The sequence below is a fragment of the Myodes glareolus genome, chromosome 6 (genome assembly GCF_982192425.1).
Source record: "Myodes glareolus chromosome 6, mMyoGla1.1, whole genome shotgun sequence".
NCBI lineage: Eukaryota > Metazoa > Chordata > Mammalia > Rodentia > Cricetidae > Myodes > Myodes glareolus.
This window is the reverse complement of record NC_142031.1, coordinates 95,809,885-96,098,242: the sequence shown is the minus strand read 5'-3', so window position 1 is coordinate 96,098,242 and position 288,358 is coordinate 95,809,885. Positions and strand designations below refer to the sequence as shown.

General features: G+C 40.5%; 6 protein-coding genes and 1 pseudogene across 12 annotated transcripts; 3 read left to right on the top strand and 4 right to left on the bottom strand.

Annotated features, from left to right (window-relative positions):
- Positions 1–1,141: 1,141 nt before the first annotated feature.
- Memo1 (mediator of cell motility 1) lies at positions 1,142–91,676 on the bottom strand. Of its 3 annotated transcripts, none has more exons than XM_085691248.2 (10): positions 91,617–91,676; positions 90,940–91,017; positions 48,843–48,924; positions 44,888–44,956; positions 36,502–36,614; positions 33,864–33,975; positions 22,963–23,105; positions 14,322–14,398; positions 3,206–3,310; positions 1,142–1,807 (listed from the first exon to the last, which is right to left on the bottom strand). In XM_085691248.2, exons 2-10 carry the CDS (start codon positions 90,998–91,000, stop codon positions 1,676–1,678), a joined length of 894 nt encoding a protein of 297 aa, XP_085547374.1. In that variant the 5' UTR covers positions 91,001–91,017; positions 91,617–91,676; the 3' UTR covers positions 1,142–1,675. The 3 variants fall into 3 exon arrangements, with proteins under 3 accessions (XP_085547374.1, XP_085547375.1, XP_085547373.1); XM_085691249.1 differs by lacking the exon at positions 91,617–91,676 and adding an exon at positions 24,179–24,224 and having other exon boundaries at positions 90,940–90,999; XM_085691247.2 differs by lacking the exon at positions 91,617–91,676 and having other exon boundaries at positions 90,940–91,314.
- LOC125388342 (small nucleolar RNA U3) lies at positions 87,996–88,086 on the bottom strand (annotated as a pseudogene).
- A 2,521-nt stretch (positions 91,677–94,197) lies between the features above and the next one.
- On the bottom strand, positions 94,198–107,949 carry Dpy30 (dpy-30 histone methyltransferase complex regulatory subunit). The gene is made up of 5 exons (XM_048416257.2): positions 107,850–107,949; positions 107,555–107,627; positions 107,418–107,465; positions 100,322–100,464; positions 94,198–94,534 (listed from the first exon to the last, which is right to left on the bottom strand). Exons 2-5 carry the CDS (start codon positions 107,588–107,590, stop codon positions 94,462–94,464), a joined length of 300 nt encoding a protein of 99 aa, XP_048272214.1. The 5' UTR covers positions 107,591–107,627; positions 107,850–107,949; the 3' UTR covers positions 94,198–94,461.
- An 18,000-nt stretch (positions 107,950–125,949) lies between these two features.
- On the top strand, positions 125,950–176,785 carry Spast (spastin). 4 transcript variants are annotated; one of them, XM_085691243.2, is made up of 17 exons: positions 125,955–126,526; positions 139,380–139,463; positions 143,005–143,088; positions 147,028–147,123; positions 152,906–153,093; positions 154,384–154,517; positions 154,751–154,844; positions 156,089–156,163; positions 156,877–156,948; positions 158,528–158,603; positions 158,800–158,891; positions 159,468–159,547; positions 161,534–161,576; positions 163,320–163,399; positions 167,205–167,275; positions 172,687–172,727; positions 173,876–176,785. In XM_085691243.2, exons 1-17 carry the CDS (start codon positions 126,118–126,120, stop codon positions 173,996–173,998), a joined length of 1,842 nt encoding a protein of 613 aa, XP_085547369.1. In that variant the 5' UTR covers positions 125,955–126,117; the 3' UTR covers positions 173,999–176,785. The 4 variants fall into 4 exon arrangements, with proteins under 4 accessions (XP_085547372.1, XP_085547371.1, XP_085547369.1 ...); XM_085691242.2 differs by having other exon boundaries at positions 139,377–139,463; XM_085691246.2 differs by lacking the exon at positions 147,028–147,123 and having other exon boundaries at positions 125,950–126,526.
- A 4,714-nt stretch (positions 176,786–181,499) lies between these two features.
- Slc30a6 (solute carrier family 30 member 6) lies at positions 181,500–208,939 on the top strand. Its single transcript, XM_048416212.3, has 14 exons — positions 181,500–181,617; positions 188,200–188,286; positions 188,864–188,948; positions 192,485–192,527; positions 194,752–194,817; positions 196,281–196,361; positions 196,843–196,878; positions 197,606–197,700; positions 198,334–198,382; positions 198,664–198,783; positions 202,674–202,776; positions 203,951–203,998; positions 205,082–205,150; positions 207,751–208,939. The coding sequence occupies exons 1-14, from the start codon at positions 181,615–181,617 to the stop codon at positions 208,246–208,248; spliced, it is 1,383 nt and encodes a 460-aa protein (XP_048272169.3). The 5' UTR covers positions 181,500–181,614; the 3' UTR covers positions 208,249–208,939.
- Positions 208,940–211,373: 2,434 nt separating this feature from the next.
- Positions 211,374–246,845, bottom strand: Nlrc4 (NLR family CARD domain containing 4). 2 transcript variants are annotated; one of them, XM_087907353.1, is made up of 10 exons: positions 246,599–246,845; positions 243,786–243,988; positions 240,724–240,833; positions 237,902–238,162; positions 234,662–236,656; positions 233,820–233,912; positions 226,804–226,974; positions 224,709–224,801; positions 222,291–222,458; positions 211,374–212,965 (listed from the first exon to the last, which is right to left on the bottom strand). In XM_087907353.1, coding segments are annotated over exons 3-10 (3,075 nt in total). In that variant the 5' UTR covers positions 240,725–240,833; positions 243,786–243,988; positions 246,599–246,845; the 3' UTR covers positions 211,374–212,672. The 2 variants fall into 2 exon arrangements, with proteins under 2 accessions (XP_087763479.1, XP_048272191.1); XM_048416234.3 differs by lacking the exon at positions 243,786–243,988.
- A 9,030-nt stretch (positions 246,846–255,875) lies between these two features.
- On the top strand, positions 255,876–269,164 carry Yipf4 (Yip1 domain family member 4). The gene is made up of 6 exons (XM_048416193.3): positions 255,876–256,159; positions 258,076–258,235; positions 260,164–260,335; positions 263,334–263,411; positions 266,597–266,710; positions 268,148–269,164. The coding sequence occupies exons 1-6, from the start codon at positions 256,081–256,083 to the stop codon at positions 268,283–268,285; spliced, it is 741 nt and encodes a 246-aa protein (XP_048272150.3). The 5' UTR covers positions 255,876–256,080; the 3' UTR covers positions 268,286–269,164.
- Positions 269,165–288,358: the final 19,194 nt, after the last annotated feature.

Here is a 288,358-nt window from a genome sequence, read left to right as displayed (position 1 = left end):
ATGAGCACTATAATCTCAGTTAATTCTGTTATTGCGCACACACAAACACATACACACTCATAACAACACAAGGACTAAAAGTAAATACAGAAAAACATTTAACAGTGTATCTCTGAGTAGTGAGATTGTAGATTTCTTTTTCTTCTGACTTTTCAGTATTTTCAAATTTTATACTCAGAAAACATTATTTTAAAAAGTCACTATTGTCAATTCAGAAATTTTTATAGTATGTATTAAACAAAGAAAAAATATTTATCATACTCAAAAGATTATCTAAATAATGGAAAATAAATCGTTGATGTATAAGAGTATAATCCCAATGTGTAAGTAGGTAATTTTGAATCTCTCATTCTTGAGTATATAAAATTGATATTTAATAAATAAGAAATGCAAATCTCCAAAGGAAATTGGTGCAAGGCATCTAAAAATTGTGCTACTTGGGCATTAACACTGAAGATATAAACACTCTCCAATGTGATATAGACACCCATTGTTATGTTAAAATAGGTATAATGGAGAACATGCAGGATGGCTTAATGAACTATACTTTTTTTTGCCAAAATGACTAGAATAAATCTATGATAAAGAATACAACACCATACCATTATTTTAGTTGGAAGAGCCGCACCAAAAATCATGCCCCCCCCAAAAACACAAATTTGCAGGACTATCACAAGTCCAGTAGGCCTTGTTATTGTTATTGTCAACGATTTCTTGCTAAAAATTCAAGTAAAAGAGTCAAATTGCTTAAATAGGTGAAAAAACATAGTGCTGTATGGTCTGCAATGACTTGAAACACACTAATAACACTCTTCAATGTTTCCTCATTTGCAGACTCTCAAACACAGTATTTGAAGGACTCCATCTATTTGTTTTAAAGCATTCTTGAGTTTATATTCTACTACAAAAAGGGTATTCCACACACAAAAAAGCAAATGACTATAATTTTGAAAGTTAACTTTAAAATTATACGACTACAATTTCTGTGATTTAAAAAAATCACATGAATACAAAAGTAAAATATATTCTAATACTCTTACATAGGAGCTGAGGTTTGCCATTTCAACAAAAATTCTGAGATGGAATTAATAAAAATCAAATTTCCATTTATACCACAAAGCAATAAGTTTAAATCAGACTATTTTGAGTTGTGTAGCCCTTTATTAGCAACTAAAATAGAAGGTATCTGTTGTACAACATGGGTAGTAATTGTCTATAACTGGAGATTTCTTATATTCTAATACAGATCATTTATAAATGCAACTTCTTTTATTAAAAAGCTTCCACCCTTTTGTCTGTGTACAATCTGCAAAACTATTCTGAAAGCGGAATATATGTGCATGAGTCTGCAAAGAGTGCAAATTTCAGATATGCTAAATGCTTTACAAGTCATTTTCAAAAACTGTGCCAATTGGGCCTTTACACTGTCATCTTTTTTTTTTTAAATCAAAATATTTTGATCCCAGCCTTCCTTCCACTGCCCCAAACTATAAAGCATTTTTTAAATGAGTTGAAATTAAGGAGGACTACACCTACTAGAAAAGAAGAGAGGAGAGTTCTATTAGTCTGAGGTTTCAGAATCCCCCCACACCAGAACCAACATCTTGGTAAAGGCTAGGCTGGACCCTGGACAGAGTATGAGTCTGTGCAGGTGGTGTCCCTGAGGGTCGGAGCTTCAGTGGACCGTGAGTGCTCCAGCTGCATAACTCACTGAACTGTCTTGCCAGCTTCTACACTGACTTGACTGGGCATAATTCAAAAAGGAAAAGCTCATATTCATTCCATTCTTCTGGAGTTCTGTGATAGCCTAAAAAAAGAAAAAAGTTGATGAGAGACATCATATATTTAAAAAAAAAACATGAACACTGTAAATGCTTGTAAAAAGTTTGACTTTGCACATTTGAAAATCAAATTGTTTTACCCTTTCTTAAATGTCTCCTGCGTCACGCTAAATTGAGAAAAATCTCATTATTTCACCCTCGCAAAGATTATGTTCTAACCTAACTTCTTAATAATTGGTGCATGTTTTTCTCTAATCTTTAGGTCTTAGCCACCTGTCTTAATATACTAAAGGCTTTATTCATCTGATTTAGACTGAATCTGTCTATATAACTCACAGACATAAAAGTATAATTTTTACTTTGAGTACTGCTTTATAATTTCTTTCATACAAAAAACAAAATAAATCTATTTGATTCTATTCAGACTTAAGAAAATCAGTGTGGCAAACTCTAACCTAAGTTCCAGAAATTAATTCCTTTTTAATTAATTAAGGCTTTTCCTTCAATCAATCAGAACTACTTTAACAAGACAAAAAAAAGCTTCATAAAAATCCATAATATACAACTATCAAATCATGTGAACTTCAAGCTCCTTGTTCCAACTGTTGGTTAACCCTCTTCTATACCTTTTGAAACAAATGAGTCCACTGAATCTTCCTAAGATATTTTCTTATTCCTCTTAAAAAGCATTACATTTTAAGAAAATTCATGTCTATTTATTAAGAGGTAAACAGATATAATTTAGCTGTATAAATTCAACTAAACCAAAACTTCTTTCTTAAAATTCTTTTTTATTGCTTTGTATATTTTGAGACAGGGTCTCAACTATGTAGCTTTGGCTGTTCTGGAACTCACTATGTAGACCAGGTTGGCCTAAAACTCAGAGATCCACCTACCTCTGCCTCCTAAGCGATAGGATTAAAGGCATGAGCCATTCATTATACCTGGGCTTCTACTGACACCTTTTAAATAAAGTTAAGTTTTACCATTATTGTTGAAGAGAAAAAGACATATACAATCTATTTTACAATATTAGATAATGAAGAACATCCATTTAATTTCTCATAGTGTCTAACACATTCATGTGTATATGCACCCGTATGTTTGCACAGACACACAAACCCAAAATTAATCTTCTGAAAAAGAAAAGTGTATCAGCACTGACTGAGTCAAGAGAAAATATGACTATCTTCTAAATAACTTTCTGTGTTAACAAAAATTATTGATCTGTATTCCAGTGGTAAATTTATTCAAATAAACAAAGTAATAGAAACTTATAACTATGTTAAAAGTTACCAGGAAGAAACTGACACTATGTAAGAAAGCCAACAAAGTTGTCGATGTACCAAAATGGTAACATTTTATTTATTTTGAAATAGGACAGCATCAGATATTAAAGGTCAAGACTTCCTAAGTATACTCACATTTAATAACACCCCGATGGGATGTCTTCCACATATAGTATTATGATATTTCTTCAAATAATTGCTAAAAGATACAGGATCTAATTGTTCTATAATACTCATACCCTAAAAAAGGGGGGAGGGAAATAAAAGACAAAATTTATTATGTCTTAATTGTATTTTAAATTACTTATAAATTTCTCAGTTAACAAGAGAGAAAATATACTAACAAATCCTTGAAAAATACCAAAAATCATTCATGAACTGTAATCTCATAATAGTTAACCATTGGCAGAAAAAATCCCAGTCTATATTCTAAGTCTGGGTACTTATAAGTCATCTTGACCAGTCGACATTCACCTCACAACACACTTCACAATGCTATATTTTCCCTAAAGAATAGTTACAAAAGCAAATCAGTGAAAATTCACACACAATATAATCTGAAACTAAATTTTATTAATAGCTGTCTAAAGCTGTAAATTTGATTTATGGCTGCATAACATTTTAAACAGTCAGTGGTTATCCAGGTACCTGATAAAATATAGCAATCTAAGAAAATATTTTGCATAGTTATTTCAACACCCCTATGGCCAATAATGAGTTTAGTGACAAGTTGGGATGGGCCAGCTCTAAGAAGGAAAGCTTTCACTCTCTCTACTTTAGAGCAGTGTCTTTGAAGGTTATAATTAAGACATTTTAGAGTACTGCTAAACAAACCACCATGAACTGAACACTTGCTTATATTAAATTCTGCAGTCTCCAAAAGCATTAACATATTTTTAATTGTTTGATATTTATTTTTATGTAGGTACACATGTATGGATAAGAAACTACAGTCATTCACTTGCCATGGCATGAGTTAGAGACAATTTGGGGAAATCAGTTCTCTTCTTCTACCAGTGGGTTCCAGGGACTGAACTTAGGCGGACAGGGCTTGGTTGCAAGCATCTTTACCAACTGAGTCATTTCACCAGTCCATAGAACATATTTTTTAATCCATTAAAAGAGAGCATCTTTGTTTACTGAAGTAGAAAGTAAATCACTGAATCTAACTAATTACATTATTTTCTCTAGAACAACCCCTTTTTATATTTGTATTCACTATATTAGATTAATGTCTTTGAGAAAAATGTAAGTGATCATTTCACTGGACTGAACTGACAATTCTATGTGATTGCTAAAGTCAAGTCAAGTCTTAACAGTCTACAAGCACAGACAATAACCAGGCAAATGACTCATCATCATCATCATCATCATCATCATCATCATCATAATAATAATAATAATAATAAATAATCTGGAAAATGGCAGCCATTAATAAGTGATGTAAAGCTTTGTAATGGAAGCTTCAAAACCGAAACTGTACAAGAAACTTTCTCAGAATACCCGCATCTTCCATAATCATTATCCATTCTAGAATAAGACTTAATATGAGTGTAGAATCACTTTGCTTATACATTAATTAGCCAAACTGTAACTAGTTTTTAATGCTATCTTGGTTTTCTCCTCACAAGCAGGGGACTTTTTTGAGTCAACAATAACATTTGGTACAAGATTAAAGAAAAATTAAACACTAAACCTAAAATACACAATATGATGCAAAGAAACAGTGCAATTCTAAACCAGTAAGTAGTAATATTAAGAAGAAATTATAACTCTTCCAGAAACATGGATAGTCAAGATATGGTGTGGGACAATTCTGTATTCTGTCAATTATGTTGCAAATAAACGCTGATTGGCCAGTAGCCAGGCAGGACATATAGGTGGGACAACCAGTCAGGAAGTAGAGGCGGGGCAATGAGAACAGGAGTATTCTGGGAAGAAGGAAGCTCTCCCGGAAGTCCTACCCAGACATTGAAGAAGCAGGATGTGACCTGCCCCACTGAAAAAAGTACCGAGCCATGTGGCTAACAGAGATAAGAATAATGGGTTAATATAAATTGTAAGAATTAATAAGAAGCCTGAGCTAATGGGCCAATTTAGATCAGTTTATAATTTATGTAAGACCTCTATGTGATTTTCTTTGGGACTTACCGGCTGTGGGAACTGGGCAGGACAGAAACCCCAACAAGCCCGCTCCTCATGTTCAAAGATATAACTTCTCTATGCATGAAAATGACACCAAAAGTTTCTAATCTTAGGCTTTGTCTCCATAATCACTGGCTTTACCACAGTATAAAAAGAATTACACTAACGATTCTTCAAACATCAACATAACTACAACTGGTGTACACATTATGAGAAATATAATGCTCCTGAATGAAGCCATAATAGAATCAGCTAGCCATTAATAGAATCCACTTTTAATAAGCTCTAGGATGAAAAGTTTCAACAAACATTTTAGTAATACAATTTCCAAGCACATTTGGAATAAGTATCATACTTATATACTGATATGAATTCTAAAAGAAGAAGATGAATTACATTTAAAGCAAGGAATTCTAAGTAACTGACCAAGAAACTCTTAGTGAAGAGATAAAATGCTACAAATGTAGAGAAGACACTACTAAATAAGGAGCTCAAAATGAAGATTAAACTGGTTAAATTATAAAGATAAACCAGAAAATACACAATGAAAAAGTGGAAATCAAGAGAGAAAATGTTAAAATTTTAATTCTTTAAGTGTATTAAGTGCCTAATAGGAATTAATTCCATTCAAACCTGTGACAAGCATGATGATTTAATGGCATGTCTTTAGAAAGAGAAGATAAAGGGAATAGGAGCTTTTCTCGTAAGTGAACCTCTCCAACCCAGAAAATTCACAAAGTACATAGATAAGCATGAGGATAAAATTATAAAATGGGACATCCACTGACTAGCACAGAATACTAACAAACACATCACATATACTTGATGATAAGTGTAAAATTATTTGTTCCAAAATTCCAGAAATGTCAATTCAATGTTTATTATCTAAATTCCAAGACAATGGAAAACAAAATGCTTCCCAAATATGCCTAGATAACTTACCTATTCTTAACAACCCTGAAAGATATGATTAGTTAGTCTAAAGACCAGGCAACAGATAGCTCTATAGGGCTTGTACAGTTTAAAAACTTGATTATTTACATAAATCCCATATACAAAGAAATGAACCAACACTTATTTCAATCAAGCCTGTCTGTCCCTCCACAGTACGGAAATACATCATAATTAAGCAGTTTCCGCTAGAAATTTGCAGAATACATGTTTCTAACTTTGTGGGTGTGTGCTGAATTTATCATTTTGCTGACTCTCAAACAAATGGCTAAAAACCCATGATATCAAATCCCAAGGGTCAATCTAAAACTGAACAGCAGATACTGAAAGAGCTGCAAATTCAGAATTCTGATAACTACTTTCCCATTTTTAAAACAAAAGTAAACAAAAATGTACTACATTAAACAAAACAGCTATTGTTATAACACAGAAGTAAATCTCATTAGACTATCAAACACAAAAAAAGTAACATATATTTTACATGCATTTATAAATAAGAAAAATCGTATCTTTTTAATAATGACCACATAATTAATGAGTGCATCAAGTATCAGAAATATAATCCATTCATTTGAAGATAACTATATCTTAGGGAAAAGGAAATGTCCTAGTTTCCTGAAGAGGAATCAAGATAAAAATTTTAACAGTACAAGTAATTCTATGCCAAAAACAAAACAAACCCTATTCTAAAGTAGCAATGCTAAGAGCCAATGTACTAATAAGTACAGAGAATGCAGTCAAACCTAATAAAAAAGATATGGTATAAATTCAAGAAAAAGAAGCACGACTTAGTAAATTGCAGCAATTTATTCTTTTAAAATAGCAGGAAGAAAAGAAAGCGGCTGATATTCAAACTAAACAAAATGATTAATAAATTAATAAACAAAATGGCTGTGATGATATTTTCAGATTCTCCCTGCCAAATAATTTGCCAATATTAGTAATGAAACCCCCTAAACTAGCATAGTAAAATGGTATACTCCAAAAAAATAGCATAGTAGAAATGATACCACATATGTAAATATGGCTAACATTTCAAGACATCAAAAATTTATAAGATTAATTTCTTAAAATACATTTTGTTTGTCAGTATAAATAGTATAAATACTGAAGTTACAAGATACTATTTACCAAAAAAGAAAAGCCAATAAAATCATAAAACTTTCAAATTGTACATATTCTACAACATAGCTATTTTCCCAACTGTAACATTTACAAGACATAATTTTCCTATAAGCATTTATTTTTGTGTTTTTTTCATAATTAGTTTAAAGATATTTCATGGTTACAGCTGTGAACAGTTTTCAGAAAGAACAGAAAATTTTTGGCAGCTTAAAAATAGCTTACTTACATTTTAACAGTAATAATAAAATTTTTCCCATTAAAAAACAAACCGAAACTTGATTAACGCAATTAATTCTGAACAGATATAATTCAATCTCTTAAACTTAAAGGCTTATTAGACCACCAACTTTGAAAATGGGTAGCTTTTCTCTTACAGGGTGAGCATTCTTTATTCAATACTTGACAACAGAAGTGTTTCAGATTTGTTTCTGGTAGATTTTTGAGTATTTTTTATGTAAATACAATATTTTGGGAGTGGGACCAAAGTCCTAAACACAAAATTCATTAATATTTCACATATACTTTCTATGTACAATTGCCTTGGGTGACTTTACATAACACTTTCAGTGTACTTTTAACTGTGATCGGTCACACGAGAGCAAGTGTGCCCTTTTCACCTGTTGGCATCAAGAGTTTTGGATTTTGGAACATTTCAGACTTTAGATTTTCAGATCATCAATACTCAACTTTTAGTATACTCAGAATTACTAACATTTTTACATATTTAAACAAAAGCCATTTGAGTTTATTGAGATCTTATCACTATTTTTATTCATATACTCTAAAAATTAGCTCATAAATCAAACTAACAATATGCTAATAAAGACAGACACATTTGTGAGCCTTTTAAAAATTCTACATATAACTAATACTCTATTTTGAAGTGCTATCCCATGATGTTTTAAATAAAAGTTTCAAGTAAGTTTTGGTAATCTGCCATCTAGCCTGGGCTTACTGGTTCTCTACATACAGCCACTCACGTAATTAAGACAACTTTCCTTTCTGAGCTAAATAGGAAAAGCTCTAAGAAGTATGCCCGTGTTCAACATCAGCAGATCAGGTAGTTCGCACAAACTCACAGTGAGGAAGATGCTAAGGCTCTATGCTACAGAAGGGGTGGGAATGGGCAGCTCCACTCTCAGGCTCCCATGAGTGATTGCAGTGTAAAGACAGGGTTGCTTAAAACCACCATGGGTAATCTCTTCCTAGCTGCAGCCTTACTATCAGTATGGCAAGACTTCCCAAACTCACACCTCTCTGAGCTGCAGCCAGTAAAGAGCCTATTAGCAAAGATCCTCTGCCTCTTGTTTATAAGTATCTTAATTTGATCCATTTCTTTCCACCTTCACTGCCACCATCTTTTAAGTTATTAACTTTTCCCTTTAACACTGCCAAATGGCCCCATTTGCTACACCTGATCTTGTAGAATCTGCTTTCTCTACAAGAATGATCTTCAAAACCTTGTAAATTATAAATTACATCAGTACATTCTATATCGCACATAAACTTTCACTGTGAATAACAACACAGATGTGATAGATAGATAGATAGATAGATAGATAGATAGATAGATAGATAGATAGGTAGATAGATGATAGATAGATAGGTAGATAGATGATAGATAGATAGATAGACAGACAGACAGACAGACAGACAGACAGATAGATAGAGGCAGTCGCCCAACAAAATAGAGAAATGGTTAAGTCTCACAGCACCAAGTATTAATAATAGAAATAAGCTGGGCAAGTTGACACACACTTCACAGGAAGATCATAAGCAAATATTTTTGGCTGTCCCCAACACCAAGATATTTTGAGGTTTCTAAGATATATTTTCAAAATATTTCTAAGGATGCTGATATAGGAAGATTCTATACACAAATAACAGTTTTCCACCCATAAGACTTGACATGTAACTTATATAGAACTCCTACTTCTAATTACCTGCACCATTTCTACCTCATGTAACAAAAAAAAGTTTTCCATAGTTTTAATGAAGAATGAAATTCCCAGGAATATTCATCATCGAAAGTGAGTGAATATTATGATTTCTTTTATATAAGTTTTATTTTTATTATTCTATTTATTTCCTAAGAATTATTAATCTTTTGGAGAAAAAAAATCAAGTCACCCAGCAGTGCTATACAGTAATTTGAGCAACAAAGGCAACAGCCATTTGGAAGTCTAAGTTTATTGCTGTTTTACTGACACTTTATATACACAAAGATCTAACTACTTCCTTGTACCTTCTAACACTGCTGTGTCTGAACACTAACATTTAAGACACAATTTATTATAAACTACCTTCCTTTTATTTCACTTTCATATTAATGTGTTCATGTTTTTAATTGTATATATTGAGAAATTGTTATATTCATTCATTTGAAAAATATTTGAGTTTTTATGTTCTAATCACTATTCAGGCCCTTTGGATACATCAGAGAAAAAAATTTAAGTGCTTGACTGACGGAAAATGCAGTTTTTACAAATTACATGTGAGTTTGAGGCCTGCCTGGTCTACAGAGAGTTCCATGACAGCCAGGGCTACAAAGAAAGACCCTCTCCAGGGGATGAGGGGAGGGGGGTCTTTTGGGGCTTTATTTTCAGCTATTTGAGATCAAAAATGACAATAGCAGCTGAGAAAATGTATGCCACCATCAAGTGACTTAGAAAAGTCTGTAAAACAGACTTTTGTCGAGAGAAAATCAGAAGTTCTAATTGTTGTCATGTTGAGGTTGCAAATTATTTATAACATTCCAGTAAAAATACTAAGCTAGTACCTAGTAAATAGGAGTATAAGAGAACAGACCTAGACCAAGATATTTTTTTACTGGTTTTGGTGCTAAAAGCACTGTTTCATAAAATCAAATACAAACTGTTAAACATAAATGTAACATGAAGGGCCGGCTTGTTTGTGTTTCTGTCTGGTACCCAGTTCCCCCAGCTGTTTAGTCCCAAAGAAAAATCAATCACACAGAAGAGCTCTTTAAGTTATAAAGCTAATTGGCCTATTAGGTCAGGCTACTTATTAGCTAACTTTCACATCTTGATTAACCCATTTTTCTGATCTATTTTAGCCATGTGGCTCAGTACCTTTTTCAGCTGGGGCAGATCACATCCTGCTGCTTCGGTGATCTGGACAGGAGTGGGAGGAATCAACTTCCTCCTCCTCAGAATTCTCCTGCTCTCCTTGCATAATTTTCACTTCCTATCTGGTTTTCCCACCTACACCTCTTGCCTGGCCAATCAGCATTTATTTAAAACATGATTGACAGAATACAGACAATTCTCCCGCACCACTTCCCCCTCTTTTTTATTAAAAAAAAAGGAAAATATCCATAGTCCATTTTTTGGGAATGTGGGCGTAGTATTTTAGGCTACTTCATGTTGTCTGGGGGCACTGATAATATTATGGGGACCTAAAAAAATTTAGAGTTATGATCAAGTCCTGACTGAAGTATCTTGTGAGTCTTGATCATCTCAGGCAGCAGTGATCTGGGAAGGAGTGGGAGGAATCAGCTTCCTCCTCCCAAGAATTCTCCTGCTCCCCTTGCATCATTTCCACTTCCTGTCTGGTTTTCCCGCCTACACCTCCTGCCTGGCCAATCAGTGTTTATTTAAAAACATGATTGACAGAATACAGACAATTCTCCCACACCACATAAACACATTACATACACATGCACAAGCACACACGCACGCATACACGGAACCTACCTACCCACTTCAAGAAGGCTATTTGCTTTGGGAATTCTTTGGTGTTGAAGCACCTTTGAGCCTAGTGTTGAGGTAGGGTGTTCTGGCATATGCCTATTGGGCTAAGATCAGGAGGTAGCAAGTCTGGGGTCAGTCTAGCCATAAAATTACTTTCTGTGTAGTTCAATAAACAAGTGAAAATAATTCTAATGAAAAGGAAATCTTTATATACATACCATTACTAAACAGTTTCTATTTCACACATACACAGTCATTCTTTTCCATATTTGTGGGGCAAAGGCACATACTAGCCTGTGCATGCTAAGCATGTCTATCATTGAGCTACCAACCCCATCCCCTAGACAGTCATTCCTAAATGAATAGAAAAATGAAGAAGTAAGCCAGGTGGAATGGGAACCACACTAATGAAAATATTTAGAGTCAAAAAAAAAATCTGAGATTTAGTGATTAATGCTACTGGGGATTTTGAAATGATCTCAACTTCCATCTTGATTTAGAATACAAAGTTGGTATAAATGTAGACACAGTTTTGTATTACTGTCATATAAAGGATAAATATTGTCCAAACAGAGTACACGGAGTAGGAAGATAAGGTAAAAGACCACAACCTCCTCTGACTATGCTTGATGGATCAGCTTATTCAAGCCAGATAACACTCAAACATTGCTCCCTCCTGTCACAGTCAAACTGACAGAGAATATTATTATCAATTTGATATCTCTTTGTTCCAATTTAGCTTCTAACTTGAATAATTCTTCTGAAACTGCTCTTATAAAGTTCCTAACTTGATATTCTGTCCCCTGTTAGTTAAAAGCATTTTTCCCTCCTCATTCATTCTTAGTTCCCCTAAGCAGAACTCTTAATGGCTGTCCTTTGAACTCCTCAACACTTATGCCAGTTATCCTTTGACCTAACTACCCCTTTCCTCCCCTCCACTCTCTCTACACAATGGCATTGACCACCTTTCTACCTGCCCTTCACACAGCAATGACTTTTAAACGTTTATCTCCAGGAAAATACAGTAACTCATGCCTAGAATCCCAGCACACAAGAGGAATTCTCTGAATTTGAGGCCAATCTGGGCTATATATAGTAAATATCCAGTCAGACAAAGCTACACAGTAAGACCTACCTCTCAAAAAAAAAAAAAAAATTTAATGTTTACCACCATCCAGACATATCTTTCTGCTCTAAACCAGAAATGCACAATTAAAATATAATGTAGGTCATATGTGTAATTTTAAAATTTTAGTGGCTGTGTTAAAAGATAAAATGAAAGAAGTGGAATTAATTGCAAAATATTTAACAAAATCTATTACATTTTAATTTCATTAAACAATCAAGATAAAAAATTTTTGAGGGGGTTTTGTTAGTTTGTTTCATTCTAAGTGAAATCAATGTATATTTTATACCGGCAGTAGATAGCAAGTCACAATACCCACACTTTAGTGCTCAATAAATACTCATGACTAATGGACAGTTTTGAAAGGTGCAACCCTATGCCATATCTATTCCTGTATGGTATATTCAAACACAGATTTCTTACTTAAATATATTATTTACTTTTGACCAAACAAACTTCTACCAAAATGTATAAAATTGATATAAACAAATCAGACTTGCAAACAGAGAGACTCAAACAGTGACTCAGATATCTAGACAAGGGTCTACTGTTAACAGACAAATGAGGGCTAGAGAACCAAAATGGTCTTAGAGATCACAGAGCAAATGAGGGACAGTTCTGCTACAATGAATATTCCTTAGGCATACACACCAAAATTACTTAAGTAACTTTTTAAAATTGTATTTAATAAAGAAAAGTCTCTGTAATAATAGTGCACATTCAGGTCTGGCTGATGCTCAAAGAGGAGCTAACCTGAAACAGATTTTACTCACTTATGTACACCTTAGGCTTATGCATGCCACACACCCTGTCATCCTTCAATCACTTCTGAGTCCTGGTCCCAGGCTACACTGAACAACTTAACAGGGAAAGGAAACTGCAAGTCAAACTACTTAGGAAGAGGGAAGAGTTATTCCCCATAGATATTTTCAGAATAATTTTTTAAATTTAAAGTATAACTATCAATACTTTAATAAAAAATAAGAATTGTGTTTTTTAATTTTACATTTAGAAAAACAAGATAAAATCCATTACTGGAAAACCCAGTGGCATAAATAAATAAATATCAACCCCCCCCCCCCGCAAAAGAATAAAAGACAAAAGGGGAGAAAAGCAAATTATTGGTACTTATAAAAAGTAATCCAGCTTTCTTAAGGTACTTTCTCTAGTAACCTTAAAAGACACAGGCTAAAGACCACAGACATTTCAAGTTCAAATTTAATATAAATAAAAAATGAAACTACAATTCACTATAAAACAATAAGACTTAAATGAGGTTTTATAGAAGTAAACCAAAACAACAGTTTTAAGTTATTAATTTCGCTAACGTTAAATTTACTTTAGGAGGTTTTTGAAAAACCTAGAATATAGTATTAATTCCTAAATACTTCTAGAATTTTAAAAACTTTAAAACATTAAAATGATGTAGTTATAAAAGTTCCTGCAGTGCAGCAGACAAAAGCTAAGTTTGCTAAATGACTAAAGTCTATCATCATAAACTTATGTCACTAGACAGCATGCGGCTTAGCAGGAGAGTACTTACACTATATTCTCAAAACCCTAAGTTTAACACACGACAAAGCAAAAACATAAAGTGAAGGGGCTATAATAAAATTAGCTCCAGAAGGAAAAAGGTAATAACTGAAAAACTGGAGTATCAACCAATCAGACATTTATGACTCTGAGTTACATATATATTTTATCAAGTAGTTCATAAAATCTTCAGCATCACTCAAGAATAAGTTTGGCCTATTAAGAAACCAAATCTAAAAATTAAACACTAAATTACTTAATAAATTTCAAAGAACTGTAACAGTTCAGAAAGATTCGAAATAAGTGACTTCAGATGGCCATCAAGGAGTTACAGCCCTGTACCCCACCATTTCCTACTGCTGCAGCTTAGAGAGTTGATAGCATTAAATGCTGCTGCCCCTTAAAGAAAATTCTTCTCCAAAAATATCATTAAAATCTATATCCAAGTGCTGTTAAATATTCTCACTAATCAAACAGAAATAAAAGCTCTTAGAGAAATTATTCATTTGAGGACACACTGTAGTTTGAACTTTTAATTCAAAAAAGGGAAAGAACTGTTAGCCCATTGTATATTTTAACATATTAAATCTTGAATCACTAATCTGAAATGAAAGAAAATATTTTCAGAGCATTAAAACCCCACACCTGAAAGACTTACCATTTTATCTAGATGTTCAATGGATCTATAAATCTCCCCCTGGGATTCATCATAGTAACTGTAACGGAACCTTTGACCTTGAAACAAATATCATGTACAAAATAAAATAGGGAAAAATTAGAAGCTAAAAAGAAAGCAAGCGCTTACCAAATAATTTCAGTTCTCACAAAAGGCAAAGCACATATTAAGCCTCTGCAAGAATCAATTTCCAAAAGCCCTCAACATAAAGATAAGAGGCATAATTGGGAAGGCAATAAAGAAATGACACATCACCAGAATTTTAAGATGTTAAAAACTATTTCATACTGTAGAAACTTTAAAATCACCAGCAATATAAAAATAAGGAAACAAAAGAGCTTAAAATTAGAAGCATTGTTAAACATTCTATCAGTCTATCATTGATAGTAAACCCACAAAGACTATGAATCAAGAAAATCTGACTTCCAGGATACTATCTCAGTGTAAGAACTCAGTGAGTTTACCACTGCTGATCTCTCAGACAAAGCAAATGTGTGTCAGCAATACTTGAAGCTTGTGTGATTTTTATGGTCATCATATTTTTAAGGAAAAGGATTGACACATGTGTCTTACACAATGTGAACAGAATTCACAAAAGAGTTGAGTCAACTGCCCTACACTGACATGAAATCCCAGCTAAGAAGAGTATAAGCACAATATCAATGTTCAGCTCTTCTTTAAATGCAGAGAATAAAAAGAAATTAAAAAAAAGAAAACAAAGATTCCAAAAATAAATTGCTTCCTAATACAATTATATGAAAGTCAAAATTAATATCCATAACAAATCACATATTATTTAACTATGATGTACTTGAGATACATTTAATATAGCTTTAAAGAATACCATTCTTATTTACTTTTATGTTTCCTTTTTAAATTTTAATTATTTTTATGTATGTGGGTGTTTTGCCTGCACGTGTGTCTGTCTACCACACGCATGCCTGATGCTTGTGGAGGCCGAAAGAGGGTGTCAGATCTTCTGGAACTGGAGTTACAGCTGGGTATAAGCCACCAACTGGGTGCTGGGAATCAAAGCTGGGTCTTTTGGAAGAGTAGCCAGTGCTCTTAACCACTGAGTCATTTCTCAGTCAATATTTTCCTAATTTTTAAAACTTTGCCAAAATGCAATTCTAATGGTATATTCATCGGGTACACACAACTGTGCCTTAGGTGTCATGTCTAGAACTATTAATAAGTCCAACTTCTAGCCTCACAACTGAGAAAGCAGATTCAGTTGATTATTATGATATTTACAAGTTTTCTGTTCATCTTATTGAAAACAGTATTGTACATATAATAGTCAGGGCAAAATTACAAAACTCTCTTTGGTATATTTTTAAAAAAACATTGTATAAGTCAGTATTTCATCTATTCATGCTAACCTTTTTTATACTTATTTTCCTAAAATACAACATACTCTTTAATTTTCATATTTTAACTATTTACATTATCTCCTAATACCACTCAATATAATAACTATTCACTTCCCACAAAGCTATTGTTGAAGTTCTCTTCTAACTGGTATCCTAGAATTGGACAGGCTGTGAGCTAAAGTCTGCTCTCTCGGAATGTAGCAACGATGACTGACTGCATGCACCCAGCCATGGTTTGAGACGCACTATAGTCTCAAAGGATTCTTAAAGACAACAATGATCACCTAACACTCAAAGCCTCTGTATTTTAATTTATTTTTATGTAGGTGCACGTCCAACGGCACACACATGCTGCAGTGTGCAAGTGGAGGTCAGAGGACAACCTACAATGTCTGTTCTCACCATCTGCCTCGTGGGTCCCAAGGATTAAATTCAGACTTGTTGGCAAGCACTTCTACTCATAAGGTCATCTTGCTAGCCCTCAACGCCTTTATATTAAATAATACATCAAGTATTTCTTTCAAATTTTTTGAAAGATAATTATTGCTTTTCTTTTCTTTAGAGAATGTGTATTACACATAGTAATAAGGGCTGTCTGACCATGAAGACTGCAAAATTGGCCCTATTTTCCACACTTGCCGAGTACTTGTAACAAGAATACATAAAGCCAAATCCACGTCTCAATCAGTCAAGCCTACTGACTCAACTCATTGGTACTATATTCATGTCTATTTCAAAGGTTCTTTTTTTAATATAAAACTGCCAATCATTTCTGAGACAATTAAATGAACACCAAACAAGGAAATTCTGCTTCCTTGCCACTATTCTAAAAAAAATATTCTAAAAGAAATAAAAGTACTCTTCCTCGACTCTTTTAAATCTGGGCTATTTCAGGTTTAAACAACTGTCCTCTCATTTCATTGATTCTGGAAACAGTTGTTACTTTCAGCTACTATCTGTATGTACCCTATGTCTATGAAAGACTGCTATTGCTGGGTGCTTTCTGACTGCCACTCCAAAGTCCTTGCTCGCTTCCAAGCAAGGAACTGTTTTCAAATTAACAGCCCTGCAAGGAAAGGGAGAGGGTGACCGCATGTTTATGTGATGTCCTATCATACAGATAACATTCCAGTTAACTTTAAAGTATTGCTGAAGAAAGGCACAGATGTTTGAAATACTTTAAAATACTGGAATCATTATGTAATTTAATGTAAATGAGAGTATACACTGAAAACCAATTGTAACACATGTTTAGTATTTTGCTACCTGTTATTTTTTGTGACTAAATCACATTTAGTGGTATAAAAGTTAAAAGATAAAGATGACTAGCTCATATCAATAAAGAACTAAATTTTCAGTACATGTAGCTATTGAATATTTTACTCATAACAGTTCATAATGTTTGAGATAATTTTTAAAACTGTACAAGTATTTTCAAACTATCTGAACAACCCATTCTTGTTAATAGAGATACAGTATCTAATCTGAAATAATAGTTGCCTTCATCTTACTTTAGCCTGGATGTGTATATATGTATGCATGCACAAAAGCATACATATGCATGTGCATACACACACAAATACGCAAGTCAACTAACTGCTGTTTGGAAACTGAGTTAAGATACTTATTATTTAAAAATTAATTTCTCAAGATTTTGTTCATTAATAAAGTAAATGATTGCATTAGCATAATATACTGATGAAAATGTACCTTTAGCTTTGAATCATTCATCTTAAATAAATTCTGCTGGCATGTATCTCATGAGAAAATATTTTATTCTGTAAATTTTTATATCTCTGACTTTCAGGGCAATTATGAAACTGACTAGGAACACTCAGCTGTCTCTGTCACTGGAGGACGGGAATTATACATACACCCTTTTCTAAGTATGAATAAAGCATATCACATAGTAGAGAAAATTACTTACCTGAAACTTATCCTTTCAGAAGGTACACTGGGAAAATGGATTCTCTGAGCCCCTGTTTCAACGTCAAGTATGAGCTTTCTAGCTTTAAGAGCCATGGACACCGCCCTAGGGGCAGGACAAGCTCTGGAACTCCCTAGTGAGTATGTCAGTGGTTTCTTCAGGAGCCTTCCCTCAGTTCTTTTCAAATTCAAAAGATGAGAGGAAAAAATAACCCAAGGAAAAAAAATCCTGTAAAGCAGAAACCTTACTCTTTGAGGGAAGGAGGGTAGCTCATTTGTGAATCCATTCCAGAGCACGCTTTCTGAGAAAAAGAAATACAGGTAAGTAATTTTCCCATCTCCAAAGGTGACTGGTGATTAATGAGTGGATTCACAGAGTGTGGAGAGGAAGCTCCAAGGATGTCTGTTTAACACACAACAGTCAACTAATGAGGACAAACAACAATGGATGGTACAACAACCAACACTATGTTTTAAGTATCTCAAAACAAAAAGAAAAAAAAAATACCTCAACATTAAACTATACACTAGACTGCTGAAATAAGCAATGACCTAATAATGTTAATCAAAAAAAAAACCCCAAAATATCAGTCAATAGAAAATTCTTTCAGATATGACCAGTAGAAACTGTTCTTAGTATATTTACTTATCACTTTGCTAATGGTGAGTCATTTTTCAAATGTTTGAACCCTTATATAAATCCATTAGGGAGATTATCAGGTCATTCTACAAGGAGGTCCTAAACCTGGAACACCTATACCTGAAATCACAGTCAAATAAAAAAATACTTCACAAAGGAAACACGATCTATGGTCTATCAAATAAGATCATCCTTTCTAACAACCAGATGCTGTCTTCTGTTCATCCTGAATTCTGTTACAATGGGAAAGAAAGTATCAGTCTCATCCCAACACTGCAAAAGGACACTGCAAAAGATCAAAAGCCTAAGCCTGTGATAAAGATATACAAAGACTTGAGAAGACAAATGTATAGGCTTGGATAATATACATTTTAGGAATTAGCTAACATATTCAAATCAACTTAAGCATTTAGAAAGTAGAATTATCCTTGCACTAAGAAACTTAACAGGAAAAAGAGTATATATGAATCATTTAATGAACAGTATAGGAGAAATCTGAACATAATATAAATCTTAAAAATACTTTGGGTAAGGTCACTTTGAGTAAGTAGCTAAAAGCTGCTAAAAAAAGTGATATAATTCTGTGAGGTTGTGGTGGTGCACACCTTTAATCCCAGCACTCGGGAGGCATAGGCAGCAGCAGAACCCTGTGAGTTCAAGGCCAGCCTGATCTACAAGAGCTATTTCCAGGACAGGCTCCAAAATGAGAAAAAAGAATAGTGATATAATTCTAAGCAAATTTGAAATTGCTGAAGATACTACAGTAGATTATATTCATATTTTAACAAAATAGTGTCATAAACATTTACTTAGTAAATTTATTGGAACTGATTTGTAAAACCACCATAAAGGCAAATTAATAGGAGAGTACTTCACGTTCAACTTGTTAGGTCTAATTTTGTTTAGAAATTTGCTAATAGTTTGCTAAAAAATATATTAATGAAAGCTATTAATCTAAACTTGGAAACAAATTTCTGTGAAGGCATAAAACAAATAATAATAGTATATATGAAGAATGTCAGATTTGAAACTTGGGAAACAGAATAAAAATTGACTAATTAGATAACTGAAAGAAGTGCAGGCAAGTTTCTCCTACACAGAACCATCCAGAACTTGGTAAATATGTTAAACAGTGAAAGAACTTGATAAGTATATTATTTATTAACAGAACTTTGTATTAAGATTTAAAAAATTAAGATTAAAGAAAATCAAAAGCTAGTAGCTACGGTAAAATTATTATTATTATTGCCCACACTGAGGCGCTGATATGCGTGCTTCTGTGTCTGAGATGATGATAAGCACAGACTGAAAAGCAGAGCTGCGTTTTAGGGGACTCCACTGAGGAGACCAAAAGATGTCTTGTTTCATTTCAAAAGAACACCAAAATATTTTAGTCTCTCTACTTTTATTCCTCATGTGTCTCTTTAAAGATGAATATCTACTAAAGCAAAATAAATGTTTATAGAAAGAACTCATTTTTGTAAAGGGACACTGGCCAATAACAAGGAGACTACACTTCCTGCTTATCAAATCAGCTTCCCAACCATCTCTACGAGCAAGGTTCACTATTTCCACAAAAGCTAGACCAAAAACAAAGAGAACAAATACCTGCCAATAAAAACAGCACTACCAGTAACCTAATTCAATAAAAACAAAGGCCTACTATGTATAGCTACCTGAGTAATTTGTGAGGTATACCATACTCAAGTTAAGTAATTATACTTCAAAAGCCAGTTACTTAAAATTATGAAGAGCCTAAAACAATGAAATGTTTAAGATCTATCTATATATTAAAGAGCTGAGTCATTTCTCTGAAATTACTGAGAATTCACCCATTATGATTGCTTTTATATTGTTAAAAAAAAAACAAACAAACGTGTGCCATATCTTTACAAGCAGAAAAAAAAAAAAGCATGGTGCAGTGGTACATGCCTCTGATCCCATTTAGGGAGGCTGAGGCAGAAGGATGCAAATCCAAGGTCAGCCTGGGATGGCAAGATTCTACAAGAGGGGGAGAAAGGAGAAAGAAAAAGAAACGAAACATAAATTGTCAAAGAGAGCCAAATTGTTGACATGAAATATAAATTTGAAATATATGAAATTTGATTCCTATGATGGCTTAACTTGTAGTTGGCTAATGATTCAGCTTAATAAGCATGCAAAACAGAAAGTGTTATGCTTTACAAAGTGACAATTACTATTTCCTGTAATGACAATTTTTCAAATATTAACCATGTCACACCTAACACTGTCTGCCATACTGCTGGCTAAATTACCCAGAAAGACTTTGTGCCTTTTCTAAGTAAAGTGAGCACTTAATGAGATTTAGTGATGATAGTGTCAGCTAAATACAAAGCACTGGAAAAAGTTGCATCACTTAATCACTGAATGTAAACAAACACACAAGCTTGGGTGGTCTTCATTGCTAGCATTTACCAGCCTTAATAATTTTTGAGGATTTTTCTTTCCTTTTATAATTATCACCTGGAAATCCTGTATTACTACTGAAATATTAATGTTTTTAGAAACTGAAGAAAAAACTATAACTTTCTAAGAATCTTGTTTAGCTATTAAAAAATCATTTTTTTCTCTCAACTATAGAATAACGTTTGTTTGCATTAAGTATTCTTTATTAGCCAGGTGGTGGTGGTATACTCCTTTAATCCTATCACTCAGAGGCAGAGACAGGCAAATTCTGAGTTTGAGGCCAGCCTGGTTTACAGAAGGAGTTCCAGGTTAGCCAGGGCTACACAGAAAAACCTTATCTCAAAGAAGAAATAATAATAATTCTTTATTGGTGAGGTAAAAACGATGATGACCCACAAACATGTAAAGCAGGAATATTACATCTATTATCCCGGCATGGTGGCTCACACCTGCAATCTCAGCACTTAAGAGACAGATGCAGGAAGACTGTGTGTAAGTTTGGGCTAGCCTGGGTAACACAATGAAAGCTTGTCATAAAACAAACAAAACTCCCATATTTTATGCAAGTTTAGTTGTGGTTGCCTATAATGCCAACTAGAAAGACAAATCTGGAGAACAGCATCAAGAGAACAGTATTAAGTGATTCGTAAGAGCCTTCAAAAATAAAATAGGAAAAATATTTGCTTCACAATTTTTATTTACAAAACATGAGCATGTCATGTTCCTGAGAAAAACTCACAATACTGAGAAAAGCAGTTCTTTTTCCTAACAATACTCCTTACTTCTAAGATAAACTATGACTAAATTTCTAATTCCTCAGTCAGGAATTCCCTTCTAAGCCTCTACTTGGGCCCTAGAATCTAAGTAATATAGTTACATGAATAAAAAATTAATTCTGTCAGAAAGAATAATGCAAACTAGACAGTTGAATGAGTTATTGAAGAACCCAGGGAAAGTCTTTAGAAGGAAGTTCAGTTACCCATACAACCTAAGGAAGGGTTTCTAACCTCAATATTATAGACACTTTGGACCAGACATTTCTTTCATTGGGTGGAGGTTGGGGATTGTTCTGTGTATTCTAAAATGTTAAGCAACTTCCTTGAACTCTACTCATTTGATACCAAAGCCTCACCATCCTTCAAATCCCTTTCCAGTTGTGACAATGAAATCTAAAAGGTCTCCTGGTATTCTCAAACTTGCCCTTGGAGGAAAACCATACTCATGGAAAACTAATGCAAACAGTGCTAATAATTTACATATTCTAATATTTATACCATGAAAGAGAATCAAGTAGAGAGTACAACTTAAGAAATCAATTCAGAGAAGGATGCAAGAGAGAACCCAAGCAAGGCAGGTAAAATGTTGACTCAGTTCTCATGAGAGAAAGCAAAAGGCTCCCTAAGTAACTAACTAAGGATGTTGTTTGGCATCCTAGTGTTTTATCCTAAAAAGTTTGGTTTTGCATTCCTTTAGAATAAAAGTGGAAGAGTATGAACAAATAGCTATGACTTAAAATAGTGAAGAAAAGAGTCAAAGAGATAGAACTTAAATATTCTGAAACAGTTAAAGGTAAATGAAAGCAAATAGCATTTAAAGAATGTACAATCAGTTTCCAGGAAGGGGACATCCACAATGCCTCACTTCTTTATGATCTAGCTGCTGCAAATCCCCTTCCCTCTTAGTTTACAATAATCACAAAACCCACTTCAGAATCCTTCTTTCTATAAAGCATTACCAGTGAAGATCACAGTGCTGATAGCACCCATATGTTCTAGTATTAGAGGGCAACTCAAAAAACTGACTGAAATCGTGGACAAAAAATATTCACCAAAAGAAAAAAGAGAGACTAATTGCAAAAAAGGATAATCAGAGAAGGACCAGTATAGCACATAGTTCTCGTCTACATTGTGAAGAATTTGTTCTATCTACCAAACCTAACCTCCAAAACCCTACACCATCCATATGCACACAAATATGGGGCTAACAGGTTTTAACTCCCGCTAACAGAAGTGTTCAAAAGCAAGGATGCCCTCACAATGTGAATCCAACTGTACCAGTCGCCTTTGGAAATGGACCTATCGCCTCTCCTGACTCTTTTTAAATGACCAAAAGGCTGTTTATTCACTTTTAAACATGGCTGCTACAAATAAAACTTCGTGAAAAGTGATAAAAGAATTGAGAATCGGAGCTTGGAATGAAAAGAAACCTTTAACCACAAATACATAGCATCTTCCGTACGTTAAAATCTAGGACTTACCCCAGTGGCAGAAATCAGAAGACACCACAAAGAGATTACTAGGATCCGCTAGATATTTACTGAAGAGTTTTCCGAATTCCTGTTCTTTTGACTCACTCAGAGCTCCAACCAGTACAGGAATAATGGTAAACTCATCTTTATGGCTTAAAGAAAAGAGAAAAAATAAAAATAAAAATAAAAGTCATTTAAGCTGTTTAAAATTAAAAATATTTTCCAATTGTGTTGGCACTAAAAAGTGGAACATTTATTAACAGTGATAATGGCAACAGACATTTTATAGTTGATTCTAAAAAAATTCTATAAAAGAAAATTTTAAGGAAGTCGATTTAAAAACAAGTACAGAATACTAAAAGTATCTATTTAAGTTACCAAAATGTATACTACTTTAAGTAAGCGAAGCTACTGTATTGCCAGGTATAAAATATGTCCAAAAATAAGTCCACCAGATCATCCCCAACTACTCACAAAGGCTATAGCCACCTACCCAGTCCTGCCATTTTCACAGAGCATTAAAGTCTTCCTCATCTACTTTAATTTGATCCTATAAACATACATCATTTTTGACACTTATTCTATAAACCTACCAAGCGTGACCTACAGAACTTGAACTTGGTTCTTATGAGATTTGTTGACTGCACTCTTACCACTTAGCCCTAACAGTCAGATACGTGCCAGCCTCGACACAACTCAAATTTCACTGATATCCAAGTTAACAGAAGAATTAAAAGATATATTCATTTCTAGTACACTCCCCAAAGGCACACCCACCCACCCACATCATTTATGTTATATCCAGTTCCTTCTGACTGACAAATTAATGGATAAGAAACAAAACAGATTAATAACTATGATTTAAGTGACTGATTTAAGTAATTATGATATATTTCATTTTATAAAATATTTCACTATAATAAGATAGTGTATATATATTCAGTATTATTTATATATCAGTTATCCTAAGAGTTAAGAGTTTTAGAAGCATGAACTATGTTTGTCTAAACTTGTTTTGAATAGGGCTTTACAAATTCAACATTATAACCAGACACAGGACAAACAGACTTCAAAAAAGGATTTGTTTAATTTTTAATACTAACTTTAAGTAATCTCAAAATAAATGTTGACTAAACTACATACCACTACTTCAGGGCACCCAAATACCTCCCCCATAGCAGCCCCCTTACCCTTGTCAACTGCGAAATAAACAGATCATACAGACCTCCAGTCCCTCTGCAATGCAGGGGCTCCTTGGGCAGAATCTGCATCTATGGTGTAAGGAAAAAAAAAAAAAGAAGCTGGCAGAGGAAGCTGCCATGGGGCATCTCATTCTGTGACTCTTACTAGTTTGCTAAGTAACTACACAGAGCAAACAAGAGCTTTCTCTATAATCAGGTTAATTATTAATTCAAAGAATTTTGGCATTTAATAAAAATTTGGTAACTGCCATGAATTAGTCCAACCTCAAAACTACCTCCAAAAATAAATAACAAAAATCATCAAAGATATTGCAAATAATTATAATACGGTAGGGAAGTAGCTGTTTTGCAAATTATAAGATGCAAAGGAAAGCCAGATGAGTTTAGGGACCATCCCTAAGACACTTAAAATGATTGCCCTATCTTTAGAAGAATCACACCTACAAAAGGTATTTGATAACAGTTATCACATGACACATATAGTCATAAAGTGTCAACTACAGATGGCTTGCTCTGAGACACAACAAATCTACTCTCCACAGACCACTATGAGAAAAGAAGTCTAGTCCTTCACAGCAACAGGTGGGGGTGGGATCATTGGCTTGCCATTTCTTAAAACTTACTTTTTCTCTGTCTCCATGAGCATGAATTATTATAAAAGAACATTTGACTTTGAAAAATAAGTACTAGGACTGGAGAGATGGTTCAGCATGTAAAAGCACTAGCTGCTCTTTTAGAGGACCCAGGTTCAATTCCCAGCACCTACATGGTAGCTCACAACTGTCTGTAACTCCAAAAACTGACACCCTCACACAGACAAACATGCAGGCAAAACACCAATGCACATAAAATAAAAATAAATGATAAAAAAGAAAAATAAGTACTTTTAAATTTTAAAATCTAAGTTCTGAAGTTGGATTATCCAGTAAAGTATAAAATCTGCCCACAGAAAAAATTATAAAACCAGGTAAAGCTTTTAAACAGCAATTTTTGTGTACTTAAGTCAACTAAAGAGGAGGAAACAACATGCCTCTTCATGACAGAGAAGAAACTGGACATTTGAGGTGAAGTTAATCACACACACCATGCCTGCAATGCTGGGACAGTGGCTCAGCTGTAGAGTGTTCACACAGGACGACAGAAGACAACCCAGAAGAAAGTCAGAGGAGAAATGGAAACCAAAGCACACGACACCCCTCACAGACGGTGACAGCATCCTGGGTATGACCTATAGCAATCATTTGCTAAACACTAAACTACAATCACTGGTGAGTCCTTGAGAGCTAGTGAAAACATTAATTTCTTAAACAAATGACAAGTCTGATCAACAAAGGTGCATAGAGGGAAAACATATTCCGCAGCTGGAACTCACATAAAATGCTAAATAATAAAGCCTGTGGGGAGAAAATAAATAAAACTAGAATTACTACACAGCTATGTAAAATGTACAGTTCAAGAAAAAAATCCACGTAAAAATTAAAAAACAGCAAACTAAGATACTCTACAAAAAAATAGCCAATAAATGTTAAGATCAGCTCAGTGCTTAGATTAGATTTCAAAATTATTATGAGAAATATAATCAGAGAATTAAAGGAAGCTATTTAAAACACCTTAAAAATGTGTGTGTGTGTGTACATGCGTGCATGTGTGCAAGCACAAGTGTGTAGTGTGTCATGAATAAACCAATAAGGAATATCAACAAAGTAATCCAAACTGGGTTTTAACGAGTGGTTCACTAAAACAAATACAATAACTAAATGAAAAAATTTCCTAAGTGGGCAAAAAAAACAGAATTAATGTTTAATAAGGATGAATGTTTGCACTCAAAACTGGACACAAACTACTCAGCTGTAAAAAACAATGACATCTTGAATTTTGCATGCAAATGGATGGAAATAGAAAACATTATCCTGAGTGAGATAACCCAGACCCAAAAATACGAGGTATGTACTCACTCATGATTCTAGCCATAAACAAAGGACATTGAGCCTATATTTCGCAATCCTAAAATAGCTAAGTAATAACGTGAATGCAAAGAAAAAAATATATAGATCCTCCTAGAAATTGCAAACAGACAAGATCGCCAGACAAAAGTTGGGAGCATGGGGATAGGGATGGGTGGGGGAAAGGGGAGAGGGAGAGAGAGAAGGGAGAAGGGGAGGGTTGGGGAGAACTTGGGGAAATGGGATGGTTGAGATGGCGGAAGGACGGATATGGGAGCAGGGAAGAAGTTATCTTAATTAAGGAAGCCATTTTGGGGTTGGCAAGAGGCTTGGCTCTAGAGGTGTCCCACAGGGATGTCCCCAGCTAGGACCCTGGGCAGTGGAGGAGAGGGTGCCTGAACTGGCCTTGTCCCGTAGCCAGACTGATGACTATCTTGAGTTATCACCATAGAACCTTCGTCCGACGACTGATGGAAATAGAGAGAGACCCACATCAGAGCACTGGACTGAGCTCCCAAGGTCCAACTGAAGAGCAGAAGGAGGGAGAATATGAGCAAGCAAGTCAGGACCAAGAGGGGTTGGTCCACCCACTGAGGCAGTGTGCCTGATCTAATAGGAGCTCATCAAAGCCAGCTGGACTGGGACTGAACGAGCATGGGATCAAACTGGACCCTCTGGATGTGGCTGACAGTCGGGGCCAACCGAAAAGACAATGATAATGGCACTGGGATTTGTCTCTACTGCATGTACTGGCTTTTTGGGATCCTAGTCTATTTGGATGCACACCTTCCTAAACCTGGATAGAGTGGGGAGGGCCTTAGACTTCCCACAGGGCAGGGTACCCTGCCCTCTCTTAGGAGGGGACGGGGGAGAGGGTGAATCAGGGAGCAGAAGGGAAATGGGAGGAGGGAAGTGGAAATTTTGAATGGTATTATTTATAAAGCAATAAAAAATAAAAATAAAAAACTGGACTCAAGAGACCAGGTATGGCACTGTGCCAGCACTGAGGAGGCTCTCAGAAGAGGACTGCAAGGCAAGACCAAGACTAGCCCAGGTCACAGAGAAAACCTTGTCTTAAACTAAAGGGATGGGAAAAAAAGATTAATTTAAAATATTATCCAATCTGAACAGAAAAAATACTGAAGAAATATAAAGAGAATTGGAGAACTTAAGACAATACGAAGCATCCAAACTAGCACCAGTCCTAAACAGAGGAAAGGGAAAGAACAGTTGCTGAAAATGTTCTAAATCTCATGGAAAACACTAACCAAACAAATCTGATGAAACAGAATTTTTTTAAAAAAATGAAATAAAAATAAAAAGATTCTCACCTACTCATTCAAATAAAGATGAATGAGGCTTTGCCACCAAAAGAAATATACACCTTCTGCCTCACACCAGTCACAAAAGTCGGTTACACTGGAACCAAGGATTTTAAGAGCGAAAACTGTAATTCATCTAGTCCATGAGATTAGGAAACATCTTTTTTCCTTTTTCCTTCTTTTCCGGGGGTGGGGGTGGGATTGATTTTTCAAGAGACAGGGTTTCTTTGTGTAGCCCTGGCTGTCCTGGAACTCATTCTGTAGACCAGGTTGGCCCCAACTCACAGAGATCAGCCTGACTCTGCCTCTCAAATGCTGGGGCTAAAGGTGTGGGCTACCTCCACCCTGCTGAGAACATCTTTGTAAAGGGCCCATAAAACATTTAAGTTTTCTGGGCCATACGATATCCAGAACAAAAACATCCAATATTATTACAGAAGGACAAAAGATAAAGACAGTAAACGAATTCCTGGGTGTGGTTGGTTGCTAATAAAATCCTACTTACAAAACAATACGCTGACATACAGACTTGTACAAGACATGTTTTAATATTATACACAATAACGATAAATAACAGCTTTCATTATTTAAATAGACCATGCAAAAATAAGGGTGTTTTATAAGAATCTCCAAAACATTATCAATCCTAGCCATGATGAACCTTTAAAATTGGAAAGAGCCAATCAAAGCAGAAGATTAAAGAGCATTAAGAGCACGCTCCATGGGGCTGGAGAGATGGCTCAGTGGTTAAGAGCATTGCCTGCTCTTCCAAAGGTCCTGAGTTTAATTCCCGGCAACCACATGGTGGCTCACAACCATCTGTAATGAGATCTGGTGCCCTCTTCTGGCCTGCAGACATACACACAGACAGAATATTGTATGCATAACAAATAGATAAATAAATAAATAAATATTTTTTTTAAAAAAAGAGCACGCTCCAAGTTGTCCATGTCCAAAACAACGGCAATAACAAAACTAGCATATGCTTTAAGGAACCTGAATAGTTAGTTGGTGATGATTGTGTTTTAGTTTTTTTCAGAGACAAGTGTTGCTATGCCATGCAGATTAGGTTTCCCCATCTTTGTTTTCCTAAATACTAGGATTTCAGGCGTATACACTACCACATGCCCAGCTATGAATAGTTTTTTTGTTTGTTTGTTTTTAGAGGCTTTTTAAAGATTTATTTATTTTTATTTTATGTGCATAATGGGTGTTTTGCCTGCATGAATGTCTGTGAACCTTGAACATGCAGTGCCTGAGTAAGCCAGAAAAAGATGTTGGATCGTCAAACACTGGAGTCACAGACAGTTGTTTAAGGCCACATGGGTGCTGGGAGCTGAATCCAGTTTCTCCATAAGAGCAACAAGTGCTCTTAACTATAAGTGAATGCTCCAGCCCCAAAATACTATGTTTTTTAATCAAACCCTTTAAATCCTACTTTTCTTATTACTTGTGCACATTTTTTAAATTAAAAACTTTAAAGTATAAAAACCATAACAAAAAAAGTAGTAACTATGGGGAAAAAAAAGTTGATCAAATTTAAACTCCAAACAAAACAACGACAGATCCCCTCCACAGGAATTATGATTTAATAATAATTTAAAGTTTACTTTTTTAAGATATAATTTTTACATATCCTAACTCCTCAAAAATCAATTAATTGTGTTTGATAATGAAATTTGTTATGAATTGCACTATTTGTTATGAATTGCATTATAAAGATTGTAGGTTTATAATCAATAAAAATTGATGGTTGCGAGGCTGGTGGCCCACACCTGTAATCCTTGCATTTGGGAGGTGGAGGCAGGCATACCTCTGAGTTCTAAGACAGTCAGGGATACACAGAGAAACTCTGACTAGAAAAACCCTAAACAAATAAACAATTCTGTGTATATATTTAAGTGGCATTAAACTACAAGATGAGGCTTGATCGGTCACACATGCCTTTAACCCCAGCATTCAGGAGGCAGAGGCAGGTGATTCTCTTGAGTTTATGGCTAGTCTGGTCCATCAAAGTGAGTCTTAGCACAGCCAGGGCTACACAGAGAAATCCTGTTTAAAAAAAAAAAAAAAGAAGGAAAGAAAGGAAGGAAGGAAGGAAGGAAGGAAGGAAGGAAGGAAGGAAGGAAGGAAGGAAGGAAGGAAGGAAAAAATTCTATGCATAAAAACTTATATGCACATGTTAGTATATTGTTAACAATGTTCACTCGTGATAAATAGGTTAAATGGGACTCAGAGAGACATCACTGTTCATTTTATCCTTCAAGACACTATTTAAAATTTCAAATCAAGTATTGTTATTTTTAAGTATCAGAGTAATAAGCTGCACAATAGCATGAGTCATTTTATGTTTTCTTCTTTACAGTATTTTTTTCCCAGTCAGTGCAGGGTGGAGTCCAGGGACTTGAACATCTAGGCAGGTACTGCACTATTTATTAGTCTGCAGCTCAGGCACCCACTGTTTTAAAGGCTCCAAGGAGGGCTGCCAAGACAGGTTGGTCAGTAAAGAACTTGATGCAAAGCATAAAGACCTGAGTCTTATACCCAGCACCCAAGTAAAAAGCTAGACATGTGATATGCATCTGTGACCCTTATTCTGGGGAGACAAAGAAAAGATCCCTGGAGCTCAATGGCCCCCCTGTTCAATCATGCACTGAAATCTGAGTTCAATGAGAGACCCTGTCTCAAAAAGCAAGATAAAGAGAAATCAAGAAAGACATCAGCCTCTAGTCTCCATCACTACATGCAAATGCCTGCACAATACATGTATAGAAACACACACACTAAACATGTAAACTAAGCAAAAGCTCTAATGAACCATCCTTTTTTAAGTCTAAGATAACAGAAGCCGGGTGGTGGTGAAACATGCCTTTAATCCCAGCACTTGGGAAGCAAAGGCAGGCCGATCTCTGAGTTTGAGGCCAATGTGGTCTACAGAACAAGTTCCAGGACAGTCAAGGCTACACAGAGAAACCCTGTATGTGTGTGTGTGGGAGGGGGGAATGGACAGACGGACTCTGTGTGAAACAGAATTATAAAAACAGAAGAATTAAATACATTTATAAATAATACATTAGATAATCACTTTTTTAAAAAATCATATAATATTTGTAATAATAAAAACGGGGGGGATTAAGTTAAATGTTTAAAAAACTGATTTAGGGGCTGGAGAGATGGCTCAGACATTAAGAGTGCTGGCTGCCTGCTCTTCCAGAGGACATAGATTCAATTCCCAAAACCCACATGGCAGCTCATAACTATCTGTAACTCCAGTTCCAGGAGATCTGGCACCCTTACACAGAAATACATGCAGGCAAAATACCAATACACATAAGTAAGAATAAATAAATCTTTAAAAGACTGATTTAAAAAGTAAACCAGGTGTGGTAGCTCATACCTACAATCCCAGCAAGAGGCTGAGAAAGAGAACCACTGTGAGTTCCAAGCCACCCTTTTCTACAGAGTGTAATCCTGTCTCACAAAACAAAGACAAACAACAACAAAACTCACAAGCATCGTGGTCATCCCTCCTCAGCCTCCCAAATGCTATGATCAGAGGCATGTGCTGTCACCACAACTGTACTAGTAATTCTTGTGAAATCACATGGAGCAAGAAAACTAACATGCATATACTTCATGATATAAAAATCATTTCTTAAAGAGTATTTGATTCTATATTTAAAAGTTTTAAATCAATTAATAGCTATCTATTTCCCATAACTAATAACTGAAATTATTTGGGCCAGGGCTTATACTGGGCACAGGGGATATGGTATAAACTAGCTGCTCCAATCAGAGAACTTACTAGAGAATTATCATGGAAGAAAAACAGAATTACTTATCATCGAAAGAGCTATTCAACTTTACCATCTGCAAATATGACCATTCAAAGTGACTCCCACCTCCAGGTTCAAAGTCCTTCCCCCATCACATGTAGAGACTACATTTCTACTCCTTTGAATTTAGACTTGTAAATTGCTCTGAACAGTAGAACATGATGGAAGTAAAGCTGTGCCAGTTCCAGACCTAGATTTATGAAGTCATGGAAGTCTCAGCTTTGCACAACTGCTACCTTCAACTGCCAACCTAAAGTGCAAGACTATCCCACAGGAAGAGATAAAGCCTGTAAGATGACAGGCAGGTGGAAGTGGATGAAGAGCAAGATGAGAACTGTGCAGCCTCAGAAGGCATCAGCATCACAGCTCCAAGGTGGGAAGGCTCTGCAGCCTCCAGTCCATACCAAGGTGCCTCAGCGGAAAACAGAGCAGACAAGTCATCACCACAGCCTCTGACCAAACTCCCAACTCAAAAACAGATAAGTAAATAAATAAGTAAGTAAGCAAATAAAACAGAAAGACAACATGCTGACATGGTTCACTGTGCAAAACAGACACAGAGGGAAACAACATTCTTATCTGGATGAGGAGTTTAGTGTAAGACAGATACCTAAACATCTCACAGAGGCCTTTGTCACACAGAGTAAAGTGAAGATGAAAGAAAAAGATGACCGTAGAACTGAAGGAACACTGTAAGAACTGCTACAGGAAGCCACAAGTGTAAAAGACACTATACACTGGCAGAATGGTTCAAAACTGTCACATGAAGTAACTTAGAAGAGTAAAAATAAGCAAAATGAACAGTGGATCGGCAGATTTCCAACCAAAATACTTCAAGCGTTACTAGCTTTTTTATTTTTTTTTTAAATAAACACATACCAGAACGTGTAAGGGGAAATCATAAGCTTGGTAACCTGTTAAAATTCACAGTCAGGGATTTCTGGGTTGAAAAGAACTCATCACTAGCTTCTTCAGATGGTAGAAGACTATCAAAAAAATAAATAAATAAAAAACTTGGTGGGGACCTAAAGAGGCAGTTCAGTGAGCAAATACTCACTGAGCAAATATGAAAACCTGAGTTTGAATCCCCATCACCCATGTAAAAAAGTCAGGCATGGTTACATGTACTTGCCATTGCAGCAGTAGGACAGAAACAGAAGTCACCCTAGCCAAAATGGTGTGCTTCCAATTCAGCGAGAAAGCCTGCCTCATGGAAATAATAAAGAAATGCAGAGAAGAAGACACACAATATTCTCTCTGGCCTCCTCATGTGTGCACATGGCATACATACCTGCACACTCACATGCATGCACCACCACATATACACGAAAAAGAAGAAAAATTGGGGAGAAGGGAAAAAAGGGAAGGGTAGGGAAGGCAGGAGGGTGGAATGAAAGGGAATGAAGAGAGGAAAGAAGAAAAGAAAAGAATAAAGATAAAGGAAAGGTAGAGAGAGCAAACAGCCAGCATGGGGGCAAATAGAGTAGGGCTCATGCCCACCACATGGAGTGCCTCTCTACGCTCCCTTCTTAAGAACTTAGGAACACAAGCTTGCACAGCCTTTCAGGCTAAAGAGCTTCCCTATCAACCATAATTTAGGGTCCAAAGAAGAGAAAAGGTCAGTCTCAAAACAAATCTCAGGTGGCATTTTTTCTTAATTTAATATTTGATATATAGACAACCTATAAAGCACTTCGTCAGTCTGAACTCAAACATTGAATGAGGCTCTGGGCTTTCAAACTAATACACTGTGAACCAAATGGAAACTCAGGTACAAAACAGAATACACACACACACACACACTCACACACTTTTTCCCCCCTTTAGTAGGTAGCAGGGTCTAACAGTATTGTCCACATTGGACTCAAACAATGATCCTCCTGCCTCAAGCCTTACAAATGCTAGAACAACAGGCTTGCACTATGCCAGGCCTGAAAGCCCATTTCTTAAGGAAAAGTAAAGAAGCCCAAATGACCCAGCTAAACAATTAAAAGCAAACAAATGTGGCACTGAAAAAAGAAAATTCTAGAGACAATTTATGCTTAATTTTACCAAACAAATCAACAACTATGTGTTGGGCAAAAAGTGGGCACTGAAGCATATTGTAGAGAACTCACTTCGCACCCAGGAGCACCTGACCACAGGAAGACCTTTAGCAGGCACTGCAACATCATCACCGTCATGCTCAGGTAAGTGTAAGAGTCTCATGTACCTTTACAAAATTCTAAAGAGTGACTTTCAAAGATATTTCCAAATTTGAAGTTTTACAATTACAGCATTGTACTACAAAATAATGATTATCCTAAGATATCAAAATGTCTATTGGCTACCATGTAAACCAAGATACATCAACCCAAACACACACATGGGTTGTTGTTTTAATTTTCACCTTACAAAAAAAAAAAATCAGATCAATTCATATGTTCAACCTTAATAGACAACTAGTTAAAAATCAACTTATAAAGACATTGAAACCTCTGATTTTATTTCATTTTAAATGAGGAAATTTTTAATCTCCTTGCTCTGACAAATTATCCCAGGCTAAAATAATTCCAAAAACATTAAGATCTATAACTTCTCTGGGATTCCTTATATTAATCAATATACCTTTCCATGGCTTTAGCTGTATAAGGCAAATGCATTTCAATACTGTGTTCATCTTCATCTGTCTGCAGAGACATGCGTTCAAACATTCCTGTCTTCCATAGCTCTCCGTAAACTAAAAAGATTTCAAAATATATTAAAACAAATATTAATGCATATACTTATTTTATGAGCTCCCACCCAGCAACACAAAATTATAAGCTATGACAAGAAACAAAAGCACCTCATACTTCACATACCTCATTTTTTTTATTGTAAGTGAAGGCACAATGACTAATTTTATTACATAAAATAATGCATATAAAGACTTACCATTTGGATAGAACACAGTATATTTTCATCAGTTCCTTTTAATATTTCTAAAATAGAGTCTAGTTCTAGACCATTCTCTGGATTTTAATCTAAATGTTCTAGCCAAAACAGCTCATTAGAATTCCTACTATAATAGAAAAATCACCAGCTATTTACATAAGATTAATAAGTTTTTTAGGTTTGTTTTGTTTTTATAATAAATTGTACAGTTTTATTTCACTTCATGTATCTACCACATGAACAACACAAAGTTCTCACTTTTAATACTATTTTTCCCAAAATTCAAACTTTAACTTATGGCAGAAATCATAAATCTTCCACAGTACTAAACAACTTAAAATGATCTAGCTATCCAGATATTTCTGATGACCTATACTTCAACCTCAGTCTATCAGCAGGATTGATCAAGGAAGACTCCCAGCATTAGCTTCAGGTTCAATTCCTAACACCCACACAGTGGCTCACAACCAGTTTCAGGGAGAATCCAAAGTCCTCTTCTGACTTCCTCAGGTACTAGGCAGGCCCACGGTGCATGGGCATGTATGAGAGCAAAACACTCATGCCCATTAAATAAAATAAACAAATCTAAAAATATGAAAAATAACAAAAAAGGAAAGTGTGTCCCTTAAGTCATCTCAATCAGGAAGGCAATATTCTAGTTTAACAAATAATATCTATTCAAATAACAAACTGCCAATATTCTATGAGTCAACCTCAAATTATAAAAATCAAGGCCCAAATAAGGCCTAAGAGAATTAAACATTTCTTTCTCAGATGATACATTTTATTTAATGTAAATTACTGCAAACTTTAACAAAACAACAGCATCTCTTACATATTTAAAATACAATTTATTGAGCTATAGGATACAATCCCAAATTCATGAAAGGTGGTTATTATACAGAGACAGAAGGAGGCAAAATCCAGTGTAAACCATGGGTAAGAAATATATTAATATTTACTGTTCTACTCTGTATACTGTTTTGTAACTTTTTACATTACATATAGTGCATAAGAAACAACTAAACAAAAATATGATACTGGGGACTGGGATGATGACTGCTCAGTGGATAAAAAGCTTTTCAAGAAGGCATGACAACCTGAATTAGAATCCTAGAATCCAGACAAAAATGTCTGACATGGTGATGCACGCTTAAGATCTCAGGGGAAGTGAAGACAGGCAGATCCCTGGGGCACCTGGGTCAGCCAGCCTAGCCTACTAAGTGAGGTCTAGGCCAATGTGAGACATAGTCTCAAAGGAACATACAGCATACAAACACAAATGTGCACTCACTCACAAGAGAAGACACACACACACAAAATATAACCTCTGGAACCCTAGGAGGAAAATGCAACAGACATAGGAGCTAGACAGATGTCTTAGCAGGTAAAATGCTTAACACATGAGCCTTACGACTGGAGTTTGGACCTGAGAATCCATGCAAAAAGCTGGGCAGGTGTGGCATTCCATCTATAACCTCAGTACACAGAGGAAGAAAGGAATCCCCAAATGATAGATAGATAGATAGATAGATAGATAGATAGATAGATAGATAGATAGATAGATAGATAGACAGACAGACAGACAGACAGACAGACATATATACACGTGTGTGTGTGTGTGTGTGTGTGTGTGTGTGTGTGTGTGTGTGTGTGTCAAGTCAGGTAAGCCAAAATAGCAAGCTCTGAATTCAGCAAGAAACACTGCCTCAGTATATCAGCTGGAGTGATCAAGGAAGACTCCCAGCATTAGCCTCAGGCTTCCACAAAGCACATGTATGCACCTTTACGCAACAACATACACACACGCCCACAGAAATGCAAGCACATATGTATGTATACATGCATATGCACAAAAAAACTAAATAAATAATACATGTTAAAACAAAATGTATTTAAAATTTCTATACCACCCTTCAGAGACTCAAAACCTATAGAATAATTTTCCCATAAAAAATGAGAGGAAATGAAAGTATTATCACGATAATTTAAAGTGAAAAAAGTGATACACATAAAAACAGAGTCAACTTGCTGAGTCTTTCATCAGGTTATCATGTATTCTAATTTCTTGTGTCATAGTGCAACACAAAAAAAGTTTTTCTCTAAATATAAATGTAACCACTATGTTATGGAGCCAAGTGCCTATGACAGATTTTTGTTATGAGGAAAATTCTACTTTTGTGTGTCTGGTTTATTCAGATTAGTTACAACAAAAAATTTAATTAAATAGTATTTATGGTATTTGTATCTCTAAATGTTTTAATTAAACTGCGATCCTGATTAAGTAAGTTTCAGCTTTTTGAAAACTACATGGTTTCTATATACTTACTCTTTTGGTCAATACGAAGGTCATACAGAGGAGTCCTATATATATCCACACTGGAGAGTGCACATCGAGACAGGGGCACATGGTGGGAGGGCCCAAGGATGAAAATTCTCCGGCTGGGAGATACATAACAGAAACACAGAACAAATGTACTTCTACACAAATCTTATTAAGTAATTGTACTTGTTTTTCCATGCTGACTACCTACATTTACTACACTCTATGAACATAAGAGCTAAACTATGTTCTCACCAAAATTCATATAGTGAAGCTCCAACTTCCTGTATCTGACTACCAATTTGAAGATAAATTTTTCAAGAGCAATGAAGTCAGAATGAGGTTCTTATCAATGTGACTGATAAACTTATATAAAAAGACTTCAGAGCCAGGAATAGTATCCCATATAATCTCAGAATTTGGGAGTCTTGAGGCAAGGACTGCTGCCAAGTTTGAAGCCAACGTGGGCTACATAGTAGGTTCTAGCCAGGCAGGATTATATATATAACAAGATCCTGGGGTCAGGAGTGGAAGGACACATGGGACATGACCACGACACATGACTCCAAGAACGCGCCTAATAGTCATGCAGAGGGGGCCTGGCAGCCTCAAAGCAAGAACCTCTACCCTCCCAGGCACCGTGACACCAGGCTCTAGCTTCCAGAACTGTGAGGAAATAAGACTTCTGCAAGCTAAGCACACAGTCCTTGGAATTCCATGTCAGAGTTGATTTGATGGTTTACTCCTCAATTTTCATCTGAATTTATATCTAATAATTGGGAATGCCAGTTATAAATTTTTATAACATGCTATACATAAAATCATTTCTACATATATAGTTAGACACATTTCAAAGCATACTGTTAGTATGAATATTTCAGCTATAAAATTTAAAATTCTAAATTTTTAATAGAACAAAATATTGATACAAATTTCTAAATATCTATTTCAAACAGCATTATAAAGAAGCATTCTAACAAAGTTATTTTGACATTATTTTATGGTAGCTAAGAAATAGGACATCTAGTTGAATTCTATGTAATCAACTTTCTCTATTCTCATTCAAATATACGTCATCATCAAAGAAAGCAACTTTTTAATGTATGATTTGCACTGTAGACTATTCAAAGAAAATAACTGGGCTACATAATAGTTACAATCTTTACAATCCTTTTGTCTCAGTAACAAAATTAAAATTAGCTTACTATTATTTCATATCAAACATCCAAATTTGTCCCACAATCTAAATTCTGAAAATAATCATTTTCTGTTTTCTAAAATTCAAATAACCAATCTTATCATACCATATACAAACATAAATAAGTTATAGATCCACAAATTGCAAAACTGAGAAAGAAGGAAATAGGTAATGGGCTTATATATCTAGAAAAAAAAGACCTAGTTCTTTCACTGTCAGATGTTTGGAGGACAAGGACTGTGTGCTGTAGCAATATGCTTTGACAAAAGTCTATTACTGTACCAAGTGTGATGGCATTCACCTACATTCCAACACTTAGGGGTCTTGGATGATTAGGAATTCAAAGCCAGCGTGGTCTACAAAAATTAGATCCTATCTCTAAAAGAAAAACAATGCCAGGTAAGGTAGACACATCTTTAATCCTAGCACACAGGAGGCAAAGCAAAAGCAGGCCTGGTTTGCACAGTGAGACGATGCCCATGGACGGATGGATGGATGGATGGATGGACAGATCAATGAACCAACCAAAATCTATTACTAAGATAAGAAAATTAACTTTCTTTTTTTAAAAAAAAATATGCATCACTTAAAGTTGGAGAAGGAAGGAGGAGATAAGGAAGTTTGGGGTTGTTATTCTCAAGGGCCTAAAATTTGAAGAAATCACACAGAAAACTATTTTATCCTAAGACCAAAGAGTAAGAAACTCTTCTACCCTCTCTCTTCTCCATCTTTTTAAGAAGATTTTATTTATGCATTTTATATATATGAGTGCTATGTCTGCACACCAGAAGAGGGCACAGGATCCCATTATAAATGGTTGTAGACATCTTTTGAGAATGGAAACTGATCTGAGGACCTTTGTAAGAGCAGTCAACGTTCTCAGCTGCCAAGCCATCTCTCCAGCCCCCTTCTCCATCTCTTCAGCACTGTAATCCATATTTATCACATGGACCATCAGAGAGGAGGGTCAAATTCAGATTATTAAATGAACTAAACCAAGAGATACCATTCTGTTCTATCAGCAGTATACAAATACTAATAAATTAGACATTAAGATGTCTAATGTGAAATATGTATAAAATTATAACTTGGGAATGTTTAGGTCACTTGCTTAATGCCAGGGATTACATGAACTAAAAATCAACAACATTCGACCAGGGACAACAGTACAAGTCTATAGTCTACATACTCAGAAGATTAGAGCAGGGCATTCAGTTGAGCTCAAGAGCATAAAGCTAGCCAAAGCAACTCAGTTAAGACCTCACTTACAAAACAAAAGGAAGAAGAAGCAAGAATAGAGCAGGGAGGGAAAGGAAAAACTCAACACGAAGGGGTGTGGTTCTCATTAAGGAATCAGTTTCTATGAGAAAAAAAGCTTTTGGAAAACTCTAAGGTACATAGTTAAAGTATAAATGATACTTTTAAAAACCGACAGTCTCTGGCCAGGTGTGGTGGCACACAGCTTTAATCTCAGCATTCAGGAGGTAAGGCAAGCAGATCTCTGTGAATTCAGGCCACCCTGGTCTATACACTGAGTTCCAGGACTAACAGGGCTACACAGAAAAATTAATCAGTAACATTGAGCATTGCTCCAGAAACGGTCTTCTGGGAGCCTAACAGCCTTCAACTGAGGCCTGGGTGCTTTCTTTGCCTACCTTTCATCAAGCCATTCTATACAGAAGAACCCCCACCAATGGAAATTAACCAGAAGTTTTCCTAATAAATTCTTTCCAGCATGGTAAAAATTCACCTACAATCAGTCTAGTGCAGTTCCAGAACTGATTTAGAGAAACAAGAAAAAACTGTGCTATCAATACAAAATCCTTAAAACTGGCATACATGATATACAGAAGGGTAGACATTACTGAAACAGTTAAAAGGTGCACATTAAGACAACAGTGACCTCAAAAAAGGCCTCTGTGTTAGCTAAAGTGCTGACAAAAGAAAATTAACAAGGCACACTGAAGTTCACGTATTTCTTCCTCCATAAACAGCACAGCAGCTGCAATGGCCGAAAGGAGGTAAGTCAGCAAACCTATGCCCCTTCTCTTTAATTAACTGCAGGGTATTTAGTCTTTTTTTAAAAAAATTAACCTCAGTACTATTACTAGATTGGAAGAATAAACCTTTAATACTAAATATCAGAGAGATGGCAGGGTGTCACATTTTCCAAGAAACACAGTCCACACACTACAGCTCCTGAGAACTCACCTCTGCAAAATTACTATAAATGAATATGGTCTATGAGCACTTGTCCTCATATTTTTTAACTACTATTCCAACTAATGGAACATAAGTAACTTTTTAAAGATGTTTTACAGGGAGGATAAATTTTTTAATGGAAGATTAAAACTGTCATGAGCTTTTACTCTTTGCCCTGCAAAGCTCTTTGAAAAATATAAATTCAAGTTTCTGCCTAACTGCCTGTTGAATTTCAGATTTTAGCTAGTTTTGTTAGCAGCCAGGAAAGACTTTACAACTGTCAAAATGAAATGCCCCATTTTTTAAGTTTTCTAACAGCCCAAAGTAATCTTTGGAAACTCAGATCTAATCATCTCACTGCCACTCATCTTTGTCTGTCTGGTTTTCCAGACAGGGTCTCTGTGTGACAGCCCTGGCTGTCCTGGAACTCACAGAGGTGTCTGCCTCTGCCTCCCAAATACTGGGATTAGAGGTGTGCACCACCTCACCCTTGCCCTTATTTTAAAAGTCCTTCCTGAGCCAGGCTGTGGTGGTGCACTCCTTTAATCCCAGCACTTGGAAGGCAGGGAAAAGCAAAGTTCAAGGCTAGCTACAGGACAGTAAGAGATACACAGAGAATTCCTGTCTTGAAAAAATAAACAAACAAACAAGCAAAAATCCTTCCTGGCTTTTCACGGTTATGAAATCAAGTAAACCCCTTAAAATAAGTGAGATTTTTTTGGGTGTTTTTTAATCCTCTAGTGTATGAGGATGGTTTGGGCAGGGTGTGAGAGGCATAGAAGCAGAATGAGGGGACACGTTGAAGCCAGAGTTTGACACCAGGTATCTTCCACAGTCTCTCCACTTTATTATTTTTTGAGACTAGGTCTCCAGTTGAAAGAACAAGCTCTAGTTTCAGGTGAACTATCTAACCAGCGAGTCCAAAGGTCTTCCTGTCTCTACCCCATCCACCCTCCCAACTCCCTGCACTACATTTCAGAGGCACACCACCCCACAAGATTTTACAGGCGTTATGGAGATCAGAACTCGAGTCTTCAAGACTGTGCAACAAACACTACCCATTTCCTATTCCTAAAATGGGTTTAAAAGGCTCAAATGAACTAGCAACTTCTTGTACTCCTTTTACCTCCCCTTGACTGTTAACATCAATGAATACAGTGGTCTTACAGGTCCTGGATGAACTAAAAACTGTATGTTGTCATTCCCTTTGATTGGTTGGTTTAACTTAAACACCAATTACTCAGTGAAGCTTTCCCAATGCTTTCCCATGCTTGAAATCAAATAGCCCTTTAAAGTCTATCATATCAATTATCATAGTGTGAACCGTACATTTGTAACAACATTTGAGACCCTGTAAAGGAGTATACAATTCAAACTCATCCCCTAATAGTAAAAAAGGAAGGTCCCTGCTTTCTTCACTGCTGATCACACCTAAGCTGCAGACATGAGGGTAAGTAAAACTGCTGGCCCAGCCTTCAAGGCAGTGAAACCAACATGCACCAGTAGTCCATCCACAGTTACAATGCTTTTTTTTCTTTTTTAAGGCAAATTTCACCAGAAATCTTGACCCTAAAGAATACATCTTAACGTTGCATGACAAAAGAAATTCAAATATGAGGACAGATTCAAAAAGCATTTCTGCAGATGAACATTATATCATAGGAAAAATCACCTGTGTATTATGAGCTGAGGGCTGAACTAGACATATTTTTCATGAACTACAATTGTCACTTCAAAAAAATAACTACACAAATAGTAGGTATTTGGAAGAAATTTTCTCCAAAATAAATCAAATAAGCCTGATATTTCAAGCAAAACAATTGACGTATTTGTTGTACAGAAAATAATTTAAGCTCTCAAGCGAACATTAAGTCCAATATACTTCAGATGGTAATATGAACATTTTTTAAACTGTATAATAAAACATCATTTGAAAGATTTGCACTGACCCTCAAGAAACTATTTCTATTGTGTCCTGGGTTAGTATTAAAGAAAACATTTCCAGTTAATGGGAAAGGTGATGGAACTGCTCCTCCCTTTGTAACTATGTACTTGTGTGAGAAAATGAATCCTAACAAACGGAATGCAGAAGCAGACATGAGCACAGAGCTATGCTCTAGTTAAATTACACAGTAAGTCTGGCCAGGTAGCACACACCTGGAATCCCAGCACTTCAGAGGATGAGGCAAAAAGTGCTGCAAATTCAAGGTCAGCCTAGGCTACAAAGCCATCTTGTTTCAAAACCAAAATAATTAAAAATGTACAGTAGATTTACATAATAAAACATAAACAGCATTATATTAATAGATTTACATATTATTATATATAAGTAATAAAAAACTGCATACATATATATGTTTTGATTTTTGATACAGATTCTATGTGATCCTGGCTGTCCTGGAGCTCATACAGACCAGGATGCCCTGGAACTCAGAGACAGCCTTTCGCCTCTGCCTTCCCAATGCTAGAATTAAAGGTGTGCGCCACCAAGCCTGACTATATTTTGTAAAAGAAACGTAAAAGCAATGCCTCCTTTCCCACTATCTTTCACTATAACAGGAGGAAATGTTCTTGTTTCACATTTAATGTTTCATTTAGTTCACAGTATTTGGGAATTAAGGATAGTAGAGAGCTTTGTTAACACATATAAGATCCTGGATTTGATTTGCCTTATTACACACACACACACACAAAAATCATTTTCATTAATAATCAATGATTTATTATTTTGATAAACAGCTTTAATTTCATTCTAATTTTTTAAACATTTTAATGTGTTTGATTATTTTGTCTACATGTACGTATGTTCAAAACCTGCATGCCTGGTGCCCTTGGAGGTCAGAAGAAGGCATCAAAAGCCTTGGGACTGAAGTTACAGACAGCTGTGAACTGCCAGGTGGGAACTGAACCTGGGTCCTCTGGAAGAATAGCTAGTGCTCTCACTGCTAAGCCATCTCTCCAGCACACACAACTTGGAAATTTTTTATTTTTCACCCTGAAAATGATTTGATAATTCTTTTAAAATTAAATATTATTGTAAAGAGTTTACTTTTAACTTTAGCTTATTAAGATCTTTTTTAATTAAGATTTTTTTTCATAAAAATACTCTAACCATGCTCCTTCCTCCCCCCACCTCTTTACCTACCCAACTTTGTTTTCTCTCAAAAAAAGATACCAACAAAAACACAGAAACAAAAATCAAAATAGGAAAAAGATCAATATGATAAAAAAAGTCATGCCTATTATTATTATTAATATTTTGTAAATTCTTTAGGAATTTCATACATTTTGATCATATTCACACACTCCATTAACTCCCCAATTTGTCCATTCTTTATATTAAAAAAATGCTTAGGGGCCAGGCAGTGGTGGTGCACACATTTAATCCCAGCACTGGGGAGGCAGAAGCAGGTGAATCTCTGTGAGTTCGAGGACAGCCTGATCTACAGAGTGAGCTCCAGGACAGGCTCCAAAGCTACAGAGAAACCCTATCTTAAAAAACCAAAAAATAAATAAATAAATAAATAAATAAATAAATACATGCACCGCCCTGAGGAGTACTGTGGTATCCTAAGCAGTTAATGGTTTCTGAGGAAGAAGGAATCATCCTCAGTCATATGACCACTCATGTTCATACATGCAGTCCCAGGTAAACTCAATCAGCTCATAAAAAGAAGGGACTTCATGGGATGGGAGCAAAAATACAAAATAGGGAGTAAATAAGATCAAAAGACTTTAAATACATGTATAAAATTATCAAAGAATAAAAATTTTTAACAAACATATGCAATATATCATCCATAAATAACTGTTTTTTAAAATGCTCTTATGAAAAATTTTACTTAATACAGTACATACTTTCTTCTCAATTCGGTATAAATTTACAACCTTTTAGTTTATGATGTAGTATCTTCTAAAATTACTACAATCCCTCATAGCATATTTCATTTTATTTAATAATGGTCTCACAGTGTAGCTCCAGCTGTCCCCAAACTTGTTATCTCTTAGCTCAGCCTCCTCACTGCTGGGATTACAGGTGTGCATCACCATGCCTGGCAATATTCATTTTCAATATCTATAAAATATTACATTAATTAAGCTGTCATATTTATTTAATTCACTATTCAATATTGGATATTAAAACAATATGCTGTTGTTACAATCTTAATACACTTAATCTTCTGCATTTTAAGACTCAAAGATAGTCTTAGAATTTACTTAAAATTCAAGTAACAGTTATATGTTTGATTATTATTCAGCATTTATTGATATTAAAATGAAGTCAACAGTTATATTTTATTATTCAGTATTTATTGATATTAAAATGATCTAATTGATTTCTAAAATACTAACATGCCATCTAATACCAATTAAACTTGTTTAAATACTTGAACTTCCTCTTCTTCTTTTTCCTTTACTTTTGGCTTTTTCCCTCACCCTTTCCTTCCTCCTTTAAATAAAGTTTTCATCAGTCTGCTTAAGGCCCACTTTGTACTTCCCCCAGCATAGCTATACTTATTTACATATTCCTAAACCAATCTAATTCTAAGGCACGCCTCTAGCATATAAAGTCATCAGTAAAAATTCTATCAAACTGAGAAAAGTTTAGAACAAAATATTATTTAAAATAACCTTGATTATAGCTGACTTTCAAACCAAGGTGAAATAACAAATAACTAGAATCTTTTCAATTTAACTTCTCTTTACTGCTATAAAACTTTTGCTTTTAGTAATTATAAAGGAAATGTCATTTTTCTTTAAAATTTTCACATCTAGGTTTTTAAATGAAAACTAAAACTCAAATATTTTAATTCTGTAGTAGTTTCATAATGAAACATCTGACAACTAAAGACAAGGTAAAAAGTAAATCCTCAAAGAAAAAGTATTGAGGTATGTCTTAACCAACACAAGGAATGACAGAATTCCTGGAAAGCCCAAGCAGAATGAACTCTTGCCATCATGACACTCCCAGGCTACTCCTAATGAACTTACGTAACGGATGGATCCACTTGTTTGTAAGCATGGGCAGCACAGGAGCCGCAGTACGTGTATCCTGCATGGCTACAAACAAAACAGTTTTGATTGAATCTCCATGTTCACAATCAAGGCAGCCCAGAGAAAAGAAAACTTACAGAAAGAAATGTAAAAACTATGATACATACAACAGAATTAAGCATATAAATTAAAAAGTAATATAATTAATGTTGCAACTTCTAGAAGGTAATAAAAAACATAATTGTTTCATACTATATTCCAATTACAAATCTTCAAAAATATTTTTAGGTGTCAGTTATGCAGTTCAATGATCGAGCACCTGCTTAGCATGTCTAAAGCACCAATTTGGGATGGGATGAAGGATGACCAAGAGATAATTTGGTTTCAGGTGGGAAAGATAGTAACATTTGGAGATATTCAAGGTTGATATTTAAGTTGCTAATTTTTCATATTCCTCTGTAGTGAAATTAGCAGACAGCGCCAAAGCAAATAAATATCTCTGCCTTTAGCAGTAAAGAAACTGAGTTGGCTTCTGTGTATTATGCCTCCCGTTTTCTCTTCCTTATCTCTTTTCACCCTCCAGCTTCACATTCAGTCAATTCTCTGATCACCTACAGAACAGTTTTGTTCTCTGGTCATCTCTCTTGAATCATTCCTGCTACATGAGTCTAGACTCACTTCTTTTAGACAGTGTATTCTGTGCCACTGTCTAAAGGCAAGAAACATGGCAAACATAGCTCTGGCAGGTCTTAACCCTTCTCCCCTGCTCCCTTTGCCTTGAGGGAAAAAAAAAAAACTGTTAGGTTACATTCCTAAAGCTAGCCACTAAGGTCTAGTCCCTTATTTGGCCACTTCCTCTTTCTAAGGTTGACTACCAAGGTCCAGTTATCAAAGTACTACAGTTCAGCAATCAAAGCCCCGGTTGGGTTACTTTAATTAACATGTCCAATTAAAACTGAGCACCTCATCTTAACACCACATTCTCCCTTGTACCTTTATAAGCCACCATTTGCCTATAGGTCACATCTGTTTCCTCTCTATCCAGAGGCAGGCTTTTGTTTCCCCTCCCCAGGCAAATACCCCTTCTCCTTATTCCCTCCCCCTTTTCCCTTTTTCCTCTGTCACATCTTTGTCTCTTATTCCCTGCCCTTTGTTCTTCTGGGGCAAATAAAACTCCTTTGTGCTGAGAACTTGGTCTTGGAGTGTCCTGAGCCAATACCAGTTACTTTCAGGTACATCACTGTAGATAGTATACTGCCCATAGGAAATGAAAACTGCACATTCATATGTACATAAGCTTTTACACAATGTTACTGAGATAAAATATAAATACAGGGGCTGGAGAGATGGCTCAGTGATTAAGAGCACCGACTGTTCTTCCAAAGGACCTGGGTTCAATTCCCAGCACCCACATGGCAGCTCACAACTGTCTGTAACTCCAGTTCCAGGGGATCTGACACCTTCACATCAACGCACATAAAATGGATCTAAATAAATTTTACACACACACACACACACACACAAACAACAACAACAACAGCAACTTATTGTAATATTGAGTTGGAAGTGTCACCCCAGCCACTGGCCTGGGAATTGCCAAGTTAAGCACTTGGACTCCAACTCCCAGACTGCCAAGCACTGACCCCTCCCCAGGGATGGTCAGGACCACTCCTACAGGGTATTTAAGCTCTCCTGGAAAAAAGGAACTCATGGTTTCGGGTTTTGCGTGTGCTCTCCCTCTGTCTCTGTCTCTCCTCCATGTTCATTAAATGTGGGCATTTTTGATTCGGTCTAATCTGGTTTGACTGGAGTTCTTTGCACCATCAGAGAGGCTCAGTTAGGAAATATTCCTAATACTTATGAATAATGATAAAAATATGTAATACTTTATCATAAATTCCATATAGCCTATCGTTTATATGTTTTATGATATTATTTGCTGAGCTCCTATAAACCAACTATGACTGCAATAATGAAGAATGGAGGACTGGGTGTGATGACACATGCTGTGGATCCAAGCACTACAAAAGCAGAGGCAAGTAGATTTTCAGTCACAGGGTATCCAGGACTACACAGTAAGATCCTGCCTCAAACCAAAACAAACAAAAAGAATGGAACAAATCTAATAGTACCACATCTGGTGATTTATATAAAAGATGTAAAACTATATATCATAAGACATGTCTTCAAGTCCATTTTCACTATTGACAAAACCAAATGAAGCTACAGAATCAACCTAAGTGTCAGTCAACAGATAAATCTATAAAGAAAACAGAATACACATGTATATTCTACTTAAAAGAAAGAAGTCACAAGGACCAGGGAAATGGCTCAGTGAGTAAAGCTCATGTGTCACTGTAAGGATTTGAATCCCAAACCCCAGAATCTGTGCAAACGCAGACCCAGAGGCACACAGAATTACAGTAGTCCTCAAGTAAGCTAGGAGGTGGATACAGGAGAACCCCCAGGAGCTCCAGAACCAGTTGCTCAAGTGTAAGCAGCAGCAAAAAAGAAACTCTGTCTCAAACAGGCAGAGGAGAAGACCAAAACCATCAAATCATCTGGTAGGCAAGTCTGTGAGGTAGTTATTTTGTTAATGGCTGGCATGAGAGTGTCCCCCAGGTTGTGTAAGAAAGCAAGCAGGTAAACAACATGCATGATCTTTACACTTCAGCCCCTGACTTGAATTCCTGCCCTGACTTAGCTCAGTAATGGATTTTGATCTAAAAAAGCAAGACAAAATAAACTTTTTCCTCCCCAAATTGCTTTTAGTTTTTGTTTTTAGTTTCATCATAGCAACAGAAAAAAACAAATTAGGATACCATCCCACAAAAAAAAAACATGGATTCTTCTAAATCCACAGAACTCACATATTGTAGAAGCATAGCTATGGGGAAATAGTAACAAGGTTACCAAGGGTACTGATGCCTCAGCCAAAGAACTTTGATGAACAACAACAGTTGAATACTTTGTGTTTCGATTTCTCTTAAGGCTAGATATTAAATACTACCACTACAAATGTCAAATGTTTCAAGTGTATTGACTGGCTCGGTCATCTCATGTTGCATTCAAAACTAACAACATCACTCTGGATCCTATCCAAAACTGTATCATTTGTCAACTTCGAACTTGAAAGCAAGAGGAACAATGAAGACACAGGCATGAAGTTCAGTTGATCAGATAACAGTTTTCCAATACTAAAAAAACTACCCTGGGGGCTAGAAATGTGGTTTGGTGGTTAACAGAGTTTGTTGTTCTTCCAAAGGATTGGAGTCTGGTTCCCAGCACCCATATGTTGGCTATAACTACATGTACCTACAGTTACGGGGAGTTCCACACCTCTTCTGACCTCCGAGAACATGGGTTGGATTTCAGCAACACATTCTTTAAAAATTGAAATAAATAAAAAATGTGTATAAGGAGGTATTAATTAGCATTGTATAAAGTGAAGATCAGGAGATTAATAAACTTGCACACCACAGCTTTTTAAGTGGTAGAGTCTGACATCATAAATGTAGCATCTCACAAAGTATTTGGCATTTAAAATGCTTATCAACATCATCCAAACATTAATCTAGGTTATGGGGGGGGGGGGGAGCACATAAATGTTCAAGTGCATGTGGAGGCCAAAAGTTAAGAGTCTACCTCAATCGTTTTTTTGTAAAAATGTATTTGCTCATTTTATTTTATATGTATATGTGCCTACTTGAGTGTGTACAGATACTCACAAAGCCCATGAAAGGGTGTTGGATCACATGGAATTTAAGTCAGAGGCAAACTTAAGCTGCCCAACACAGGTGCTGAGAACCAAACAGACCTCTCCAAGAAAAGAAAGCAACATGGAGCCATCTCTCCAGCTCAATATTTGGTTTTTAACTTTTAGTTCAATATACACTCATTTTTGTCAATAATAAAAATGCTAAAGATTTGGCAAAAGAATTCTAAAACTTACGGTGCAATAATGGCTCTAGCAGGTCTTTTTGTAGACTGAACTTGTGAAAGCCAACCTTCTAACTGGGCATTTAGCTGAGGTCCTATGAAAAGACAAGTGGAAAAAAAGAGTCAGTGAAGCAACGTATTACAGACAACCACACATGTTGCAGCGTCCTCACCGAACCTCCACAATACTAAAATAACTTACTGGACAATAGAATCATCAGTCTGAATGTTTAAAGAGTCAATTTAATAAATCGTAGGTTTGCTACCAAACAATATAATAGGGCTGAATATTGACAAAGTAAAATTTTGTTTTTATCCATTACTTCTTAGAAGCATCCTCATACAGATCAATAATTTACAATTTGAGGTGATATTTAAACAAAATGCAACAGGGAGTAGAATACTCTTAAGTAAATGAAAAAAGTGTAATTAAGTGAACTTGTTTTTTCACAGCACAAACCCTGACTTCATTTGATCACTGAAATATCTATGTAGTTGAAAACTCCCACACTCAATGATCCACCCTATCCATTCCACCCTCTTACTCCCCTATCAATAACTAATAACTCCATCACCTCAAAAAGTTCAATTTTCAACAGCTCACTCTCTTTAATTCCTCTTTCCAGTTTACTACTCTAGGAATCCACTGACTGCAACAGATCAAGATTTATTCCACATCCTTCATCCTCTCTTTCTTTACTTCTTGTCTTGTTCAAGGTGAAGCAGCCCATCACTATAATCATGCCCTTTTATATGGAAATATAAATAATTTAATATGAATGTATCAGTCAAAACAAAGTTTTTAAAGTCAACTTCACTTAACACAGTATCTCTGTGAGTTTGAGGTCAGCCTGGTCTACAAAGTGAGTACCAGGACAGTCTTCAAAGCTACCTAGAGAAACCCTGTCTTGAAAAACAAAAACAAGCAGAGACAGACAGACAGACAGACAGAGAAAAAGAGGGAAAGAGAGAGAGCAAGCAGTGGTAGAATGTGCTCCTACTGCAAGTTGGAGGTAGAGACAGGAGCATTCTCTCCTTTTTCAACAAACCGCTCTCACTCCTACCAAAAAGCCATACATACCGAATCCCATTATGATTTTCTTACTCAAAAATTCTGTTCTCACAATTGTTTCTAATCTCCTGCATCAACTTTGTCCTTTTTGGACTTGACTCTTACCACTAAAATCTAAGCATACTACTGATTAATTTTTTTCTTCTACTATATCCCATTTCTCTGTGCCATTCTTCAGCAACTATGAATGGATATTCTTATTTCCTTCCCACTTATTTATTTTAAGTGTTTTTTTTCTTATTAAATAGATTCATTTTCTTCAAGGTGTGTTTTGTTTGTACATATGTATGTGTATAGCAGATATATGTTTGGGGCCCACAGAAGTGAGAAGGCTTGGATCAAACCAAGGCCTTCTACAAGAACAAGTGCTGTTAACTTCTGAATAATCACTCCAGCCTCTTTTTAAACTTTTGAGAAGACCGGCCTTGCATTTGCTAGATCTGTATTCTAGATCAGGCAATAGCAAAGAGAACAACTACCATCTGTCTTTAAAAGGTGAATCAATTTCAACACCAATCCTATTATACAGTATTATGCTCCTATTTTAGAGTATCTTGCATTAAGATTTTTAGATGGGTCAGGCAGTGATAGTGCATGCCTTTAATTCCAGCACTCGGGAGGCAGAGACAGGCAGATCTCTGTGGGTTTGAGGTCAGCCTGGTCTACAGAGAAAGTTCCACAGCAGGCTCCAAAGCTGCAGAGAAACCCTGTCTTGAATGAAAAAGGAAATGGGGAGGGGGGGTGTTTTAAATGGCCTAATATTAAACCAAGCAAATTAACCAGACATGGTTGGTTTTCCTTTTACAGAATCCTAATTCTTCTTCCTGAAATAATCCAGAGATGGTTCACATACCAGAATCACCTGACTTGCTCACTTCAGAAAAAAAATCTGTCAGTGCTGCCAGAGTTAAGTCAGCATGACCTCTGGGGATAGTGCTAAAAGATGTTAACAAGCTCTCCAGGTGACTCACACTGAACTGTGAAGCATTCTGCCAAACAAGGAGTTTATTTACACATGCTATAATGATTTCATCTAAAATGTCTGCAAGGTTTATGATTTTTCATTGTAAATTATAAATTACAGATATTTAAATTAAAAATAAGAGCACATCAAATTTACCTCCAAACTACATTTCAGTCTGAAGTGAAGGGACCTACACTATTTCTCAAGATTTACATGTTCACTTTTTTTTTCTTTCTATGACAGACTCTCACTATATAGCCCTGGCTGACCTGTTTTTAAAAACTTAAGTAAAATAACAATTAATAATAATAGAAGGAGGAGAAGTAAAAAAAGTGGACAATGGAACTTGGTTCAGGAATGGAGTAGTATGAAAATTCTGACTGTGAGAACACTCCAAGAAAACAAGAGTCTTGGGCTGGTGAGATGGCTCAGTGGTTAAGAGCACTGACTACTCCTCCAGAGGACCCGGGTTCAATTCCCAGCACCCACATGGCAGCTCGCAGCTGTCTGTAGCTCCAGTTCAAGAGAATCTGACATCATTAAACCAATGTGCATGAAATAAAGTTAAATAAAGTTAAAAAAAAAAAAACAAGAGTCTTATGGCCTCAGTTTCTTCAAAACACGGAATTGTTCTTGGAATGTGTCTTTGTGCTCCTCCCAGGTGTAGCAGGTAGGAATAAGCTGACTTCAATTACTCATTATTGCTTGCAGCTGTTAATTACATGTTTAAACACTCCTTCATAGGAAAACACATGTGTCGTCACCACAGCTTGTCCTTGAAATTGTACACCAGTTTTAACGGTTGAGAACTTTACTCGGGTGATTTTCTTTTTCTTAACCTCAGAATATAAACTGTCTGGTGCTCTGAGTAAAGTTGCTATTGCGTGAGACTTCAGTCAGCCTCATTTATGGCTCCATTCTCCCAGGCCCCATGGCACCTAGAGTGCTGACAAAAACTAGTTATAAACAATAATGTTGCAGACATGATCCATTCAAAGTTTATTCTAAAATGAAGACTTTGCAACTGGAGAAATGGCTCAATGGTTAAGACCACTGGCTCCTCTTCCAGAGGGCCTGGGTTTGGCTCCCAACACCCACACAGAAGCTAAAAAAATGTCATGTAATACCAGCTCCAAGGGATTCAACATCTCTTCGGGTTTCCTTGGCACTGCACTCACATGGTACACAGACAAAAATGAAGACAAAATGTCAATACACATAAAAAAATTTAGAAAATAAAGAAAAATATGGCAGCAAGGTGGTGGTGGTACAGGCCTTTAATTTCAACACTCAGGAGCCAGAGGCAGGTGGATTTCTGTGCATTCAAGGCCAGTCTGATCTATAGAGCCAGTTCCAGGACAACCAGGACTGTTACATAAAGAAACCCTGTCTCAAAAAAACAAAAAAACAAATAAAATAAATAAAATAAAATAGAGACTGATTTGAGACAAAATAAACTATAGTACATAATTCTAGATGATGTTCAAGTGGTAAAAAGTAAGACTCTAGGGCAGGAAAAGGAGTTGAGAATGAGTCATAGATTTGAGAGTCAAGAGAAGAATTATGGGGTGGATGGACAGATGATGGCAAAATAAATATTAAAAGAGACCAAGAAACTGTGCACTGTAGCATATGTCTCCAACCCTAGCACAAAAAGACCAAGAAGAATTATGGATTCAAGGCTAGCTTAGAGTATACAAAGTGACCCTGCATCAGAAAGGAAGGGGAGGAAGGAGGGAGTGGGATAAAGTATGTAGTAAGATCAACAACTGGGCACAGAACCAAGATGTACCAATGAGGGAGGAGAAAATGATTTAGAAGACTTGGGCACAAGAAAGTAGGTCCAGAAATCCTCATTCAAAGTCTTATAAAATTAGCATATAAAAAAGGGGGGAAAAAGTAGGCAAAGAAGCAAGCTGGAAACCAGCATCAGACAGAGGATAGCTAAAATTGCACAATGATACAGTTGAGAGGCACTCCAGTGTGTCCAAGGATGACCTTGACATACCCTTGAGTAGACAGTAGTAGTAAGAGGTTGTACACAGAACCACAGGTAACAGCATGCACAGGAAAGCCTGCCCTATACTAATGAGCCAAAATCCCTGGGTAAGCTAATATAAAAAAACCAACTCTTTGCACTCTGGCGCCCTTTGAGCTGCTGAAATCTATCCTTGGTTTGGCACACTTCCTCCCTCATAATAGTGTAATATATCCTGTTTCAGCTACAAATGTATGCTTGTGCTCTATTTCTTCTTCAGGAACAAAAGAACCTGGAATTCCTCTAGAAATGTATATCTGGATTATCAACTGATATTTAAAAAAAAAACAATTCGAAAGATTTTTTTTAAAAAAAGTACAAGCAAGGCAAAAATAAGAGATCTTCAAAAACATTAAAAACATCCAAAACTCAGAGCCAGGCAGTGGTGGCGCACGCCTTTAATCCCAGCACTCTGGAGGCAGAGGCAGGTGGATCTCTGTGAGTTCAAGACCAGACTAGTCTACAAGAGCTAGTTCCAGGACAGGCTCCAAAGCCACAGAGAAACCCTGTCTTGACAAACAAAAACAAAAACAAAAACACCCAACAATAAAAACATCCAAAACTCTGTAATGAACAAAACAACACAGCCAGGATGATCAAAAAACCAACAACAACTCACCAGGTAACCTTGCAGTGACTACTAGGGATTAAAAGCTCTATGTGCAAGTAGTTATAGACAAATGGGTTTACAGAAAATAGAAAAAGGCAAATGAAAACTCCAACAAGGAACTGAAAGCAGTTCTTCACCATATCTTAAGATATAACCTGATGACTACAACACTTCAGGTGGGATAGATTAACTTTATGAGCATAAAATTGGACATAAGCAACCACATTTTCATACCTCATGGCAAAGAAAGCTACCTATAAACATCACATAAAATCAGCATTCTGAGATTTAATGTTTCTAAAACTGTATCCTTATAGACAGCAAATAATAAGAATCTAAAACTGCCTTTTTTTTGTACTACATGATTGCCTTTCAAAAAAGTTAAGCACTTCTGTGATTAAAAGTAAAGTCAGGGCTAGAAAGATGGTTCAGCTGTTAAGAGAACCTGTTGCTCTTGCAGAGGACCTGAATTTGTAAACACAGTGATTTACAACCTCCATAACTCCAGTTCCAGGGAATCTGATGCCCTCTGCTGAGCTCTGTAGGCATCAAGCTCACAATTTATACATATGCACACATGCAGACAAAACACTCACACATAAAATAAAAATGAATAAATCTTATTTTAAAAGCAATGTTAAATATACAAAATAGTTTTTATAGTCAATCTAGGATCAGCAAACATCTGGAAAATAAATTTTTTAAAAATTATCTAAATATCCTCAAATAATACAATTTTTAATTTTTGTGTGTGTGTGTATGTGTAAAATGGGGGTGGGTACAAGTGACACAAGGTGTATCAAGAGGTTTAAAGGACAACTTTGTGAACTTAGCTTTCTCCTTCCACCTTTATGAGTTCCAAGGATTGAACTCAGGTTACCAAGCTTATGTAGAAGGTGACTTTACTTGCTAAGTCATCTCATGAGTTCCAAAATATTAAAATTTTAAAGATAAATTTTAGATATAATTATCTTCATCACTATACTTAGGGGGTGGGTAGGTATCACTTAGTAAAATTTAACGTCCATTCCTATTCAAAATTCATTGAAGCGAAGGGAATGGCCTAAAGAAGGTAAACATATCTATGACAAATCTATGGCTACCACCATATTTAACAGTGAAAACCTAAATTCTATTATCAAACAAGGATGTCTACTCTCAACACTTCATTTATTAATTTGTAAGTAAATAGATCTTGGATCTATGTTTAGAGATTTTTAAAAAGTGCATTTTTGAATGATAAGCAGTTTCTGTAATTTTCTCTACATATTCACATTATATATTACAGCTCTACTGAACTCAAGCCAGTATTTCACACTAAGGAGAATATAATTAAAAACACTAGCATTTAGTTTTAGTAGCACAGTTTCCATCTATAGATATCAAAGCAACTTTTAAACATATTAATTATGGCCTTTCTAAACTATCCCGTCTACTATTAACAGAATACAAGTATGAACATGATTCTACTACACCAAGATTAGACAGAGAGTATAAAATTAAATTGTGAGACTCCATAATTAAACACTATTTTGTACGACGTTCTGACAGAGACCTACCTTTCCCTGAGTACTGGGCAGTTAGTAATACAAACACTTTTTTAAAAAGCACTTAAAATCACTACTAGTAGGACTAGAGATGGCTCAATTGTTATGAGAACTTGTTTGCTCTTTCAGAGGATCCAGGCAAAACACCCATACACATCAAATAAAATAAAATAAACCTAAAAATAAAAATCACTAGTATTAATGCTAAGTTCTTTATCTTCACTGTTAATACAACCCTTTCTGATGTTTATTTTCCTGCAATTAAACAAGGACACCGGGGATGGGCAATTTGACTCCTTAATTAGCAGTTGCTGGATTCTCCCTTGCTGCCCTGGCTGCCTTAAAAAAAGACTATTAGCCTAACAGTCAGCTGGACTACTCTTTTGCCAGCACCAGCCATCCTGAACACGCTCCATGGATACCTTGAGACAACTATGAAAAGACTGCAGCTGACTGCCCTGGCTCCTGAAGGCACAGCCCCAGATAGAACTGTGTGAAACAGTTTGCACCAATTTTTTTCCTTTCACAATCATAAATGAAATCTAGATGACCTTGAAATCATTTCCACTTTGGCCAGAGGGGAAGCACTTTCCTCTCACAAAGGGACTACAAGAGGCAAGTCATGATTGGTCCAACTCAATGACTATGATGGGTACCAAAAGATAATGCTAAAAATTAGCTCAAACAATTGGTCTAAACACCCATTCTGAGGCTAGATAAGGCTGGTCAGGCAGAGTGAGTTAGCTAGGAGTCAGGCTCCTGTGCAGCTTCCCCTGAAATTGAAGCACTGGTTTCAATAAAATGCTCCTCCTCTAATAAAATGCCTACTTTCAGAAGTGTGGCAACTTCTTGCCTACTTTCAGAAGTGTGACTAGCTCAACTAGTCACAAAGAGGGAGGTGGGAGAGGGAGAAAAGCAGCAGCCACAGCAGCAGAAACAGCAGAGGACAGCAGTAAGAGAATGGCAGAAGCACCAGAATGGTGGTGCTGGTGACAACTGAAAGCCTGACAGCTGAAGAGGCTTAAACAGCTGAAGAAGGAACTGTAGTCTGGCACAGAGGCAGTGCTGGTGTGTTTGCCTCCAGTGTCCCAGCTTCTGAGTAGTTCTCTCCCAAACGGCCCAGTTCACCCCCACACCCCAAAGCAAACTACTCCCAAAAAGCCCAGCTTGCATCAGAGCTGGGGGAGGGGGTAATAGACAACTGAAGAAGCAACTAAACGGTTGAAATGGGCAGGGAAGGAAGAGAGCAGAGAGACACAAGTGGCAAGAGGAAGTGGAGCATAAGGATACAAGGTATGTGAAACTAAAGAAGAAATCCTACAGGTCACCAGATTTTCGGTTTTAGATCTTCATAGCCCAGGTTGAAGATGTACCAACAACCACTGAAGGGTTATGGCCTACACAGCGGCTGTAACAATTATAGGGCTAAGAATTCGAATTCCCCCAAGACTGCATGAGGACTATAACCCTACACGGTGCCTCCTGCTGCTGCTTCTGTTTCCTTACTGCCACAGCTTGTAGATGCAAGACACCAATGCAAACAACAAATGCTCAAAGAACAGCATTTGAAGAACTTCCTTTGCCTACACACAACTTCTATCTGGGAAGAGCAAAATACTTCTCGGCCAGCTGATCGGTGACAGCATTTCATTATGAAAAGGAAGACTGGTGGCAACATCGCTGTTCAGAATATACAAAATTGTGGGTTCAAGTCCCCAGCACCACAAAATTAAACAATTAGGTAACAAGGGCCATCTTAACAAAGTAGCATTGACAGCACAAACTTGTAGCTTTGGGACTTGGGAGCTGGCAAAGAGTGTCCCAAATTCAAGGCCAGCTTAAAGTATATAATGAGATGAAGGCTGGCCCAAGGCACAGCAAGACTACAAAAGGGAAGAGGGAGGGAGCTGTTAAAATCTTCAACTTAAAGGGCTGGAGAGCTAGCTGTCTTGGTGGTTAAGAATGTTTACTGTTCCTGCAGAGGACCAGAGCTGGGTTCTCAGCATCCAGGTTTACAACCATCAAAAACTCAAACAAGCTATAGGGAATCAAGCACCCTTTTCTGGCCTCCACAAGCCACAGTATTCACATGCAAATACTCATACAGACGTGTATTTTTTTAAGTATTTTTTAAAATCTTCAGTTTAAACTTCAATAACTATCATCCAGAAAAATTCAGGAAAGGACCAATTTTTTAATTGTACTAGATAAAAATGTAGGCTAAACAAATACTACGAACAAGGCATCAAATACAAAAACAAGGATAGTACTTTTTTCAACTAATTTAAATAGATGTGACATTCAAGAATGCTAAAAGCACAACAAGGATGAAACTGCTAAGTGAGAGTAAGGCAAACTGCAAAGGCACAGAAACAGAAGGCAAACACAAGGTCACCTAGCGGCTGATGCAATTCAAAAACTACCCAAAAGTACCCAACACCAGGCCAACAGAGATGACTAGCCTGGCAAGACTAGCACTACACCATGAACCTGGTACCATGCATATCTGGAAAACTTCACAGAAGGAAAGATATGAGGGTAACCCCTATTCTTGGGGAAAATTCCTATCCTTTCCTAGAATTCAACACAACCCCTTCTTATTAACTCTAAGTAAATGCCCATCCCATTTAAGTCCGTCCATAATGAGCTACACCAAATCCCAACTCTCCAGAGTCAAGGTAGCTCACCAGCAAAAAAACAAAACAAAACAAAACAAAAAAACTCAGGAATTTCAAATTTCAGCACAATTAACAAATGGTTAAGACCTTTCTCCCTTTTCAGCTACAAAACTTCAATTTTTTAGTAATCTCACCAAATATCCAACTTACAGACAAAGGAATATATATACAAACCCCTGTGATTCCTGGTTGGCTTCTAGTTTCCCCTTATAACGTCATTTCATAGCATCTCCAGAGCCACCTTTTAAGTTTGTTTTGAAAAGGAAAAGGAAGCCAGTGAAATGGCTCAGTAGGAAAAGGTGCTTGTCACCAAGTCTGACAACCTGAGACTAATCCTCAGGACCCATACCCATTTGGTTAAAAAGAGAATCAACTCCTACGAGATGTCCTCAGATCTCCAAATACACACCAGGGCAGGCGTGCACCCACACACATACACACAAATAAATAAATGTAATTTTAAAGAGGAGGTGGGGAACAGATTATCATTTTTCTCCACTGAAGTTGGACTAAGGTAAGAGAACGCCTTACCAGTTAGGCCCACAGCGTGATCAAAATTGACCAGTCTCAGGACTGGAAAGATAGCTCAGTGGTTTAAAGCATTTGCTGTTCTTGCGGAGGGCAGGGGTTCAGTTTCCAGCACCCGTATCAGATGGCTCACAGCCATCTGTAAATCCAATTCCAGGGGATCCAATGACCTCCTCTGACCTCTGTAGGAACTGCACACATGTGATAAACTTACATACATGCAGGCAAAATACTCATATACAACATTTTATGATTTAAGAAACAAAAAACTAATCTCAATAAAAATTACTTCAGTCTCCATCCAGTTCCTACCTAAGACCCTTCAAAGGCCAGTGGGTAGGGCAGCAAGTAGTATTCCTCCCTTGGAACCTCTCCCATTTGGATTTTTCTCCCCTTTCTTAATAGATCTATTCTTCTCATTCCTTGTCCAAATTTTCTTGTCCAAAGTCTTCTTGACCACAAAATAATGAATTTGGAAGCCACTGGCTCAGGGTAGACTGGGTGGCCACTGGTCATCTAGAACCCTTACTCCCTAAGTTAAGCTCACCAAGAGCTAAGAAAGGCCTGTCATTCTTTAAAAATAAATAAACGAATAAAATAACTGGCTATATCTTAACTTTCCACTGTTCTGTCTTAGCAAGCAAAGCCACATTTAGTGTATCTTTCTTTCTGAGCACCTCTTTCTCCTTAACCATCGTATATGAGACCATTTCATATCTTTAATAAAATCTCAACTCTATTTCATTATACTGACTAGTACTGAAATTCTTTTCAGCATTGAAGTCAAAATTCAGTTTTGTGTAAACTAAGGTCCCAAAGAATTAAGGAACTCCTTGGGCTGCAAAGGGTTAAAAGCATGGGTTAGGTCTCTGACCCTTGTGTTTAACAAATTAACAAAAACACATGATTTCCTCAAGGTCATGGAGCTAATAAATGACAACTATTCCAAGTCAAACAATGTCAATGTGATTCTGAACTGTGGCACACCCACTACTAACAATGACGACAGGCAAGTGATTCGGGTTCTAGTCCTTGTCCATTAAGCAGATGGGTAATTCTATGCTATAATTTGTTAAGAGAATTGCTAAGTTGACACTGGAAAGAGGGGAACATGTAGTATAGTTCCACTAAGGGAAAACTAAGTCCTGCTGGCCAAGGGGATGAAATTTATCTAGCCTGAGTGGAGACCTAACTACTGAAAATATAATGATAATCCAATGAGGCCATCAATCATCTGGCCAAGGAACCAGCCTTCAAGGTGGGGCCACCCCTAAGAAGGTAGACTCACTCTAAGTCCTAATAAAATTATAGGTATAATAATTATTCTTTTAATAAAATATTGTACTTTTCCTTTCCAGAATTCTTGCCCTGCCTAGTATAGTGCCTGCAAGAAGCCAAGAGGCTTAGCTGGGTTTGCCTATCTTTCTCAAGAGAAACATTCAACTCTTCCTTTTTCTTCTGTCTTCAGTTTTTTTTTTTTAATTTTTATTAGTTCCTTGACAATTTGTACAATGTGTCTGGATCATATTCACCCCTCTCCTACAACTCTTGAGATCCATCTCCATTCCCCATCCCCACAACTCTGTGGCTGTGTGTGTGTTGACTCCATGTATGTATGTGGACCATGTTTCTCCAGTGCCTACCAGAAGATGTCTGATCCCCTAGAAATAGAGTTACAGAGAGCTGTGAGCCATCATACAGGTCCTAGAACCAAACCTCAGCCCTCTGCAAGAACATCAGGTGCTCTCAACTGCTGAGCCATCTTTCCAGACCATACTTTCTCTCTTTCAGATGATGGCCAGACCCCTAGCATGCTTTTTTCCTGTCCTTTGGGCTTCCTTCCTCTTTCTCTAAGCTTCCTTCCCACCATGTGACTGATCTCCATGAGAGCCTAAGTCAGAGGCTAGAAAGGCTAGAGCCTTTCCCTTCTCTGCCCCAGTCTCCTCTTGCAGACAGCTGTAGAGATTTACAGCTTGCCACCCTGGTGTTTTTCTTTTAAAACTCTTATTAAAAACTGTCCTTAAGCTTCCATTTGAAACTATTTTAAAATTATTTTACTAGTGAAATTAAGATTCTGAAGATAGGATCCTGATTTCCCTGGTCTCTTCTAGGAACCCAGATGGGGCTCTCGATAGCTCTGGAGCCCCTTTCCTTCACTAGGAGTCTGCTTCTCTACTTGTAATTGCCACTTTGAATAAAGTTTAGACTTTCAAATTTTTCCTGCCTTTTAATTCAATGGAGAAAGTGAACCTGGTCCTGCACCACTAGACAGTACCAATATGAAAGTATAAGCATTATAATTTTGTGTGTACATTCGCATGTCCTCTAGATAATCCCATGTCACTGTCACTAGGAGAGCTGCTTACGGTGATCTAGTTGGATATTTATCACATCCTAATCTTATTTATCTTAGAGGCTAAAATGCCTATAGGCCATTTCTTTTTCACATAGGTTTGTCTCAACTGCTTAGACTAAAACGAATACCAGAGTGACTGCCAGACCACCCCTAACTTCACTATAACTCCGTCTCCATGCTAAACAATACAGCCACTCAACAGCTGACAACTGCCAGGGCAACCACCAGAAAAAAGAGAAGAAAAAGGAGTTGGCATCTGTACCCCTGGAAATTTTCCAACCATTTTCAAAAAACAAAAACAAACAAACAAAAAAAGAATATTCCTGTCATTTCTTAATCTATCCCTCCCCTTCATTTTTCACTCAGCATTTATAGCCTCTCGACCCCTAAGAGCAGAAAAACTGACTTGCAAAATTATCTACTTTATGGTCAAAAATAAAAAAAAAAGTCTATGCAATTGGTGCCCAGTTATGTTACTGATTCCATAATTTTGAGAAGGGAATAAATGGGCTCACTTTGAAGGCAAAACTGGTAACACATGCTTTTCTCAAGCTATGGTAAAAATTAGGAAATACCAACATGGCAGTAACAGAGTATACATTTATACAGAGCAGGAAAAACTGACTTAAAGTGAGAAAATAAATAACAATATCACTACTTAAGAAAATCTAATAACTTTCATAAAAAAATCTTTAAACATTCTGATGTAAAGCTTTGAAAATTATTGATTTCAAAGTGTTCTGTCATGAAAAGATAACAAAAGATATTTACTGATTTTCCAAATTATTTGAGATTTTGATTTTTTTCAAAGTAGTAAAACTCCTTACTGATTTTCAAAATTATTTGAGACCTTGATTTTTTTAAAGAAACACTAAAAATCAGAGTTGCTTGGGAAAATGGTAGATTATGTACCTGTGACAGGGAATGTACAAAATGAGTTCAGTTAATTTAACTGGAAGTGACATTTTATATAAACTTTGTCTAGGACACCCTGTATACAGTATTTGATAAATTTTATTCAGAATCTATCTTTAAGGGTGTTTCTGAATGAGAATAACATTTAAATGCTCTTCCTAAAAAGTGAGTGAATGTCATCCAATTAGGTCTAAAAAGAACAGTGACTTTCAACCTGTGGGTTATACCCCCTTTGAGGGTCAAATATCAGATATGCTGCATATCATATATTTACATTATGATTCATAACAGTAGCAAAATTACAGTGATAAAGTAGCAACAAAATAATTTATGGTTGCTAAGTAAATATACAAAATTTCTGAAGACTCAATATTTGATTTTACTAGAATCATAATTTGCCTTGATAATTTGTTTAGAAACGTGAAGTACAGCTTTTTCCTTTTGGAATTATTTTTGGGGTGGAGTAAAGACATACATCTCTCAGTAGCTCTCACTGTCTCTGCTATATAGATCAGCTGGCCTCATCTCAGGGATTCACCTGTCTTGGCCGGCAGCTACACCAGGCTCCTTTTGGAGTTCCAATGTGTCATTTCACCATGAAAGGAAAACACCAGCCTCTCTCACAGAAACTTAAGCTTCAAGCTGGGCACAGCACTCAGAAAAGCCGTGACAGGAAGGTCACAAGATCAGTCTGGGCCACAGGATGAGACATGTCTCAATCAACAATTTAACAAATACACCACAAAACGGTGGTCTGAACCCTAAGAAGATTCAATTTTTAGGCTGCCAGCAGTCAGTAGGATAGCTTCAACAGGGGAAAGAAAACTCTTACTCAAAATAGAAATGAGGACTAGCTAATCAGTGTCCAATTGGTCCTCCTATTTATCTTCATCATTCAGTTTTAAGCTAGTCAACAGCTTCAATTAAAGAGAGCAAAAACTAAAAACCTAATGTGTCATGTCAATGCATTAGAGCAAAAGTACCCATCAAATCACCTCACAATTTTATGAAAGTCACACAAGCTCACAATCCAAGTCCTGAAGAAGTATGACTGATCCAACAGACCTGCTATTGGGCAGGGACAACCCTCAAGACAGCCTCCCTCCAGCAAGACCACTTTATTAGTGGAGTAGTTAGGGCTCCCCAGTTTCAACCACAGTTTCCGACAGACACCTGATAGACAGCAGCTAAGGGCTCTGTGTTCCTTCCTTCCCACAGTAACTATTATTTAAGGTAACCTAACTCTGATTTATAATCTAAACACTAAAGTATCTCACAGTATGTCCAAGTATCCAAATGTTAAAAGCAGTCACCTGACACATGTGATTTTCTGGCAATGTTTAGCCTGAAAAAAAAAAAAGAATGAAATTTATGGTCTGGAAATGCTGAAGCATGCATGGGCAGTCCATATATGGTGGGTGATTCGGTTCAACTTGTCCATACTGTGTTTCATGGTCTAAGTTGATGAGGATGACTGATCAGGTCCCTTTCTCAAGAGTGCACAAGATCTCATTACAGATAGTTGTGAGCCACACCATGTGGTTGCTAGGAATTGAACTCAGGGCCTTTAAAAGAGCAGGCAGTACTATTAACCACTGAGTCATCTCAGAGGTCTACATCTAGATTGAAAGGCAGCAGGAAAAGAGACACAAGGCTTGGTTTGAGCATTTGAAACCCCAAAACCCACCCTAATGGCACACTTCCTCCAACAAGGCCACACCTCCTAATAGTGTCACTCCTTAAGCATTCAAATATTAGTCTACAGTGGCCAATCTTATTCAAATCACCACAGGTCTACAGCAACATTATCTGATTTATATTTAAGCTTTAAAATATAAACTTATGAGACAAGTACAGCAAGAAAACATGATCTAATAATACACAGACTAACAGTAACTCTGCTACCACTTGTATAGACTCATCTAGTCAGAATTCTGTGAACTCCTGCTCTGTGCAGAAGATGCTCCAGGGGTTGGGAATACAAAATTCACAGTAGTGATGTCACCTTCTACTCTGAGCAGTAATTTTTTAAAAAATAACTACTACTCTCAATAAACCAGTTTTCTTTCTAGAGGCTCAAAGTAGTAGACAGACATCTAACTATACTGTGTACTACAACTATTTTTGAATTTTTACTTCAAAAGCAATCTGGGTCTCACCTTTACATAATTCTACTTTAATGAGTTTCTGATCATTCTTTACCACAAGAAGCTAGGAAATGCATCAAAATCAGGTGTGACATAAATTACTCTTTCCATAGCCCCCTTGAGAATTATATCAAAATAAAGCCACTGTAATTAATGGAAGGGATATGTAGTAACTTGCACAGGGTATGTTGAGTGGGGAGGTATAGAGAGGAAGATTAAATCTATAACCATGGATTAGAGAGACAGCTCAGCATTTAGGAACACTTACAGCTCTCCAAAAGGACTCAAATTTGGTTCCACCATCAACATCAAGCAGTTCACTAGTGCCTGAAACTCCAGCTCAGGAAAACCAATATATTCATGTGCATATATCCACATATATACACATAATTAACTTTTTAAAAATGTAAATACCTAAAAAAAGAAAGGAAGGAAGAAAAGCTGGTAACCACTATAATGAAGAACTCTATTCTGGTGTAGTGGTGGAGCTGTAATTCCAGCACTTAAGAAGAGGCAGGCAAATCTTTGAGTTCACGGCCAGCCTTCTCTTCATAGTGAATTCCAGGACAGCGGAAACTATGTAGAGACCCTGCCATAAAAATTATTAAAAGAGTTCTAAAGTTCAAGGATGAAGTGCTTGCCTTTGAATGGTTTCCAATGAGGAACGTCCCCCATAGGCTTGAATACACTTGATCCCCTGGTTGATGGTGCTATTTGGGTAGATTATGGAACCCTTAGAAGTTATAGCCTTCCTAGAGGAAGCATGTCACTGAGGGTGGAATTTGAGAGTATACATCTCACCCCACTTCTAGTTCTTTCTCTCTGCTTCATATCTAAGATTAAAGTGTGATCTTCTCCTGCTGCAATGTCAAACCCCAAACTCCACCATTATAACTTCTCCCTCTGGAATCATAAACTAAAATACCTTCTTTCGTAAGTTGATTTTGGTCATGGTGTTTCATGATAGCCAACAAAAAGTAACTAATACATCTCGTATGGACAAAGCCCTAGATCTAATCCTTAGCACTAATGAAAGAAAATGTTGGGCATGATGATACACTTTTGTAATCCCAGTATTCAAGAAGCCGAAGCAGGAGGATTACCAAGAGTTCAAGGCTCAAAGCCTGTCTGGATTACATAGCAAGACTTGTCTGAAAATAAAAATAACAGGTTTGGGTTTTGTTTTGCTTTGCTTTGCTTGTCTGGCAATGATGGATTAACCCCATGTCTCACGCATGCTGGACAAGCACTCCACCACTGAAGCACATCCTAGCTTCTCTTCTTTCCTTTTCTATAACGGCCAATGAAGAAGCTAGTTCTTTTATGGGAAAGTGGTGGAGAGGTTCAAGACAGGATTTCTCTTTTAACAGCTCTGGCTGTCCTAGAACTCACTCTGTAGACCAGGCGGCCTTGAACTCACAGAGATCCACCTGCCTCTGCCTCTCAAGTACTAGGATCACAGGCGTGTGCCACCACCTCCCGGCTCAGAAGTAAGCATTTTTAAAGCCTGGGATTCTCAAAAGCACATTCTTCTGGATCCCCAAGACTCCTTTAGAAAACACAACTTTCATAATTATACTACAAGTCAAATTTTTCATATCACTGAAACACTGCTTGCTGCCGTCACTGGACTGGTATTTGCCTTTGTTTCCTTGACAACCCTGGAGGTCATCTCAACTTCAGATGTGCCATTAGCAGGTACAAAACTGTAGTAGCATTCACTGCATCCTTCACCACCACACCTTCAACTAACAGTTCATATAGGAAATGCCCCGATAAAGCTCCAAGTATTATACAATAGATCTCAATCGTTGGGCGCACAGCCTTTCATATTCTACACACTAGAATAGGAGACGGCTATGTCAAGGAAGGGCATGACTGAGCTGCAAGGGAACTAACCACTAAAAACCGGAACACCATTTTTCTTGAGAGAACAACTGACAAATGATGGTTACTTCATCTTGAGTATTTAGCAGACATTTCCTTGAAAATGAACAATAAACCTGTCACATCAAAGGGAAAGGTGACAATATTTATTGCTAAATTATACATTTCAAGTTTCTGAATTTTGCGAATCTTGCTTCTACCACTATGGGTTTAACAACTTTCCAAGACAAAAAATGTTCTGAAAAGAACAGTGAATTAAAGTGATTCTTTGATAAAGAACAATGAAATATAAACAATTAGTAAATCTTATAACTCAAGAAATAAATATTTTCCAAATGACTAATGCATGGTGTTTAATGAAAATCCTGGCTAGATAAAGATTAATTCAAAATAGACAGCACATAAAACTGATCTTAATAAAAACTAAATATTACAGCATCACTACTGTGGCTTCAAATTCTATACTGCAATTAATCCTTAAGTAACTACCCTTAGGGGTACACCATCTTGACTCTGTTGACAGTTCCACGTGTATACGAAATGTTGTGTAATAATGTCAATCAACAGGATGCTAATAATAGGATTTTTAAAGGGAAAACTATCATTTGTTGAGTTTCAGGATGGCATCAAAAGACATGTGTAAGTATCTGAAACATCTTTAAAAACATTTTGCCTTTCCCAAACAGTTACCTACATGGGGCCAGATACTACTGACATGGCTCAAGAAAAACAATGTATCACAAGAGTGGCAATACAGTAGGAGATACAAGAATCTAACTATTTTCCATTAAACAACACATTAAAGACATTTGTGAAAATATAAATATAAATTTTATATATTTATATAAAATATAAATAATAATGATCATTTTCAAGATCATTATTTGCATTTAAAATATCATTTTAATTAACAGGTGTACTGTCCTTTTTTTAAATGCATTAAAAGCAAATATCTTTGCTTGGTGATGGTGGCACACATCTTTCATCCCGGCACTCCCAAGGCAGAGGCCGGCAGATCTCTGAGCTCGAGGACAGCCACAGCTATTACACAGAGAAAACCTGTCTTGGGGATGGGGAATATCTTTAAGGTTTCCCAGTTTTACTTTGTAATTTGATAACTATTGATAAATGTAACTCAAACTTAAAAAAAAACTACTCATTTTATCTCTCTATGCCGAACTGAATATATAACTGTCTTCCTCTGAAGATTATCATAAGCAGAATAGATTCCCCATCTACAATGTAAACAGATCTCAAATTTTTTATTTTTTATTTATTTATTTTTTCGAGACAAGGTTGAACTCAGAGATTCATCTGCCTCATCCCCGAGAGCTGGGATGAAAAGGATGAAAAGTATGCACCACCACCATCTGGCTAGATCTCAAATTATTATAATTAGTAATTTACAAAAAGACAGGTACCAAAGTGAGACCCTGGGGGTGAGCAGTGTTATGACAGATCCTAAGAAACAATACTTGAAGGTGACTTCTCAATTTTCGTCTTCTTTTCTTTTTTTGTTTTGTTTTTTGTTGTTGTTGTTGTTGTTGTTTTGTTTTGTTTTTCGTTTTTCGAGACTTGAGACAGGGTTTCTTTGTGCAACAGTGCTAGCTGTCCTGGAACTACCTCTTGTAGACCAGGCTGGCCTCAAACTCAAGGAGACCCGCCTGCCTCTGCCTCCCAAGTGCTGAGATTAAAGGTGTGCACCACCACCACCCGACCCTCTCTACTTCCATACACACAAACACATACATACATATAGGTACATGTATGCATGCATGCACGCACACACACACACACACACACACACACACACACACAAAGTGGCTTCTCAATGTATACAATAAAGCATATATACATCAATTCATATGTTTTTATTTTATGGGTCTGGGCATTTTGCCTAAATGTTTGTCTGGGTAGCACATACACACCTGGTACCAACAGAGGACAGAAGAGGGTGTCAAAACTCCCAGAACTGTAAGTACAGATGACTGTGAGTCATCATGAGGATGTTGAGAATTGAACCTGGATCTTCTGGAAGAACAGTCAATGCTTTTAACTACTGAGCCAATTCTCCAGCCCCTAGAATACATTTTAAATTTTTTTATCTTATCCTGGTTTCAGAAAAACAAAAGGCACGAATCTTCCCCTTTTATCAGGTATGATGCAGAACACCACTGTTAGCAACTTAACACTTACTGCAGAAGAAAGGGATTGATCAATCTGAGTTCTAAGGCAAAAAGGAGAATTTTTTGTTTGTTTTTGAGTCAGGGTCTCATGTATCAAAGGCCAGTCTCAAACTCTATGCCAAGGAGAACTCCTGATTCTCTATTTCCATCTCCCAAGCACTGGGCTTGCATGTCTGGTTTTATGTGGTACTGGGGATTAAACTCAGGCCCTCGCGTATGCTATGCAAGCACTCTAAAAACTGACTACATCCCTAGCCCCACAAGGAAAACATTTTTTGTTTTATTTTGTTCTTTTCGAGACAGGGTTTCTGTGTAGCTTTGGAACCTGTCTTGGAACTAGCTCTTGTAGATAGACCAGGCTGGCCTCGAACTCACAGAGATCCACCTGTCTCTGCCTCCCATGTGCTGGGATTAAATGCATGCGCCACCACAATCTGGCTAAGGAAAACATTTTTAAGTATATCATAAATCAGTTATGAAAAGCTCAAAGCGAGGATAAATTAACCAATTACTGATAAAGGAAGAAAAGTGGTTAAGACCAGAACTCTTTTACTTTTTAAAGTTGTACTTACAGCTCATTTGTAGAGAACACTTGCCTAGCAAAAAACAGGTCCTGTGTTCTATTCCTAAGCAACACAGAGAGAGGGAGTTACACTGTGTTCTGTGTCTTCAGTCACAACTTAATCTCTGACTATTCCGACTTCAGATGAAGCTTGTGTAATATCGAATCTAAGTGTTCACATCTTTTTGTCAGAGCTGCACTAAATTTAATTCTTAAATTACTTCTGTAACTTTTTCTGGGTTTTTTTGGGGGGGGGTCTTTCTTTTTTTCATTTTTCAAGATAGGGTTTCTCTGTAGCTTTGGAGCCTGTCCTGAAACTAGCTCTTGTAGACAAGGCTGGCCTTGAACTCACAGAGATCCACCTTCCTCTGCCTCCCAAATGCTGGGATTAAAGGTGTGCACCACCACCGCCTAGCCTGTTACCTTTTCTAATAATCTAATAAAGGGCATTATTTCTTTCTGTAATGATTAACATCCCATGCTATCTAACCGAGTTATTGCCAAATCTTTTTTGTAAATAAAGTTTTATTGGAAAACTACCACCTATTCATTTACATAATAACTACAACTACTTTCACAGTGTAAAGACAGCACTGAATAGATGCAAAGGCACATATAATATAGCCTGCAAAACCAATGTATTAACAACCTGAACCTTTAGAAAACACTTAAAAATTTTAATTTCAACTGAAGATGAAAACCCCATGACAGGAAGTCTTATCACTGCTTAAAGCAGTGGTTCTCAGCCTTCCAAGAACTTCCAAAAACTAATGTTGTGATCCTTTAATACAGTTCCTCATGTTGTAGTGACCCCAACTATGAAATTATTTTCATAGCTACCTTATAACTCTAATTTTGCAACTGTTATGAATCATAATGTAAATATCTGTATTCTCCCATGGTCTTGGGCGACCCAAGGGTAATGATCTACAGTGTAAGGACAACTAGCTTAGAGTAAGAATTATACCTTGCTGTTCATTCATGCTCTAAAGGAAGGAAAAATAGTAGGAAAGAGGGAAAACAAGTTAAGTTCCCCTAGAAAAACCTCAGGGTCCACACGTTAAGTTATTATCTCTGGGAAATTAAGAACATGTCCGTTGTGTGTGTGTCCATGTGCAAACATGCATCCCTAAATCAGGTAAGAATTAAAAAAGGTTATACACAGGGCTGAAGGCCTGAGTTCAATTCCTGAGACTTCCATGGTAGAAAGATCTTTGGCACATGTACATACACACACACACACACACACACACTAAATGTAATAACATTTAAAAAAGACTGTGTAAACAAAAGTCTTGTTATGCATAACAGATGAACACAAAAGCAATTCCATCAGCATCACACTGCTAAACATTACTCTCTAGGTGGGTACTAGGCAACATTATTAGAGAAGAAAAAACTTAAAAACTGAGAGCAAAAAAAAAACTTGATAAGCAGGCAAAATTATCACCAAAAACAAATATGACAACATTTCTAGAAAATAAACAGAACCAAATATAAAATAGTATTAAAAACAATAAAAATAGTAAAGTTTCAATACACACAAAATTTTTCTATGCTTACAATTAAGGAAACCTAATGAAGAAAACTGACCCTGTAAATAAGCAATACTAAAAATCCAGCTCAGAGATGGAATGCTTGCCTTGTGAGCCCAAAAGCCATAGGTTTAATACCCAGCACTGAAAAAAAAAAAATTAGGAAATCAGATGTCTATAAAAAAAACTTTAAAAATATAATTTTTCTCAGTTTCTTTAATAAGCTTAGTAAAATATGAGTAAAAGAAACTATCAATAGGGGGCTGGAGAAATGGCTCAGTGGTTAAGAGCACTGACTGCTCTTCCAGAGGACCTAGGTTCAATTCCCAGCATCCATGTGGTGATTCATAACTGTCTGTAACTCCAGTTCCAGGGGACCTGACATCTTCACACAGATATAGAAGCCAGCAAAACACCAATACACATAAAACAGAAATACATACATCAGCAGTTCTTTCATTTTGGTTTTAGTTTTAGTAAGTAGAAAGCCTAATTCTAAATTTATATGTAAAATAAGCAACCAATAATTAAGCTCATAAAAAAGTAAACAAGGAATAGCAAGGCATGTAGCACATATGAAGACCCCCATATGAAAGAAATAAGAAAATAAAAAGTATCCAGGAAATTCCCAAAACAGAAGAGAAATAACAGTGACTCTAAAACTACTATACTAAAAACTGCATTAACAGACCTAAGAATAAGTCAATGACATCAAATAGGCTGTCTGAAGGGAGACACAAACACTAGAATTCAATATAATCATAAATCTAAATTTTTATATTATGTTCAAAATAGAATATAAAAGGGATATCATAGTAATGGCAATAAAGTAGATTCATATCTCAAATTTAATTATCATAAACTCAAAATGGATAAAAGATGGAAATGTAAAAAGTGAATCAATGAAAACAATTAGTAGCATACACTGGGAAGCAAGCCAAAAACACATAAGAGCATTTCACATAGAAGCCATGAAAAAAAAATTACTGAACATCACCAACTTATCAGAGTCAGGCATGTTTGCTCATGTCTGTCCTAGAACTCAGGAGGCTGAGGCAAGAGGATCACTTCAAAACACAAGGCCAGCCTACACCGCATAGCAAGTTTCAGGCTAGGTAGCAACACAGTAAAAACTCACAAAAAACAAGAGGCTGGAAAGAGGGTTCAGCAGTTAAGAGCCCTTCTTGTTCTTCCAAATGAGCTGTGTTCAGGTCCCAGCACTCACATCAGGAGGTTCATAATCACCAAGGAATTCCAATGCACCCTCTTCTGCCTCCTTAGGTACTGATCTCAGGGGCACAAACTCATTCACAGACACACACATATACCCATAAGTAAAATATTTTAATTTCTTTTAAATGAAAGGAAAGCCAGCTGTGGTGAGTGTGCCTACAATCCTAGTCTTTAGGAGATAAAGCAGGGCTGGTAAGGTGACTCATCAGGTAAAGGCACTAGCTGCCGAACATCATGACTTGAACTCAATCCCCAAGACCCACGTGGTAGAAGAAGAAAATCATCTCCTCCAAGTTGTCTCCATATACATGGCACAGCATACACGTCAACAGACAGACATATACACATGCACCAAATAAATAAATAAATGCAATATTTAGAAAGTTTAGGGCCAGGATTGGCACTGCACTCCTTTAATCCCAGCACATAGAAGGTAGGGACAAGTGGCTCTCTCTGAACTCAAGGCCACAGTGCGTGAGTTCTAGGCCATCAAGGCTACATACTGAGACCCAGTCTTTCCACACCAAAAAAGCAATGTATTTTTAAGAGACAAAGTGAAGAGGACCCTCTCCAGTGGACATGGTGCCACACACGCCTTTATATTCCAGCACTCAGTAAGCAGAAACAGGTAGCTCTGGGTGATTTCAAGGCCAGCCAGATCTATATAGCGAGCTCCAGACCAGCTGGAGTTACCTAGTGAGACTGAAACAAGAAAGCTCCTGGGAGGTGGTGGCTCCCGCCTTTAATCCCAGCCCTTGGGAAGCAGGGACAGGGGAATCTAAGTTTAAAGTCAATCTGGTAACATGTCCAGAGCTAGAGAAACACCTGCTGGTTTACATACTGAGTTCCAGTGCAGAGACCCTAAGTAAAAATAAGTAAAATGATGCTGTGATTACAGCACAGGCAAGGATATGCTTAAACATTAACATGTACTGTCTGGACATGGCTCAGCAGTTAAGACTGAAAAACCATGCTGGGGCAATAGTGGTGCACACACTCTGGGAAGCAGAGAGTGCGAACATCTGTGAGTTCAAGGTAAATCTGGTCTACAGAGGAAGTTCCAGGACAGCCAGGGCTACACAGAGAAATCCTGCCTCAAAAAAAAAAAAAAAAAAGAGCTAAAAGAACAGTGAAACCCAAATTTTAGTTCCCAGCATCCACATAAGGCAAAGTTCACAACTGCCTATAACTTCAGCCCCAAAGGGATCCCACACCTTGTCCTCCACAGGCACCTGTACTCCCTCTCGGTTCAAACCCCAGCATCCCTTCCCAAAAATACTCATCAGGAAAAAACTCCCACATGGGCTGGAGAGATGGCTCAGTGGTTAAGAGTACTACTGGGAGGTGGAGGCAGGATGATCAGGAGTTGGAGGACATCCTCACCCACAGAGCAAATTTTAGGTTAGTCTGGGATACGTAAGACTGTTCCTATTTTTAATTTTTTTAATGTAAATGTGGATGTAGTTAGTTCAATGATAGGCCCAAGGTTCAAGTCCCATCACTATCAAAAAAGGAAGAGAGACAGAGAGGGAGGGAGGCAGGCAATCATGACCCACAACAGGAAAAAAATTATTATACCCAGGATCAGAAATTATAAAAATGACATTTAACAGAAAATTTAACATTTAAATAGTTATTATTTAAAAGACATGATTAAGATATGGAAACAAAAAGAAACTAACTGAAGGGTTAGGAAGACGATTCAGTTGGTAAAGGGCTTGCTGCACAAGCATGAGGATCTGAGCTCAAATCCCTAGCACCATCATCAGGAAAGCCTAGCATAGTGGCAAAGCCCTGGTGAGGCAGACAGGGGGATCCCTGGTGTTTACTTGCCAGCCATCAAGCTTAATCAGCAAGTACCAAGCAGTGAGAGACTCTCTCAAAAATACAAAGTAGACAGACAGACCGACACACATGCACATGCATCCACACATGGCTGGAGTGACAGCTCTGTGGTTAAGAGTTTGCTGCCCTTGCAGAAGAACTGGGTTGGGCAGCACACAGGTACTTTTAACTCCAGCTCCAGGAATCCATTTCCTCTGGCCTGCTTGGGTACCTATACTCACACACATACACATAATTAAAAAATAATTAAAATAACACATTTAATCCCAGCACTGGAAGCAAATCTCTTTGAATTTGAGGCCAGCCTAGTCTACAAAGCAAATGAATACCAGGCCAGCCAAGGCTACAAAGAAGACCTTGTCTCTAATAACAACAATTATTGTCATTATTATTAATTAATCTTCCAAGGCAAGATGTGCTCACTGGTACAAAAATAGCATGACTGTTATGAGAGTAAACAACCACTTTCTGACTGAATTTGTGGCCTGCTACACTGGAGGGAATTGGTACCTGGCACATTAAACCTGGTCGAACACTCATGGCTAGGACGGTTACAGGCTTTAAGAGGAAAATCTATTACTGCTTTTTAGCCAAACTGAACTGGTATCAACTGCACCTTCAATTTCTGTTTACAGTAATGAATTAGAGCTGCTCTCAGCCTTCATCAGAGAAGCTTCTGTGTGCAGCAAGCAGCAGTTAGTTCAGTTTCCTAACTGGTCAGAGTGTTGAGACTCAGTGACTGCTGAACAGGACACCTGTATCACACCCTCTAAGGCTCAGAGAACATCACAAAAGGGTGTGGGGGCAGAAAGAATTAAGAAGCAGAAGATGGTGGAAGTGATATGAAATTGTCTTCTGGACATGACATGGGCATCATCCTCAAGAACTTACAGCAACTGTGGTTATCTGCACTCGACAGGGCTGATGGATGGGGAGGGGTGTGGTGCAAAACAGTCATTTTCTTCAATGTTGAGCCACCAGTAGTACGCTGCCCTTTCTCCAGTAAAGATCCCATCCTTACTCTTTCAAAGAACTCCAATTAAACTCAGTGGATCACAAACAAACAACATGAAAATGAAAGTGGCAGGGGCTGAGAAACGGCTCAGTGATTGGGAGCACTGACTGCTTGCTCTTCCAGAGCACCCAGGTTCAGTTACCAGCATCCACACAGCAGTTCACAACTGTAACTCCAGTTCCAGAAGATCTGACACCCTCACACAGACTTACATGCAAGCAAAACACTGGTACACATGAAATAAATAAATTTATTTTAAAAACAAGAAGAGAGGCCTTTGTCAGGAAGAACAGGCTCAGCGTGAGTGAGAAAGAGATGAGAAGGTAATGAGATGAAAATTACCAAAATACAAAATATACATGAAGTTGTTCATAAAATATTTTTAAGTGGATGAGGTTTTTAGATGTCTTACAATATGGGTAAACTTTGAAAGCACTGTACTAAATGAAATCAAACAAACAAAAGAGAATAGTTGCTGTGTCTGGGGAGAACAAAAAGTCCTTTTTTAAAGGACAGTGTCTTTCACTTGAGGAAGTAAAAACATTGTGGAGATGGATAATGGTAGTGGCTACAAACACCGAACATATATTAAACCCCACAGAACTTTACACTCAGGTACTGTTAGAATGGTAAAAGTTAGATTACATATATTTTCCAAAATTAAAAATAAATAAATAATCTTTTTATACCTAGGGCCTAACAGACAGTTGCTATCAATGTGATTTACAGTGAATTCATTTTTATTTTAAAGGTATCATGAGCCATACTTTATCACCCTCTGAGGCTGGATGGTAGTTAGTAAATGAATTGCTCATCTCCTTCATTTAAATGGGCCCCCCTTCCTGAGTGAACTCCAATAAACATCCTAAAAACCAACATCTAGATGAGCTTCCCTGGATGGCAATACTTCATACATGTCACATGCCACCGATAGGAAAGAACAGCAGGCCACTGTTTCTCCTAGATACCACCTCATGAGATCTTTTTCCTCTGTTAATGTTAGTCCTTATCTTTTCTCTGTAATAATTTGTAACCTTAAATATAACAACTTTTCTGAATTCTTTGGGTCCTTTTACCTAATCATCACACCCTAGGCTAGTCTTAGTGACCCTATAGACAGAAAAACATGTTTGTTGGCAGAGGCTGCTTGTTCATTTCCCAGCCACCCAGACCCAAAATAATCACACAGAAACTACATTAATCGCAATACTGTTTGGCCATACTGTTTAGTTTAAAGATATTCACATATTCCTACAATTGTTCTAGCTAGCCTTAACTGTCAACTTGACAGCCAGGACTCATCTGAAAGGAGATGCTTCAACTGAGGGATTGTCTAGTTGAAACCGGCCTATGGGCATATCTGTGGGGGACTGTCTTGATTACCAATTGATACAGGAGGGTACAGATCACGATGGACCATGCCACCCCGGGTCCGTGGTTCTAGAAACAAGCAAGCTGAGGTGGCCATGAAATGCAAACCAGTAAGAATCATCCCTCATGTCTGCTCTAGTTCATGCCTCAGTCCCTGGCCTGACTCCACACAGTCAAGGCAGCTACCTGGAAATGTGAGATGAAATAAAGTCAAGGTAAGGGGTCCTGGGCTGAAGAAGAAAACTACCTAAACATGAACCTGTGAGAACCCATAGAATGAGCCAGCAAGCAGCGTTTCTCCATGGTTTCTACTTCAGGTACTTCATGAGCTCCTGCCCTGACTTGCCTCAATAGTGCACTGGAAATACAAGTCGAATAAACCCTTTCTTCTCTTAAGTTGCTTCTGGTCAAAGTGTTTTATCACAGAAACAGAAGAAACCTAGAATAACTGTGTAGGTATTAACCATAAGAAAGCTGACCTGGTAACAGATCACACCACCCTGAGCACACCCACTCCCACTGATCTCAGAAGCTACGCAGTGGTGCAGCACACCTTGGGGATAGGAGGCTTGTACTTTCTGGAAAAAGACAAAATGAAACAATCAATGAGTGAAACCAAAGGGGTGGGGACTTGAAATTTTCAACAGGGCTTTAGGAATACTTAGAAATTGTAAAAAAAGAAAATCAACACAGATGTTACAATCCAACTTTATCTAATTACAATTAGAGAGCATCTAACCACACAATTAAAGAAAAATACACTATTTCCAAAAGACTATGGAAGCTCACCGAAACTATGTAATAAACCATAAATGAGTCTATTGCAAGCTATCAGGGACCAAGAGAGAAAAACAGATGCAATGTTTCCTAAATTTATTTGACCATAAATCTTTGAAGCAAAAGGCATCTCAAGTTCTACTGTTTCTCAAAACACGGAAGTAAGCTGCCTTCACTGATTCTTAACATTCCTTCCTACTTTTCCTTCAAACTATAACAAAATACAGGAATCAATAAAAATTTCCTTGCCTTGATCATCAGCCAGAATTAGTCAATCTTCTGAAGTACAAGCAAAAGCCCTAAAACAAGAATAAGCTTAACATATCAGGAAATGGCTGGGAGGCCAGAACAGCTAAAACAGCACAAAAGAAGAAAAAGTGAAGGATACAAAATTCACAAAGGTAAGCTGAGATCACAACACAGAAGACTGTGCATCTTGGTAAGTTTTAATGTGATTTTAAGAAAATATTACCTGGAGCTTGGCAGTGGTAGCGCATGCCTTTAATCCCGGCACTCAGGAGGCAGAGGCAGGGAATTGCTTTGAGTTCGAGGCCAGCCTGGTCTACAGAGCAAGTTCCAGGATAGCCAGGAATGTTACACAGAGAAACTTTGTCTCAACAAAACAAAAACAAAAGCAAAATAGTATCTGATTTGTTTTTAATTCTTTTTAAAAGTTAAATACATTAATTGTGGAGTTCACATCTAGTCAAAAACACTAGCCACCTACTTCACTTCTTCTCTTGTCCATATTCTCTGCAGTTATAAAAACAGTTCGTTAAAAATCTAATACAAGACCCTAGTGAGGTTAAGAGAACCACAGACTTGTGTAAGCAAGCCCCTATTAAGCTTGTACAAACACCCTGTTATCACAAATTTACTAATTTACTAATTGTAAAATATAAATTCCAGGAATTTACAAATTGTGATATGTATCATCACCCAAGACAACCTCAAATTTTAAAAATTCTTCTATCACCCTCGACCCACACACAAAACCCCTGTGGCTTTTGCTTAAAAAGGGGTTACTCTCTCTGTTCTGGGTCATGGTGTCAGAACCCAACCTGCCCATGGCCCTAACTAGTTAGAAGTCCTTGTACCACACGGTGATGGAATGAAGTTGCCTCTGCTCATCTAACTTTGGTGGCCTCATCCTCAATATTTGTGCGACTCCCAGACCCAACATAATATATTTCTTGCATGTATGAATGCTTTGCCAGCAGGTATGTATGTGTACCACAAGCATGGATGGTACTCATGGAAGTAATTTCATTTGTTTGTTTTCTCTGTGTAGCCCTGGCTGTCCTGGAACTCATACTGTAGATCAGGATGACCTTGAACCCAGAGACCCACCTGCCTCTGCCTCCCAAGTGCTAGGATTAAAGAAGTGCGCCACCACTGGCCAGCATGTAATTTATATTTTTCAAAGATCTCTCTGCTTCATCTTATGTGAAGAAAATAGAAACTGCTTTTAGAAAATAGAAACTGTAACCAGTAAGAAGCTCTGACAGTGATATAAGGAAAACTAAGACCAGAGTAGCTTAGACATAGTTTAGACTAGAATCATATGCATTTGCCAAAGCAAAGTGTCCAGGTAAATCTATCTTAACTATGTTGATTTATTTTTATTTTATGTTATTAGTGTTTGCCTGAATGTATGTCTGTATATCTGTGCATCACATTTGTACAGTGCCTGTGGAGGCCAGAAGTCGGCCCTGGATCCCCGGGACTGAAATCACAGACAGTTGTGAGCAGCCAAATGAATGCTGGAAACTGAAACCAGGTCCTCTAGAATAGCCAATGTTCTTAACCACCAAGCCACAGTTCCCAACCCTTGGTTTGCATTTTAACGATACTTAGGATTGAATCCAAGGCAACCCCAAGCTAAGTACTACTACTGAACTACTCCTTGTGTTAAGAAGACAGCCTTTGCTTGGCTCCAGGATATCTTAGTCTTAGAGACAATTTGTCTTCTTACAAGTGTCTCCATACTTCCTTATCACAGCCTCTTCATTTAAGAAATGTTCTAAGGTTCAGGCATGGACACTGTTTTTCTAATCATCTTCACTCCAGTGGTGACTTTATCCTTATCCAGAAAGACCATTCAACTTTATCACCAATAACTCCCAATTGTGTAGTGGTGGTGGCACATATCACTAATCCCAGCATTCAGGTGGCAGAAGCAGGTGGATCTCTGTGAGTTTAAGGCCAGCCTGATCTACAGAGTTAGTTTCAGGACATGGGATAGCCAGGGCTACACAGAGAAGCCCTATCTCAAAAAATCAAAGACAAAAACCAAACACGGACAAAAATACAATTGTACACCTTCCCCTAAACTCAGACTCAAAGCATATATATCTGGTATAGCAAATTATCTCACACAAACCAAAACTGAGTTCCTAATCTTTTTTCTCCAAATTTGTACCTCTTAAATGTCTTCCGTGTTTGAGATGCAGCAACTCCATCATTGAAACTGATCAGTGGTAAACCTTAAGATATCCAAGACCTCTCTTTTTCTCTAGAGCATTCTCTTCAAACATGTCAATAAATCCCAATTCTTCCTTCAAATTATATCCACACATCTGGAGCTAGGTTTAGTGGCACAACTTCCCCTTAGAAAACAGGAAGACATACAAAACGCAACCAGGGAGCTGAGGATATAACAGTTGGTAGACTGGTTGCCTAGCAAGCAAAAAGCCCTGGGCAAGATCCCAAGCACCATATAAACTGTAAACTGGAGGTGGTGGTGCGGTGCAAGCCTGTGATCCTAGCATGGGAAGGAGGGTGGTATTCCAAGGTCATCTTCTGCTACACAGTGATGTGTGAGACCAGCTAGAGTTACATAAGACTCTACTTTAAAAAAAAAAAAAGTATAAAATTGTGTTAGTCTCAATTGAAAACCTAGAACTCATCTTTAAAAAAACCAATCACATGTTTAACTCAACTGTCAAGATTGCTTGCCTATCAATCACAACCTCAGCACCACATAACAAGTGTGGTGATCCATGCCTGCAATTCCTGCACCAGAAGGTGGACATGGGAGAATTGGAGGTTCAAAGTCATCCTCAGTCACACAACCAACTGAAGATTAGTCTCGGCTAAATGAGTTGGAATGGTGGGAGTTGGAAGATTAGAAACATGGCTCAAGTGGTAAAGGTGCTTGCTGCCAAATCTGACGACCAGAGTTCAATCCTCAGAACACACAAAGTGGAAGGAGAGAACCAGTTGTTATCTGACCCCAAGTATGGTATGCTTTCATATTTTCTCTTATCCTTGATATTTTGTAATTCAAGGTATTTATTTTACAATTATAAAAATTATTTTTAAAAAACATTTACTTTACAATGATAAAGATGTTTACTAGCCTACTAGCAGGCAGTGCTGTTGCAAGCCTTTGATCCCAGCAGATCTCTGTGAGTTCAAGGCCAGTCTAGTCAACAGAGCCAGTTCCAGGACAGTCAGGGCAACAAGAAAAACCCTGTCTTGAGGGAAAAAAAAAAGAAAGAGGAGGAAGAAAAGGAGGAGGAGGAGGAGGAGGAGGAGGAGGAGGAGGAGGAGAAGGAGAAGAAGAAGAAGAAGAAGAAGAAGAAGAAGAAGAAGAAGAAGAAGAAGAAGAAGAAGAAGAAGAAATTAAACAAAGATGCTTATTGATTCCAAATAATTCAAACTTCTAAGCTCATATTTTTCTAAAAGTGTGACTCATAAAATGACATCTCCGACAAGTCTTGCTTCTCGGCTATAAAATGGCAAGCCAGGAGTGATCAAAGCCTGGCTGTCTCAACTGTTCTACACCTAATAATAAGATTATTATTAGCTAAAATTTTTAACATACAAGCATGTTTTATAAGCTATAAATGATATACAAGTCCAAGTTAGGTGCCCACAATATACCATGAAATATTTGAAATGAAACAGAGAAATTTCTGTGTCGGGGGCACCTAGCTCACCAAAGCTCTCTGGCCCTAACAATAAATTTATTTTTATAGTCAAACCGGCTCTTCCACTTACTTGTTACACCTTAAACAAGTTACTCAATCTCTCTCTTGAGTCATATCTATAAATGGATATAATAGTCACTTGGTAGAATAATGTTGTAGGTTACAGATTATACACATATACATGTGGTGTGCCTGTGAAACATCTAATGAAGGGTGTCTTAAGGATTATTTCATTATTTTTAATTTTCCCATGAAGGTCAGGAGTTGAATCCCCTGGACCTAGAGTTACAGGTGGTTGTGGGTGTTGGGAATCCAAATCTGGTCCTCTGAGAGAGCAGTACACATTCTTTACCACTGAACTATCTCTCCAGCTCCAGGATTTATTTCAATGTGTGTGTATATGCCTGTGTGAGTTTAAGTACACTCCTGGAACTGGAGTGGCAGGCAGTTGTGAACTACCCAATATAGGAACTAACTCTGTCCTCTTCAAGAAGAGTATGTGATGCTGGCCTTCGATGGTGGAGTACACCATTAACCCTGGCAGGCAGGGCTACACAGAGAAACCCTGTGTTGAGAAAGGAAAAAGGAAAGCTGCTGAACCATCTCTCCAGCCCCATGAAGACTTCTAAAGAGTCATTTTTATTTTATGTGTATGAGTGTATGTGCCTGATGCCTGCAGAGGCTAGAAGAAGGTGTCAGATCCCTAAACTATAGTTATAGACAGTTGTAAGCCACCACATGGATGCCAGAAACCAAACCAAGGTTCTCTACAAGAGCAGCGAGAACTCTTAATCACTCAGCCATCTCTCCAGGCCCAGGACATCTTTTTACTTTTTTTTTTAATATGTATGGGTATTTTGCTTATATGTATATCTACACAAACCATGTACATGCCTGGTGGCCACGGAAGACGACATTGGATCCCCAGGAACTAAAGTTACAAATGGTTATGCACCATCATAAAGGTGACTCAGATCCAGGTCCTCTGGAAAAACAACAAATGTGCTTAACCATCAATCCCTCTCTCCAAACCCTCAATGGCATTTTTATTTTATTTTGTTGTCATTCACGTCTTCTTCAAACAGACAACACCACAGAAGCAGATGACAAGGAACTAACCACTGAGATGGAAACGACTGTGTTCACTTAAAACCTGCATGCAGAGGGATAAGAAGGAGAGGGAGAAAGAACTGCAATAACCAAGCAACAACAGCAGTCTTATTATAAGTCTGCTTGCCTGGTCTTCTGTAAGGTGAAATAATAGGACAAAATAAAAAAAAATAAATAAAAAAAAATTTTAAAAAACGCATACAAGAGTTCACCATGGATGGAAAGATGACTCAACGGCTTGATTCCCAGTACCTACATGGGGACTTACAACTAACTATCTGTAACTCCAGTTTCAGTTTCAGGGAATCCAATGCCCTCTTCCGAGTTCTGTGGGCCCTGGGCACACAATGCAGACAAAACACCTATACACATAAAATAAGAATAAAGATTGCCTGCTGGGCAGTAGTGGCACACACCTTTAATCCCAGAACTGGGAGGCAGAGGCAGGCAGATCTCTAAATTCAAGGCCAGCCTGACCTACAGAGTAAGTTTCCAGGGCTACACAGAGAAACTGTCTGAAAAAGATTAAGAGTCAGGCATGGTAGCACATACCTTTAATCCCAGCAGTTGGGGGAAAAAATATTTTTTCAAAACTTATTTTTATTTTTTTTAATATTTATTTATTTATTGTGTATACAATATTCTGTCTGTGTGTATGCCTGCATGCCAGAAGAGGGCACCAGACCCCATTACAGATGATTGTGAGCCACCATGTGGTTGCTGGGACTTGAACTCAGGACCTTTAAAAGAGCAGGCAATGCTCTTAACCTCTGAGCCATCTCTCCAGCCCCTATTTTTATTTTTTTTAAATATTTATTTATTTATTATGTATACAATATTCTGTCTGCATGCCTGCAGGCCAGAAGAAGGCACCAGACCCCATTACTGATGGTGTGAGCCACCATGTGGTTGCTGGGAATTGAACTCAGGACCTTTGGAAGAGCAGGCCATGCTCTTAACCTCTGAGCCATCTGTCCAGCCCTCAAAACTTATTTTTAAAAAGTCATTTTAAAACTGAACATCTGAGGGAGATGGAGAGATGTCTCAGCGGTTAAGAGCACTGGCTGCTCTTCTAGAGGTTCTGAGTTCAATTCCCAGCAACCACATGGTGGTTCACAACCATCTGTAAACGAGATATGGTGCTCTCTTCTGGCCTGTAGGCATATATGCAGACAGAATACTGTATACATGATAAATATTTTTTTAAAAAACTGAACATTTAGCCAGGTGGGGGCACACAGACCCGCACTTAGAAGTGCAGATCTCTGGGCTAGCCTGGTCTAAGAAACCAAGTTCTAGGATAGTAAGAGATGTTACACAGAGAAACCCTGTCTCGGGGGGGGGGGAGAATATTTGTCTTTTCAAAGAAAAAACATTAGGAAGCTCTTACATTTTTTTCACACATCAAAATATCTAAGTCAATCACAGTTGTATAATACTAACATTAGAAGTCGAGACAAGTGGCCTACATTAAGTCAGTTCAAGGCTAGTCTAGCCTACCAAGTGAGACCCTGTCTCAAAAAAACGAAAAATCCAACCAACAAAAAAGGTATTTTAGGAAATGGAGTTGCAGCTCAGCAATTAAGAGCACTTGCTACCTAATCAGGACTGAAATTCTGATCCCAGCATCCACAAAACAAGTGAGGTTTCTTGTGATGCACTTAACTCCAGCTGCAAGGAGAGTAGGGACAGTAAGACTGTTGGGCTTGTTGGCTTCCAGCCTAGCTGGGAAAGCCCAAACCCTGGGGTTCAAGGACTGATCCTGCCTCAAAGAAAACAGGTAGAGATTGACAGGGAAGGACACTCTCAGTACCTTCTTCTGGCCTCTATGAACACACCACACAAGGACCTGCACCACACACTAGACACATATACAAACAAATTTATTTTTTAATATAATGTTGGGGTAGAGAGTTGGCTCAGAGTTGAAGAGCATCCTGTCCACTCCTTCACAGGACCCAAGTTCAAGTCCCAGCATCCACATTAAGCAGCTCACAACCACCTGTAACTCTAGCTCTAGAGAGATCCAATATCTCTATGGACATCTGCATTCACATGCAGACACACAAAACTTAAAATAATAAAATTAAAACATTACAAAAATACACACAATCATGATACTCTACAACACAAGGTAAATGCCAAAAAAAAAAAAAAAAGTGAGCTTGGTTTGTTTCTAACTAGCTCTTCTTTGGCTTAAATTAGCCCGTTTCTATTCATCTATGCGTTGTCCTAAGGCTCTTTTACCTCATCTACATACTGTCCATCCTGCTTTCCTGCTTCCTCAGAGTCTGGTTGACCCCCCCCTTTACACTCTACTCGCCAACGCTGCCTATCCCTCCTCTGCCTAGCTATTGGCAGTTCAGCTTTTTATTTGGCCTATCAGGTGCCTTAGGCAGGGAAGATGAAACAAGTGTAACACATCTTTCTGTAGTTAAACAAATGTAGCATAAACAAATGCAACATATCTTTATATAGTTAAACAATTCTGTAACACAAATGCATCACATCTTTACATATTTAAACAAATATTCTATTCCACAACACAGCACAAATACAAGCATAAAGAACAACAAACTCTCATGCAGTATTGATATGCAAATTTGCTCCAGAAGATTCTACTGAAGCAATATGTATACACCATACCCTAGTAATTCTCTCAATTACATAACTGGAAAAATCATAAATACATCCATCCAAAACAAATATAAAAGTATACATAGCAGAAAAACTATTTAAAATCGAAATGTCCATCAGTAATAGAATGGATAAAACAAGTCATATTCACATGATGCAGGAATGAGAATAAATTTATCTCACAATTGCAAAGTTGAGCAAAAGAATTTCAACAGTGTTGGAGCCTTCATGAAGACTTAGCTGTCCTTTTGTCCTTCTCCTGGGTATTATCCTAGCTTTAGTCTAATCTTCAATCTGTGGTGGCTTTCAGGTGGTTCAAACCCACCAGGTCCCAAAAGGCCCCTGCCACCTCTTTTGGTCTCAAACTCTTTATCCCCACCCTCAAAGCCTTCTGGACTGAAGCAGACTCAGGACTTGGGATGAAGTGCTTAGGTTGAGATGAAATGAGGCTGTCTGCCTGTGACTCACTGACCACTTAGAACCTCCCTGTCCTCTCTCCCTGGACTTGTGACCTCACCCTTGTGGCATCCTCACTGGCATCCTGTGAAGGCCTTCCCTTCCTAAGAACACCAACTGGCACTGCCACTAGGCTGTTTCTGCCATGCCCAGGACACAGTGAGGACAAGGATCCACTAGGGAAAGCAGTGCCCTAAGCTGGATTTAAAGCTGCTTTCTGGCAGGTAGTCATGTCCCAAAGTGGGATGTGTTGTTCTGAGAAGTGCTGTGAGCCAAGAGATCAGAATGGACTGGAAGGGTTGGCCATGCTCTTCCCATGTCCCCTAGAGCTGCACTAGCATACTGTGTGCCCCATCGCCTGAGCTGGCCTAGCCAGCAAGGTCAATGGTACCTGCAGAACAGTAAGGTGAACCCCACTTATTTCCAACTCAGGTAGTCCTTGTGCTAGTGATTGAACTCCTTAGATTCAAAGTATGAGAAACTTATCAGTGAAAAACTATGCCAGTGACAGTACAGAGCGGATGGGCCAGTGTCAGCAAGGGGGATGGGAGTATTTCAGATTGCTGGAATGGGCCCTGAGCAGTCTGCCTCAGTTCCTGGTCCACAGGTCTTTGTAAGGATTTCCCTGGCAGGAAATAGTTTCAAGTCAAAAAAAAAAAAAAAAAAAAAAAAAAAAGAAAAGAAAAGAAAAGAAAGAAAAATTGAAGTAAAGAAACTCGATAAACACGCTTCACAAATGTAAGGAACATGGGTAAACTAACACTCCTGTGTTGGTGTCTGTCTGGAGAAAGCTCACCTAGCGATACACTAGTCTTCATTTCTTCACAAGTCACACATTTTGGGAAGGTGCTTGAGACAGGGTCTCACTATGTAGCTCTGATTGTTCTGAACTCCCTCTGTAAACTATGCTGGCCTCAAACACAGAAATCTATCTGCCTCTGCCTCCCAGTGTGCAACACTATGCCCAACCATCATTTTATTTATATTTAGCATTAAATGGTTTCACAAATGATACCACCTATATATACTATGCTCAACACACCTGGCCAGTCCTATGTCATTTTTCACTGCTCTTTAGAATTGAAGCATCAGTATGAATACATCTACTGTCAATACTCACTACTTGCTAATTTACCCACTATACTCGTTACTGTCTCGTTACTCTGACAAGACACCTGACAACAAGCAACTAAAGGAAGGGTTGAGTTTAGCTCACAAGTGTAGGGACACTCTATCAGAGCCAGGTGCTGGCGGCAGCTGTTCATATTGCATCCCCAGTCAGGAAGCAGAGAGCAACAAACAGGCACTCAGCATTCACCTTTTCATGCTGTACAGACCCCCAGCACAAGCACGGCACAGCCCACATTTAGGGGTGGTGGAGGGTCTTCCCACTTCAAGGAACCCAACCTAGACAATCCTTCAAGAACATGCCCAAAGGCTTGTCTCTTCCTGCCAAGCTGACAATCAACACTAAATGTCATATTTGTTAACTACCAAGCACTATAAACATTCATTTATGTAAAGGTTTGCTGAGAATCTATGTAAAAATCTGTGCTTCAGGCCACTGACATGGCTAGGCAATCAAATTTGTCAACTTTAGTTTGGTTCCCAGGACACACATGGTAGAAAGAATAAACTCTCACAAGTTGTCATCTTCCCTCCCTACATCCTTCACGGTATGCATGCCTACACACATACACACACCTGTATACAAACTAAATAAAATGCGCTGGGCAGTAGTGGCGCACGCCTTTAATCCCAGCATTCGGGAGGTAGAGGCAGATGGATCTCTGTAAGCTCGAGGCCAGCCTGCTCTACTAAAACTAGCTCCAGGACAGGCTCCAAAGCTACAGAGAAACCCTATCTCAAAAAAACAAACAAACTAAACAAAATACAATAATGAAAAAGAAAAATCTGTGGTAAGCTATTTGTATAATTAAAGCAATTTCCTTGCTTTCAGGAGTGAATAACCTTATATATAAATAATAAAAGTACAAAGACGCACTCTTGGTGCTACAGGGACACAAACATCAAAAACGGCGAAACATAAAGTAGGTCTCTTGGAGGTATAAACACCCCCTAACTGATGAGTAGGAACTATCCTATTAAAGGCATTTCCACAGAAGGAGCAGTCTGAGCAAAAGGCACAGAGCTAAGAAACAGCATGCTATATTTCAGGAAACAATGAACAGCTGCTAAATGTTGCCTGAGGCTAGTAACACCAAGATGGACCACTGTGGGGTGAGCTGTCAAGACAGGGAAAGGAGATAGTAATCAAAAAACTTACTTCAGCCTCATCCAAAAGACACTGGGTCAGGGAAGAAATGATCAAACAGGAAACAATGTAGAGGTGGAATTAAAGACATAAAGCTAGAAAAAAAGTCTAGCTAGTAGGCAATGTTAGTTGTCCCTACAGAAAATATAAGAGACAAAACAATAAAACAAGAGCTATACCCAGATGGGAGTGGATTCCAGTACTCAAGAGGCAGAGGCAGAAAGATCTCTATGAGTTTCCAGAACAGCCTGGTCTACATAGCAAGTTCCATAACAGCCATGACAATATAGAGACCTTGTCTTAAATGAGGGGGAAGAAAAGCCATACCTAACCTGAAGAAAAACAATCTATACAAAATACTGTTGCCTTTACTCCCAGCACTTTGGAGGTAGAGGCAGGTGGATCTCTGCATTAGAGGACAGCGAGGTCTACTGGACAGTCAGAGATAAGATACACAGAGAAACCCTATCTTGAAAAACCACCAGTCACACTAACTATTGACCTACCCGAGAGTAAGCAGATTTTCTTTTTATAAAGGGCCAAATAGTAAACATTTCAGCTTTATGCTCCACATACAATCTTACTTTTGTTTGTTTAAGACAGGGTCTCTCTGTGCAATCCTGGCTTTCCAAGAACTCAATATGTAGACCAGGCTGGCCTAGAACTCAGAGATTCAACTGCCTCTGGCATGATTAGCTTTTTTTTTTTTTTTTTTTTTTTTTTTTGGTTTTTCGAGACAGGATTTCTCTGTAGCTTTTGGATCCTATCCTGAAACTCTCTCTGTAGACCACGCTGGCCTCGAACTCACAGAGATTCTGCCTCCCACTTGCTGGGATTAAAAACATGCACTGCCACCGCCTGGCCTTCTTTTTGCTTTTTAAGCACCCACTTAGAAAATAAAGCATCCAACACCAGTGGGGATTCAATCACTCTAGCTTCAGAGGGCACCTGCACTCACATGCACATAGCCTTACACAGATACAAAGATAATTAAATATAATTAAAATACATCTTTATAAAAATAAAACTTAGCTAATGAACTTTCTTTTAAGGTTTACAGGGTGAACTTGGGATGTGAGCCATTGTTAGTTTGCTGATCATTGTTGGTAAGGAAATGAGGATTAACCTTCCTATGAGATTAGCTTTCCTACAATGACACTTGCACTGTATTAATACCCTACTCTAAAATCTCCATAGGTGCTCCCGGCATAATAGGTACAATTCCGATAGTGCCTAACATTCACAGACATTTCCAGCTCCAATCTACTATCCCAGGTATTCAAACCAAAACTTAAGAACTGCCCATTCTTACTAAATTGGACTACTTACACTTACCTGCTTCTGTAGATGGATGTTGTTTCCCAATCCAGTGTTCTTCCCTTCTGTTTCTAACTTGACTAAATATCCTTCTTTCAGAGCACAATTAAAATCCTGCCTTTGCATGACTCCACCCGCCTCAAAACTTCCAAATGCACTATCTCAATTTAACAGATATTTAATTGCTGCTCTGTAGTTATAATTTACTTCAAAGAAATTCTAGTAACGAACTATAGAAATTATCCCTGAAAGTATAGTCTTTCAAATAAATTCTAAGTTCATTGAAGGCAGGCAGCAATTTATGCCACTCTCAGTCAACAGATCGAACATACAGCAAAGGGTAAATAAGATAAAGACATGGGTATGAATATAAGTAATAATGTACAACAATCTTTTTTCTGATATAGCTAGTTAACTGAATCAATAGACGAATACTCTTTCATTTCATGTGTACAACCTGAATACTAGACAAGACACAAAATGACAATCAACACATATTTCCTCAGTTCTTTTGTTTCTTTTGTTTTTTTTGTGACAAGGTTTCTCTGAGAAGCCTTGGCTATCCTGGAACTCACAGAGATCCGTGCCTCTCAGTCCCAAGTGCTAGAACTAAAGGCATGCGACACCACCACCCAGTAAATTCCTCAGTTCTTTATGGACTAGCTGACTAGAGAAACAATAGCAGAATACGAGGAAAACTCCCCAATAGTAGGTCATTAGTTCAACATAGGTACACTATCTTCACACTACAGGTACAAGTTATCAGACCAATTGTACATTGCATACCTATAATTTTGCTTCATTTGTTTTTAGGATACAAATTCGGCTTCTAAAACTAAACTGCTTTAAGTTTTTACTTTGATTTCCTCAATATTAGACAAATTAGAGTTTCACACACTCCAAGAAGTCCAGTAAGGTATTATGAAGTCTACCCACATTTTAGGGAAGAATATAATTACCTCTATCAACACTTTTAAGGAAGTATCTACAGTCAGGATTTTTTGAACCAGATTAAAGCTACATCTTGTGTTTGAACATTAAGGAATTCTAAAATCAAGTGTCAACTGTGTCCAATTTTACTACCAATAAAAAAGATTAACATCTAAAAAAATTCTCTCTGGAATATTTGCCCACATTCTAAAGTAAATTATAACAAAGTTTACAACATTTGTAACAAATGCAAAGTGGGTGGTGCAGGCCTTTGATCTGGAACTTGGAAGGCAGAGGCAGGTGGATCTCTGTGAGTTCCAGGCCAGCCTGGTCTACAGAGCGAGTCCCAGGACAGGCTCCAAAGCTACAGAGAAACCCTGTCTCAAAAAACAAAAGTACCGCTGCTGGGCAGTGGTAACCGAGGCCTTTAATCTTAACCAGCCCTTGGGAGGCAGAGGCAAACAGACCTCTGTTTGTTCAAGGCCAGCCTGGTCTACAAGAACTAGTTCCAGGACAGCTAGGGATGTTACACAGAGAAACCCTGTCTCAAAAAAACAAATAAACAAAAGTATAGAAAACCACACTGAATAAATGCCAAAAGACTGCCATGATATAAAAAATGTGACTAATTCTCCAAAACATGGGGGTGGGGGAGGAGACAATGACACTTATAAGCCTGCTGTTTAACAATGAATAATATTAATTTGGTTTTGGGGTTTTTGTTTTGTTTTGTTTTTGGCTTTTTGTTTGTCTGTTTGGTTTTTGTTTTTCAAGACAGGGTTTCTCTGTATCCTTGGCTGTCCTGGAACTCGCTTTGTAGACCAGGCTGGCCTCAAATGCACAGAGATTCGCCCACCTCTGCCTCCCGAGTGCCGGGATTAAGGGTGTGGTTCAGCCAATAATGTATGGATTTAAAAGGGGCAGACTCAGGAAGGAGCCAGAGATCCTCCTTGATTCCTATTTCACCACCGGCCTAGTCTTGGGGACAGCACTAAATGTCTCTGTTTCCCCATACACTGACACAAGAACAGCTTAACTGACATTTTCAGGTTGTGAGAACTGATTCCAAGTCTCTGAAGTACTTCAGGACCACGAAGGGAACCACGCTGTAGGCATAAAAGGTCATACTTATTTAATGCGAATACTGCAGCTACCTGTTAGCAGTTCCAAACTCAACTGTAATTCTTTTGTGCCTTAGAAGGGGCATGTACTTCAAGAGCTGGTCGAACTGTCTCAGAGAAGATAAATAACTACCTTCCAAATTGTCTGTTTTCTCAAAAGAAAAAAAAAAATCGTGTCGCTATCCAGCCCTAGTACTTGCAAAGGAAAACATAAAGTTCAGAGCCGGCTGTAGATAAGCCTAGCTAGACTAGAGACCAGCAGGAATCATGGAGGAACTTTTCTTTGTTACCATACCAGAAATGTGACCCCTAAAAATAACCTCAAAAAGCAATTCTTATCACGAGAGTTGTACTAATGGGAAACGGCCCTAGCCTTTCTTACCTAAAGAACCGCACATGGTGGTTGTTAAGAGGTTGCAGCCAAGACTTAGGGAGAATTCTCTCTAAACCTAAGCTAACAAACAGGACAGGTAGTCCAGCACTCGGTGCTGAGCGCTGGATACTGAAAAGGGTTGCTCGGGAAAAGTGCTGATGCCATCTCCAGCTGCCCCTGGATGACAGTAACAATGCAAACACTGACAAAAGAGCTAGGAGGCCACCCAGAGCCCCTTGCCTGGCAGCACCTCTGCCCAAGCCTCCACATACAAAGCGACAAATCCCCGAGAGGCCCTCGGCTGACAGATCTTCCAAGCGAGACCTAGCGTGGCAACATGAGGTGGGGGAGAAAAGTACGGCTTGTCACTCCTTCCAGGGGCGCGGGGTGTCCCGAAGGTGAGGGCAAAGCCTTCGGTCCTCTCGGCTCGTCCTTCCCCGCGGCAGCGGCCGTCCGCGAGGCTGGGAGTCCCGCAGCCCGCGCTCGTCCCGGTCCGGCCCGGCCGGCAACTCCTCGCCCAACTCCGCGGGCGCCAGGCGGCCAGCCCGAGTGCCGGGTGGGGGAGGCGACACGGCCCGGCCCGCTCCCTCGGCACGCGGTCCGCTCCCGCCGCCCGCCGCCCTCCGCCCGCGTCCCCGCCCGCCGGGCCCCGGCTGCCCAGCTCGACAGCCGGGCGGCCTGGCTCCCTACCTGAGGCGGTGTACCAGCTCCCGGCGTGGCTGGCTTCCCGGCAGACCACTCGGTTGGACATCTTGGTGCCTGTGCCGCCTATGGTGCACGAGGATGAATGAGGAGGAGGCGGCGGCGGCAGCGGCGGCTCCGCGAGGGGACGAGACGCCGCGGGCCCAGCCCAGGAGGAGGCGGCCGCGGGGAGGGGACCGGCCCGGCCCAGGAGGAGGAGGAGGAGAAGGAGGAAGAAGAGGAGATGGCAGCCGGAGCGGTCGGCGGTAACAATCACCACAAACTCCGCCGGCCGCCGAAGATGCGGCCCACGGCAGACTCGCCGGAGCCTCGCGGCAGCCGCGGAATCACCGCCGCTGCCCTGACCGGGCTGCTTCCGCGAGCCGCCCCCGGCCCCGCCGCGCGCGGCCTGCCAAGCCTCCTGCTGACCCCACCCCCGTGACTCCGCGCCCTCCCCCACCCGCCCCGCCCCCACCGCCAGGCCTCCCTCCTGCCGCGCGCCCGCCGGCCCCGCCCCGCGCCTCCGCCCGCCGTGCGGCGCGCTCAACGGCGGAAGCGGGACGGGCTCCGAGCCATCCGGGGTCGGGCGGCCTCGGGCCCGGTGGCGGCGGTCGGTGCTAACCCCTCCCCCTTCCCCGTACTGCCCGGGGCCGGGCCCTGAACCCGGGAAGCCCACGCGTCCTTACTCTCCGCGCTACCGGGTCCGGCCCACTGAGCATGCCCAGCGCCGCGGCCGGGCCCGCCGAGGAGGCTCAGCGTGCACGCTCCACTCTCCGGGGTTTAGCGCCAGCAGAGGCTGGGGGCAGGGCGCGGGGCGCAGGACGCAGCTGCGAGGCGGGGAGAGCCCCTTCCCTCCCCAGCCCCCACCCCCGAGTCGCCTGACTTGTCCCCGCGCGCCGCCGGCTCAGCACACACACGCACGCGATTGCTGCCCGCCCAGTCCGGTTGGGGTTCCCCCTGCCACGGCGTCCTTGGTGGATTCCCATCCTCGGGGTGTCGCCCAGGAATGCAAGTCTGGGGCCGCGCCGAGAAGTTTCATTTGTAGAAACCGGAGTGCGGCGAAGCGGGCCCTGGGGGAGTAGGGGAGCTGTGAAAATGCAGCCTTCGCTTCCCAGGCTCGTCCCTACCACCTAATAGTGCCTTTGACAGAGTTATATGTACTAATTGTATCTTAGCTGTAACTGCGGTGTGGCAAAGATCGTCTCAGTTATTTCCTACTGGGTAGAATGGAGCGGGGGCGGGGTGTTGACACTCGGGTAAGGCATACTACAGTGTCACCCTTAACTTATTAAATCCCAGTGTTCCACGTATGGGTCGGCAGCAAAAATCCCTTTACAAGTTGGGTAGAATCACAAAAATAGTGGGTTTGGCTTTGAAGTGGAGGATTTCCAAACTAGGAAGTGTAACAGTTGCCCATTTCCCAGAAAGTATTTGGGATCAAAATCATACAACGGGTATATCATAGTTTCGCATGAAACTAGCTGCTCAATACCCAAATACGGTGTTAGTTAATACCCTAAGAATAGACTTTTATTGGTTGGGTTTTTTCGCCAGGTTCTCAAGTGTTGTCATGAGGAAAGCTCTGTGATAAATTTCAATGACAAGAAAAAGGGTAGATTGCTTCTTTCTCCCAAGAGCTTGTATTACTTAGCAAACGTAGCAAAGACCACACTGACGAATAAAATATAAGTTCTTGGGCTGAAGAAATGGTTCCAAGGTTAAAACACGTGCAGCTCTTGCAGAGGACCTAAATTGGCTCACGGCGCAGACATTGGACAGCTCCCAAACATCCCTTAGTCCAGTTCCAGGGGGCTTGACGCTTTCTTCTGGCCTCCATAGGCACCTACAATTACATGCACATACCCCCACACAAATTAAATCTGTTTTTAAAGATCTCCAGAATGCTTCACTTTGTAGCCCTGACTGGCCTAGATGGAACACCCAGTGTAAACATGGCTGTTCTCTTTGGAGGGAGAGATGGGCAGCCAGATGCCACAACTGTTTTTGGGACAGAATCTCCCAATATACCCCTATACACTTTTTTGGTTTTTCGGGACAGGATTTCTCTGTATAGCTTTGGAGCCTTGTCCTGGAACTCACTTCCAGGCTGGCCTCGAACTCACAGAGATCGACCTGTGTCTGCCTTCTAAGTGCTAGATTAAAAGCATGAGCAGCCACCACCTGTCATAATTAAATTTTTTAATCCCAGCACTCCGGAAGCAGAAGCAGAAGGATCTGAGTTCCAGGACAGCCAAAACTATGTAGAGACCTTACCTCAAAAAGAAAACAATGAATAAACTGTTAATGTAGCTCTAATTGGCCTTGAACTCTTAAGATCCACCTGCCTCTGCCTCCCAGTGTTGGGATTAAAAGTATGTACCACAGTGCATGGCCATTAAGGGGAATTACAGGAGGCATCTGATTAACATCACCTTTGCACAGACTCTTAACCTAATGACAAGATTAATATGCTTCCAGTGCAGGGCTTCTCAACTTTAATACCACTCTTAGTTTGAACTGGGTGACTAAGAGGAAGAGATGGGTACATGGACTGTCCTGTACCTTCTGAGATACATAATATCCTGGGCTCTACCCTGTCAGCAGAATCCCACCTCACTCATTGCCCATACATAACCGAAGGGGGAAACTTGCCTACCATTTGAGAACAAGAGTTCTAGTGAATTGTGGCCCCTAGCTTTCATCACACTACTTTATCTCAATTTCTTCATGGGGGACAATAGAAATACACGCAAAATACAAAAATACTACGTATTTCTTTTTAAATTTATATGTATAAATGTTTTCCTGAATGTATGTAAGTACATCTTGTGTGTGCCTTGTCAGAAGAGGGGGTCAGATCCCTGAAACTGGAGTTAGACCGTTGTGATCCACTGCGTGGGTGCCAGGAATCAAATCTGGGTCCTCTGAAAGAGCAACAAATACCCTAAGATGTCACCTCTTCAGCCCCCTATTGTTTTGCAGAGATGCAACAAAACTAAGGAGCTGAAGTACTTGTTGCTTAGCTATGAGAACACTGGTGGGACTGCACTGAATGCCCGTGTAAGCACTTACCAGCAGTGTTGTCTTAAGCAGGCAACCTCCCCTGCTTCTCTGCAAAGTGGAAAAAAGCTCCTCTACAGAGTTCAATTCCAGAGGCCATTTAAATAAAATATTGCAAATGTGGTGGCTATTATATGATAACTACAAAGTATCACACTCAAAACTACAAGCAGTTCATGAAAACAAACATTAAAAACTATAAAGTAATGGTGTTTTAACAGTTTATTTTGAAGGTCTTTTTAAAAACAAAGTAAAAGACCATCTGAGAAAAAAATTGCACAGATGATACTCATTAAATAAGTATGGTGATTAAATCAGACAGAGGATATGCTGCTCTCTTCTGCAACTCCAGAAGTGAGTTCTGTGGTCCGGAAGGTTCCAGAGTGGGGAGGGGAATCATGGCAATTAAAGCTGCCTCGTAATCATGTAAATCTACAGTAGCAACCAAATGTTTCTTTTCTTCCCAAGTAATCAATTTCGGTCTTCAAACTGTGCCTTGTTTTTTAAAAGATAAGATGCTAGAAACTCAATGGGATTTGGTGGTCTGTAAGGGAAAAGAAATGCAAAGGTTAGATATTCTGCACATACGTTAATTTATTTGTTTGTTTGTTTTGGTTTTTCAAGGTGGGGGAGGGGGGTTTCAAGGCAGGGGAGAGGGGGATTCTAGGGGGCTTTGGAGCCTGTCCCAGAACTCTGTAGACCAGGCTGGCCTCGAACTCAGAGATCTGCCTGTCTCTGCCTCCCAAGTGCTGGGATTAAAGGTGTGCACCACCACTGCCTGGCTACACCATTTTTTAAAATGGATGTTTCATTTCCAATTAAAGGTTATCTGTAATAATATGGTAAATGAGACAGGCAAACTAAGCAGCCAATATTTAAAAGGACTTAAATTGTTTTATAGTTAAAACCAATACAAACTCAATTCTAAAACACATGGGGAAAAAAAATAAAAATAAAAAAAACACATCTTGTTTAATCTTTATTTATTATTATTGCATGTATGCATGGTGGGAACAGATGTCTCACCCATGTGGAGGTCAAAAGACAACTGGGAGCCGGTTCTCTCCCAACACCCTCATGTGAGTTCTGGATACTGAAATCAGGTAACTGGTTAGGTTTGCTCTGCTCAGCAAATGCCTTTACAGAAGTAGTGTTCAGCTTCATGACCTTAGTGTATATAGCATAGGTGTTTAGTTTCAAGATGGTCCAGCACTCTGGGGACAGAGGCTAGCCTAGTCTACATAGCCAGTTCCAGGCCAGTCAAAGCTACACAGTGAGAACCTTTTTTAAAAAAACAAAAGCAAACCGGGCAGTGGTGGTACATGTTTTTAATCCTAGAGGCAGATCACTGGGAGTTCGAGGCCAGCCCTCATGAGTTCCAAGACAGGTGCAAAGCTATACAGAGAAACCGCGCCTCAAGCAAAACAAACTCAAGCTGTATGCCTACAGTATGTGTAGTTTCTGAAGTATTATCCTTCAGTTAGAAAAAAAAAACAAAAAACAATAAGGGACATGCCATTAGCAACATTAGCACCCAGATGAACTCACAGATGACTGAAGGTCCAATGATTAACATTCATTTAGACAACCTGCTTCTTTTTAAAGAGACATTTCAATTTTCCTCCATATCGTTTATTATATATTTTGTGGGGGGCATGGCACTTGTGTGAAAGACAGCAAGTCTCTCTGCTATGTGGGTCCTGGGGAATAGAACTCAAGGCATCAGGCTTGGTGGCAAGGCTCTTTACTCACTATCTTGCTAGCCCAAATTTTTTAAATTAATATTTATGATGCTACAACAACCAATTCACACCTGAGAAAACCACTTATAAATTCAAATAACTCCACATTTACCATAAATCCTACTCCAAAAGGCAGGGTGCGGAAGAAAAAGGAAGGCAAGCAAGTGAACATACAAAAAACGGAGTTACCATAATTAGTTCTAAAACAGCCAGGACTGTTGCACAGAGAAACCCTGTCTCGGGAAAAAAAAAAAAAAAGAAAGAAAAAAAATTTCCCTGTGCAAGGGGAATGTGTGGCACATGTCCTTTTTTTATGTTGGGGGAAGGAAATCAGTCAGGTGGTAGAGCACAGCTTTAATCCCAGCATGGGGAGGCAGAGTCAGAGGGATCTCTGAGTTCAAGGCCAGTCTGGTCTACAGATTAAGTTCAAGGACAGCTAGGGCTACACACAGAAGCCCTATTTTTAAAAAATTGATTTATTTATGTAATATATAATATATATGTATATGTATGATCAGTCTGACTGCAGGAGGAAGAGGGCACCAGATACCACTATAGATGGTAGTACAATGCCATGTGGTTGCTGAGAATGGAACTCAGGACCTCTGGAAGGGCAGCTGGTGCACTTAACTACTAAGCCATCTCTCCAGGTTTTGCCTTTTTGTTTGGCTTTTGGGACAGAGTAGATTCTGGCTGTCTTGGAACTCGCTCTGTAAACCAAGCTGGCCTCAAACTAGGAGATCCTCCTGCCTCAGCCTCCTCAGTGCATCACCCCATGCCTAGGTTGCCCCCACTAGAAAGATAGGAGGAGCTCTGTAAGTTTCCGGACAGTCAGGGCTATGTAAAGAGACCCTGTCTCAAAAAATAAAACAAATAATTTCCTTTTGCATTTTAAACAGCATCCAAGGTAAGCAAGCATTCTACCACTGAGCTCTAACCCCTTCTTTTCTATTTCTTGAGAAAGTTACATAAACCAGTCCACCAGGAACTAACAGTTCTCTTGCCTCAGTCACCCAACTGCTCACACCAACCCACCTTACCAGCAAAATCTGAGCTGCCTACAGACCCACTTTCACCAAATAATTAGGTTAACCTAATGACTGATTTTACAAAAACTCTTTGCCTAAGAATTCTATTTAAAAACCTATTATTAGTTAAAAATCATCCTAGTTTTTTCTTTTAGCATTTAATAGTAGTATTTAGAATTTTAATCAGGCACGGTTGTGCACACCTATAATCCTAGCAATGGGCAGAGGTCAGGACACAGAGGACGATCAGTTCAAGGTCATCAAAGTTACAAAGGAAATTTGAAACCAATTTAGGCTACTTGAGACCCTGTCCCAATAAAACAATAATAGTGATTTAAAATTTAGATTAAATGGAATTTCTAACATACCAGCCTTCTTTGGAAAAAAAATGAAAAAGTAAAAGATTACCTTTTTGGGATGGTGTTGGGGACTGAACCTGGGACCTCAGGCACACCAGGGCAACACTCTACCACTAAGCTCTTACTCCAGCCCAGCCACAATCCAGTCATCAACAGCAGAGTCAAGATATATTCCGTCATAAGTAAATCTTATCTTATAAATAACCAAGCAAAAGCAAAAGACAAGTATTTATTGTATTCACTTAGTCAGTAACAGCCTTATGTATTCCAAGCACATGCTCTAATGGACAGTGTGTACATGTGTGTGTGTGTGCATGTGTGTGTGTGTTTCTTTTAAGCATGTATAGGTGTTTTGCCTACATGTATGTTTATGCTCACAGAGGCCAGAAGAAGGCGTCAGATGCCCTGGATCCGGAGTGACAGATGGCTGGGAGCTTCCACGTAGGTGTTAAGAAACAAACACAGGTCCTCTGCAAGAGCAGTGAGTGTCAAGTCATCTCGCCAGCCCATTCTTGTTCTTAAAGACAGTATCTCACAACATTTCCCTGACTGGCCCGAACCTCAACCATCTAGAGACCAGCCAGTATCTGCCTGTGTGATGGGACTGAAGGTGTGTGCCACCACAACCAGGACACAACTTTTAAATAAACTAATGTATCAATCTTGGCCATCAGGATGGCTTATCAGGTAAGACCCCCTGCCACCAAGCCTGACAACCTCAGAACCCATGTGTAAAAAGAGAAAAACCAACTCCTCAAAGTTGTCCTCTGACCTCCACACTTACACTCAGGCATACATACATGCATATGCACACACAGCTAAAATATAACAAAATTTAATCTATGTTACTAACTTACCTCCATTTACTGCAGCAATTATTACTGTCCTAGAGTTAAAACACAGCACACACCTAATAGAAACTAACTAGTTTACAAAACAAATTTCCTTATTTGTTTACACAAAAAAGAAATTAGAAGCTGAGTATGATGGCTCACATCTGTAATTCCAGTACTTGGGACACAGACTATGCAAATGAGTCCATAGCCTTCCTGAGCTACATAACTAATCCAAAGTAGCATGAGTTACATATGACCCTCCTTGGGGAAAAAAAGATGGGCTAGAGAGATGACACAAAGATGAGTGGTTAAGGATACTGGCTGCTCTTTCAGAGAACCGAGGTTCAATTCCTAGCATCTACTGTTGCCTAGCAACCAGGGTAACTCCAATTCCAAGAGATCCCATGCCGTCTTCTGGCCTCTGTGAACACCCGACACCCATGTGGTGCACACACGCACAAACAATCACACACACACACACACACACACACATGCAGGTGAAAACACACATATTAAAAAATAAAAACAGGGAGGCCGGGCAGTGGTGGCACACGCCTTTAATCCCAGCACAAGAGAGGCAGAGGCAGAGGCAGGCAGTTCAAGGACAGCCTGGTCTACAGGGCCAGGACAGGCTCCAAAGCTACAGAGAAACCCTGTCTCAAAAAACCAAAATTAAATTAAATTAAAAAACGAAAATAAAAATAGGGACAAGGTGGCAAAGTGGTTAAGGCGATGAACTGCTAAAAAATAAAAATAAATAAAACAAAACACAAAAAAAGAATTTCTGTGAGGATTATAGTGATGCATGTAGAAATAAGAGAACAGCTCCCGAAGGGAGAAGTTACTGCTGATGAGCAAGTGTACTGGCAAAAAGAGTCCTTTGCAACCAGCTGGGAACGTAGCCTGATAGCAGAGTGCTTGCCTATCATGAGCAGGGTCCTCAGTTTGAAGTCTAGCCACAACCAAGGAGACTATAATAATCCTATACTTGAGACAACAGTGACACCAGGAAAAAACTTAAGGAACAAATTACTGGACAGAAATACAAATTACAGCAAATACCACAATATGTCAAATACTGTATAAAGTCAAACTCCATAAAACTAGAAAATCAATTCTTGATAAATTTGTCATAAAAACAATAAGCAAGCACAGGCAAAAAGGTTTCAAATAGATAAGCTCTAATAACAAAGGAAAATGGACAATGGATCTGGGTGAAACCTAACTGCAAACCTAGCAGTTAGGCGTTAAGAAGCAAAAGGATCAGATCAGAGTTCAAGATCAGCCTGAGCTTTTCGAGACTGTATCAAAAAGGAAAAAAAGAAAAAAAAAAAAACAGGAATATATATAATATACATATATACATATACATATATATATATATTATAGCAGGCAGAGTAATCACGCCTTAGACTCAATCCCAAAAACCACAAAAACAAGATTTGGAAATGTGGTATCATACTTCCCACAACCCAAGCACTGGATTGAAAGTTCAAGGACATCCTTGGCTACATAGTGAGTTCAAAGTCAGCCTAGGCTACCTGTCAAAAAAAGAGCAATGGTAAAGTGGCTAAGTTACTGTGGTATTTTTGTAATTTTAAGTATTAGCTGGGCAGTGGTGGCACACGCCTTTAACCCCAGCACTCTGGAGGCAGAGGCAGGCGGATCTGTGAGATATATATGTGTGTCAATGAAGACAACCTAGAACAATGTTATAAAGTTAGGTAAAAACTTTATATTACCTGCAGCCTAAGTTTCCAAGTCTGTATACACAAGTTCAAATCCCAGCATCCACCCACATGTGACTCACAAATCATCTGTGTAATTCCAATCTCCATGCAATACCCTCTTCTGGCTCACATGGTGCACAGACATACACCCATATAAAATACCCACACACATAAAATTAATAAATAAATCATTTTTTAAAAATCAAAGTTTTGGGGAGGTAATCTGAGTTGGAGGTCAGCCTGGTTTACAGAGCAAGTTACAGGACAGCCAAGGTTACACAGAGAAACCCCATCTTGGGGGAAAAAAAAAAAGAAACAAACAAACAAACAAGAAAAAATAAGTAAATAAAATAAAGTTTAACAGCAATAGGGCCAGTAAGATGATTCAGCAAGTAAAGGTGCTTGATACTAAGTCTGATGACCTGAGTTCAATCCTCAAGATCCACATGGTAAAAGAACAGGACTCCCAAAATTTGTCTACCACAAAACACACACCATATATAAATGTATTCTAAAATAAAATACGCATGACATCACTGCACATAAACACTATAGCAAAGAACCAGCATACATAACTAGCGGTATTGGGGCACAGGAACCCCACATTCTATCTCCTGTCAGACAGTATTAACTCACCTTTCCTTTGCAAGCACAGCAAGACCCTGTAATAAGATAGGCACGACTGTCTGATCCAGGTAGGCACGGGTTGGCAAAGACTGTAGATCCACCTTCTGTTTTGATGATTTTTCTGCATTAATCTTCTCATTTTCGACTATCCTCTAGAGTCGTAAAAAAAAATTAAAAAAATGAATACCCCAAAGTACAAGATTATTTTGAGAGCCAAACAAAAACTAATGGGAAAAGCACACTAAAACGAAAGCAGATCGTGACTATAACACACCAGACAGCAAACCCCTCCGCCAAAAGAAATTGAAGCCAATCCCCAAATTCCTGTTTTTATTATTTCATGGGCATTAGTGTTTTGCCTACATAAATTTATGTAAATTATGTGCCCAAGAAGGCCAGAGGGGGGCATCAGGCTGCCCAGAACTAGAATTATAGACAGGGTGAAATTGCGTGACAGTGCTGGAAATCCAACCTCAGTCTGTTGCAAAAACACTTGCCAACTCGCCAGCCCCAACCCCTAATTTTATGGTTTTCCCAGACAGGGTTTCTCCTGGAACTCACTCTATAGACCACACTGGCCTCGAACTCGCAGAGATCTGCCTGCTTCTTGAGTAATGGGTGTAAAGGAATGTGCCACCAACACCAAGCAATAAATTCTTTTTTACTTTTTTTTTTTCGGGCTGTTCTAAATTCTTTTTTCTTAAATGATTTACTTTAGGGGGCTGGAGAGATGGCTCAGAGATTAAGAACACTGGCTGTATTTGCACAGGTCCTGAGTTCAATCCCCAGCAAGCACATGTTGCCTCACAACCATCGATAAAGAGATCTGGTGCCCTCTTCTGCCTTGCAGGCAAACTTGCAGGCAGAACACTGTATACATAATAAATAAATAAATAAATCTATGGGGCTGGAGAGATGGCTCAGCGGTTAAAAGCACTGGCTGTTCTTCCAGAGGTCCTGAGTTCAATTCCCAGCAACCATATGGTGGCTCACTACCATCTATAATGAGATCTAGCGCCCTCTTCTGGGGTGCAGGTACGCATGCAGGCAGAACACTGTACATAATAAATAAATCAAAAAAAATTTACCTTTATTTTGTGTGTATTCATGTTTTGCCTGCCTGCATGTATCCATGTGTGAAGTGTCAGATCACCTGAAACTGGAGTTATAGGCAGTTATGAGCTGCCCTGTGGGTGCTGGGAATGGGTGCTCTTAATTGCTGAGTCATCTCTCCAGCCCAACAAATTCTTCTTAATTGTAGTGAAGAACACAGTCCTAACTTTTTTTTTTTTTTCCTTTTTTGGCTTTTCAAGAGAGGGTTTCTCTGTGGCTTTAGAGCCTGTCCTGGAACTAGCTCTTATGGACAAGGCTGGTCTCGAACAGATCTGCCTGCCTCTGCCTCTCGAGTGCTGGGATTAAAGGCGTGTGCCACCACAGCGCAGCTCACAGTCCTAACTTATCAGAGTATTTGTGTATTTAAAAAAAAAAAAAAGGACTACTCATTTACAAGCTATTACAATGTCTCCAATAAGAAACAGCAATTCCAGAGAGTTTATATACATGCATGAAGTCCTGGGTTCAGTCCCTGCATTAACTAGGTATGGTAGTGTTATCTGTGATCCCAGCATTTGGTAGGTAGAAGCAAAAAGATCAGGAATTCAAGATCATTCTCGGCTACATAGCAAGTTCAAACCCAGCGTGAGCTACAGGTAACTATCTTTTAAAGGGGGGCACTGAGCTGGGGTACCTTCAATGCCTGCATTCAGGAGGCAGAATCAAGCAGATCTCTATGAATTCCAGCACAGCCAAGGATACATAGAGAAACTATCTCAAAAAAAAAATGTAAAATACAGTTTAAGAGGGCTGAAGAAATGACTTGGTGTTAAGGAGCAGGGCAGTACGGGCGCACGCCTTCAATCCCAGCACTCAGAGCCTGAGGCAGGTGGATGTCTGTGAGTCTGAGGCCAACCTGGTCTACAAAGTGAGTTCCAGGACAGTCAGAGAAACCCTGTCTCAACCAAGAGTGAGTACTCCTCTTTCAGAGGACTAGAATGCAATCCCAACACCCACATCAGGCAGCTCACATGCTCACAATGTCTGTAATTCCAGTCCCTGGAGGGCCTAACCCCTCTACAGGCACATACACATACATACAACTAAAACTTTTTAAATAAATCATTACCAAAATAAACAATTCCTATATACCGCCCTTAACTAACTTCACTCAAGCACTGACGTGTCAACTGCTATGCTTAAGTTAAGTCAATGTGCCAGTCAATATTGGCCACCAACTTGACATGGTCTAGAATCATGTAAGAAATAGGACACCAAGCACCTGGAAGGGATTATCTAAATTAAGTCATTCTGTAGGCACACATGCAGGGGTTATTTTTCTTAGGATAAGGAGGGTGGGGCAGCAACCTTCACACAGCTCAGTCCTGGACCTCAGTCCTTGGCTGCTTCAAGAGGTGAAATCTAGCTGGACGGGAGCATTTGCAGCGTTCTTCTGACTGTGGACATAGATGACCAGCTACTTCAAGCGCCCCATTTTGACTCTCCCTACATGATGCACTGAACCCCAAGACTACGAACCAAGGTAAACCCTTCTGTCCTGAGTTCCTTTTGTCGAGATAGTTTGTCACATCAGGAAAAGGGGCAGTCAATTACCATGGATTAAATATACACAATACAGATAGACCACCAAACACAAAGACAGAACGATCACAGTGCACTACTGTGACAAATAGAAGAGAGAGTAAGGTCAAGTTTACGGTCAAAAACAAAAAGAATTATTACAGGGGCGGTGCACGCCAGTGATCCCAGCACTGCAGAGGCAGGCAGTTCTCTGTGAGTTCAAGGCCAGCCTGAGAAACCCTGTCTAGGAGGGTTTACAGTATACTATAGTTACAACAAAAAGGGGGTATAACTGAGGTAAACCCTACGATTACTCCCTGCTTGCTACTAAGAAAACTCACAGGATGCAGCAGCATCAGAGAGGAACTAAGCGGAGCACTACAAGGAGAAAGAAAGCTGCGCAGGCAGGAGGGACACACAGATGTGCAGAAACCGACCAGTGAGGCTGCTTTAGCGTCTAGATGGATACAGCTGCCAGAAACCGTGAGGAAAGCCACCTGGAAGGCACAGGGACATCTACACAGCTCACACACTCTGGGAACACCTCAAAAATACATGGAACATTAGATAGAATACTCGAGACAATGAAATTGGACTTAAAGTCTGCTAGCCTGGCCCTACCTGACAAAGGTTGAAGCAAGCCTTGAAAAGTCAGTATTCAAGAATGTTTGAAGAAATACCAAAATATCTAATACTCTACAAAGTAAAATTCACAGTTCCCAGCAGAGTATTGAGAAATCAGTAGGCAGTGAGGGCAGGCATGGTGGCACATGCCTTTTCATCCAGCAGGTAGGAAGCAGAGGCAGAAGGATCTATCTGTGAACTCAAGGTCAGACTGGGCTACGTACATAGTGAGACTCTGTCTCCCACTCCAAAAAAAAAGAAATATTCCTGGGCAAGACCAATGAGATGATTCAGTAGGTAAAGGCACTCACTGTGGCAAATCCCAGAACACATGTAGAAGGTAGGAAGAATCAACTCCAAACACATACAAACAATAATAATAATAGGGGCTCAGTGGTTGGTTGAGAACACTGGCTGCTCTTACAGAGGACCTGCATGGTGACTCACAAGCAGTTCCAGGACCTGCCCCTTCTTCTACCCTCTATAGGCATCAAACACGCCTGCAATACACACACATACATGCAGGCATAGCACTCATGCACTGTGCTGGCTAGCTCTTATGTCAATTTGACACAGGCTAGTAGAATATCATTTGAGAAAATTCCCAATCAGACTGGCTCATAGGCAAGTCTGGGAAGCTTTTTTTTTTTTTCTTTTTGGATTAGTGATTGATAAGAGGACCAAACCCATTACAGATGATGCCACTCCTGGGCTGCTGATCCTAGGTGCTATAAGCAGGCTGAGCAAGCCAATAAGCAGCATCCCTCCACGGCCTCTCCATCAGTTCCTACCCTGACTTCCCTAAATGATGGGCTGATTACAGTAGTAAGATGAAATAAACCCTTCCCTCTCCAAGTTACTTTTGGTCAAACTGTAAGTGCACGTGTGTACGTGTGTGTGTGTGTGTGAGAGAGAGAGAGAGAGAGAGAGACTATCTCTATTTTATACCCTTTGAGAGAGAGAAAGACTATCTCTATTTTATACCCTGAGAGAGAGAGAGAGAGAGAGAGAGAGAGAGAGAGAGAGATTATCTCTATTTTATACCCTTTGTAGTCCTGAAAACCAGAAATCCACCGACCTCTTCCTCCTTAGAACTGGAGATGAGAGAGAGAGAGAGAGAATATCTCTATTTTATACCCTTGGCTGACCTAGAACTCAAGAGATCCACTTGTCTCTACCTCCCTAAAACTGGAGATTCTTTTCTTTTCCCTTTGGTTTTTTTTTTTTTTCTTTTTGGTTTTTCAAGACAGGTTTCTCTGTGTAACAGCCCTGGTTGTCCTGCCCTGGAACTCACTATGCAGCCCAGGCTGATCTCACAAGAGATCCACCTGCCTCTGCCTCCAGAGTGCTGGGATTAAAGACTTGTGGCTCCCAGCTCCCACTTCGAGCTCAGAGCTGAGAATTCTAAATGTGTGTGCCACCACACACAGTCTGAAAAATCTTGGGGAAAAAAAGAAGGTGCACTTCCTGCTCTTAATATAATGTTCTTATTTATGTATTTATTTATTTTTATGTGTATTGGTGTTTTGCCATGGGTATCAAGTCCCCTGAAACTGGAATTACAGACAGTTGTGAGCCGCCATGTGGGTGTTGAGAATTGAACCCGGGTTCTCTGAAAGAGAGGTCAGTGTTCTTAACCCCTGAGCCATCTCTCCAGCTCCTACTTCTTGCTCTTGAAGATACCTAACTTCAGTTCCCAACACTCCAATCAGAAAGCCCACAACCACCTGAAACTCCAGCTCCAGGTGATTTGACACTTTCTTCCGGCCTCAGGGGTACCAATACACATATGGCATACACACACATAAAAAAAATAAATCTTTAAAAAATAGTAATGTTTTAAGAAAGAAATTACTAGGTTAAAAAAAGAAATAAAACATCTATAACAAAGAAAAATCAATCTACAAAACAGATCAAGACACAATATATATTGTCAGGCATGGTGGCATACACCTTTAGTCCCAGCACTCAGAAGGTAGAGGCAGCAGACCCCAGAGAGTTCAAAGTCATCAGAGACAGTCCACATGGCAAGTTACAGGATAACCAGGACAATATAGAAACCCTGTCTCAAAAATCCCAAGACAAACAAACAAGATACAAATAAATAATATTTTATATATTATATATATACCATAGACTGGGAAGGCCATTAAAAATAAATCAGTTTATCCCAGCAGTGAGTCCTAAGACACAATACCAACCTGTCAGGCAAGACTTAGCCAATAATGTTAAAGTGGTATGATGGTATATGGGGGTAACCTACTACTTTCTGACTGGATGTGTGGCCTGCTCCACATGCCTGCTTGGTACATAAACCTGGCCAAAAAAGTCTATATCGCTCTGGAGGCCATAGCTCTAGCGAGCCACCTACTATTGTTGTTTTTCTAAAAAGTCATGTTGTTAAACTGTGTAAATATTTCTGTTTCTACCCATAGATTAGTGCAGCTCTCAGCCTTGGTCAGAGACACCTCTTTTTGTAGGGGTCAGCAAGAAATGAAGACTCAAACTGATTAAAGTGCTAGTACTCAGCCCTAAATGGGACTTTTAGAACTCCCACTAAGGCTCAGAAAACACTGTCAAACACGAAGCAAAAAAAAAAAAAAAAAAAAAAAAAATGTAAGAACTAGCTGGGCAGTGGTGGTGCACACCTTTAATCCCAGCACTCGGGAGGAGAGGCAGGCCGGTCTCTGAGTTTGTGGCCAGCCTGGTCTAGGGTAGCCAGGGCAACACAGAGAAACCCTGTCTCAAAAAACAGAGAGAGAGAACCACTCACTCTTGCAGAAGACCTTGATTCAATTCCCATCACACACATGGTAGCTTACAACTGTCTGTAATTCAAGTTTCAGAAGACCTGCCACCATCTCCTTATGAAAAACAAATACCCAGGTAAAAGACTCATATACATAAAATAAAGTATTAAAAAAATACATAAATCAGGCATGATGGCACATGCCTTTAATCCCAACACTCAGTATGCAGATGTAGGTGGATCTCTGAATTCAAGACCAGCCTGATGTACATAGTGAGTTCCAGACAGTCAGAGCTACATAGTGAAAACCTATCTCCAAAAACAAAGAAAAGAAACATATGCATATACATTGAGAGAGGGAGAGAGAACGCGCACATAAATAAAATGCAATTCTTTTGCAAAAAAAAAAAAAAGTCAACCTAACATTGAAATACAAACTCTAGGTGGATAAGGTTTGCTACACCCAAACCTGATGACCTGAGTTCCATCTCCAGAACCCATATAAGGGTGGAAGAAAAAAACCGACTCTGTGTAAAGTTGTCCTCTGACTTACACACACAAACACACTGACAGAGAGAGACAGAGAGAATAATAAATATAGAAAAGAAAACAGCTCTAAGCTTACTTGCTAGTGACCTGGAACAAGTTACCAAGTTACTAAACTTTAAGCATTCTGGGGCTAAAGATATATCCAAATTGGTCGGGTGTGTATCACACAAACAGCAAAGCGTCGAATAAATATTAACACCTGTTTCTACAACAAACGTTTAGAAACGCTCCTGCCCCCCTTTTTTTATTTTTAATCCAAACTTAATCCCGCAAGTCTCCTATTCACACACAAATTTTCTCCAGGAAACCTCTATTTTCCTAACCAAACCTACCCAGCTCTGGTTCCGGAATTTGGCCATTCATTTACAAAGTACCTTTATTTTTAGGCAAGTACTGGCATGCTAGTAAAAGAAACCGCTTATAATCTGATCCTACGGAGATCACGGCAGCCAAGTGTTCCCTCGTGCAGAGTAGCCTAGTAAACGGATCCTAAATTTTCTCCGGCTCTCAAGAGACCCACAGAGGCGGCAGAGGAACTGGGCGAGTTACCTCAACGTTGTCCGTAAGACCGTACTCGGAGTGAGGGTTTTCTGCAACCTAGAAAACAAAATTGAGTCAGAGACATCCGCCCGTTCCGCGCTGCCTCCCTACACTCCGCCACTCTGAATCCAAGGGCCTCCTGATACCTGCGTCTGTCCCTCCAGCATCTGCTCTGACTCCATGGCGGACCCTGCAAACCGCAATCAACCGGATACCAGTCTTGCAAAACAAGAAGAGCCGCGAGTTAGTTACCCGGGAGATTTCAAGTGGAAGACGCCAGGATGCGGTGTAGCCCAGCCCGGGACCCCGCCCCTCACCCCCGCGGGCAGCAGACGCGCGGGCTGGGACGGTCCACGGACTGGCCGTCCGCGTCGCATCGCGAAGCTCGGAGGTCGTCCCGAGGATCTAGCAGTGGGAGGAGGAGGTCAGGGAGCTGATTACCAGCGCCAATGCTGTCGGTTCCTAAGTGCCCTGCACGGCGCCACCGACTCTCAGCGCGAACCGCTTCGGCCGTAAGTGAGGACGTCGCGCTGCTGCCGCGCCTGCGCAGAGCAGCCCCGCTGGCAGGAGTGCCAGAGCCCGCCTAAGAGGGCCTGCGCCTCTGCGGTGCAAGGTGAGCCTGGCCACCTGCCGGCCCTTCCTTGCCGCAGACATCCTGGAAGCAGCCGTTGGTGCCGCCCGAAAGTCTCTTGTTCCCGAGCAACTGAGACCGTTCACTTGCTGAGTGATTCTTATTAGGAAATCATAGGCCCAGGCTTTTCATTAAGGCCAAAGAGGGTATGGAGAGACCGCCCAGGAGTTGATTTATTTGCTGTGTTTGCAGAAGACTTAGGTTTGGTTCCCAGCACCCACGTGGTGGCTCACAACCATCCTTAACTCCAGTTCCAGGGACATGACGCTCCCTTTTGACCTACGCAGGCACGAGGCACGCTTGTGCTCCACAGAGATGCAGGCAAAACACGCACACATATAAAATACTATATATTTTTTAAAAGGCAAAATAGAGGAGTAGTGTCTGAGGGTTTAGGGGTGACTTTTATCCAAGTCTTGCAGTCTGTGAAAAGATCACACTCAGCCTACTCTACGTCTAGATGAGTAAAAAGATAAGGACTTTCCAGGGTTAAGGGACGCACCTCAGTGGCTCAGAGCACAGCCCAGAAATGACCAAGGACCTTGGTTTGATTTCCACAAAAGAAGTGAAAGTGGCTGTTCAGGATATATTACTAATGGAAACCATTCTGGATTTTGTTTGTTTTTAAATTCTAAAGCCAAGTGTTGTGGTTCCCGTCTGAAATCCCAGCCATTGGATGGCTAGGATAGATAAGGAAGGTTCTGCTCCAGCCTGAGCTTCCGGAATATGAGATCCAGATAAGACTGAGTTTCCAGAAACAAGCTTTGACTACAAAGGCTGATACTTGATTGACTAGAATTTCAGTGCTGTGGAGAGGTTGGAATATTTCAAGTCCCAGACACTAATTGTCTTGAGCCTAGATAGCTCCCAGACAGCTATTTAGTACCCAGCTCTGTAAGTGACCCAACATCTTTGTAACTATTAGGTGAATCTTTTGGAATGTCCAGACACCTAGCTAACACCAACCAAAGACTTCTATGAAGGCCTCAGAAGTTCCTAAGAGGCCTATTAGCTATGATTTCCTCACTTTTCTATGCCCACACACCTAATGTATTCGCAAAGTTCGTTAATGACAGGTGTGGCGGCCCAGGCCTTTAATCTCGACACTGGGAAGACTGAGGCAGGTAGATAGGTCTCTTGAGTTTGCGGCCACCCTGGTCTTTCTAATTTTCTTTGTTCTGGTACTATAAAACGGGACTGCTACCACACTGGAGCATGGAGGTAACCTGAATCTTTATTCTCAAGCCATGGTCACTCCTATTTGGTTCCAAAACAAGCCATCTTATCTTATCCCCATGGGGTGAGAGCTGTGTCTGCATCAAGTGAGACCCTGTCTCAAAAGAACATAATTTGGAAGGAAGGAAGGTGGGCAATAGAGATGGCCCAGCCATTAAAAAAAACTCTTCTAGAGGACCTGAGTTTGGTACCCTGCACACACATAAAGTGTCTAAAAACCACTTGTCACTCCAGAGACTCTGACACCTTCTTCTGGCCTCTCTGGGCACTTGGACTCACATGCAGTCACACAGAGATGTGGTATATACATACACATGATTAAAAATAAACTTTAAGCTGGGCAGTGGTAGCACACGCCTTTAATCAAAGCACTCGGAAGGCAGAGGTAGGCAGATCTCTGTGAGTTCGAGGCCAGCCTGGTCTACAAGAGCTAGTTCCAGGACAGGCTTCAAAGCAACACAGAAACCCTGTCTCAACAAAACACAAAAATAAATAAATAAATAAATAAACTTTAAAACTGATGATTTGTTTCCTACACACAATGTATAGCCTAGGGTCATGAGAAATTGAGTCATGCTACATAGGGCAATAGCCCCCCTAGCCATAGAAGATTGCTTGGCATAGACTGACCATTCGCCTCCACCTACAGGAACAGTATGCCTTGCTATTAAAAGCAACCCACCCGGGTTCCTGTCAAACCACAAAAAAAGTTGTAACTTCCTGATAGTTTGCTACAGGTGTGTGTGTGTATATACATGTCCCCCAGCCCCTCTAAATGTACCCAGCCTTCATCCCACAGGAAAGATTGGAGCCCCTCACTGTTCCTATAACGCAGTTTCAGGCTGTTGAGATAGAGTCTGTCTGCTTCATTTTCCTTAAAACAGATAACAAATATGAAAAATTTGGAATGCCTTTAATTCAGAGCAATTATTTTAAGATAACTAACTGTAAAGGATACAACTCTGATTTTTTAACTCAATCCCATTTCTAGTTGCACTTTTTTTAAAAAAAAAAAAAGTTTATTTTATTAGTGCTGTGTGAGAATGTCAGATCCCCTGGAACTAGAGTTATAGACAGTTGTGAGCTGCCGTATGGTTGCTGAAAATTGAACTTAAGACCTTGGGAAAAGCAGACAGTGCTCCTAACCGCTGTGACATCTCTCCAGCCTCTCTCCAGTCTGTTGCTGGGAGTAATTTGGGTCTCACCAAATAGGCTAGGCTGCCTGACCATCAATCCCGTTTCTCTTCCTCCCCAGCACTATGATTACAAATGTTCAACAGCATGCCCAGCTCTTTTTACCTGGGTGCTAGGATCATACTCAGGTATTCACACTTACACAGAAAGCTTTTTACAGGTGAGTTATGTCCCTGGAACAGGTTATACATTTGTATACATTTTTGTGTCGAGTTCGATACATCATTGGTGCATAATATGTGTTGGTAGATTTGCCCTGTAGTGGAATTTGATATTTATACATCAATACTAGTGATGAAAATAGACAACGTAAGCATTAAAAAATAAATAATCAGCCTGGTGGTGGTGGCTCATGCCTTTACTCCCAGCACTCAGGAGAGAAAGGTGGGTGGATCTCTGTGATTTCAAATAAGCCTTGGGATACACAGTGAGACATTGTCTAACAAAGAAAAGGTAGGAAGCTAGGTATGATGATGCATGTAATCTTGTAATCTCAGCACTTGGGAGGAATACTGCCATGAGTTCAAGGTCAATCTAGGCTAGAGTGTAACAGAAAGAAGAGTATAATGTATGTTGAGTGAGTGTGTGTGTGTGTGTGTGTGTATGTGTTGGATTTATGAGTGAGGGCCAGATGTCAATGTCAGTTATTTTTCTATCTTCATCTAGCTCTCAACCTTGTTATTTAGAGATTTTTAAATGCTCTGATATTTTTGTTTCGTTGTTACTATTTTATGTATATGGGTGTTTTGTCTGCAGGTATGTCTGTGCAACAATTTGCATATCTACTGCCTCTGAAGGCCAGAAGAGGGCACTTGAGCCACTGAAACTAGATAGTTGTGAGCTGCCTTGTGGGTGTTTGCATATTGAATGTGGGTACTCTGGCTGGCCCCCTAGGATCCTCCTGTCTCTGCCTTGCATCATACCACTGTGCTAGGCTTTCTACATAGCCACTGGGAACCAAGGTCGGGTCTGCAGGATTGCGTAGCATACACTTTTCCCTCTGTGCCATTTCCCCAGCCTAGACCATTAACTCTTATTTGGATTTGAGGCTCCATGCTTTGTTCAGAAGTACTCCCTTGTCTGCCTGGAACAAATCCTACAGCGGTACTTACCCCATTTTGTCTTCTATTTTCTTAATGAATGGCTAAATACAATTAAATTTTGAGTTCTTCAAAGGAAAAGCCCATATCATTATCTTTGTACTTGTTTGTTTCTTACATTTAGTAGATATTGTTAGAAAGGGGGTGAATTCCCGGAGTGAAAAAACACCTCCACAAAAGTAATTCTCTCTACAGTTAGAGCTTCTAGAACAGGAATCATGGAATTGGAATAATAAAGAAAGCCAACTATGGTGTAGGAGTTCTTTCTGTTTGTGTGTTGCTTTCATTGGTTGATGAATAAAGCAACTGCCTTGGCCTAGTTGATAGGGCAGAACTTAGGTAGGCGGGGAAGACAGAACTGAATGCTGGGAGGAAGAGAGGCAGAGTAGGAAAGAGAGGCCATGGAGCCGCCAGAGACAGACATGCCGAATCTTTTCCAGTAAGCCACTGCCACGTGGCGATACACAGATTAATAGAAAAGGGTTAAATCAAGATGTGAGAGTTAGCCAATAAGAGGCTAGAGATAATGGGTCAAGAAGTGATTTAATTAATATAATTTCTGAGTGGTTATTTTGGGGCTAAGCTAGCCGGGAGGCCGGGAACAAGTGGGCCCTCTCCCTACAACATAACTATGCTGGGGTTTGAAAGCAAACGGCCCCCAAAGGCAGTGAGTGACACAATTAGGAAATGTGGCCTTGTTGGAGGAAATGTATCACAGCCTCGATTAAATGTTTTTATTTATAAAAGTTGATGCGTTCCTGGTGTCTCTTCACAGCAGTGAAAACCCTGATGAAAACGTACGTTTAACTTTCTTCACGGACTTGAGGCCAATCAGAGTGACAGGGCCTAGAGAGATGGCTGATCGATTAGGAGCTAATACTGCCCTCGAAGAGGACCTGAGTTCAGTTGCCAGCACCCACACTGCGAGACACAAAACCACCTGTGACGCCACTTCTGGGGGATCCGCCATCCTCTTCTGGCATTATACACACATGCATCTTCCAACACATACAATATACACATACTTAAAAGTAAAATCTTTTAAGACATTAGAATGGTAACAACCTAATGTACAGGCAATATGCATTTAGATATTATATAGTACATGTGGTAGCATTAAGTAAATATGAAACCCTGATCTGGAATTATGCAGGTATTAAGCCTGGTTCCTTCATTTGTTTGCCATGTAGAATTTTTGGCTTAGGGAGTTATAGGGGTTTTTTTATAGTTATTTAGTTATTTATTTTGTTTTTGTTTTTGTTTTTTGAGAAAGGGTTTCTCTGTGTAACCTTGGCTGTCCTGGAACTCACTCTGTAGATCAGGCTGACCTCAAACTCAGAGATTCACCTGCCTCTGTGAAATCCCAAGTGGTGGAATTACATGTGTGAGCCACCACCACCTGGTCACTGAGTAGCCAAGGATGAACTCCAGTTCTTGGTGCTGTTCCCTCCGCCTCTCTGTCACATATATGACAATGGGGGTTCCTAAGAATGATTAAATGAGATACCACAAACTGCTTTGAAATGAGATTATATAGACATAAGTGAAATTAGTCTTCTATTATCTTTGCCTAAGAACTTCAGTAGTACAATAATGTTCTACTGGGGACAGGGCAAAGGGGCTCTTGCTGCTGTTAAGCAATTGCTGGAAGAAAAGAGACCCAAGCGCTCGCTGCACAGCTTGGCACCAGCTCCCTGGTGGTCTCCTCTCCCCAAAATTGTCTATTGCCTTTATAACCCTGGGGAGGTCCCGTGGATATTGTAAAACTTCCTCACTTTCCGGAGTCTACTAGATTCCATAAGTGTGGTGGGAAGGGAGTTTCAGCACAGAGGACACAGCTATCTGTGAAAGTGCCTTCTAAAGCACGGAAGCCCCAAACCCTGGGTGACAGCCCAGCCTGGGGTCTCAGAATGCAAGCAAGGAGACTGAGAAAGGAGGACGACGTTGGAGGTGATCGCAGCTACAGATGGAATTCAAGGTCAGCCTGGACTGCACGAGACCCTTCCCAATGTTGTGCGTGTGTGTGTATATAGTTTTTTGTGGTTGTTATAATACTATAATACAGATGGGATTAATGGAAAGACTGACTTTATCACTTCTTATTTACTTATTTTGAGCCAAGGCCTCACTATACAGTTCTGGCTATCCTAGAACTCACTGTGTTAATCAAGCTGGCCTCAAACTCACAAAAGATCCATGTAACTCTGCCTACTAGGATTATTGGCATTTTTTTTGGTTTGGAGGTTGTTTTGTTTTGTTTCTTTCTTTTTTTTTTCAAGACATGATTTCTCTACATAATATCCCTGGTTGTTCTGGAGCCCACTCTGTAGACCAAACTGACCTTGAAACTTCTCTTTCATTTTAAACATGTTTTATCTCATGCTTTACAGTTTCTTTCTGGAATACAAATGTTTGTAAGTAGGTCATAGGTTAGTAAAAGGCACAAGAAAATAACTTTGAAATCTTAATGTTAAGACGGCCAAGGCCAGGAAGATGGCATAGGAAGTGAAGTTGTTTGGCATCAAACCTGACTGAGTTGGATCCCCGAGATCTGCACTGTGGAAGGAGAGAACCAGCTGCCACAGTTGGCCTCCGATCTCCACGTTTGCACCCACACAAATAGATGTAATTTTAAAACATAAAGATGCCCAGAGCTATTCTATTATGCAGAAACTATTTTACCATTTTATAAGCTTTATTATTTTATGTGTATGGGCACAATGTGTGTGCAGCACCCTCAGAGACCAGAAGAGGGTATCAGATCCCTGGAGTTAGAGCTACAGATGGTTGTCAGCAGTATGTCGGCAATAAAATATAAATTGAATTACATCACCTAATTTTAAGGGAATACTTTTTTAGAAGTTTTTATTAAAACTTTTTTGTTCTTTCATCATTGTGGCTATGACCCACCTTCAGTTAATTTGGACACAGTATAATGGTGTGGGAGAATTGTCTGTATTCTGTCAATCATGTTTTAAATAAATGCTGATTGGCCAGGCAGGAAGTATAGGTGGGTCAACCAGATAGGAAGTAGAGGCAGGGCGATGAGAACAGGAGTATTCTGGGAAGCAGGAAGCTCCCTCTGCAGTTCAGCCCAGATCACCGAAGAAGCAAGATGTGAGCTGCCCCATTGAGAAAGGTACCGAGCCATGTGGCTAATATAGATAAGAAAAATGGGTTGATATAAGAGTTAGCAAGAAGCCTGAGCTAGGGCTAGAGAGATGGCTCAGTGGTTAAGAGCATTGCCTGCTCTTCCAAAGGTCCTAAGTTCAATTCCCAGCAACCACATGGTGGCTCACAGCCATCTGTAATGAGGTCTGGTGCCCTCTTCTGGCCTGCAGACATACACACAGACAGAATATTGTATACATAATAAATAAATTAAAAAAAAGAAGCCTGAGCTAATGGACCAATCAGTTTTATAACTTATAGAGATCTCTGTGTGATTTTCTTTGGGACTTGCCAGCTGTGGGGTACCGGGCAGGACAGAAACCCTAACAAGCCAGCCCTCATGTTACAGTATAAAGTATAGATTGTTGATGGAGACTGCTTGTTCATTTTCCGACCACCCTGACTTGAAATAATCACACAGAAACTATATTATTTGCAATACTGTTTGGCCAATAGCTTAAGAATATTTCTGGCTAACTCTTATATCTCAAATTAACCCATATCTATTAATCTGTGTATTGCCTTGTGGCTGTGGCTTACTAGCAAGGTTCCAGGTCATCTGTCTCCTGTTGGCAGCTAGATGTCTTCTCTCTGACTCCACCTACTCTATATATCTCTTTCAGCCTGGCTTTACTCTGTTAACCCATTAACTGAAAGCAGTTTCTTTACTAACCAATGGCAATAAAACATATTCACAGCATATATCACCTCCGACATCAATAGGCAAATTTTTTTCATATGACTATCTGAACCTATACATTTTTATTATATTTCTTTGAAAATATTTTAAATTTATTTGACTTTCTTAATTCCTCTCAGCTACATTTTATAGTTTTTTTTAAAGATTTGTTTATTTATTATGTACACTGTGTTCAGCCTCCATGCCTACAGGCCAAAAGAGAGCACCAGATCTCATTACAGATGGTTGTGAGCCACCATGTGGTTGCTGGGAATTGAACTCAGGACCCCCGAAAGAGCAGTCAGTGCTCTTAACCTCTGAACCATCTCTCCAGCCTCCTATTTTATAGTTTTAAATTACAGCATCTTATACATGTTTTTACTATACTTACTTGGGTTTTTATACTTAGGGATTTCATATATATTTAATATACAAAATATATATACTTTTAAAGTGACACTGAAAATTACACATATTTATGGACACTAAGAAGTTTAAATCTCCATTATCAACTTGATGGAATTTACAGTCTTCATGGAAACAAGCCTCTGGGCATATCTTTGAGAGAGTTTCTAGATTACCTTAATTAAGGCGCAGAGACATGCCCTGAATAAAAAGGAGACAGGGAACTGAGCACCACAGTATGTGACTAGTGACCATGGCCAGCTTGTCCACCATAGCTTCCTTATCATAACAGACTGTATCCAGGGACTTCTTCCTTAACTTGCTTTGTCAAGGACTGTCTCCCCCCAATATGAAAAGTAGCAAATACAGGGATCATGTGGTGTGTTTTGCTTTGTTTCCTTGTTTATTTATGTATTATTTTTTTTATTTCGAGACAGGTTCTCTCTATGTAGCTCTGACTGGTCTGGAACTGACTATGTAGATGAGGCTGACCTTGAATTTACAGAGATCATCTTCACGCCTCCCTCTCCCAAGTGCTGGGGTTATAGCCACCACACCTGCTACCATACTATGTTTTAATGCTTATATACATTCTATAATTTTTTTTTATTTTTTTCTGAGACAGGGTCTCAGTGTAGCTCTGGCTGTCCTGGAACTTACTCTGTAGACCAGGCTGGCCTCAAATTCAGAGATCCACCTGCCTCTGCCTCTGGAGTGCTGGGATTAAAAACGTGTGCCACCACCATCAGGCAGAATAGCACTTTTTCAAGCACGTATAGCTATTTTGTAGTGAGAGTTTTCAAAATCCTTTATTCCATCTTTTTTTGACTGTTTATTTTTTGTTTTTTGAAACAGAGTTTTTCTGTAGCTTTGGAGCCTGTCCTGGAACTCCCTCTGTAGACCAGAGATCCGCCTGTCTCTGCCTCCCGAGTGCTGGAATTAAAGGCATGCGCCACCACCGCCCGCCCATCTTTTATTCCAGCTTTTTTGAAATATGCGTTATTAAATAGCACCAGGACTTAACTCCTAACTGTAACTTGGAGCTCCTTGACCACCCTTCCCCCAGTCCTTACTTTGCATGTAGAATACACAAGCTCATTATGCCATAAATATAGAGGTGTAAGAATAAGCTTGGATATCCAGGGTTTTCTTTTGTGTGTTTTGTGGTGCTGGGGAGTGAACTCAGGACCTTGTATATGCTAGCCAAGTACATTACACCACTAGACTTATCCAACTGACCATGTCCTTTTGTAACATAGTTTTAAATTGTGTACTAGCTGGCTGCTGTGTTTTCATGGCATCATAACTTCAAATTCAAGATGAACAGGTCAGGTAACAGTTTGTACTGACAGCCTTGTATTCAAACCATGAGCTCATTTACTGCCATTGAAATGACAGATCAGGTCTAGAGAAAAACTGGTGACTTACAGTTTTATTTTTAGTTACTGACTGGTTTCTGGCTTTTGGTGTATGTGTGTGTGTCTATGACTCTTTGCCTGCATGTATGTCTGTGTACCACATGTAAGTCTGGTGCCCACAGAAGTCACAAGAGAGCATCAGATATCCTGGACCCGAGTTACAGAAGGTTTTGAAGCATCATGTGGCTGCTGGGAATTGAACCTGGGTCCTCTGAAAGAGTAGTCAAAGCTCTTCATGGCTCAGCCGCCTCTCCAGCTATCCCCTCTCTAGTTCTCTTTTTATTTTTATTATCTATCTATCTATTGGTTTTTCGAAACAGTTTCTCAACTGTCTTGGAACTAGCTCTTATAGACTAGGCTAGCCTTGAGCTCACAGAGATCCACCTGCCTCTGCCTCCTGAGTGCTGGGATCAAAGGCATGAGCCACCACTGCCTGTCTCTCATCTTCCTTTTCCAAAAACAGTCTTCTCCCCCATATCTCTAAGTACATCACCTTATTATATTTATATTTTAGTTAGAAAGATCTCTTTCACAGCTGCCTTCAGTCTCTACTTCAGGTAATTTACAGTTAAAGGTTTGAGGACTCCCTTAGTAGGTGCGTACAGCTGGGGAAAAAGGCAAAAACAACAACCCCACCCCCGACACACAGACAGAAGACCATCTGCTGGTTTGGCTCTTTGGTAAGCAGAGTAACAGGCTGCAGCGACAAGGAGGCTGGGTGTGCAGGCTTGGTTACCTCGGTCCTCAGCGCCTCCTTTTTGTCCTAGAGAAGCTGTTCCAGATTCAGTTTGAGATTAAGTGTCCTGAAAGTTCTTATAACCTAAAAACTGGGAGGCTGTCACATTAGCTAAGAAGGCTTAAGGTCGTCAGTCCAGGTAGATCGTAAGTTTTAGGTTCAAAGGAAACTCTATTTCTCCAAACTCCAAAAGGCAGAATATCCAGATATCCAGAGATGAGCTCAGACTTCAAACACTCGGGATTTTAACAATTCAGTAAAAGGAATATTGTGACACTGTTTTTCTCAAGAAAAATTTAGAAATATATTAATTCACAAAGTGAGTATAATTCCAAAAGCAGAAGCTATCGGGTCAGTCTCTGTAGATAAAGGGAGAAATGTATTCAATCATGTTATATAACAAAAAATATATTGGAGGTTTTAAATGGATTAGTTCCTTAATTTGGCCATTATTATACCCATTTTACAGAGGACTTAACAGAACTTATTACATACAACTAATAAATGGTAGAATATTAAGAACAATCCCAGTTTTGTTGCTTATCAGTCTCATTTTTCTTATTAATTTTTTGAATCTTTGGGACAAATTCTCACATAGCTCAGGTTGGCATAGCTCTTCCAATATAACTAAGAATGACCTTGAACTTCAGACTCTTCTGTTTCCATCTCCTTGGTTCTGGAATTCAGGCATATGACACAACACTTGTTTTATATAATGCTTAGGGGCTATTAGCCGGGTTTCATGCATTCTACCAATTGAGCAACATGTCCAGTCTCCAAAATTATAAGCCATACAAATAATAATATCAAGGCACATAAGGAATGGCGGCTGTGGTGGTTTGAAAGAAAAGGGCCCCCATGGGGAGTTGCTTTGTCTGGAGTAGGGATGGCCTTGTTGGAGGAAGTGTCTCACTCTGAGGTCTTCTATGCTCAAGCTACGCCCAGTGACACAGTTCACATCCTGTTGCCTATGGATCAAGATGTAGAACTTTTAGCTCCTTCTCCAGTACCATGTCTGTTGTCAGGATACCATGACCCATTATGGTGATAATATCCTGAACCTCTGAAACTGTAAGAGGCCACCCCAATTTAATGTTTTCTTCAAAGAGTTGCCATGGTTGTGTTGTCTCTATACAGCAAAAGAAACGGTGGCTTACACCTATAATCTCATCACTCAGAAGGCTGAGGCAGGAGGACTGCCATGAGTTTGAGGTTAGGATGGACTACATGATGCACACTGGAGCCTTGCTAAAACAACAAACAAATAAAAAACCCAAAACAATTAAATACAGGGGTCAAGAAATGGCTCAGTGGTTAAGACCACTGGTTGCTCTTGAAGTGAATCTAAGTTCAGTTGCTAGCACACACGTGGTAGTTCTAGTTCACAACAGTCTGTATCTCCAGTTCTGGCCTATGAGGGCCTTGCACACAAATGGCACATGGACAAAAACATACCAAAACCTAAAATACAAACAAACAAGACAGAGTAAGACGCTTGGCAAGCAGGCCAAAAATGAAAGGTCATGCTGGGCAAATTCCAACCCTTAGGAAACAGAGACAGGAGAGTCTATGTCAGTTCAAGGCCAGCCTGATCTACATAGTGAGTTTCAGAACAACCAGGAATATACAAATATCACAATTAATAAAATATTAATGCCAAGTGATGGTGGCACACGCTGCCTTTAATCCCAGCACTCAGGGAGGCAGAGGCAGGCGGATCTTGTGAGTACGAGGTCAGTCTGGTCTACAGAGTGAGTTCCAGGACAGTCAGAGAACACAAGAGAAACACTGTTTCGAAAAACCAAACCAAGGGCTGGAGAGATGGCCCAGAGGTTAAGAGAACAGGCTGCTCTTCCAGAGGTCCTGAGTTCAATTCCCAGCAACCACATGGTAACTTACAACCATCTATAATGAGATCTGGTGCCCTCTTCTGGCCTGCAGGCATACATGGAGACAGAAAGTTGTATACATAATAAATAAATACATCTTTAATAAAAAAATACCCAACCTCCCCCCAAAAAGAAGTCAAATATAAGTGGATTGAAGAAAAATGTTATTACAGGAACTGCGATTTTTGTTTTAGATTGTTTTATAGGTATTTGTCTGAAGGTATGTCTGTGTACCAAATGTATGACTGGTATCTATGTAGATAAGAATAAGGATGGGGGTCATGTCCTCTCAAACTAGAGTTACAGATGATTGTGAGCCACCATATGGGTGCTGGGGACTAGACCCAGGACCTCTGCAAGAGGACCACAGGCCTATCTCTCCAGCACAGAAACTGAGATTTTTACCTTAAATCATTGAAACAGATGTATATAATGTGATATTGAATTAATACGTGGTATTGGGCAGGTAACAGGCCCTAATAATCTCAAAGTCCTTTTTAAAAATAATGTATTTTTATTTATTTATTTGTGGTTTTGTGTGTGTGTGTGTGTGTGTGTGTGTGTGTGTGTGTGTGTGATGTGCACCACAAGCATACAAGTGCCCGCAGAGGCCAAAAGAAAGCATGAGATACTCTGGAACTGTAGTTAAGGGCAGTTGTGAGCTGGGAAACATGGGTGCCAGGAACCAAATATAGGCCTTTGGCAAGAGCAGCAATAAGTGCTCTTAACTACTGAGCCATCTCTCCAGACTCCCCACCTCCACCATCACTATTCTTTGTGAGACAAGATCTCACTATGAAGCCTTGTCTATTGTAGAACTTACTATAGAGATATGGCTGGCCTCAAACTCAGAGAGGTCTGCCTGCCTTTGCCTTCTAAGTGAGGGAATTAAAGGCTTGCTCCATCAGACCAGGCAGCACATAGACGTTATCACGATTCAGAAAAACATCTGAGAAATGGTTTCTTTGATAACAACATACTTTTGAGTTCCTATTTGGATCAAATTGCAAAGGAAATTCTACACAGAATCTTTATGCTGAATTTCCTCCAAAGATTGCCACAGTAACCAACCCCTCCCTAAACAATTTCCTTTCACAATGTAACTTTCCCATCAACTTGCTTTGACAACAGAATGTAGCAGAAATGACAGTTTGGAGTTTGGTATTCATACTGTCTTGGAAGCCAGATTATCGTGGAAATGATCTTTTATTCCCATTTATTTTTTTTTTGTGTGTGTGTGGTGTATGTGTATAGGCATGTGTGCATACAGAGATCAGAGGATACTTGCAGGACTCTGTTCTCCCTCTTCGGCCCTATGGGACCCAGGAATCAAACTCAGGTCATCAAGCTTTGTGGCAAGCACCCACACTCATTAAACCACTTTGCCGGCCCAGGAATCTAAATTATCTTGCTACAGACATGTCATACTCAGGAGTTACAACCAACCTCCGGACATTTGACTGAGGTGACTAGGCCATCCAAACCAGTTAGTCAGACTGCATATGCATAATTTACCCAAAGGAAAGTCCATAAGAAGAACCACCTAACTGAACATATCCCAAACTGCTCTCTCATAGAACTGGGAGTAAATCAGTGACTACTACGTGAATTCGGTACATTTTGGAGTGGACTATTATCCCTTCCATCCCCCCAATCCTTAACCCTCTCTGGAAATCTAATACAGCCATGATGAGTGGATTGTTTTATTCAGATTTATTAAATAAGTAGCATATGCAAGGCATCAGGCTGACTGCAGAAAGTGAGATACAATGTACAAAGCATGACCAGTCTTCAGTAAGTTAACAATGTGTATCAGGAGGTAATCAAATGCAAGAGTCATAGTATATAACTACTACATTGACTAAGCATTAAAAAACAGAAACATTTTAGCTTGGGGTGCTAAGAGAGTTCTTTTCTTTCTTTCTTTCTTTCTTTCTTTTTGAGATGGTTTTTCCCCCCAACACCATTTATTAAAGAGATTATTGCTATACTTTAAAAAGTGACATGAAAGACATCATGCCATAGAGCTCGTGTCGAGGGATTTTTAAAAAATTTTTCTTAATTGATTTTATTGAGCTATACATTTTTCTCTGCTCCCCTCCCTTTTTCTCCCCTCCCCTTCAACCCTCTGCCATGGTCTCTATATTCCCAATTTACTCAGGAGATCTGAGACCAGGTTTCTCTGTGTAGCCCTGGTTGTCCTGGAACTGAATTCACTCTGTAGGCAAGTAGACCAGGCTGACCTCGACTCAAAAATTTCCTGCCTCTGCATCCCAAGTGCTGGGATCAAAGGTGTGTGTCACCGGCGCCCGTTAGGGAAGCTTCATCAAGAAGGTAAAATCAGAAAACCTTGAAAGATTTTGGTAGTGAGATGGAAGGATAGGGCACTCTAAGTAAATGACCTAGAACGACTGTCCAAGGAAAAGGACAAAGAATCTGAGATACCCCCAGTTTTAGTTAGAATATTGTATAAACATACAGGAGATGCGGGCACACCGTTCTTCATTCAACAAACAGCAGCTTGATGTCAGGCATCGGCTACTACACTAATTATTATATAATAGACCTGGAAACTAAGTCACTAGGTAAAGATCCCCAAAAGTGATAGAGCATGTCTATTTTTAATTGTTTTGTTTTATGTTTATGTATGTATGATAGGGGCTGGGGAGGAATGTGGAGGTCAGAGGACAAATCTGGGGACTTAGTTTCCTTCTCCTTTGAGTTCTAGGGATCAAACAAGTCATCAAACTTGTGGGACAAACATTTTTACTCCTATTACTCCCATGTCAGTGCCCCCCCTTTTAGAGGCAGAGTCTCCTGTAGTTCAAAGTGGCATGCAATTTGCTATGTAGACAAAGATGACTTTGAATTACTATTGCAATTCAAATGACTGTTGTAATATACCCTGTCAGGGGCCAGCCTCGACAAAAATACCTTTCTTCCAGAGTGGAGGCATGGGAATTTAGAAATATAGTAAAGAATACTTCCCTATTTCAGGAGCATGAGGGCTGGCAACTAGCCACACCTGGTGACAATAACCTTGAGAGAGCAGAACTCTGATTTACAACCAGGTGGTACAATAATCTCAAACTAAAAACAAGTCCCAAACTGTCTGAGCTTTGACCCCTTTGGGCCTCCACATCCCCCCCCCCACGTACTGTGGCTGGGGATATTATTCAGTGATAGAAGACTTGATTATTGGTAGGTCCTGGGTTAGTTTTTCAGCACCAAAGGAAAGAAAGGGACTTAAGGAACAAAAATCTTGTGCCCATCTAAATATCTATCATTGGTTGCTTGGTAAAACAAGCAAACAAATAAACAAACAAACCTGGGTCATGCTGTACTACATAGCAATGAAAACAAGTATGTTACAACTGTTGCCACCAAAATAGCTAGAGAAGTCAGCAGGAGACACTTCAACCACTTAGAGACTGTAGAGGAGGGGCTGGAGAGACAGTTCCGCGGTCAAGGGCAGTGGCTACTCTTCTAGAGGACCCAGGTTCAATTCCCAGTACCCACATGGCAGTCTGTAACTCCACTTCCAGGGAACCCAACACCTGTGGCATAAACACTAATGCACATTTAAAAAAATTTTTTTTTCAAAAATGTGAAGGAGAAAAAGAAAAGCTATGAGTAAAGATTCACCTTATGAACAGTTGCTCTCCAGAACACATGAAGAATTCATGTATCTCAGTAGTCATATAACAACATACTTTAGGGAAAAAAATCAAAATGTCTGAATAGATATTTTACCAAAGAAGTCACATACATGAAAAGATGTATGAGAGTGATCTCAGGAAAATAAAAATATATGTATTTACATTGGAGTGTAAAAATATGGACAATTATAATGTTAATTAAAATATAAGATAAAAATGTGGAGGAAAACCAAATTAAGAATGTAACAACATTTATATAAAGCCAAGGCAGATCAGGTAAAAGTACACAACTTATTGTTCAAAAATGCTTACATTTTCCAGGCATGGTGGTAACCCCAACACTTGGGAGTCAGGTAAGAGGATCTCTTTGATTTGGAGATCAGTCAGGGTCACAGAGAGACTCTGCCACAAAAGAAATAAAGCCAAGCAAACGACAAAAAAAAGTTTTATCAAAAGACAGGACAAGCACAAGAGGGATTAATACACCATTCAGGAATATAGCTTTCTCTACAATTAGAGAAAAGACACAGTTTGCTATTTTCCTCAAAGTGATTTTTTTTTTTGCCTCTGCCTCCCAAGTGCTGGGATTACCGCCCGTGTTTTTTGTTTGTTTGTATTTTCAAGATAGAGTTTCTCTGTAGCTTTGGAGACTGTTCTGGAACTAGCTCTTATAGACCAGGCTGGCCTTGAACTCACAGAGATTCGTCTGCCTCTGAGTGCTGGGATTAAAGGCATGTGCCTCCACTGCCTGGCTATCTTCCTCAAATTGTACACATAGGTTGTATACATCTTAGTTTTATTTACTTGACATATATGTGTGTATATTTATACATATACATACATACATCATGCATATATAAACATACACACACACATATATGATTTCACACAACCTCCACTATGTGGTTCAAAAGAGAAGTGGGGTATACTGGAGAAAAGGGGTTGAAAGGAATACAAATTTAAAAGAGAGAAGGCATTTCAGAATGAGAAAATAGAATCAGTACAGAGGCCGAAAAGAAGGCAGCAGATGGGAAACAAAGGGGTCATTTTTGTAGCAACCTATGATATTTATATTGGTAGGGAATAAACTCAGTAGAATGTGGGGATTCTTGGGTGCTCTCACAGGAGATGTGTATGCCTCTCACTGTAAACAATAGGGACTTTGTATTAGTAGTCACTGGTTAAGGCAACAAGAAACAATTGTGGCTATCTGAAATAAAGGGGGGAGGTTTGCTTTTATTTGTTTGTTTTTAAAGACAGAGAAGGGCTAGGGCAAAAGAGAAAGACTGAATAGTTTATTGGATACGTTATATAGTCTACTGATCTGATCAGTCTCGGATTCCAAAAGATCTGGGGATCTCAATGGGATCGACCAGGTCATATAGCTTTTGATTTCAGCTCCGTTCTATTTCAGATGTCAGTTCTCAGGAGTCTGATGGGTCTACAGTTTGTTTTGTTTCCTCTTATGTGATCTGGGATCTGTGTTTGCTGTCATTATAACATGGGAAACACAGATTAGACAATAGTCTACCAAAAAAATAAGGGGACAATGGAGACATACACACTCATGCACGTGCACACGCAGGTAGTATGGGTTCCTCAGTAAATTATAGGATGGTAACTGCAAAACCCAAGAATGACCTCATTCTCATAACTAATCCTGAGATTACACATCTAGACATGTAATAGATCAGTTAAACATAGGATCCGTAGGATTCGTAACCTTCGTGTAGTAACTAACGTTTTCGTTTAGGATGTTCTGAAATTTGTCCCGCAACTCAGATAACAATACCCAAATTGCTACACATTGCCTCTGATATGAAACTCAGATCAGTTAGTTTTTGCAAAAGACTTAAACTCAACTAGCAGAAAATAAAGATATATAAGAAAATAGCTGGGAGTAATGATGCACACCAGCTGTGAAGGCAGAGGCTCAAGAGTTCAAGGCCTTCCTCAGCTACAGAACGGGCAGGAAGCCAACTAAATGAGACTGTCTCAAACAAAGGCAAACAACGACACTGCGAGATAGGAGACCAGAGGACTAGTCAAGCCACTCGCGCCGCAACCCCCATTCGTACGCTGACTACCAACGCTCCCTATTCTGCGTCCTCAGAAGCCGGGAAAATCTGCTGAGCGACGAAGCCCGGCCACCCGCGCGAGGAAGAACCGCACCTACAGAACCGTAGTTCACAGAGCAAGGGGCAGAGCGGGAATGGCGCACATGCGCACAAGCTCCCGGGTCAACAAAGACGGAGGCGTGCGCGCGCGCGCGCCCCGGAGCCAGATCCCCGAGGACGTGCGCGTGCGCGGCCACCGCAGAGAGGAGCCAGCGGGCCTGAGGACAGAGGAAAAGGAGGGGCGGGTCGGAGCCGCCGGCCGCCTGAGGAGGTGGAGAGGGGGTTGTGCTCCCGGCCAGAGGAGGACACAGGGGCGGGGCCGGCGAGCGGCGCGTGCAGGTGCCGGGCTCCCGGGCTGCGCGGGTGCGCGAGCGGCTCCGTGGCCCCCGGGCGTCGCGGTGGCCGCCGCCGCCGCTTGGTCGCCGTCGGTCTGAGGGAGGCGGGTTATGGCGGCGGCGGCAGTGGGAGCTGTGAATGAGTTCTCCGGCCGGACGACGGAAAAAGAAAGGCTCAGGCGGCGCGAGCCCGGCGCCCGCCAGGCCTCCGCCCCCCGCCGCGGTCCCCGCCCCTGTCGCCGGCCCGGCCCCCGCGGCCGGCACGCCGCCTAAGCGGAACCTGTATTACTTCTCGTACCCGCTGGTCGTCGGCTTCGCCCTGCTGCGCCTGCTCGCCTGCCACCTGGGGCTCCTCTTCGTGTGGCTCTGCCAGCGCTTCACCCGCGCCCTCATGGCCGCCAAGAGGAGCTCCGGGACCGCGCCGGCGCCCGCCTCGCCCTCAGCCCCAGCTCCCGGGCCGGGTGGCGAGGCCGAGAGCGTCCGCGTCTTCCACAAACAGGCCTTCGAGTACATCTCCATTGCCCTGCGCATCGACGAGGAAGAGAAAGGTACCGGGGTCCCGGGGAGACGGCGGCGGGCGGCCCTGGGAGGGGGGGCGCCTCCTGCGTCCCTTTCCTGCACCCCCCCCCCCGAGTTGATCTGCCCCAGGAGTCCGAGTCCCTACAGGCCAGACCCAGCTGTGGGACGCCTAGTTAGTTAAACCTCTCCCCTTTCGGGGCGCCCTAGCTCTCGACTTTGTTTCTGCACCCCCACACTTGTGCATTATCCAAGTCCCCGTGAGACACGCAGACGTGCTGGTGACAGTGACAGTTGGCCTAGAGTGACCACACGGGATTCTTTCTAACACTGTAAACAGTGTGGCATTCTCTGAGCTGGGCTTCCAAATGGTTCTGGTATCGAATAAGCTGTGTATAAACTTAATGAAAAGAGTTCTGTCGTGTCTGAGGGGAAAAACAGAACAAGCGTTCACTTGAATTTGAAAGGGATACTTGATTATAATCAGTGCCGAATTTGCGTTATTCTGAAGCTTCATGAATTATTTTTATCCATATAGTGAGTCTTGAATATTTCTTCCTGTGACGTTGTATTTCAGCCCCTGGTTGGTTTGGTTTATTTTCCTAAGTTTGTATTTCAAAGCAGGCTCTTAAATTTCTAAATTGAAGTGTTAAATGAATGAGTTGAGGAAACATGCATATCATTGTCCCGTGAAACCTAAAACAAAGGCTCCTGCTTCTCGGTGAAGGCAGGGGTGCTGCATACTTCAGGTTTCTTTCAAGCAGCATCTTTTAGTCTTTTCCGTGGGTGAGGCATTGTGCGATTCGCTTTGCGTGTGTCCCTTGGATCCTCACGGTAGTTCCGCTGTGAGCGTACTATCAGTAGAGGTGTCTTACAGATGAAATTACTATCAAGAAGATTGAAGCAGGTGGCATCAAATTTAGGCTACAGTAGCTAATTTTAAAGCTTCCCTGGGAAATGTTAAGTGGGATTAGAAAGTCGTACGTCTCTCCTTTTGTTGTCCCCTCCAGTATTCTCCAAAGCAGCCCAGATTCCCACCCTGGCTCAGTTAGGTGCGCTCATCAACGTTGTCCACGGTGGAAAATGAACAACCTGTAGTTGTTTTGCAGTGTTCTTTCCTCTCGCAACACCGGAGGCTGTTCTAGTGTTTCAGTCTTGGTGAAACATTTGCTTTGCAGGGCCTAAGAATAAAAAACGGGGATATAGTGAAAGAGGCAGGTGTCCATGTTTTGGGAGTCCAAAGACAGAGTGGAGACTTAGTAGAAGACAGTAGTAGACACAGTTAAGACTGTTTTGTGTTTGTGAGAGCGAGCTTTTTATTCATTGCTTATTCTTTCTACCTCTTAGGAATATCCAATGAACACTTGGTGGGATGGAGAACCGCACTCTTCCTCCCGGATGTGATGTTGATTGCATTATTTTATAGCTTGGGGTTCCCTGACTTTTAGAATAGTGGGACTATACTTGAGAGTAGATTGTTTTAGGGACTTGAGGTTGTAGTTAGTGATAACAAGGCTTGTGTCCAGTGCGCTCCTAACTCACATTTGCCTCTCGTGCTTCAGAAACAAAGCCAACAAACAAATTAGAGAACAAATTAGCTATATTCGTTTTCCTTTAAAAAGAAATAAAGCTGGAAGTGATCTTCCTGCTGGGGAAACTGAAGACTGCCGTGAGTTCAAGGCCCCCTAGGCTACATAGCAAGACCTTATTTCAAAACGAAGCAAAAAAATAAACTGAATCTGAGCCTGGTCTACAGAGCTAGTTCCAGGGCAACTAAAACTATCACACATGAAACCCTTCCTCGAAAACTAATAAATAAATACATAAATGAATAAGTAAAAAAAAATGTAAAACTATTTTGTATTTTCATATATTTTCTCTTCTATCCCATTTTTCCCCTTGGCATAATTTTGTAGTCTAATTTTAATTCCATAATTGAATAAAAGTTCACATTTGAAGTTTGTCAGCCTTTTCAGCTATACTTGACAACTCAGAACTTACTTCCAAGAGCATTTAATTCTCTTTCCACTGATAAAAATATGTGAAAAGATAAACTGGGTTGAGTATGCAGTCTTCAGAGGCTTTGTGACTCTTGTACATTGTCACAAAGGTAATAGTTTCTTACATTGTCATCTATTAGAAATGAAACACGCAGCTGGGCAGTGGTGGCATACACACCTTTAATCCCAGAATTTGGGAGGCAGAGGCAGGTTAATCTCAGTGAATTTGAGGCCAGCCTGGTCTACAAAGGGAGTTCCAGGACAGTCAGGATTGTTACCCTGTGTCCAAAAAATAAAAAATAAAAAAAAAAGAAGGAAATGTAATACACCACATGTACGCAGTGCCCACAGAAGTCTGAAGAGGTGTGGGATCCCCTGGGGCTGCAGTTACAGACAGGTGTGAGCCACCATGTGAGTGCTCACTAAGCCAAGCCAGGGCCCCCAAAAGAGCAGCCAGTACTCCTAACCTCTGAGCCTTCCGTCTCTCCAGCTCTGATCTTTGTAGTATTTTAATGTTGAAAGAGTGATAATCTGTGACATCCATTTATATATGAAGAAACAAATTAGAGTGGGTTCAGAGTAGCTTAAGTAGGAACAGAGATGACTAGATAATATAAAATCATTTGATTTTGTTTTTTTGAGATTATACTATAATTGCAATATTTCTCTCTTTCTTCTCCCTCCAAACTCCCACGTGGATTCCTTCTTGCTCTCTATCAAACTCACGGCCTCTTCTTTTAATGCTGGTAAAGAGTCAGCAAGAATTTTCCTCAAGAATACTTGAGGAAAGGAGGTTATAATAGTGGTTCTTTGGACTAACTAGATCATGACCTAACATGTTTTGTGTGTCGTCTAGAGAGAGACAATTGTGAGATCTCCTAGTCAATACAGAGGTGGAGCTTCAGAAGGCGTGGTTCGTTATCTCACGTTGGTAGTACCTAACAGTAAGGACTGCAGTGTGCTGTGTGAAAGAGAGTGAACCAGTTTTTCAGGATGATGTAGGGCTGGAGAGTCTGGCATCAAGAACAGAAAGTGTCTAAAGAAAATAGTCCTCATCAGTTACACTTTTTCTCAATTTTATTTATTAATTTTTCTTGTGTGTGTGTGTTTCTGTGTGTTTACACAGACGCGACGCATGTGCCGTAATGTGCATGTGGATGACAGAGTGACCTGTGCTGGTTGGTTCTGTCCCATCACATGGGACCCCAAAATCAAACTCAGATTGTCAGGTTAGCAGGCTGAGCCATCTAGTCATATCTATATTTGGAGTTACTGTTCCAGAGCACCGAGTCTATCACCCTCATGGCAGGGAGGTGTGGCTGCAGCAGCAAGCTGAGAGCTCACATCTTGAATCATGAGCAAGAAGCAGGGGAAATGAAATGAGAGGAAATGGCCAGCCCCTTTAAACTCTCAAAGGCACTTCCAATGACACCCTTCATCCCAAGAGACCACATCTCTCAGACCTCACAGACAGCACCCAGCAGAATCAGGCCTTCAAGCATGTGCATGTACAGGGAACATTCTCATTCAAATTATTGTGTCATATAATTTTCTAATTTTGTTTGTTTTTGGTCCAGGGTCTCTGTACAGCATTGGCTGTCCTCAGACTCAGATCCACCTATCTCTTCCTCCTGTGTGCTGGATTAAAGATGTGCACCTCCCTTTCTAGCAGTGATTTTTTTCTAGTTTGTATAATCCAATTTGTCCATTAACTTAAAACAACAGTCTGCTCACATCCACATCTATTTTCCTAAAGTGAGGGTAGGAGGAAGAAACCAAAAGTGTGATTACTTTCATTCCTGAAAAGTGTACATCTGCCATTGAGAATTAAGTTCAGACTTAATTTTCTTTTGCTGGGTGACTGCCTAAAGGTTCTGGTAGTTTACACCTGTTCTCAGCTTTCCGGAAACTGAGACTGGATGGCCAAAGAGAGTTTGAGGCCAGCTTGAACGACATAGTGGAGTTCTAGAAGACCCTATTTCAAAAAAAAAAAAAAAAAAGATTTTGAAATTCTCTTTGATTAGAGGCAAAACACAAGGACCCAAGAACTTGAAGGCCATTGTAATCTATGTAAGAAATTGTAGATCACACAAGACTGCCTAATGGGAACCTGCCACAAAGAACCCAGTGGTCTCCCGATTTGAATAGGAAAGAATAGTGCAGGGACATTAGGCCTTTTGCAAAAGCATTGGCTTTCTTCTTAGTGACTGCTCAATACTTAATGTTGTTTGCACAAAAAGATCTAAAGACAGCCACTGCTGGAGCCCTTATGCCTTGTTTGATTTCTCTTTTGTTTTTAAAACAATTTATTAAAATTGTTTTATATGCACGGATGTTTTGCCTGCATGTATGTGTGCATCAGTGTGTGCCTAGTACCTACAGAGGTCAGAATGGGGAGTCTGAGTACCTTGGAACTGGAGTTGCAGGAGGTTGTGAGCCACCACGTGGGTGCTGTGAATTGAACCAGGATTCTGTGGAAGATCAGTGAGTGCACTTAACTGCTGAGCTAGCTCTCCAGCCCCTTGTTTTTTAAAATCATAGTTTATGTGGTTAATATAGATCTTGAATAGTTCTGTTATTCATGGTTAAAGATGTAGAAGAAGGAATTGCTGGGTCTTGTAGCAAATAGTATTGACATGAACCACCGTCTTTACCCAGTTAAAGGTACCAGTTTGTATTAGGACCAGCAAACATGACATTTGGTCCATTGCTTTTCCTTCTTTTTCTTTTTGGAGACAGAGTTTCTCTGTAACAGCTCTAGCTATCCTGGAACAAACTCCGTAAATCAGACTGACTGACCTCAAACTCTCAGAAATCCACCTGCCTGCCTCTCGAGCACTGGGATTAAAGGTGTGCACCACTACAGCTCAGTGGTCCCTTGCTTTTTGTATTAGATTGTTTAGGTAGTTTGTTGTTGTTGTTGTTGTTTTGGTTTTTTGTTTTATTTTGTTTTAAGTTGGTTTCTTGGTCACTGTTCTATTTCTTTGAAGAGACACTATGACCAAGGTAACTCTTATAAATTAAAGCTTTTAATTACAGTTTCAAAGGGTTAGTCATGGCGGGGGCATGTTGGGAGCATGGCGACACTCATGGTGCTGGAGTTATAGCTGAGAATGACATCCTGATCCACACACAGACAGCGAGAAAGAAAGATATGGCCTGGCATGGGCTTTGCAGTCTCAAAGCCCACCCCCAGTGACACACTTTCTCCAGTAAGGTTATACCTACTCCAGCAATGCCACCATCCTACTCCTCATCCTCATCCTTTAAACAGTTCCACTCCCTGGTGGATAAACATTCAAATAGATGAGCCTAGGTGGACCATTCTTATTCAAACTGTTACAGTTGGCTTGGTTTTTCTGTTTTTAAATTTAGATATGTAGTGGCATCTTACTAAATGTCTTAGTTTGGGTTAGTGATTGAACCCTAAGGCCTTGTGCTGTCTTGGCAAGCATCATCCACCACTGAGCTACAGCTCCAGACCTCATTTTGCTTTAAAAGAATTATTTATTTTGGGGCTGGAGAGATGGCTCAGCACTTGAGAGCACTGGTCCTTCTTCTGGAGGTCCTGAGTTCAGTTCCCAGCAACCATAAAGTGGCTCACAACCATCTGTAATGAGATCTGGTGCCCTCTTCTGGTATGCAGGCATACAGACAGAACATTGTATGCATACATGTAGAACATTGTATAAATAACCTAGTAAATAAATAAATCTTTTTTTTTTTTTAAAGAAAAAGCTTTATTTTGTGTGTAAGTTTGTGGAAGCGGTGGGGGAGTGGAACGGGAGCCCATCCACAGTATGTGCCTGTGGGGGTCTGCTCACAGGATCAATTCTCTCTTTCTATTCTGCGGGTCCCAGGGATCAAACCCTGGGGGATCGATCAGCCTTGGCAGCAACCGCCTTTACACACTGGTCCTCTCTTTAGTTTTTGAAACAAGGTCCTGGTAAGTTTTCTTGATTGTCCTTGAACTCATGAGTCCTCTACCCCTCTGCCTCTGAGCAGCTGGGATTACTTACTGTGCTGCCGGGCTGGCAACATGGTTTTAATTTGTATTCTCTGGCAAGTGATGGCACTGGATGTCTCTCTGTGCTTCTTTACCATGTATATATGCATGTCTCTGGAACCCTGCATAGACTGTTTCATTCTTCCCCCTTGGGGATTTGAGATTAAACCCAGGACTTTGCATGTCCAAGCACAAATTTGACTCCTAAACTGCATCCTAAGGCATTTGGTTGTTTCTATCACTACTTTATGAGGGTCTTTGTATAGGCTGGCTGCAAGTCCAGCCAACTGGCTGCAAGTCCTTTGTTGAGTATGATTTTGAATTTCTTAAAGCCTGTTTATTTTCTTTTTTTTTCTTAGAATACCGGCACTGAAGAGCAGGGGTTTAAATTTAGTGCAGTTTAGTTTATCTGTGTTTTTGTGACTTTTGCTTTTTGTGTTCTCTTAGAAATCTATTTGATTTGAACTCTCAAAGAGTTTTGTTTAAATACTCTGAGTTTTATACACTAGAGAAGTGCTTTCAAGGTGACTCTTGGAAAAGGGTTTTTGCTTCAAAACCTGATGGCCTGAGTTTTTCCTGGAACTCACAAAGGTAGAAGGAGGGAATCACCCCCACAAGGTTGTCTCCTCCCTCCGACCTCCACACTTAAGTTATGCCACACTCCCCCTGCCCCATGTATATACATATGCATATAACAAATTTTATTATTTTAAAATAAAAGAAAGTAGGTCATATGTAACTGACAAGCAAGTGCTGGTAAGAATGTTGCCAGTGAGCCAGTGAGATGGCTCACCAGTTTAAGGCTCTTGCTGCCAAGCCTATTCAGTCCTCTAGACCCACATAGGAAGGTGAGAACAGTCCCTAGAAAGTTGTCTTCTGACTTATGCTAGCACATGTGTGTGCACACAGAGAGGCAAAATTAAATAAGTATGTGTCATGTGAACTTTTAGATTTCTTTCATTTTATGTATATGATTTTTTAAAGATTTATTTATTTATTATGTGTACAACATTCTGCCTCCATGTATACCTGCACACCAGAAGAGGGTGCCAGATGTCATTACAGATGGTTGTGAGTCACCATGTGGTTGCTGGGAATTGAACTCAGGACCTTTGGAAGAGCAGCCAGTGCTCTTAACCACCGAGCCATATCTCCAGCCCATGTATATGAATGTTTAGCCTACACATATGTATATACACTGTTTGTGACTGCTGCCTAAGCAGGTCAAAAAAAGGATATCAGATCCCCTGGAATTGAAGTTACGGGTGATGTGAGCTACCACGTGGTTTCTGGGAATTGATTATGGGTCCTAACTACTCAGCCATTGCTCCAGCCCCAATATGAAATCTTAAAATTAAAAAATAATGTTACCATTGAGAACTCTCAAATAGCAACATTAAGAGTGTAGATTGGTCCTGGTCTACAAGAGCTAGTTCCAGGACAGGCACCAAAAACTACAGAGAAACCCTGTCTCAAAAAATCAAAAAAAAAAAAAAGAGTGTAGATTGGTGCACAGATAAGATGGCTCAGGAGGTGAAAAGCACTTGCCACTCAAGCCTTGAATTCAGTCCTCAGAATCCGTCATTGAAGGAGCTAGCCAATTACCCAGAGTCGTTTTCTGACCTCCACATAGGCAGTGTGGCACTAACACATCACACACACTCAATAATGAGAATAGTAAAATAAATTGTCTTTTTTTTTCTTTTTGAGATAAGGTTTCTCTGTGTAGTCTTGGCTGTCCTGGAACTCACTCTGTAGACCAGGCTGGCCTTGAACTCACAGAGATTCACTTGCCTCTGCCTCCCCAGTGCTAGGATTAAAGGTGTGCGTCACCATCATCCAGCAAAATAAAATCTTTGAAACATAAAAAGACAGCTGGGCAGTGGTGGCTCATGCCTTTAATCCCAGCACTCGGGAGGCAGAGGCAGGCAGATCTCTGTGAGTTTGAGACCAGCCTGGGCTACAAGACCTAATTCCAGGACAGACTCCAAAGCCACAGAGAAACCCTGTCTCGAAAAACAAAATAAAGGGGCTGGAGAGATGGCTCAGCGGTTAAGAGCATTGCCTGCTCTTCCAAAGGTCCTGAGTTCAATTCCCAGCAACCACATGGTGGCTCACAACCATCTGTAATGAAGCCTGGTGTCCTCTTCTGGCCTGCAGACAGAATACTGTATGCACAATAAACAAATAAATAAATATTAAAAAAAAAAGAAAAAAAAGAAAAACAAAATAAAACAAAAAAAAACAAACAAAAAACCATAAAAAGATTAAAAAAAAAAACCAAGCATAGTTTTGGCTTGGGGATATAGCTTAGTGTTAAAGTGCTTGCCTAGCACTAACCCAAAGCCCTGGGTTCAATTCCAATACCACACACACACAAACACACACAAAGGGTAGGGGGGTCGGTGAGATGGCTTAGCAATTAAGAATACACTGCTCTCTTCCAGACCCAGGTTCAGTTGGCTCACGTCCACCTGTAACTCCAGCTCCAGGGCATCTGACATCTCTGACCTCTGCAGGCATTTGCATTCAAATGCACTTACTTACAGCCACTTAATTTAAAATAGTAAAGACTAAAATTAAAAAAGTAAAAAGGGTTCAGCAAGATAGTTTAGTAGGTAAAGGTACCTGCCAGCAAGCTTAATGACCTGGGTTGGGTATCCAGGCCCTACGTAGTGCAGAGAATTGACTGGTAGTTGTCCTCTGACCTCTACATGGTTGCTGTGGCAGGTGCACAGCCACATGCATACAGTACACACAAAACAAATAAATGTAATAAAAATGTAAATAATAATAAGCGTATATAGTTAGAACAACCCTCTTAAGAGTTAGCTCATGTGGCGAGTGGAGAAAAGTGACAGCCCGTGGTTTCACTTGTTCAGTGTACAGCAGAGACGCTGCAGATGGGTGCTGGGGATACAGTGTTCACCACAGCACTATTTGAAATTTAAAAAAAAAAAAGCTGGCAACATGCTTGGTATCTTTTTGGGGAGAGAGGTAGAGATTGAACTCAGCGCCTTGAACATGTTAACCACTGAGCTCCAGGCTAGCCCTTAATTTTTCAGTATGTTTTGGAACATTTTAAGCTTTTTTTTTTCTATTCTTTGCGTCTGAGTGTTTGCTTATAAGTATGGATGTATACCACATGTATGCCTGGTACTCGAAGAAATTATAAGAGGGTATTACATCTCTTGAACAGGAGTAACAGTCAACTGTGAGCTACCTTGTGGGTGCTGGGACTCGAACTCTGGTTCTCTACAACCCCTGACCAACTCTGCAGCTCTAGTACCTTTTCTTACAGTATCTTACCTTTCTGTGTAGTGCTAGGGACTAGCACTCCACCACTGAGCTCTATGTTCCCAGTTGTTCACTATCTGTTAAAACAATTTTTAAAGTACCTAAGTAAAATTTTTTATTTATTTGTTTTGTGAGTTCTATGTAGTTGGGAGCGGGGGCCCTTTGTTTGTCCTGGCCGCCCCGCTAGCTTATACCTGAAATAATCACACAGAAACTGTATTAATTAAATTACTGTCTGGCCCATTAGCTCTAATTTCCCATTGGCCCATTTCTACCAATCTGTAACACCACAAGGTCGTGGCTTACCGGGAAAGATTCTGTCCAGCATCAGTTTCAGGTAGGAGCTTCATGGCGTCTGCCACTCTGCCCTTCTTCCCAGCATTCTGTTCTGTCTACTCTGCCCACCTAAGTTCCGCCCTATCAAAAGGCCAAGGCAGTCTCTTTATTCAACCAATGAAAGCAACACACAAACAGAAGGACCTCCTACACCAGTTCTGACTGTTCTGGAACTTGCTCTGAAGATATAGACCAGGCTGGCCTCATACTCACAGAGGTTCATGGCCTCTGCCTCCGGAGTGCTGGGATTAAAGGCATGCACCACCAGTGCCCAGCTTGATAACTTTTAATATAGAAAATAGCTAAATTACCAGGTAATGAATGTAATATATATATATTACATATGTATATATACATACATATATGAACATATGTAATGGATACATAAATGTGTATATATTATATATTTAATACCATAGCAATTTCATGTATGATTTTTTTTTTAAAAAAATAGTAGGGCTGTGGAGCTGGCTCAGTGGGTAAATGCTTGCTAAACAACATGAGGACCTGACTTCAGGTCTCCATCACCCTGGTAAAAGCCAGGTGTGGTGGGCATCTCTGTTACCCCAGCGCTCAAGTGTAAAGGAAGATTGTGCTTTCATTTCCCAGCCACCCAGACGCGAATAAAAACATGATGTGGGATTCCCCTCTGTATGCTATGAATATGTTTCATTACCATTGGTTTTTTTTTGTCTTTTTATTTATTTATTTATTTATTTTTTACCCTCAGAACCCATGATATTTATTGAGCTCTATATTTTTCTCTGTTCCCTTTCCTGCCTCTTCCCTTCCCCCTTCAATCCTCGCCCAAGGTCCCCATGCTCCCAGTTTACTCAGGAGATCTTGTCTTTTTCTACTTTCTACTTCTCATGTAGATTATATCTTAGTGTCCATATTGTTGTCTAAGTTCTCAGGGATTGTTCCTTACCATTGGTTATTAAAGAAGTTGTTTTGTCCAGTGGCTTAGTAGGGTCAAGCCAGACAGGAAATCTGAACAGAGATATATAGAGAGAGTAGGTGGTGTTAGGCAGCCATGAGGAGACAGATGCTGGATCCTTACTAGTAAGTCACAGCCTTGTGCCGATACATAGATTAATACAAATGGGTTACTTCAAGATGTAAGAGCTAGCTAGGAATATGCTAGAGCCATTGGCCAAACAGTGTTGTAATGAATATAGTTTCTGTGTGATTATTTGAGTCTGAGTGGCCCAGAGATGAATGAGCAGTCTCCATGTACAAAATGACATGCCAACGTGGGCTCACTACATCAACATAAAACCTGAGAGAGCTTGGGAAGGAATTCTAGACATACACACACACACACACACACACACACACACACAAATACACACACAAACAGAGTTAAGCACAGCTTCATGGTAGCAGCATTTTCTCAGGTGGGCTTTGTTTGCTAGAAGCAAGCAGAGGCACGATTCATTTAAGGGAAGGCTTCCTGACTCAATGGTAGCAGCAAAAACTGCGCTGCTCCTTTAAGAAGGACTCCTGGTTTGTGCTAGTTGCACAAACAGCTCTGGCTCTTTCAGGAGGCCAAGCACTTGAATGGGATTTGTGGGCAGCATGCTGCAAGTTACTTGGTGGCAACATGGGCCAACTGCTTCCCAGACTTGAGATGGTGGGTACGGTTCCTACCTAGCAGTCCCAGAGCGGGTCTGTATCACCATAAAACAACTTGTAGCACTCTGCTCACAAACCCCAATTAAGTGCTCTGTAACAGGACCTCCCAAAAGAACCAGAGCTATTCAAGGTGCCAGTAAGAACCAGGAAACTGTATATTAAAAAAAGCCATGCTGCTTGCAAACAGCAAACAGAGCCTATCTAAAAAAATACAGCTACCAAGAAGCTCCAGTTGCCTCCCTTTTTGTGGGTCTAGAAACCCCCTCTCCTTTTTTTTTTTTTTAAAGCTTTTTTAGGCTTTATGTGAATGTACATTGCTGAATGTTGGGTGCATTTATGGAGACTGTGCTTTTGTTTCCTGGCCACCTAGACCCAAATAGTCACACAAAAACTCTATTAATTACAACACTGTTTGGCCGACGGCTCAGGCATATTTCTAGCCAGCTCTTACATCTTAAATTATCCCGTTTCTATTACTTTATATTTTACCACAAGACTTGTGGTTTGTTACCTCACATCTTGCTTCTTGGGAGCCTATGTGGTGTCTGCCTGACTCCGCCTTCTTTCTCCCTGCATTCAGCTCTGCCATAGGCCAAAGCAGCTTCTTTATTAACCTGTGATAATACAGCATACAGGGGGAATCTCACAACACTGGAGTTCTTAGAGACTTGTGGCTCCCAGGGCTCTCTGACCAGGCCCTCCTAACCAAAACAGTAAGCTCCAGGTGAAATGAAAGCTGCTGCCTCACAAAATAAGGAGAGGGTCTAGTGAGATGGCTCAATAGGTAAAAACTCTTGTTCACAAGCCTGCAACCTGCTTGATTCTCCAAACCCATGTAAAGGTCACAGTTAGGGAACTGACTACCCCAAGTTGTCCTTTGCCCTCCACATGTCATGTGACCCATGCACCCATGCCCCACCCCATGAGATGATAAATAAAGTGGAGAGCAATAGAAGGCATGGACATCAGCCTCTGTCTTCCATCTGCACATACACGCACACACAAAAGTAAATGAAAGGTAGGAGTGGTGGTATACGCCTTTAATCCCAGCTCTCTGGAGGCAGAAGCAGTCATATCTCTGGGTTCAAGGCCAGCCTGATCTACATAGTTCTAGGACAGCCAGAACTATATAAAACCTATCTTAAAAGGGGGAGATTCTGGGGGAATAGAGAATACACATTTCTTAGTTGTTATATGGTGTCTATAAAAAGACTTCATTCAGGCTGGAGAGGTGACTCAGAGGTTAAGAGCACTGACTGCTCTTCCAAAGATTCTGAGTTCAATTCCCAGCAACCACATGGTGGCTCCCAACCATCTGTAATGAGATCTGGGGCTCTCTTCTGGTGCTGCAAGCAGAATACCCACATACTAAATAAGTAAATCTTTTTTTTTAAAGACTTCTATTTTGTGATCACAGCATTTATTATTAAGTTTTATTTTGAAAATTCAAATGAAGAATGATATGGAAATTTTTATTTTATTATGTATACGTATAATGTTTCTTAGACTTATTTGATCACAACCTTTTCATGTATATGATACTTGGCAGTGGATGCTACCTTTTTTTGTACTCATGATATATTCAAAAAATGATTTCTATTTTTAAAGCAGGACAGAAGGAACAAGCTGTGGAATGGTACAAGAAGGGTATTGAAGAACTAGAAAAAGGAATCGCTGTTATAGTAACAGGCCAAGGTAGGTTATATGCAATTTCTATTGCTACCTCAAATTCTACTGTAGTTCCTCCCTCCAGGGCTTCTCGTGGACTGAACGTGATGCTGTCAAGCCCTAGAGACTATACTAATACTAATAATCAGGATGTCTTCTGAGTGACTCCTGGGCAGCAGCACATATGGATATTTTGGGCAAACGGAAGAGTCATGATGTGGTTGGGATAGATTAGGTAAAGGTGAAATTTAATTAATATCACACAGTTTGACATCTATAACTTGTTTATTTTTTTTAATTCTCCATTTAATTATTTTGCACTGTAGGTGAGCACAGGTAACTGAGAGTTCTGAAAGCAGATTTGCAGAAGGGGGTTGGTGACTGAATTTACATATTTACCCCCTTTTAAGATCTATTTACTTAGTAAATGCATTTTATTTCTTGATGTCATTGCATTTTGTTTGTTGTAAATTATTTTTATTTCATGTGCATTAATGGTTTTGCCTGCATGTATGTCTGTATGAGTGTGTTGGATCTCTTATAACTGGAGTTACAAACAGTTGTGAACTGCCTTGTGAGTGCTGGGAATTGATGCTGGGGCCTCTGGAAGATCAGCCAGTGCTCTTATTCACTGAGCCATCTCTCCAGCCTTTCTTTTTTTTTAAATTTTGTTTATTTTTAAAAGATTATTTATTATGTATTGTATTCTGCCTGCACTTATGCCTACAGGTCAGAAGAGGGCACCTCCCACCACTCGGGAGGCAGAGGCAGGCGGATCTCTGTGAGTTCAAAGCCAGCTTGGTTTATAAGAGCTAGCTAGTTCCAGGACAGGCTCCAAAGCTACAGAGAAACCCTGTCTCAACCCCCACCCCCCAAAAAAGAAAGAAAACAGGTAAAATTAGAGGCTACCGTCTGTGTAACTATAGTGAAAACATTTGTTGTCTACTTACTAGCTCCCAGTAGTCACTGGAAGTGCCTAATGGAGAGCATCTCATTTTTACCATGACTCTATGCTTTGCAGCTACTGTTATTAGCCTTATTTTTCAGATGAGAAACTTGAAGTACAGAGATGTAGCTCAACTAAAGTTTCTTGGTTAGCAAGTGAGAAAGTTGGGATTTGTACCCAGGCCATCAGATATCAACACACCCCCCCTTTTTTTTCTCCTTCTTCTCTCTCTTTTTTTTTTTTTTTTTTTTTTTTTTTTGGTTTTTCAAGACAGGGTTTTTCTGTGTAGCCCTGACTGTCCTGGAACTAGTTCTGTAGACCAGGTTGGCCTCAAACTCGAGATTCTCCTGCCTCTGCCTTGAGATCAAGCATTGGATCAAGGTGTGTGCTACCACTCCTGGCTTTTTTTTTTTTAGGTTTATTTTATTTTTATTTTATGTGTATGGATTTTGCCAGTATGTATGCTGTGTACCACGTATGTGCCTGGTACTTACAGAGGCCAGAGGAGGGAATTAGATCCCCTGCTACTGGAATTACAGACAGGTGTTAGCCTACATGTTGGTGCTAGGAATAGAACCTGGGTTTTCTAAAAGAGCACTTAGTGCACTTAATCTCTGAGCCATCTCTCCGGCCCCTGAATTTTTAAAAGTGTTATGACTTTAGTGTACCATGTGAGCTTTAATGTCAAATCAAGTACAGTTGTGCTTAGCAGTGGGAACACATTCTGATGAATCGTTAGGTGATTTCCTCGCTGTTAACATCACCATGATATATCTACACAAACCTGGTGGTATAATCACTCCAGCTGGCCTTCAACTCCTGGCCTGACAAGCTCTGGGTTTATAGGTGTGCACTGCCATCACTTCTCTCTATTTTTTAAAAAGATTTATTTATTTTTTATTATGTATATAGTATTTTGCCTACATATATTCCTACAGGTCAGAAGAGCATCACATCTCCTTATAGATGATTGTGAGCCACCATGTGATTGCTAGGAATTGAACTCAGGACCCCTGGAAGAGCAGCCAGTGCTTCTTAACCTCTGAGCAATCGCTTCAGCCCCCTCCATTTTTGTGTCTATTTTTGTTTTTTGTTTGTTTGTGTTTTGAAACGGGGTTTCTCTGTAGTTTAAGAGACTGTCCTGGGACTCCATATGTAGACCAGGCTGACCTTGAGCTCACAGAGATCCACCTGTCTCCCAAAGTGCTGGAATTAAAGGTGTGCACCACCACCATCAAGTGCTTCTCTCCATTTTTAAAATTTAATTATTTAGTTGTTGTTTGAGACAGGGTCTCACCATGTAGCATTGACTGGCCTAGACTTCAGTATGTAGACCAGACTGGCCTCAAACTCAAAGATCTGCCTCTGTCTCCTGAGTGCTTGGAATAAAGGTATGAGCCACCACACTCAGCTGGTCTTTTATATAAACAAGCAGAATTTGAATTGATTAGCAGTAGAGCATTTGCCTAATTTTGATGATGCTCTGGATTTAAATCAAGTGTTGCAAAAGTCAGTTTAAAAAGAAACAATAAAATGAATGTGAGTGGTTGGGTCTTTGAGGCGTTGATGACCATGACTTTATGAATTAAAAATGTAAATATATGCAGTTTTTTGTCAATTCCATAAAGAAATGTTAGATGGAGATGGTTCAAAATGCCTTTTATTTAAGAAAAAAATCCCTCAAAGTGTGTTTTCTTTTCACCCTTAGCATTTAAGTTCTGATTTTATGGAATAGAATGTGTGCCTTTCATAGACATCATAACATTAGCATCTGACAGATTTGCTCATGCACAGTGACAAAGTGTGACTGTAGCCTGATGATAGTAAGTTGGCACAGGTGACATCATATCCCAGCTCAAAGGTTTTTGCTTTTTGTTACTTGTTTATATATGTGTATAAGGTGTGGGTGTGAGTGGGTGTGGGTGTGAGTGGAAGTCACAGGACAAGTTTCGGAGTCAGTTCTGACTTGTACTTTGGGTTCTGGGACTTGAACTCAGCTTGACAAGCTTGCTCAGTAAGCAGCTCTACCCACTGAGCCACCTCACTAGGATCAGTTCAAAGACTGAAGTGTAAGGGAAAATGTCATGGGTTCCATGAAATATGTGTGAAATCCATGACACTGCAGTAGATTTGAAGCCATCATTAGGAACCATGAATATGTCTATGTGTAATATACATACATATTTAAGCCAGGTTCACACTATATTCCAGACTGGTTTTGACTTCATTATCCTTCTGCCTCAGCCTCCCGAGTTCACCTAAGATTTCAGATGTTCTTTACTTTGCCTAGCAAAAGCATTCCCTTCCTCTATCCCTCCCTCCCTTCCTCACCCCTTTCCTCCTTGCCCTTTTCGAGACAAGGGTCTCACTCTGTCGCCCAGGTTGACCTGAAACTTATTATATATCCTGACTGACATAGAACTTGACTTGGTATCCAAGTCCTGGGATTATACATGTGAGACACTATGCCAACTTTTAATTTCTTTATTAGGAAAGATTTTGATTCTCCATGAAGGTAATTGAAGCAATACTTAAAGCAATACTTACCTTGAAACACTGTTAGTAGGGAAATGTAGATGCTTTAACTAATTCTTCCTTTCTTTTTTTTTTTTTTCCATTTAGGTGAACAATGTGAAAGAGCTAGACGCCTTCAAGCCAAAATGATGACTAATTTGGTTATGGCCAAGGACCGTTTACAACTTCTAGGTATCACCTTCTCTAATTAGTTATGAAATATACTTGAAGTGTTTAATGAATCATTGGTAAGGACTGGGCACACAGTTGAGTGACAGAGTACTTGCATAGCATGTGTCAGACCCCCTTGCTCAGTCTACAGTGAGAAGTTAAGTCTTTTCCGGTGGGTAGAGTAGATCAGTAATTTCAGTGTTTAAGTTCTGTTTTATTTTCTGTGTGTGCATGAGTGTCTGTATGTACACAGCATGCATGAAGGTGCCTATGGAAACCAAAAGAGGGCATCAGGTTCTCTGGAACTAGAGTTCCAGGTGGTTGTAAGCCACTTAATGTGTGTGCTGGGAACTGAACCCTGGTCCTCTGTGAGAAATCTGATGCTCTAAACCATTACTGTTTCCTTCCCTCCCTCCCTTCCTTCCTTCCTTCCTTCCTTCCTTCCTTCCTTCTTTCCTTTTCTGGTTTGTTTGTTTGTTTGTTTGTTTGTTGTTTTTTAAGACAGGATTTCTCAGTGTAACAGCCCTGGCTGTTCTGGAACTAGATTTGTAGACTAAACTGACCTCTGCCTCCCAGTACTGCCTAGCTAACACCAATTATGCTGTTAATGGAAGGGCCACAAGTTCCTCTTGCCAGAGATTAGGATGTCTTCCTTTTCAGCCATCAAGAACTTTCCTCAAGTCCTTGTCTAAATGCCTGACTTTGGGAAAAGTACTTTCTTGGGGGACCAAACACTTCATTATAGCATATTACAATTTTTTATGTGGCTTAGTTTATCCTAATAGCTAAAGCTTAAAATGATGAGCAAAGACAAATCTAGACAAATATTACTGTGAACCTGAGAAGATCTTAGGAATTTATAAATTTTGATTTTATATAATATACCTTATTTATCAAGCAAATCTTATTTATCAAAAACATTATTTATCAGCGTAAGTTACATATCTAAATTTTCTAGCAGGTGTTAACTTGTGTGGGAGTAGGCAGAGTTATCACTCTGTTGTTCCATGGTGGCAAGGATTTTTTCCAAAGAATTATTTTGTTTAAAGAGGCTACCATTTTATACATTTTCAACCTTCAAAGCTTGCATAAAATTCCCCAAAGGAAGAGGCATAAGGGAACCCCCATAGTACATAGTGAGAATCATTGAAAATGAAAATAAAAGGGTGCTGGAGAATTGTGATCCACAAGGTCAAAATGCTGGGACTTTGTCAGGCAACAGTGATTGCCATGCAGTCCACGCCACTCTTTAGACCAGGAACTCATAGAGATCCACCTGTGTTTGCCTCCCGAGTGCTGGGACCAAAGGGGTGCAATCCTACACCCAGTAAAGGGTTTTAGAAGAGCCCTATGGTAAGGTTTTTCTGTGGAGCCCATCAGTGAGGATTTCTTTGGGATTAGAAGGGGGAGCCTAGGGAAACTTGACTGTGAAGTTCAGATAGATGTGTTAGTCTGTATTACCTCAGATGTTTCAGAAAGGAGCACTATTCTCTTTCAGTTGTTGTAACAGGACTAGAATCTAGGGCCTTCTATATACCACTTGAGTTCTCTACACTGAGCTTCATCCTCAGTTACTGTTTTATTAATAGGGATTAACTGGAACATGGTTACAGTGTCTTTGTCTCTGTCTGTGTGTGTGTGTGTGTGTGTTTATGTAGGTAGAATTGTGAACTCTACGTACTTTAATCTATAACTTTATTTCCTGTCATCAAAAAAATAAAATTTTGATTTCTGCTTGTCTTTACCATATAATGAATGTTTCTGGTAACTTTTTGTGTTAATAAAGAAGGCACTTAGTGACCAGAATTTTCTAACTTATGCTTTCACCAACACAAGTAAGTTGTGTCTCAGTATTTTGATTTAAAGAGCATTATCATTGAGAAAAATCAGGTGACCTATCTCTAGCTAACCAAAGTAAATACAAAATACAATAAAGTATATTGTATCAGCCACTTCTAGGACACAAAAGCTACGTGCTGCTTTGTGCTTTGTATACAAAGGGTAGCTGCTATTTAACCTGTCCCAGAGGCATGTGATATCGCACCGTACACCAAGCATGGTGCCTGCTTGTCTGACTTTAGGAATATAAGTCTAAGAGTTAGTATGTATGTTCTGGTTTCTTTTGCTTTGTTTTTCGTTGGGTGCTGATAATTAAACCAGGACCTTGCATATGTTAATTGCATATTCCACACTGAGCTACACATATCTAGCCCTATTGCTGCATTTATACATGGATTCATTGGCTTTCTAATATAGAAGAGAACAAACTTACTTCAGCAAATCATTTTTGGGAAAGGTGATCCCTTATTTGGATGAGACAGATAGGTATGTCACCTTAGGAGCAGTGTCTGACAGCCTGCATATAGATGATCACTAAGGAGGTTGGAGGGCTGCAGTCTTGCTGCCGAAGGAGAAAGCAGCACCCCTTCTGCTCTAGGCAGCAGACTCCAGCTAGGGAGAGTGGTTATTTGAGGTGAACAAATCTTTTCATTGATTAGTTACATCTTACATGTCACAGAATTTTAAGTATGACTACCATCCCTCCCATTGTCCCCAAGTGACCCATTCCCCTCCCAAGAGGCAGCTGTACTGGGTCATCAAGAAGTGACCAACTGTGTGTGTGTGTTTTCACAAACAATAGCATATTGCATACATAGTTCATCATGCTGATCCCCTTGCCTTGTTGCATTTACTTTTTTGCTTGACTTAAAAGTAATAAAGTCAAATATGACCTTTCTTAGATACTCCTTGTTGTTTCCTTCTGTGCCATTTTTAAGTGTGATTTCCTCCTAAAGTGTCCTTTTAATCTTAGTGAGACCATACTGTACTTCCTCTATAAAACCTTTCTTTTTTTAATGATTTATTTATTGTCTATGTATATTTTTGTTTTGCCTGAATGTATGTCTATATGAGAATGTCAGATCCCCTGGAATTGGAATTACAGACAGTTGTGAGCTGCCATGTGGGTGCTGGAAACTGAACCCCTGTTCTCTGGAAGAGCAGCTAGTGCCCTTAACTGCTGAGCCATCTCTCCAGCCCCTCCTCTACATTCTTTTGTTTCTTTTTTTGAGGGGTTGTTTCAAGACAGGGTTTCTCCTTGTAGATATGGCTGTCCTGGAACTAACTCTGTAGACCAGACTGTGCTCAAACTCGCAGAGATCCACCTGCGCCACCACTGCCCAACTCTGAAAGACCTTTTCAGTAGGCTTTTCTATACTATACAGTCTTTTAAAAATACAGTTATGTTGAGCTGGGTGTGATAATACAGATCATCTTATGTTTTGTTTTGTTTTTTGAGACAGGGTTTTTCTGTGTACCCTTGGTTGTCCTGGAACTTGCTCTGTAGATCAGACTAGCCTTGACTTCTAGAGATCTGCTTGCCTCTGTCTCCTGAGTGGTGGGACTAAAGGTGTGTACCACTACTGCTTGGCTAATAGTACAGACAAACAGATCCCAGTGGATCTCTGAGTTTGGGGACAACCTGGTCTACATAGCGAGTTTTATGACAGCTAAGGCTACATAGATAGACCCTGCCTCTAATAGTAATAATAATAATGGTAATAATAAGTACTAATCCAGTTATGTTCTAAGTTCCCAATTATATTTAATAAGTTTTCAGATAATACAGCCAGTCACTTTTTATCCTAATATCACTAGATTATCTTATTGATTTGAGCATATGAAAAGCAGCCTTCACTTGCTGTTGAAAATACTGATAAGTAACTGTCTTAGGTTACCAGCCTGAATAAGGTATATTTTCAACATAGCCTTCCACGTGTTAACTTCTGTACTTTTCATATGAGTTTTTACTAATTACATATTTTAGAGTATATTTCATATATGTGCAAAAACTTCACTGACAGCTTTGTAACACAATAATTTTTATTTTCCACATGCCTTTTATTTGTTTATTTTTCTTTTTGTTTATTTTGTTCTTTTTTAACCTCCTCTGTTGCATAGAGAAGCTGCAACCAGTTTTGCAATTTTCCAAGTCACAAACGGACGTCTATAATGACAGTACTAACCTGACATGCCGCAATGGACACCTCCAGTCAGGTAGGTTTAGGCTAACTAACGTAAACTAAAGCTTGCATGGAAAATGAACTCTTGCTTACCCTATAATGTTGGCTTAGCTGTGTAGTAGAAGGTATAATTGTTTTGTTTTCACAGGATTAGTAAAACATACAGAATCCTTATCATTCATAGTAGATACAGTAGAGCTATTCTAAATATACCTAGTCACATGTTTTCCAGCTTCCTACTTGTAAAGTACAAAAGATGGGGAGGTGGTACTCTCATTACTGTCTAGCCCACTGGCTCTTCAATTGTACTCAGTAAACCTGTTCTTTTAGAAAAACAATATAAATCCATGTATGCGTGTATGTGTTTGTGTATGTGTTTGCGAACACATTTGGAGGTCAGAGGACAACTGAAAGAAGGGATTCTCTCCTAGTACCATGTATGTCCTTGGGATTAAACTCAAGTTGTCAAACTTGGTAGCCAGTGCCTTTCCCCACTGTGCCATCTCAGAAAACATGATTTGCTCTTCTTGTTGTTGCTAATATTGTTTTTGTTTTTTGTTATTTGGGACAGGGTCTTACTATGTAGCCTTGCCTGACTTGGAACTTACTATATAGACCAGGTGTCCTTTAACTTCCAAAATTCATCAGTGTTCATGCCTCTGTTTCCCCAGTATGGGAATTACAAATGTATTGCACCATATTTGTACATAATTCCGTGTAGCCCTGGCTGACCTGGAACTCTCTACATAGACTAGGCTAGTTCACCTCAGAGATCTGCTTACCTCTTCATCAAGTACTACACTGAAAGTTGTGTACCACCACAGCCAGGCTGTACAAGTTCCTTTAAATAATTATTTTTGTTTCTGTTGTATTTTGTTTGTGGGATTTTTCTTTTTGTGTTTTTAACATGAAAATCTTAATATTTTCTCAAACATTAATTTTTACTGTGTATCAGTTTTCATATGTATTATATGAATCTCTTTGGTACTTGTTAGAAACTGGAACTTGACATATTAAGAAGATAAATTCTAATAGTATTATTACTGTGGAGTAAGTCTTCCTTGAAACTTTGCTGATCAAATCCTTTAGAAGATTAAATACAGAAAGAAGAAATTAAATGCTTTTTGCTTTTTTCCAGTGGTAGAAACTTCATTTTCTAGGCTTTCCCAGTCTCAGCTCGTTTTTGTGTGGGTTTCGTTTGATTTTGCAGTGTTAGTGGTGACACCTCATGCATTCTACAAAAACACCCCGTGCTCCCTGTACCTCAGGTAGTTTGCTTGGTTGCTGGTTTTGTTTTATTTTTTGTTTTTTTCAGAAGTGGTTTTATATCCAGGGTAGTTGGTTGTGTTTTTTGAGACAACATTTTAGTTGGTGGCCCATGCTAGAAGTTACTGTGTAGCTTGGGCTGCTGTGGGCTCCTGTCTCAGACTCCTGAATGACTGATTATAGACATATGCCACCCAGATTTGGACTTAAATTTTATTAGAGCAAATAAAACTTTAAATTGTAGCATACTAACTTTAGGTTAGGCAGTGAAGCAGCTGCTAATGTGTTTTTGTTTGTTGTGTTTTTTTGAGACTGAGTTTCTCTGGCTGTCAGACCCCAAACTTACAGAGATTCACCTGTCTCTGCCTCCCAAGTACTAGGATCACAGGCGTGTGCCACCACCTCCCGGCTCAGAAGTAAGCATTTTTAAAGCCTGGGATTCTCAAAAGCACATTCTTCTGGATCCCCAAGACTCCTTTAGAAAACACAACTTTCATAATTATACTACAGGTCAAATTTTTCGTAGCACTGAAACACTGCTTGCTGCCGTCACTGGACTGGTATTTGCCTTTGTTTCCTTGACAACCCTGGAGGTCATCTCAACTTCAGATGTGCCATTAGCAGGTACAAAACTGTAGTAGCATTCACTGCATCCTTCACCACCACACCTTCAACTAACAGTTCATCTAGGAAATGCCCCGATAAAGCTCCAAGTATTACACAATAGATCTCAATCGTTGGGCGCACAGCCTTTCATATTCTACACACTAGAATAGGAGACGGCTATGTCAAGGAAGGGCATGACTGAGCTGCAAGGGAACTAACGCAGAGGGAAGATTTTTTTTAGATCTTTTTACTACATAACTGAGTAAAAAATTAAAAACTTATGTGGAAAGGTCTCTAAGTTAATTCTAAAAGGAAAATTGAGACTTTGTCATTTAGCAGGAATTGACCCAGCAAAATTATAGTACCTTTAATAACGATGACATTGACAAATTAGGGGCAGAAAGTGAACCCTGGCAAAGAGTTTGTAGTAATCTTTTGGGAGAAATAAACAGCAGCTCTCCCAAAAGCAAGAGAGTGCAACTTATAAAGCGATCTAATTGAATCCTTCCTCTGATTGTATGGGACACATCAATAGGTGGAGCCCCTACATTCTATACTGATGCAAATAAATCAGGAAAGGCAGGTTACACATCAGAAAAATTAAAGTGGATCAAAGCCCTTATGATTCTGCCCAAAAGTCAGAATTATGTGCTATTCTCATAATACTAAAGGATTTTAAAGAACCTCTCAGCATAGTTACCCATTCACAATATGCAGAAAGAGTTGTTTTTCGTATTGAAACTGCTGAATTTATACCAGATGATACAGAAATGACTTTGTTATTTATTCTGTTACAAGATACAATTCTCTAGCACAAGATAATGCAGAAATTGACCATTATTGGTTAGAAGGCCTCAGAATTTCATTAAAAACATGTTAATAGCAATGATGTAAAAAAAGACTTTTACATCCCTGGGCACCAAGCCAAGGAAATTATAAGGAAATGTCCTCCGTGTTCTTTCTATATCCAAGTACCACTACCTGTAGGAGGTAACCCAAAGGGTACTCAAAGGAATGAAATCTGGCAAATGGATGTTTTCCATTTGGAAAACTGAAATATGTACACCACACCATTGATACCTTTTCAGGTTTCAGTGGCCAATTGCTTTGAGTTTGGAAAAGGCTGATTCAGTAATCACACATTTCCTGGAAGTTATGGCTGTCATGGGTATACCTGTTCAAATAAACACAGACAATGCTCCAGCTTATGCCTCTAAGAGAATGAAGCATATTTTTGCTTATTATAATATAAAGAATATTACAGGTATACCACATAGTCCTATAGGCCAGGCAATTATAGACAGACCATATCAAACTCTAAAGGATATATTAAATAAACAGAAAGGAATGATAAATACCCCCTGAATTAGATTGCATAATGCTTTATTAACTTTGAATTTTTAATGCCAATGAGAAAGGAGCAACGGCTGTGGAAAGACATTGGCTAGTAGAAAAGACTATGGAGTTAAATCAGCTAATGTGCTTTAAAGATGTTCTGACCTCAGAATGGAAATCAGGAAATGTGTTATGTTGGGGAATGGGTTTTGCTTTTGGTTCCGCAGAAGAAAAGCTATGAATACCATCAAATTTGATAAAGATTTGATTTGAACAAGAGATACCTTTTCATTAGAAGAGATGATAGTTCATCAAATAGTATGGTGTTTAAACTAACCTATAAAATTAACAAATACTTTCCATTTGATCAGATATAACTTGCCAAAGAAGAACCTCCCCAAAATTAAGGTTGGAAAGGGGTTTTATTTCTGTCTTTGCAGGAGAATAAAGGGATTCAGGATAGGAATCTGAAAGCCACTAGAAAAAGGGCAAATCATCCAGAAAAAAAAAAATGTCTCAAGAAAAAATAAATTGGCTATTGGTATATCACATTTTGAACAGGATAAAATTTCACAAAGTTTCCCAAATGTTTGTTTCTGCTATTCTCTACTGACATAATACATAAGATCTTTTGTAATTCCAATCCAATTAAAGATTAAAGCTGGCTTTGGAGTTGGAGTGTGTCTCTCTCCTTCTCTAAATCCAAGCATTAAATTTATTAAATAAAATAATTATTTTACTTATTAAAGTAAAATCAAAATCTCTGTCTCATGTCAGAAGAGCCACCTGATAAGGGACAGAAGAAAAAGAAATATTTAAGGGCTATTTATTGCCACTAATCTCATAATCCTTTGGTTTTATGTTGACTCTTTAACAGCTTTTCTTAAGGTATAAGATTTACAAGATTAATATATGCATATACTTTAAACTTTTTGCCATGATATTAATGGTTATATAGAGTGCTAACTAGTTCCAGGAAAAGTACCAATTTACTTCAGAAAAGATAATGTACATTGTAGAAACTCCAAATGGAGTTTACTTTCTTTGTGGCATAAGTAAGCCAGCCACTAAACAAGAAAATGCCCCTGCCTCAACTGCTGACAGTATGCTGTCCTTATTAGACAAGAAGAACGCAAAAGAAAGTGACTGTCAAACATTATCAAGACAAGGTGGGGCAGCCCTTCAGAATATGCTGCTTCACAGAAAAGTCTATTGAATATTTCAACAAGTGTTTTTTGTGTAGCTTTGGCTGTCCTGGAACTCATTCTGTAGACCAGCCTGGCCTCAAACTCACAGAGATCCACCTGAGTGCTGGGATTAAAGGTGTGCTCCACCACTACCACGTGCAAGAGAGGGTCTTGCTATGTAAGTTTTGACCAATTTAGAACTTGGGGGCATACCAGTTGTCCTGGAGATTGCAGTGATCCTCCTGTCTCTTCTTGCTGAGTGTTAGGATTAAGGAGATTGTGTCACCATTACCAGCCTTTTTTGTCTCTCTGTTATTGGTTTATTGTTTTTTGTTTATTTTGTTTAGATTTTTTGAAATATGGCGTACCCCACCACCTGGCTTCTCTGATCTTTGAGACAAGGTCCCTCTATTATGTAGCTCTGGCTGTCATGGAACTCATTGTACAGACAAGGCTGACCTGGGAATTACAGAAATTCACTTGCCTCTGCCTCCCAAGTGCTGGGATTAAAGGATTAAAGGCATGCACCACTATGCCCTGCTAGCTTTTTTTTTTTTCTTAAGCATAATTTCACACTTTGTAGCCTACACTGACCTAGAACTCACATAACCCAGGTTATTGTTGAACTCACAGAAATCTTCCCTGGCTCAGTCTCAAGAGTGCTCACATTATAGTTGAAGCCTCCCTAGTTGCCTGGCTTAACATTTGTCTTTACAGCAAACATCATTATTAATAAGCACCGATTTTTTAAAATTTTATTAATTTTTACCTTTTTTCAAGACAGGGTTTCTTTGTAGCTTTGGAGCCTATCCTGGAACTCACTCTGTAGGCGAGGCTGGCCTTGAACTCATAGAGATCCTCCTGTCTCTGCCTCCCAAGTACTGGGATTAAAGGTATGCTTACCACCGCCTGGCTATTTACAAATACAATTTTCCTCATAAGAAAATTAGAATCTACAACAGGGAAGGGCAAACCTAATAAACAAATGTCTTTTCCCAGTAACCAGTCCCATGACATCCTCGTTTATTTCTGACTCAGATCTTATTTTAAAATACTTCTGGATTTAAAAACCCTTGTTAAGGGCCAGTGAGATGGCTCAGCTGATAAAGGTACCTACTGCACAAGCTTAATGGCCTGAGTTTGACCCCTGCCACCCACATGGTGGAAGGTGAGAACCAAAGTCAGAAACTTGTCTCTGACTTCTGCATGTGCACTGTGATATATGTGCATCCACATTCATTCAAACATCATATACACATAAACACAATAATAATAAATACAAATTTTAAACTGCTGGTACCTTGTTTTGCAAATTTGTTAGTATTACTTTTTATTGTTGCTAATATTATAAATTGTTATTATTACTTTTTATCTGCATAGTCAAAGTTTTTAATCATGATGGCTATACTTTTTCCTTGACAGAAAGTGGAGCAGTTCCAAAGAGGAAAGATCCCCTAACACATGCTAGTAATTCACTGCCTCGATCAAAAACAGTCATGAAAAGTGGATCCACAGGCCTTTCTGGTCACCACAGGGCACCTAGTTGCAGTGGTTTGTCCATGGTTTCTGGAGCAAGGCAGGGTCCTGGTCCTGCAGCTTCCACGCATAAGGTACTCCAGAACAGGGGTGCAATGTGCTTTGTCATGCTTGCTTTAGTGTATGAGTTTTCTCTGTAATGCCTTATAGACTCGAGTGGTTTCCACAAAGGGAAATATAATTTTCTAATTTGCAAAAACTATTTGCTATTAAAATCTTAGTTCCTTTCAGAATAGTTAGAAATTTTATATTGTTTACTTAGGAAGTCTTTTCAGTATAATGTTGTATATGTCATTTTAATTCTAGTTTTAGGATCATTTCAGATTATGTAAATTTTATTATTTGTTTATTTTGCTTTTGCAAGGCAGGGTTACTGTGTAGACTTGGCTGTCCTAGAACTCACTCTATTGAACAGGTTGTCCTCAAACTCACAGAGATCCTCTGGCTTCTGCCTCCTGAGTGCTGGGATTAAAAGCATGTACCACCACTGACCAGCTAGATTATGTAAATTTTAGAACATTAAACATTCCTAGAGTTTTGTTGTAATTCCAATAAGAATCAAAGATGACTTTTCCTGGAGAGTCTTTGGGTTTTAAAAAAGGGGTGTGTGGGTGTGTGTAAGTGTATATACATGTAATTGAAGGCCAGAGAGCACTGCGTGACTGCCTATTCCTTTGAGGAAGAGTCCACCTTTGAACTTAGAGCTTATTTATTCTTGGCTGAAAGTCTACAGGCCCTGGTAATCATCTGGTTTCCATTGCCTTCGGAACTGAGGTTACAGGCATGTACAGGATGATTGGCATGTTATGTGCATGGTGACATCCGCACTCCATTCCTCATGAATTTCCAGTAAAATCTCTTAACTCTTGAGCCAGTTCTCTGTCTCAGCTTTGTCTTTAATAGTAACTGAATCTCTGGATAAAATCTATTAGCTTTCTTCATGTCATATGTCATTCTATAGTGAAGGTAGTTTTAGGTTAAATAATCAGTCTTTGCAGTCTTAGATTTTTTTCTTTGTGTTTGCCTGTGTGTGGAGACCAGAGGGAGACCTCAGACTACTTGCTCAGTCACTTTTCATGTCAAACCTGGGACTCACACACTCTGCTAGAACAGCTGGCCTGTGAGCTCCAGCAATCTGCTTCTTCCTGCTCCCACAAGCTGGGTTACAGACGGACTACGTGCCTGGCTTACACGAGTGCTTGGGACTTGAACTCAGGTTCTTACTGTTGTGTAGCAAGCATTTCACTGAGCATCTCCCCAGCTTCATTTCCCCCCCGTTTTTATTAAATTCTATCAACATTTTAGGATGATTTATGAGTGAAAAGTCTAGGTTGTTTTCACATTAAGTTCTTGTGTCCTTCAAGGGTACTCCAAAACCAAATAGAACCAACAAACCTTCTACACCCACAACGGCTGTTCGGAAGAAGAAAGACTTGAAAAATTTTAGGAATGTGGACAGCAACTTGGCGAACCTCATAATGAATGAAATTGTTGACAAGTAAGTTTTTCTACGCAATTCATTTCTCTTTCTTATTTTTACTTATAAAATACATATGTGTGATATATAATATTTCATTTACTTTCATCTTTAATTTTTATGGTAGTTTTGAAGGTTTTTGCTAGTAAACAAGTTTCATAGTTAACATAAAAATGGCCGTGTTAGGCTTATACGCTACATGAAATAGCTGAACCATATTTCTGTTGTGAAATTAACTGATGTTCTGTTTTTAGTGGGACAGCTGTTAAATTTGATGACATAGCTGGTCAGGAATTGGCCAAACAAGCACTGCAAGAAATTGTTATTCTTCCTTCTCTACGGCCCGAGGTAAGGATTTTATGGTATCAAACAATTCATTCATATTAAATAATTCAAGTTCACTATTTTAAAAAATATAAACATTAAAGCCTGGGTATGTACCAAGCATCCAGCTGAGGAAGCTGAGGCAAGATAGTCTTGAGCTTGAGGCCACTGTTGATTCCACAGTGAATTCTGGACCAGTCAGGGCTATATATCATAGCATGGCCTGTCTTACTCCTCCCCCACAAAAGGCGTTCACATTTGCTATTGATAAATTGTTATAGAAGATGAGAATGAATTTAAGAAATACTGAATCCATTTTTAACTTTCATGTGGAAAGTGGATGATTGTATGATGTTTTTTCCAGCTTGTATCTTTTCATTTCCCTTTTACTTTCTTGCTTTTCTTCTGGATGAGGTTTCAGAATGTTACCCAAGCAGGTCTTGAAATTATGGGCTTAAGTAGTTCTCTCTTCCCTCAGCCTCTTCATCCAAGATGTGAGCACTCACCACCATGCTCAGTTTTGTCTGTTTAAGTTTTTTTCAGTTAGTACTTACCGTTCCAGGTCATGAAATCACAGTTTGACTGGTAGTTATATTTTTGTTAATACTCATAAAATGGGAGTTAAGAGAGAAAACCATGTGTCTTTTATGAATCAAAGTTATATCCTGTGCCCAGATAGGGCCCCTTGGGGAGCATACTGTAGCTTATAGAGTGAGCTACAGGGCAAGACATAGGTAATAGTTTAGAGACTGAATGATAATACAATAGACTGGATCTAAATGTAAAGAAAGCTTGTACAGCCGGGCGGTGGTGGCGCACGCCTTTAATCCCACCACTTGGGAGGCAGAGTCAGGTGGATCTCTGTGAGTTCGAGGCCAGCCTGGTCTACAAGAGCAAGTTCCAGGACAGGCTCCAAAAGCTACAAAGAAACCCTGTCTAGAGAAACAAAAAACAAACAAACAAAAAAAGAAAGCTTGTTACAAGAGGAATCATACAATTGCAAGTATAAAGAGAACTTTAAGGCCTGTTGAGTGGCACACACCTAATCCCAGCCTTAGAGGCAAAGGCAGGCAGATCCCTTAGTTTGAGGATAGCCTGGCCTATATAATGAGTTCTAGGCCAGCCAGGCATACATAGTGAGACCCTGTCACACCCCACCTTATCTTACTCCCCAAAGAAAGATATTATTAGATGACAAATGATAGATACTTGGCATGTCTGGATCAGCTCTCTAGGATCATGGCTGTAACCAGTGTTTGTTTGATAAGTTGTTCACAGGGCTCAGAGCTCCGGCCAGAGGGTTGTTACTCTTCGGTCCACCCGGAAACGGAAAGACAATGCTGGTAAGACTGCTGTCAAGGTTGAAGGTTCTATTGAGATGCTAGAAATCATATGGAAAAAGTAGTTCTATATTGTTCCCGAGTCTGTTATTTATTACTTATTGTTGTAATATACTTCTTGAGTTTTCATGCAAAAATAAATGGAAAACTGTATGTGACTCTTCATAGCATGTTTTTTGCTTTATTTTGAGGAAGAGCTTTCTTTACTATACTGAGGATCTGTCTAATGACACTTAGAATTTGTCCATCTTAACAAGTTTCTTTGACCGTTAGTTTGCTGTTGACTTTCTTGTAGTTTTTTACCAGAATCTGAATACCTATATCTGCATCATTCTTCTGAACTATGAAACCAAATAGATATTAAAGGCATGGTGGCACTGAGGAGGCAGAGGTGGGAAAATAACTCTGAGTTCAAGGCCAGCCTAGTCTGCAGTGAATTCCAGGCCAGCCATGGCTGCATAGTGAGATGTGGTCTCAAACACAAAACCCAACAGGAATAGAATAAGTTTTTCCTTGCCTGTTTAACTTTCTCTGGCCAGTATCTTCCTGCCAAAGAGAAGAGAACTCCTTCCTAGTTCTCTGGGAAAATAGTGTGTAGGCTTGTTCTAGCTGATGCTGAGAGTCACATCACATATCTGGTACTTCTGTGATCATATGTAGCTGCTTTTAAAAGAAATCAGGATGTTAAACTAACATTTACTCTTCTGATCTTAAAGGCTAAAGCAGTAGCTGCAGAATCTAATGCCACCTTTTTCAATATAAGTGCTGCAAGTTTAACTTCAAAATATGTAAGTGTTCCTTTCCCCATATTATCATATTTTTAAGTTACTCTTAAGTGCTATTTAAATAAAATGATAGCAACATTACAAAAACATTTTCCATGAGTTTTATGACTGTATGCTTATGTATAATGAATATTAACTCTTCAAGGTACAAAATTTTGTGCACTTTTAAGCTATTTTAAAGTTAGAATTATGTTGTTGAATACTGTCATAGTAGGTCCTAGGTTAAAAAAAGGCCAAACCTGCTTGGATCAAATTCTGGAAATGTATTGCACAAATAAATAAGATGTGGGAATGCATCCTTGGGAGGTTGCACATCCCAAGACCTAAGTGTTAGCAGTAATAATATCTTCTGGGAGCCACAGCAGTGATTGTATTTTAAGTCTCTAGTTTCTGGTGTGCTGATAATTCCTGGTAGTTCTTGGCTTGCAGATTCATATTTCTGTGTTTTCACATGACAATTTCTGTAATTTCCGAGTATTGTAAGAATACAGTTTCATTAGAGTAGGGCTCACCCTAATGATCAACTTAATTTGGCAATCTGTAAGGATTCTATTTCCTTACAAAAATAGAGTCTCATAGCTACTAGAGCTAGTGCTGTAGCGTGTTTAGGGGCAACATAATTCAGGCTGTACTAAATACCATCACTTCTACCTAGGCTCCCTAATTGGCTATCTAGAGAGCTACCATATGTGAGAACAGGACTTACAGTAAAGTGAATATTCTCTGCTCTTTCACTCTAAATTAAAATACAATGTAAGTCTTCTCTTGGTTTTGTTTGTTTTCATTTTTGAGACAGAGTCTCTGTATGTGGCCCTGTCTGTTCTGAAACTTACTATAGAGAGAGAGACCAGGCTGGCCTTGAACTCACAGAGAACCACCTGCCTCTGTTGGTATTAAAGGCATATGCTATTATGCCTGGCGTTTCTGTTTTTTTGTTTGTTTGGTTTTGTTTTTAATTCTTTATATCACAGTTTAGATTTCTAATTTTCCTTTCGCTGACTCCGGTAGTATTCAAAGAAGAGTTCAGTCCAATTTGGGAGTAGTGCAGCAACTACTAAGGGAACATGCAGGGTTTAAGGAGAACTGGGACCTTTCTCAGTCAAAAATGCTTTTGCTGTACAAGTGTGAGAATCTTAAGTTTGACCTCTGGAATCCACACGAAATAGGTTGGGCATGGCAGCCTGTCCTTGTGATTCCAGCTGGGGAGGTGAAGACAACCAAATCTTTGGGCCTTATAGGTCAGCCCAGCATAGTTGACTTATTGAACTGTAGGCCACTGAGAGACCCATTCTCAAAAAAAGAGAGCACCAAGATGGTGGTACTGTGCATTCACAACACACATACGCATTCGTACACACACGCACACAAAATGAATAGATCTGTCTTTAATGTTTATAACTAGTAAGAATGGAACTGGTGCACTGTAAGATTGTGAAATATTTTCCACTAACCTTTAAAAAGCAAATAGTGTGGTTTCTAAAATTACACATTCTTATCATAAGGTCATGAAGTTAAATTTTAAATCATGATAAAAACTGGAATACTGTTGCATTTAAGTGTGTTAAGCATGCATTATTTGTAGGTGGGAGAAGGAGAGAAGTTGGTGAGAGCTCTCTTTGCTGTGGCTCGAGAACTTCAGCCATCTATAATTTTTATAGGTAAGTATTTTCCCAACTTAGTTGAACATTTATGAAATTCCACTTTCTAAGTCTGAGAATTTTGCTCAAAAAGCTATTCAGAAGGACAGCATTTTAAAGAATGAGTTCAGTAGGTCTGTTAATAAGTACAAACTGGATGGATATTAGATGGTTTACTTAGATTGCTCTTAAACCCTCACCTTTGCATTTCCTCTAGATGAAGTTGATAGTCTTTTGTGTGAAAGAAGAGAAGGGGAGCACGATGCTAGTAGACGACTAAAAACTGAATTTTTAATAGAATTTGATGGTGTAAGTATTGGTAATCTCTATATATGTGCACACACATATATATTTTAAGATTTATTTTATCGACCAGATGGTGGTGGCACATGCCTTTAATCCCATCACTCGTGAGGCAGAGACAGGCGGATCTCTGTGAGTTCGAGGCCAGCCTGGTCTACAAGAACTAGTTCCAGGACAGGCTCCAAAGCTACAGAGAAACCTTGTCTCAAAAACAGAAGAAAAAGAAAAAAAAATTATCTATATTTTGTGCGTTTACCTGCATGAGGTTTTGTGCGCTGTATATGTATATGTGTTCAGAAGCCTACTGAAGCCGGAAGAGTACATAAAATCCCCCAAAACTAGAGTTACATGTGGTTTTGAGCTGCCATGTAGGTGCTGGGAACTGAAATTCAAGTCTTCTGCAAGAGCAAGAAATGCTCTTAACCTCTGAGCCATCTTTCGAACCACTGATTATATTTTTTTACTTTGACAGTATTTTAATATATATACTTTCCTACTAAATGACCCAAACTATCAATACATGTATATATAGTTTTTCTTTTTATTTTATCTAAAATACTGACAAAACTTTTTGGCTTGCAGGTGCAATCTGCTGGAGATGACAGAGTACTTGTAATGGGTGCAACTAATAGGCCCCAAGAGCTTGATGAAGCCGTTCTCAGGTAGTGAGATATGTTTATGACAGATTCATCTCTTGTGTTCATCTCTCCTGTCTCTCTCTCTCTTTTTTTTTTCTTTTGAGTAGAGGATGTCAAGGTCACAATGTGTAACCCTGACTGGCCTGGAACCTACAGCCATCTGCCTGCTTCTGCCTTCTCAGTGCTGAAACTAAAGGAGTGCGCCACCACCACCCAGGTTCATCTCACCAACCTCGGATATTCTGCACTCACAGCTTTAAGAGTAAATGATTTTCCCCATGTGTTGTCCACTTCCTAGTGTTGCCGACTATATCAATGTCCTAGGATCATGCCTAGGACAGTATTAAAACTATTGTCTACATACTACATTTAGATCAACCATTTCTTTTACATTGCATTAACTTTAAAGTCTAAAATCAGTTCTTACCATCATTTTTCCCCCTGCTTTAAGACAAGGTTAATTTTTGTAGCCCTGGCTATCCTGGAATTCACTCTGTAGACCAGACTGGCCTCAAACTTAAAGAAATTCGCCTGCCTCTGCTTCCTGGGTGCTGGGATTAAAAGTGTGTGCTACTACTGCCTGACTCATTCTTTTTTTTTTTACCCCAATTTTTTTTGGGGGGGGATAGGGGCCTCTACAGGCATGTCAATGGAAATTGAGGACACCCTTCCAGAATCTTCTGACTCTTTGCGCTACTTGGTGTAGAAAATCAAATTAAGGTCACCAAGCTTAGTGCCAAGCACTTTTACTCACTGACCATCAGTCCTGTTTCTCTTTTGCTGTTTTTTTGAGACAGGGTTTCTCGGTGTAGCCCTGGCTGTCCTGGAACACACTCTGTAGATCAGTTCAACCTTAAAGTTAGAGATCTGCCTGCCTCTGCCTCCTGAGTGTTGATTTTTAAAAATTATTATTATTAATTATTATTATTATTTTAAATCTTTGACTTTTTAAAATAGGATCTTATGTAGCCCAGGTTTTGCTTGGGCTCACTGTTGTATTCAAAGCCTTAAACTCCAAATTCTCTTGTCTCCATTCCCTGTAGAATGGAGACAAACATTTATATTTATATACTTTTTCCCCATTATTTAATTATTTTAGCCCTGGCATCACCATACTGTGCCCCCCAGGTGTTAGGTGGCTGAGGTCACTGTCCACCCTGCAAACGGCCAACCTAACTGGAGCAACTTTGGGCCCAGATACTTACATTCCCTTTATTTAAATGTCATGAAGTACTGTGGGTTAAGATGAAATTCAGCTGTACTTGCCAATAATAATTAAATTTTTTTAGTATTAAAAATAAATGTACAGTTGTCAAAAAGTGTAAAAATAAGTCCAAAATGCCTATTATAGTTCATAAAATCATCTGGATTAGATGCTGTGTGAGCACTGCTCAGCTGTTCCACACAGTAAAGCTTTGTAAATTAAAACGTAATCAATAATGATGAAATGAACGTTTCTGTTTCTGTGATCTTTGTTCTTTTTAGTTGTTATTTAGAAGACTCCTTATTCTGCTTATTATTCCAGATATTATTTGATTTAAAATATTGTTGCGATTAATTTACACATACAAAATGACAGACTTAATTTAACCATCTACTAAATTAAAGATTTTAAAGCATTAACTAGAGAGTTTGAAAAAAATAACAACTAAGCCTGGAGCCAAAGCCCTGTGATCCAAGCTACTTGGAAGGCTAAAGCAGGAGGACCACAAGTTCAAGGCCTTTCTTTACTATATTCAGGGACAACCTGGACGACTTAATGAGAATATATCTTAAGATAAAATATGAAAGGGCCAGCAGAAAAGGGGTTGTCTAGCATGTGTGAGGTCATAGGCTCAATTGCAGGTGTACCACCCACACTAAAAAAAGTAAAAATATCTTTTTGTATTAATAATCAGAAAGAACTTTTAATCGCCTTAGGTATTATATTTACAGCTTTTTCTATTAGTTGTTATTTGAGCTGGATTACCTATAACTTCATATTTGTATTTCTAATTTGATTTTTTTTAGGCGTTTCATTAAACGGGTGTATGTGTCTTTACCAAATGAGGAGGTATGTATATTTATATTTCAGTTTTTTATTGAAGTAAAAGCAAGTATCATCCTGACAATATTGTATAGCAATTTTGAGAACAGTTTGTTGGGGCTGGAGAAATAGTTCAGCTGTTAATAGCACTGACTGGTTGCTCTTCCGAGGGACAGGTTTCAATTGCTAGCACCCACTGGGTGTTCACAACTGTGACTCCAGTTCCAGGAGATCCGACATACATGCAGGTACAAAATATCCATACACATAAGATAAAATAAATCTTAAAAATAAAAGCTTCTGTCTCGAAAAACAAAAACAAAAAAAGTTTGTCAGGTTCTTAAAACAATAACCATAAATTTAAATAAGCCCCAGCAATTCCTGAACATTTATCCAAGAGAAGTGGAGACTTCTCCAAAGAAGGAAGACATACCAACAGTATTAGACAGCTGTCCTAACAATAGCCTCAGCCTGCAAGAAAAGTAATTCAGTTGCTTAATGTATAAACAATGTGACATATCCAGTTAATGAGTGCTATTTAGTTCACAAATTTATTATTTAATTTTATAGGGCTTGGGATATAGCTTAGAAGTAGAGCATTTGTCCAATATGTATAGGGCCCGGGGTTTGATCCACAGGACTGAAAAAAAAATTCATCAGCTGTATATAGTACATTCATTAATATTAACAATTTTTTAAAAAGGAAGAGGAGCCATATGCAAACTAGTAATATATGATTTTATTTTATTGTTTTATTTATTTACTTATTTTTCTTTACAATTGTGTGTTCTTTGTCTACTGTATGTCTGTGTACCACATGTGCACTTGGGCCCCAGACAGGCCAGAAGAGATCAGATCCCCTGAAAGTGGAGTTTCTCAGATAGTTATGAGCTGCCATGTAGGTGCTGGGAATCAAACTTTGGTTCTCTGGAAGATCAGCTAGTGCTCTTAATCACTGATCTATCTCCCTTGCCCTGATTTTATTCCTTTTAGATGAAATAATTAGAAAAGACAGATTTCTAAAGATACAGTCAGATGGTGGTTAGATAGGAGAGGAGATAGGAGTAGGGATTAATTGCAAAGAGGCATGAGTGAGCTTCCAGGAGTGACAGATGTTCTAAAATGTTATTATGGTGATGACTTTACAATTCTGTATAGTTAAAAGTAATTTGAATTAATACCTATAATGTATGGAATTTTTGCTATATAAAATTATATGTCAATATACCTTTTTGAAAACATTGTATTTATTGGAGCTGGAGAGATGACTCAGCAGTTGAGAGCACTCTCTGCTCTTACCTGTGTGGGCTTGGTTCCCAGAACCCACATGGCAGCTTACAGCATCTATAATAGCAGGTTCAGAGGATCAGATCCCTTCTTTGGCTTCTGTAGGCATAGGACACACAGGCAGTACACATACATACATTTGAGCAAATATTCATTCATCCAAAATAAAAATAAATAAGTCTTTGTAAAAAACTGTAGTTTTCTAGTTTAGGCACTTAGCACCCTTGATAGTAACAGTGGCCACTTGATAGTACAGTAACAGTGCTGTATCTGGACAGTCTTCAGAAATTCCCTCATTAATTCTCACAAATAGTTTTTGTTGTATTTAACAGGAAGAAATAATGCCTAAGATCAAGAATCAGGACTTGATTCTGGAATATTACATTAAGTTAATTCTTAGTTTATTAAATAACACTGACCAGTTTTTATAATTCTCTTATCAAATTGGGCCCTTTTGGTAATTCTTTAATACTTATTTTTCAGACGAGACTGCTTTTACTTAAAAACTTGTTATGTAAACAAGGAAGTCCTCTGACCCAAAAAGAACTTGCACAACTTGCTAGGTGAGTGGTTTCATTCATCTGATTCATCTGTCTTATGGCATCGATTTCATTTGTAAAAATTTCTCTTTGTGTGCTGTTTAAAGTGAGCTAATATAAAAATTGTTTAAGTGAAACAAGCTTAGTTGAAGTGAGCAATTCATTTTCCAGAAATCTTTTTGTCTTTTACTTTCTTTATTTTCTTACCTCCTCTTCCTGATATAATGAAATTTCGATTTCTGTCTTATAGTAGACCTGAACTAAATATGTAATGATGATATAGTCTTTCTCTATACAAAGCTCATAAATATTAAAATAATTTGAGAAGTAAAATCCCCTCATATTTGAGACCAACACATATATTTTCATATATACTTCCTCTTCTGTATTAGGTAGAATCACATTTAACTTGTTCATCTGATAACCCACATTAAACGTAGTAAGGAAGTAGAGTGTGGTGGCACATACCTTTTCCCAAGCACTCCGTAGATAGAAGCCGTAGAGTCATGAATTCAAGGCCAACTTGGGCTACATAGAGAGACCCCATCTCAAAACAAGAAGTGCCATGACATTGGAATGACAACTGATACTGCAGTGTCTTACAGTGAAGCCCTGATACTGGTATCTACTCTGTTATGTGTGGCTGGGGGAGTTACTCAGTGGTTCGGATATTGTCCACGCTTCAGAAGACTCTGATTCCCAGGCAGGCCTTTTCTTTCCATTCCTCTTAAGGCGCTCCTCCTTCCTTAAGCTCCCATCATGCCGACTTTCTCATAAAATTACAGCATTTCTATCCTTCTCAGTGACCTATCATGGTCTTGAGGCCTGTTCTCTTAATGAACCTGATTCCTGAGAGGTGACTGTATGGCAGCATCCTTTCCCAAACAGTGCTGCTGATTTACTCTCTTCTTGTTATTACATATACTAGATGGAAAATTACTAACAGGAAACATTGTGGGTCAAGAATTCTTGTAGACGGACTCAAAAGGATTCTTACAGAAGGCAAACAGCATTATTAGATCGTAAGCAGGCCAGATACAAAAGATTTAGGACTTTTAGTAAACCCACTCAGAACACCATTGGTTTATTTGAACCAAATTCTGCAATAAACCTCATGGGATAAGGGGAGGGGAGTTGAGCCTGATAAATGATAAGAGTACATATTAAACATTTTGTCAGTGTCCTTGTGTGAACACTGATTCAGGGCAGGACATCCACAGGTTACATCCCTCAAAATGGCATAAAATAGTTTAAAAAGCCAGGCAGTGGTGTCACATGCTTTTGGTCCCAGCACTCAGGAAACAGTGGCAGGTGGATCTCTGTTTGAGGCCAGTCTGGGCTACAGAGTGAGTTCTAGCACCAAAGCTACATAGAGAACCCCATCTCAAAAAACAAAACAAAACACAAACAAACAAACAAAAAAGTGATAAAAACAAAAATAGTTTAAATAACTGGAGGACAGTTCGAGATCATCTTTGCCACATAGCAAATTTGTGGCCATCCTGGATATGAGTATAAAATAAATGAGTCTGTTGAGGCATCATATTCAGGTGTGTCTCCTTTTTATAACTATCTTCTATGCCAAACACTTCTTTAATCTTTTCTGTGCTCATTTAAAGAAATGCACCTTTTTAGGTCTCACCTTATTAAGGGGGTGCTCTTTGCTAGTAAAGAGACCAATCAATTTACCAATCAAGTCATTGTGACTGGACATGGTAGCACATTCCTTTAATCCCAGCATTGGGAGGTAGTATACTACATAATTAGCCCCCCCCTTTTTAAAATTGATATTTATTGAGTTCTACATTTTTCTCTGCTCCCCGGGTCCCTGCCTCTCCCGTCCCCTCTTTGACCCTCCCCCAAGGTCCCCATGCTCCCAATTTACTCAGGAGATCTTGTCTTTTTATACTTTCTACTTCCCATGTAGATTAGATCTAGGTAAGTCTCTCTTAGTGTCCTCATTGTTGTCTAAGTTCTCTGGGATTGTAGTTTTTAGGCTGGCTTTGAGATCTTGTCTTTTTATACTTTCTACTTTCCATGTAGATTAGATCTAGGTAAGTCTCTCTTAGTGTCCTCATTGTTGTCTAAGTTCTCTGGGATTGTAGTTTTTAGGCTGGCTTTCTTTGCTTTGTGTTTAAAACCACCTATGAGTGAGTACATGTGATAATTGTCTTTCTGTGTCTGGGTTACCTCACTCAAATTAATGTGTTCTAGCTTCATCCATTTTCCTGCAAAATTCAATATGTTATTTTCTGCTGTGTAGTACTCCATTATGTAAATTACTACATTTTCCTTATCCATTCTTCGGTCAAAGGGCATTTAGGTTGTTTCTAGATTCTGGCTATGACAAACAAAGCTGCTATGAACATAGTTGAGCACATGTCCTTGTGGCACGATTGAGTATCCTTTGGATATATACCCAAAAGTATTACTGGGTCTTGAGGAAGGTTGTTTCCTAATTTTCTGATCGCCACACTGACATCTAAAGGGATTGCATTCCCACCAGCAATGCAGAAGTGTTCCCTTTTCCCCACAACCTCTCCAGCATAAGTTGTCATCAGTGTTTTTGATCTTGGCCATTCTTACAGGTGTAAGATAGAATCTCAGAGTTGTTTTGATTTGCATTTCTTTGATGATTAAGGATGTTGAACATTTCCTTAAGTGTCTTTCAGCCATTTTATATTCCTCTGTTAAGAGTTCTCTGTTTAGGTGTGTACTCCATTTTTTTTATTGGATTATGTGATCTTTTGGTGTCCAATTTCTTGAGTTCTTTGTATATTTTGGAGATCAGACCTATGTCTGATGTGGGGTTAGTGAAGATCTTTTCTCATTCTGTAGGCTGTCGTTTTGTCTTGTTGACCATGTCCTTTGCTTTACAGAAGCTTTTCAGTTTCAGGAGGTCCCATTTATTAATTGTTTCTCTCAGTGTCTGTGGTGCTGGGATTCTATTTAGGAAGTGGTTCCCTATGGCAATGTGTTCAAGTGTACTTGCCACTTTCTCTTCTGTAAGGTTCAGTGTGGCTGGCTTTATTGAGATCTTTGATCCATTTGGACTTGAATCAGCCCCTTTCTCAGAGAAAGAAAAAATGATTGTGGTTATGTGTTGATTGGCTACTAACAGCTTATAGATTTGACCTCTACACGTGATGTGTTTATAACTTAATGGGGCCTACCTTATCCTAAAGCAGAGGTGTCCTGCATTTTGACATTGCATATGACAGTCATCTATAAGTGTGTTGGGGCTCATCCATAACTGTCTTCAGATGCATCATGGAGGCTTCAGGTGGTACTGCATGGTTCTCTAATCCTGGAAATTTGAGCTGTTATAAGGGGTGAGCATTAGATTGTGTTGTTCTTATTAATGGGTCTTTCTATGCCCTTAAAACATTAAATCTTGGCACTGGAGAGATGGCTGAGCAGTTAAGAGCACTGACTGTTCTTTCAGAAGACCTAGGTTCAGTTCCCTACATCCATACTGAGTGGTTCACAACCACCTGTAAACTCCAGATCCAGAGGATCAATGCCTTCTGGCCTCTGTAGGCACATGCACACAGTTCTGTGCATCCATACAACCAGGCACACATATACATAGAATGGATAAATATATTTTAGAAGAACGAAAAATCAAACCACATAACTATTAGCTTGCCTCTTGTGTAGAGATTTTTGTGTGCTCTTTCTGTTGGGACTTTTTATTTGTCTCACTGTATAGTTGAGGTTAGTCTCAAGCTTGTGATCCTTCTTCCTATACCTACCTCATGAGATGTAGGAGTACAGGGAAGTTTTAATCTGCAAGGAAGGTAATTTGTTATCTTCTGCTTCTGTTTAGAATGACTGATGGATACTCTGGAAGTGATCTAACAGCTTTAGCAAAAGATGCAGCATTGGGCCCTATCCGAGGTGAGTATGAAAACATTTGAAACACTAGAACTTTGAATGGTACCGTGTTATACATTTAGCCTCTTGAGAGATACATAGTTTTACATTTTATTTATTTATGTATATGATAGTATTTTTTGTTTGTTTTTGGTTTCTGTGTGTAACAGCCCTGACTGTTCTGGAACTTACTTTGTAGACCAGGCTAGCCTCAAACTCACAGAGACCTGCCTGCCTCTGCTTCCCACGTACTTGGTGGGATCAAAGGCTCTGCTAGAGTTTTGCATATATATTTATTTGCACCATATGCATGTAGTGCCCACAGAGGTCAAAAGAGGGCATGAGATACCCTAGAACTGGAGTTACAGCCACTTGTGAGCTGCCATGTGGGTGCTAGGAATCAACCCCTGGTCCTCTTGTAAGAGCAACAAGTGCTCTTAACAACTAAGTCATCAGTATAAAAAAAGTAAAGTTGTATTAGTACAAAACTTGATACAAAACATTATCAGAGTAGAAGTCAGTGTTAGTAATATTTCTTAGAGGAGGTTCTCTACCAACCCAAATAATTCCAATCAGACCAAATTAGACCGAATAAAAGATGTCCACATTTAATGCAAGGCCCCCCGACCCCGCACTGGGAAAGCATGGTGAAGGGGAGAGAGAGAAGCGGAGACCACATGAAACAAGGAGACCATGTGTACATTCTCTGGGGGGGCATTTTAAATAGCCTGTGGGCGTGGTCTTGACCCTCCCTGGGGAGGGGGTCACCATTTGGCAGACTTTCTCTGAGGTGAAGTTTGAACTAAGGCAACTCGCACAGGAGGGGGCTTGAAATGGAGCGTCCTTCCCAGTATTCCAAAGATGGATGATGCCAGGGTCTGGGATGAGGCCCCCGACTAAATATTTCAAACAGTAGGCATTTTTTGTGAAATTTATTAAATAGTTGAGGCTTTCTGGAAAAAGTGTTCTCTGTTGCATGTTCACCATCTTTTCTTTATTAACGACCTTTAAAATGTAAAAGTATATTGATTAAATGACTCAGTGCTAAAAGAATCTGAGTTCAGTTCCTAGCACCCATGTTAGATGACTCATAACTGCCTGTAACTCCAACTCCAGGGGGTTATAGTGCCTCTAGCCTCCGGGGGCACCTCTCCTCTACTTGTACAGGACCCCAAGCACATAATGGTTAATTATAATAAATCTTTTAAATGTAAGGCAATCTACAGAACATGTGAAAATAGCCCATAAGCGTTTCAAAACACATCTTTTATAAGACCTTTTCTTGCATTCTAAAACCTTTCGTACTCCTCCAACCCTAAGTTTGGATCTGTCTCTATATTGGAGATTTACACAGTAATTTTTCGATTGGAGAATTGCTGCAGACCTCTTAACAAATTTTAAGAACAATGATAGTGGCTACAAGTTGTCTTACTACCTGGTATGTAATTGCATCTCATGAGTATACAAACAAAACAACACTGAGTCAAAACAAAGTGATGCAAACTAGTATTTAAATGGAAAGGCTGGCCAGGCAGTACTGGCTCACGCCTTTAATCCCAGCACTTGGGAGGCAGAGAGATAGGCAGATATCAGTGAGTTTGATGCCAGCCTGGTCTGCAGAGCGAATTCCAGGACAGGCTCCAAAGCTACAGAGAAACCCTGTCTCAAAAAAGAAAAGAAAAGGCTGCCCAAATGATCAGGTTTTTCCCATCTTAATAACTGCAGCAACAATTATGAAAAACTCCATTTTTGATTTTATTTTTAGGCATTTACAATATAGTATAGCATATTGTATAAAAGAAAACAGTACTTATGTTGCATATGTTAAGCTTAATTTTCCTTTTTTTTTTTTTTTTTTTGCTTTTATATGTGGTCTTGGCTATCTAGGAAATCACTGTGTAGAACAGTCTTGCCTCAGACTCATAGAGATTTACCTGCCTCACAAGTGCTAGGATTAAGGGTATTTGCCACCATGTCACCATTAAATTTTTTTGTTTTTGTTTTTTTCGAGACAGGTTTTCTCTGTAACTTTAGGGCCTGTTCTGGAACTAGCTCTTATAGACCAGGCTGGCCTTGAACTCACAGAGATCCACCTGCCTCTGCCTCCAGAGTGCTGGGATTAAAGACGTACGCCACCATTAATTTTGACAAAGCTAAGACACATAGCATATATTGCAATCATATGTGTATATTCACATCTCTTATGGATATATGGGGTATTAAATATAGTATAATCATAATTATGTTCATTTAACTAGAGTTATAAGGTGATAGCTTAAAAGATTTTAAAGCTAAGTAAGTGTGGTAGTACACAGGCAGAGGCAGGTGGATCTCTGTGAGTTTGAGGCCAGCCTGGTCTGCAAGAGCTAGTTCCAGGACAGGCTCTAAAAGCTACAGAGAAACCCTGTCTCGAAAAACCCACCCCCCTAAAAAAAAAAAAAAAAGACTTAGCATTTTGAATACCAGAAGGTAGGTATGCTGGCACAGCCTTGTAATCCAGCTATTTAGGAAGATGACAGAGGAGGGCCACAGATTCAAGGTTAGTATGGACTAGTGAGTGAGATGAAGGCTTGCCTGTGCAGTGTTAAAGAGAGCATCAGCTCAGTGATTGAACATGGCCTTACATGCCCAAGGCCATAGTTCAGTTCCTGGTACTACAAATAAACAAGAGAATCCTAAGGACTAGGTAAGAGCACTTGCTGTGCAAAAACCCTGTCTCATAAAACCAAAAACTAAAATCAACCCTGAGTTTGAATCTCCAGCATGCATATATAAAAAAAAACTAGATATGACTCCACATGCCAGTAATCCCAGTACTGGGGAACAGTTCCCAGAAGTTAGCTAGCCAGCTAGCTTAACCAAATAGTGAAATTCTGGGTCGGTAAGATACCTTGTTTTTATGTCACTGTTATTTTAGATTTATTGTTTGTGTATTTATGTGTGTGTGAGTACACATGCTTGTGTGCAAGCAAGGAAGCCAGAAGAGGAAGTCCGGGTGACCTGGACTATCACTCCAGGTCTTTTACCTTCACGTAGGATATCTCTCTGAGCCTGGGACTCAGGTTTGCTTGACTAGACTAGAATTATGCAGACCTTAGCAATCCTCTTGTTCTAATGGATTAATTAAAAATGCTGCGGATCCCCCGGAGGCTGCAGCAGCAGGAACACTGCAGGCTGACTGCAGTGGGCCATGTGGCAGAGGGTGGGTGGAGGGAAGGAGGGAGGGAGGGAGGGAGGGAGGGGGAGAGAGAGAGAGAGAGAGAGAGAGAGAGAGAGAGAGAGAGAAAGAGAAGCTGCCTCTTTGAGAGGGAGATGGAAAAAGAAGGAACTCAGGCTGCAAGCAGGAAGGAAGATCTGCCTGCCTCAGCAGACTTGGAGAGGGGAGTGGGTGTGATTCCCAGGTCCCTGTCAGAAGCCCATGTTTGTAGAAGAAATACTTCTGAACTTCTCAAAGATAAGCCCCCATGGGGTAGAGGGTCCTCAACAACAGAAATATTTTAATCTCTTCAAAGTTAGATTTTGCCCCCCTCCCTCAAAAAAAACAAAAAACAAAAACCGAGGGACCAGTCTTGCCTCAGCACATTCTTTCAGTCTCTCAAAGGTAAGATCACAATGTTGGAGACCCTCACAAAGGGGATACCTTTCCACCTCCCAGAAGCAGTCAGCCAATGGGCAGGGCACAGTGTGCATCTTCTCAACAAGTGTCCCCTGGTATACTTAAAATGGTTCCCAGAAAAATAGTCAGTCCTTTGATGTTCCTTCATTCCTGACTGCTAACACGTACTTACAGGAAGTGATTCTCCAGTGAGAAGTGTAACTGACCAGATTTGGGTTACTGAATCTGATATCAGTTTCTGCCTCCATGCTGCTTTCCCAGCTGCAGAGCCAATACACAGACTAAGCACCAAATGAGACTAGAGTCAAGAGTAGAAATGCGGAACAGATATGGAGGGATGGCCCAGCGCTTTAGAGCACTTGTTCTTCCACGGGACCTAGGTTCAGTTCCCAGTACCCACATAGTGGCTGTCAACCACTCTAACTCCAGTTCCATAGGCTCTGACACTGTCTTCTGGCCTCTGCAGACAACAGACATACACATACTACACAGACATACATGCATGCAAACACCTAAAACATATGATATAATAATTTTTTAAAAAAAGAAATGGGGGGCTGGAAAGATGGCTTCAGAATTAGGAGCACTTGCTGCTTTCAGTATTCAGATCGGGTTCCAGCACCCACATTGGATGGCCTACAACCACTTGTAACTGCAGCTCCAGTGATCTGATGCCCTCTTCTGGCCTCTTGAGGCACTTTCACACATGTAGCACACACAGCGTCACAAATTAAAAATAATAAATCCTTTTTTAAAAGTAGAAATGGAAGAGCAATTTGCAAATAAACTTCTCTGATGTGTCAATTTTTGATAGTGACTAAGGAACAAGAAAACTGGGTGGTTTGTTTCTTTTGGCAGTGCTGGGCATTGAGAGCCTCATACATGCTAGCATAATCTGCTACTTGACTTAGAGTCTCAGCCCCTATTGCATTTTATGGAAATTTTAGTAATTAAAAAAAATTGGTTATAAAGAAAACAAAAATTTTTTTGATTAAAAGAAATAAATCTAGGGGCTAGTGAGATGACTCAGTATTTAATTAGGAAGATTGGCTGTTCTTACAGAGGATCCAGGTTCAATTCCCAGCACCTACAGGACAACTCTAAACCAACTATAACTCCAGGGAATTGCAATGCCCTCCATATTTAACGGGTAATGCATGTGGTACAACGACACATACACAGACAAAACACCCATACACATCAATTAATTTAAAAATCATTTATGCCCGGTGGTTGTGGCGCAAGCTTTTAATCCCAGCTCTTAGGAAGCAGAAGCAGATGATGGATCTTTGAGCCCATTGACAGCCTGACCTACAGAGCAAGTTCTAGGACAATCAAAGTTACACAGAGAAATCTTGTCTTGAAAAACAAAAAATAACTTGGGAGGCAGAGGCAGGTGGATTTCAGTGAGTTCAAGATCAGTCTGGTCTAGAGTGAGCTCCAGGACAGCCAGGACTACTACACAGAGAAATCTTCTCTCGAAAAAAACAAAACTCTGAAACAGCAACAACAACAACTAAAAAAAAAAAAAAGAAAAAGAAAAACAGCAACAAAAATCTTTTGTAACAAACAAGTTGCTTTCTTCTTAGTTCTACTTCAAGTTTATAAACGGTGGTTTGGAGCATATATGCAAGAAACTGAATATCTACATTTCCTTCTCATTTACTATGTTATTGTAGTTTTATGTGTTCTCTGTGTGAATGTCTCTTGACTTTAATGATGTGCATTACACAGGTACTATTAGATCACTGTACTTATATTTGCCAATAAGAAATTTAAACCTAAAATATTTTTTAAATATCTGACTTATATTTTACAGAACTGAAACCAGAGCAGGTGAAGAATATGTCTGCCAGTGAGGTATGTATATTTTATGCTTATTTTTCTTCATTTGAATCCTCTATAAGACTTGTAAATTTTTCTAGTCTATTTAATTAGAAACAAGACAGTTTTAACTTTGTTTCATTTAAATATATAAGGCTTATAAAATCAGTTACTGTGCTGTATTTTAGTAATGGTTAAAAATGTAGTCATTTAATCAAGTTACGTAAGCACTGAGTGAAAAGTTACAAGAAACGTGATTTTGTATGTTAGGAGGATCCCTAGGGATGGAGCTTAGTGATAGAGTGTGTGCCTTGCAAGTGTAAAGGTCTGGTGTTGGGTTCTCAGCAATAGTAATAGTAGGAAGCTTCATATGCTGCTAAAAAGCTGCATTCCCAGCTCATGTTTATTGTAATCAACCCTTTTCCTTTGTGATGAACCTGGCACAAACTTAGCAGATATACTTGTGGGGAATGGAAGGTGACCAGTGTACAGTCTTAGGGAATGATGGAGAGAAAAACCAGAAGTAGAATAAGTTTGGGTTGTTGTCTTAGTTACTTTCCTATTGTTGTTGTTACAAAACACCATGACCAAGGTAACTTCGAAAACTAGCAACTGTGACCAGAATGGCAGCAGGCAGGCAGGCACGGTACTGAAGCAGAAGCGGAGAGCTTATGCCTTTATCAGCAAGTAGGAGGCTGGGAAAGAGACATACTTCACCTGGCATGGGCTGTTGAAACCTCAAAGAGCATCCCAGTGATATACTTCCTCCAACAAGGGACAGCTCCACCAACTTCAGATCAAGCGTTCAAATAGATGAGCATTGTGGGAGTAGGGTGTGGGAGGCATTCTCACTCAAACCACTGTAATTATACATCCCAGAGGTAGAATTTAGGTTTGTTTTCTATTGCTTTGTCAGATTTTTCTCTAATGAGTGTCTTTTGTTTTGTTTTGTTGTTTTTAGTGAAGAAAACATATGCTATGAAATATTAATGTACAAATAATAACAGTGCATCGGCATAGATTTTGCAAGGTGTCTTATATGGCATACTTGCCTAATATGTAATATAAAAATAAGAAATATATTTAAATGATTAGCATGATTTTTTTAAGAATATATCATAAAAATTAACAAAGTTCCATTTTAATTTCATCATTTCTTTCTATGTCACTTTTTTTAAATCTAGATGAGAAATATTCGATTATCTGACTTCACAGAATCCTTAAAAAAGATAAAGCGCAGTGTGAGCCCTCAAACCCTAGAAGCATACATCCGCTGGAACAAGGACTTTGGAGACACCACTGTTTAAAGCAATGCCTTTGTAAGCCTGCAGAACATTCTACTTAACAAGAAACACGAGCTTCAGAGAATTTATCAGCCACAGGAACTCAGACTTCGTTTACAGGACTTTTTAGAGTTTTCCTTTTTGCTCACCAAACTTGAAGAGGAACAAAAAGACAGACCTAAATAAAATATGCAATGTGAATGGAATTTTTGTTTAAGGCCGTCTTGCCTGGTGGTCAGTGGTTTTTTTTCAGTGGGCACTGTTAGTTAGAGCACAGCAAAAATAGATTCTGGCTCTTTATTGAGAGTAATCATTATGTAAATAATAATTTGTATATTGTGTTCAGATTAAAGTATTTCAGAGACAGTGACTGGTAGACACAAAGAGCCTGCTGTTGTCTGTCTCCCGACGTTTTTCTTACAACACTCTCTTTTCTGGTTTTCTTTGCTGCTGTTACCCTAGCTCCCTGTGATTGGAATACCAAACACTCGGAGTTCTTTCCTGCTTTTCTTACCAACTTCAGTGTGCCAAATGGAAATCTTTTCCATATGCAGTAAGAAAGAGCTATACTAAGGCTTTTTTCAACCTAGATATACAAACATTAAACCATTAGTACTTTCTTTTATGTTTTGTTTTTCTATTTTATTGTCTTGCTGCCAAACAGTTTAGAAAGCAATATAATAGCAACAGAGACTGTGGCACAACAAAGGTTTGAAGGTTTGAGTCACTCTGTCATGTAACATGTAGGTCAGTCCTTCTGTGCCCTGCAGTATTTTTTTTCTAATACACCAGAAATCCCTTGTAGATTTAACTTATTCCAGCTGGGATTCAGTTTTTGTGTTGGAGTTATTCTAGTATTTTAGAGAGCTGATGTTAAGTGCTATAAATTGCACCAGTGTGAAAGAAGGGACATACTGGGAGGTACGACATTTCTAGTTTATTGCTGATTACTTTCCTAACAGGATCATTAAGTGCCAGTGGCACTACCATCTTTTTACTAATTGCCGTTCCTTCCATGAAATTTAAAATAACAAATTTTTCTACACGGCATATATTTTATAGGTCTCCTGTCTTTGCTTTTTAACTAAAAAGCTCTAGTCTGTTGATCTACCTTTTGTTTCCATAATTGTATAGTAATTTTTTGTTGTTTGTATAAATATGGCTGGACTTTTATTACAAAAATGCATTATAGGAAGTAGAGGCTCATGTGTGGCCTTTTAAGAATTGTATAAAGGCAAATGGATATTTGCCATTAGTTTACTGGTTAAAAGTTTGTTTACAGAAATTTTCTTTGGTGCTTAAATGATGCCTGTGTAAAATATCATGGGTAGAAAGAATGGTTTTGTGGTAGTAACACCAACTTCTCATGTAAGAAAGATGTTTGAGGAAATACATTAAAACACTTGCTCTCCCCCCAGATAAAAATTTATGATAAAGACTACATCCTCAGTTTTACTTTTGGTCTTATTAAAGATTTATCTAAACATAGAAAATGGCTTATTTCTTAGATGCATATGCTGTTTGTGGCTGTAATTTAAGTCATGTCTCTTTTAATCATGATTTTAGACATCCCTGAATGATAAAAATGAAGTTTAGATAAATAGGGAAACAATTTAAACCAAAGCTGTGCATATTTTTGGTTCTGACTAGTGTCTGTTTAAGGTTCCAGATGTTAGAGCATCGTTATAAAAACTGACATTGCAAGCCTGTGGTGATGATGGTGCCGCAGTTCTAACCCAGATGTCTACAACAAAACTTAGACTTCATTGTGTTTTCGTTTAGGAAGGGACTGACAGCATTGCCACTGTTTATGTATTGAGACAGGCTCCAGGTCAGTTCTTAAAATAGAAGAGTCTTTAAAGTTAGGGTTAGTTTGTGATTCTTTCCGGAAGAGTTTTAAGAGGTAACAAAATTTTCCTTTGTCTAAAAGGTACAGAAGTTGAGTTACACTAAACTGAATCACAGATGTCACTGTGTGACTGTCATCAGTGTGTGGACACTCCTTTGTTCATCAGGCAGGAGGTTCAGTGTGAGAGAACACTTTCTGTGATGTCTTATGACCCAGGTTTATTTCAGGCTTTTTGTTGTTGTTTTTCAAACAGGGTCTCATGGAGCCTAAGCTGGCCTAGAACTCAATGAGTAGCCTATTCCTCTTTCTGCCTCTACCTCCCAAGTGCTGGGATGCCAGTGTGCACCCCACACTGGGACGTTTGTTCTTTTTCAGTAAGAATAGACGTTGCTGGGGATTTCCAAACTAACATTAGATTTTAATTTATATTAATTTTAGATTTTTTATTGAGCTCTGTTTATTGTTCAAGATGATGTTTAAAAAGTAAGGATTGGTGTGTTCTTCATGTTGACATGACGGAGTCCTGGTAAGCTCGGTGAACTTACTGATGACCTAACTGAGCCAAAGGAAAGACTCAATTCCATCTTTCCAGATCTGCTAGGGCTACAAAGCTTTCCCGAGACTAGAAGCCAATTGGATTTATTTTTATCTTTTTATGCTTAAGGTGTAACTGGACAAACAGAATTTTAAGTTAAATATATGTGGTATTCTTTGTTTATAATGTAAAATTGTTTGTTTATGTGTCATACAAAACTAACTTGTAGAATGAAGGCTTACAGTTTGCTTTTCGGATTCTTAAGGCAGATTATTTTCCTTTAAATGTCTGTCTCAATTTTAGTCTTAACTTTAACTTTTTACTTCTACAAAAGAAATGACTTAAAGGGTATGTTCAGCTGCATAAAGTGGGTTTTTATCCTAATTAATTTTCTTGTAAATAAATGATAAACTTGGTTTTGCCTTAATTTTTTATAGTTTGAATCTTTGATATTTCAGAGGTTGCAATTTGATGGAGTCTTTTGTAACTCTTGTGGTAATAAACTCTGAACAAAATATTCATAACAATGACTGGAAGGCTCTGAAGAGCAACGCAAACTAGTCAGAAGTGACAAAAATCGCTGTTTGAAGAGCTCTCTTATGTGTCAGTTTCCAGCTTTTGCAGTTCAGTCAAGTAAAATTCAAGCAGAATGTAGCTACTTGTTCAGTTGAAGAGGTAGCTCAGGCTTCTGAGACACCTAGAAGTGAGAACAGAAATGTTGGAAAGGCATGGGATAAGTTAGCCCACATCAACTACACATTCTGATTCCTGTCAAATCATTGGTACTTTCTAAAATATTACTTTTCTAGCAGGATATTCAAAGGAACCCAGCAGATAGTAAAGTCCAAAGAATTGATCAAATTAATCCCAGGCCTTGGGTGGCTGACAACTGCCAATTCAAGGCCAATTTTGCTTATTCCATTGAAACTATTATGAAACTCCAGCCTGTTTGGTTGGTTGGTTGGTTGGTTAGTTTTTCCTGGGTTTCTTAGACCCTGTCTCAAAACAGACAATAAACCTGTCATGATGGTGAATGTCTTTAATCCCTGCACCCAAGAGGCAAAAAGTAAGCAAACTCTTGAGTTCTGAGGTCAGCCTGTTCTACAAAGAGAGTTCAGGCCATCTGGGGAGGGCTACTCAGTATACCTGTCTCACATAACTAACAACACAAAGACAGCAAAGTGTACACAAGAAAACTGCTTGGGGACAGAGTTTTGAAATTGAAAATTGAAGCCAGGCAGTGATGACGCATTTTAGTTCCAGCACTCTGGGAGGCAGAAGCAGGCAAATCTCTGTGAGTTGAGGCCAGCCTGGTCTACAAGAGCTAGCTCCAGGACAACCAGGGCTACATAGAGAAACCCTGTCTCAAAAAAGCAAACTAAAAAACTAAAAATTGAAACTTAGAGACAAAATGAACAGAAACTCTTCACAATTTAAAGTAGCTACACAGTATCATGATTATACTTTTAATAGTGTAAATTCAGAATAGGCAACATTCTTCAGAAGAAAACAGAAGCCAAGTATCCAAAGGAAAGTGATGTGATCTACAATCAGGATACATGGAAACAGATTCTCCTCTCACCCCCTTTGGGGGATGAACAGCAGATGCCTTGAACATGTTAATTGACAGAAAGAGACAATAGACCCCTAATATTCAACAGAGAAACACAACAAAACCAAATAAACACCTGGCCAAAAAAAGTATCAAATGTTTTTTGAGACAGGATTTCTCTGTGTAGTACTGCCTGGCTGTCATGGAACTTGCCACCTGTCTCTGCTTCCCAGGTGCTGGGATTAAAGGTGTGCATCACTACACCTCTCACCTTTTCTTTTTTTTCTAGCCAATGTTTTTAATGCTAAGCCAGTCATACAGACAGAACAAGAGTACAGGACAGTAAAGGTTTAAGACAGTGGGACAGAATCAGGATACTTGTGACTTGAAGTACCGAAGAGAAGAATGCATGTGAGAAACAGGTAAAATGCAATGCCTCAATTTCGCCCCAGATAGTCAAAAGCTACCACACACTTATGTTCAGTGAGCCCCAGAATCTGTAAAATGTGGATTTTAAGACTCCATACCTGTCTTTAATTTCTCCAGCAACAGTGAAACTATTTGTTAGGAAATACATAGGGGTAAGTTTGCTTTAAATCTTCAATTACAGATGCCAACCAAGCACTATCTTAAAAGCACAACCTTCTTGGGATAACAGTCTTGGGTCTGAGGGTTTATCTCGAGCTGGAGTTCAAATCATTGTTCCTGGGGTAACCCAGAGTTGGATGTCAGACCAAGTGGCTTGGAGAGGTCACCTAAAATGATGGGCCATTTAACATGGGCCGTTAGGAAGCTAGATGGTGGTGGCACATGCCTTTAATCCCAGCACTCAGGAGGCAGTGGCAGGTGGATTTCAGTGTGTTTGAGACCAGTGTGGTCTACAGAGCAAGTTCCAGGACAGCCAGGGTGGTTACACAGAGAAAAACGCTGTCTCAAAACAAACAAAACAAAAAACAAAAAAAGGGAGGGGGGAAGTTAGTCACACGAGTGGATATGAGTGCTCAGGACTGTAAAATAGAACTGTGGAAAGAAGTCTGTATTTTTAATAATTGGATTTCAATCTAAGAGGGCTTAACAGGACCTAGGATTTGCTTGGGTTAAAGTTTCATTGGATTTTTCTTCTGCCTCTTTCCTGAGTGCTGGGATTAAAGGCATGTGCCACCACCATCTAGCTTCCTAACTGCCCATGATAAATAGTCCATTATTTTAGGTGACCTCTTCAAGCCACTTGGACTGACATCCAACTCCAACATTGAACTCCAACTCAAGATAAACCCTCAGACCCCAGACTGTTACCCCAAGAAGGTCGTGCTTTTAAAATAGTCTTTGGTTGGCATCTGTAATTGAAGATTTAAATTTAGTAATCTGTGTTTGTATTTTCCTGTAATCAAGCATTCAGGAGGAAGAGGTAGAAGGATCAAGGCCATCTTTAACTTCATAGTGACTCAGGAAAGCCTGGGCTATCTAAGACATAGTCTCATTAAAAATGATTAATTTAAATGGATCCTAACTCAGAATAGTTTCCATGGTCCTCTGACTTGACAGTTCTCGCTCTGGGGAAGTCATGCTCCAGATTTAATGCAGTATATGCTATCACTTTTCAGATCTCACAGTGCACCTTCTCAGGATGCTTGCTCTAGTTTATTCTGCCTGGGGAAAAGTCATTTTCCAGGAATATTTATCATTTAGATGTTAGTCTCATCTCCCTGAAGAAGCTTTTCTGAGGGGCTGGAGAGATGACTTAGTGGTTAAGGGTACTTCCTGCCCAATCATCAAGACTGAGTTTGAATCCCCTCCTCAAATTTGGTGATTCAAGTCTTTTTACCTTCAGCCCCAAGGCTTTTAATGCTCTCTTCTGGCCTTTTCAGACATCTGAACACAAATAAAGTAACTTTAAAAAACCTTTCCAACCGCTATGAATTAACCACTCCGTCAATCTTTAATAACATACCCCACACTCCATTTTTTTCAAAGACAAGGTATCACTGTGAAGCTCTGGCTGACCCTGGAATTCACAGAACTCTGCTTACCTCTGTTGCCTTCCACTATTAGGATGAGCATAGGCCACCATATATTATCCTACGTTTGTTATACTATTTATGAATAGTTTTACATTTTTTCTTTCTGTGTATGTTTCTTAATTTCCCTAAGACCAATGCCTAACAGATAAAGTCTCCAAATATAGTCTTTCTATACCACTGTCTTAGTTTTCTATAACATTACTACATAAGAAACCATAGAGGTAAAACTGTTAGAGAATGAGCCAGAGTATGTTAAACTAAAAACAAAATATCTTGAGTTCCACACCAGCATGTGAAATAGATATGACTTGAGCAATGTTTCTGATTTTTAAAATATTTCATTCTTGGAAAGTTTCATAGTATATAATGAATTTTAGTCCTTTTTATGCTTACCTTGTCTCATCTGCCACTGAAACTGTTCTAACAAATGCTACTCTATTTCATGTCTTTTGGTACTTTTGTGTGAAGTGTGACTTGAATTCTGTCTCCTGCCACAGCCTTCCAAGGAGGGCACCACATTGAGTGTGTAACATTTTTTGTTTTGTATTGCTGGGATGGAACCCAGCTACAATCCCTTACTTTCTCATTAAATTTGAGATGACCTCACTAAATTCGGGAGGCTGACGGCAAACCTACTCTAAAGCAGAAACATGCCAGAACTCAATATTCCTACCTCAGCCACTGATCCTATAGGGTTACAGGTCTACACCTAGTTTAGGCAATTAAACCCGTGTGTGTCGCTTGTGCTCCATAAGGGCTCTTAGTGGTGGTGTCTGATCCTCTTAAACTGGAGTTACAAATGGTTGTGAGCAGCCATGTGGATGCTGGGAATCAAACCCGGAACCTCTGGAAGAGCAATCTGCTCTTAACCATTGAATCATCTCTTCAGCCCCCTTTGTGGTGTTTTTGTTTTCCTTTCTTTTTTGGTTTTTGAGACAGAGTGTTGCTGTTTAGTGCAGTCTTCCCTTCACAACCTCCAGCGTTAGAACTATATGCAGGCGATGCTGTGTGTACCCTGGTCAGTGAAGGGCACATGGTAGCCAGAGGACCACCTTGTATCTAAGGCTGACGTCCACCTTGGTTTTTGAAATAGGGTCACTGAGCTCCAACCTTGCGGCCCCCGGGATAAGCCTCTGCTTCTTGAGCACCAGGACCAAACAGCCCTGGCCACCACTACTGCGTGAGCTCTGGGGATAAAACTTGAGTCCTTATGATTTTAAGTGTTTACTGTGACACGGTTTTGTTGAGGATTTTCTTTTGTTTTTCGAGACAGGGTTTCTCTATGTTGCCCTGGCTATCTGTCCTGAGTCCTGTAGACCAGACTGGCCTCAAACTCACAGAGATCTGCCTGCCTATGCCTCCTGAGTGCTGGGATTAAAAGTGTGTGCCACCACGGCCAGGCCTATTATGATATCTTTTAATCTTACAGCTTCTTCATTTTGAAAACAGGAATATTAGCGTAATACCAAAAGCCTACCCTCTCTCTTGGCGAGATGCCCCACAACCGTAACCCTCCTATCTCTTGAACAAGCCAAGGTAGCCGGAAGGTATGGGACCTTGAGTGCACGCGCAGTTCCGCCCCCACCGCCCGCCAACCAATCGGACTCTGATGGCCCGCCTTTTCCGCTCGGGTAAAGCGAACCCCCAGAGCGTCTTCCGGCGGGAGCTGTACGGCTCCTTACCATGGTGAGTTGGCTGTGGGGTGTGCGGGTTCGGTGCGGGGTGCTTCCTCCTGCTTCCTCTCCGGAGCGTCCCGCTGTGCCGCCGCGGCTCGGAACCGCGTCGTCGGGGCTGCGCCGGGCAGGGAGGAGCGGCTGCTCGCACACGGGCCCCCAGAGCTCTGATCCTCAAGGGTTCCTGCCGGTGCTTCTACAGCTGGGATCCGAGATTCTCCTGATGTTCAAATAAACATCTGTCTGGAAACAAGTCCACATAATGACTAGAGTAGCGATGCGTGCACGGGTGTTCACTTGTTTGCTGCATTTGAGTGTTTAAATAGCTTGGCACTGCAACCTCCACAGGCACCGGCGGCTACAGAAAGGGTTTAGTGGAGCAGCTGGTGAAGGTTGTAGTATCCCCTGTGGTTGTTGGAGTGTCGTGTTTTCCCTAAAAATGATTAAGTTAGTTCTTTGGGGGCGGGGGGTGCTGTTCGACACAGGATTTCTCTGTGTAGCAGTTCTAGCTGTCCTGAAAATCGTTTTGTAGACCAGGCTGGCCTCGAACGCACAGAGATCCGTCTGCCTCTGCCCCCCGAGTGCTGGGGTTGAAGGCATGTGCCACCATCGCCAGGCGTTAATTAGTTCTTAAATTAAACTGAGAGTACTGACACACGCCTGTGACCTACAACTCAGGAAGCTGAGGCAGGAGGATTGAGATTTGAAGGCTATCCTGGGTTACATAGTCACCCTACCTGGAAAAAAAAAGACAACAAAATCCAGAAGTCAAACCTGAATCTCTCAATTTAAGCGAGTATATGGTTGTGTTTTCAGACATTGGAGTGCAAGCTGCCCTTTCAAATGGTCATAAAAACTCATTGATCCCTTCTTGGTAGTTTACGTATGACAATGGCACAATTTTGCTCTCTTACTGTTTACCACTGTAAAATTTTCTTCTTTGGATTTTAAATTATATTAAAATATTCTTTCAAATTATATTTTTGAAAATCTAATGAAGATCTTTTAAAGAATTTGTTACTTTAAGTTGTGTGGGCTTGTGCTAATACATTAGTGCTAAAGTCGGAGGAAGCCAGAGACATTAGATCCCCCAGGGATCCCAAGGATGGAGTTATAGGCAGTTGAGATTGGATGTGGTTGCTAGGAATCAAACTTGGGTCCTCTGTAAGAACAGTTAGTGTTCTTACGTACTGAGCCATTTCTCCAGTCTCAAGATTTTTTTTTTTAAATTTTGTGTATGGATGTTGTGTCTGCATGTACCTTGGTTCCCTGGGAGCTAAGAAGGTGTTCGATCTCCTGGAACTGGAGTTATAGACAAATGTGAGTGCCTTGTGGGCACAGGGAACCAAACCCCCGTCCTTAGTAAGAGTGGTGAGTGCTCTAACTTCTGCGTCATAGTTCTATCCCCTGGTTTTTTGGGGTTTTTTTTTTAAATCTTACGTAATACTTCCATAAAATTTCAGTAATCCTTTGCATACAGAAAATGGGTAAAACTTCGTCCTCTGTGGGGAGTGACAATGACCAGCTAGCCTTCAGTCTTTCTGGCTGTTGCTGCTGCTGCTGCTGCTGCTGCTGCTGCTGCTGCTGCTTCTTCTTCTTCTTCTTCTTCTTCTTCTTCTTCTTCTTCTTCTTCTTCTTCTATATACACAACATCCATATTCTGGCAACAGTGAACAGCTTGCAAACTCTTTGCATATGCTCTTTCATCTGCCTGGATTCTCCATCTCCCACTCCCATCCTTTCCAGTATAACCTTACCTGCTCTTCACTCTGTGTATGAGTTTACGTAGGTGTGTGTGGAGGGCAGGGGTCCATGTCAGTTCTGGGGATTGAACATGCAGCCTCAAGCACTTAAGGCACGAAATCTACCACTGAGCTACAGCTACAGCCCTAGGAATCTTAGTATTTCTGCCGTCCTGGTCCTGAGATTACAGGCTCTTTCAGGATGCTGCAGCTCTAAACAAAGTCCTCATGCTTATGTGTCAGCACTTTCCTGACTGAGCCATCAGCCCTCATAATCACATGTCTTAGTATCCTGGCATAGTATTTTTAATTCTTGATCCTCCCTGTGGAATCTGGGAGAGGGAAGTGACAATTATTATTATTATTACTTGTTTGGTTGGTTTTTGTTTGTTTGTTTTCCGAGACAGGGTTTCTCTGTAGCTTTGGGGCCTGCCCTGGAACTAACTCCTGTAGATCAGGCTGGGCTCAAACTCACAGAGATCCATACTTGTTTGTTTTTTGAGACAGGGTTTCACTTTGTAGCCCTGGCTGTCCTGTAACTCACTCTTTAGACCAGGTTGGCCTTGAACTCACAGAGATCTGGCGGCCTCTGCCTCCTGAGTGCCCAGTTTAGAGGTGTACACCACCACTGCCCAGCCAGGAAGTGGTTTTATGACTTGCATGTTCTAATGAAGAAAATGCTCTGTGTAAGAATATAGTACTTTCTTAGAAAATGTGGAGATAGTATAACTATTAGCATTAGTAAAGTTACAAAGACTAACTTCTGATACAAGGTACCAGGATGAGGATTGTCCTATAATAAACTGCAAAAGCAATAGCATAAAAGCACTAAAGTTTGGAATAATCTAAGAAGACTGCATATCAATGATGAAGCATGAAGCAGTCCTTTGTAACCTCCTCAGACAGTTTCTCCCTTTTTCATGTATTCCATGTTTGCATATGTTGTGTGTATGTGGATGATTGTGGAGGACAGAGGTCAATGTTGAGTGTCTTCATTGTCTCTCCACCTTATCTTGTGTTTGTGTGTCTGTGTGTCTGTGTGTCTGTGTGTGAGCCAGAGCTCGATATTGGTATCTCCCACTGTCATCCTTCACCTACCTACTTGTTTGTTTGTTTATTATTTACTTTGAGACAGGGACTCACTGTGTAGTCAGACCTTGTTTGCCTCAAGCTCAGGAATCCTCCAGCCTTTCTGTCTTGCTAATGCTGGGATTAAAGGCATGGGCTGCTGTGCATGCCTTCACATTTCTGGGGACACGCGTTCACTGACCCAGCTACTCTTGCTTACCAAAGAGCTCCAAGTAGGATTGGAGAGTTGGTTCAATGATTAAGAATGCAGTTGCTCTCCCAAAGGACCCAGGTTCAATTCTCAGCACTGACATGGTGGGTCATATCCACCTATAAATCTAGTTTCAGGGGATCCAACTCCCTCTTTTGGCCTCCATGGGCAACAAACACATATGTGGGACATAGATACATTTGTTGGCAAAACACCCATACACTTAAAAAATAATAAAATGTTCAATTTTTTTTTTAAATTCCAACTGGACATAGTGGGAATGCATGCCTTTGATTCCAGCATTTGGGAGCCAGAGGCAGGCAGAAGCTCTGTAAGTTCATCAAGTGAATCCCTGTGAGCCAGTCTGGTCTTTATAGTGAGTTCCAGGCAGCCAGAGCTACATGAGAAACCTTGTCTCAAAAGTAAACAAACAGCTTTGTGGTGGTGGCGCATACCTTTAACCAAACCCAACACTCGGCAGGCAGAGGAAGGCAGATCTCTGTGAGTTCGAGGCCAGCCGGGTCTACAAGAGCTAGTTCCAGGACAGGCTCCAAAGCTACAGAGAAACCCTGTCTTGAAAAACCAAAATAAATAAATAAACAAGTAAACAAGCAAACAAATCAGTAAAATAAGAACTCCAAGGATCTCACCTCTCTCTGTCTCTTCCTCCCCAGCACTGGGGTTGCAGTAAAGTCACACTTGGCACTTACGTGGATTCTAGGATTCACACTAGACCCTATGCTTATTTAGCAGCAAGTACTTTATCAACGGAACCAGCAATGTCAGATCTCCGCAATATCAGATGGCACCAGAACTAACCCTAACCTAACAAAATAATTAAAGTTCATGGGATGAACTGGGGACTGGAAAGATGAATGGCCCAGTGCTTAAAAGCGCGTTCTGTTCACATCCTGGAATGCCAGTTCTGAGAACCTGCTGCCTCCTGGTTTCTGCAGGCATCCACACACAGGTGGCACACATTTAAACAGATACACATACACATACACACACACACACGTATACATAAGTTTGTTTGGGTTTTTTTGTTTCTGGTTTTCTGTTGTTGTTGTTTCCTTTTTCTTTTGTTTTTTTAGAGACAGGGTTTTTCTGTGCAACAGCCCTGGATGTCCTGAAACACGCTTTATAGACCAGTCTGGCCTTGAACTCATAGAAATCCTGCTTCTGCCTCCTGTGTGCTGGGATTAAAGGCATGCGCCACCACCACTCGGCTGTATACACATAAATTTTTTTTTAAATATTTATTTATTTATTATGTATACAACATTCTGTCTGTGTGTATGTCTTCAGGCCAGAAGAGGGCACCAGACCTCACTACAGATGGTTGTGAGCCACCATGTGGTTGCCGGGAATTGAACTCAGGACCTTTGGAAGAGCAGGCAGTGCTCTTAACCACTGAGCCATCTCTCCAGCCCTATACACATAAATTTTTAAAAGAATTTTTTATAATGGTCTGAGGCTAAATAGATATCCAAGAATCACACTGGTTCTTTTGGTTTTTGGTTTTTGGTGTTTGAGACAAGGTCTTCTACATAGCTGGCTATACTGGAACTCAGTATGGAGAGCAGGCCGGCCTCCTGGACAAGAAGATCCTCCTGCCATCAGCCCCCCAGTGCTAGGAACTAGGGTGTGCCTCACTACACCTGTCTTAAGGATCACACTGTTAAACAGCATTTTGAAAAAGTTTCCTTGTATATATCCATTGAACTGTGTTACAAAGGACATTTCACACAAAATATATTGTAGTTTGAGCTGTTGTCCATGATCCCCCTCTCCCTTCTGTTTCCTCGCCCTTCCCCATTCCAAGTCCCCTTTGCTCCACTAGACAGTGTGATGAAGCAACATTTATTTTGGGGTAAAATATTCCGTGCATTGTTGTTTTGCTTTTGTTTTTTGAGACAGGGTTTCTCTGTGTAGCTTTGGGTGTCCTAGAACTGGTTCTGTAGACCAGACTGGCCTTAAACTCAGAAATCTGCCTGCCTCTGCCTCCCAAGTGTTGAGATTAGAGACGTGTGCCACCGCTGTCTGGCATATCTTTTCTTCTTACTTTCTGTTTCCTTGTGGTAGCGTTTTTATCATGTACCCTAGGCCAGTGGTTTCAACCTGTGGGTCGCAACTCCTTTGGGATTTGAATGACCCTTCCACAGAGTTTGCCTAAGACCATCTTGCTTATCAGATACTTCATTATGATTCATAGCAGTTAACAAAATTACTGTTATGAAGTAGCAACAAAATAATTTTATGATTGGGTGTTGTTGGAGACACTTGTTTGTTTCCCCCCGAAATAATCACACAGAAATTATGTTATTTAGTCACTTAAGCATATTTTTGGCTTACTCTTAAATCTTAAATTAACCCATTTCTATTAGTTTATATTTTATCACAAGGCTCGTGGCCTACCAGCAGGGCTCCAACTCACAGCTCACGTCTTTTCCCTCTGGCAGCTCCATGGCATCTCTCAACTCTGCCTTCTTTCTCCAGCATTCAGTTTAGTTTTTCCCACCTAGCTCTATTCTGTCCTATCACAGGTCAATGTAGATTCTTTATTCGTTAACCATTAAAAACAACAAATATACAGAAGGACTTACTACATCAGTTGGGGTCAGCACAACATGAGGAACAGAACTGCATTAAAGGGGTCTCAACATTAGGAAGGTTGAGAACCATTGCCCTAAGCTCTCCTCAAATTCAGTGTGCTGCGATTACTGGTGTGTGGTGACCTCCTGAATTAGCACACAATTTATTATTATTATTATTATTATTATTATTATTATTATTATGTATACAATATTCTGTCTGTGTGTATGCCTGCAGGCCAGAAGAGGGCGCCAGATCCCATTACAGATGGTTGTGAGCCACCATGTGGTTGCCGGGAATTGAACTCAGGACCTTTGGAAGAGCAGGCAGTGCTCTTAACCGCTGAGCCATCCCTCCAGCCCTAGGCACATAATTCTTTAAGAAAATGTATTTCACCCCAGATAAAAATAGGCTATTAAAAAAAACAAACAAACAACAACAACAACAACAACAAAAACAGGGCCGGATCTTTCAGCGGCATCAGTATTTGACTCAAACTTCAGTGAAGTGGAAATGTAGGATGGTTGTTATAGCCACCCTCTCTTTAGTGTTTAAAAAAGTACTTAGTTAAAACCAAAAATATTTAGCTGGGTAGTTAGATGTGCAAACCTTTAATCCCAGCACTCGGGAGACAGAGGTCAGTATATCTCTTAAGTTTGAGACCACAGTGGTCTACATTGTGAGTTCCAGGACAGCCAGGGTTGCATAGGGAAACCCTATAACCCAAAACCAAACATGCCTACATCTGAATTCCTAATTAGCTACTGACTAGCTTGGAGACTTTGGAGAACTTAGCAAAAATGATTTGCTTCTCATATGGTTATTTGAGTATTAATTCAATAAATGCATGTAAGTTGTATGAAGGAAGTGCTTGGGATGTGGAACACTCAACAAATGCTAGTGCGCTATCAAATCCCAGGGTCTTTGAAGTGTAGTAGATATTCAAGGCTGATTTGTATTTTTTATGTTTGTCTTAAAGGGGACAATTCATCTCTTTCGAAAGCCGCAGAGATCTTTTCTTGGGAAGTTACTACAGGAATTTAGACTTGTAGCAGCTGACCGCAGGGTAAGTCCTTCTTCTACCATGGTTTGAGTATTGCAAAACCATATGTGGAGGTCAGAGAACAACTTGGGAATCACTTCTCTTTTGCTACCATGTGAGTCCCAGGGATCAAACTCCGGTCCTCGGACTTGGCAACAATACCTTTACCCTTTGAGCCGTCTTGCCGGCCCAGTAATTGTCAGTTTCTAAATCAGTTGTGTCTGTTAATCTCTGCTACCCAAATCACCACTCATCCTCATTTCTCGTCTTTCTTGACCGACTTGCCATAGTTGACAAGAATTGGTCACTTCTCCTTAAAATATAGCATTATATAAGTTCCGAAAGGCTTGGGCTTTCCTCTTACTGACGTGCATCACCGTTCTCCTCCCTGGTCCTGCTTCTGCACTTCGGAGTGTGAGCTCCCGCTAGTCCTCCTGGTAACTTGCCTGATGATGATTTTGGTAGATGTAGAAAATGGGACATACTTTTTAGAGGAAGTTAGGTTTATGATGTGCTTTTTCTCAGTGTGAGTTAGGCAGCTTGAACAGATCTGTGAACTCTGTCAACACTGTCTGTATGGGCATGCTTTTCCTTCCCACAGTCCTGGAAGATCCTCCTCTTTGGTGCAGTCAACGTGCTGTGCACGGGCTTCCTGCTGATGTGGTGCAGCTCTACCAACAGCATAGGTATGTGACCCTTCGGGGTTTCACAGCTTCACTTTTGCTTCTGATTGTAAATAAAGTTGTATGTGCTGGCTCGTTTTATATCAGCTCGACACAAGCTGGAGTCATCTGAGAGGAGGGAACCTCAGTTAAGAAAACGGCTCCATAAGGCTGGTCTGTAGGCAAACCTGTAGAGCGTTTTCTTAATTGGTGTTCGGTGGAGGAGGGCGCAGCCCACTGTAGATGGTGTCACTCTGGCTTGGTGGTCCTAGGTTCTATAAGAAAGCAGCGTAATAGAATCATTTGGTTCATGCCTTTAATCCCAGCACTCTGGAGGCAGCGGCAGGTGGATCTCTGAGTTCGAGGCCAGCCTGGTTTACAGAGTGAATTGCAGGACAGCCAAGGCTGCATCGAGAGACCTTTTCTCTAAGAGGAAAAAAAGTCACGTTTTAGGGGCTGGAGATGACTCAGTGATTGAGAGTACTGGTTGCTCTTCCAGAGATCTGGGTTCAATTCCTAGTACCTATATGGCAACTAACAACGGTTTGTTAGTAATTTCATATCTAAGAAATCCAATGTCCTTTGTGTGGTGTGTGTATACATGCATGCAATGAAAACATCCACACAAGTAAAATAAAAATAAATAAATCTAAAAAAAAACAAAGCAAGAAAGCAAGTTGAACAAACCACGATGAGCAAGGCAGAAAACAGCAACCTCCATGGCCTCTGCATCAGCTCCTGCCTCCAGGTTCCTCCCTGTATGTGTTCGTGACTTGGCTTCCCTTAGTGGACTGTGATTTAGGATATGTAAACCAAATAAAGCCTTTCCTTCCCAAGTTGCTTTTGATTATGTTATCTGATCATGGCAATAATAACCCTAAGACAGGGGACTGGAGAGATGGTTCAGAATTTAAGAGCACTGGCTGCTCTTCCAGAGGACCCAGGTTCAATTCCCAGCACCCACATGATAGTTCATAATCATCTGTGCTGAGATCCGGTCTCCTTCTGGCTTGCAGGCAGAACACTCTATACATAATAAATAAATCTTTTTAAAAATATAACCCTAAGACAGTGTATTTTCCTTTATATGAAGAATGTGTTTTTCTTGAATGTGTGTAACTCAAATGTTTTAAAAATTTAAAATGTAAAAATTTCTGGTTTGTTTACTTTTATTTATTTATTTATTTGTTCATTTATTGATTGTATGCTTTGGTGTTTTGCCTGCATGTGTATTTGAATGAAGGTGTCAGATTCCCTGGAACTGGACTTATAGACAGTTGTGAACTGCCATATGGGTGCTGGGAATTGAACCCGGGTCCTTTGGAAGATCAGCCATTGCTTTTAACCACTGAGCCATCTCTCTCATCCTCGATTGCTTGCTTTTTAAAACAAATATTATTAAGTTGATTTTTTTTTTCCTGAAACAAGGTTTCTCTGTAGCTTTGGCGCCTGTCCTGGAGCTAGCTCTTGTAGACCAGGCTGGCCTCGAACTCACAGAGATCCACCTGCCTCTGCCTCCCGAGTGCTGGGATTAAAGGTGTGCGCCACCACCGCCCAGCAAGTTGATTTATTTTATTTGTGAGATGAGAGACGTGTGGAGATCAGAGTATGGGGATTACTTCTCTCCGTTCACCATTCGGTCCAGGGATCAAACCCAGGTGTGTCAAGCTTGGTGTGGCAAGGGCTTGGACCTGTTCAGCCATCTTGCTGGCCCTGCATTTTTACAAGAATATATTTAAACATCCCTGTGAACAGTAGAGTTCAGTTATTTGATTGAATATTACCTTTTCTTTCTTTAGGTTTGTTTGTTTTGTTTTTTAAGTAGAATCTCATGTAGCCTGGAGTGGTCTTAGACTCACTATACAGCCAACATCACCTTGAATGTCTGCCCCTCCCTCTACTTCTCCAGTATTGGGGTTGTAGGCATTTGCCATTATTCTTGCTTTTATGCATGGATTGAACCCAGTGCTTTGTATGTTCCAGGCAAGTCCTTTACCTTCTGAGCCACGTTTCTAGCCTTGTTTTGCATGACATTTTAAATGATCTGTAATTTAGTTATTTTTCATTTTTAATTTATGTGCATGTATGTGTGAGGATGTCAGATCTTGGAGTTACAGACAGTTGCGAGCTGCCATGTGGGTGCTGGGAATTGAACTCTGGATGAGCAGCCAGAGCGCTTACCCACTGAGCCATCTCTCCATCCCCATGATCAGTAATTTAAAAACAAAAATACAAAACAAAAGAAAAATCTTCTGTTGACGCACAGCCTCCATCAACAATCTTCCAAGCCAGCTGTGCAACACAGCTCTTAGTGTTTTCTGTTGAAACTTTAACTTTACAGTTTATGAGTAAGATTTTTAAAGCTTCGTAGTTATCCCATTAGAGAGACCGTCCATCATTTTCTTCTCGCACCTTTATGCCTGATAGTTCATGGGTCATGATTTTCTTCCAGTACAGTATGAGAGGATGTGAATGCAGCCCAGTGACAGCGTGCCTGCCCAGCTTCTCTGCGCCAGGACTCTGGGCTCAGTCTCCAACTCTGGAAAGAGGGAGAGATGGAGGAAGAGGGAGAGGAGAAAGGGGAGGAAAGAGGCTGCTGGATTTATGAATTTAATACATAAATCTAAAATGATAAGAACAAAAACTGGTACTCAGATGCCAGAAGCAGACACAAGAATGCCCTTAGGGTTTCATCCTTTGGCAGCTTCATTTTTCCTGGTATAGAGGTCTGACTTAAGTTTATACTGCTTTGACTGTATGTGTTAATCATATTTAGTATAAAATTGCAAATGTATAAAATTGGTCAGGAATTCCAAATTATTTTGGTATTTTGTTATCTTAAAAATGGATTAGGAGGGGGCTAGAAAGGTGGCTTAGTGTTTAAGAGCACAGGCTGCTCTTATGAAGGACCTGTGTTTGATTCCTAGCACCTACATGGTGGCTCACAACCCTTATGACTTTAGTTCCAGGGGATTCTGTGCCCTCGTCTGACCTCTGTGGGTGCTGCACAGGTGTAGAGAACACCCATACCTGCAGGCAAAAACATTTATATACGTAAAATAAAGATTAAAAATAAATATTTTTAAAAATTGTTTCCAACACACCCCCCAAAAGGAACTGGAGAGATGGCTCAGTGGTTAAGAGCACTAACTGTTCTTCCAGAGGTCCTGAGTTCAAGTCCCAGCAACCACATGATGGCTCGCAACTGTCTGTGCTCAGAACACTGTATACATAATAAATCTTTAAAAAAAATGATTGGGGGCTGGTGAGATGGCTCAGTGGTTAAGAGCACTGACTGTTCTTCCAGAGGACATGAGTTCTCTTCCCGGCACCCACATGGCGACTCAAAACTGTGTGCAACCTTCATACCAGTGCACATAAAATAAATTTAAAAAAATGATTGTCAGTCTTGCGGAGGACCTGAGTTCTGTTCTCAGTACCCATATCCACCATTTGTCACTCTGCTTCTAGGGGTTCAGCACCGCACACCCACATCTAAAGATAACAGTAGTAAAGGTGGATGAAGCCACATGTTAATGAGTCTGTCTGTTGTTTTGCAGCTTTAACTGCTTATACTTACCTCACCATTTTTGATCTTTTTAGGTAAGTTTTTTTTTAATATTCTTTAAATTTTAAAGACAACAAACAAGGATTTATTATACTGATTTATTTCCTAACCTTTCTTTGCTTAAAGGAAAGTAACTAGCTAAATAAGTAAATTTATCATAGAAATGACAGCACCCAGTGGTGTAACAAGAAAATATTGCCCCTGTATAACAATAGAAAGTGAATACCCAGGCATAAACTTAGGATGTACACACGCTGAAGATAACAGAAGCCGGGCGGTGGTGGTGCATGCCTCTAGTCCCAGCACTCGGGAGGTAGAGGCAGGCAGATCTCTGTGAGGTTGAGGCCACCCTGGTCTACAGAGTGAGCTCCAGCACAAAGAAACCCTGTTTCAAAAACAACAACAACAACAACAACAAAAGAAAGAAAGAAAGAAAAAAGAAAAAGAAAAAAAAATCCAAAAACAAACATAAAAATCACAAAGCATGTACTTAAAATCACACACACACACACACACACACACACACACACACACAAAACTGGACGCTGGCTTAGTAGTTAAGAGCCTGTATTCCTCCTCCAGAGGACCCAAGTTAGGTTCCCCTAGTACCGCGCCAGGTGATTTACAATGGCGTGAACCAGCAGCTTCAGCAGGCTCTGGTGTCTTTGGTCACCTGTGCTCAAGTGCACACACAAGTACACATTAATTATAAGAAAACATTAAAATCACACAATTCTCCAAAATTTAGTTACCCTTGACAAACTTAATGTTTACAGTAGTTTCCCTTATCCATGGTTTTACCAACTACAGTCTGAAAATCTAAGTGGAGAATCCAAAAGTAAGCTATTTCTTCACAAGTTTTGCATTGTATGCTATTCTGAGCAGTGTAGTGAACTCTGGCGCTGCCCTGACTCACCCAGCCCAGGGCATGAATCATCACTGTGTGCAGTTTGCACACAGTGTAGGCCTGTCTGTGGTCTGTTATCACATAGTGCTCGTAGTGCTCAAGTGGGCCTGACACAAGGACACAGTGCTGCCTCCACTCCATCCTGGCTAGTTTTATGTTAGCTAATACAAACTAGAGTCATCTGGGAAGTGGGGCTCTCAGGTAAGAAAATGCCTCAGCCAGGCATTGGTGACTCACGCCTTTAATCCCAGCACTCGGGAAGCAAAAGCAGATGAATCTCTGTGAGTCTGAGGTCAGCCTGGTCTACAGAGCAAGTGAAAAGAAAATACCTTTATAGGATTTGCCCATAGGCAAATCTGTAGTGCATTTTCTTAACTCGTGATTGATGTGGGAGGGTTCCACCTTGGTAGTGCCACCCCGGGCAGGAGGTTTTGGAGTTTATAAGAAAGCAAACTGAGCAAGCTCAGACTGTGAGGAGCCATCCAGTAAGCAGTACCCCTCCATGGCCTCTGCATCAGCTCCCACCTCCAGGTTTCTCTGCTCTGCTTGAGTTCCGTCCTGACCTCCTTCAGGAATGGACTGTGACCTGAGAGCTATGAGCTGAGATAAACCCTTCCCTCCCTAGAGTGTTTATGGTCATGGTGTCTACCATGCACAGTGCCTACGCCCTTCACCTCCCTTCATCTCTCATGGACACTATGGCAGCATGCTCCGGAAGAAGAAGCGGGAGAGGATAGCACATTTTGAGTGGAGGGGGAGATGTCCCAGAGTCAGTACGGAGCCTGCCACATAGATGAACTATGGATTGAAGATCTGTGCAGTTGACTTAGTGTGATACAATTTCACTCAGTCTTCTCTTTAAAACTGTTATTGTCCAGAGAAGCATGTGTTAAGAGGGTCATTAAGGTTAACTAGGAATTATAATTTGTTATTAACCTACTGTATATGAACAGTTCTCAACAACCAAGGGATTCTAAAGACTTAATTTGTTGGAAAACTAGAGAGAGGGTTCTGTGCTTGCTACTCCTGCTGTGGACCCAAGTAAGCTGCTAGCAGTCACGTCAAGTGGCTCACAGCCACTTGTGTCCTCAGCTCCAGAAGATCCAACACCATCTTCTGGCCTCCACTGCACCTGCAGAAACACACACACACACAGTAAAATAAACCCTTATTGTGAACAACTGCTTCATAGGCCAGCCTAGTCTATATAGGGAGTTCTAGGACAGACAGAGTTATACAGAGAAACCCTGTCTCAAAACAAACAAACAAACAAAAGCCCCTCTTCATTTGTCTATGCATGTCTTCCTGTCCCTACTTTCTAATGTTCTAATGCAAAGTTTGTTTTCCCTTAGTCTAATAACATGTTTGATAAGCTACTGGGTAATGATGAGGAAGCCTAGCCCTGTCTATTCATTTGGGTAAGTTCAAATCATTTTATTTTCTGCTAAGTTTTTGCTTAAAATAATTTTTGTTAAAATAATAGTGGTAGAGCGCTGGCTATAGTATTTCTGGAAAATAGAAATAAATGTCACCTGCTTAGTGACATGGTGATAAATAGTGAACGTACATAAGAAATGACATAAAATAAAAATAGTAATATTAAAATATTCATATTTAGTTGTTTTATATTTTATGAAAGAAATATTAACAAATTCATCTCAGTAAGCTCTTTAATATTTTTGAATATTTTAGTCATAGATAGTATGAAGAATTTTAACAAATGAATTTTATAAGTGCTGTGATATATTTCAATATTTTGCATTGATGGAGACAGATTTCTATTGTAAGACTTTGGATTTAGCAGTGAGCTAACAAAACTGTGAAGCTTCTGTTTCTATGGCTATGGGACTCACTGAGAGTTGAAAGATGTGCTTTTTCTAATGGAGGAGGCTCTGATTGTGTTAGAAAGCATGAAGGCACCCTCGTAATGACTTGCGCTGGTTATTTTTATGCTGCAATGACAAAATACCAGCAAAACAACTTGGCAAAGGAAGAAGTTGTTCTGGCTCACTGTTTCAGAGTTCAGGTCATGGTCTCTTGGCCATGCGAGGCTGAGCACAGCATCACCGTTGTGGGAGAGGATAGGAGAAGACAGCTGTTCCTTGGAGGACAGAAAGCAGAGCAAAGAGGCTTACAGGAAGTGACCAGATCACAGGCACACCGCTCACTGTTTCCTCTAGCTAGTCCCCATCTCTTCCCTTTGCCACCTCCCAGTTAGGACTCCCATATTATGACCGTCGAGGCACCAGCTCATTAATTACGTTAGAGCCCTCGTTTTCTGATTATTTCTGGAGACACCGTCACAGACTCACCCAAGGTGTGCTTTGCTGGTCCTGTAGGTGTTTCTTTATTCAGTCAAGGGAGCCACTACAGTACTTAAGGTTTAATGGAAGTCATACGGGCAGTAGTGTCCAGTACAAAATGGGTCAGTTGAGTGTTAGCTCTTACGATAATGGTTATTTCTACAAAAAATAATGGCCATAAATGGTTATAGAATCAGGTATAAAGTAGGTACTGTTGTTCGTTCCAGTTTTCATTGTTGCGTTGTCTTTGGGAGCTCGTTTGCAGGCGCTCCAGGGGTTAGGGGGGATCTAGAAAGTCTATGTCCTCGATTGAAAAACAGTTTTCTTGTGTGGGGGAAGATGGTCCTTTTCTGCATAGCTCTGGGAAGGACACACATGAGCAAGCAACCTGACAGTCAGGAAGGTGGAGATGTCACAGCCAGATCATCCTTTTGCCCACTGTGTCGATACACTCGCCTACAATTTCGGAAGTCTGCTCATGCATGGACCGAGTCATATATTTGAATGTATATATATTCTAGGAAGACTGGTTTATTAATTGAGGGATTTTGACCATCAAACTAATTATCTGATTTCAGGTTTGAAAGATTAGAAGTCCTGGCTGTGTTTGCGTCTACTGTCTTGGCACAGTTGGGAGCTCTCTTTATACTAAAAGAAAGGTACATTTTTGTATGTGTTATGATCAGCCTCACCTGTGACAGCTGGAAATCTGAGAGGCTCCAGGGGCGGTTTGGGTGACATGCGGGTTATAATGGACAGTGCTGGGGCCCTGATAGGACAACTTCTTCTTCCAGACCCTTTCTCTTATTTTGCACTCCTACTTTTCCACCCCTAGTGTTTTCTTTGGTAGTACTAAATTCAGTCATGGGTGAATCTGGATGGAAGAGATTCAGCCTGGCATGTGTTGGACTTCCTCAGCAGCCCGTTGAAGTGGGCTTGGTAGAGGAATGTTGACATCGCACATTGAGCATAGCCTGCCTGCTAATCTCCTGGCATCATCTCCACTAAACGTACTAAGAGATTTGTATGAACTTCGGGGTGGGTTAACTATGTATTTATAGTAGGAAACTATGTATTTAATATGGATTTTTAGGTTTGTAACTTAACAAAACTTATTTGACATATTTTTATTTCTTTTAGTGCAGAACGTTTTTTGGAGCAGCCTGAGATACACACGTAAGCTGCGTTATTTATTTATTTATTTATTTATTTATTTATTTATTTATTTATTTATTGCGACCACGAGGATTAATCTCAGTCATGGGGCTTCATATATTCCACCACCGACACACGTCTCCAACCAAAGATTTTTATTTGGGGTGTCATTTACTGTTATTTCTAATCCCAATTACGAGTTGCTCCATTATTACTTTGTCCAGCGTCAGAGTTCTGAGTATGGCCGTGTGTCTTATCACCTGCATCTCAGGAAGAGAACCTCCAAATCCCAACTCTCCTTTCGCCTTTAACAGCGCCCAGACCTTGGGCTTTGTAATGGCACAGGAAGGATTTTGTAACTTCAGGCCTAGGTCAGCACATTAAGCCAGCTCCCGCGAGTGTTCTGTCTTTTAACACTTAACCCCCAGAACTTTCCGCGTGGCCTTTAGAAAAGATAGCTTTTCCACCCACCTGCTCACCAGCTCTGTGGGCTCTTTCTAGTTAACTGAGGAACATCCGACTCGTCTAGCATGTTGGCATGAGCTCCCTTCAGAGACCCGTCAGGTCCTGTGTAAATGGAGCAGCATGCAAGGCATAAGTTCTGGGGCTAGACAACAAGTTTGGATTCTGGTCGGCAGACCATTGCAGCAGGTCCCTCTCCCCACCCTCTCCCCCTTTTCCACATACTGAAGTTACAGAATGGAAATACCTGTCAAAGAATTCAAGGTGAATGTTTTCTTCTTTTTAGGGGAAGATTATTAGTTGGTACTTTTGTGGCTCTTTCTTTCAACCTGTTTACAATGCTTTCTATTCGGAATAAGCCTTTCGCTTATGTCTCTGAAGGTATGTCTTTGTTCTAGTTTACTGTTTATTAGAAAATCTACTGGGCTTCTTTTTGTTTGTTTGTTTGTTTGTTTGTTTTGTTTTGTTTTTCGAGACACAGTTTCTCTGTGTAGCCTTGGCTGTCCTGGAACTCACTCTGTAGACCAGGCTGGCCTCAAACTCACAGAGATCCGCCTGCCTCTGCCTCCTGAGTATTGGGATTAAAGGCATGTGCCATCACTGCCCATCCTTGTAGCTTTTTAAAAAATATATTTACTCTTTGTGGGGAGTATGTATGACATGACACGAAGGTCAGAGACCAACCAAGGGAGTCAGTTCCTTCATTCCATCACGTGGGTCTCAAGGCTCACACTTAGGTCATCAGGCTGAGCCGCCTTGCCATCCCTAAAGCCACATTAAATGTGCCAGCGATGTGTCAAATCCTCTAATTCTTCTGACTGTGTGTGGAAATTGAAACTGCTTTAGAATTAGCGTCTGATCAAGACAAGGGAAGCAGCTGTGACTGTGAAGATAGGCATTGCCCTTTGTCATGTTACATAGACACTGCAAACTCGGGTTGGAAATGAAAGAACTTATTTTTCCAGTAATGTTTTTTTCTTCTATAGAGATAACTTAAGTATTTTCTCCTTAAAGCTGCTAGTACAAGCTGGCTTCAAGAGCATGTGGCAGACCTTAGTCGAAGGTAAGATGCTGCGGAACTTCATGGCTTTCATAATTTACCAAGAATCCCCAGAGGTGTGTCTGTCACGGAAGCTCAGGTTTGCAGCTGAAACCACTGCATGAGCTGCTCTCAGTTCAGTTCTCGTTCTCTCTAACCCATGGCGCAGAATTCCCAACAGTGGCAGTTCTTTGTGCCCGAGTCCTCTTTGCGCTGTAAGATGTAAAGTCCACCTTATCTGTAACAATGTTTGTATCGATAGTGCATGAATTCTTCTAACGAACACTCTGTCTGGTCTTTCATAGTTTGTGTGGCATTATCCCAGGACTCAGCAGTATCTTCCTGCCCCGTATGAATCCGTTTGTCCTGATTGACCTTGCTGGGGCATTTGCTCTGTGTATAACATACATGCTGATTGAAATTAAGTGAGTATATTGTATTGCTATCAGGTGTGCTTTTGATTCCTGGGACCTGATTTTTAAGGGCATTGACAAGGTGGATTTGGGGCTAGGCTTCTAGCAGTTTTGCTAATTCCCCGTGCAACTTGGTCAGGCCTTATCCTCAAGTGTTTCCATCTGAAAAATTAGGGGAAACAAGCGTCAGTATTCCTCACCAGAGTTTATAATGAGAGTCAGAAAATGATTGAATTCCCCCTACTGACGTGACGAGAGGGGCAGACAGCAGGAGGAGGGCTGTCTAGGTCAGAACTGCTGTTGCCGCTGAGAGGAAGAAAGGTGAACAGGCCAGGTGCAGCTTCAAAATAAAACTAAAGCCTTTTAAAAATAGACATTACAGCTGCCTTTAGATCAACATTTTACAGCTCAATTGTCTGACTGACTTACCCTTTAGGCAGTGGTGTGTACTGTAATGGCTTCTTAGTTGTTACGATCTTTTTTATATATTTTATACTTACGTTGAATTCCAAAGCGTTAGCTCCCTGACTCCTGGCCGTGTTGAGCATCCTGGCCCATCACTGGAACCTGTTTCTGACATTTTCTGTGTGAGTCACCTGTCAGCTGTCAGCTCTCCCAGTGCTGTGCACAGTGCAGTGCACACGTTCCTTTCTCTTCTAGTATTTGTTTATTTGGGTGCCGGCATCTGTGCGGCAGTCAGAGACTGCTCTGGGGAGCCCGTGCCTGCCTCCTGCCTTGCTGAAGCTGGATCCCTCACATCTGCTGCATGCTCCAGACTCGGTAGCCCGTCGGCTTCTGGGGCTGCTCCTATCCCTGCCTCCCATCTCACTGTGGGAACTCTGGGATTACAGAGCAGATGCGGATCAGCACATCCAGCTTCTTACACGAGCTTTAGTGAGCCAGCTCGGCGTCAGGCCTGGGAGGCAGAGCGCTCAAACTCACTGAGCCACCTCCCTAGTCCTGATGTGTTGGGATTTTATTCTTACTGTAAGCATTTTTATAACATATAGTTAAGTGCATTCACGTTTGGTACAGTCATCATCCCTTACTGAAATTCTATGCCCATCCAAATAATACCGCCCCATTTTCCCTTCTCAGAATCCCTGGTAACCACCATTCTACATTCTGCTTCTCATTTTAACTACGATATAAGTAAAATCATACAATCAGGTTTTTGTGGCTGGCTTGTGTTTCATATGGCAATGTTTTCACAGGTCATGTTGTATATGTCTACATTTCCTTTCTTTTTGAGGCTTAATCCCACACTTTATTTACCCAGTCATCTGCCAGTAACATTTGGATTGATCCCACCTTTTCTCTGCTGAGAATAATGGCACTGTGGACTGAGGTATGCAGTCACCCATTTCAGTCCCTGCTTCCAGTCTGGCGGTGTCTACCCAGAAGTAGACTTGCTGTAGCATGTGTGTATTGTAAGAACTCCAATGCATTCTTCAGGGCCTGCTTTATCTCCATCTTTACCGAGTCTTCCTCAAGCCAGGTCTAACGCATACTCAGGCTTTCCTTTCTTTCTTTCTTTCTTTCTTTCTTTCTTTCTTTCTTTCTTCCTTCCTTCCTTCCTTCCTTCCTTCCTTCCTTCCTTCCTTCCTTCCTTCCTTTCTTTCTTTCTTTCTTTCTTTCTTTTTTTCAGAAGCAGGGTTTCTCTGTAACTTTGGAGCCTGTCCTGGACTTTGGAACCTGTCCTGGAACTCGCTCGGTAAACCAAACTGGCCTCGAACTCACAGAGATCCACCTGCCTGATTAAAGATGTGCCAGTATTTTCTTTTTTTGTTTAAAGATTTTATTATTATCTATCTATCTATCTATCTATCTATCTATCTATCTATCTATCTATCTATCTATCTATCTATTATGTGTATGCCTGCAGGCCAGAAGAGGGCACTAGACCTCATTACAGATGGTTGTGAGCTACCACATGGTTGCTGGGAGTTAAACTCAGGACCTTTGGAAGAGCAGGCAGTGCTCTTAAAAACTGAGCCATCTCCCCAGCCCTGCCAGTGTTTTCTTGATGTGCTTTTGTCTCCTCTCTGCTATTTTGCTGCTGTTTAAAGCCATAGTCCACCATCACTGTCTTTGTTTCTGTTTTCGTTCTCACCCATCTCTATCATCATTTTCCGTGTTACTACTCCTGTCGTCCTCATCTCTTCCAATAACCAGTGGGATTTTCCACTTGCAGATCCCTCTGTAAAACTTTAAGGCTTTTAGCTTTGGCTCCTGTACAGTCAGCCCTCTGTACACCTTACCAGCCAGCACCCGTCTGGACCTGTGTTCGTGTCTGCATCATGGTTTTCATCCCCTTGCCCATGTTGCTTTCTCTTTCTGGAATATCTCCTGCCATCAGTTTGTTCATTTCTGAACGCTCAACTCCTTTTTTGTTTGTTTAATGTGAGGATAATTTGTCTGTATGCTTGTCTTCGCTGTGTATGTGCCTAGTGCCCATAGAAGCCAGAAAGAGGTTTTGGATGCCCTGGGAGTGGAATTGCAGACCGTTGTGAGTGTTGGGAATGGTCTCTGGGAAAGCCGCAATTGCTTTTAACTGCTGAGCCATCTCTCTAGCCCTCGCTTTTCTGAATTAGGCCCATCCTGGTAGCCTCATTGCTCTCTCTGTGTGGGTAATGTCCTATAGAGACGTGTGCGCTACCATTACTGTTACTTTGTTACTTTATTTATTGGGATTTTATGATAAGGCCTCATGTAGCCCAGGGTGACCTGGGGCTTAGTACTTAGTACATAGCCAAGGCTGACCATTAACTGTGTGTGGATCCTCCTGCTTTTACCTCCCTAATGCTGGTCTGTGCCATGACCAGTTTGAGACTTCTCTAACACACACAGTGAGACACTGTAGCTTTTTTCTGTGTACCCTTTGCCCTGTCTGCAGCAGAAACTGTGTCTTATTCCTGTTTCTATCCCCCCATAAGGGGACGTAAATGTGTTCAGAATCAGCTTGTATCCACTAGCATTTTGATCTGTCTTGTTGGGAGAGCTTCAGGTTTGTTTTGTTGTTGTTGTTTGTTTGTTTGGGTTTTGGGATTTTTTTTGTTTTTTTGGGTTTTTTTTGTTTGTTTGTTTTTGGTTTTTGGTTTTTCGAGACAGGGTTTCTCTGTAGCTTTGGAGCCGGTCCTGGAACTTGCTCTTATAGGCCAGGCTGGCCTCCGACTCTCAGAGATCCACCTGATTCTGCCTCCCGAGTGCTGGAATTAAAGGCTGGGATTAAAGGCATGTGCCCCCACCTCCCTGAGCAAGCTTCAGAATTTGAAACATTGATGCAGTATAATCCTTCTGCTATAATGTCGCTGTAACAGATTCCTGGGAAACTGAAATTTTTTGTTTTGCTTTTTTTAATTCAAGATTTCTCTGTGTAGCCCTGGCTGTCCTAGAACTTGCTCTGTAGACCAGGCTGCCCTTGAAGTTAGAGTTCTGCCTGCCCTTCCCTTCTAATGGTTGAGATTCAAACTGTGGGTCACCACACCCAACTCAGTTTTGAAGTTCTTAACGCAAGAATTTCTGAGAGCAGAAAGGGTGGGATCACTGATGAAAGTCATTAATACCTGGATCAGAATTAGCAGTTGAAGTCTTTGTTTCAGGTCTGCAGTCTTCCTGGTGTCGGGTCCATCAAAGTGGGGAGTGCTGCAGGCTCGCTTATCTTACTGTCTCCCTGCACACTAGTGGACGCCGTTATTTTCCCACTAAACTTTGAGAGCCAGAAATTCTTAAAGCTGACTCTTTGGAGCTTGTTTGGATTTTTTTTTCCTCTTAGGTTCTCTCTTGACAGTAGTAGCTGTTGTGACTTTTTTAAAAAATTATTTTGTTTTTGATGATTACTGTTAGTTATCAATTGTGAAATGAACTGTACATTTAAGATGGAGAGTTGTTTTTCCTTGCAGTAATTACTTTGCTGTAGACACCGCATCTGCGATAGCCATTGCCTTGATGACCTTCGGCACCATGTATCCCATGAGTGTGTACAGTGGGAAAGTCCTTCTCCAGGTGAGGCTCTTGTTTGCGTTGTGTGCACGTGTTTAGTGGGAGCCGTGTTCTCCTACCAGGTGGAAACCTGGCATGTGTACTAGCAGGTGGATAAAATATTAAAGATTGAAGAGCTGTGTTATCAGCGAAGTCAGACAGTAATTTCTGAAATTCGTTTAGCAGAAATTGGTTGGAATTTCATTGCCCTGTAATATTTTAGGCTCATGTTCTTTTGTGTTCCCTGTGGCATGCGATCATGAATTTACAATTATTTGCCTCTAATTGAATTTTAAGGGAAAGTAATATTATTAAGTATTTTTTTTTAAGAGTCTTAATTTCTTCAGGTAAATAGGCTCTGGGTTTTATACATAGTCTAGTTACCCTTGGTTTGGTTTTGTTTTTCAAGACATGGTTTCTCTAGCCCTGGCCATCCTGAACTCACTATGTAGACTATGCTGGCATTGAACTCAGATCCTCCTGCCTCTGCCTCCAAGTGGTGGGATTGAAGGCGTATGCCACCAGTGCCCAGCTACCATCAATTTTTTTTTTAATTTCCTGTCACTGGATGGTGTGTACCTGAGTATCTGTCTGTCTGTGCAGCTTGTGCAGGGAGGAGCCCTCTGATATCAGAAGAGAGTTCAGGTACCCTGGAACTAGAGTTACAGGCAATCGAGATCTTCCAGTTAGGGAACCAAACTGGTCCTTTTCTTGTTGTTTGTGGTTTTTTGAGACAAGGTCTTCCTTCATTTCCCTAGCGGTCCTGGAACTCACTGAGTGGAGTCACAGAGATCCTCCAAAGGTGTGTCTCACCACACACAGGAGTGGTGAGGGCTCTTAACTGCTGAGCCACCACTCAGCCCCTGGCTGGTTGGTTCTTAAGTCTCCTGGGATTCTAGAGAGCATCTTCGTAAGAAAAAGAGTGTGACATCTTCCTCTCGGGGAGGGGGCGGGCACTCTCATCAGTTCTTTCCTTAATCTGCGTTTGCTCAAAACAAATAACCCACAAATGAGTGTGGGCCAATTAGTGATGTCACCCTACTTAGCCAGTGAGACCTCTTGTCTAAATCATAATAGGACACATGTCAAAAATCAAAGGCTGGTTTGAAATCTGTTATGGGTGTGGAGGAGGCTTCAGAATCATTATTGCAAAATTATTTTCTCCCTAGGCTATTCATACTTTATTTTATCTTTCTAGACTACACCACCTCATGTTATTGGTCAGTTGGACAAGCTGATCAGAGAGGTAAGATGAAATAATAAAGAAGTCTTTGTCTTGGTTTGTTTTTGGGTTTTTCTTTGGTTTGTTCCTGTTTGTCGAGACAGAGGGGTTTTTTTGTTTTGTTTTTTTTTTTTTTTTGGTACTCCTGGAACCAACCTGTCGTGGAACTCCTCGCTCACAGAGATCTGCCTGACTCTTCCTCTCGAGTGCTGGGTGGGATTAAAGGTGTGCGCCACCACCACCCAGCAAATAAGTCATTTTTTAAAAAGTTTATGTTAGGGAAGTTAAAGGGTGGGTATAATCTGTTCAACTTGAGAATTTTATTTGGGGGAGTTTGTGTTCACTAACGGTAGAAATTGTAGCCCAGGGACAGAAGTAGGTGCTCGAGCAGCTGCTCAGTCGGGAAGCTGAGCTGACTGGAAGTACACGTGGAAGGGAGTGGGCTGGAGACACCAGGCAAAAGTCCATGTCTACAAGATAGTCCACCTTAGTTTGCAGATCTTCTTTTGTAAGAAAGTTCTGCCTGCTAATGAAGAAGAAATATTGGTTTGGATGTTGACACTGTTCTCAGTTCTTGGTTGTCCGTCCCAAAGGCCACTTTTTCCAACACAGCTGGATGCATGTCTCAGCCTGAACCCTGGCCCTGCCCATGTCTTTGTTACCACTGTCCCCATGGCTGTATCTGGTGCTGGAATTTACTGACAGCCTACACTCAAATAGAGGTTTGTTAGATGAGGAGCCAGGCAAAGACACAACTAACATGGATTTACACACCCTACAGAGGAAAGCAAGTACCACAAATGATTGTCACAAACATATCTACCTTGTTCAAAAACAAAACCATAGCACAGTAAAGCCCAGAGCAGTCTGCACCTGGCTCAAGGAGTGGGGCAGCCTGGGTCAGGACTGAACAAACAGGCTTTATCTGAGACCTCTGAAAGCTGATGTGTGTCCTTGCACAGGGTTTAGCTGAGACCTCTGATAGCCGATGTGTGTCCTTAGCACAGGGTTTAGCTGCGCCATTTCTAGGCTTCCAGCAAGTCTGTAATGCATACATTGCTATGTCTAATGCGGGTAACTGATAAACTGCTCTTGTGTTTTGATTAGGTATCTACCTTGGATGGGGTCTTAGAAGTCCGAAATGAACACTTTTGGACCCTTGGATTTGGCTCATTGGTATGCTTTCTGCAAGTTCGTTTAGTGTAATTTAAACATGGTTTTTAAAGTTAAAAACTTACAGTAGAATTTCTTTAAAATTTTCATGGTGGGTAAAATTTTCATGGTGGGGGCTGGAGAGTTGGTTCAGTGTTTAGAATACTTACTCTTTTGGAGAACCTGAGTTAAGTTGCCAGTACACACATGGTAGGTCACAGCCTCTGTTAATTCCAATCCTGGGCAATGTCAGCAGGCACCAGACACACAAAGTGTACAAACATATATGCAGGCAAAATACTCATACACAAAAAATTAAAATAAATCTTTAAACCATTTTCACGGAAGCTTGGATTTTCTGTTATATTTAATGGCATCTAAAATACTGACAGGTTCAGTTCCTTTATTGAGATTAAAGGGTCTTTTTCTTCTTTTTAATATTTATTTATTATGTATACAATATTCTGTCTGTATGTATGCCCGCAGGCCAGAAGAGGGCACCAGACCTCAACCTCATTACAGATGGTTGTGAGCTACCATGTGGTTGCTGGGAATTGAACTCAGAACCTTTGGAAGAGCAGGCAATGTCCTTAATCTCTGAATCATCTCTCCAGCCCCTTCTTTCTTCTTTTTATTTTTTATTTTTTTATATTTAATTATTTATTATGTATACAATATTCTGTCTGTGTGTATGCTTGCAGGCCTGAAGAGGGCACCAGACCTCATTACAGATGGTTGTGAGCCACCATGTGGTTACTGGGAATTAAGCTCAGGACCTTTGGAAGAGTAGCCAGTGCTCTTGACCACTGAACCTTCTCTCCAGCCCCATAAAAACCTCTTTTTTTTCCCTTTGTGTGGTCCTGACCTGGAACTCAGTCTGTAGATCAGACTGGTCTCAAACTCAGAGATCCACCTGCCTCTGCCTCTGCCTCCTGAGTGCTGGGATTAATGGCATGCCACAGCATCACCCAGCCCTGTTGCTTGTCTTTAAGTCTTCCAGCCCTCCTGAACTTTACAATGAAGAGTGGCTTACTTAGGGCAGCATTTATAAACACGTGGGGATCTAGTGAGGAAGAGTTGCCTTTCTCCTGACTGCTCCTGTTGGCCTAACCTCCCCCACACGCTGTTTCTGCTGGGCCCAGTGTAGATTCTCTTCCCGATTCTTTTATTATTATTATTATTTATTAATTTATTTTATGGATATGAGTGTTCGTCTTCACACACGTCAGAAGAGGGAATCAGATCCCATCACAGATGGCTGTGAGCCACCATGTGATCACTGACACTGGCAACTGAACTCAGGACCTCTGGAAGAGCAGCCAGTGCCCGTAACTGCTAAGCCACCTCTCATCTCTCCAGCCCCACCCCCACCCCCAGTTCTTCTTAATGTGGGCCTTTGTCCTAGGCAGGAGCTGTGTCTGGTTAGCTCTGTAAGCTCGCCGGGCTCCATTGCAGACCAGTGTGCTTGCCCTCCGCTCTCGCTGCTTTCTCCGGTTGCCTGTCTCGGATTTCCAGTCTCCAGCTATCGTTTAACTGCTTAGGGGTTTGTAGGTCAGTCGGTGTCTCTGCTTCCACTCTGCCACTAAGGCACACCCTTGGGCTCCCCAGCATTGGCTTTCCTGGCTGTAGAATTTTATGTAAATATCCTCGAATCCCTTAGTCAGTCCCCTGGTGCTCATTTAGATGAGTTTTCAATTGTCCTGTTTAAGTAGTCTGTGATGAGCAGTTTTTGAAATAACTTTTATATATACCCATGACTATTCTTTAAGATTTTTAGCTAGGCATGCTAAAACATGCCTTTCGTTCCAGTACTCAGGAGGCGTAGGCAGGTAGATCTCTGTGAGTTCAAAGCCAGCCTGGTCTTCATAGCAAGTTCCAGGCCAAACCAAGGCTATATAGCAAGACCTTGTCAAAAAAAAAAGGAAAAAAATCAAATTTTTACAGCCCTTAATACAGATTAAATTAATACAGATTATCAAACTGCCTTTCAGAATGGCTGTACCAACTAGCTATCTCCTGTAGTGTATTTTCACGTGTGTGTCGGGGAGGGGGTGTTGTGGACAGGTGTGTAGAGGCCTGAGGTTGATGTCAGGTATCTTTCTTGTTACCCCCCTAACTAACATATTGAAACAGGGTCTCTCAGTTGAACCTAGGCTAGTCTCAAACTCACAGAGATCCTCCTGCCTCTGCCTCTCGGTGCTAGGACTAAAGGCGTGCGCCACCACACCCAGCCACTTCTTCTACTCTTTGAAATTCCGGTTAGTTGTCAGCTCTGGGTCAGAGGCGGTTGTCTTCTCAGATCATCAGCAGCTGGGATAGAATCCCAGCTTTGCTGCGTTTCCGTGCTGTGCCTTCCCAGGTGCTGAGACCTCAGATGTGCACTACTGTGCCTGGTTTGTGTAGGGTCAGATCAAACTCAGGACTCCTGTATGCATTCTGTCAGCTAAGGGGTCACAAATCATTTCACTCACCATTTACGCTGATAAGTACCAGCAGTAAATAGCAAGATGCTATGTTTTTTCTTATTTAAAAAAAAAATACCAAGTATCAATCAAGTTATGAATAGAACAGAATTCTCAGTATTATAATTCTAAGCAGTCTTTTATGATTTTTCCCTCTTTTAGGCTGGGTCAGTCCATGTAAGAATCCGACGCGATGCAAATGAACAGATGGTCCTTGCTCATGTGACCAACAGGCTGTGCACACTTGTGTCTACTCTGACAGTTCAGATTTTCAAGGATGATTGGGTGAGGCCTGCCTTACTGTCTGGGCCCGCGACACCCAGCGTGCTGCACTTCTCAGACCATCACGTCATCCCGATGCCTCTCCTAAAGAGTGCCGATGCCGTGACCCCAGTCACATCAACACCAGCCAAACCCAGCAGCCCGCCTCCGGAGTTTGCATTCAATACCCCTGGGAAAAACGTGAGCCCGGTGATTCTCCTGAACACACAGACGAGGCCGTATGGTTTGGGTCTCAATCGTGGACACACACCATACAGCAGTGTGCTCAGCCAAGGACTCACAGTTCCAGGATTTGGAGCAGGCCAGGGATTGAGGCCCCCCTTCCCACATATACCGAGTAGGTATGGAAACAACAGGATGGGACAGCCAAGACCTTGAAGGACTCTAACTTATTTTTATGGAGACTATTGGCTCCTTGGCTTCCAGTGTACTTAGTAATCCACCTTGCGTTGACTGTTCAACCATTTGTCAGATTACTGCAGGCTTGTTCATATTTCATGAAACCCATAAACTATATTTTTGTAAAATGTTCTTGTGGCAGTGAGGTCTTTGAAAATGTCCTGGGTGTTAGGTGGGCATCCTTCAGAAAGCCCCTTTCTCTAAGCTTGCACATTGGCTGTTTGTAGCTGCCCACAGTGTGGTGTGACCTGACCTGACCTCCGAGAGCAGAGCCATGTGCCCCTTCCTAAGAACACTCCATCCCTCCGGTGCTCCGTGTGTGCTGCCCCTTCAGGAAATGAAGCATCGGTGTCCACTTGAAAAGTCAGAGTCTCTTTTACAGCTTTTCTAAGCTTAGTTGGCACATTATTTTGAGGTCCTCCTGATCATTTTTTGCTAAATAAAAAGTAAAAGTTTTTATCAGAAATTGTGAGACATACTCTACTACATAGCACAGTTTAACTCTTTTTAGTCTTCTGAAGCAGGGCCTTGCTGTATAGACCAGGCTGGCTTCAAACTCATAATCCTCCTGCCTCAGTCTTCCAAGTGCTGGGATTGTAGCCACCATACAGGTATATTCTACATTTTTAAATAATGAGTTTTGAATAAAGTTTTTCCATTTACAAATGTAGTACATTTGTAGATAGTCCACTCTTCTCGGTGTTTTATTTGGTTACAAATACCAAACCTTTGGTAAAATGGAATGAATTAAAAAACAAATTGCCGTTTTCTATGTTACATTTAGTCAGTCGTCCAGTGACTGACTACAATAGCTATACTTTGGTTTTGAATGAGTAAGTTTATTAAGATTATAGCAAGTTAAGGTAAAAGAAAATAAACAGCAACAGATAGGAAGATAGGTAGCAAGACATCATCAGTCGTGCGCCCAGAACATCCAACAGAAACCTACTGGGGAGCTCCTGCCAGGCGGCCAGCTGGAGTTCTTGTCCAGTCTGAGCAGAGCAGAGTGTCCCTTCTAGGGAGGCTTCCAAGTGAAAGACAATTAGCAACAGAGATAAAATCATCTAGTGAGAAGCAACAGCACCCTACAGAGACACCTGGGAACAGAAGGCGACTACAGTCTGACTGAGCTTCTCTCTCCCTCCTCGGGCACCTCTGTATCGGGGCAAACAACTAACGCCTCATGGAAGTGGCTCACCTAGCTGTTCTCAAGGACGCATGCTCTAACCTTGGGCTGTTTTGCTGTTCTCCCTCTCTGTCAGTCCATCCCCAGACAGACATGTTTGGGTCTGAAATGGGAGTGGGACGACCCCACTTCCACAGCACCTTCTCAGCTTAAACAAACACATGGCAATTTACTGGTGCAACATCATTGCATAAACACTAACAATAATGGAATTTTTGTCTCATTTTAATAAACTAGCTTTAAGATGTTTCATTTTATGAACAAAACATCATATACACACACACACATATACATACATGCATACATACATCTATCTCTATATATAGATTTAGATCGTTTTGGTTTGTTTTGTTTAGTTTTTTGAGACAGGGTTTCGTTTTGTGTAGTCCTGGCTGTCCTGGACTCACTTAGGCTGGCCTCGAGCTCCTCCTGCCTCTGCCACCCCAGTGCTGGGATTAAATGCATGCACCACCACTGCCTGGATCAAATGTATATTTTTATTGTGAAATTGGATTTTTTGTTTTGTTTTGTTTTTCGAGACAGTGTTTTGGAGCCTGTCCTGGAACTAGCTAGCTCTTGTAGACCAGGCTGGTCTTGAACTCACAGAGATCCGCCTGCCTCTGATTTCCAAGTGCTGGGATTAAAGGTGTGCGCCACCACTGCCCGGCTGAAATTGGATATTTTAGTCAAGATATTTTTAACAAGTATAATAACTGAAATGGACAAAAGACTTATTCCAATTCTGGCTTGCTTGCTTGCTTGCTTGCTTTATGTATGTATGTATGTATGTATGTATGTATGTATATTCTATTCTGTCTGCTTGTATGCCTGCAGGCCAGAAGAGGGCACCAGACCTCATAACAGATGGTTGTGAGCCACCCTGTGGCTGAACTCAGGACCTTTGGAAGAGCAGGCAATGCTCTTAACCACTGAGCCATCTCTCCAGCCCAGTCCTGGCATTCTTATATATCAATAGTTTTGTAACCATTTCTCATTTACAGAGTTAGGGAGGGGAAAGAATTAGTTGATTTGTTAATGATTGGGTTTAAAATTTTATAATTAAAAGTGCACAACATGTGTCCAATTGCTAAGCAGATATTATACCGAGAATTTTTTATTTAACAGTGAGCCTAACTTACAGACCAGGTGCTGCCTGCACCAGTGCCCTGAGGTGCCGTGGAACAGAGGATGAACTACAGGCCAACACCGTTTTTGTGTTTTGTCCCCACTACCCCCAGACTTTTCTGTGTTTACATCTTTAGACAAGAGATTTTTTTCTTTTTCCTTTGTGGGAAAGGGTTATTTTGGAAGATGGTACACAAAAGATTAGAGCAGGGTTTCCCTCATACTTCTGTGGGGTACAGAGATTAGAGCAGGGTTTCCCTCATAGTTCTGTGGAGTGCAGAGATTAGAGCAGGGTATGAAAGAAAAGAATACGGTTTTCCTTCCCTCTTTCATTTCTGAGGTCATAGTTGGAATTACATACATTGATCTCCTGGGACCCATCCTGAGTTTCAAGCCTCTGATTGAGCTGATTTTGTGTGTCTGTGCATGTGTATGCATGTTTTCCAGACAGGGTTTCTCTATAACAGCTCTGACTGTCTTAGAACTCGCTCTGTAGACCAGACTGCCCTCGAACTCAGATCTGCCTCCCCAGTGCTGGGATTAATGTGCGCCGCCACCACCCAGTAGGTTGTGCTGCTTTCGAACTGCCAATTTTTACTTGACCACAGATGCCCATTTGGGGCTGGCAGATGGCTTAACAGATAAAGACACCTATTACCACAAAGCCCAATGACCAGATGTCGAGGACCGACCTCAGCAAAACTATTTCTTACCAGGGTAGGGGCATGGGAGTTGAAGAAATGTAAGTAAAGACTATGAAGATGCATAAAAATAATAAGACAGAAAACATAGAAAGTATCAGGAGGGCATTTCAGTGACTGAAATCCTGAAATTTACCCGTGTTTATTTTTCTACAGCCTTTAAACCCAACCTAAACTGGGGGGAGAAGGTAACAAAAGACTTTATTAGCATGATACAAAAGGATAACTCACACAGTCAATGGCTTTATTACTCTGAAACATCAAATCTTTAGCATTTTGTCATGTAGATGGCTAAGGTGCTCTAGGTCCCTATTCTGAAGACCGCCCTTTCCTAGGTGACCTCTTAGTTACTGAGAAAGGAGCAGAAGTGCATTTGCATATCCTGACCACCCCTCAGGATGGCACTGAGCTAGCTTAATTTCAAAAGAGCCAGGCAACCACCTCCTGACTGAGGAGGTGCAATTATGCTTGCCAGTCTCCAAACCCTCTGACGGACAGACAAGGTGGAAATGGGCCTGCATTTTTCAGCCTCTACAGTTCTTCCCTTTTTATTAATATTAATAAAGCCTGTGCTTTTGCAACAGGACAGATATTTGCATCTGACGGGTCCTCTGTCCTCTGGACGGAAGGAGAAGAGGAGGGAGAAGACCAACTCCATCAAGCTGTGCTTTGACCCCCATGCACACCTTGGCATACACACCACTCGTACATATAGACGAGTGTTTGTTTTTCAGAACACGTACCTTTCCAGTCTGGCAATGGTCTCATGTTAGAAAGGACTTTGTTCACTCCAGAATGTTTTCAGTAAGCCAGGTGAATTAAATAGCACATATGAGGCTTACTCTCTAGACAGTGTTGGCTTGTTTATTAGTAATTTAGTTGTCACATATCCAGTACTCGAGTTCTGTACAGACCAGGTGCTGTACTGAGTACAGAGGGGCACAGTGTATCAGGTTGTGACGCTGTATTCTTAGGTAACACGACCGTGCACAGCAGTCGAAGGACATCAGTCCGAAGTGTAAATGAGGCCAAACGCGTTTCTCAAACCCCTCCCTCTTTGTCCTGCTGGGCTTCCTTCTCTAAGATTCTTTATAAGGATTTTTAAATTTTATTATGTGAGTATGAGTGTTTCGCTTGCATGCTTATGTACACCATTTGCCTGCCTGATACCCAGGGAGGTAGAAAACAGTGTTGAATCCCCTGGAGCTGGAGTGACAGATGGTTATGAGCCACCTTGTGAGTGTTGGGAATCAAAACCCAAGTCCTCTGGAAGAGCAGCCAGAGCTTATAACCACGGAGCGGTCTCCAGTCCCCTTCTCCAAGGTTTTTTTTTTTTTATGATCCACTAGAAGTAAAGGAATCTCTCAGGTACTTGGTGGTTTTGGGTTCCTTTAAGCAATTAATAGCTTAAAAGTGCCTTTAATGACACTGAGGTCATAGTCATCTAACTCCCATCCAGTGAGCCTAGCTTCTTGCAGAACAGGTAACTTTGATAATACTTGACTAAGTTTTCTCACCAATGAAGCATCTGGTAAAAATTCTTCAGTACTAAAGTCAAAAAATACTAATTGTTTAAGGTTCTCAAATACGTTCATGAAGGAAAACCATCCGTCACTGCTCACACAATTTCCCGCTAAATCCAACTGCTGCAGGTTTCTCAGAGGATTCATCTCCAGAAAGTCACCTGGGGGAAGAGATAAGTATGTCAATTGGAAGAAAGCCACATTAAATTAAATGAGTTCTGTACACACATAGAAATCATTTTTTCCATTTTAAAATGACCGTATTTAGACCAGAGTTGAACCCAGGGAAGAAAGAACTCCTAAGGCAGACTGTGATGGTGCCGTTCTATTTACGGATTCTGTTTCCTAATGTCTAATGTAGAAGAGTAGAGAAGGCAAATAGAAGTAATGTGTGTGTTTTACCTTAGTCTTGGTTCCTCCTGGAAATGGAAAGTTGATTAAACATTGAGGTGTGAGAGATGCTGTTAGATATTGAGGAGTTGTTTTTAAAATTAGAGGCCCCTCTGGGGAGTAGAAGTGTGAGCAGCAGCAGCAACTTCCAGAAACTATAGTAAGAAGTTCCTCTGGGAAAGAGCACCTGTGTCCCTGTCAGCCTCCAGTGCCATAATCTGTATGTGATTCCCAGCTGCATCAAGCACCTACGCAGCCTCAGAAGTGCCTGCACCTAGAGGAGTGACCACTCGAGCCTTAGGCCCCCTGCATCAGGAAGAGCCATCACCGGAGGCCCTACCCTGCCTGCACCTAGAAAAACAATCAACAGAGACACAGCCTCCAACTACACCAACTGGAGAAGCAGGGTCCTCCTGAAGCACAGACTTCATATGTACTGATTGGAGGAAGAGAGGGGTCGTCAACAGAGTAAGAACACACTCAACAGCACAAAGAGCAATATGGCAGCTCCAGAAATTAAAGGTTCTACAACGGCAAGACCTGAACATCCCAATGCAGATGAAGCAGAAGAAAACAACCTCAAAAATAACTATGAAAATGACTGAGGCCCTTACAGGGGAAATAAAAAAAAAAAACTCTCTTAAAGAAATAGAGGAAAAGACAAACAAAAAATTGGAAGAAATCAACAAATCCCTTAAAGAAAACCAAGAAAAAGAAATCAAAACAGGCGGAGGCAACAGTTCAAGACTTAAAAACTGAAGTAGAGGCAATAAAGAAAAGACAAACCAAGGGAATTCTGTAAATGAACAGGAACTATAGATGCAAGCATAAACAACAGAATACAAGAGATGGAAGACAGAATCTCAGGAGCTGAAGATACAACAGAGGAAATAGATTCATCAGCCCAAGAAAATGTTAAATTCAACAAATTCTTAACACAAAATATTCAGGAAGTCTGGGACAGCATGAAATAACTGAACATAAGAATAATAGGAATTGAAGAAGTACAGCTGAAAGGCACAGAAAATATATGCAACAAAATCGTAGGAATCTTTCTGAACCTAAAGAAGAACATGCCTGTGAAATACAAGAAGTTTACGGAACACCAAATAGACTGGGCCAAAAAAAAAAAAAAAGTCCCCTCACACGTATTAATCAAAACACTAAATATACAAAATAAAGAAAGAATATTTTTTTTTGTTTTTTGTTTTTTAAAATATTTTTTATGGTTTATTTAGCTTTATTTTTTTTTATGTGTATTGGTGTGAAGGTGTCAGATCCCCCGGAACTGGGTTTTCAGACAGTTGTGAGCTGCCATGTGGGTGCTGGGAATTGAACCCGGGTCCTCTGGAAGAGCAGTCAGTGCTCTTAACCGCTGAGCCATCTCTCCAGCCCCAAGAAAGAATATTAAGAGCTGCAAAAGAAAAAGGTCAAGTAACATAAAGGTAAACCTATCAGAATTACACCTGATATCTCAATGGAAACCATGAAAGCCAGAAGGTCCTGGGCAGATGTGCTGCAGACTCTAAGAGACCGTGAATGCAAGCCCAGACTACTATACCCAGCAAAGCTTTCATTCACCATCGGTGGAGAAAACAAGATATTCCATAACAAAACCAGATTTAAACAATACCTATCCACAAATCCAGCCCTACAGAAAGTACTAGAAGAAAAATCCCAACCCAAGGAAGCTAACTGTACCCACAAAAATGCAAACAAAAGATAATCCTATAGCAGCAAATCCCAAAAAAGGGAAACACACACACATAATACCACCAACAAAAACAAAAATAATAGGAACAAGCAATTACTGGTCGTTAATATTCCTTAATATCAATGGACTCAATTCACCTATAAAAAGGCACAGATTAACAGAATGGATATAAAAACAGACTCCATCCTTCTGCTGCATACAAGAAACACACCTCAACTTCAAAGACAGACAATATCTTAGAGTAAAGGGTTAGGAAAATAAAATGGACCTAAGAAGCAAGCTGGTGTAGCTATCCTAATATCTAACAAAATAGACTACAAACTAAAAGTAACTAAAAGAGATGAAGAACATTTCATATTCATCACAGGAAAAAAAATCTATTAAGATATAGTTTCAATTCTGAACATCTATGCGCCAAATACAAGGGCACCCACGCATGTAAAAGAAACATTGCTAAAGTTTAAATCACGTATCAAGCCCCACACACTAATAGTGGGAGACTTCAACATTTCACTTTCACCAATGGGTAGGTCTACCAGACAGAAACTTAACAGAGAAATAAGAGAACTAACAGATATCATGACTCATATGGGCTTAATAGACATCTATAGAATATTCCACCCAAATATAAAAGACTATATCTTCTCAGCACCCCATAGAACTTTCTCTAAAATTGACCACATACTCGGTAACAAAACAAACCTCAACAGATACCAAAAAGAAAAAAGAAAAAAAAACTGGAATAACCCCATGTATCTTATCTGATCACCATGACTTAAAGTTAGAATTCAACAATACTAATTGCAGAAAACCCACAAATTCGTGGAAATTGAACAATGCTCAACTGAATCACCAATGGGTCAAGGAAGAGATAAAGATAGAAATTAAAGACTTCCTGGAATTCAATGAAAATGACAGCACAGTATCCCCAAACCTCTGCGACACAAATGAAATCGGTGCTAAGAGGAAAGTTCACAGCACTAGGAGCTTACATAAAGAAGCTGGAGAAATCCCACACTAGCAAAGTGACAGAAGACCTGGAAGCCCTAGAACAGAAAGAAGCAAACTTACCCAGGAGAAATAGACAGCTAGAAATAATCAAACTGAGAGATGAAATCAATAAAATAGAAACAAAGAAAAAATACAAAGAATTAATGAGACAAAGAGTTGGTCCACAAACCTTTATCCAAACCAACCAAAAGGCAGAGAGAAAATATCTAAATTAAGAAAACTAGAAGTGGAAAGCGGACATAACAACAGACACTGAGAAAATTCAGAGAATCATCAGGTCATACTTCAAAAAACCTGTACTCTACTAAATTGGAAAAATTAAAGAAAATTGACAATTTCCTGGATAAGTACCACATACCAAAGTTAAATCAAGACCATATAAACAAATTAAATAGACCCATAACCCCTAAGGAAATAGAAAGTCATCAAAGCCTCCCAACCAAAAAAAGTCCATGACCAGATAGTTTCAGCACAGAATTCTATCAGAATTTCAAAGAACTAATACCAATACTCCTCAAATTGTTCCATACAACAGAAACAGAAGGAACATTACCAAACTCTTTTTATGAGGCTCCAGTTACACTGCTACCCAAACCACACAAAGACACAACTAAGAAAGAGAATTACAGACCAGTCCCCCTCATGAAGATTGATGCAAAAATACTCAATAAAATATTGGCAAACCAAATCCAGGAACACATTAGAAAAATCATCCACCATGATCAAGTAGGCTTCATCCCAGAGAAGCAGGGATGGTTCAACATATAAAAATTCATCAATATAATTCACTACATAAGCAAACTGAAAGAAAAAAACCACATGATCAAAATGCAACACCCCTTCATGATAAAGGTATTGGAGAGATCAGGGATACAAGGGACATTCCTTAACAAAATAAAGGCAATATACAGTAAGCCAACAGCCACCATCAAACAAAATGGAGAGAAACTCAAAGCAATCCCACTAAAATCAGGAACAAGACAAGGCTGTCCACTCTCTCCATATCTATTCAATATAGTATTCAAATTCCTAGCGAGAGCAAAAAGACAACGAAAGGAGATCAAATTGGAAGGAAAGAAGTCAAACTCTTGCTATTTGTGAATGATATGATAGTTTACATAAGTAATCCCAAAAATTCTACTAAGGTACTCCTAAAGCTGACAAACACCTTCAGTACTATGGCAGGGTGCAAAATTAACTGAAAAAAAAAAGTCAGTAGCTCTCCTATATACAGATGATAACTGAACTAAGAAAGAAATCAGAGAAACATCACCCTTCACAATAGCAACAGACAACATAAAATATCTTGAGGGTAACTCTAACCAAACAAGTGAAAGACCTGTATGACAAGAACTTTAAGTCTTTAAGAAATTGAAAAGGATATCAGAAATTGGAAAGATCTCCCATACTCTTGGAGGTAGGATTAACATAGTAAAAAGGGCAATCTTTACCAAAAGCAACCTACAGATTCAATGCAATTCTTATCAAAATCCCAACACAATTCTTCACAGACCTCAAAAGAACTTCATATGAAAAAACAAAAAGCCCAGGATAACCAAAACATTCTTCTACAATAAAGAGATTCACAACTTAGTACTAAACACAGCTCCCAGAGTCCAGTCAAAGAGACAGAGGAGCGATAATCTGAACAAAGGGGTCAAGACTATGAAGGGGAAACCCACAGAAACAGCTGACCCAAGCTAGTGGGAGCTCACTGACTCTGGACTGACAACTGGGGCGCCTACATAGGACCAATCTAGGCCCCCTGAGTGCCGGTGACAGTGGGTGACTTGGGCAGTCAGTGGGGCCACTGGCAGTGGGACCAGGAACTATCCCTAATGAACAAACTGGCTTTTTGGAGCCATTTCCTATGATGAGATACCTTGCTCAGATTAGACATGGGCAGGGGGAGGGGAGAGAGGAGGCTCAGCCTTGCTTCAAGGTGGTGGTGACAGAATTCATTGACCTCCATGGGAAGCCTTGACTTCTCTGAGGAGCAGATGAGGGGTGGGAAGAAGGGAAGGTGGGGGGAGCAGAAAGCATGGAGAGAGGGAACTAGGAATAGTATGTAAAAAAATAAAATAGCATATATAAAAAAATTGGAATCAAGCAGGCGATATTAGATTTTTCCATGTTTGTTGATACAAAGCTACTTAACAGCTTTATCTTTGGATATCCCTACCTATAAACTTAAGTAAATGAGAGTCATTTGGTATCTAGAAATGACTTTTTAGGCCTTCCTAACCTATTCAGGGAGATCCTCAATTCCCTAAAAACAGGACACCCTAAAGCGCCTACATGGAAGGGGGGGTGTTCTGTCCTGTTTCACAGAACACCACAGTCTCTGCAGTACTCATTCCTTATTCCTCTATGCCCGGTACAGCTGCACTGGAATCAGGTGAGTCCTGCTGTGTGGAAAGAAATGTGTGACCATACATGGTCACACACACCTCTGATGCCAGCAGAGAGGCAGAGACTAAAAAATCATGAATTCGAGGCCAGTTTAAGATACCTAGAGAAACCCTGTAAGAAATTTTAAAAAGGCAAGAGACAAAAGGAAGATGCTCCTTTTGTTACATTGTTGGCGGTGGTATTGTTTTGAAACAAAGTTTGGCTAAATAGCCCTGGCCACCCTCAAACTCACTCCAATCCACCTGCCTCAGCCTCCAACAATGCCAGATTCATAGACTTGAATCAGCACATTCAGCCTCACCCTGCATTGGTCATGGAGGTGTTTGTTAGACATTAAACTTGGAGTTGTGGGCCGGGCGGTGGTGGCGCACGCTTTTAATCCCAGCACTCAGGAGGCTTGCTTGGGAGCAACTTGGGGTTGCTTGGGAGATGCATGCTACAGTCTTGCAGGATGATTGTTCAAGGTTCAGATTGGACTTTTTTTTTTCTTTCGTCTTTTTCAAGAGAGGATTTCTCTGTGCATCCCTGGCAGTCCTGGAACTCGCTCTGCTGTAGACCGTACTGGCTCGATCCCAGAACTGTTTCTGCCTCTCAAGTACTGGGATCAAAGGCGTGGACCACCACCGCTTGACTTCGTTGGACTATTAAGTCGGAAGAGGTGCTCCCCGGAAAAGACATTATAAATGTCCCTCTCCGCAGCCTTCGCACAGAACCCATTGTCCCCAAAGACCAAACACCAGAGCACTGCCATGTCACAACTCTGTGATTCCAGAACTCAGGGAGCCTGAAGCAGAGGACTGCAAGTTTGGGTCAGCCTGGGCTACATGGTGCTAACCCCTGTCTCAAAAAAACAAAAAATCCAAGTCAGGCCGTGACAAAGGTTAGCAAACAAACAAGAAAAGCTGGTGTCATCAGTGATCAGGCCAGCAGATTAAGAATAATGTCCTGTGTAAGATGCCTGTGTGGACTGAGGCTCACCCACGTATGCACTGAGTGATAGCCACTGTCAGGAAGCCTGTAGACCAGCTCCCCAGTGCGGAGGTCCGAGAATTAACCGGCAGATGTCATTGTGTGGACTCTGTAGTTTGCTAAGGGCAAGTACGCGACTCAGCACCCAGTGCTCACTTCCGAGTGTCTTCAGTGTCACCCAGGACTTTCATCCCCTTTGCAAGTTTTAGTCTAGAAAGTTCCCTAGGTTCTTTATTACAAATGTCTGAAGTAAAAGCATCTTTACCCAGCCGTAATTGAGAGAGAAGAGGAGGAAGTGAGGAAACCCAGGTGAGGAGGTGGCTCCCAGGCATCCGCCTTCTCTCAGATCTGTGCTACCATCTACTGAGACCATCCTTCGGCCCTATTTTCTATGCTTTAACTTTCTTAGACGACAAACTGCTAATCCCACACCCTCTTGTTAAGTGTATCTAAATTTCTACCAAGGAAACAGAAGCGGACATGAGGTGAGTCTCTTCCACATCACTTTGAAAAGAAGAAGCCATCCGCACTCACTTGTGTGTCTCCTCCCAAGAGGCTTGACATGCCCACATGACAATAGCTATGACCATGAAGTTAAAAATAAGGAATGAAGGAATCAAAATAACAGCTGTCTGGGAAAGACTGTGCGGGGTGCAGCTGCCCCATCTGCTTGGACTGCACATTTGTGTACTACAGGATGGGAAGGAAGTCAAACTTCAGGCTCCAGTCAGCCATGGTCCAGCCAAGTCTTTGCTGATCTTTAGTCTGTGCCCAGCTTACCAGGCACACGGGTCCTTGCCTCCCTCTCTCCAGGCCTTCATAATGCTTCTTCCGATTTTCCCACACCCCGTTTGATTCCCAGCATAGCAGGAAGTCAAAATGCTTTTGTTTTTCATTTTTTCCAGGTTGTGGGCTTTCTCCCCAGGGAGCGACTTCTTTCCACTAGGAATGTAGGAAAGTCAAGTTGTTTCTGTGGCTCTCTGCTTCAGTTGGAGGATCTTAGCTGAGTTTCCTGGGTGATTATCAGAGCGTGTGCAAACACAGGAAGGAAAAACAAGCAGTAGTCTCCACGGTCTAAGGACATGCTTTCTGCTGACTGGAATCTGGATCAAAGTAGATCCAACAGGAAGAAAATCTGGGCATTTGGAGCTTTGCCATCTACAGGCTTAGGAGATTGCAAATGGCCAAACTTCACGTGCCTTCGGCAGACATCTCTACCATCACCCTTCAGTTCTCCTGAGCCCGTGTCAGGTCGCCTGGCATCAACTGTCAGCTTGTCGGAATCAAGAATCACCTGCGAGATGGGCCTCTTGGCACGCCTGTGGGTGTTCTCATTTTGTAAAATATTTATTTATTTATTTATTATGTATACAATATTCTGTCTGTGTGTATGCTTGAAGGCCAGAAGAGGGCACCAGACCCCCATTACAGATGGTTGTGAGCCACCATGTGGTTGCTGGGAATTGAACTCAGGACCTTTGGAAGAGCAGGCAATGCTCTTAACCTCTGAGCCATCTCTCCAGCTCCCCTGTGGGGGTTCTCTTGATTGCATTCATTGAGGCAGTGAGGCCTGCCCACTGTTGGTGTCACCATTCCCTGACTGGAGGAAGAAAACTGAACAACTCAATGCATGTGTTGATTCCTTGTTCTCTGTCACCAATGATGGATGCAATGTGACAGCTTCCTCAACTCCTGCTTCTAATTTCCCCACTATGCTAGACTTGAACCTGGTACCTGGAGCCCTAAAATAGGCCCTAAGTAATAGACTGTATTCAGCAAGCATTTATCTGCTGTGCACCACAAACAGGGCATAGTCCTTGTCGCTTTGAGCTTACAACATAGTGTGAAGTCACCCAATAATTAGGTGACAAGTAGGGTACTATGAGAGCCCGTACACAAAAGCAGCAACCATTCCATTTCCCCTGGTTCCCAGGACACTAGCAATTGGTCTTGTATGCTCTAGGAGGAAGACTGGAAGGTTCTCAGTTGCCGCCGAAGCCACTTTTTATGCCTGGTTCCCTGCCCTCTATAGTGAAGCCAAACAAGGGCTGGAGGGTTAAAATGGAGTTAAGAGCACTTATTGCTCCTGCACATGATACCCCACACCACCCATAAGTTCAATACCAGGGGATCCAACCCCCTCTTCTGGCTCCATGTGTGGTTCACATACATACATGCAAGCAGTCCTACACATAAAATAATTTTTTAACTCATTTTCTCCCTTAGACACAAAGTGTCTTCTCAGCTTGTACCTCACTCTACAATATGAGAACCATCTGAGAACAGACTCCAACTAAGACTGAGTTTCAACTCAACACCCATAGAAAAGGGACCACCCACAGAAAGGGGTGTTATTACTCTGTTTTGTGTTGCTGTGGTAGAATATCACAGGCTGGTAAACTTCACAACAAGCAGAAATGTATTGACTCATGGTCAAGGCTGAGGGACTAACACGTAGCAAGGCCTTCTCCTGTCTCTCCCGATGGCAGAAGATGAGGGGTGAAGAAAAGTAGGTATGAGCTCACTCTTCCAGTCTCCCAGTCTCAAACCCTTCTACACTGTGCATTTCTCACCCAGGAGGGTGGGCCATGAGCTGACCACCTCTGAGTTCCCACCTCCCCTCACTGCTTCCGTTGATCTTGTTTTATGCGTGTGGTTTCAGGAGACGCATTCAAACAATAGCAAGAGACAACATGGGAAACAAGAAGGGGGAAGAAAACCTTCAAAATAAATTTTTTCAGAGATTAATATTCAATAGAAATAAGATACTAGTAAATAAGAAAGAGGAAGCTGGGTGGTGGTGGTGCTTGTCTTTAATCCCAGCACTTGGAAGGCAGAGGAAGGTAGATCTCTGAGCTCAAGGCCAGTCTGGTCTACAGAGTGAGTTCCAGGACAGCCAGGGCTGCACAGAGAAACCCTGTGTCAAAGATGAGGGGGAGCTCTGTTTAAAGTCAGTCTTTGCTCTCTTGGCTCTGTTTGCATGGACCTACCTATACTTCTGATCTCTGCATCCCTGAGTTTCCAGTTTTTCAGTCCAAGCTTGAGGAGCCCTGGGACCACCTCCAGCTGCTTCAGCAGGTTGGGCAGGGTGATGAGCACATCCGTGCACCACGGCAGCATCAGTGTGGTTAGCTGTTCCAGAATGCTGAGCCTGCCAACTTGAAACAGAATGATTCAGGAATGACATCAACTTAAAATCTGTACAGGATGAGGATGAAGGAATGATCTTTCAATCTGGTGACCCTGTAGGCTGCTTGATCTTTACTACGAAGCTACATTTTCTTGATTATTTTTATAGAAAATATTCCAATATATAAACACTGTAGTAATCACGAAATTATTATTAATAATGCAACCTTCAAAATCAACAAATCATAGGGTAGATTGCTTAATCCTGACCAGACTCGTGTGTTTTTCTGAAGTGAATTCCAGATATATATCATTTTGTCATAACCACGTGCCACTGTGGCAGCTCAAAAATCTTACTGTTCCCAAAGAGAGGAAACAGAACCGCAAAGACCACCCGGGGAGAAACGGTTATTAGGTATCTGGTAAAGCAGCTGCTAGCAGTTACCTTGTTTTATAAAAAGAAAAATACCCTTACCAAAATGCCCATACACCCCTCTCTTTTCTTTGAGATATATCCTTGACTGGCTTGGAACTCACTATGTAGACCAGGCTGGCCTCAAACTCACAGAGATCTGCTTGCTTATTCAAGTGCTGAGGTCAAAAGCATACACCACCATTCCTAGCATGAATTTTATCTTTGCCGTGTGGCCTTGATAGAAACTTAAGCCCACCAATGACGTAATAGTTAGAAACAACCCTAAAAAGCCTTTGTGTACTGTGAACTCGTCCAGTTAGTTGCTCAGAGTCATGAAGAGAAGTCTATCATGATCAGCTTTTCCTGATCCTCCACTGACAGTTTGAGCATGGTGGTTTCCCTGCCTAGTTTTCCTGTAACAACATTATCAGTTGGTACCAGCATTCAAGAGGCAGAGGCAAGCCGGGCGGTGGTGGCGCACACCTTTAATCCCAGCATTTGGGAGGCAGAAATAGGTAGATCTCTGTGGGTTCAAGGCCAGCCTTGTCTACAGGAGCCAGCTCCAGAACAGACTCCAAAAGCAACATAGAGAAACCTTGTCTTGAAAAACCAAAAATAAAAAAATAAATTAAAAGAAAAGAAAGAGGCAGATGGATCTCCGAGATTTCAAGGACACCCTGTCTACTTAACAAGTTCCAGGCTGCAGAGTAAATCCCCTCCCTTCTCAACACAAAACTCCAAATGTTTTGCTTGTCTGAGAACTCATGCACAGTCCCTTGCTACATCCAGACAGCATAAGAATATTGCAGGCCTTGGATAACTCAATTGATACAATATGCATATAAACCAGTCTTATGAGCCTGGGGGTAGAAAAAGCCATATCACTAAATCCTTAAGCAAATTTATCATCAGCATCAAACACTAGCTTCCTTGTTGTTGGCAAACCGGAAGAGCCTCCGGTACAATGAAGATATTGAAACCAATGACTCAGAAGACACAAGCTTGGGCTTGGAGAAATGGCTCAACAGTTAAGAACATGCCCTATTCGCCGGGTGGTGGTGGCACACACTTTAATCCCAGCAGAGGCAGGCAGATCTCTGTGAGTTCGAGTCCAGCCTGGTCTACAAGAGCAAGCTCCAGGACAGGCTCCAAAGCTACAGAGAAATCCTGTCTTGAAAAACCAAAAAAAATAAAAAAAGAGGAACATGCACTACTCTCGTAGGAGACCTGAATTCCATTCCAGAGCCCAGGCTAAATGACTCATAATGCCTGTAACTCCAGCATCTAGAAGATGCGACATTCTCTTCTGGACTCTGTAGGCACCTATGTGTGCATACATCCTACACACACACACACACACACACACACACACACACACACACACACACACACAGAGAGAGAGAGAGAGAGAGAGAGAGAGAGAGAGACCATTTTTTCAATTATTTTTTTGCATATGAGTGTTTCACCTGCATTTATGTATGTGCACCCATCTGTGCCTGGTACCCACATAACTCAGAAGGCGGCATCAGATTCCCTGGAACCAGAGTTACAAATGTTTGTGAGCCGTCGTTTAGATGCTGAGAACCAAACTCAGGTTCTTTGCATAGCATTCAAGTGTTCTTAACCACTGAGCAACCTCTCTAGCCCCCAAATGAAATAAAGCTTAAAAAAAGAAAGACATGGTACATGTTCCTTAATGGCAGTTTAAGAAAGCATTTGAGAAAGCAGATAAGAAAACATTTTCCCTAAGGAAGATGAGTTAGCAGGGTGCATGTGGGTACAGCGGCCCAGCTGCAGGCTGTACTTTCTGACCACCCAGCATACATATTAAAAAACACTTTGCTGGCAGAGCTGCCATTCTTACTCAATTCCTGTACAGCTTCATTTCCATCCTTTTCCAGATAATTTTCTGATATATCGAGAACGTTCAGTTTGATCAAATTGTGAAGATTCTGTGCTGGAAGGAAAAAAAAAGAAAACATTTTCAAGTAACCATATATACATTTTCCAATATCTTTAGAATTTTGTGTCCTTATTGTCTTTGCTGATGTCAATATGCACTGTTATTTGATTTGATTATTTCTCAAAGGAAGTAGGGTGGGTGGGCCCCTCGGTTTCCGTGGCTTTGGCTGAATGCACAGGTGTTTCCTAACCCTATATTCGGATTATTAAATCCACATCACATGGTGCCTGATGCTGCATGGACTATAAGAGTTAGTAATTCTAGACACTACATTGTAGTTTATTCTTTATAGACCTAGGTTTGTTTGCTTGCTTGTTTGTTTATTTGTTTGTTTGTTTAAGATAGGGTCTCACTATGTAGCCTGGAATGGCCTCAAACTCTCAAACTTATAGAAACCCCCCCCCCGGTCTCTGGCATCTGAGTGCTGGGACTGAAGGTGTTTGTCACCACACCTGGACACTTCTCACACATTTTTAAAGGGATAAATTGTCTCAGGTGACTTTTAAAAGGGGACAAGTTTCAACCTTCAGCTGTTCTCCATCTCAAACAACTGAGAAAAACTCCATGGCTCTTGATTGGTTTCTCACACAGCTTTAGGGTTGAGGTCTCCTAGGTCACAGACCCTGGTGGGCTGTGACAGGTAGTGGTAGGCACTAGGGATCTGAAGAACAAGATACCATTACTAAAACAGTACTTTGTATCACAACAAAAAAGGTTTTAGTACAACAGATTAAAGGTCAATTTCTATTTAAAAAGCAGGTGAACTTTTCATCAATGTTTATATTTTCTCTTCTCCCTTATAGTTTATTGGTGAAAGTGGAGACATGAAGGCATGTCCCCAGTATCAGTCTAGATTTTTCCAACCATTGGCTTTTTTAGCTATAAGTTTATGTCAGTGTAAACATGGTAATCTTTATAGATTCCCAGCACTATTATACCCGTATTTTTTGATTTATTTTTATTCTTAAGTGTGATGTGTGTTTCTGTGAGGGGATATGCAAGGGAGTGCAGTTGCCACAGAGGCCAGAAGGTGGCACCAAATCCCTTGAAGCTGGAGTTTCTGAAATGTGTGAGTTGCCAAATGTGGGTGCTGAGAACCACTCAGGTCTGATGGAAGAGCCGCAAACTCTCCTGACCTCCAAGTTATCTCTAGCCCCCATAGACTGACTTTCAGAGGGACACACTTTTCACCCAGCATTCATGAGGCAAAGAATTCCAGGCAAGACTGATCTACACAGCAAGTAGCAGACTAACCAGAGATATACAGTGAGACAGATAAATAATATTAAAAGGTTATACCATCGATTTTCCAAAAACTAAATCTTTAAAAATTACTTCCTGTATGGGTGTCCTGCCTGCATGTATGCCTGTGCACCACATGTGAGCCAGAAGAGGGTACTGAATCCCCTGAGACTTAAGTTACAGATGGTTGTAAGCTGCCATGTGAGTGTCAGGAATGGAACCCAAGTCTTTTGGAAGAACAGTCAGTGATCTCAACCGCTGATCCATGTCTCCAGCCCCAAACTCTCAATTTTAAGACATGGCTGAATTGAACAGTTTATTGAAAAATATGCCAAGTTTTCTCTGTAATTGGTATGTATAATATTTGGGAACTCAAAAGACTGAAGTGTTGTATTGTTGTATTCTAAGTCCATATTAACAGAGCAAAGGGAAGACTAAGAAGCCTAGTAACATGGAGGCAATCCTTCTCTTTCTCCATCATTATATATGATGATATCACTATTATCATGACACTACAGCACTGTGACAAAAATGGTGGAAATTGGGGTGAGGGATGTTTTGAGATGGGGAATTTTAAAAAAAAAATTTTTTACTTATAACTTTTTCTCAAGGTTATAATATCTTCAACTATCCTGCAGTCCTCTCTTATTGCCATTAATACTTTTAATTCTGAGTTGGACAAAGCTCATTAATGTAAAAACATCCAGTGTTCTACTGTGTGTCCACTGAGGGGCACAAGGGTTCCCCTGATTACCTAGGGTTTTCACAGAATTTGCCGTCAGACAGCAGGCCACCAACTTTATCTCCTGCAGGTCACAGGGTTCTCCCGACAGAGACTCAACTATGGAATCCATCCCCTCCCCAATACCAGACAAGTGAGCCAGGTGAAACAAGCGCATCTTCTTCAGGTTTCCCAGGCCTTTGGCTATAAGAAAAGGGGAAAGGAATATATGAGCAGACCACGTTTATCTGGTTAAATTCCATTCGCGGAATGGAAGGACGACAGCTAAGAAGAAACAGTTTCGTCTTCTTTTTCTTTCTTAAAGGTCTCTTTATTTACTGTGTGTACACTGTTCTGCCTGCACAGCAGATCCCATTACAGGAGGCTGTGAGCCACCATGTGGGTGCTGGGAACTAAACCCAGGACCTCTGAAAGAGCAGCCAGTGATCTTAACCTCTAAGCCACCTCTCCGGCCCTCAGTTTCATGTTCTTTTAAAAAATATTTATGCATTTCTTTGTGTTCTACATAGGGAGAATCTTGCTATTTAGCCCAGGCTGGCCTTAAACTCAGGAGCTTCCTGCCGAGGCTGCCCTGCTGCTAGATTCCAGACATGTTCTTTCTTCCTGGTCTTTACTTCCCTCAAGAGGCTGAGTTCAGAGAGTCAGCGGGTGCTACAGCCATGTGGAGGAGATGCTACAGCCATGTGGAGGAGGTGCTATAGCCACGTGGAGGGCTAATGCTACTGTCCGGCCCTTGGCTGTGACACAGGACCAGACTGACTCCCTCTAGTGAACACTACACCCGGAGCAGTATGTTCAGCCAGGGTCAGCGAACGCTTCTATCCACAGTACAGTTGAAGGCGGTCTAGAGTGTCCCTCATTCTTAGGCCTGGCATTGATGTGGTATTCAGGATTGATTAGATGGAACTTAAATCATCCATACATACCCTGAGTCAATGGTACACATGAAAGAAATACATGGTGACTTTTTGGATCCTAGCTGTCTCCCACTCCACTTATTCTTTGGTACTGGAGTTTTTACCCGGGCCCTATGCATGCTAGGCAAGTGCTCTACCATTGAGGTGCATCCCTCAGACCAAGGTTATCAGTCCCCATGGTTAGGAGCTTAGGGAAAATGAAAGATAATGTATTGAAGGACAAATTATAGTTGGTCTTAATAATAAAAAACCAGAGTCAGATATAGGGGTTCAGCAGAGTGACGAGCCACTAGAGAGTTATCTTACTTCTACCAGTGCTCAGACTGAATGGGCGATCGTGTCCTCAGACTGCATTTCCAGATTGTATCTGTCTCCACCAAACCTCCAACTGGACCAAAGCTCAGACTACCCTAAGTTCCTGACTCCTGTCTTACAGTCCTTTCTCCACCCAGTCATATCACTTCTGTCTCCACCTTCCTAGTGCTGGGATTAAAGGTGTGGGATTCCAAGTGCAGGGATTACGTTTGTGTGAGCTCTGTTTCTCTTTTAGACAGATTCAGTCTTGAATAGCCCAGGTTAGTCTTGAACTAACAGAGATCCGTTTGCCTCTGTCTCCTTAGTTCTGGAATTAAAGGTGTGTGCCAGCACTCATGGTCAGTTTGTAATAATTATCCCTAGAGACTAGATAGAATTGGTTAAAGGTGTTTTAGAGCCTGGTCCACAATGGAGTTCAGAGAAGAGACTAATGTTATTGAACAATGGAGTAAAGCCAGAGGTAGGGAAATCTCCCAATCAAATTCTTGGAAAAGGAAATTATGCTATGATAGAAAGGAAATCTGTATATAATGGTCCCATTCTGGTTTTATGCCATGCAGCAGGTTTGAATGCTTGGGACAGAATTGAAGAAATAGGGAAGAAGATTGGATCATTTACTGAAGTCATACAGGGCCCAAAAGAAACCTTCACGGATTTCTTACTAAGATTGACATCAGCAGTAAAAAGAATGGTACCAAATTCAGAAGTCAGAAAATAATAATTGAATCTTTGGCTTTTGAAAAGGTGAATTCTCTGTTCAAATGGATAATTAGGCCATTAAAGGCAAGGTCAGCACTTTTGGAGGAATGGATTGAGATACAATTAACATTGACTCTCATACCATGATGATGCATGAATAGGAGAGGTGATTTCCAGAGATTTGAAGAAAAATTGAAATATCAACTGTTATAATTCTGGCAAGCAAGGTCAACTTAAAAGGAACTGTATACAGACAATGCTCCAGCATGTCTCTTAGAAAATAAAACAGCTTATTATTATAATATAAGGCAGATTGCAGGTATACCACAAAATCTTATAGGCCAGGCAGTTATAGAAAGATCAAATCAAACTCTAAAGGATATGTTAAATAAACAGAAAGGGATGATAAATACCCCCCAGAAATAGATTGCTTAGTGCTTTACTAACTTTGAATTTTCTAAATGCTAATGAGAAAAGAACAAAAGCTGTGAAGAGACACTGAATAGTACAAAAAATTATAGAATTAAATCAGCCAATATACATTAAAGATGTACTGACCTCAGAATGGAAACCAGGACATATGTTACATTGAGGAAGAAGTTTTGCTTTTTTTTCCACAGAAGAAAAGGTATGGATACCATCAAAATTGATAAAGATTCAATTTGAACAAGAGACACCTCCTAATTAGAAGAGATGATAGCTCATTAAGCATAATGGCCTTTTAATCTGAAGTAAGCTATAAAACTGACAAATGCTTTTTATTTTATAAGATATATCTTACCAATAGAGAATTTCCCCAAAGTTAGGGTTGGGGAAGGGTCAGAAAAGGATGACAGATACATAATAAAGACAAATTCAGACGGAAAAGTCCTCTAAATGGGTCACAATATTGGATAAATGTACGTAGGCTCGGGAGAGAGAAGAAAAAGAACATAGACCGTTATAAAAAGAAGTAAATGGTTTTTTAAAAAAAGATAAAGTCTTTAAAGAGACACAATACAGACAGTCATAGATTAAAAGGAGTAAAGAAAAATAAGCCACATAAAGATGGAATATACACAGAGAGCCTGGATTATGTATAATATTGTAATTTCTTTGAATTTTTTGACTGTGAAGGAGCTAAGAACAGAGAGGCATATCATTGTATGGGCTGCTAAGCTAAACCAACCTAAATATTTTGAAGGTATCTTGATTCCAAAATTTGGGTCTAAGGATATGTTGCTTTAAGCCAGGCAGTGGTGGGGCACAGCTTTAATCCCAGCATTTTGGAGGCAGAGGCAGGTAGATCTCTGTGAGTTCAAGGCCAGCCTGGTCTACAAGAGCTAGTTCCAGGGCAGGCTCTAAAACTACAGTGAAACCCTGTTTTTAAAAAAAAGCAAAAAAAAATTAGAAAGGCTATGTTTCTTTGGAAAAGAGGTACTTTATTTCTTTCCACAGAGGATAAAAAATCTGTGGAATTCTTCCAGATTAATGTGGTTTGATGGACCAAGACCTCTCGAAAGGTCACTGTGAACACCCCCCAAAATTACTTTGCCCAACAAAATGCATGAAGCAGTTTGGAAAGAATTATGACTAAATTCCCTAAATGATTCTTTATAAACGTTTGTTTACATTTAAAGGGGGATAGGCTATAAAGATTTGCATTGATATAGTTCTTGGTTTGTTGATACAAATTTATGATCAATTTATATATATATATATATATATATATTTCTGCTCTTTATTAAGGTATTGTGTTTGTGCAGCTCATTGAAAAATGTAATGTATAATTAAGAAATATAGGTCAATAGTCATCTATAATAGTCAAGCTTGTAGTCATGATAGTTAGGTTTTCTAGATATATAGGGATATATTTCAGTTAGATAGGTAGTCTTCAAATCTTTCAGAGACCTTCATAATGTGGCATTTAAAATGTTTTAAGAACTTAGGACTTTTCATGACAATGAGACACATCTACTCCTGGCAGCACCAATTACTTCAAAAGGAAGATAGGCATTGAAGAGGCTTTTCATGGAGTTTGTTAGCCACTTGGGCAGGAAACTGTTCTTGCCTAGACTGCTTGATGTTATGCTGAATGAACTGAACATGCAGGACCCAGAGAGAAATGACTGCTGAACTTGCCTCAAGGTGAGACAGTCCTTCAGGGTTCCTGCTTCATGAAAGAGTCTGCCAGACATTCTGCAGGACACAGAAGAAAGCGACTGATGGACTTTGCCATTACAAGGCAGAACAGATCTTCAAATTTCCTGCTTCATGGAAAAGTCTGCTGGATACTATAGGCCTGTGGGCTGAAGATTAGATGCCCCAATGTTACAGGAGAACCTTGGGTGACTACCCAGACAGTGAGATGTCTCTGTCATTTCCAGAGTTTTGGAAGTTGCTTACAGTGCACTTCCTGTTTACTTAGGTAATATTATATCCTTATGGAGTATTTGATGGAGTTGAAGATTAGAGAGTTATAATGATAGTTTTCCTTAGTTATGATAAAAGATAAATTAGTTACAAATATTGTAACTGTAATTCTTGTTAGATACCTGTTTTGTTATATGTAATTTTTCTGTGTTAAAGTTAAAACCTTCCTTTTTATTTAAACAGAAAAAGAAAGGTGATGTGGTATTCCCCTCTGTATGCTATGAATATCATTGGTTAATAAAGAAACTGTCTTGGCCTGTGATAGGATGAAAAAATAGAGCTAGGTGGGGAAAACTAAACTGAATGCTGAGAGAAGGGAGGCAGAGTTTGGAGATGACATAGCCACCGCCAGAGACAGATGCACTGGAACTTGGCCAGTAGACCACAAGCCTCGTGGTAAATATAAAATAATAAAAATAAGTTAAAGTAAGATGTAAGAGCTATCCAATAAGAAACTAGAGCTAATAGACCAAGCAGTGATTTAATTAGCACAGTTTCTGTGTGGTTATTTTGGGGCTGAGCATCTGGGAACAAAAAGTGGTCTTCTACAGCAGGATTTCTCTGTAACTTTGGAGCCTGTCCTGAAACTCACTCTGTAGGCCAAACTGGCCTCGAACTCACAGAGATCCACCTGCTTCTTTCTTCCAAGTGCTAGGATTAAAGGTGTGCACCACCACTTCCTGAATTTGCATTTGGATTCTTTAATAATGCAAGCACAGTGTCCTGGCGAGCACTCCAGAGATCCTGAGCGAATCAGCAAGCTGTTCTAGGAAGAGGTGACTTTCTGTGAAGTGGATGTACTGAAGGAGATGTGCTGAGGTCCTTTGAGAGTCTGTGGAGCTATAGGTATGCAATGTGTGTTTGCTGAATTCTAAATCAACTGGGTTATTATATAAGGAAAAAGGGGTCATCCACATTTTAGTTATTGTACAGAGTTATATTTGGGCACGAAGTGAAATGAAGGACAAGGCTGAACAAAGAGAGGAACATTTTATGCAGGGCCCAGGAGGGAAGAGAGAGAACAAAAGAGAGAAGGTGAGAATATGAAGAAAGAGAAAGGAAAGCAGGGACATTGCAGAAAAGTGACTTCCACTTAGCCCTCCCATTCTCGAAGCCCTGGGCTCTGTGGCAAGCTATGAGTTCCACTTTTGTTCCTGGGTTCATGCGTTCCTGCATCTCATTTCTCTTTCAAAGCTTTGCTAATGAAACAACTCCAAATTCTTACATCATCAAGCGGAATTAAACACTTGATGATTTCCTGTCTTAAAAAGGTCACACATAAATAGGGTACAGTATGAATGGAATCCTGCTGAAGGATTCCTGGGAGATAGAGCATGCCCCAAGAGAGCAAGGTGGTCATGAGTTCATAAAACAGATTACTGAGGACAGGGAGATGTTTCAGTGAGTACACACAGCACATGCACAAAGACCTAAGTTCAAATCCTCAGAACTCAAAGCTAAGCATGTAGCATGCATCTTTATTCCCTGTGCTCCTACACTGATTGGCAGACGGAGACAAGGGATTCTCCAGGAGCATCTGGGTCACCAAACCACATATACAGAATATAGCAACAATCAACAAAAAGACATCTTCACAAGGTGGAAGGTGAGGACAGACTCCACAGTCATCCTCTGAGCTCCTTAGTTACTATGCTACTGCTGTGAAGAGACACTATCAGACAGGGTTTCTCTATGTAGCTTTGGAGCCTGTCCTAGAACTGTCTTTGTAGACCAGGCTGGCCTCGAACTCACAGAGATCAGCCTGCCTCTGCCTCCCGAATACTGGGATTAAAAACGTGTGCCACCACTGCCAAGCGACCATGTCAACTCTTAGAAAGGAAAGCATTTAATTGGGGCTGGCTTACTGTTCCAGAGACTTCCAGTAGTCCATTGTCATCATGGTAGGGAGCATGGCAGCACAGAGGCAGACATGGTGCTGGAGATGTAGCTGAGAGTTCTACATTCTGATTCACAGGCAGCAAGGAGAGAGAGACTGGGCCTGCCATGGGCTTTTGAAACCTCAAAGCCCACCCCCAGTGACACACCTCCTCCAACAAAAGCATACTTCTTGATCCTTCTTATTCTTTCAAAGAGTTCTGCTCAATGGTGACTAAGCATTGAGATATATAAGCCTATGGCAGCTGTTCTTTTCTTCTTTTTCTGAGACAGGGTTTCTCTGTGTGACTTTGGTGCTTGTCCTGGCACTTGCTCTGTAGACCAGGCTGGCCTTGAACTCACAGAGATCCACCCACTTCTGCCTCCCCTGTGTTAGGATTAAAGGTGTGTGATGTGCCACTACCAGTGCCAGGCTGGGGGCTGTTCCTATTCAAACCACTGCACTCCACACATGAACCGTGCCGTGCACACGCCCCCCCCATAGGGATCTTGCCTTTCATAGATGCAACTTGTGCCAAATAATCTCAGACTAACCATTCTTACCATCGTACCTACAGAAATAACAATACTGAAGAGGGGCTGATGACTCAACAGTTAAGAGCACTAACAGTTCTTCCAGAGGACGCAGGTTCAATTCCCAGCACCCACATGACAGCTCACAACTGTCTGTAACTCCAAGATCTGACATCCTCACACAGACATACATGCAGGCAAGACACCAATGCATATAAAATAAAAAGATAAATAATTAAAGAAACAAACAAAATATTAAAGAAACAAATATCTGACCTAGGTTTTTAGCATCTTCCTCCTTCATCCCAATGTTGTCCAGTACGAGTTTCACGAGGTTCTTCAGATTACCCAAGCTGTCAGTCAGACCACCTGCCAAAGGAAAACAGATCGGCATGTGTCCCTCTCCAATGCTGTCCTTGTGACCATCACTGTCATTTCTATTACCAAACAGAAGATTTTAGTTATCACAAAGGGCAGCTAGTGCTCACGACAGTCACATAAACATGGTTATTTTGTTAGAAATGGGTGGTGTACTCAGCTGGAAGCACGCTGTTCAAATATAATGGAATTGAGCAGAAAGATAAAAGATAGCCTATAATCCCAGCACTTGGGGGGCTGAAGCAAGAGGATTGCAGTGGGGGTGAGGCGAGCCTGGGCTACATGAGACCCTGTATTGAAAAAGGGACTGGGAAAGGAGAGGGGAAAGAAGTGGATGGAACTTGGGTGAGGAGGAGATGAGAGAAGGTAAGAAAGGAGAGAAGAAGAAAGAATAGAAGAGAGGAGAGGAAAGGAGGGAAGGGGAAAGGAGAGGAGGAAGAGGGAGAAGAGAAGAGAGAAGTGGAGAGGACAGAAGAGGAGAGAAGAGGAGAGGAGAGGGGAGGGAAAAGGAGGGGAGAGGAAGGGAAGAGAGAAGAGGAAAGGAGAGGAAAAGAGAGAGACACAAAACACGTAAATCCTTGGCAGCTGAAATGAAGGACAGGAAATACAGAGGGGGTAAGTCAGGTTCAGGGATGCACCGAGGAGATAAGGAAGCATTAGCACCGTTACCAGAAGTCTCAGCATCCAGCACTAGCACAGGACCAGCCAGTCTTGATTACATCCTTCGGATGTGCCCATACCTGGCAGCCCCTGAGTCTGCAAGCCGTGAATGCTCAGGTTCTGGAGGTTTGTCACAGACGTGATGTGCTGTTCATCGTCTGTGGTGAGGGGACTGGCTTCCACAGCGAGGGAACAGATGTTCTTACAAGTCCGGAGGACTGAGCTGAGACTTCCAGCCACTGCCGCACATCTCTTGATGTACAGCCGAAGGTTGGTGGCGGAGCTGAATATCTTCCCCAGATGTTTGATGTCTTGTTTATCCAACTTGCTGATATCCCGGAGAGTGACCTCTAGAGTCTTGAATTCCTGCTTCCAGTTGAAGAACAACAACACAGCCCTGCTGGGAATGTAGGTTTCTGAGGGGCCTTCCATGTGGACTCCAGGGTCGTTCTCTACAGCCTTGAGCTGTGAAGCGGTAGCTCTTCCATAGAAGTCCAGCTTCACGAAGTCCAGTGCGCTTACACAATTAGGTAATTGTTCAAAGAAGTCAAATAAGTAATCAGGAATGTACTCTGAGTCGATGAATAAACTTTTGCCAGTAAAGAAAGCTTCAAATTCTTGGCTCAGCGCTGATTTAGATATGCTCTCAGAGAATAAATTGATGCCACACTCCACAAAAGAATTTACATTCTTGGCTTTCAGATCATCTTGCTCAGTGGTGTCTCTCATGCTCTGTAGAGATTCCTGCCTCCAGAGAGGCCTCCTGGTGACAGAAAGCCCTTGTAAGCTGCCGTGCTCAGCCACCAACGCAAGGTGCCTCATGACAGCCCTGGCGGCTCCTGTGGACGAGCCACACGTGTAGAGGAGCAGATTGCCGTACAGGGATGTGATGTCGGAGATGGAAACCATTCTCTTCAAATACTCAGTCCCCTTGCTCACCTCCGCCGGTTCGCTGGAAATCAACAAACTGCTAAGTCTGCGTCCCGCTGTGTACTCTTGGAATGATTTATGAAAGAACTTGTACTTGGCTGTCAGCCTCTGAGCTGTGTACTTACAGAGCAACCCAGTGGCCACGAGGACATCCTCGTTCATGCTGGACAGATCCTCAGGTTCAAAGGCAAACCTGTGGGAGAACACGCCCTCCAGGGCCAGGTCTCCACAGCAGTCTAGGCTCCTGACAAAGTCCCTCTCAGCCCCGCCTCTGTGTCTGTGCTTGTTTTTCTTTATCAGGAGGTCGTAGAAGGTTTGGAACAGCGTGGTTTGTGTGTGATCTTTGAATTCCTTCCTGCCCATCTGGATTGCACAGGTGATCACCACAAAGAGAGGGGTCTTCATCAGATTTCTCAAGCACTTGGACACCTGGATCTGGGATAACAGACCATCAGCCAGCTCCTTTATCAATACTTCTTGGATGAGAACCTGGGCACTGTCTTCTGTCATATCCCCGACCTCGGCAGTCAAGGCGCCAACGTGTCTGATATGTCTCAGGCACTCGGTGGTGGTAGTGACAATGACCATGTTCTTGAAACGATGGTTTTGTTTTATCAGGTCTTCGATTTCCTGGCAGTTCTGGGACTGGAATTCGTTGTAACCATCGAGGAGAAACAGGACTTCCTGCTGCAGTTTCAGCAGCAGAGCCTTGAACCCTGACTTGTTAATGGAGTCAGGGACATTCAGGAGCTGATCACACACTGTTTCCAACAGTCCGCTGCTGGCGCTGCTCAGGCGGACAAAGAAGACCAGTTTGAACCTGTTCAGAGCTTTGCACTCCCCAGAGGCCCAGAGCATGGCAATTCTCTGTAGCAGGGTGGACTTCCCTTTGCCAGACTCCCCTTCAATGAGGCAGGGGCTCTGGAGAGCCTCCAAAAGACTACCCAGAGTTAGCTGTTCCACGCGATGATGACGATGGTCCTTCCTCCACAGGACAGGTTCTGTGAAGGTGCGCTTCAGATTAAAAATGATGTCGATATCTTGACCCAGGGGATAGAAGTTCAGAAAGGCGGGGCTGTCATATAAGTATTTTAAATTCTGAGCCAAGACATCCAAGTCTTCATCCGTGCTCTGATGAAAAATACCTGTTAGAGAAGGGATGATGTTATGGAGGAGTGGGTTCTGCATCGCCTCTGAACTGGCTGGTTTTGTGTCAACTTGACACAAGCTCGAGTCATCAGAGAGGAAGGAGCCTCAGCTGAGGAAACGCCTCCCTGAGATGCAGCTGTAGGGCTTTTTCTCAATTAGTGATCAATGTGGGAGGGCTCAGGCCATGGTGGGTGGTGTCATCCCTGGTTCTTTAAGAAAGCAGGCTGACTAAGCCGCGAGGAGCAAGCCGGTAAGCAGCACCCCTCCACAGCCTCTGCATCAGCTCCTGCCTCCAGGATCCTGCCCTGCTTGAGTTCCTATCCTGACTTCCTTCAGTGATGAACAGCAATGCTGAAGTGTAAGTTAAATAAATCCTTTCCTCCCCAACTTGCTTTTTAGTCATGGTGTTTTGCTGCATCAATAGAAACTCTGACCAAGACATCCTCAAAGCCCAGAGCTCAGGGGGATGAAAAGCAAAGGTGCCGAGAATCAGCTGGGGATGACTTTGACTTTCTCTCCTGGTTCTAAGATACCATGACAGGCTCCAAACACCCATTGGCTTCCCCGGGCCCTCTTCCCCTCATCCCTTTCTCTACCTTCCCTTTCCCTTTTCTTGCCATCAAATCTTACAGCAGCAGATGGAAAATGAGAGGAGCCTTGGTTTTAGTTAAGAAAAGTGAAAGGCTGGGTTGACAATATAGGGTGGGGTAAATTTTAGCCAGCTACACAATTTATTCATTTAAAACAGTTATAATGACGAGTTGGAGGTCCAACTTGATGACAATGAAATGACTGTCCCAATGGAAAGTGCAGAGGTGACTGTTCCATGTCACCGCAGCGGGGCCACTCACTCACAGATGACCGACTGAGGATTGCTGGCTACATGTGGTGGTGTTCTAGTTAAATGTTTTCTTTCAGACAGCATGTTGCTATAGCCCAGTCTGGCTTCAATCTCCCCGTCCACCTTCCTCATTCTCCCCAGAGCTCCCATAGTAGCCGATGCCACCGCAGCCAGCACTCCATTTGTACTTTGAAGGGAGGCTATACTTAACTCACTACTTGTCCAGCTCTGGGGTTACTCATATGGCTCCACTGTCAAAAGTCTGATGTGAATGACTCGAAGTCCCCGGCCAGCCACACAAAGGAGGAGGGTGAGCTGAAATTCCACGGTAGGGACTAGGGGTGTTCTGCACGGTTTAGATCCTTAATGGTGGGACAGATGTGAGCAAAGCAATACTTACTTTGTCCAGTTATGTCCTGATACACAGTAGAGTCCCACTTCTCAAGATACTGAAGAAAGAGGCTGCAGGCCTCTGAGCCCTTCTTCAGAATCATATGAATGATTTCTCGCGCAGCGTCCTGATCTACCTTCTTACAGCAAATATTGGCAACCTCTTCATCGTTGAGAATGCTTCGTGCAAACAGGTCGTCTGAGATTTGCTTGGTAACTATGATGCTCATCCTCTGAATGAGGGATTGGCTGTTCTCCTTTATGAAGTTCACTGAAGAAATGGAGGCAAATATTTGTTCATGTATGTATTTTAATCCACATGAAATATACATATCTGTCACCAGCATATCAAGGCTGCATATTTGTTTTCCCCTTAGGCCCATCTTTAACTATGGAGATGTCAGATGTTTGACAGTCAGGTCCTCAAGAAGTACTCTGCAAGTTGGGAGGTGGTGGCGCACGCCTTTAATCCTGACACTTGGGAAGCAGAGGCAGGTGGATTTCTGTGAATTTGAGGCTAGCCTGATCTACAGAGTGAGTTACAGGACAACCAGGGAAGTTACACAGAGAAACCCTGTCTCAAAAAGCAAAAAACAAATAAACAAACAAAAAGAAGTGATCCGCAAAACTCAGTAGCCCTAACTTTGGTCAGTGAACAAGATGGTTTCTTTGGAGAATGAATTTTGTCCACTGATACGAGAGTCTCTAGTGAGCGCCAGGTGTAGTGGCACCCCCTTTCATCCTAGACTCAGGAGGCAGAGGCAACTGGATCTTTGTGACTTTGAAGCCAGCCTGATCCACAGAGTGAGTTCCAGGACAGCCAGAGCTATATAGTGGGACCCTGTCTCCAAAGGGGAAAAAAACAGAAAAAAGAAAAATCTCTAGTAAAATTACAGTAGTGAAAACATGGGTTTCGAAGTAATGAATGGCCCTGTCCTCCAAGCCCAAGAGCCATTACCATCTTAATCAGAGCCAGGGACCATCACAATATTGCACCGATCAACGTTCTCCTTTAGGAGGAAGAGTTGGGGGGGTCATTAGGCCATCAGCTGAGATCCCAGTTACTCTCTCCTGTGTCTCACTCCAAGTCACCCTGCTTCAACTTCACTCTAACTTTAGGAGGGAATAGAATAGAATAGAATAGAATAGAATAGAATAGAATAGAATAGAATAGAATAGAAAGAGGGTGGAAGGTTAACTGGGGAAGGGACTCTATCTATACATACACAGGGAGTCGTCATTCATGCTGATGTAGGGCTTAAAGGGATGGGGGTGCTTTGTGGTTACCCCTTACCTGGGCTCTGACAAGCAAGATCAACAGACCTACTGGTTCAACAAGCTAGATAGGTGGAATGGTTACTTTAGTCTCTTCTTGGGGCTCCAGCTGGGGTGACAAGATATTTGTTCACAGTTCCCCCAGGGAAAATTAATGCAACAGCATGGAATCGACCACTTGTTAGCATCTGTAACCTTTGCAGCTCTCTTTTGAATATGAAATACTGCCAACTATGTGACAGCCAGTCTCTCTGGGGACAGAATATCCCTTTCATAGCATTTACTGAGCCCAGTAAGGGATTTGATATTTCTACCATGACCAATTTCAAAATAACCACATATGTTGGTCAGGTAACAAAAATCTGAAAAGTCAGCATCTCATCAATGAGAACACGCTATAGCACATATCTGTTTCACCTGGGGAGCTGTAAGGAGAATTCATGTCTGTCATCACATACAAAGTAATGTGACAAAATGTTCAGTTCTTATTTTCCTGTCACCATGCAAAGGAATAGGTGTTTTACCTTTCACAAGTTTTAGTGTTTTCTGAAAAATAACACTACAAAGTATCAGATAGTTTTCAGTCTAAGTGTTCTCATTTCTCCAAGTTTCTAGGGGAGCTACATTGTGTGTGTGTGTGTGTGTGTGTGTGTGTGTGTGTGTGTGTGTGTGTGTGTGCCTCTGCAATGTCTTAATCTATTTTGGAGTTTGGTTTGGTTGACAGTACTGGGGATTGATTGAACCTACAACCTCAAGCATGGGAAGTCAACTCTCTACCACCAAATTACAGTCTCAATCTTGGGCCTAATTCTTAAATACAGACAAAATTGTGCCCAGGGACTGTAGTTCACCGTTTCAGTGACAACTCAAAGGCATATCAGTCCAGGAAGCATGACTGACCGTGCTGTAACTATCAGATGGAAAGATGCTTCTATATTATGCAATTAAAGATGTTGTTCTTTGCTGCTGCTGCTGCTTTAACAGGCCTCCCTATGTAGCTCTGACTGTCCTGGAACTCACTGATGATCAGACTGGCTCTGACTCACTGAGATGAGCCTGCTTCTGACTCCCAAGTGCTGGGATTAAAAGTGTGCAATACTGTGCCCTCATGTGCAACTGGGTTTTATAGTAAATTAAATTTTAATGTTTCGATTCATGGTTAAATAGCCCCAAGTGGCTAGTGGTTACTACACTGTACAGCACCCTGGTATCAAAATGAAAACAGTTCATTTGGGTACCACTGAGGTCTGCCCCGTTTCTCTGAAGTGATTGGATCTGGTGTTCTGAAGTCTTGAGGGAAGGTTAGGATTGCACAGGTGATGATGGCCAGGATGAAGAGTTTAAAGAACAATCCGGTCACTGTGCAAGTCTTGCCCCATTTATCTTCTGCCTTTTTTTCCATAGGCTTGCCGTATTTTTAAATAAATTCTCAAGAGAACATAAGAGTATGTAACTGAGAATCTCACAGATAAATAGTCATCTGAAGATGTGAACTGCTTTTTTATTTAATCCCATCAATATGCACAACTAGGTAGATGTTGTTTGTAGGGTACTTACTTGTTCTCGATCAAAGCACTCCAACTTTTCTAGATCTCAGTAGATTTTTTTTCCAAATGGGAATGCCAAAGATGTCTCCTTCCCATGAAGCCGGTGTTTATCCTAAGAAACTAAGGAAACAAAAACGGAAATGATCTAATGGAAAGACTGAAGTTGCTTCTTCTCAAGTCAATGCTTCTTTCTAGATGAGAAAATGATGATAGCCCAAAATTGTAGTGGCATTTCATTTTTATATAAATAAATAAAGCTTGCCTGAAGATCAGAGAGTAAAACAGCCACACTGGCCAGCCTTACAGACCAGGAGACAATAACACGCGCATTTAATCCCAGTAGCCACACTAGTTTGCCATAGAAAATGGGCAGTGCTTGCCTTTAATCCCAGTGGTGCACACCTTTAATCTGAGAAGTAGAGATGATTATAAAATGGGAGGAGAAGGATCTCAGTCTCAGTCTGAGATTCTGGAAAGAGGATCACCATTTCAAACTCAGGTAGAGGGGAAGAGCCAATGGCGGACTGTTTTGCTTTTCTGCCTTCAGGGTGAACCTCAATATCTGTCTCTGGGTTTTTATTATCCATGCTACACAAAATGTGTAAAACTTGCTCAGAGGTGACTGAAGTCCCTGCTGCAGAAGGGTGAGGACCTGAGTTCTGTCCCCAACAACTGTGCAAACATCTGGCCCTAGCATAGAAAGCAGCTAGAGACAGGCTCACTGGCCAGCCAGTTTCACTAACTAATGGTACCAGGTTTAGCAAAAGATTCTTTCAGGAGCAGAAAGGCAGAGAGAAATTGGGTATCTAAATTCTACATGTACACACACACACACACACACACACACACACACACACACACACACTTGCTCAAAGTATGGCCAAATCCTAATGAGAACCCAAATGTCTGGACTCCTTGCCTAGAGATAGACCATGGTCAAGTGGAACTTCACCAACTCCTCAGGTGCTTCCCATTGATGCCAAACAGAGTCAAGAGAGTAGGGCAGTGGTGGTGCTTTCCTTTAATCCCAGCACTCGGGAGGCGGATGCAGGTGGATCTCTGTGAGTTTGAGGCCAGCCTGGTCTACAAGAGCAGACTCCAAAGCTACAGAGAAACCCTGTCTTGAAAAAAACCTTAAAAAAATCAGAATCAAGAGGACAAATGAGTTTAAAATATCAAAAGATGGACCTGCTGGTTTGTCACCAGGAAGTTAAAGAGCCATTTGAAGTCAGTGAAAGTGGCCTAAGGAAGGCGCCTTGAGAGAAAGAGAAAACAAGGTAGGGATAACGGGAAGACAAGCAAAGGTCTGGTCTCGAGCTAGGATTGGACTTGGATTCAGATCTACCACTGACACGCTGAGTCTATGATGAAAAGGCAGTGTCTGGTACACAGAGTCACCACAGTGCGTTCACTATGGTGGTTTAACAAGAATGGCCCCCAGAGGCTTATATATTTGAATGCTTAGTCATCAGGAAGTAGAACTTTTTGAAAGGATTAGGAGGTAGATGTGGCCTGGTTGGAGGAAGTGCATCACTAGGAGTGGGCTTTGAGGTTTCAAAAACTCAAGCCAGGCCCAGTGTCTGTCTCCCTGCTGCCTGCTAATCCAGATGTAGAATTCTCAGCTGTCTCTCCAGCACCATTTCTGCCTGCATGCTGCCATGAGGATAAAGGACTAAACCTCTGGAACTGTAATCCAGATCCAATTAAATGCTGCCTTTTATTAGAGTTGTGATCATGGTGTCTCTTCACAGCAATATAACAGTAACCAAGACAATGCTACCTTTCCCAGAAGGAGGAAGAATGAATCCTCCACTGGATTCATTGCTGGGTCAGAGTTAAAGTGATAATAGAAAAAAAAGATGAGAAAAGCATTGGAAGAAAACATTAAATTTCCTCTATTTTTACATCAACGGAATCAACTCTCCCCGGACTGGGTCATTTACTCACATGACTACTAAAGCCATCAATTAAAATTGCTGCACAGTTCACCAGGAAAAGATGTCAGATCATTCTGAAGATGCTAAGGGTTATTATTCAGTTTGGATACTGTAAATAATGTTCTTACCAACAGAACGACAACAGATGTTCACTGTTGCCTCGCCTGATCTGGCAACCGCTCTTCACCCCTGGCTCAGACCTCTTGTTATTAGAAGCCCCCCTGAATAAGCCAATCCTAATAATTGGAAAACTGCCCTGAGTCCCCCCTTGTTTCTATGGCTTTTTGCTTTAAAAATGGCTTTTAACAGGCATTCAGGGTCCTTGGCATTGAATGCTATTGAATGCTAAGTGACTCTACCGTGGCAGAATTAAAATCCTCTTGCTTTTACATCAATTGAGGTGTGAGAGTATATTCTTGGGGTGACTCCTCCTTGGTAGTTGGACTCTAGGGTTCAACAATGTAAAGAACTGGGCTGTGGGGTTGGAAAGATAGCTCAGCAGTTAAGAGTACCGTTGTTCCTGTAGAGGGCCTGGGTTCAGTTCCCAGTACTCACATCTGTAACTCCAGTAACAGGGCATGCTCCTCTAGCCTCATAGTGCCTAAGGCACGTACAGGGTGCACATAAAGACAAGCAAGCAAAACACTTGAAATAAAAATAAACAAATTAGAGTTAGAGAGATAGCTCTGCAGTGAAGAGCACTGGTTGCTCTTCCGAGGACTTAGGTTCAATCCCCTACACCCACATGGCAGCTCATAATTTCCTGTAACTCCATTTTCGTGGGATCTAACACTTTCGCACAGACATACATGCAGGCACAACATGAATGCATGTGAAATAAAGATAAATTTAAAAGCAAATAAATATTGGAAGAGGGGGTGGAAAAATCATAAGAGTCAGAAGATCAAGAACTTTGTTGTGAGATTGTATTTCTTAGTAACATCAGAATCTATACCCATGGGTCAGGTAGTGATGGCACACACTTTTAATCCCAGCACTTGGAGTACAGAAGCAGGGGGAATCTCCAAGATTGAGGCCAGCCTGGTCTACGGAGTGAGTTCCAAGACAGCTGGGGCTACTCAAAGAAACCCTGTCTCAAAAAAAAAATCAAAAAAACCAATATATATACATATACCTTCTGAAGTCTCAGCAACATGACCTCCCAAACACGAGTTGAATTAGGAGAACATGAGCAAACATGACCAACTGCACAGCAGGGAAAGCCCTGAGGCCTCAATCCCACTCGAAGAACTACAGACCACCAAGGAAAGCGGGGAACCGAAGGTGTAGCCCTCCCCAGAGCACAGCAATTGGTTGTCCTGTACCACGCGGTTGACCCTGAAAATATGCATACAAGTAACATTGTAAGGACTCAATGGAATGCATTTGGGTATATAGATGAATATACAGATACGTATATGGATTCAATAACAGTTGATGAGAAAAGAACCTATGAATTTGAAGGAGAGTATGGAGGTATAGATGAAGAGTCTACAGGGGAGAAATGTAATTAAAATACAATCTCAAAATTAAATAAATTTTATTTATTATTATTTAGTTCTGTGTAGCTTTGGTGCCTGTCCTGTGACTTGTTCTGTAGATTAGGTTGGCCTCAAACTCACAGAGATCCTACTGCCTCTGCCTCCCGAGTGCTGGGATTAAAGGCGTGTGCCACCACCACCTTGCCAATAAATTTTAGAGAAAAAAAAGGACACATACTACTCTTGCAAAGGACTTGTGTTTTGTTTCTAACACTCATGTTGGGCAACTCACAACTGCTTCCATGGGTATTTGCACTCATGTACACTGGCTTACATGCACACACACGCACACACACACACTAGCACACACACACACACATGCAAACGCATATTTAAAATAATCTTTAAATATAAAAATATTCCTTTTTAAAATTCAACAAAAAATAGGGATGTAGCCAATGTGACCATCTGGATTTTTGGTCATGCTCTGAAAATCCTGCCTCCCACCAAGCTATCCTAAGAATAACTGAATCATGAGGAAGAGATCCTTTTGTTATGGTTGTACCTTGGCAAATAATATTTTCTTATTCAAAACAAGACTTGGCTTACAAAATAGTCAAAACTGGTCTGGTGCACACTGTGTAGCTCCGTCTAGTCCTAAACCCATACTAATTATCTGGCCTCAGCCTTCTCATTGTTAAGATTACAAGCATGAGCTACCACATCCGGTTTAATTGGTAATGTTCTTGCTACTCATTAGATGGCTTCCTCAGAGAACTGAAACTCCTCTTAACCCATGTCTAGGGAGTCATTCCCACAATGCATGGCTGAAGTCAGGGAAAGAACTCATATGATTGGGAGCAGAGAGGCAGCACGTGGAACTGGCATATGTGTGTGCTCAGATTTGGCATTGCAGACTTCAAACTTGAACCCTCATTTTGGTTTGCTAGATGGCTGCTTCTAGACGTGCTACTTGATCTTTCTGGGGCATGCTTTCTTGCTTTGTAATTTTTTTTTACATTGACTGGTGTCTGTGTGTGTGTGTGCACGCCACAACATTTGTGTAGAGATTAGAGGACAATCTGTAGAAGACAGTTCTCTCCTTCCGGAATAGTAGATGGCTCCCAGGGATCAAACTCTGGCCAACAAGCTTGGTGACAAGCGCCCCTACCCCCTGAGCATCTCCTTAGCCTCTGGATTGTGACTTCTTTACTGAAATATTAGTGCTCCTAATATTTGCCCCAAGCCTAGGACTGTTACGATAATTAAACACATGGGAACAGATGGAGCAGAAGTGGTCACTCAGTGTGATTTGTCTACCGTTTGAGTAAATACGCTTTAGCCTAGATCTCTGCTGGACCCAACAATCTTACTGAGCATTCTTAGCGCTATGCAAATAACATATATAAGCCACGCAAACAGAAGTGAAATCCACTTCTGAGGGGCACATTCAGGACTAACGGGAACCCAAAGGACAAAAAAGGGGGTGTTAGGAGGGCATATGGGTGGGGAATACTCAAAGAACATTAAATACTTATATCAAAATGTCCTGGTATTGCTTACAATGAATATACACCAATTAAAGCAAACATTTAAAACTCATGAGCAGTATTACAGATATGTTCTGAGCTGTTAGGAGCAGGACAGCAGACCAGCTTAGATCCTAGGTCCTGCAGCTGATTATTGTCTGACCACGGTGAATCTTTGCCACATTTTCCACCTCTACACCTAAGATCAACTGAGATAATGACTGGAAACACCGTATGGGGTCTGTGGAGTGCTTCCTATAAACACTGGCCCACAAACAGGGATTTCCTTCAATTCTCTAAGTTCAAAGATCTGTCCGTGGCTCAGGAGACTAGATGGACCAAGCGTCCCCCTTGCTGTCAGCTCTGGGTTTCCTTTCCATAGTACCAAAAAGCATTTTCAAAGCTCTTTTGTCTCAGAGGAAATACAAATGCATCCTCTAGGGCTCAATAAACTTTAAACACTAACTCAGAAAATCCCAGTTAAACTCTAGCAGGCCAAGTTAACAACCCTGCTGTTCCAAACCACTGCTGTCCACTCCCCCTTCCCACCCCACTGTCCACTCCCCCTTCCCACCCCACTGTCCACTCCCCTTCCCACCCCCACTGTCCACTCCCCCTTCCCACCCCACTGTCCACTCCCCTTCCCACCCCCACTGTCCACTCCCCTTCCCACCCCCACTGTCCACTCCCCCTTCCCACCCCACTGTCCACTCCCTCTTCCCACCCCACTGTCCACTCCCCCTTCCCCGCCCAACTATCCACTCCCCTCTCCCCAAGCCACTGCCCACTCTCACCCCCAAGATTTCCCTGTAGGCAATCAGCCCAATGGGCAAACCATTCACTGCAGGAAATCCTCATAGACACAAGGTTTCAGTGACTCCAAACCCAAATGTCACCAATTGACTCTAAAGTGACTTAAAATCCATTCCCTGAAGTACCTGGTCAAGCAGTCCAGTTGCCTTCCTCTTGAAGGATGAAGGAAAGTCATTTTAAAAGTAAGTCTCTCTCTCTCTCTCTCCTTTTAGTTTGAAAGCAAGGCAGTTCCTGTTTATCCAAATGTCCTTGTTCAGCGAGAGTACAGAAGAGGAAGTGCCTGATGGGTTTTTCCTTTCTTACAAAGCATAGTAAGGGTGGCTAGGACACACATGCTTGCAAGAAAAATGAGTGACAGAGCAGCCAGGAAGTGAGACTTTGAACTTACTCACCTGTTTCCTGCTTATTCATAAGGTAAAGATTTAATGACTGTTGGCTTTTCTAAGCAAAGGGAATGAGAGTGTTTTACTGGAAACAATTATGAGTGATCACGGCCCAGGAGAGCAGTGTAGCCCATGCTCCAAAGATCCAAAGTGGTAACTGTTTCATGAAGGGCTTTTCTGTTTTGTCTCAGTTTTGGGGTGTGTGTGTGTGTGTGTTTTGTTTTGTTTTTTGAGACAGACTCCCTCTATGTAGCCCTATGCAAATCAGGCTGGCCTGGAACTCACAGAGTTTGCCTGCCTCTGCTTCCCAATTGCTAGGATTAAAGGCGCACCACTATGACCAGATTAGTTTCAGTAAGTTTTTATATTAACAAAACAATAAAAGTCATAAATAATGTAAGTTCAAGTACGTTGGTGGAACCATCAGGTAGGCAGACCACAGCAAAGAAACCCCTGGGAAAGGCTTCAGAGCTGAGGCCTCTTTTAGCCTCTGGGTCGTTGGGCTGCAGTAACCTGCTTTGTTAGTAGGTCCCAAAGGTTTTGCCTGCTAGAAGCTTTTGGTCAGACACCAAAATTGCTAACAAATGACTTCTAAAGTTCTAATCAGCCAATCAGTTTCTGATTCTTGCTGTACCCGGTCAGTCTTAGTTCAATCCCTGGGAGCCCTCAACAGAAGTAGGAAACTGATTCCTGAGAGTTATCTTCTGACCTCCAAAATCTTGCACACCTTGGCAATAGTGAGCATGTGATGGTACCCAAGGCTTTGTGAATACCAACTGAGCATCATCCCAACCCGAGTCGTTCCAAATAAACTACTATATACCTGTTAGATGAAAGAAAAGGCAACATTAAAGTTATGGAAAACAGCTGAGTGAGGTGACATACACCTGCAGTCCCAGTACTTGTAAGGTGCTAGTAAGGGCAGAAGGATCAGGAGTTCAAGGTCATTCTTGACTGTGTACTGAGTTCAGGATCAGCCTGGGTCATGGGAGACTTTATCTCAAAACCAAGGGCTATAGTCAGGCAGTGGTGGCTCGTGTCATTAATTCCAGCACTTGGGAGGCAGACACTAGTGATTCTCTCTGAGTTCGAGGCCAGCGTGGTCTATAGAATGGGTTATAGAACACCCAGGGCTACACAGAGAAACCCTGTCTCAAAACAAAACAAACCAACTCACCACAACCCCCCCTACACACACACACACTTGTGCTCACAAATTTAAAAATATCTGGGAATGGTGACATGACTGTAATCTCAGCTACTTGAGGCAGAGGCAGGAGAATTGCAAGTTTGAGGCCATCCTGGTCTACTGAGTGATACTCAAAACTATTTATACAATAAAAGCAGGTGCAGCAGCAACAGCAGAGCAGGGCATGGTGGTGCACACCTTTCATCCCAGCACTCCAGGGGAAGAGGGAAATCTCTAGGAGTCTAAGGCCAGCCTGGTCTACAGAGTGCATTCCAGGTCAGCCAGGGCTACACCAAGATACCACGTCTTAAAACAACAACAACAACAATACATAGATTAGTGCTGCTATCAACCTTGATCAGGTAAACTTCTTTTTACAATGGGAAACAGCTGATTCAGAAACTAACCAAAGTTCTTCATAATGAGGTAGTTCCAATGATTATTATAAAGTTTAGTCTGAGGTGAGAGGTGGTGGCACATGCCTTTAATCCCAAAACTCAGGAGGCAGAGGCAGGTGGATCTCTGTGAGTTTGAAACCAGTCTGACCTACAAGAATTAGTTCCAGGACAGGCTCCAAAGCTACAGAGAAACCCTGTCTTGAAAAACCTAAAAAAAAAAAGTGTAGTCTGAAAAAGCCAGTCCTCTCAACCAATATTTACAAGAAATAAATGAGATTAGCAAGTTAAATATAGCATTTGAACCGCACCTTTAAAATCAATAAACCTACCAGCCCAAAGGGCCAGAAGGAAGAAGATTCCAGAAACAAAATCAATGGTCTGAAAAATCCTGCTTCGTTTATACAGAGATGAATAAACAATTAACAACAATAGAAAACCCCAGGACCCAACCCCCATAAACATCAAACACAGAGGGAAAATCCTTTGCTGTAAGATTTCAAAGCATTAGAGTTGGCATCATGGAACCAGATTTTCAGGGCTCATGTTCTATTGCTGCTGCTTGCTATCTCTGTGACCTTTGGCAAGTATTATTTCCCTATTTCCTGTTCCTTATCTGTGAAGAATTCCTGTTTATCCTTATCTGTGAAAAGTTCTTGCTTTATGTGGTTCTTGTGATGACCGAACAGATGGACGTAAACCACTTACCATAATGCCTGGCATCTGAAGCGTGAGCAAGTGTGCACTATTAGGTGTGTGTGTGTGTGTGTGTGTGTGTGTGTGTGTGTGTGTGTGTGTGTGTGTTACTGGCTAATCCATAGCTGGTGTGCCTCTAATCGTATTTTCAGAAAGGGAGGGAAGAGGACACAGCAGCAGCCATATTAGAATAGGGAACTAAAGCTCGAGAGATGGCTTGGCGGTTAAGAGCACTGACTGCTCTTCCAGAGGACCCAGGTTCAATTCCACAGGGCAGTTCACAACTGTCTGTAACTCCAGTTCTGGGGGATCTGACACCTTTACACCAAGACACATAAAAATCAAGCTAAATAAATCATTAAAAATTCTTTAAAATAAAAGAAGTGGTAAGTAAAACTTTCAAGAATGATAAAAATCTTGAGGTTTAGTATACTCAATAAATTCCAAGCTCTATTATAAAAAAAAAAAACCTTATCATTACTGTAGTGATCTGTCCTGTCCCTTTAAGAGACAAGCCACGCCTACTCCCCCCTTTTGCCTAGGTAAACTGATCTTCAGCTTGCAGCCTGAGTCCTTCCCTTTTCCATCTGGCTCCCTCTTGAAGAGGCAGCTTCTGTCCCTACCTTCTCTCTCTCCCTTGCTCTTTCTCTCTCTCTCTCTCTCTGCTCTTCTCCCCTTGTCCCTTCCCCCTCCATAACCCATTAAATAAATATCCAGCCTCACTCTGCATGACATGCCTATTCATGGCTCTGTCTCTGGCTTGCCACATAGCTCCCTACCTGGGACCAGCTGCCTTTGGAGACCTGCTGCGTGGTCTTGCGACTTGTCCATCTGTCTGTCTTTCCTCATGGGACTTGACTCGCTGCTCCACATGGCCTGGTGCAGTCACTTGGGGAACTGCACCATCCCTGCCTGGGACTGACTGCTCTTGGGACCCGCTGCCCACTGCCACTGCAGCCACTCGGGGATCTGCAGCATTTTACTTAATCCATTACAATTACCACTTTCGGGCATATATCCAAAGGAGGCATGCTCACACCACATGGACATTTGCTCAACTATGTTCATAGCAGCATTATTCATAACAGCCAGAACCTAGAAACAACCTAGATGCCCCTCAACCAAAGAATCAGTAAAGAAAATGTGGTACATTTACACAATGGAGTACTACACAGTGGTAAAAAAAATGACATCTTGAAATTTGTAGCAGTGGTGACGCACGCCTTTAATCCCAGCACTTGGGAAGCAGAGGCAGGCAGATCTCTGTGAGTTTGAGGCCAGCCTGGTCTATAGAATTACAGAACAGACACCAAAAGCTACAGAGAAATCCTGTGTTGAAAAATTAAAAAGAAAAAATATTTGCAGGCAAATGGACAGAACTAGAAAAAAACATCCTCAGTGAGGTGACCCAGACCCAGAAAGAGGAATATTGTGTTTACTTATTCATAAGTGGATATCAGACATAAAATAAAGGATAACAAGACTACAGTCCACAACCCCAGAGAAGCTAGAACCCTTGTCCAGAAACAGACTGAAGCAGATGCAGAGATCCACAAATAACCATTGGGCCAGAGTACAATCAAAGAGAGGGAGGACGGATAATATGAAAAAAGGGGTCAAGACCGTGATGGAGAAACCCACAGAATCAGTTGACCCGAGTTAGTGGGAGCTCACTGACTCCGTACTGACAACTGGGGAATCTGCATAGGACTGAACTAGGTCCCCTGAATGCAGGTAAGAATGGTGTGGCTCAGGTAGTATGTGGAGCCACTGGCAGTGGAGCCAGGATCTAGCCCTTATGCATGAACTGACATTGTGGAGCCCATTCTCTATGGAGAGATACGTTGCTCAACCTAGAAACAGGCACGGAGTTGGTGGATGGGTGGGTGGGTGGGGTCCTGCCTCAATAAGGTGATGGGACAGACTTAGTTGAGAAGCAGATGGGAGTGGGGTGGGGGGAAGGTGAAGGGAGCGGGAGGAGAGGAGTGGGAGAACTGAGATTTGTGGGGCCAAAATGATCTCAGGGCCTGTACCTCAAGGCCTGTAGGACAGAGAGAAGCCTGGCTCGAGTACGAGGGAAACGAGTGAGGATGAAACAGCAAAATCTAGGTAGATGCCCCTCCAACCAGAGGAAGGGCTTGGCCGTCTCTCATTAGCTGAAAGTACCCCTGCATCACCTGATGTCACTTAACCTATATAAGCTGACACTCAAAATAATAAACTGAGTTCATGCTTTGACTTGACTATCGTGTCTGATTGTCCTGCATCCTGGGGCTGCAGAAAGAGCAGATAGTACACCACCTTTCCCTGGGGAATAAGGAGGTTAAGGAAGCCTAGCAAGATTGGTATTTGAAAAAAAATCTTATCATATTAATTTCTGTACCCATACTCTGAACATAAAAAGGCAACATCATATTTAAAGTGACTGAAGAAGCTGACTGGAGGTGGCTCACACCTTTAATCCCAGCACTCGGGAGGCAGAGGCAGGCAGATCTCTGTGAGTTTGAGATTAGCCTGGACTACAAAGTGAGTTCCATGGTAGCTAGGGCTATACAGGGAAACTCTGTCTGCAAAACAAGACAAATAAACAAAAATTGCTACTCCTGGGCTGGAGAGATGGCCCAGTGGTTAAGAGCACTGGCAGCTCTCATAGCAGACCCTAGTTTTAATTCCCAGAACCCACATGGTAGCTCACACCTGTCTGTAACTCCAGTTCCAGGGGAGCCAACACCCTCACACAAATTTGTATGTATGTAGGCAAAACACTAATGTACATAAAATATAAATAAATCATAAAAAATAAAGTAACTGTAGGAAACAGAGAAATCATCCTTGAAAACATGTGATTTGGTGAATAAATAAAGAAACAAATCTTCATGGGCTGGAAATACAGTTCAGTGACTAAAGAGTCACTGCTGCTTTCCCAGAGGACCAGAGTTCAGTTCCAGCCCTCAATTCAGGACATTTACAACCACATGTAACTTCAGCTTCAACCCCCTACCAACGCCTTCTTTTGGCCCCTGTAGACCTGTGCATACATGGCAGACACACGGACACATACACACGAATAAAATATTTTAAATGAAGGGCCAAGTATGGTGGCACATAGCTTTAATTACAGCACTTAGGAGACAAGGGCATGTGGGTTTTGTTATCTCAAGCCAACCTGATTTACATAAAATGTTCCAGACCATCCAGAACTACACAGAGAAATTCTGCCTAAAAACAAACAAAGAAATAAAATACAGTTTAAAAAGGAAAGAACGAAATGATGAGACTCAGGCCTGGCCTATAGCTGTTGGTAGAGTGCTTGCCTAGCATGCAAAAGTTGGTCAGGGCTAAGCAGAAAAACCTGTCTTGAAAAATACACACACACACACACACACACACACACAAATATAATAAAATAAAATTTTAAAAAAGTTTAAGGCGGGGCTGGAGAGATGGCTCAGAGGTTAAGACTATTGCCTGCTCTTCCAGAGGTCCTGAGTTCAATTCTCAGCAACGACATGGTTGTTCACAACCATGAGATCTGGTGCCATTTTCTGGCCTGTAGGGATACATATAGGCAGAATACTGTATACATAGTAAATAAATAAATTTTACAAAAAGAATAAATATATTAGGTTCAACCTAAACATTTTTCTTTTTCCCCCCTTTGGTTTCTTGAGATAGGGTTTCTCTGTATATCCCTGGTTGTCCTTGGAACTCATTCTGTAGACCAGGTTGGCCTCGACCTGGCAGAGATCTGCCTGCCTCTGCTGGGATTGAAGGCATGTGCCACCACTGCCCAGAAAACCTACACATTCTTAAATATATGATGTTCAACAGTTTTGCATCTCAGAAAACCAGCTCTTCTTTTGTTTCCACACTGTGCTGAATAGTTTTATGTCAACTTGACTCACGGTAGAGTCATCTGAGGAAAAGAAACCTCAATTAAGAGAAACGCTCCATAATACCAGGTTGTAGGCAAGTGTGTGGTATTTTTTTAACTAGTGATTGATGGGGTGGGTCCAGCCCATCGTGGGTGGTGCCATTCCTGGCTGGTGGTCCTGGGTTCTTTAAGAAAGCAGGATGAACAAACCATGAAGAGCAAGTCAATAAAAGCACCCCTCCATGGCCTCTGCATCAGCTCCTGCCTCCAGATTCCTGCCCTGATGTACCTCAGTGATGGACTATTACCTGGAAGTGTGGGCAAAACAAACCCCTCCCTACCCAACATGCTTTGATCATGTTGTTTCTTCAAAGCAATAGAGCCCCTAAGACACACAGCTTTAAAAAAGATCTTTGTGTGTGTGTGTGTGTGTGTGTGTGTGTCTGTGTGTCTGTGTGTGTGTGCTCTTGTGTGTGTACACATGTCATATGTGTTCAGGTGTCAGAGGGGCCCTGAATAGGGCATCAGTATCAAACCTGCTGTGATGTGGGATTTACCTCTGTGTGCTGTGATTACTGTTAATGAAAAAAGAACTGCTTTGAGCCTATAGCAGAGAAGGGTGGAGCAGAGCAGAGCTAGGCCAGGAGGACTGGACTGAATGCTGGGGAAAAAAGGGCAGAGTCAAAGGGAAGCCATGGAGCTGCCGCCAGAGACAGACATTGGGAACTTCACCCAGTAAGCCACTGCCATGTGGCAATACAGAGATTAATGGAGATGGGTTAAATTAAGATGTAAGAGTTAGCCAATAAGAAGCTAGAGCTAATGGGCCAAGCAGTTATTTAATTAATATAGTTTCTGTGTGATTATTTTGGATCTTAGCTGCTGGGTGGCCGGGAACCAACAAGCGGCCTCCCTCCTACGCCTGCTGGAGGTGGTTGTGAGCTGCCTAGCTCACTGAGAACTGAGCTAGGGTCTTGTCGAAAAGCAGCAGGCTCTCCTAGCTGCCAAGCACGCATTTCCTCACTCTGTAGCATTTTCTAATGCCCAAGAAAGAAATATAAAGGGGGCTGAGGATGTATCTTAGTTGGTCCAGTACTTGGATAGCATTTATTTGTTTGTTTGTTTTTTGGTTTTTCGATAAAGGGTTTCTCTGTGATTTTGAAGCCTGTCCTGGAACTATCTCTTGTAGACCAGGCTGGCCTCGAACTCACAGAGATCTGCCTGCCTCTGCCTCCCAAGGGCTGGGATTAAAGGTGTGTGCCACCACCGCCCAGCTTTCAGATAGCATTTATTAAACACAGAGATTGGTCCCCAGTACTGCATAAAGCAGACATGATGGGCCATGCCTGTAATGACTTCACTGGGAAGGCAGAAAGAGAAAGATCAGATGTTCAAGAAAACCTCAGGTAGATATGGACTTGGAGGCCTGCCTGGAGTACATTATACCACTTCTTTAAATACACCACTGGGCATGGTGGTGCATGCCTTTAATCCCAGCACTTGAGAGGTAGAGGCAGGCAGATTTCTGTGAGTTCAAGGCCAGCCTGGTCTACAGAGCTAGTTTCAGGACAGGACAGACTCTCTGCAGGGAGACACCCTGTCTCAGAAAAAAAAAATTACAGGGTATTTCTTTCCTTTGCAACATTATAGATTTATTGTACATATTTCCGTGTCTGTTTCAAAATATACCCTCAGAACTCCCCAAATTGGAAGCCACTTTTATGTATCTTGAATATTAAATTTAAATAGACTAATTTGAACATTTAAAAAGATAGGTAGGGACCAAAGAGATGGCTCATATGTTAGAGCCCATACTGCTCTTGCAGAGGTTCCAAGTTCTGTTCCCAGCACCCATGTCAGGCTACTCATGACTGGTCATGACTATTTTCAGGGAAGTGGACACTGTTTTGTGGTCTCGCAGGAGACTGCACTCCTGTGTATACATGTATACATAATTAAAATAATTAAAAATACATTTTAAGATTATAAACATAGATGAGGGGCTAGTAAGATGACTCAGAGGTTAAGTGCCCTTGCTTCTTTTGTAAAGATTTGCGTTTGAGTTCCCAGTACCCACTCAGGTGGTGCAAATCTGCTTTAACACCAGTTCTAGGGGATCTGACGCCCTCTTGTGGTTTCTGCAGGCACAGATGAAGTGAGCACTAGGTGAGAAGTAAGGGGACTTACGTGTTGTCCTAATTTCTTCTCTCTGGCCTGTCGCCTTCCTCATAAATGAATTCGGTTAGACTATATCTAGTCTGTAGGCGGCGATTTACAGCCTTACTATGCCCATTCTCCCACCCAGCCTCTTTATGTTAAAGGTGAGGAGATTAAGGCTTTGAAAGGACATGTAACTTTGTCAATATTCTACACAACTAACGATTATAGGTAGCAGAATCTTGGGATCAGAGATGAGGGATTGAAGTCTTGAAACTTAAGTAGTTTTTGTGAGTTTGTTTTGGTTTTAGATGGGGGTCTTAGCCTGGCGGTGGTGTCGCAGGCGGGGGTCTCACTTTGTAGCCAAACCTGACCTCTAACGCCCAATGTTTCTACTGCATTAGTCTTCACAGCGCAGGGACTACAAGAGTGAGCCATACGACTAAATTCCCAAATTCTGTTTAACTACAAGGAAAAGAATGCGTTTATAAAAACTGAAGGGGAAAAAAAAGAGAGAGCGAGCCATTTATACATGCAGTTTAGGGCGGGACAACGATTTCCCGAGGTAACTTCCGGTACAGGGTTGGTTTCCGGAATCAACAACAGGACGGGCCAATCAGAACCTTCTCCCAAGAGCCAATGGGAGAGCAGATTACAAACAGCCAATCCCGGCGGCGCTGTCACTGTTATGGTCCTGTCAGGGCGCCGGCGTCGTGGTGCTTGGGCGCTCGCCACCAGCCGGGCTCCGGTGCGACCTCGTCGGGAGGAGCCGAGTGGCCTGGCTCGCGCGTCTCAGCCCTCGTCCCAGCCTGTGCCTCCCGGCTCGCAGGCCGCCCGCTAGCACGGTCGTCACCGTGCACGGACCCGGGCCCAGCCGCGCCCCAGCACCGCCGTGGGCTCCGAGGCCGGCGGGATGCAGCCTCCGGGCCCGCCCCCGGCCTATGCGCCCGCCAACGGGGACTTCACCTTCGTCTCCTCGGCGGACGCGGAAGGTGAGAGCCCCGCGGAAGGACGGGGCCAGGGATGGCTGAGTGGGGACTCCGCCCCTGTGCCCGCTGGGCCTTCCCCCGAGGCCGCTGATGACTCGGGAGGGTGCGGGGCGCGGGCTCCGCCGCTGGGCCACCCCCTCTGACGACGGGCGGGGTGACCAGTGACCCGCCGGTCGGTCAGGGTTTCCTTTCCGAAATGCTCCACTCCGCAGTTGCTAAAAAGAGTGAAGGATCAAAGAGTGAGAACAAAGTGGGGCTGTGTTCCTCTGCTATTAACAGAAAAGCTTTTTGTTTGTTTGTTCTTTCTCCCGAGGTTACCTTTGGCAGCTTAAGGAGAACTTCCTTCAAAGGAGTCGTGGTTTTTATTGCATTTGTTTTCTAGCTCAGATCCCTGGTCCAGTTTGTAGTGTTTGACCACAGTATTCAGAAAACTGGATTTAGGAGTATTTGAAACTTCAGGAATTCAACTCAGTGTCCCCAACAGCCTCTACAGACTTGACTTGTATTGTTTTGATCAACTACGGGTGCAGGGAAGATTTTTGTGCTGCATGGGATTCCCTTCCCCACTTCGTTCAACTCCTTGTAACCCGACTCTTTATCTGCTTGTAATTTGGGGGTTTTGCTTTAAATTTTGTTTACTTTCCAGGGACTAGATTTAACTACCCAGCATGAGAAAAACAAGCTGGTTTTGCTTTAGAAATACAGTGTAAGAGACTAGGGTGTGTTGGGTAGTGAATCCCAGTGATCCCCACGCTTGGAAGGCAGAGGCTGGTAGATCGCTGAGTTTGAGGCCAGCCTGGACTACATACATATCAAGTTCCAGGCTCACCAGGACTTTGTCTCAACAAAGAAGAAAGAAAAGAAATTTCAATCTGGAGATGAAATTGGATTTTCTTTGAAATCTGATTTCTTTGACTATGTTTTGTTTTCTCCTTTAGAAATTATTTGGGAGCCAGGTGGTGGTGGCGCACCCCTTTAAGCCCAGTCACACTAAGTTACTCAGGCTGGCCATAAACTCAGTATGTAGCCAGTATTGCCTTGAATTTGACATCTTGCCTCAGTCTCCAGAGTAGCGAGGTGTTATTATTTTATGTGAAACAAATAGATAATTCTGTATCTGGTTTATGCTGCAGGCTAGCAGAATTAACATTACCTGACACATGGGTATAATCTTCCTTAGTCTGGATTTATATTTATCAGGATCCCTGGGTAATTCATAAGCATCTTAGCATTTTTGAGAAGCACTGTCTTAGAATTTAATAAAAGATTAAAAGGAAAATTATCCCTACGTAGATTAGAGAAAGCCAGGCCAGGTGGATCACGTCTGTAATCCCTGCTCTTGAGAGGCCGAGACAGATGAAAGAGAATTCAAGATCAACAAAAGTCAGGAAAATCTTAAGGAGGTAATCATTTTACAAAATGTAGCCTCTCAGATAATAGACTGATAGGAAAGAGGTAGATGATACCTGCTCTAGAAAGTATGGTGTAGGGCTGAGGAGGAACTTAGTTGGTAGTAGGCAGGAGCCTCTGAGTTGAATCTCCAGCCTTGTATAAAGCCGTTCTGGTGACTCATCCTAGCATTGGGAGGTGGAAGCAGGAAGGCCGGAAGTTGAAGATCATCTTTGTCTATGTACTGAATTTGAGGCCAGCCTGGGCCTTCGCCTCCTGAGCACTAGGATGACAGGTACTGTTGTACCTATCTTGTCTTTCACCAGTTCGGGTTTGATGTTGTTGCTGCTGCTGTTGTTTGTAATTGTAAAATGAAAAGGGCACAATGTCTGTCTGATGAAATTTGAAGATTACATGGAATAGCAAATATCCAAAGGATTGACAAAAAGTATAATTATTTGAATATATATACATTTTGGTTCACGTTCATATATTTCTCTCTGGTTCACAGTTTTGTTTTCTCTCCTAAGATCTCAGTGGTTCTATGGCAGCTCCAGATGTCAAATTAAATCTCGGTGGAGGTGGAGATTTTATCAAAGAATCTACAGCTACTACATTTCTGAGACAAAGAGGGTATGGCTGGCTTCTGGAAGTTGAAGATGAGGACCCTGAAGATAACAAGCCACTTTTGTACGTGAAGGGATGTGTCTTTTGTGATCTTTTGGACCTATTCTGTGGGATGCTTATGTTCTTTTATATTTTTAAAGTTAGATAAGGAAAATTTTAGCCGTTTAGGTGAAAAACAGTAGCAGGGCCTAGAGAGATGGCTCAGCAGTTATGAGTACTTCTTACTCTTTCAGAGAACTTGTGTTTTAGTGCCATCATCATCCATCTCAGGTAACACAGCTGCCTGTAGCTGCAGCCTGTAGGGATCTGACCAGTCTTCTGGCCTTTGTGGGCACATGTATATGCATGGCATTCACTTATACAAACACACACACACATAAGTCTTTAAAAGCAGGTTTTAGTTTCACGAGCACTAGTTTTACCAGCACCTGAAGTGATGAGGAAAGAATGCTCTTAGCCTGTTGGCTGTGGGTGTCCGGGGTTTTTAAATGGGAACTGGAGAAATGGCGCCGTGGTTAAGAGTGCTTGGCTGCTCTTGCAGGGACTGGATTTCTGTTCCCAGAATCTCACAACTGCTTGTTACTCCAGTTCCAAGGAATCTAATTTACTCTTCTGATTTCTGAGGGCATCAGGCACACGTGTATTACACAGACATACATGCATACATGCAGATAAAACATTTGTTTAAAAAAAATCTCTTAAAAGTTTTAAACTTGGCCAGGTGGTGGTACACACCTTTAACCCCAAGTACTCAGGGCAGAGGCAGGTGGATCTCTGAGTTCGAGGCCAGCCTGGTCTGCAAAGCAAGTTCCCTGACAGCCAGTACTGTTTTACAGAGAAACTCTGTCTCAAAAAAGGAAAACTGTGTGTGTGTGTGTGTGTGTGTGTGTGTGTGTGTGTGTGTGTATGTATAGCACACATATATACATACACACACACACACACACACATATATATTTTAAGCTGGAAGCTGGGCTTTGTACTATACATTTGTAATCTCAGTATTTGAGAGGTAGATACCTAAGAATCAGGAGTTTAGCCAAGAAAACCTGAGACCGAGTTCAGGGAGAGACCCTATCTTAAAAGGACTACATGGAGATTGAGAGAGTAGCACACTCTGCACCTTCTTCTGGCCTCAGTGTGTACAGTGTGTGCACTGACACCCACACATAGACCTGCCTGTGCTCAAACATTCACACTCACGTGTTAGAAGTGATCTGGAGAAGAAAGAGCAAGATCTACTCTGCTGGCATGCCTTTAATCCCAACACTCTGGAGACAAGGACAGGTGGTCTTTTTGAGTTCCAGGCCAGCAAGGATACTTAGTGAAACCTCTCTCAAAAGAGACAGTGGCCACTTTTTGTTTGTTCGTTTTGTTCTGTTTTTCGAGACAAGGTTTCTCTGTGTTTCTTTGGGACCTGTCCTGGAACTCTTTTGTAGACCACGCGGGCCTCAAACTCAAAGAAATCCACCTGCCTCTTCCTCCTGAGTTCTGAGATTAAAGGCGTGCACCACCATTGCCCGGCAAGAGTGACCACTTTGAAAAAAAAAAAAAAACAAAACCAAAAAACTATGTTTGTCTTAAACACACATATAAATAGATATGCTCTACACTAATTATCTTGTTTGACCAGCTATCCCAAATAGTCAGTGTCATCTAAAAAAGCAAGGTTCAACAAGATTAAGGCTGAAACTCAGGTCTAAAGCATAATTATGGCCAGGCAAGGTGGCACACACCTTTATCTCAGTACTCAAACAGAGGCAGATCTTGGAAGCACTTTGTTTCCCTTCACACCTACTACAGTTTCAAAACCCCAGCAACTGTGAGCTTGATAGATATTTTCTCATGAAATCAATCTAATAGATACTTCAAATGCAGATGTTGACCTGTGGCTATCATATTATCTAGTTTAAGTTTAAAGTTATTTTAAACCTGTTTTGCTGTTCAAAATTACATGTTTTTTTTTTAAGAATCTTATTTTAAATTTATAGGGAAGAATTGGACATTGATCTAAAAGATATTTACTACAAAATCCGTTGTGTTTTGATGCCAATGCCATCGCTTGGTTTTAATAGACAAGTAGTGAGAGACAATCCTGACTTTTGGGGTCCACTGGCTGTTGTCCTTTTCTTTTCAATGATATCATTATATGGACAGTTTAGGGTAAGTATACCTCATTTTATACAAATGTTAGATCTTTTTATGATGTTCAAAAATTAAATGTAGTCCCATGTTTACTATAAAGACACACATTTGAGAGATGTTTTACGTTAGCCTGTTTTTTTCTCACTTGTTCATTCCTAAAACTGTTTCTTAATGGAATACCTTGGATTAATTCTTTCTCAGCTTGTCCACATTTTATTTTAGGTTTTTATTTATTTTACTTTATGTGTATGTTTTGCCTATGTGCAAATGTGTGTGCTATGTTCATGTCTGTTGGACCTTTGGAGCTAGGCTTATGAATGGCTCTTAGTCATCCTGTGGGTGCTAAGAGTCTCCTCAGTCCCTTGCAAGAACAACAAGTACTCTTAACCACTAAGCTGTCTCTTTAGCCCCAGGTTTTCCACATTTTATTTTTTTGTGTGATTAATTACTATTTTTAATTATGTGTATATGTCAGGCAGAAGCAGGTGATTTCTGTGAGTTCAAGGACAGCCTGATCTACATAGCAAGGTCCTGTCTCAAATATTGTGTGTGTGTGTTGGGGGAGAGATGTGTGTGTCTGTGCATGGAGTGCTGGTACCTGGTAAAGTCAGAGGTATTGAATTTTACAGGAGTTAAAATTATACCTAGTGTGAGTGCTGGCAGTTAAATTTGGGTCTTGGAAGAATGATGTGTTCTTACAATAGAGCCATTTTTTGGCCATCTATTAGTTACATTACTTGTTGCTATAACTAAATACCTGGTAGAAGCACATTAAGGAAGGATTTATTTTTGTTCACAATTTATGGCGGGGAGGACATTGTGGGGGAAGCTTGCCTCTTCCATTTCATTTCATTAGGGTAGATCTTCCCACATCCACTAACCAAACTTAGAAACTCCTATCCAATGTCTGTCTCCTAGGTGATTTTGTTGTTGTTTTGGGAGGGGTGGTTGTTTTTTGTTGTTGTTGTTGTTTTGTTTTGTTTTTTTGAGACAGGGTTTCTCTGCATAACCTTGGCTATCCTAGAACTAGCTTTGTAAACCAGGCTGCCTCGAACTCACAGAGATCCACGTGCCTCTGCCTCCCGAATGCTGGTGTTAAAAACATGCTCAGCCAGTGCCCAACTTTCCTAGATGATTATGAATTGTCTTGTCATATGATGCTGTTAGGCCAGGTGTTGTGGGGCATGCATTAATCCTAGCGCTTGGAAAGCAGACCATCAGGTAGGTCTCTGTGAGTTTGAGACTGGTCTGATGATCTACATATAACCAGTTCCAGGACAGCTAGGGACACATAGTGAGACCTTGTCTCAAAAAAGCAAAAAAAGAAAAACCGGTTGCTTTTGGTCATGCTGCTTATCACAGCCATAGGAAAGCAAACAAATATAGGCCTCATTCCTGCTAAGCAAGTTCTTTATCTCTGAGCTGTATATATCCAGCCTTTTTTTTTTTTTTTTTTTTTTTTTTTTTGTGAGACATAGTCTTGCTAATTTGTTTTTACTTTAGTTTTGGGACTCACTCTGTTGCCTAGGCAGACCTTGATCTTGTGATCCTCCTGCCCCAGATTCCTGAGTATTAAGATATAGATAGGTGTATGCCACCAGTTTAACTTGTTCTTTATTATTAATGTGTTCTAGAGATACTTTGCACTTATGTAAATACCTTGTTTCTCATCAAACTTGAGCCCAATAATTTTTTCACCTGATTAGTACTATAGTATTCATTGAATGGTGATTACCCTACTTCCTTCATTTCATCTATGTTTATTAGTATTTTCTAAGAAACAGTCACCCTTCTTTTCTGTTACTTAAGTACTCAGTTATTTACATCAATATATTGAATATTTATTCTGTTCTCTAAACTATAACCCAATATTACCATTTATTTTATTGTTCAGTTTGTTCCTGTTTATTAGCCATTGGGAACATCTTTAGGTTTTCTGTGACCTTTGAACCCTTAATTCATATGTGTATGTGTGTGCTTAGGTGAGTGTGTACTTGTGTATTTTACATGGAGACCAGAAGTCAACTTTGGTTGTTCTTCAGAACTTTGATTTCTGAGACAGTGTCTACATTAGACTTGGGCCTTGCCGGTTAGGCTAAGTTCTGTCTCCATTTCTTCAGTCCTGGGGTTACAAGTGTATGCCACTTCACCCAGCTTTTTGTGTGGGTCCTGAGAATAAAAGCCTCAAGCTTACGTTTGTAATAAAAACACAGAGACAGATATTAGGGTTGAACCTGAAGGTCAGAAAAACATAATAGCCAGCCACTGGCTATTCAGTCCTAAATGGCAATCCTACCTCCAGGAATCCTCAGAATAAGAATTCAAGTGTTCAAGCAGTTTCTCAGCTGAGCTGCCTCCCACCTCCATATAACATACTTTTTGAGTATACCTTTCTTCTAACTCCACGGGTATTTATAAACTAATTTTGCATTATTCTCTGATGTAACCTGGGAAGCAGACAATACACTTATAAAGGCTCAGTTCTCGTGAGGGACTGTTAAGAACCAAAATCTGTAAGCTGGGTGTAGTGGGAGGCTGAGGCAAGAAGACTGCTTTAAGTGTGAGCTCATCCTGAGCCACACAGTGAGTTTGAAGCCAGCATGCACTACATTGTGAGACCTTATTCAAAATGAAGGAAACTAGGCACTGTTTGTGTTTCTTTATATGTTTGTGTTTCTGCTTTTTCTGTTTTTGGATCAGGGTTTCTAAAGGCTGTTAAACAGAGAAACCTTGTCTCGAGAAATCAAACCCCCCCCCCCAAATAAAAACTTTTAGCATGTTCTTGAAATACTGAAGTTTCTATAAGCAGTTAGCAATTGTTGAACTTTCAGTTTGTTTCTAAGTTTATATTAAACCTTGTATTTGTAAGTTTTGGAAATGTACTTGAGTACTAACAGAACTTCTGACCTGAAATGGGGCTTGCTAAGCTGTCCTAAGTTGCAGAAAGTTGAATTTCTGAAAGCTTAGTAGTTTATTAGACTTTTCTTTAATTAATGATTTTTTTTCCCTCTTTAAGGTGGTCTCATGGATTATAACCATTTGGATATTTGGTTCACTGACAATTTTCTTACTGGCTAGAGTTCTTGGTGGAGAAGTAAGTACTTAATTTTAAAAGGCGGCTTCCTTAGTGTTTGTTTTGTTTTGTTTTCTAGACAGTCTCACTTTAGAGCCCTAGCTAGCCTGGAACTCACTGTGTAGACCAGACTAGCCTTGAACTCGCAAAGACCCGCCTGTTTCTGCTTCCTAAGGGTTGAGGTAAAAAGATAAGGATAAGCACACCCTGCTTTAAAAAAAGTTTTTAATTATGTGTATCTATGTATGTAAACATCAGTGCAGGTGTCCGTAGATTCCAAAAGAGGTCATCAGACTTTGTTGAGCTAGAGTTGGGCAGGTATTGGGAACTGAACTCAGGCGTACTGCAAAAGAAGTGCATGCTTATGACCGTTGAGCCCTCTCTCCAGCCTATTTTGTTTGTTTGTTTGTGAGATAGTGTCAGTTTGTGGTCCCGACTAACCTAAAACTGCTGTGTAGACCAAACTGGCCTCAAACAAGTGTGACCTGTCATACCTGGCTAATAAATGAATCTTTGGTTATTGTTTTTATTTTTTGATACAGGATCTGTCTACATAGCCCTGGCTGTCTTGGAACTCATTTTGTAGACCAAACTGGCCTCAAACTCAACAGAATTCCACCTGCCTGTCCCTTAGTGCTGAAATTAAAGGCATATGCCACCATGCCCAACTATAATAATAAATGCTTCTTGTCCTGGAAATTATCTTTATACTAGTTCCATTCAGATGGTTGATATAGATATTAAATCTACTCAATAAATGCAAGAAATGAAGAGGAGAGATCGCTTCCCAGCTATCAAATATACAGCTATATAGCTCTTCACAAAAGCATAGAATTGGCAACAGGTTTCACGCCAGTTCTCAGTTGCTGTAGAGATTCCTTATGTTTATCAGAAATTGCCCTAATTGAAAATAGATTGGGTTTTTGTTTTTTGAAGCAGAGTCTCCTATAGCTGAAGGCTACTATATCTTTCCAAAACAGGATTGTTAGAAGAGTAATTTTGACATGTGGTTTCTTGGAAGCTAACTTTTAAGACTGACTTTCTTCATCAGTGCCTTATGATGTCTAGCTTTAGTTAAATTATATGAAGAAAGCAAGGCTTCACATGGCTAAACAGCTGAAAAATAGGGTGTTTTTGATAGCTTTTTAGGTGAATGTAGATACTGTTCCTAGATACTCCAAAACTCAGAAAGTAATAGTTTCTTAAAAGTTTGTTCCAGGCCAGGTGGTGGTAGTGCTACACGCCGTTAATCCCAGTACTGAAGAGGCAGAGGCAGGCAGTTCTCTGTGAGTTTGAGGCCAGCATTGTCTATAAAGTGAGTTCCAGAACAGGCTCCAAAGCTGCACAGAGAACCCTATCTCAAGACAGAGAGAAACTGTCTCAAAAAGAAAAAGAAAAGTTTGTTCTAGTTAGGAATTTCCATATACATAAAATTGTCATTAAAAAATTATTCTGGGAGCTGAAGAGTTAGCTCAGTGGTTAAGAGCACTTGTTCTTGAAGAGAAAAAAAAATGAAATTTATGCCCTGACAATGCTGAAGCATGTATGGGCAACCCATATAGACAGTCCTGTTAAACTTGTCCATATTGGGTTTATGGTCTAAGTTGATGAGGATGACTGACCATGTCTCTTCCTCAAGAGGGCACCAGATCTCGTTACAGATGGTTGTGAGCCACCATGTGGTTGCTGGGAATTGAGCTCAGGACCTTTAGGAAGAACAGGCAGTGCTCTTAACCACTGAGCCTTGTCTACATGGTAAGTTCCAGGAAAGCCGGGGCTATGTGAATAGATGCTGTCTCAATAAACAAGAAGACATTATTAGTACCCTGAACATGGCAGTCTTGGAACTTTAGTATTACCAGTAGGGCTTGATTAGTTCTTGAATGAGAGAAAATATGTTTGACTGCTTTGCTGAAATGTTTACTTGAAGGCTGTTGTGTAGCTCAAATTCGAAGACCTGGGTTAAATTCCTAGCACTGTCAAAAGTGAAAATGTGTGCCAGAGAGAGGGTTCAGCACTTAAGAGCACTTGTTGCTCTTACAGAGCACCTGAGTTCAGTTTCCAGCCCTGGCATATTATCTAAGAACAGTTTATCATTCCAGTTCCAGGAGATCTAATGCCTTGTTCTGACCTCCATCAGCATATACACATAGACCCACGAACATACACATTAGTAAAAAATTTTCAAAAAATTGTTATGATAAGTTTCTGTTCACTGTCTCCTAGTTACCCTTCTTTCGTTTCTCTTTGCCACACATGACTTCTTTGGATCTTGGCTTTTTATCTGAAGATGGTTATTGTAATATTTTAAAATGGTCTTTGAGCCAAGTATACTGTTCCACACCTGTAATCCTGGCACTGGAAAGGCTGTGGCAAAGGATCAAGTTTGAAGCCAGCTTGGGCTACATGGTGAAATCTTGTTTTCTTACCACATTCCCCCAGCAGAAATGCTAGGCATTGTAGGTCAAACCCATAATGTCAACACTACAGAGATTGAAGCAGAAAGATCAGAAGTTCTATGTTGTCCTTGGCTACATAGTGAGTTTGAAGTCATCCTGAGTTATATGAGACCTTGTCTCAGAAAAGGGGAGGGAAGCTGGAGATATGGCTCGGTGGTTAAGAGCACTTACTGCTCTTTAAGAGCACATGATAATGGCTCACAGCCTCTGAACTCCACTGCCAAGGGAAGGTATTTTTCCTAAACCACAGGAAGACTTTTTTTTTTTAAGAGAAACTTTGTTTTTTGAGACAGGGTTTTTCTATGTAACAGCGTTGGCTGTCCTGGAATTCACTTTGTAGACCAAGCTGGCCTCGAACTCAGAGATTCGCCTGTCTCTGCCTCCCAAGTGCTGGGTTTAAAGGCATGTGCTACCATCGCCTGGTTTAAGAATAGCTTGATGTATGTGTATCACATGTATTCAGTATAATGATCTGTACTATAGGTGGCTAGACATAATCCTCGAGTTAGAGACAAGAGCTGAATATGTGGGTTTTGAATATTAGGAAACTGGAGCATATTGAAAAATATAGTGATATATTTGGCCCTGAAATATATAAAATGAGGTGATAATTTAAAATATGTTGGGCATGATACTTTATGATTTACTAATTCTTTTATTTATGTCAGTACAGCAAAGAATGATATTGAAAAGTGCCTAAGTATCCTCATTCCTATGATGTTTATTTAAATTTTTTAAAATTCACAGGTTGCATATGGCCAAGTTCTTGGAGTGATAGGATATTCATTACTTCCTCTCATTGTAATAGCCCCTATACTTTTGGTGGTCGGATCTTTTGAAATGGTGTCTACACTTATAAAAGTAAGTTCTTTATATAGTATGAATTATACAGCTAACCGTTTTCTGTATGAAAGTATGCTGGTTCTGTGGATAAGAATATCATAACCTAAAACTTCCTGAGACAGTGGTATTTGGGAACAGAGACTTTTTTACCAATGTGCTTTCTTCTGATTCCCCCGCCCCACCTGCTGTCACCAGAAATTATGAAATCTGTAGGCATCTTGGGAAGACTGGAGATCAAATAAAATTTCAGGATAATCATACTTTAAAATTTTTTAGTATTTCATCTCAGTACTATTAAATATGAATTCATGTAACAGATTTGGGGGTTATTTATTTAAAATTCCACTGAAACTAGGTGTGGTGGCACACACCTTAATCGCACCACTTGGAAGATAAAGGCAAGAGTACCAGAAATTCAAAGTTACTCTCAGATACCTGAGCAGTTTGAAGTTCGTCTTAATTAAAGTACAGCCTAGTGCTCCTCCTTTTCACCAAACCCTGGTGCCTCTTCCTTTTCCTAGGACAAGAGTGATAATAATCGCGTATATAGTTTTAACTTAAGTTGTGAGCCCTCTTTCAGGTATCAAATTATTCAACAGTTTGGCATAAATAATTGTGTTTTCAAAAGTTACCAGATCGTCAGCAGGCTGTGGTGACTCTGGGAGTTTATACTCCTTACCACTCAGGTGGCTAAGGCAAGTGTGTTGTGGGTTCAAAAGTAAGCCTGAGCCTAATAGTGAATTCTAGGATTCTGAATGAAATGAATGAAACCATTTCTCAACAAATAAAAAATAACTTGATCATAATCACTAGGGCCACTTGATTAAAAGAATGAACACTAGATTTTTGCCTTAGAAATTCTTCAATTTAACCTGGGCATGGTGGCATAGCCCTTTAATCCTAGCATTCAGGAAAGCTGTCATTCAGTCTCTGAGTTTGGGACCAGCTTGGTCTACATAGTATGCTTCATTTATTTGTGTGCTGCATGAGTAGGCGCATTGCATCCAAGTCACGTGGGATTACAGGTATGACTTTTTAAAAGAATGTGTTGTGTGTGTATGTTGTATTTTACAGGTATGACTTTGTAAAAGTCTTTTGTGTGTGTGTTTTGTATTTCAGTTTGCTGCTGGTTTTGTTTTTATTTTGAGATAGTCTGACACTATAGCTACAGCTGGCCATGAACTCACTGTGTAGTCCAAACTGGCCTTGAATTTATGTTGAGTGCCACTATGCTTGACTGGAAGTTTCTCTTTGTATAGAAGGTACAAATGATTGTTACAACTAAGTTTCTTTTCTTTTTTAATTGCATAAGTTAAGGAAAGAGCAAGAGAGAATATTCTTAAAAAGTCTCACTTGGTGGATCACTTTTTAAAACATTGTAACTGTTTTCTGTGATATGCAAAATATTGATTGATTTACTAATATGCTGCTGTTGTCTTCCTTTTCTTCTTTAAGCTGTTTGGTGTGTTTTGGGCTGCCTACAGTGCTGCTTCATTGCTCGTGGGTGAAGAATTCAAGACCAAAAAGCCTCTCCTCATTTATCCAATCTTTTTATTGTACATTTATTTTTTGTCCTTATATACTGGGGTGTGATCCAAGTTGTACCTGAGTTGAAAAGATGGTGTTACATTTGTATTGAGCTGGGAATTCTTGCTGAAGGGATTGGAAAAAACATAACTAGTAAAATTTTATACATTCCAGATAGAAAGGCAGGTTTAAAGTCTTTTTAAAACAATATTTTTTGTATTTAAGTAATTGCAGTTATCTGGGATTCTTTGGTCAGAATTCTGAATTCTGTTTGGTTCTTCATGTTCCGCAAATAAATAAAAAGTGTTGTGTTTTTTTCAGATTGTGTCAATATTCACCAGAACACTTGTGCCAAAAGCACCTAGATGGGAAATTGTATCTCACTTGAAGTGTGAATTGATAACATCCTGAAAATCTAAAAGTGCAATTTTTTTTCTTTGAAGAATTTTCTCCTGCACCACAGATCCTGTAGATACCTATTTATATTTATACATATATATTTATGAAATAATTCTTATTCACAAAATATATTTCTGAATAGCCTAAAAATTAAGATACTAAATCTGATGCTTAAACTTTCCTTAATTTGGCCATTAATGTTTTTTATTTAAAACTTAAAATTTGTTTTTAAATTGTGTGTAATTTTTGAAATAATAGTTGCAGTATAGATTTGGTTTGTGTGTATATGCTCTTAAAAAACAGTTTTGGATGTCTAAACATTTGATTTAAAGTTCTGTTTATCTTTTTGACCAAAGGAGCAAGAGATATAATTAATATGGCATTCATTAAAATCATTAATATATAGGAAAAATAATATTTATAGCATCAGTAAATATTTTCAAGTGGTACCTTTAAATCATAAAAGCTGCGGAAAAGAGACCTTTGAAGTCATGTGGTCTTGAACAATGTTATATGAAGTAGAAAATAAAATGTTTTCCAGCTGTGTGCTTTGTTTTACAATACCTTTTTCTATATTACTTGATACTTTAAGAAATATTACTTTCTTTTGAACAAATTTACAGTTTTTGCTAAGGGAAATATTATGAAAAATTTATCCAAGAAGTTTTTTTGTAAATCCTGTATTCTGTATATATATCTTTAATATTACTTTGTAAAGTAGATAAACTGTTTTATCTGTGTTCATAAAATAGCAAATCCCTGTTAGCACATTATTGTATTATTCTTTCTGGTTTTGCCCAAAAAAGTTAACTTCTATTCCTGATACAGTATAACGTCATCGTCTCTGTGTTCCTTAGGCAAAACATGTAGGAGAACAGGTGAAAGCCCTAGATAGATAAACTTCAGGAACGGAGGAGTAGTGAGAAGTAGTATAGAAGTATCTTTAGCCACAGAAGCAGCAGCAGAAGGTAAGTAAATGTCTGTTAGAGAGGTTCCTGTGGTCATCCCTTTGAATGATTATTTGGATTTCTTTTTCATTTTGTGGTGCTGTGTCAGATCTAGTACCTTGCACATGGTAGGCAAGTGTTGTTCTGGTTAACCACACTTCTTACCTGTCAGGTATGTCCAGCCTGCAAATCCGTAAGCCATACAAGGCTAAGGAAAGCTATCAGTGCAGCTCAAATCAAAACTTTAAACTTAATTAAAATATTCTGGAAGTTTTTGTGCCATCGAATGTGAACTTTATAGATGATAATGTTGTTTTGCAACTTGCAAGATTTGACATACCTGTTAGGTGTCCATAGTGTTGACCTGAAACTAAACTTTGTGGAGTCAAGACTAGATTGTCAAATCTTGGTAGTTGCTGCTTCAAGATATTTTAGGAATACTCCACTCAAAGCTGATTTTATTTTTAAAAAGTTATCAGTGCACAGGGTCAGTGATAAGACGTACGTGTGTCTGTGTGAGGGTTGTCGAATCCTCTGGAACTGGAGTTAAAGACAGCTGTGAGTTGCCATGTGGGTGCTGGGAACTGAACCCAGGTCATCCGGAAGGCAGCCAGTGTTTCCAACTGCTAAGGCATCTCTCTAGCTTCCAAAAAAGTTGGTTTATAAGGGTTTTAAATTTCAGCCAACTCAAGTCAGGTGGTGGTGATGCATACCTTTAGTCCCAACAGGGAGGCAGAAGCCATGAATTTGAGGCCAGCCTGGTCTACAGCAAGTTCCATGACAGCTGTTACAAAGAGAACCCCTGTCTTGAAAAGCCCTGTCTTCGGATGTCAAACTCAGTGAAAGGGCTTCAGGATCATATTCTTCCCAGTTTTCCATATGCTCTGGGAGTAACATCCTCACCCACATGCATTGGGCATACCTCTGTATTTCTTGTGCATCTTTTGTGGGTTTCTTTCCCAGCAACAGCTTGTGCTTGGAAAGTGAAGGACAGTCAAAACAATGCAAATGACATCTCTTGACATTCACAGTTACGATTTGTATGCTAAGACGTGGGCTCACTCTCTTTGTGCTGAAATCATGGAGTTATTTCCTCTTGTTTGCTTTACTACTTGTGGCCTCCATTCCTAGTTACATACACTGTGAGTTCCCATATCCATGCTAATTTGATCTGAAATGCATGGATCTCTTGGGGACTTACTCTCTTGCCCTGGTGGCAAATGGACTTATGTCATCATTGGGTTGAGCTAACCACAAGAAGAAGGTTTGTTGCCATCTTAATTGGTGACCTCATCAAAATGGAACAAACTATATAACTTAGCCACCATTGTGGTTAGTGATGTCATCAAGATGGTAACAGCCACATGACATGGTACTAGCTTACTAGTGATGTAATAAAGATGGCAAGGGACCTGTGACTTTATAACAGTCTTGGTTAATGCCACCACATGGCATAAACCAAAGTGGCATCCATAAAACTTTCGGGTACCACTGAACCTTTAGGATTGCCACACTGTTTTGATTTTTACATTCCTAGAATGGGATCTTGGAAATGGGAGGCTCTAATTGTATGGTTTGTTTCTGAGTATTAAAGGTCAATACATTCTTAGATAGGCTATACCAGACCTTCATATTAGGTTTAAAAAAAAAAAAGACATGTTTTTCTTCATGTTTACTGGTTTCCAGAGGAGTCTTAAAAGTTAGCCATGTATGTGTCTCAGGCACTAGCTAACTGCCAGAGGAAGCTGACACTTTGAATTGGCTAAACCTGGGAAGCTCGTGTAAGTTTGCAGCACCCAGAACCGAGTCTGGAAAAGCACAGATCTCAAGCAGGACTCAAGCTGCTTCCAGCAGTCAGCTACAGCAGCAGGAGGGTTCCTCTGGGTCTTAGTACCTGCTGTTTCTTTTGTTGTCTCCAAACCTCTTTTCTCACTGAGATAGTATTCTTTTCCTGCTAAAAACCCTTTGCTCTATATTTCTTATTTGTCTTTGTTTCTTTCCCACTGAGCCCCGGATAAAGTTTTGTTTTTAACTTTCCAGTTACAATAACAGAGGCTAAGGAAAAGAATAGGCCGAGCCCATCCATCCCTTTTCAGGTTCTTTGATACGTTACTCTTTTTAGTGTTCTTTACTCTCTATATTATGGACACTAAATTTAAAGTAATGATGGTGGTGGTGATGACAGTAATGATAAAAAAGATTATTGACTGCTCATGAACAGGAGAAGAGAGGACCCTCTGACCAAGAAACAAAAACAAAACACCTCAGTTTCTTAGTTGACTTCTGCTGGATATTGTGAATGTCGGTGTGATGATGTTTTACTGTGTAATGCTGCTTTTCTCTCCTTCCACTCATTCAGAACCAAAAGCATGACTTTGCAAAAGTAGGCTGTTCTCTGGACTGTACAAGTCATTCAGAGATATTTTTTACTGTGTGTGCTCTCTATAATATTTACCTAAGAGGGGTTGGGGAATTAGCTTAGAGGTAGAGTGCTTGCTGGCCATGAATCCAAAGCTCTGTGGGGGAAAAACTTTATCCAAGGATTTAGGAGACCGCTTAGTTTAACAGTATGTGTACACAGGTAATACTCGTTTGTCATATTATCATATGTATGTAATTTGAATTCAGTTTTCTTTATAAAACTAGTGTTTGCACAGCGCTATCCTATGAGCTAAACATCTGCCATCTTCATAAGACCAGCTGTGTGTGCTTTGCTTATAAAAGATCATTATGATTGAGCTTATTGATAATGTTCCTGGGAGGGGGCTGGAGAGATGGCTGAGCAGTTAAAAAAGCTGGCTATTCAAGAGTACCCATTACCCACATAGCATCTCAAAACTGTAACTCCAGTTCCAGAGAATCTGACATGCTCACACAGACATACATGCAGGCAAAACACCAATACATATTATTAATTATCTTTTTTTTAAAAAAAAAAAAAAAGCCGGGTGGTGGTGGCACAAGCCTTTAATCCCAGCACTCAGGAGGCAGAGACAGGCAGATCTCTGTGAGTTCAAGACCAGTCTGGTTCACAGAGCCAAGTTCCAGGACAGTCAGGAGGAGGACTACTTAGGGAAACCCTGTCTCGAAAAAACGAGGGAACAAAAGATGAGGTAGTGTGCAGGGTCTGGACCTTCATGTGTGTATTCCGCCACTTCCACCTGAGTTCAGTCCTTTTCACTGCCAGTCATATGCAGTTTTGACATAATTACGTATGGCTTCAAGATCTTGGGGGAGGAACTAGAGTATATAGGCTGGGGAAGTTTGAGGAGAGAAGGGAAGGCATCCATACTGGGTGAAGACTTTACAGTTACCCACACTCCCAATCAGTAGCTCTTTACTCATGCTTTGTAAGTAAGCCCAATAAAGTCATTGGTTCCCCATGCTGAACTTTGGTGACACTGAAATTTGGTTTGTTGTTGGGACCTTAAATGGAAATTGTTTAGTGTCCTTCACTCAGAGAGGTAATTCTCATAATGTGCTGTTATATCTCATGGTATTGAGAAAGAAAACCAGTAACAGAAACTTTTAGAAGGGTGTAAGAAAGGAAATACTTTGAGTGAAAGATGTATGAAAATTAAAATGAGTGAAAAGATAGAAAAGAAAACTAGAAATTTATGCAAAGAATAAAGGTCTGAGTAAGTTATTTAAGGTATATAAAAGATGATACTTAAATTTCCAAGGTCAAAGCTCAATACTTTGATGTCAACCTCTGCTTAAATCAGTGGAATTACTGTTCTGTTCTTTGTGGCAATTATAAGAGCTGATTTAAAGAACAAACATGTATGCCCGATCAAAGTTTACTTAGAAGTGCTTGGGTTTTGCTCAAACTTTATATAAATATTACACAGTAGTTCAAAGTCCCTGACTTAATATAACCAATCTTCTGGGTATGTAATAACCATACTTGGAAACCTGTACTCAGGTGGTAGATATTAAAAGGGAGAATATCATTCCCTTGCTCTCCAAGCTCAGCTAGGTTCCAGGGGACTGTGGGGCATTTCTGGAAATGTTCTGTAAGACATTACCTGTTCTCTTGTTTGGGAATGCCATGGAGACACCATCAAGTGAATTCTAACCAATGTTCAGCCTACAAAAAGGCAGGTCAACCCAGAAAATGATTCTAAGCAAAGCCACAGTCGCACGCACACACACACACACACAATAATAATAATAATTAATAAATAAATAAAAAGGCTGGAGGAGCAGAGGTTCCTCTAACGTCCAAGAGACTCCTGTTGCCTCGGTCCTCAGCTGGCCTGGACAGTACAAAATGATTAGTTCTGATTTTGATCACCTGCATGGTCCACACCTAGCAGGAAAGTATAACAACAAAAAATGAACCCCTAAAAGTATTGATTTTTTTTCCGGTGGTCCAAGAGATCACATTCCCCAAACACTGGACTTAAATCTATACTTAGACAACTATTCTCAATTATGATCCTTATCACCTTTTTTTGATGCAGAGTCTTATTATGTAGCCCTGAGTGGCCTAGAACTCATTGTGTAGACCAGGCTGGCCTTGAAGTTGCTGAAATTTGCCAGCCTTTGCCTCCCCAAGTGCTAGGATCAAAGGGTGTGCATCACCATGTCCACTATGATATTCTTCCTGATAAAAACAATGTCGCTGAGTGGTGGTGTCACACACCTTTAATCCCAACGTTCAGGAGGCAGAGGCAGGTGGATCTCTGTAAGTTCCAGACCAGTTTGGTCTACAGAGCAAGTTCTATGACAGACTCCAAAGATACATAGAGAAACCTTGTCTCAAAAAAAAAAAAAAAAAAAAAAACAAAGAAAAATGTTGTCCAGATATAAGACTTTTGACTGCAGCATATATTTATAGTCGTGGGAAACAGGCTTACTATAGTTTTAAGCAAAAGTGGCTGGAGAGATGATTGAATGGTTAAGAGCACTTGTTGCTCTTGCAAAAAACACAGTTCAATTCCCAGCAGATAGTGGACCACAGCCATCTTTAACTGCAGTTTCAGGGTATCTGGTAACCTCTTCTGACCTCCTTGAACACCACACATGCTTGTGGTGCACATACATACATACATACAGTCAAAACACACAAAAAAGGAATAAGTCTATTGTTTTAACATAAATGATGCTAGTATCTCTTCTATATAGAAGCCATATGGGAAGACCTCACATGAATCCTAGCAACTCCAACTACTTTTAAAGGGCCTTAAAGAAGTCCCTGGTTTATGAGTTTGGAGGATAGCCTTGGAGGCCAAAAAAAAAGGGGGGGGAGGCTCACAGTGGACGTATGCACTGTGAGCCTATCAAGAGATCAAGAGCTTCTTAATGGACTTTGATTTGGACATTTTCCTCACATCCCATCTAGGAACCAGTCAAAGACTTCTTTCTGTACTTGTTACTAAAGTGATTCTAGGGTTACCTCTCAGAGAGTGGGGGGAATAGGAGACCTTGATGAAACCAGGAGGTAAGATTCGGAGCTAAGCAGTTTAGGGTTAAAAGATCCCAAATAAAAGTAACCAGGGTTGTGGATTTAGCTCAGTGGTAGATTGCTTATCTAGCAAGTGCAAGAAAGCCCTGGGTTCAATCCTCAGCTCCGGGTGTGTGAAAGTAGCCAGTTTCCTTATAGACACCAAAATATCTAGGCCTCTTGGCAGCCTCTTCTTGCCTTGCTAGAGACCAAATGTTTTAGGGGCCCCAATTTCTGATCTGGTTCCTAGATAATTATAAGGTTACCTTTTCAGAGGGAAAAATAATAAGAGAGAGGTAAGGCCCTGTTAAGACAAAACTCTTTCTGCTCCAGGGAATAGAATTTCTGTGAGAACCTCACATTCCAGCTGAACCAGGTCAATCACTAGATCAAGGATTTACTCCTTGGAAACCAAGATGTTAAACAATGCTTAAGCCATCACTTAGCATAACAATAATTTACTGTTACTAGAGACTTCAAAAGGCCAACATATGCTAAGTTTGAAAAAAGATGTATAATTATTGGTTTTGGGGGTAGTGGAGAGAGAGTTCAGCAGGCATGATGCCCTGAGTTTGAATACCCAGCACCAATGTCAAAAGCCAGAGGTAGTTGTGTGAATGCCCGTAGCCACAGTGCTCTGGGTGCCAAAGACAGGAATTGCTTGGATTTGCTGGCTAACAGGTTAAAGCAGAGACGGTATCTAAAGGGATATGATAGAGTAGGACCCCTGGTGTCTTCCACATGCACAAGCAAGTACATGTGAGCACGCACATGTACACAGATGGTTATCATTATTCATTTTTAATGGTATCCACAGTTAAACGTAATGTCTTAGCTGGATGTAGTGGCACATGCCTGTAACCCAGTACTGATATGGGCAAACAGGAAGATCATGAATTTAAGGCCAACGTCTACATAGCAAGTTCATGCTAACCAGTCTTTGTTTTGTTTTTAGATACAGGGCTTCTTGAGTAGCCCTGGGCTGATCTGGAACTAACATTTTTTGAGTAGCCCTGGCTGGCCCCAAACTCAGGTATCTGCCTACTTCTGCCTCTCGATCGCTGGGATTAAAGGTGTGCGTCACACACACCCCAGTGAGCTAGCCAATGTTTTTTTAAAAATGATTTATTTTTATTTTATGTGCATTGGTGTTTTTGCCTGCATGTATGTATATATGATGGTGTTGGTTCTCCTGCAACTGGAGTTACAGACAGCTGTGAGCTGCAGTATGGGTGCTGGGAATTGAACCTGCATCCTCTGGAAGAGCAGCCCGTGCTCCTTCTGTCTTCATATCTGCTTATAGTCCAGAAGAAGGCACCAGCTCTCATTATGGATGGTTGTGAGCCACCATGTGGTTCTGAGAATTGAACTCAGGACCTCTGGAAGAGCAACCAGTGCTCTTAACCACTGAGCCACCTCTCCAGTCCCCAACCAGTCTTAAAACAACAACAAAAGAATGTGTGTCCCACTATGTTCAGCATACTTCTTTTTGCTACTGCAAACCTTACATACTAATACTTATGTCTCAAAATAAATTCACCTATCTTCTCAGGATTAGATTTGTCTTATAAATCATTCTTACTGTTTTTGCCTCCTCAGAGCAACATACTTATGAGCAAGAAAAATGTTCTCTGGACAGATGGCATTAAGGTTATTCTAATGTTACCCATTTAATTAATTGGTTCACTTATTTGTTGGTGTTGGGAATCAGTTTCTAGGGTCCTGCACATATAGGGTATATGTTCTTCTGTTGAATTAGATCCCCAGGCCTGAAGTTTTCTACATTAATTTTAAAAGAATGTGTTCCTTTTATTCTATCTAAAAAATCACAGTCTGGACAGGGCTTGTAGCTTAACTGTAGAGTGCTTGCCTAACATGCCTGAAGTCCTGGGGATAATCCACAGCATCTCACAAACCAGGTAGGTGGTTCACACTTGTAAGATCAGAAGCCCTTCCGGACAGTGGTAGCACACACCTTTAATCCCATCACTCAGGAGACAGAGGCAGGTGGATCTCTGTGAGTTCAACACCAGCCTGGTCTACAGAGTGGCTTCCAGGACTTGCTTTAAAATAGCTACTGAGAAACTCTCTCTCAAAAAAAACTAAAAACAAACAAACAAAAAATCAGAAGCCCAAAGTTGGAGGATGGAGAGATAGCTCAGTAGCACTTCAGACCACTGGTCCAGAGGACCCAGGTTTGATTCCCAGTACCCACATGGCAGTTTATCTAAAGCCCTCTTCTGGGCCTCCCTGGGTACTTGTGTAGGTTGATGCACAAGAATGCAAGGCTATCCTTAGGTACATAACTTTGGCTACATGAGGCCCTCTCTCAATAGATATTCATAATCTTCTTTATTTTCTACTTTAATATCAATCTCCTTGCTTCATGTGAGTACTTTGAAGTTTGAGCCACAAAAGAATATGGAGCATCAGCTTAGCCTGAGGTGAATTCTGATCATAGCCAGTGGATTATTCGACAGACTCAACAGAAGTCTATATCTACTAAGGCCTAGAAATCCTTATAGGTCTTAAATTCATCCTTCAGGAAGGGACAGGCAAGACAGTCTGGTTCAACTGCAAATCATCAGCCTTGCAAAGGACAAAAACAATTTTTTGTCCAGTCTGTCACTTGGATTGCGTCCCAGGCCAGTAGTATAGCACATTCCTTGCTCCCTTTCTCCCCAGGCAGAAAACAGGATATGACTTTAAAGCCAAAGTACTCAAAAGGTATTTTAAAGCATAGGCTTTTCTTAACTTTTTTCAAAAAATATTTATTTTTATTTTATCTACATGTCTCTATGAATGTATGCCATGTGTGGGGGTGCCCATCAAGGCCAGGAGAGGGCATCAAACACGTCTGGAGTTAAAGCAGTCATTCCATAAAGAAACCACCCTGAGGGTACTGGGATTGAACTTGAGTCCTCTAAAAGAGCAGCAAGTATTCCTCACCTTCGAGCCCTCTCTCCAGCCCCTTCCTTAACTCTTTTAATTTTTAAATATTTGTGTTTAAAGGCTAGGCCTGGAGTAGACTATTCAGCCTCACTGCTTACCCATTAAACCTTTGACAAGTTACTTAATTTCTCCTGAACCTCAAAATTGTATAATAATTGTATATACCTGCAATATAGAATATGAGAATGCTCAAAGTGGATCAGAATTAAGAGTGCTTGCTGCTTTTGCAGAGGATTAGCCTGGTCTACATAGCTAGTTCCAAGCCAGCCAGAGCTATGCAGTAAGACCTTGTCTCAAAAACAAACACATAAAAAATTAAATACATGTAAAAGAATTTAGAATTCTGCCTGGCACACATAAGGAGTATCTGTGTGTTTTCTGTTGTAGAGTGGAAGCCAAGGTTAAGTAAGGAAAGTAGATAGCATTTCCCTTAGATTTATCACAAGACTGTGGTCGTTTAGTGTCTTCATGAACCCTGCATTTTTAATTTGAAAGAGTCTAAAAGCATATAATTTTAAACTGGAAAGTAAAAAAAATAGCTTTTTATTTCAAAAGAGTGGAAAGATTTTGTAGGCAGATCATAAGCACACCATCTGGTTAACTCCAGTGAACTCCGAAGAGCTTAGATTTCACATATTTATCAACCATGTGTGGTTCAAGACAAAATTCCCTGAGTTAAAATATAGAGCTGTATTTGTTCTGCTATTTGTAAGTTGAAAATGGTGCTCCACTGCAATTCTTAAAGATTGTTATCCTGAAAACCAGAATTTACTGTGCTTTACGTTTCTCAAGTTCAAGTGTTCAGCTGCGCTTAGACAAGTTCATCACATAAAAAACAGACAATTTTGACACAGTAGTAATAAACTTGAAAATAAATATACTTTCACAGTGATTCTCAGCTAGCAACAGTCTAGCCCTGCCTCCCACTCCCACCCCAAGGGGACAGCCTCAGTATCTGAAGACATCACTGCTGCTGCGTGTTAGGGGTGGTGCTACTGGCATCTGGTGGTGGAAACCAGGAATAGTGCTAAGTAGTCTACATTGAGGCCAGGGGTGAGGCTCAGTAGTAGAGCTCTTATCTGGCATGTGGAAGGCTGAGTTCTGTCTTCTCCCTGGCAAATACGTACCCTGCTGTGTACAATAAAGGCTCCTTCACAACAGTTACCTATTTTGACATACTAACAATGCCAAATCAAGAGACTGTGCACTAAATAAGCACACTTATAAAACCTGCTGCTGATGTGGGAGTTCCTTCTGTGTGCTGTGATTACCATTAATAAATAAAGAAACTGCTTTGGACCTATAGCAAGACAGAACTTAGGTAGGCAGGGAAAGTAGGCTGAATGCAGGGAGAAAGAAGGGCAGAGTCAGAGAGAAGCCATGGAGTCACCAGAGACAGATGCTGGGAACTTTACCTGGTAAGCCACAGCCATGAGGCGATATACAGATTAATAAAAATGGGTTAAATTAATGTGAGTTATCCAAAAAGAAGCTAAAACTAATGAGCCAAGCAGTGATTTACTTAATACAGTTTCAGTGTGATTATTTTGGTCTAAGTTAGCAAAGCAAAAAGCAGCCCTTCTGCAATATGCTGCTAAGAGACTAGGGATATAGTTCACTTGGTAGTGTTCATATGGCATAAAGAAAAAAAAAGCCCTGGACAAAGGGAAAGTGGTTCAGTCCTTAGAGGTGGATCCACCCTGCAGCCAAGAAAGGTTCAATGTATTCTTTTAGTTTTTCAAGACAGGTTTTCTCTGTGAAACAGTGCTGACTGTCCTGGAGCTCACTTGGTTGGAATTGTTGGCATCTGTACTTTGGTCTATTATAGGCTCCCTGTCTAGGATGAGTGGATGTGTGCATTGCAGCTCCCCAGGCAAAGTTTTGTGGTATAGCAGTCACCTACCACCAAGTAAATAAATGTTTTTAAAAAATTAAGAGAGCGGGCTGGAGAGATGGCTCAGTGGTTAAGAGCATTGCCTGCTCTTCCAAAGGTCCTGAGTTCAATTCCCGGCAACAACATGGTGGCTCACAACCATCTGTAATGAGGTGCATTCTTCTGGCCTGCAGAATATTGTATACATAATAAATAAATAAATAAATAAATATTTTTAAAAGAATTAAGAGAGCCATGTGGAGGGCACCTGAAGAATGAGACCCAAGGTTATCTTTTGCTTTTCATATGCACTTGCACGCACACACAAAAATTAGAAGAAAGTAGATTATATGGCTTGTAGCATAAAGATTTTAATGTAATAGATATTTATTGGAAAATGACAATAAAATTTTCATTTTATTTATTAGTATGATTGTACATGCAGGATCTGTGTGCATAACTGCAGCTGTTCACATACCACAGTACATGTGGAAGTCAGAGGACAACTTTTGGAAGCCAGTTCTCTCCTGCCTTGACTTCCAAGGATGCAATTCAGGTTGTCAGACATACACAGCATGTGCCTTTCCATGCCAAGCTATCTTGCAAGTCCAAGAAATATTATTTCTATAAAATACCTGGTGACACAGGCCTGTAATCTTAGCACATGGGATGTAGAGGCAGGAAGATCACAAATTCAAGGACTGGGTTACATATTAAGACCTTGTTTCAACAAAACAAAACAAAAAACCCAAATGACCATCCAAGCATGCATAAGAATTCAGCCCTCTGAGCCCTTAGGTGCTCATCATCTCTCTGAAGCTTTTCATGCCCCGTATTTGCTCTGACACAGTAGAGCCTGAGGGTAAAGCCTGAGGGTAAAGTGTTTCCTGTCCACAGCTTATTCTGTACTTGGGGAAGTGATGTAGCAGGATGTACCTCCCATTCCCTAGTGAGAGTTCTTGCAGGTTCTGCTGTGGCCCTGATCTGCAGAGGTGATGTGAATTGTTAACAATTCCTCTACACTATTTTGTCCCAGGTTTTTTTCTTTCTTTTTATTTCTCTTCTCTTCTCGTCTCTTCTCTTCTCTTCTTTCTTTCTTTCTTTCTTTCTTTCTTTCTTTCTTTCTTTTTGTTTGTTTTTTGAGACAGATTTTCTGTGTATTTATGGCTGTTTTCACTCTGTAGAACAGACTGACCTCGAATTCACAGAGATCTGCCTGCCTCTGCCTCCCTGAGTACTGGGATTAAAGGTGTGCACCACATTGGTCCAGCCCCAGACTTTTTCTTTTGGACCACCAACCAGCACCCAAATCATGACAATGAGACTTAGTTTTGAATGTTTGACCTTAACTTAGCTCTTATTTTAATTTGTTTTTCTTTATCTATGTTTTGCCTCACTGCTTCTTGTGTCTGTCTGTCCTGGCTTCTGGCCCTGGACATGTCACTCACTTTCTCCCTTTTTCTATTCTCCCTTTTCCTCATTCTTCTCAAGCCTAAATCTCTCCTGTTTATTCACTCTGCATACCAGCCCCTTCTATCTCTCTTCTGCTTAGCTATTGACCATTCAACTCCTTATTAGAGCAGTCAGGTGCCTCAGGCAGGCAAGGTGAAACAAATGTAACACATCTTTACAGAATCAAACTAAGAGAGCACAAACAAATGTAACAGAGCCTTACATTATTAAACAGATTTAACACGTCTTTACATAGTTAAAATATTCTACAACACTATTTGTTTTTATTTACTTTTAGAAATTGCCCACAAAACTTCTATTAACCTGTGGCATTAACTAGGTCCTAAGACAGTTTTGAAAAGCATGTTTATTGAGTTATATTGAATGAATACTTCATCTATCCAGAAACCTCTAAGAAATAAGCAATGATTGTTTGGGAAGTACAGTGGCTAAAGAAAAAAGTTCTTTAGTTGTGATATTTTTATTATGTACAAAAATACCCAATATCTAAAAGAAGTTCCTCACATACTCTAAGGACATAATACAAACAAGATAAAGAATTTTTATCTGTGCCTGGAAATTATGATTCAGCTTTGGGTAGGCAGTACAGAAGTAGAAACGAGAGGCCACAGGTGAAAGATTTGCATCAACCAACCCTGAGCATTGTTCTCTGACCTCTACACAAGCACCAACCCCCAGCTAAATAAATAAATAAATAAAGGAAAATTTCAAAAAGAAATTAGCAGACAAGTGGTGGTGATAAAGCACACCTTTAATTCTAGCACTCAGGAGACAGAGTCAGGTGGATCTCTGTGAGTTCAAGGGGGTGTACAGAATGGGTTACAGGACGCCCAGAGCTGTTACCCAGAGAAACCTTGTCTCGAAAAAAAGAAGGAAAAGAAATTAGCTGCTTCAGAACGGCCTATGATGTAATGCCACAGCCCCCCTGCCATGCTTCCTCTACCTTTGTCACTTTGCAACACTGGCTTTTTTCTTTGCTTGTTTTTGTTTCTTGAAACACTCTCATGTGTCCCAAGCTGGCTCCTGACCGCTGTGTACCCAAAGGTGACCTTGACACTTTCATCCTCCAGCCTCTACTTCCCCAGTACTGGAATCATAGGCCTGCTACCCTATTTTAAGAGGTGCTGGAAGTGAAACCTAGGGCCTCATGAATACCAGCCAAATGCTCTACCACTGTGCTGCAGCACCCGCCTTTTTTGCTGTTATTATTTTGGAACTGGGTCTTGTCCTGTAACCCTGACTGGCCTAGAACTCACTATGTAGACCAAGGTGGCCACAAACTTACAGAGTCTACCTGCCTCTGCCTCCCTAGAAGTGGGAATTAAAAGGCCTATGCCTCCATACCTGACATTCCAGACACATAGTTTTCAGCGTTTCTCCAATGTTTACATATTTATTGCTACCTTTAAGAGACAAGGATTTGGCTAATTTAGACATTTGCCCTCCTCTTCATTTTAAGTCATATTATCTTTGTTTTAGTAGAGGTCTTCACCATCTTGTTTCCCACTTTTCTCCTAGCTGTGTCTATTAGTGTGTCAGACGAACTCATTATCTTCTCTCCTCCTCGGCTTCTCTTCTAATCTACCTCTGTCAGCATCACCTTTGCTTGATTTTTTTTCATTCTGTAACATCTAGAATAACGACAGTTGCAACCTGTTCTGTAACTGTAAACAAATACTCCTGTTTTGTCTTTAGCAACACTGGCCTTACTATCACTATGTAAATATTACTCAGGAGGATACAGGAGCTGCCCCTGGTTATTTCTTTTCGTTTCCTCTAAGAACTACATCCCTTTCTTTAAATTCTGTCACTTGTTTAAAATCAAGACCGATTTTGGGTTCCTGTATGGACCATGGCATTTTTGTGGCTTTATTTAGTTCTTTGTATCTTAATTGTCCTTCCTGCCTTCTTCTGAAATATGTGCCTCCTCTTATCCCCTTCCTCTACAACATGAGCCACACGCACACACACACACACACACACACACACACACACACACACACACACACACACACACTGTTCTCATTTCTGCATACACACTCTTTGACATCTACTGACTTATGCTTCACAGACAGATTACTTCCCAGCCCTGCTGGGTCCTGATGCTCTTCTCCATTGGTAGTTTGCAAGTTTCAAAACTCCTTTTCATTTGTTAACCCTTCCTTCTTTCCTTCCTCTTTTCCCCAACCCTCCTTCCTTCCTTCCTTCCCTTATTGCTTTCTTACTTTTTTATGTAGACAGAGTGGCCTTAAATTCACAATCCCTGCTTCAGCTCTGCTGAATGCTGAGGTTACAAATTTATACCACCATAGATCTGGCCATTTTTCTTGATTTTTTTTTTTTAAATCAGAACACATCAGTTTGTTTCCATAGGAATTTGTCTTCTAATTTCGACCATATTCCATTGTTTTGTTTTGTTTGAGACAGGGTTTCTCATCCAGGTGGTGGTGGTACACGTCTTTAATCTCAACACTTGGGAGGGAGGCAGAGGCAAGTGGATCTCTGTGAGTTCGAGGCCAGCTTAGTCTATAGAGTGAGTTTGAAGACAACCAGGGCTGTTACACAGAAGAACCCTATCTCGAAAACAAACAAACAAAGTGTGCCCCACTACCACCCACCTCAAACACATTCTTGATTGTCCTGTCTGAAAAAAAAATTGAGTCACTCTACTTTAGTGCTTATCTTTTTAGGGTTTTTTTTTCTTTTCATTTTTTTTTTCTCCCTGACATAAGGTCTCACTATGTAGCTATCCTGAGACTCATTATGTAGTCACTGGCCCCAAACTCATAGAGATCTACTTGCCTCTGCTGTCTGAGTTCTGAGACTAAAGGTGCATGTCAATATACCTGGATACGTGATTGATTTTTATTTTAATTTTAATTTTTTTTTATTTTGAGACAGGGTTTCTTTGTGTAGCCTTGGCTGTTGTGGAACTAGCTCTGTAGACTAGGTTGGCCTCAAATTCACAGAGATCCACCTGCACAGGTTTCTTTACTAGGATTAAAGGCATGTGCCACCACCTGATTTTATAGGCTGATTTTAAAAATTTTATGTATGTGCTTTGCCTTTGTGGATGTCTGCGTACCACATGAATGCCTGATGCCCACAGGCCAGAAGAAGTTAATGGGTACCCTAAAACTAGAGTTACAGACAGTTGTGAGGTGTCCCTGAAGTGGGTCTGTGAACAAATGCTGGTCCTCTGGAAGAGCAGCAAGGGCTCTGTATTAATTACTTTTCCATTGCTGTGATGAAACATCATGGCCAAAGCAACATAAAGAAGGGACGGTTTATTTGTTACTTATGGTTCCAAATGGGTAGGATCCGTGATGGTGGAGGGGAGGCAGCAGAAGGCAGGCACTTGGATCATACATAGACTAATAGAAACGGGTTGATTTATGATGTATGTGCTAGCTAGGAATAAGCTTAAGCTATTGGCCAAAAAAGGTTGGAATTAATACAGTTTCTGTGTGATTATTCAGGTCTGGGCATTTGGGAAATGAACAAGCAGTCTCTGATTATAGAATATGGGTTAACTTAAAATGTAAGAACTAGTTAGTAATAAGCCTGAGCTATTGACCAAACATTTACAATTAATATAAATCTCTGTGTGATAATTTGGAAGTGGTTTCCTGGAGGGAAAATTCCTACATTGTGTAGGATGCTAGATTCAGCCATCAGAACACACACACACACACACACACACACACACACACACACACACTGTTGTAGGTCAGTAGTATAACAATGTTTAACATGAGCAATTCCCTGTATCCAATATAAAAAATTATGTGCTTGTGAGATGGCTCAGTGGCTAAGAGCATTTGCTGCTCTTGCAGAGAATCTAAATTCAGTTCTCAGCATCCAGATGGCAGCCACAACCATCTTTGGCCCCAGTTATAGGGGGTTCAGTGTCACCTTCTAGCCTCTATGATCACTAGGCACTCATGTTATGCACATACACATATATATGCATATACAATTAATATAAATAAATCTTATAAATAATTAATTCAAAATGAAAGGCTAAAGCTGGGCCATGGTGGGCCAAGATATACAGAGAAAGTGCCCAGACAGCTACACAGAGAAGTCTTGGGGGAAAAGGGGGGGTTAGTGAGATGTTTCAGCATATAGAAGAGTTTGCTGTGCAAGTCAACAATCTGAATCCAATCCCTAGTATCCCTGATAGGAGAGATCTGACTCCAAGTTGTCTTCTTCCCACCTTGTGCACACCACACTTACACAAACACATTACAAACACACTTTCTCTCTGTATTCTGAAATTTTATTTTGTTTGGTATCTTGAGAGAGTGTCTCATATGTATCAAAGACTTGCCTTGAACTCTGATCCTTTGTTGGGAGGGGTTTCTGTACTGCCCAGTCCCGCAATAAACACACAGAAGCTATATTATTTGCAATACTGTTTGGCCAATAACCTAAGCATATTGCTAGCTAGCTCTTATATCCTGAACTAACCCATCTCCATTAATCTGTGTATCACCACGAGGTCATGGCCTACCGGCAAAGTTTTGTTGGACTCCAGCGGAAATGTCTGTCTCCAGTGGAGGCTACATGGCTTCTCTCTGACTCCACCTACTCTCTCTATATATATCTCTTCCAGCCTGGCTATATTCTGTTAAACCATTGGCTGAAAGCAGCTTCTTTATTAACCAATGGTATACAGAGAGGAATCCTACATCACCTCCCCTTTTCTGTCTAAATAAAAAGGAAGGTTTTAACTTTAATATAGTAAAATTACATATAAAAACCAGATATCAAGCAAGAATTATAGTTACAATATTTATACGTACTTTATCTTTTACATAACTAAGGAAAATTATAATTATTACTATCTATTCTTCAACTCCATCAAAGACTCCAGAAAGATATATTACCTAAGTAAAGTGCATTATAAGCAACTTCCAAACCTCTAGAATTGACAGAGACATCTCACTGCCTGAACAGTCACCCAAGGTTCTTCTGTAACTTTGTAGGCACCCATCTCCAGCATGTATCTGGCAGACCTTTTTATGAAGCAGGAAATTTCAAATGCAGTTTCACCTATATTGGCAGTTTGTCATTCACTTTCTTCTGTGTCCTGCAGAATGTCTGGAAGACTCATGAAGCAGGAATCCTGAAGGACTGTCCCACCTTCTTTAGGCAGCTTCATTTTTCTGTGGGTCCTGCAAGTCCTGTCAAACGGTTCAGGCAAGAACAGTTTCTTGCCAAGATGGCTGACAAATTCCATGAGGAGCCTCTTCGATGCCCATCTTCATCTTGAAGTAGATTATTGCTGGCAGGAACAGATGTGTCTCATTGTCATAAAAAGTCCTAAGTTCTTGAAACATTTTAAATGCTGCATTCTGTAGGTTTTTGAAAGGTTTGAAGATTATCTATCTAACTAAAATATATAGATGACTATCTATTAACCTGTTTTTCTTAATTATACATTACATTTTTTTTGTTTCCAAAACAAGAGTTTCTCTGTGGCTTTGGAGCCTGTCCTGGAACTAGCTCTTGCAGACCAGGCTGGCCTTGAACTCACAGAGATCCACCTGCCTCTGCCCCCTGAATGCTATACATTACATTTCTAAATGAGCTGCATAAACACAATACCTTAATCAAGAGCAGAAATATGCATATGACAAAATTGATCTTAAATTTGTATCAATAAATCAAGATCCATACCAATGCAAATATCTATAGCATACCCCCCCCTTTAAATGTAGACGAACATTTGTAGACAATATTTGGAAATTTGGGCATAGTTCTCTCTAAACTGCTCCCTGCTTTTTGTTGGGCGAAGTAATTTTTGGGGGTATTCACAGTGACCTTTTTGGAGGTCCTGGTCCATCAAACCACATTAGTCTGGAAGGAATCCACAGGTTCTCATCCTCTGTGGAAACAAAAGAAGAACCTCTTTTCCAAAACAACAAATCCTAGACCCAAATTTTGAAGTCAAGATACCTTTAAAATGTATATGTTTTTCAGCTTACTAGCCCATACAATGAAATATCTCTCTGTACTTAGCTCCTTCACAGTCATATAATTTAAAGAAAACACAATAATATACTTTGTGTATATTCCATCTTTACATGGCTTATTTTTCTTTATTCCTTTTATCTATGACTGTACTGTCTCTTTAAAGACTTTGTTTTATTTTTATAAAACCATTTACTTCTTTTAATATCTCTCTATACCCTTTTTGTTCTCTCTGACACGCCTACGTACATTTTTTAAACACACTGTGACCCATTTAGAGGTCTTTTTCATCTGAATTTTTCTTTATTGTGTATTTGTAATCCTTTTCTGACCAGGACTGCTTCTTAGAATGTTAAGTAGCCTGACTAGGACTAAGGATGCTTTGCTTTTTGGCTCTGCCCAGCCCAACATGGCAGAGATCTGTTCAGTGCCAGTTCTGTGAGCCATGCTTACAGCCCCATTTTCAGGCACACTAAGGGTCTATATTGCCATTAAGCAAGTTGTAGTATGCTGCTCAAAAGTCCCATTCAAATGCTCCATAACTGGACCTTCCGAAAGAGTCAGAGGTCAGAGCTGTTCATGCTGGCAAACCAGGAAGCCATTTTTAAAGAAGCTGCTTAGTTTTTACTGCTAAAGCTGAACCAGGAAACCTCTTAAAGGAGCCTCTGCTTTTCGCCAGCAAACAGAGCAAGAAGCTGCATTAAACTCTGGGGTGTTTTTGTATGTGTCTAGAGTTCCTTTTCAAGCTCTCTCAGGTTTTTTTTTTAAAAAATATTTATTTATTATGTATTCAATATTCTGTCTATGTGTATGCCTGCAGGCCAGAAGAGGACACCAGACCCCACTAAAGATGGTTGTGAGCCACCATACGGTTGCTGGGAATTGAACTCAGGACCTTTGGAAGAGCAGGCAATTCTCTTAACCTCTGAGCCATCTCTCCAGCCCTCTCTCAGGTTTTTAAGTGAATTTAGTTAACCACGTTGGCCCCAATTTGTTGGCAGGAGGCAACTGTGGAGGACCGCAACCACATTCGCCATTGCAAGATGGCGCTGACATCCGGTTCCCCC

Bases quoted from the DNA above. Each gene is read 5' to 3' on its own strand.
- Memo1 (XM_085691248.2), bottom strand. From the start codon at position 91,000: ATGTCCAACCGAGTGGTCTGCCGGGAAGCCAGCCACGCCGGGAGCTGG. The intron at 48,925-90,939 runs GTAGGGAGCCAG...GTCTTTTCATAG, and splicing joins GAGCTGGTACACCGCCTCAG to GACCTCAGCTAAATGCCCAG. The intron at 44,957-48,842 runs GTAAGTTTTAGA...TTTTGTTTGTAG, and splicing joins GCTAGAGCCATTATTGCACC to CCATGCAGGATACACGTACT.
- Dpy30 (XM_048416257.2), bottom strand. From the start codon at position 107,590: ATGGAGTCAGAGCAGATGCTGGAGGGACAGACGCAG. The intron at 100,465-107,417 runs GTAACTCGCCCA...TTACGACTCTAG, and splicing joins GTCTTACGGACAACGTTGAG to AGGATAGTCGAAAATGAGAA. The intron at 94,535-100,321 runs GTGAGTTAATAC...TTTCCCTTACAG, and splicing joins GCTGTGCTTGCAAAGGAAAG to ACCACCAAATCCCATTGAGT.
- Spast (XM_085691242.2), top strand. From the start codon at position 126,118: ATGAGTTCTCCGGCCGGACGACGGAAAAAGAAAGGCTCAGGCGGCGCG. The intron at 153,094-154,383 runs GTACTCCAGAAC...GTGTCCTTCAAG, and splicing joins CTGCAGCTTCCACGCATAAG to GGTACTCCAAAACCAAATAG. The intron at 172,728-173,875 runs GTATGTATATTT...TTTTAAATCTAG, and splicing joins AGAATATGTCTGCCAGTGAG to ATGAGAAATATTCGATTATC.
- Slc30a6 (XM_048416212.3), top strand. The intron at 198,784-202,673 runs GTGAGTATATTG...TTTTCCTTGCAG, and splicing joins TACATGCTGATTGAAATTAA to TAATTACTTTGCTGTAGACA. The intron at 202,777-203,950 runs GTGAGGCTCTTG...TTATCTTTCTAG, and splicing joins GTGGGAAAGTCCTTCTCCAG to ACTACACCACCTCATGTTAT.
- Nlrc4 (XM_087907353.1), bottom strand. The intron at 233,913-234,661 runs GTATGGGCACAT...TTCCTTTGGCAG, and splicing joins GCAGACTCAGGGGCTGCCAG to GTGGTCTGACTGACAGCTTG. The intron at 224,802-226,803 runs GTAATCAGGGGA...TTTTCCTTCCAG, and splicing joins AAATTCTGTGAAAACCCTAG to CACAGAATCTTCACAATTTG.
- Yipf4 (XM_048416193.3), top strand. From the start codon at position 256,081: ATGCAGCCTCCGGGCCCGCCCCCGGCCTATGCGCCCGCCAACGGGGAC. The intron at 256,160-258,075 runs GTGAGAGCCCCG...TTCTCTCCTAAG, and splicing joins CTCCTCGGCGGACGCGGAAG to ATCTCAGTGGTTCTATGGCA. The intron at 258,236-260,163 runs GTACGTGAAGGG...TTAAATTTATAG, and splicing joins GAAGATAACAAGCCACTTTT to GGAAGAATTGGACATTGATC.